The sequence below is a fragment of the Equus przewalskii genome, chromosome 14 (genome assembly GCF_037783145.1).
Source record: "Equus przewalskii isolate Varuska chromosome 14, EquPr2, whole genome shotgun sequence".
In the NCBI taxonomy this organism is placed as follows: Eukaryota; Metazoa; Chordata; class Mammalia; order Perissodactyla; family Equidae; genus Equus; species Equus przewalskii.
Genome location: NC_091844.1, coordinates 3995218 through 4260390, shown reverse-complemented (window position 1 = coordinate 4260390; position 265173 = coordinate 3995218). Strand labels below are relative to the sequence as shown.

The window sequence follows — 265173 nt, the reverse complement described above, 5'->3', positions numbered from 1 at the left end:
CCACACATAGTTACAAAGTGTTTTTTTCTTGTGGTGAGAACTTTGAAGATCTAATCTCTTAGCAACTTTCGAATATATAATACGGTATTATTAACTATAGTCACCATGCTGCATATTACAACCCCAGTATGTATTTGTTTTATTAGTATTTTTTATATACATTAGGAATTGAAAAATAATTGTACCAAAAATCTGTAAAGGTCTTAAAACTTCTTTTGGAAAGAGTAGGGCAGGAAAATATTACCTTGTGTCGAAAGCTCTTTATTCTATTTTGAAACCACATACTATACTGAGTTTTTATTTAATGAAAAAATCCTCACCTTCGTATACTCCATGATGACCTCAAAAACATAACTGTGTAATTGGGATAAATATTTCATGACATATTTTGATAAAATGTATTTTAACTGCCTTACCGAATGACTTACACGGAATCTGGATGAAGTCACATAACACTTAATCTGTTTTCGCCTGTGGAAAAAGGTTTGATTTTTTCTGCAGAAACGCTGGGCACAGCAGTAACAGTAGGCTTTGGACCTGTGTGGTCACTCACATCTCTTTCTAATCAGCCTTAACTCGAGTCCAGCACCAGATGCAGTGCGGTGGAGTTTTAGAAGATAAATGAGAGTGTTACTGCTAAATTAACTCTATAAAAACTGGAAAAATTAAACACGTATTGCCTGATAGAATGTATTTGCCGGATTCCATTAAAGTGGAACTTGACTATTACTATCATGGTATGACTGGAACAACATTAATATTTCCAGCTCATTTTAAGTCATTCGAAGGCCACACACATAAACAATTTGATCTGTGACCCAAGTGTTTAAACGTGCTGGAAGCTGGGCATCCTCCTGACCTCTCCTCTCCTCATTCCCACCTCTAACCCACCTGATGACCCACCCTTGCCTCCCGGCCTCTGGTCACGTCGCTCCCCTGCCTCTGATCTCCAGACTTCCCACTGTGCAAGGAGCAAAGCTAAACCCCTTGCTGGGGCCCACCGAAGCCCAGCACACCCCCGGCCCTGGCCTGGGCTTCCTCCGCAGCCTCAGACACTGCAGCCACGTGCCTTTCCCCACGTCCTGGGGATGCAAACACCTCACTTAGACGCATATCTAATAAAATATTACTGCTTCCATTTAAAATAAAATGTACATGAAATATATATTTTTACTGATGGAGACATCTGTGTACTAACAAACACCGTGACAACACAATCCAGAAGGAACTTTTCAACACTGAGATGAAATCAAACAAATTCAATTTACATACATTGTTTTTGCAGAGAAGCACGATAGAGACACCAGTAAAAGACTTTCAAGCATAAAATATATGACACGATGATAAAATTCCGTGAGGAAAGTGGAAACGAATCTTGAGGATAAAAGAGAGGCATTAAATTTCTGCATGTTAATTAAGAGCCTGTCCATGTGCTTTTGTAATGAATTAAAGTAGATATAAAATCACAGTGCATTTAAATTCCATCAGATACGTTTAAGAGAGGGATGTAACAGTTTATTGTAAAAGCCAGTGTTTACAAATGCTGGAAATTGCATCCTTTGCAACTATTCAGCTTGATGAAAAGTGAGGAGGAGGAACACAGACGAACAAAGTGGACGTCAGAGACCACTGGCGCAGGAGGTTTCCCTCGGGAGCGGTTCACAGCTTCTTTGGTGCTGTCCACCAGTGGGAACTCCTCACAGGGCAGCTTGGCCAGGGCTCCCCCACGTAAACGCTGCTCTGGGTGGGCCGCCCCCTCTCTTGGCTCAGCTGGCAGCCCCAGCACTCCTATCCATCTGTAACCTCCATGTTCCTTCACATGGAGCTGTGGAAACTTCTAGGTCCTCCTCCACCTCCTCCAACCCTAGGGCAGGTTGGCCATGGGACCACGTGGTTAGTGCTACCTTGAGTTGTGTGATGTGGTTGCCCACATTGTCTTCCCAGTCACATGACAACTCCAGAGGACACACACGAAGCTGTCCTGAGACGCGCTCCCCGTGCTGGGCTCCTACAGCAGCTGCTGGGCCCTCAGGCTCCGCAGGCCTGTAGATACCCCGCCTGGACAGCAAGGTACCAGGCTACGCTGCGAGGGCACATGCCCAGCTGTACCTGAGAGTCTCTGGAAGCCCATCTCCACAGGGAGACGAGGGTCACGTGTCTCATGACAAGCTCAGCACTTCCAAAAGGTCCTGGTGTGTGAGTGTGTGTACGTGTGTGTGTGCTTGATTGTATATTCTGTGAGTGTGTGTGTGTGTGTTGTGAGTGTGTGTGTGTGTGTGTGTGTGTGTGTGTAGGGGAATTGGGGGCGTTTTGCCTCCTCTTCGGCTTTCAGCTCCAAGCCCTAAGTTCTAACTCTCACACCGGGCAGCTCACATTCCCTGGAAACCCCGTCACTCTCTTGCTCACAGTGGGTAATTGTGTTTGTTTATATGTCAATTGGTTGAATGTAATCCCCCCGTTTGCTCCAAGAGGACAAGAATGGGATCCATTTTATCCTCCGCCACATGCTCCCTGCTCCACGTGCAGTGCCCAACACTTAACCCCCAATGAATGAATGCACGGATGAATAAGAGAATTCTCTATGTGCCTTGGTAAGTAGACACTATTTGCTCTTATTCCTGCCTAATAAATTTATTTTTTAAATCAATCCTTATTGAGGAAATAAATGTTAATATCATTCTCACTACTTAGGTACTAAGCACTGCTCATTCAAGACTATTTTTTAGAACTTTGAAACTGATGCAAACAAAAAAAGCCAGTTATTCTCATTTTTAAGAATTTTTAAATAATATACCAAAATTAATACATTGCTGTGCAGTAAATGAGACCTGCGCGTGTTTTCTATGAGGCTTCCTCTGCTCTGCACGTGTCTCTCATCGTGTGACTTCAGGTCCATTCTTCTCAGATCCGTATTTCTCAGCCCTGGGCCTAACAACACATGCCTGTCTAGATGATGCCAAATTATCACTTTGGTGGCTGTGAACTGTAGGCATAGACTCAACTGCTTCTCTGTGTCCCTGGAGCTTGAAGCCTGGGGCGCGCCCCCTCGACCCTCATGACTCGGGCCATCAGCAGTGGTGCTATTGTGAAGAGTCCTCATGTCTGCACTTAAGAGAAAAATGAGCATGGATTTCCTTAGAGATGTCTTTTCTTCATTTTAATACAAGACTAACATAATGGGATAAGACCTGCCAGGGTAAGTTGGCCCATTCAAGGGGAATTTATACATACCTAGTCTATAAAATCATTGATTACATACGAAACTTGTCTCATGTCTCCCAAAACTATCTAACATAAAGGACAGATATCAAGTAAGCAACTTTCTTAGCGGATATTGTACACATGTTGTATAATACCTTATAGAGATTTACATGCTAAGACATTTATGAGTTCAATGATAAAAGGGGGGAATGACTAATCCTTAAGTCACACTCTGGATTCAATTTTGCCTGTAGCAAAATAGATTTAGAATGATGTGATTGGCATATATGGCCTTTATTATGTTGGGGTACGTTCCGTCTATACCCACTTTGTTGAAAGTTTTTATCATAAACGGATGTCGAATTTTGTCAAATGCTTTTTCTGCATCTATTGAGAGATGATCATATAATTGTTATCCACCATTTTGTTAATGTGGTGTATCACATTGACTGATTTGCTGATGTTGAACCATCCTTGCATCCCTGGAACAGATCCCTGTTGATCATGATGTATGATCCTTTTAATGTATTGTTGAATTTGGTTTGCTAATATTTTGTTGAGGACTTTTGCATCTATGTTCATGAGGGATATTGGCCTATAATTTTTTTTTTTCCTGTGCCATCCTTGTCTGGTTTTGGTATTAAGGTAATGCTGACCTTATAAATTGAATTTGGGTGTGTTCCCTCCTCTTCTTTTTTAAAAAGAGTTTGAGAAGGATTGGTATGAATTCATATTTGGATGTTTGGTAGAATTTACCGGTGAAGCTGTCTGGTCCTGGACTTTTGTTTTTTTGGAAATTTTTGATTATTGATTCAATCTCCTTCCTAGAAATAGGTTTGTTCAGATATTCTATTTCATCATGATTCAGTCTCTGTAGGTTGTGTGCTTCTAGAAATTTATCCACTTCTTCTAGGTTGTCCAATTTGTTAGTGTATAATTGTTCATAGCAGTTTCTCGTGATCCTTTGTATTTCTGTGGTATCAATTGTAGCATCTCCTCTTTTGTTTCTGATTTTGTTTATCTGAGTCCTCTCTGTTTCTCCTAGTGAGTGTAGTTCAAGGTTATCAATTTTGTTTATCTTTTCAAAGAACCACCTCTTAGTTTCATTGATGTTTTCTAGTGTCTTTTTAGTCTCTTTCATTTATTTCTACTCTAGTCTTTGTTATTTCCTTCCTTCTACTAACTTTGGGCTTCATTTGGTCTTTTTTTTTATAATTCCTTGAGATGTAAAGTTAGGTTATTTTAGACTTTTCTTGTTTCTTGGTAGGCACTTATTACTATGAACTTTCCTTTTAAAACTGCCTTTGCTGCATCCCATAAATTTTGGTATGTTTCATTTCCATTTCATTTGTCTCAAGGTATTTTTTTATTTCTCTTTTGACTTCTTCTTTGACCCGTTGGTTGTTTAGTAGCATGTTGTTTAATCTCAACATATTTGTGAATTTTCCAGTTTTTCTTCATGTAACTAATTTCTAGTTTCATACTATGGTGGTCAGAAAACATACTTGATATGATTTCAATCCTCTTAAATTTATTAAGACTTGTTTTGTGGCCTAACATATGATTTATCTTGGAAAATGTTCTGTGTGTACTTGAGAAGAGTGTATATTCTGTTGCTTTTAGATGGAATGTTCTTTAGATATCTGTTAAGTCCATTTGGTCTAATGTGTTGTTTCAGGCTGTTTCCTTATTGATTTTCCAACTGGATGATCTGTCCTTTGATGTAAGTGAGGTATTAAAGTCCCCTACTATTATTGTATTGCTATTTCTCCCTTTAAGTGTGTTCATAGTTGCTTTATGTATTTAGGTGCTCCAAATATACATGCAAATGTTATATCTTCTTGTTAGATTGAGTCCTTTATCAATATGTAACATAATTCTTCATCTCTTATTGCAGTCTTTTTTTAAAGTCTATTTCGTCTAATGAAAGTATAGCTACTCCAGCTTTCCTTTGGTTTCCATTTTCATGGAATATTTTTTCCATCTCTTCACTTTCATTCTCTGGGTATCCTTATGTCTGAAGTGAGTCTCTTATAGGCAGCAAATAGATGGGTCTTATTCTTTTATCCATTCAGCCACTCTATGTCTTTTGATTGGAGAATTTAGTCCATTTAAAGTAATTATTGATAGGTATGTGCTTATTATCATTTTGTTAATTGTTTTCTAGTTGTTTTTGCTGTTCCTCCCTGTTTCTTGATTCTTCTCTTACTCTCTTCCTTTGTGGTTTGATGACTTTCTTTAGTGGCATGCTTATGTTCTTTTCTCTTTATCTTTTGTGTATTTACTATGGGTTTTTGCTTTGTGGTTACCCTGAGGCTTACATATAACAACTTACATCTATAGCAGTTTATTTTAATTCGATAGCAGCTTAAATTTGATCCCATTGTAAAGTTCAACATTATTATACTCCCCCTCCACGTTTCATGTTCTTGGTGTCACATTTTACATCTTTTTATCTTCTATATCTCTTACTAATTATTCTAATCATAGTTATTTTTACAACTTTTGTCTTTTAACCTTCATAAGTGATTAATCCACTACCTCTACTGTGTATTTACCTTTCCAGTGAGATTTATTCTTTCATATGGTTTCTTGTTACTTATTAGTGCCCTTTCTTTTCACCTTAAAGAAATCCCTTTAACATCCCTTATAAAGCCAGTTCAAAAGTGATGAACTCCCTTAACTTCCGCTTGTCTGGAAAACTCCTTATCTCTCCTTTACTTCTGAAAAATAACTTTATGGGTGGAGTATTCTTGGTTTAAAGCTTTTTTTCTTTCAGTACTTTGAATATATTGTGCCACTCCCTTCTGGCCTGCAAAGTTTCTGCTGAAAATTCTGCGGATGGTCTTATGGGGGTTCCCTTATGCATAACAAGTTACTTTTCTCTTGCTGCTTTTAATATTCTCTTCTTGTCTTTAACTTTTGACATTATAATTGTAATGTGTCTTGGTGTGGGTCTCTTTGGGTTCCTTTTGTTTGGAACTCTCTGAGCTTCCTAGATCTGGATGTCTGTTTCCTTCCCCAGGTTAGGGAGGTTTTTAGCCATTATTTCTTCAACTAAGATTTCTGCCCCTTTCTGTATTCTCCTTCTGAGAGCCCAATGATGCAAATTTTAGTCCAATAGCTGTTGTCCCATAAGTCACTGAAGCTATCTTCACTTCTTTTTTTCCTGCTCTGATTGGGTGAGTTCCACTGCCCTATCTTCATGTTGACTGATGCTTTCTTCTGCTTCATCTAAGCTGCTGTTGGGCCCCTCTAGCACATTTTTCAGTTCAGTTGGTATTTTCTTATATTTTCCATCTCTTTGTTGACTCTAACATCATACTCAAGGTGAAAAGCTGAAAGCTCTTCCTCTGAGACCAGGAACAAGACAAGAATGCCCACTCTTGTCATTTTTATTCAGCATAGTATTGGAAGTCCTAGGCAGAGCAATTAGGCAAGAAGAGGAAATAAAAGGCTTACAAATAAGGAAGGAACAAGTAAAACTGTCACTATTTGCAGATAACATGATACTATATACAGAGAACCCTAAAGGCTACACCAAAAAAAATTGTTAGAACTAATAAATGTAGTAAAGTTGCAGGATACAAAATCAATAAACAGAAACCTCTTGCATTTCTAGACACTAATGCACTAATAACAAGCTATCAGAAAGAGAAATTAAGAAAATAATCCCATTAATAATTCCATCAAAAAGAATAAAATACCTAGGAATAAATTTAACCAAAGAAGTGAAAGACTTGTATATTAACAGCTATAAGACATTAATGAAAGAAATTGAACAAGACACAAATAAAGATATTCCATGCTCATGGATTGGAAGAATTAATATTGTTAACATGTCCACACTACCCAAAGCAATCTACAGAGTCATTGCAATTCCTATCAAAATACCAATGGAATTTTTCACGGAAATAGAACAAACAATTCTAAAATTTGTGTGGAACCATAAAAGATCCCAAATAGCCAAAGTAATGTTGAGAAAGAAAACAAAACCTGGAGGCATCATGCTTCTTCATTTAAAACTATATTACAAACCTGTAGTAATTAAAACAGTGTGATATTGGCATCAAAACAGACACAGAGATCAATGGAATAGAATAGAGAGTCCAGAAGTAAACCCACACATATATGGTCAATTAATTTATGACAAAGGAGCCAAGAATATACAATGTGGAAAGGACAGTATCTTCAATAAATGATGCTGGGAAAATTGGACAATCACATAAAAAAGAATAAAACTTATACCATACACAAAAATTAACTTGAAATGGATTAAAGACTTTAACATAAGACCTGAAACCATAAAACATAAAAGAAGAAAATATAGGCAGTAAGCTTCTTGACCTATGTTTGGTAGTGAGTTTTTGAGTCTGACACTGAAAGCAAAAATAAACAAGTGGGATTACATCAAACCAAAAAGCTTCTACACAACAAAGGAAACCATCAAAAAATGAAAAGGCAACCTACAAAATGGGAGAAAATATTTGCAAATCATATATCTGATAAGGGGTTAATATAAAAAACTCATACAACTCAATAGCAAAAAAATAAACAATCCAATTAAAAAATGGGTAGATCTGAATAGATATTTTTCCAAAGATGACATACAGATGGCCAACAGGTACATGAAAAGATGCTGTATATCATTAATCATCAGGGAAATGCAAATGAAAATCACCATGAGGAGCCAGCCCTGTGGCAGAGTGGTTAAGTTTGCACGCTCTGCTTCAGTAGCCCAGGCCTTTACCAGTTTGGATCCTGAGTGCAGACATGGCACCACTCATCAAGCCATGCTGAGGCGGTGTCCCACACAGCACAACCAGAAAGACCTACAGCTAGAATATACAACTATGTACTGGGGGGCTTTGGGGAGAAGAAGAAAACGGGAAAAAAAAGGAAGATTGGCAACAGTTGTTAGCTCACGTGCCAATCTTTAAAAAAAAAAACCACCATGAGATAGCACCTCACACGTGTTAGAATGGCCATTATTGAAAAGGCTAGAAATAAGTGTTGGTAAAGATGTGGAGAAAAGGGAACGCTTGTGCACTGTTGGTGGGAATGTAAATTGGTGTAGTCACTATGGAAAACAGAATGGAATTTCCTCAAAAAATTAAAAATAGAACTACATAGGATCCAGCAATCCCACTTCTGGATGTTTATCCAAAGAAAACAAAAACACTAATTTGAAAAGATATCTGAACTCCCATGTTCAGTGTAGCATTATTTACAACAGCCAAGATATGGAAATAACCTGTGTGCATCGATGAATGAATGGATAAAGAAATTGTGGTATATATACACAGTGGAATATTATTCAGCCATAAAAAGAATGAAATCCTGACATTTGCAACAACATGGATGGCCCTCGAAGGCATTATGCTCAGTGAAACAGATCAGACAGAGAGAGACAAATACTCACTTGCCTGTGGAATCTAAAAAAGAAACAAACAAACAAAAAAACCAAGCTCAGAGATACAGAGAACAGACTGGTGGCTGCCAGAGGCAGGGGGTCGGGTGTGGGAGAAATGGGTGAACTCTTTTTGTTTTTGTGTTTTCTTAGTTTAAATAAATTGAATTTTTAAAAATAATGGGATTGGCATTCTGTAATCAGGAAGTCGAATATTCTCACTTCTTTAATAAGTGAATAAATTCACCCTGGTTCTCCAGACCAGATTTTGTATAGAGCCAGGTGTCCTTCTATTCTGAAAGAGGAGCTGCAGACTTAGGGTATCTCTACAGGCTCCCACCCTCAGTCATTTCAACAGGCACTGGCTGAGGGGCTGGGGCTGTCCTCAGTGTTTGGGATACGGCAGAGCAGACACAAATTCCCTGTCACTCATGGAGCTTGTCTTTTGGCTGGGAGGGAGGACGACGATCGTAAACATAACAAATAAAAAATACATTTGAGGCGTTATTTCAGAAGGTGGTAAGTGTTAGGAGAACATTTTTAAAAAGTGAGTTAGAGAGGAGGTTAGGAATGGGAGGCAGATGTGTGCTGTAATTGCTTAAAAAGGGTTAGGGTAAGGGTCAAGGTGACCTGAGCCATGTGGATGTCCAAGGGAAGAATGACCGGGGCAGAAGGAACAGCCAGTGAAAAGGCCCTACACCTGGAGGTGAGGACATCGTGGGTCAAGGGACAGTGAGGAGGTGTTAGAATCAGTGCATCACAGGTCCTGGTGGGGTCGGAGAGTTTCTGGGATTTTTGAGGGCCTAGAGGAGACAATTGGAAAGACAGGGGGTGGTGGTCAGAGTGTGGAGAGATGACCCTGACTTCCCTGGGGGAAGAGATGTCAGCCTCTGGTGGGGGACTGGCTGCGCTCTGTCCACACCTCTGCTGTGAGGGAAGTCAGGATTCAGGGTGGTGGTTAGTGTGCAGTTGATACACTGCTGGCTGCTTAGACAGGAGCCCATAGGGACGACCTTCTGTGTCACTTCTGCCCTTTAGGGAGAGAACAGAAGGACTTACATCCCCAGGTACAGGACCTCGTCTGCGGCTGAGCAGCTCGGGGCAGGCCCAGCTGCTGTGAGGACCAGCTCACCTCAGCGAAGACACGGAGCTTCTCCCACAAGAAGAGGTGCATGTGTTAAAGCAGAATCTGTCGCCAGAGCCTCAAAGTCTTAGGATTGCCCTCAGCCCCTTCTTTACTTGCTGACCAAAACAACATATGCCTCAGTGTGAGCAACAGACAGGTGAAACGAACACCTGCTTTATTTATTGGGTAAACTTCTAAATAAATGCACGACTTCCTGGAGCACATCTCACTTGTCCTTCCAGGTTCTAGACATGGATGCAGTGCTTTTCAGTCACTACTTGTTTTTATGCAAGTTATCTCCCTAAAAATGCTGTAGAAGATGGTGCTGCTCCGTGTGAAAGAGTTACTTGCAATGATCTCATTACAATAAACCATCCTTTAAAGACAATTTAATCATCCTTTAATGACTTGACGTAGCCTTAGTCTTGGCTGTTCCTTTGAAATAATGAAATGAGGCCGTCCTGTTGGACTTGGGAAGCCCTCACACTCAGTTTATGTCATTACTGTCACATGGGTCGGCGCGTCCCAGGTTGTGGGTTTTGCAAGCTTCTGATATCCTTAAAATTGCTTTGCTAGGCTGAGAAAACGTCACTGCTGCCTGTGGGACATTAGTCTTCACGTGATCAGCAGCAGGGCCTGGGAAGATCTAAATTTCAAGAAATTTGTTTTTAACCAAATGCTGCAGACATGGGGGGACATTTTTATTCTTATTTTAAATTATCTGAGCTATGGACTTTCTACCGCTTAAGAATCTGTTTAGTATTTTAACAGCTGTTTTAGGAGAAATTTCTGAATTCCTGACTTGGCCCCTAATTTAGGTACTGAAATTCTAATGTCAAGAGTTTTGTGCCTCTTTACCACGTTAAATCGTCTCTCTCACCTGCTGACTTGTGATCCTAGAAAACAGAAAATGTCCGTTTATGGGTCAGCATAAAAAGGTTGACACTTGGTCAGACTAACCTGGAAAGAGTCTGTGAGAAAGGAGGTGAAATGGTCTTTATCTTTCTGACAATCCCACCTGGTGTTTTGGGGTTTTTTAACCTTCAAAGAGAATGTCCAGGCTTAAGGAATCTGTGAATTTTGACCTTCAACGTTTTAGATCAAATTAGCCCAGCATGGAATTGGGACTCTTCCACTGTCTGTGGAACAGCTAAAGCATAGACGGTAATCCTTCGAGTTTATGTGGGCTAAAATACTACCCATTAAAAAACTGCTTTCTACATAAAAAAGCAACTGAAAGCCACCCATTAAGTTTGGTTAGGAAAAAAGCTTTCAAACTGAGAGTAGATGTATATGAAAATCAGTCACTTATATGTCTCAATTTTCTATTTTTTTAAATGAAAGAAAAGGAAAGATGACTTAGTGTGTTAAGAGCTCTATTAATTCTTTCTGGGCATTTAGTTCAGAGAGAAGACTTGGTGCTTCATGGACGAGTAGATATAAGTCCCAGAGCACTAGGAGTGGGAGAGATGACACACTCGCTTGGCCTGAGCCCTGCTCTCCAGCGCCGGGCCTGAAGCCCAGTGAGGCACATCTGGTCCTCCCATCCCACGGGGCATCCTCTGTGAACCATCCATCCTTCCACTAAAAATCCAGCCTGCAACCCATCCAAAGCAGATAGGACTTGTGAAGAGGCCTCACCCTGCCTCCAGGCTCAAATTTGCCTACGAACTAAGCTCCCTGCAGATCAGACCTCCCCACGGCCCACTGTCTTCCCCTCGCATGGGCCCTGCCAGAGCGATGGTGCCATTATCATCTCACTCCTGCTTTGTGGGGCCTGGTGGGACTTTCACCCAGCTCTTCTGAGATCTGTATCAATGATCTTCCTAAACCACCATTCTGTAGGGAAAAAATAGTGAACAGACACGGAAGCCTGGAAGGGGCAGACCAACGATTGAAGGCCTTCTTTCTAAGGAGCCCCTCTGGGCTCCCCACCCTGGGAACTGCCCGAGCTCAAGAGGGTGGTTTGTCTGCTGCTGCCTGGTGGCGTGCTCCTTCCTTCAACCCGCACGCTTCACCAGTCTTCCGCCTTGGAAAGCAGAAACATGTCTTTTTTCTAGAAATCAGAAATGTCATTTTGAATCCAACAGTTCCAAATACTCTACACTCTTGACACTGTCCTGAGATGGCTGCTATCGGAGCACCTTCGTTTCAGCCCTGCTCTCGACGTCTGCCTTTCCATTTAGTTTTCACTTCTGTTCTGGCTTCTTCATGGAGGTCGGGCGCTCACATGACAGTGCTAACATCCTTGACAGAGCACCCGCCTTGGGAGGAAGACATCATCTAGTCCAGACAACTTGGTCCCTCGTAGACGTCTAGAGTGCGTTACTTACCAAAGTGTCTATTCTTGAGGATGCTCAGCTTGTCTTGATGCCCACATTGAGAAGCCGTCTTACAAACAAGGGTTTGTTGGCCGGCCCGGCGGGCTTGGCAGGCACGTCCAAGCAGACCGTCTGGCAGCAGATCCCTGAAGCTGCAGGAGGAGCTGCCCTCGGCCGCCCTCCCCTCCCCGAGTTGTAGTCCCACCTTGGCTCTAAGTAATACAAAACGAAGTGCAGATTTGGCAAGTATCCAACTGATTTGATTAATATAAACAGGTTACCTGAATAATTTAGATTGCAAAGTGGATTTTTTTAGACACTAAGCCACTCCACCTTGCTAGTAGTGTACATTTATCAAATTAAATGGAAAAATGCCAAGACTCCATTTGATGTTGTCCTGCAAAGTTACAGCCCAAGAAATAGGCTAGATCCTGGGTTTCTTAAGGTCTGTGGGAGGATTGGATGAGAACTTCGTTTCTTGGTCCATGCTTAAAATGAGGGCACCACTTTCTTTTCCCCAAAGGTTTTCAAACTGAGCCTTCATTGTGAAACCCTTTGCACAAATGAAATTTTAGGGGGAAGCCCAAGAGGTACACGGAGCTGCTCTGGTTGGCCACACACAAAACACTTCCCCCACTCTTAAAGCACATTTGGAAACACAGTGATTTACAGGAAATTTATCACTGACCAAATCCAGTTATGCAATTTGTGTGGGTCAGGGAATAGAAGAAAGAAAATAGATGTACACTCAAATTAGGGTAATTCGAGGAGGTTTTATTCACAAAGCTGTGAAACAGTGCAGGGGAACCATTAGGGAGAATGCAGGAATTCAGGCCAACAGCAGGGAACGGCCCCCATTCCTAGGCCTGGAGGGAGGACGGAAGGGAGAGGTCATCAGAACCTGGAGGGAGAGACATTCGTGTGGAGCAGCCACTTTGGGAGGACCAGGGACTTTCTGCTGAGGTGGAAGGAGGAACCAGGGAATAAACACTCTGATCCCTTTCCTCCTCCCTTCCCCCCTTCAGTCTCCTGCTGGGCTCTCCATTGGTTAAAACCAACCAGACTCCAGAGGGCAAGGAGGTCCACTGATGAAGTCCAAGCAGACCAGCCCAGTGGGGGGGAGAGGGTGACCATGGAGATGGAACCAGAGGAGCAACCAGAAATTTTCCGCCAACTGTTGCCTTCACTGCACCCAGCTCTTCCTTCCCACTCCCCTGACACGCCCTCACAAACAGCCTCTCAGCACTGAATGGTTTCAGTGGCTTCGGAACAGGCTTCCCCACTTCAGTCTTTCTGCCAGAGCATCATGAAATTAATCGTCATGAGACATGGTGGAAGGTCATAAAGCTCCTCACGATGTTCTAGTTTCTCTCACTTATGATGCTTGAACCCTGCTAGAACATCGCTGCAAGGGATTGGAAAGCCAATGCTTATACACCTCTTTACTCTGAACCCATTTCAGCGTCGTGGGACTTGAGGGTTTGATAGGTTTCCTAAGAAAAATCTATTTCGCAGAAACTGCCACCCTTTGCTTTTAGCTGTAGGAATGCAGAGAAAGTCAAGTCTCTCCCCGACACGAGAACCACTTGCTCCTACCTTCGAATACCCAGATACCCGGTGTCCACCTGCCTGGACGCCTGCCACCAGCCCAGCTGCGGGGTAAGCCCCACGGCCTCTCTGCAGTAGCCCTGCGCTCTGCAGCGGGCCAGCTGAGTGCTTACGGCCCTGACTGGACGTTCTTGGCACACAGAAAGCCCTCGACTGACGTTCACTAATGAACAAGTACATGCTGCGTGCGAGCTCCCCTCCATGATGCCCTCCTTTTCCAATTATTTAAGCTAAATAATGTACAACTGTAGCTCGAGGCCCCTGCTGTTTTACTAAATGCGAAGACTTGTTATCCCGAGTATTATTCTGAACTCCAGTGAGTAATTATTTTTTTTACTTTTCAAATCAAAGAGTACAATCTTAGAAAGATTAAGGCTGCATTATAGTTTGCTAGGGCTGTTGTAATGAAGTTCTGCTAACTGGGCAGCTTAAACAACAGAAATTTATTTTCTCACAGTCCTGGAGGCTGGAAGTTTAAAATCAACATGTTGGCAGGTCTGGGTTCTCGGGAGGCCTCTCTCCTTGGCTTGTAGACGGCCAGCCGTATCCTCCCTGTGTCCTGGCATGGTCCTCCCTCTGTGTGTGTCTGTGTCCTCTTCTCCTCTTCTTATAAGGACTCGGTTTTATTCTATTAGGTCCCACCCTAAAGACCTCATTTTAACTTCATTACCTCTGTAAAGATCCTATCTCCAGATACAGTCACATTCTGAGGTCCTGGGGGTTAGGACTGCAGCATACGAATTTTGAGGGAGGATACAATTCGCCCCACAACAGAGGGTCACCTCATCCAACCTCTGTTCTGGTCCCTTTGAGGATGTCTTCCAACATATCAGTTGTAAGTGCACCCCCAGGCACCCGCGCGGGAGCATGTGAGCATGGGGTTTCACCACTTCACAAGGCCGCCCTTTCCTTTGTTGGTTGACTTGGAGCCTTAGAATTTCTGCACATGCTGAACTAAAACGATCATCCCTTAGTGTTCTCATCTGCCCTTCTTGCTCCAGGCAAGAGGAAGGTGGCCCGCTCCCTTTGCCACGCGTTAGCTCTCCATCTGCAGACGCACTCAACTTCACTGCTGATCCGGAGCCGGCAAAAGGAGACGAGGCGACTGATCGGACCCCAGCTGAGAGCGCTCAGTTCTGACAACCTGGTTACCCGTTCAGGAGCCTGCCAGTGCAAAGCCTGGAGACGTCCTCTTCGCCCGCAAAAGTGGAGAGCGGAGCGACGGGGCCAGGATTCTAGTTTCCCAGGGCAGCTGCAGTTGGCAATTGCACCCCTCTCTCCCACACGTCCGCCAAGGGACTGTCCATTCCTGAGTCCCACGCAGGCATTCAGAGTCTACATGCTCCTATGTGCTCGCCAACATGTTCATAGTTCTTTAATGTTGACACGGGATGAATCAATCCCATAAATCTGGTTTATGAACAGACAGGCCTTTGTTCTTCAGAATGGACTACTTGCAGCAAGCGAAACTGTACAGGCAGGCCGAGGTCAGGGCAGCGGCTGGCAGATCACAGCTGCTTTTGGCGATCATACCCAGCCCCGAGAAGAGCCTCTGACCCAGCAGGGCAGGGCCAGGGCCGCGTGCATGTGGGAAATCTCCTGTTCCTTCTGGCCTAATCAACCTGCATATCAATATTTTCCCCGCTCACATTCACTTTTAATGTCACAGAAGTTTAAAGATTTTGCAGGTATGCTTCTAATCATGACTTTCTTGATCAAAACCCTCTAGTGGCTCAGCACTGCCTACCAAATTCAGGCAAAACTTCTGAAAATTCCTGTAATGCTGTGCTAATTATATTCCACCTGCCATTTCCCTCCTCACCCACCACCCCATGCCCCGCTCTGTGCTCTGGGAAGCTGAGCCCTTCAGACAGCATCTCCTGAGCTTCCTGGCCAGTGGCTTCTGGTTGAATTCGGACAATGGGAAGAAGCAGCAAGAGACTGAAGATGGGAGGAGAGAGACATTGCGTTTGTGGTCCCCACTTCCTGCTTAGGGCCACGTTTCCGTGCAGGCGCTGTGTCCCTCCAGGACTCCAGCTCAGTGCTGACTTGCTGACTGGTCCCTCTTTCAGGGTCCAACTTTCGCTGGGCGCCTCCTTCTCCAGATCTAGGGGAGATGGGCTTCCCTCCGTTGACACTATCTGGATGCCTTCGTATCTCTTGTTGAGTCCCTCACCACTGCCACAGCCTCTGGACCTGGCTGACTTGGAATCTGTGTCCTGCCAGGTCTATAACTGATACAAACGCCCTCTGGAAAAGATGCCCATCTACGTCTCCATTCTTCTCCCCGCTCTTCTGACTCATACTCTGAACCTCAGGGAACCTCTTCTATTTCCTGTACCAAAAATCAGAGGTCTTCAACTCTGACTGCCCATCAGAATTACTTGAAAAGAATGTTTTCAAGTATCACTGGCTGGGTACCCCCATCAGAGACTCTGATTCTATTGACCTGGGTGGGGAAGAAATGAGTGGCCACGCACAGGCAGAGTGAATGCAGATGGGAAGCATCTGGCTGGACAGGGGCAGTGCTGGGCCCAGGCATTGCTTGCTTAAGGCTTTCCAGGTGATTCTGATATGCAACCAGGACTGAGAGCCATTGTCCTAAACATTGCACTTCCTACCACTTCGCGTGAGCAAATGCTTTCTCTTCTCTATGGAATATGCCCCATCTGTCTCCTTCCCATCAAATCATGAACCCCCACCTTTAAAGCCCATCTCTAACGGGCTCTTCCATGACCTTTCCCCACCTCCATTCCAACCAGGGCTGACATCTCAGTCCTTTGAAGCCTCATGGTATTGATTCCTCACATGCAGCATTCCTCTTCTTGGGCCTTAAATGACAGGTGTTAGGCCAGGTGGCCTCATTCCACAATGACCACATGAGTTTGGAAAGGACCTCACAGTTATCTTGCCTGACTTCCCACTCAATGTGGGCACACAGGCTCAGGCAATATTGCGTCTGTGGTCTCCGGTGTCACAGCTTGCTGTCCTGTCATCACTTTCCCAAACTAAAAGGGCTGGAATTGGTTCCAGTTCCAATTCTAAAGCTCTCTCCTTACACCTTTCTAACTGTGTAATGCCACGTCACTTAAAATGTTTTGTAGAAAATCAATCCTGAAATCATGTTGCAGAACAGAAGTGCTTTGTTTATAATGTCTAAACATTATAGCTGAGTATTAATTAATTGTTACAAAGCACGATCAATAGATACAAACACTGTGGTCAAAACAATCCAATATTTTCCATAAAAACTCTGATTTACTAGGATTTCAGGCTCTAACGCTAATACGTGGATGCACGCTTTAAGAATAAACTGCCGCTTTGCTTCTGGGAGATGCTGTGGCCGTTTCCCACACTGGGCCCCGGCTGCAGTCTTTTTCAGTTGAATGGTGAGCAGACAGTCCCATCATCCTTTCTCACTCTCCTTCTTTTCCCCAAACACTTCATATCCCTTTAACCCTGCTTTGAGATCTTGTGTGCTAGCCCCTGATATTCTAATTACAGTTAACCAATAACTGCGGGTGTGAATGACAGCCAGCTACTCCTCCGTAATATTCTCCTTGTCCTGCTCATTGGTATGGAAGTGTTCCTACTGCATCAAATCTAGGACACTAGTGGTTGGAGGACAGAACATTATTTTCTGTGCCAATAAGGAAGAAAACATCTGTGATAAATAAACTGTGGCGAGCCGTCGATTGTACGATGCTATTGATGGTACCATATCCCAATGTCAGAGGTGTTGATATATGAAAGGATGTGTGCCCTGGAATCTATGAGATAATGTTGTTCCTGGCCGTCATTTCTTCCTCCCTGTGAGCTGCATGTTGATCCCATCTCCACCTCCCATGATTGTCCAGAGTGAGCTCTCAATACCAGATCAATGATCTGGTCGTGGCTTTCACTTCTTCCTCCTCTTCTATCTATCAGATCTTATTAGGTGCTTTGCATCAAAAGACGCATTTCCATTCTTTAAGAGGTGAGATTTTTATTGGCACAAGAAGCTTTTATGATGTACACTTATAGCATAGTCAAGCAACCAGAAGACATCGTCTTTGAAATAGTGGAGTGCATTGGTATCCTCTATCAGTCCTTCTGGGAGTCTCCTCTGAAATACTCAGTTACTTCAACGACAGTAGCTGAAGTTATTTTCTGTGACAGAAAAGTTCATTACATTATACCATTTCGAAATGCCACGTTGTTTCTCAGTTGAAAGAGAGTAATAAATAATATTGCATATAATCTCATGTTACCCACAAGCTGAAGTAATTTTTTACTTTCAAATGTTTTCATCTAAAATTTTTTACTGTGTAGAATATAATAGAATAGAAAATCTGTTTTTTTCAGTGCCTGAAATTTCTTTCTTATAAGATTTCCCACCAGCTCTAAAATACTCAGAGACATCAGAAAAAAATACTGAGGCCATTGGAATGTGTTTTCTGTGATTTGACATGGAGGGGCCACCCCCTGTAAAAATAGAACTGATGCCTATTCTAAGCAACATGATGCATTAGATGCTGGAGCAGGCTTCAGCCGAGTGCAACACTTGGCAGCAAATTTAGATTTCCCTCTCCTCGCTGAGGTCATGTTCTCTTTTGATGTTTAAAATAAACTGTTTAATTTGGTCTCTACAATCCTAATTTCTGGTAGAGGAAAAGTTTGAGAACTTGAAAATGAATTTTTTTTCCTTGTAGAAAATACCAGAGACAGTATACACAGTGGCTAAGAGTCAGAGGTGTGGCTTCCATTCTGAGCTCTTCCGATGACTAGCTGTACACCAGTGAGCAAGTGGCCTTCAGAGCCTCTCTTTCCTGATTTTTGCAGTGGCGACAATACTGGTGATCTCAGAGGGTTGTCGTGAGCCTTAAATGAGAGAGGTAACAGCTCTCAACATTTTAAATGCACTACTCTCTAATCCACTGATTCCATTTGTAGGAATTTATGTTACAGATATACTGGCATGATTGCACAAATATATGAGTGTACACACACCTACTAATATAGAAATGGTTGATGTACCTGTGTGTGTGAAAAAACACCAGAAAGCAAATTAAAAGCCCAACTATAATGGGTGAAAGGGATTAATATTTTAATATACGAGCTCTTAAAATTTAATCAAGAAAATAACACCATACTATAAAAATGGGCAAAGAATATAAGCATTCGATTAAAGAAGAAATTTAGATAACTGCTCTGCATGTTAATATATGTTAACATTCACTAGAAATAAAATGCACAATATAAAATAAGCATGTACCATGCATCGGCTATAAAACTGGCAAGACTTTTGGAGGTGATGAGAGTTAGCACTGGGCACGTGGAAATAGATTCTCCACGCCCTGCTGATGGGGACGTGAAGTGGACAAACTTTCTGGAGCATGTTTTAACAATATGTAGCAGACGTCTTAACCTTTCATTGCCTCTGAGCAAGAGTTCCTCTTCTAGAATCTTATCCAGAGGTAATAAATACATTTGTACTCAGCCATGTGATGCTTTCAAACAGTAAGGGGAAAGAAAGGATTTAAGTATGCAACAATAAGAAATTGATTCAATAAATTACATAGAAACACCATTCAGCCACTTAAAATCACACTACAGAAAGCCACAGAAAATGATGCTACATTTGTTGACAGGAAAAATGTCATAATTTATTAATCGAAAAAAAGGCAGTTGGTATGCCCCTCTGCCTCAGGATCTTGACACAGGTGTGGAGAGAAGGGAACCCTTGTTCACTGCTGGTGGCAGTGCAAACTGGTGCAGCCACTATGGAAAGCAGTATGGAGTATCCTCAGAAAATTAAGGATAGATCTACCATATGATCCAGCTATTTCACTGCTGGGTATTTATCCAAAGAACTTGAAAACACAAAGGCATAAAGGTACTTGCACCCCTATGTTCATTGCGGCATTATACACAATAGCCAAGACGTGGCAGCAACCTAGGTGCCCATCAAGGGACGAACGGATAAAGAAGATGTGGTATTTATACACGATGGACTACTACTCAGCCATAAGAAATGACGAAATCCAGCCATTTGTGACAACATGGATGGACCTTGAGGGTATTATGCTGAGTGAAATAAGTCAGAGGGAGAAAGTCAAATACCATGTGATCTCACTCATAAGTAGAAGGTAAAAATGACAAGAAAAAAAAACACATAGCATTGGAGATTGGACTGGTAGTTATCATTGGGGAAGGGGGAAGGGGGGAGGGCAAAAGGGGTGATTAGGGTCACATGTGAGGGGATGCACTATAATTAGTGTTTGGGTGGTGAACATGATGTAATGTATACAGAATTCGAAATATGATGCACATCCGAAAAAAATAAAAATTAAAAAATAAATCAATAAAAATTTAAAAAAACAAAAGAAAAGAAAAAAAGGCAGTTGGTATGCCCCTCTGCCTCAGGATCGTGACACAGGCTGTTTGTGCCAAATGATATGCTTTTTCCTTCTCCTCGTCTCCCATCCTAACTCCTACTCTTCTGTGAGATCTGAGCTCATTCCCTGAAAATCCAGAAAAAAAATCTGGAAAATCCAGGAAAGCCCCCTTTTTCACATGCTTGCCGCATTTCCTAAGTCTTCTTTGAGGCATGTTTCATAATTGTCATTAAATAATTGTCTCATTAATGGGTTTTTGGTCCGTGCCTCCCACTGGAACATCAGCTCCAGGAGGACAGGCAGAAGCTGGGTCTGTTTTTTCCCCAGTGCAGCCCTGTACCTAGAGCAAGGTAGGCACGGGTGAGGCGAACTTTCACATGATTCATTTTGGGGGAGAAAAAATATCTTGCTAGTGTGTAGTAAGATAACACTTTGAAATGTTAATCTTTGTGTTTTTCTTCCTCAAAGTTCTTTATATGTATGAACACCTCTCCGAGTCATTTAGAAGTATCCAATTTGCCAAGAGAGAATTAAAATCTAAGATGATTGGAGCAAGAATGGAAAGAGCAAGAAACAGCCACTGTAAGTTTTTTTATTGAGGTTATGATAGTTTACAACATTGTGAAATTTCAGTTGTACGTTATTATTTGTCAGTCACCATATAAGTGTGCCCCTTCGCCCCTTCTTCCCACCCCCCACCCCCTTCCCCTGGTAACCACTAAACTCTTCTCTTTGTCCATGTGTTCGTTTATCTTCCACATGTGAGTGAAATCATACTGTGTTTGTCTTTCTCTTTCTGTTTTATTTCGCTTAACATAATACCCTCAAGGTCTATCCATGTTGTTGTGAATGGGATGATTTTGTCTTTTTTATGGCTGAGTAGTATTCCATTGTGTGTGTGTGTGTGTGTACACATTGTGTACATATATATACACATTGTATATTTCTATATATAATATATTACATTGTGTATATATAATACATTACAATACATTATATATTATACAATATACAATACAATATATATTTTATATATATATACCACATCTTCTTTATCCATTCATCAGTTGATGGGCACTTGGATAGCTTCCACATTTTGGCTATTGTGAAAAATGCTGCAATGATCATAGGGGTGAATAAATCTCTTTGAAGGTTGATTTCAAGTTCTCTGGATAAATACCCAGTAGTGGGAGAGCTGAGTCATATGGTAGTTCTATTTTTAACTTTTTGAGAAACCTCCATACTGTTTTCCATAGTGGCTGCACCAGTTTGCCTTCTCACCAGCAGGGTATGAGTGCTCTGTTCTCTCCACCACCTCTCCAACATTTGTAATTTTTCATCTTGGTAATTATAGCCATTCTATGGGGTGAAAGGTGATATCTTAGTGTAGTTTTGATTTGCATTTCCCTAATTATTAGTGATGTTGAGCATCTTTTCATGTGCCTATTGGCCATGTGTGTATCTTCTTTGGGAAAAACATCTGTTCATATCCTCTGCCCATTTTTGATCCGGTTGTTTGTTTCTTGGTGTTGAGTTGTGTGAGTTCTTTATATATTTTGGAGATTAACACCTTAGATATATGATTTGCAAATATTTCATCCCAGTTAGTGGGCTGTCTTTTCATTTTGATCCTTGTTTCCTTTGCCTTGCAGAAGCTCTTTAGTCTGAAGTAGTCCCACTTGTTTAGTTTTCCTTTTGTTTCCTTCGTCCAAGTAGACATGGTATTTGAAAAGATCCTTTTAAGACAAATGTCAGAGAGTGCACTGCCTATATTTTCTTCTAGAAGTTTTATGGTTTCACGTCTTACCTTCAAGCCTTTGCTCCATGTTGAGTTTATTTTTGTGTGTGGCATAAGATAACGATTTACTTTCATCATTTTGCATGTGGCTCTCCAGTTTTCCCAACAGTTTATTGAAAAGACTTTTCTCTCTCCATTGTATGTTGTTAGCACCTTTGTTGAAGATTAGCTGTCCGTAGACGTGTGGTTTTATTTCTGGGCTTTCAATTCTGTTCCATTGAGCTGTGTGCCTCTTTTTGTACTAGTACCATGATGTTGTGATTACTGTAGCTTTGTAGTATATTTTGAAGTCAGGGATTATGATGCCTTCAGCTTTGTTTTTTTCCCAGGATTGCTTTAGCTATTTGGGGTCTTTTGTTGCCCCATATGAATTTTAGGATTCTTTGTTCTATTTCTGTGAAGAATATCATTGACATTCTGATGGGGATTGCATTGAATCTGTAGATTGCTTTAGGTAATATGGATATTTTAACTATGTTTATTCTTCCAATCCATGTGCATGGAATACCTTTCCATTTCATTATGCCACTACCAATTTCTTTCACTAATCTCTTATAGTTTTCATTATATATGTCTTGCACCTCCTTGGTTAAATTTATTCCAAGATCTTTTATTCTTTCTGTTACATTTTTAAATGGGATTGTGTTCTTGAGTTCTCTTTCCGTTAGTTCACTATTAAAGTATAGAAATGCCACTGATTTTTGTAAGTTGATTTTTTACCCTGCAACTTTGCTGTAATTGTTGATTATTTCTAACAGTTTTCCAATGGATTCTTTAGGGTTTTCTATATAGAAGATCATGTCGTCTGCAAACAGTGATAGTTTCACTTCTTCATTGCCGATTTGCATTCCTTTTATTTCTTTTTCTTACTTAATTGCTCTGGCCAAAGCCTCAGGTACTATACTGAATAAGAGTGGTGAGAATGGGCACCCTTGTCTTGTTCCTGTTCTCAGACACATGGCTTCCAGTTTTTCCCCATTGAGTATGATGTTGGCTGTGGGTTTGTCAATGTATGGCCTTTATTATGTTGAGGTACTTTCCTTCTATAACCATTTTATTGAGAGTTTTTACCATAAATGGATGTTGGAACTTGTAAATGGGTTCTTTGTGTCTATGGAGATGATCATGTGATTTTTGTTCCTCATTTTGTTAATATGGTATATCACATTGATTGATTTGTGGATGTTGAAGCATCCTTGCATTCCTGGCATAAATCCCACTTGATCATGGTGTACAATCTTTTTAACGTATTGCTGTATTTGGTTTGGCAATATTTTGTTGAGGATTTTTGCATCTATGTTTATCAGTAATATTGGCCTGTATTTTCATTCTTTGTGTTGTCCTTGTCTGGCTTTGGTATCAGAGTGATGTTTGCCTTGTAGAATGTATTAGGAAATGTTCCATCTTCCTGAATTTTTTTGGAATAGTTTGAGAAGGATAGGTATTAAATCTTCTTTGAACGTTTGGTAGAATTCTCCAGAGAAGCCATTTGGCCCTGGACTTTTATTTTTTGGGGGGAGATTTTTGATTGCTGTTTTAATCTCTTTATTTGTGATCGATCTATTCAGATTCTCTATTTTTTCTTGAATCAGTTTTGGGAGGTTGTATGAGCCCAAGAATTTATCCATTTCTGCTAGATTGTCCAATTTTTTGGCGTATAGTTTTTCATAATATTCTCTTATAATTTTTTGCATTTCTGTGGTATCCATTGTAATTTCTCCTCTTTCATTTCTAATTTTATTTATTTGCAGTTTCTCTCTTTTTTTCTCACTGAGTCTGAATAAGAGTTTGTCAATTTTATTTATCTTCTCAAAGAACCAGCTTTTTGCTTCATTGATCCTTTCTACTATATTTTTTGTTTCAATTTCATTTATTTCTGCTCTAATTTTTATTATTTCCTTCCTTCTACTGACTTTAGGCTTTGCTTCTTTTTCTTTTTGTAATTCTGTTAGGTGTAGTGTGAGATTGCTTATTTGAGATTCTTCTTATTTGTTAAGGTGAGCTTGTATTGCCATGAATTTCCCTCTTAGGACCACTTTTGCTGCATCCCATATGAGTTGGTATGGTGTGTTTTCATTTTCATTTGTCTCCAGATATTTTTTGATTTCTCCTTTAATTTCCTCAATGATTCATTGGCTCTTCAGTAGTATGTTGATTAGTATCCACATCTTGTCCCTTTCCTGGTTTTTTTCTTGTGGTTGATTTCTAGTTTCATAGCATTACGGTCAGAGAAGATGCTTGATATGATTTCAACCTTCTTAAATTTATTGATGCTGTCTTGTTTCCCAACATATGGTCTATCCTTGAGAATGTTCCATGTGCATTTGAGGAGAATGAGAATTCTGCTGATTTTGTATGGAATGCTCTCTATATATCTATTAAGTCCATCTAATCTAGTTTTTCGTTTAATTCCACAATTTCCTAGTTGACTTTCTGTCTGGATGATCTATCCATTGGTGTAAGTGGGGTGTTGAGGTCCCCTACTATTATTTTGTTGTTCTTAATATCTCCTTTTAGGTTTGTTGATAGTAGCTTTATGTACTTTGGTGTTCCTGTGTTGGGTGCATATATATTTAAAAGTGTTATGTCTTCTTGCTGGATTGTCCCTTTCATCATTATATACTGCCCCTCTTTGTCTCTATTTGCCTGTCTTATCTTAAAGTCTGCTTTGTCTGATATAAGTATTGTAACACCTGCTTTCTTTAGTTCGCCATTAGTTTGGAGTATCCCCTTCCATCCCTTCACTCTGACCCTGTATTTGTCTTGGAGCTGAGATGTGTTTCCTGGAGGCAGCATATTGTTGAGTCTTGTTTTTTAATCTATCCAGACACCCTGTGTCTTTTGATTGGAGAATTCAATCCATTTACATTTAGAGTGATTATTGATATTGTGAGGGCTTAATGCTGCAATTTTCTTGCTCATTTTCTGGTTCTCCTGCATTTGCTTTGCTTCTCATCTCATGTATTTCAGACTATCAATCCAGTTAGGTAGTTTTCTATGCTGGCTTTCCTAGCTTTCTTCTTATTTATCAGTTGTGTCTCTGTTCTAATTATTTGTTTAGTGGTTACCACGAAGTTTGTATTAAAAATCCCATAGATGAGACAGTACATTTTCTGATAGCCTCTTATTTCCTTAGACTAAGCTGATTCCATCCCTTCCCTCTTCCCCTTATAAGTTGTTACTGTCACATCTTATTCCATCTTGTCTTGTGAGTTTGTGATTAAAATGACAAGATTATATTTATTTTTGGTATTTTCCTTCCCTTTATATTTAATGTTATAATTAAGTGTTTGCTAATCTGTTTTGATAGAGAGCTGTAATTTTCTGATTTTGTCTATCTGTTTATCTCCTTGCTCAGGTTTTTGTAACTCCTTTTTTTTTTTTCCAGGTATGAGGGCCTTCTTGAGGATTTCTTGTGTGTGGTTGGCGGGCGGGGGGAGGTCTTGTGGCAATGAATTCCCTTAGTTTTTGTTTATCTGGGAAAGTTTGCATTTCTCCATAATATCTGAAGGACAGTTTTGCTGGATAGAGTATTCTTGGGCTGAAAGTTTTTGTCTTTCAGATTTTGAATATATCATTCCACTCTCTCCTAGCCTGTAAGGTTCCACTAAGAAATCCACTGAAAGACTGATGGGGGTTCCTTCGTAAGTTATTTTCTTCTGCCTTGCTTCCCTTAATATTTCTTATTTGTCATTGACTTTTGACAGCTTTACTACTATATGCCGTGGAGATTGATATAGTTTGGAGACCTATGGGCTTCTGTCACATGTATTTCCAGCCTCTTCCCAAGTTTTGGGATGTTCTCAGCTATTATTTCTTTGAACAAGCTTTCTGCTCCATTCTCCTTCTCTTCTCCCTCTTGAATACCTATAATCCTTATGTTGCATTTCCTAATTGAGTCAGATATTTCTTGGAGAATTTCTTCATTTCTTTTTAGTCTTAGTTCTCTCTCCTCCTCCATCTGAAGCGTTTCTATATTTCTGTCCTCAAGACTGCTGGTTTGTTCCTCCGTAATATTGGCTCTGTTGTTCAGGGAGTCCAGATTTTTCTTTATCTGCTCCATTGTGTTTTTCATCTCCAATATTTCTGTTTGGTTCTTCTTTATAGTTTCCATCTCTTTTGTGAAGAATTCCCTCTGTTCATTAAATTTGTTCCTGCTTTCATTGAACCATCTTTATCTGTATTTTCTCCTAACTCACTGAGTTTTTTTTATAATAGCTATTTTGAATTCTCTGTCATTTAGAGTACTGATTTCCGTACCTTCAGGATTGATTTCTGGGTACTTGTCATTTTCCTTCTGGTCTGGAGATTTAATATATTTTTTCATACTACTTGATTATGTGGATTTGTGCCTCCACATAGACATATTATTTGGTTGTGGCTTCTACCTGCCACCACTGGGAGGAGGGGATAGGAGCTGTGTAATCTGAGCTCATCAAGTCCCCTATTAGCTGTACCTGTCCAAGCCTGGGCCACTCCTGGGGACTGTAGCAGTCCTGTGGGGTCTCCCACCAAATGGGAAGGCAATTATGCAGGGGTTCTGGGCTGCTGCTGCCTTTTCCCACAGTCCTGCCCAGAAGCACTCTCCCCTTTGGGAGGACAGTGGTACTATGGACATTTGTGGAAGCCTGGAGCTTGTTCGCCTAGACTAGCAGCTCTGCAGCCATCTGGTCCTAGGTTGTACTAGCTATTCTGCTTGATAGACGGAGTGTCCCCACTGGGTCTGAGCCAGAGCTACTCCCTGGGACTGTGGTGGGACTGTGGAATCTCTCTCTCTCTTCAGAGAGAGAGAGAGAGTGATCTCAAGTCAAGAGAGTGATCACATGGGGGCTCAGGGCTGCTGCCTGCTCCCACAGTCCTGCCAAGTCACATTGTCCCCTTCCAGGCCACAGTGGTACTGTGGGTGTTTGCAGCTGCCAGGAGCTCATTCACACAGGCCACCAATATGTTGCTATCTGCTCCTAGGTCTGCTCCTAGGTTGCACCAGCTCTTGCGCTTGGTACTATGGGCATTCAAGGCAGACAAGGGCTTGTTCGCCTGGGCTTGCAGCTCTGCTGCCATCTACTCCTAGGTCACACCAACCTTTGTGCTTCGTGGGTGGAGCCTTCTCACTGAGTCCAAGCCTGAGCCACTCCCTATGGATAGCGTGGCCCTGTGGACTTTCCCACTGGGTGGGGAAGTGATCACATGGGGGCTCAGGGCTGCCGTCACCTGTTTCCACAGTCACACCAAGGTGCATGCCCACCCTCGAGTCCCCAGAAGTGCTATCAGCACCTCAGCTGGGAGAGCAGTCACACGTGGGTGCTGGGCTGCCTCGGGGTCAGAGTGTACTCACCTATCTCCACCACCTCCCCGGCGGTAGTCCATCCACCTTCAGATGTATAGTAGCATGAGTCTCCCAGGCATCCTGATGTGCTGTGGGGGTATCTTCCATGGATCAATGACTGTCCATTTAGTTGCAGTTCAAAGGGGGGGTTACAAAGGGAACACCTCACTCTGCCACGTTGCTGATGTTACTCCACCAGTGTAACTTTTTTACCTCTAAAGCAGTTCTGGAAGCTGACATCAGAAGCAATTATTTTGAAAGCCAGAGCTTTTGATTTGCAAATACTGGCTTTTGTCTAAGATAATATTCTTGAGAATCAACAAGGAGGGCCCAGGACGAATAAGGCCTTGGGATTGCCTCAATAAACTGGATGGAGAAATAGAAGACCACATAAGGGTCCCCTGGGGGGACGTGTAGGCCAGGGAGTGAGCTTGAAGGGGAGGAGGGACTAGCCTAGGTGGTCATGCGGCTGAGAGGTCAGCCGGCTGGGAGAGATGGCTTGTGCTGCTGGTCATCAGCACTGGGGAACCATGTGGGGAATGAGCCCACACATCCTCCACCAGCGTGGAGTGGATACCCCATGACACCCAGGCCAAGGGGCCCTGAGAGCTGTTACTTCCTTTGAGGTCTGGTAAGGGTAACTTTGCCAAGACTTAGTTTTCTCATATACAAACTATGGTAAAAATGTCTAATTTCCAGGGCCATTGTGAAGTTAATCTATGATACATATTTGACAAAATAGATGGTTGATACTGTTAAAAACAAGACAACAGGCCCAAAATGGAGTTGCTTATGCTAAGCTCCATGTCACCAAACTGGGACTTAATTACAGTTTCAGCTCCCCCAGAAGTGGAATCTTCAACCAGTCCATCAGGAATCGCATGGTCAGGAGTAGGTAGGTCCTCTTCCTGATAGACCGGCTAGCCCCTAAAGCAAAGTGACCTGCAATAACCAACCCACTCTTAAGCCTGGTGTAACCTCCTTGTTCCTGTCCCCTCTGCCTGTGAAAGTCTTCATTTTGTCCAGCTCCTGGAACTCCTTTCTCTCTGCTGGACAGGATGCTGCCTGATTCGTGAATCATTGAACAAAGCCAATAAGATCTGTAAAACTTACTCAGTTGAATTTTGTTTTTTTAACAATACAATGATTGTTATGATAGCTTGCATAGCTTCTCAATGTTTAATTTTTAATTTTGTATTCATCACGTAGCCTTCTGACTTGTTGGATTTCCTTTGCAACAATATTTGATTACAAGCTCCTCGAGGGCCAAACCTTTTTTCTACAATAGCTAGATCTTAAGTGTCATTGAACTAAATAGACAGAGGTGATTGACCTTCATACTTTTCTAGGAAAACTCTAAAAGACCTCAAGTTTTCCGTTCTGTTTGAGCTTTCTAGTCTTGTTTAGGAAATATTTTTCCTTTATTTTCCCATACTTTTTCTAATAGTATTAAAGTATTTCTATTCATATTTTGGCCTTTAATCTACCTGGAATTGATTTCTGTGCATAGTGTGAAAAAGGGACCTAATGTTAACTTTTTCCAAATTGATAACCAGCTGAAAACCATTTAGTATAGTCCAGGGATTTGCAAACCATGGCCCACAGGTCAAATCCAGCCCACTGCTGTTTTTGTAAATAAAGTTTTATTGAAACACAAACAAACTCACTCCTTTACGTATTATCTATGGCTGCTTTTGTACTATGATAGCATAGTCATGGCCCACAAATCCTAAAACATTTACTATCTGTCCTTTTACAAAAAAGTTTGCCAACCCCTGAAATTGTCCATTCTTTCTCCCAGTAAGCTATAATGCCATATCTGTTGCAAATCAAGTATCCCACATATTTTTAAGTCTGTTTCTGATCTTTCTATTCTGTTTAGTTGATCTAATTGTCTGTACTTGTATTAATTTCACACTTTGTCACTCACGTCAGCAATTCTATAAATATTGACACCTGATAGGGCATATCCTTGTCCACGTTGTCCTTCTTCAAAAGTGTCTGAGTGTCTTTGATAAATCTATATATCAAGGACACTGATACATTTTTGAAGAAGGACAGTAGACATACAGATATATATCAGATGCCAAGATCCATGAAAACATTTGTTGGGATTTTTATTGGAATTCTATGGAATTTATTGGATAATTCAAGTATAATTCATATTTTTACAAGATTAATTCTTCCTTTCCATGAACACAATATATTTATTCATTTTATTTAGGTCTTCTATAAAGCGTTTCAATAAAACGTTGGTTTTTTTCTGTAGTGTTCTTGCACACCTTTTGTTTAACTCATTCCTAAGTGTGTTAATTTTTTCGCTATTGTAAATGGTATCTTTTCTAAATTGTATTTTCTGTTTGTTACTGTTATATAGCAATGGAATACTTTAAAATACGAATCTTTTATTCAGCAACTTTGATGTACCCTCTTTCCCACGCAGACTCTTATATGTGTGAAAATGACTTATCTTTTTCCTTCCAAATCTTTAAACTTGTTATTTCTTTTTCTTACTGCACTGGCTTGGACTTCCAGAACAATATGGATTTTAAAAAGTGATAGGGAATATTCTTGCTTCTTCCTGATTTTGAAAGGGTTATTTATATCATTTCACCACTAAGTATGATGTTTGCTATAGGTTTTTGATAGCTACACTTTATCCCTTTTGTTAAAACTTCATATAACGAATAGGTGGTGCATTATATGTTTTTGTATTCATGGACTAATACGATCACTTTGTTTTTCTTTGTAATCTGTTAATGTAGTAAAATGACAGTACCTATGTTAATAAATGAGTTTGGCTTATAATTCTCCTTTTTTTATCATCCTTATCAAATTTTAGTATCAATTTTATGCTTACCTCAAGAATGAGTTAGGGAGTGTTCTTTTTTTTCAGTTTTCAGTAAAAGTTTACATAAGATCAGAATTCCATGAATACATGGTAGAAATTACCTGTAAAACCATATGGGATTAGTGTTTATTTTGTGGAAACAATTTTAACTACTGATTCAGTTTCTTAAATAAGACCATTCCAGTTCTCTATTTCTTCTTGAGTCAGCTTTTGTGATTTTATATTTTTATTGTCTATTATGGACTGAATTGTGCCCCCCCCCCAATTCAGATATTGAAGCCCTAATTCCCAATGTAACTGCACTGGAGATAGTATTGGACTGTATTGGATTAGCCTTTAAGGTTAAACGAGGTCAAAAGGATGGGGCCCTAGTCCAATAGAACTGGTGTCCATATAAGAAGAGGGGGAGATACCAGGAATGCACACACGCACAGAAAAAGCCACGTGAGAACACAGCAAGGACATGGCCGTCTGCAAGCCAGGAAGAGAGGTCTCACCAGACATCAACCTGATGGCACCCTGCTCTTATACTTGCTGCCTCCAGAACTGTGAGAAAGTAAGTTTCTGCTGCCTAAGCCACCAGTCTGTAATATTCTGTTATGGCAGCGGGAGCAGACTAGCACGTTTCCTTTCTCTCTTTTTTCTTTATTGTATTTTATGAGTTATTTGCAGAAGATTCATGTGGGAGAAAATTGTATCTTAATCAAAATGAGGGTCCTTAAATGCACAATTGTGTGTGTGTGTGTGTGTGTGTGTGTGTGAGAGAGAGAGAGAGAGAGAGAGAGAGGAATTGTTTTAATCTTTATTTTTTCAGACAACAGAACTCAGCAGTTATAAAGCTAGTTTGACAGTTCAAACTCTTTTCTTTCCCCAGCTTCACTGTCAGACCGCTTCCTAGAAAGACGGAGTGCTTGCGTGCCTCCTCTGTCACCACCTCCATCTGGGACAAACACACTCAAGTCAGATGTTGTCCCCGTGCACCTCTTCGGAGACTTCCGTGCAGCGGGCATTGCCTGAGGGCGCGATGCCAGGCATCAACTCTGGCTCTTACCCCACCCCGGGATCGTCTTCGATGCATTTTGTAGCTCTTGATGATAAATTTTAAGTGAAAGTCACTAATGCTTTCTACTTTCTTTGTATCTGTTTTTGTTCTTTTGTTTTGGGGGGATTTCCAAGAGGAAAATGGGGTGGCGGTATAAATCTTCAACATCATCTTAAAACTGGATGTCATTCTGTGTTCTTAAAAAACCTTGTATCCAAAGTTTTCTGATCTCTACATTACTTTCCTACACCATCCTTCCTAATATTTCACCGTTTGTTACTATTTCTCCTTTCGCACCGTTCAGATGTCATAAGTAATCCACCTGTACCTTGGGTCCCTTTTGTCATTTCACATGTGCCCATTCCTCTAAGAAGAACAAAGTCAGGCAACAAATTCCTCCCACCTTTCTTACGTGCCTCGTTACATTTAATAACAAATACTGAAGCATCTGCTGGGCTGACCAATCTATCCTTCTCAACAGCTCAGATGTGGAAAGCTGATCAGAGACGATACAGGGAAACCGAAGATCAACTTTCTGTTCCACTAGTGGTAATAAGAAACGCAAAGGATCAGGTTTCGAATCTACTTCTTCCACTTACAAGCTGTGGGATCTTATTTCTATTATTTTTAAAACTTTTCTGAGGCTTAACTTAGTTACAAAATAAGGATAACAACAGTATAGGAATGTTGTGAGGAATAACTGACGACAATGTGGTACAGCACCTGCCCGTAGGAACTCATAAACGTCCCCCGTGTTGTCACACCCCTACAATTCTCTAAGCGCTAGCCATCCTTCCGCGAGCTCTGGAGTTTACCATTTCCATGCTCTTTCCCTTTGTGCCTAGATTTGTCCCGGCTGGAAAGAGCACATGCGGGAGGAGCCCAGCCTGCCAGACGGGGCCAGCCTCAGGCGCAGCCGGTGGAGGAGCGGTGGCGGGAGCCGCGCTCGCGCTCGGCTGCCTCTGCCGGAGCTCGTGCTGCGCTGGGCTGGGCGGGAGCAGGCCCTCTTCTCACGCTTTTGCAAAACGAATTTGTCAGTAAAAGTCACTTCATAGAATGTCCAAGGACTCCCCACAGATTCGCTTATATGGAATGGAATCTGCTGGTGAATATAAGACAAGTGTTGCCTGAGCTGCATGGGAGAAAACAAACGAGTTAATTCCCAGCGCCTCAACAGCTTCCTTCTGTTTCAGTGACACTGGACAAAATTCTAGGGCTCTTATTTGATGTCCCTACATTATAAGCCTATTGGTTTCATCAGAACAATATCCGTCCCGCATTTAGGTCATCTCCTTCTGCTATTTGCTTGTGGTGTGGCTTTACAGGGGGTCTAGGCAGCCTCCTGACACCGTGATGGATTAACTTTCATGTCGGAAAGTGCCTTAGAAGCCAGTACATCTAAAATTCTCAAATTTATCTAACGACAGCCCCAGCCATGAGCTGAACTCACTGCTTTTGTTGTTGTTGTTGAATTTTTTTTGTTGTGGTAAAATACACATAACATGACATTTACATTTTAACCACTTTTTAGTGGACAATTCAGTGTCATTAAGAATATTCATGTTGTTGTGCAACCATGACCACCATCCATCTCCAGAACTCCTTTCTCTTCCTAAACTGAAACTCTGTCCCCTTTAAACATTAATTCTCTATGCCCCTCCCCCCGCCCCTGGCACCCACCATTCTGCTTTCTGTCTCTATGAATGTGACTACTCTAGGGATCTTGTATAAGAGGAATCACACAGTATTTGTCTTGTTGTGACTGGCTTCTTTCACTTAGCTCAATGTCCTCAAGGTTCATCCATGTTGTAGCATGCGTCAGAGTTTCCTTCCTTTTTAGGGCTGAATAGTATTCTAGTGTATGGATCGACCACATTTTGTTTATCCATTCTTCCACTGATGGACATCTGAGTTACTTCCACCTCTTGACTACAGTGAATAACGTTGGTATGAACACGTCACATAGGACCACTGGAAGGGGGCCAGCCCTCAGATCAAACTTTTAGCAGTGACACATTTGATAGGAAATTCTCGGTGTCTACACTGTGATCCTAGGCCATTCACCATTGTGGTTTGGGTTGGTATTCTCTTTTAAAAGACAAAGTCAATACAGAACTGTGGCCTCCCCTGTTGTGGTGTGGTCAAATAGCAACCAAGGAAAAAGGTAATGTTAGTGTAGACAAGAAGCCCGGATGTCCCAGAAGCGGATTCCTGTTTACTGGTGTGGATTAATGCTTAGAAGGTGAGTGTTTATGGATTATCTGTTATTTTGCTTCATCCAGAGAAAAGAACGCAGAGGGCATGGGAGTGGCAAGGATGGAAGCAGGGAGTGAAATTCAATTACAGGCCAGACACTGTTTTGATCCCAAATTTTTAGCTCATTTAACATTGCATTGTGAGTTTCATAAGTGTAAGAGTGTTAAGTCTGATCTAAATTTTAATTCAGCCAATTACCCTCCTCCTCCTTCCAGGCTCCAGCTGTCACTTCCTGCCGTGAATTACCTCAGACGTCTGGCATTTAGTGAACAGAGTCTACCTTCCGTCTTTAAGGAATATCAATTTCATCAGCAGACACTCCCCTGCCATGTTTCCCTATGCTAAGACACTCTGGAATTTGGAGACAAAGATTTTGGTTCTGTCTATGCATGGGGCTTAAGGCAGATTTCTGGCAAAGGAGATGATGCTCAGGAATTTACAATATAGCCATCAGATTTGTGCTATTTGTTGACATTCTCTTGAGCACCAGAAATGATAAGATGGAGTTCAAATGTGTGAACAAGATTCAAAGGGAATTTTTGGTCAGTCAGATGTCAATAGTGGTAAATAGATGAATATAGGCCTTGACGTTTCAAAGCCTTAAAGATGTGATAGTTGTCCTTACAGGAATGCACTGAAATGTAACACCTTCCAGCATAAAGTGGCTGACTGGCTGACTTTGACATCCTGACACTCCTATGTTGAAAGGTTCAAGGTATTGACTTGCCTTTGTTGATCAAGCCAAACTGGCAAGGCGAGAGTTGGTGAGATGGCTGGCAGAAGGTGCAAGGGGTAAGCTGGAAGGAAAGCGTTTTCTGGAGTCACTCCAATAGGGCCAGGAGCTTCCTAGGGGAGAAGGGAGGAAGCTGGGAGACAATGACAGTCCTGCTGCAAATCTAGCTTCCAGGAATGCTTTGTGTCATTCTGGATCACGTGTTTGCCAATGTCATTGTGAGCACGATAATCACACAGGAAGGTTGAAAATAGCCGTGCTGGGGTCACAGTGAATTAAGTTCTTTGCAGGAGCCTCGTCAACAGGACTGACTCAGCAGGAGCTACTGTGTACTTAGGATGCGGGAGCCCTCGGATAGGGACGTTCATGCCCTGCGCTGAGGAGATAAACACTTGCAGAAAGGCCGTGTGATGGTGTGATTAAAGGCGTGGATGGCCTGGGATCCAAACCTGCCTTTCCCGGTCACTAACCTCGACCTCAGGGCGTTTGCCTCCCCTCTCCATGAAGCTGGTTTCTCACGGTAAGAGTAGAGTGACAATCACAGCTCCTGCCTTGCAGGACTGTTGTGTAAATGTACATAAAGTGCCTAGACCCCTGGCTGGCACTCTGTAACTGTCAGCTATTATTATATAAATATTCAGCCTCATTGTTTGAGAACCAGAGTATTAAGGCATCTTTGATATCAACAAAATCTTTACAAGCCATCATAGCATGTGGATTTATTAGATCAATAACACCTCAAATGTTATACTATCCCAGCAAAAAGAAGAAGAGGAATTGATATTTACTGAGAGAATAGCCCTTCAGGCACACGTGTGTCCCAAACCTTCAAAGTCCTCACACACACTAAACCCTGCAACATAGTTTTTGTTATCCCTAGTTATAAACAGAGAAACAGAAACATCAGATACTAAGAAACTTGTCTGGACTCACATAGGGCGAGAATTTGAAGCTAAGAGGCCTGCTCCCCCGCTCTATGCCACAGCCCCCTCATGCCAGATGCGTTGAAGTTCTGCTACATTTCCTTTGAAATGTTCTCATACCCACCTTTCCCCCAGACCCAGGTCCAACCCAGTCACCTTATATGTAAAGAAGCTGAGGCTCAGAGCTTCTCTTTTCACCGAGTGCCCACAAACGAACACGTCAATGACCTCTCAAGCTTGGCTTGGAACCCAGCTTCTTGTCTAAGAACCGCATGTCCCTGCTCAGGCATAGTTTTCGCTTTGCAGACAATGTACTGCTATCATTTCAGATTAATTTGTGAACTGGCTCATTTCAAATGCTATAAGAACGTTCAATCATGAGCATTTAAGTCAAGGCAGGAAGACAATCTCGGAGGTCCTTTTATTAGAAGCCATCACTAGCAGTTGCAGGTAAACTAAAAAGCCAACATCCATGTGATATTTTTGTCTTCAATCTTTATGCAGTTAACTTCAAGGGAAGAAAAATAACGGACTTCTAAAATTTAGAAGTTGTTCCAACAGTGGAGCTCAACTACAGAATTTCTCAAAAACGCAGAGAAAATTGTCAAAGCCCATCAGCATAACACAGCTCCCATCGTCTGGGATATTTGTCTTCTTGGGCCTTCAGCACGTCAACCAACAAATGTAATAAGAAGAGCAAGGTGGGACTCAGCAGCCAGGGCAGCCTGAGCAGCGTGATCAAATTACAAAGTGTGAGGCTGTCTGGGGGAAATACAGGGAGGTGCGTCTGGGTGAACTGCAGAGAGTATAATGGGGGCAGTGGCAGAAGTTAAGTTGAAAACATACCTCAGGGCTCATGGTGAAGGGGCACCGCCCACTCTGCCAGCCCATGTAATGCATCAGGGCCACTGACACAGTGCCCAAGGCCTACAGACTCTTCAGGGCCTTTGAGACCTGAAAGAAAAGTGTTAGCTCTGAAATAGGGGAAAACACACAAAGGACCTGAGTAACATAACGTCACACTAACTTGTCCACCGCACTCACTCAACCTGCCCACAGGGATATATCCCAGTGACCTTTTGTTTGAAATGCAGTATGGGTGTATCTTCCACACTAAGGACTCACACATTCCCGTCCACTCAACACTCACACTGAATGTCTAGAAGACATCTCAGATTTGCATGCCACTCCAGTCGGCGACAATTACATCCTCCCCGTTGCTCAAGCCAAGAGGCTTGGAGTCATCCTTGCTTTTTCTCTTCTACTCACATATCTCATCTGGAAACTCTGTAGCTCTACCTTCAGAAGACATTCAGAATCTGATGGCTTCTTACCACCCCGTTGTGAGCCACGTTCATCATTCATCTGGACAGCTAGAAGACTCCCCTAGTTGGTCTCCCTATTTCTACTCCCTTATTCCAGTCTTAGCCCGGAAGACAAACTTCTAAGACCCTGTCAGAGCACGCCCCTTACCTGTTCAGACCTGCAATGCTGCCCCACCTCACTCAGATCAGAGCCCGGATCCTCACAATGGCCCGAACCATCTGGCCCCTCTCTCACCACACCCTCCTCACCCAATCCACTCCACACAGCAGCCACGTTGGACCTCCAGCATGGCGCCCACCATTCCACCTCAGAGCTTTTGCTGGGCTGTTCCCTCCACTTGGAATGCTTTTGCCCCAAATTCCCACTTGGCCAACTCCATCCTTTCCATAAGTCTTTGCTCAAGTCTCCTTCCCGATGAGTTCCTAGTCTGAGTGCTCTGTTTGATACAGCAAACTGCCCCCAGCCCATTTTCTTTTTTTTCCACTGGCGCTAACCACCTTCTCACATACTGTTTTAGAGTTTGTTGACTTACATTTACTGTTTGTCTCCCCTGACGAGGACGTAGCTCTGTGAGATCAGCGTTCTTTGTTTTGTTCAGTGGAGTATCCCGGGCTTCTGGAAGCATTCCTGGCTAGTGATCAGCACTCAATCAATATTTGTTGAATAAACAGTGAATGAATTAGTTTGGCAGAAGTGTGCAGGATTTGTTGGAGAAGGATAAGGAGCACACAGGTAGAGATATGAGTCTGAAATTCAGGATTATGCTGAAAAGACAGATCTGGGCTGAAGATACACAGCTCGAGAATGTAGGTGTAGAAAATGTAACAGCAAAATTAAAATACAGTTTTGAATCTTGCTTTTTTCACTTAAAAAACATATCTGTCTTCCTCGAATGGATAAAGAAGATGTGGTACATATACAATGGAATACTACTCAGCTGCAAAACAGAACAAAATCATTCCATTTGCAATAACATGGATGGACCTTGAGAGAATTATGTTAAGTGAAATAAGCCAGCGAGAGAAAGATAATCTGTGTATGACTCCACTCATATGAGGAATTTAAAACTATGGACCAAGAACAGTTTAGTGGATACCAGGGGAAAGGTGGGGTGGGGGGTGGGCACAAAGGGTGAAGTGGTGCACCTACAACATGACTGACAAACATTAATGTACAATTGAAATTTCACAAGATTGTAACCTATCAATAACTCAATAAAAAAAAAATATCTGTCTTCCTGTGATTTGTTGCAGTTTTCATCGGTATCACTTTAAATGATTACACTGTTGCATTGAGTGGCTACATACTAACCATCTTCCTTTTGTTGGGCATCCTGATTCTAATTTTTCACTATTGTTAATGATATTGCTATGAATGTCTTTATGTATATAGCCTTTGATGTAATTTAAATCATTTCCTTAAAATAGATTGACAAAGACTAGCAAAAAACAATTTTATGGTTCTCCATAAGGGTTGTACCCAATTTCACCATCTCAACATTGTTGGAATGTACACAGTTCACCACAATATTGGCAACATTGCCAATTAGCATACAGAAATGTTGGCTTGTTGTTTTTAATATGTATTTTTTTCTGCATGATTTTTATTTGCATCCTTTCCTTGCTTATTCACTTGATGCTTACTGTTTGCTTTTATCAATTTATATTAATTATTTGCCAATCTGAGAGGTTAAAAAATACTATTTTAATTTGCTTTTACTTATTAGGAGTAAATCAAACATTCTTTCCTGTATTCAAGAGCTACTCATATTCCCTCTCCTATGAATTTCTTGTATCTTTTGCCCTTGGCCTCCATTTCTAATACTTCATTATTCATTTGATTTGATAATTACTTTCTTACATAATGGCCATGGTTGTCAAGGGCCTGGGGCAGTTCAGGATAGGAGGCTGTGCTCTATGAGATCATCCAGGACCCTGGGCCCCAGGGTCCTTCCCTCTAATGGCTTGGTCATCCCCCTGGCTGTTGTCCTCTCCTCATGGCCACTGCTGGTTTGCCACCAGCAAGCCTGAATTCTGGTTTACGGTAAGGGGGAAAGAACGAAGAACATGCAGTTTTCTTTGCAAAGAAAGTGCCCAGGAAGTCACACAAATTACCGACCTGCCAGGGAGCTGGGGAACACAGCTTGGCCTTGATCCAGGTGCCCCGCTGAAGCTCAGAGGGTTTATTATTAAAGAGGAAGGGGAGAATGGGTCCAGAGGGAAATTACCAGTCTTTGCTACGAGATCTAAGTAGATTCTTCCCCAAAACTTCCAAACCCTTATCCTGACACCATTTATTAAATGAAACACTGTTCCCTGCTGTTTAGGGATGGCCCTCTTTTGACATCATATTTATTCCAACAAAAGTGTTGTTTCCTTGAGTAGTATCCTCATTACACTGTTGTGATTATTTGTTAATATTTATCAATCAAAGGGATATATTGTTTGTCAATTTATCACATTGCGCCTAAGGATATTATTATTAATTCACCTAAATTAAATTATTTAGGTTTTCAAGGAGAGAACATTTACCTCTTTAAATAGATGCATTAACAAAAGTAAAGCATTATTTTAATCTCAATGGATGATAATACAGGCTCAAAAGACATTTTAAGATTCCAAAACTGTCTTGCCAAGAAAAGAATAACATTAATAAAGTAAATGTAGGAGTATGTTTAGGGTCGGTATAAAATAACTCAAGTCAATCAAAAAAACAGTTAATATACTGAAATCTAAACAAAAACGTGATATAAACAGGCTAAATTAATCTTCATAATGTGAGAGAATAAAGGCGTCGTTTCCCTCTACACTGAAAATAGTGCTGAGTGAATGGTGAGGGATTAATAAGATTTGAAATTTCTGCAGCAAAGGTGGTAAGGGATGATCAAAAATGAACAGAAAATGAAGTTGTGTTTCTCCCGAGTTGCTAGGGTTCGCGTCTGTCTCTCGTGCTGGTGGTTTCCACAGCTCATGAGAAACTCCATCCTCGCCAAGTCCTGCCGTCTTTGCACGGGGGAGGGACACCTGTGGCTGGGAATTCAGAGCATCTTGATCCGCACCTAGGCTGGTGTGGCCGGCAGGCTAAGACTGAGCATTCTCAGAGCTTTAAAGCAACAGTCTATTTCCTGAGATGAACTAAGTAAGATTTTGAAAAATGTAGCTGCGGACTTTCTCCACATTAAGACAGTTAGGATTTCTCTCCTTGCTTCCAGACTAGACAAATGGCTTCAGATAGCCCAAAATCGCTCCTTCAGAAAGACTTTGAGATGTCATCCAATTCATCTTGCTGCCAGAAGGCAGGATAATAATTAAACTCTCTCAGAGAAATGGCCATCTATTTTCCTTTTAAAGTTCTTCTGAAAAGAATAGTTTGTGAGAGTTTGATCGACTGGTGGAGGTCTCCACACTTTGGGATGCATAAAGTTCCAGACAGCTGGAAAGAGAAAAAGCAGGAAAGACAGCTCAGGGAACGTTCTGAGGTGTCTGAACGGCCTCAGGAAGACTTTCCATCTATATCCTTCCCTCAACTGAAGGGAGCACCCCGGACTCTAGAGCTGCGGGTGCAGGAGGGTGACACCACAGCAGACAGCAGATGTTTGCCCAGTGCCAACTCAGGAGGCAAAATTTCCAGGCTTGACACGTCTCAGCTGCTGCAGCTTCCGTCCTAAATTAGAAAAATCTCCAACATGGTCTATGCATGACTGTGCCAGAATGTTCTGGGGGCATCTAGCATAACTAGGCCAAGGTGAGCAGCTCTTTATCTAAGAGGATGAAGAAGGCCAAGGAAGGGATGTGCACCCATGGGCCCTTCTCTTTGCCTGCCACAAAATTGTTCCCATTTCTGCTCAAAGAAGCGGATGAAGCGGAGAGCAATGTGGTGGTGGAGGCCCAACAAGATGGGGCGAGGGTGAGAACCAGGGTTAGAGTCCTAGAACGAATGATTGTGTTTATTTACTTTAGATTTGATTTGAAATTTAAGAAAATTTAAACAGCAGAGCACAGGAGAACCTTAAATAAAACGAATACAGTATTTATCAAAACCCTGAAGGAGCAAGAGTTTCCTAAGCACAGAAGTAACACCATCAGAAGAGGAAGATTTGACCATGTAAATGTTTACACTTTGTGGAAACCTAAGAGAAGCTATAAAAATTGTATGGACAATAAAAAGTAAAACCCACTGTGAAAGTAAAATATGCATTTGAAAAAAAGCCTCCAAGGAAATAGCCAGAAAGATAATAATGGCTGGGTTGTGGTCATAGGGTGATGTGAGATTACTTTTCTTTATCTTCAAACATTTTTGTGGGAGGTTTATAAGCCATCTGATTTTTAAAACAGACTTACATAATAGATTCCTTGAAAGGTGAAAATTCCAGGAAAGGGAGTGCTGGCTATTCAGATCATCAGAGCCTGCGAGAGCTGAGAAGGCCCACCTGAGAAGCAGCCACCCCGAGATGGTTGGACTTCTCGGGTGACCCCAAGCCCATGTCTGGTCCATTCTATCTTCAGATCCAATCCAACTGTTATAAAACTGTGATTTCAGATCAGGCAAAGGATACCTGTGATAGTTTCCCATGGCTGCTGCAATAATTACCATGAAAGAAACATGGTTTCTTACAGTCTGGAGGCCAGCAGGCTGAGACGAGGTTTACAGGGCTGAGACCCTGGTGTCAGCAGGGCCCCGTTCCCTCTGATGGCTGCAGGAGAGAATTTGTTTCCTTGCCTTTTCCAGCATCTAGAGCTTCATTCTCTGCTTTCATTGGCTCCTGGTCCCTTCCTCCCCCTTCAGGCCAGCACACAGCATCCTCTCGACCCTGCTCCCATCACCTGGCCTTCTCTTCCGTCTGTGTCAGACCTCCCTCTGCCTCCCGCTTATAAAGATACGTGTGATTGCATTTAAGACCCACTCTGATAATCCGGGATAATCTCCCCATCTCAAGATCCTTCATTTGATCACATCCACAAAGACTCTTTTTACACATAAAGTGATAGTCTGGGGCTGAAACTCAGCCCACCGCTTTTAACCATTATAGATGTTGAAGAATTAAGGACTTTTGTTCGTGATGGATATGGTCATTTTCCTTGATGGTGGTGGTGGTTCCTTGGGTGTATAAATATCTCAAAACTTATCAAATTGTCCAGTTTAAACAGATGCAATTTATAAAATGTCAACTATACCTCAATAAAGCTGCTAAAAAATAAAGAGTGTTTTCATTATAAACAGCTAATTACCACATGTCAGAATCCATCGCATCCTGGGTCAAGAATGATTCCTAAAGGCTTAGAAAGAATGCTTAAGATGGAAGAGAAGGACCCACCAACTTACTCTCATCGTCAGTCTTAGGCTTAAAGCAGTAAAAGTTTGTAAATTCGGGCTAAAAATGTGTCTACCTCTGTAGTTAATGTATATAACCTTCAAATAGCTCCTGGCATCACTCCCTTCTCCCCCAGCTGTCTGCACTGAGGGGAGGTGGGGCGCCCGAGGTCTCAGGGAACCAGATGACTGCGGCCCGTGCAGTGTCCAGCGTTCCTGCAGCACCCCGCCAGCTCCCGCAGTGCAGTCTTGTGAAGGCCGGTCAAGACTCTGCAATCCTAATTCCCTTTCAGCAAAAAACAATCTGCACGTGGAATGTCTGCACTTGGAACCAAATATGTTTGAGTTATGATGCTGACTGACAAAAACCAGACCTTTCCTTGGCCATTGTTCTAGGCCACCCTCCCTGGGGGTTTCTTAAGAGGAGTGGCACTCCGCATTGTCCTCAAATTGAGACTACCATCTCCTCTTGTCTACTCTGCATTTCAGGATATGAGTCAACTCACTATACAGGTTTTTCCATGTAAATATACATTTTCCATGCATATCTTCAGTGCTTTATTTAACCCCATCATTCAGATGCTATTTTTATTAGTAGTGGCAGCTGACAGGTAACTGGGCTTCGACCAGATGGCTCTCCATGCAGCTCCCACTAATTGGTGAGGCAGGGACTAGGGCCACGCAGAGAGCTTGGCACTGTCAGCTGCTGCTTTCAGTAGCAGCTGAAGCAAGCACAGTACCGAAACCTGGGCATACACCAATTAGTAAGCCCCAGAAACTGCCGCGGCAGCCAGTCAGGGCAGTGAAGGCTCAGCTGCAGTATACCTGCTGTACACCAACCCCAGTTTGGGGAAAGAATCCTTTTAACCTTAAAAAGTCACTTTATATGCAGTGAGGCATGGTAACAATCTGACAGGTAGCGACAGAGGATGATCACAGAGGAAGAGAGGGGCTCGGGGCCTCTTGTGGTGTGCCCTGCGGTTTCCACGGAGGAGTTTGGCTTGCCATTTGCATTTCTGGTGGGGCACACTGTCAGCTTCTCAGCCTCTGCACTGACAGGTGTGGCTGTGCCCTCGATCAACTGTCACCACCATCCCCATGTTCTGACTTGTTTGGCTACAAAATGCTCACAAGATAAGGACAGGGAAGCTGTTGTTTCCTTTTCATTTCAGGAACAGAGTGATGTTAGCCACATACACCTACTTACTATGTGATTTGGGCTCACGCAGGCTGCTATCTGCTGCATAGGAGCTGGTTTTACCGGGAGAGTGAGGACTGTGGGAGAAGCATGTGGTTTCTGCATAGCGCCCTGTGGTGGACAGTCTCTGAGTTGACCTCCAATGATCCAGACCTCTTGGTGTTAACGCCCTTCTGTAATACCCTCCTCTTGAGTACGGGCTGGACCTAGTCACTTGCTGCTAACAAACAGAATATGGAAAACATGATATGATGTCACTTTTGAGAAGAGGTTACAAAAAGACTGCAGCTTCTGTCTTGGGTACACTTTCTTTGTCTTTCTCTTGCTCACGCTGAGGGAAGTCAGCTGCTATGTTGTGAGCTGACTTATGGAGAGGCCCACATGGAAAGGAACTGAGTGAGGGAGGCCTCCAGCCAACAGCCAGTGAGGAATTTAGGCCCTCAGTCCAACAGCCTGTGTGGCACTGAATCCTGCCAACAACCACGTGGGTCAGCATGGCAGCAGATCCTACCACAGCCTTGGACAACGGGACGATGTGCCCTCATGAGAGAGATTGGCTCAGATGCACCCAGCTAACCTGCTCCAGGAGTTCTGGCCTGCAGAAACTGTGAGTTCATACATGTACATTGCTCTAAGTACTAAAAAGGGGGTAATTTGTTACACAGTGAGAGATAACTAATATGTAGCCTGGGGCACAACACATCAGAGTTATAGAGTATTTCAATTGTGTAATACAAGATTTCCCCAGACTCTTTCATGTTACAGATATTTTCGTATGGCAGCAGGACAGACTAAAATATTGTCCCAGCCAATAATTCCAAACATTCACTCCACTGAAAGCTTTTTATTAGAGTTAACAAAGTACCAAAATTACCTGCTTTCCTTTTTTCTATTGTTATTCATAAATTATTTCATCCATCCAAAAGTACAGATGAGCAGTGAACTAGACCAAAAACAACTAGCTTGAGGGAAGAGAAATGAGAGCTTACAAGAGGAGCAATCAGAAAAGTTTCACACTGATCCACACAGTGACTAAAGCATGCAATTGGACTGCATTAGAGGAGGCAATGCTGGACGATAAGACAAGGATGTGTGTGTGTGTGTGTGTGTGTGTTTATTTTTTGGATACATGTCAATTTAGATAATATTTCAGTCTTCTGGTTCAATGATTTTGCAAAATAGAGAAGCTTAAGTTCAAATGAGAGGAATAGAATCCTTAGAAATGAAAGAACCTTAAAAATCAATTAGTCTAGGGATTTTAAGAATATTTTTTACCCCCAAGAAACTTCTTACAAAAATAAAATCTTAGGTAGAACGCTAATATGTAAATGCGCTAACAAAATATATAGTATTTTGTTAGCACAAATTTATTTTACACATTGAAATCCATAACATTTACTCATAAAACAAATCAATGAGAACAATAATATGGACGCGCAATTTAGAATTGGGACTTACAGATGTCAGGTGCAACCTCATGTCCCCTTCAGTGGAGCTGCACAGAATTCAAGCCATTGTAATTCACAAAAAGTAGTTCCAAATGGTAAAAGTTTTAAAACCAGCTTTCTACCAATCTAGGATACACATCAATTAAGCTAATTCAGAAACTTGATAGAGAAATAGGAAAGCAATTTTTATTTAACAATATCACAGAAGTGCTATTATTTCTTAATGATAGTTGTTCAATTTGGAGGCAGTCAATCAAACACCTCAGCCAGTTTTCATTATTACTGGGCAGGAAATACATTTCAAACATAATCTTGAACGAGATAAAACCATACTAAATGTTTAAAAATCAAATACAGTAATACACAGTTCTCTGTCAGATAGTAATGTGAAGTTTCTAAACAGTCTAATTTACTTTGTTTTGCATTTTGAGCCCAAATTTTAGTTTTCAGTTTCATTGCTGACGTTTTAACTGTAATTTTAGGCATGGTAACATTGAGGTCTTACATTGCCAAATTTCATTATTTAAAACTATCAACAGGGGGCCAGCCCAGTGATGCAGCCGTTAAGTGCGCATGTTCTGCTTCTTGGCAGCCCGGGGTTCGCCAGTTAGGATCCCAGGTGCAGACATGGCACCTCTTGGCACGCCATGCTGTGGTAGGCATCCCGTGTATAAAGTAGAGGAAGATGGGCATGGATGTTAGCTCAGGGCCAGTCTTCCTCAGCAAAAAACAAGAGGATTGGCAGTAGTTAGCTCAGGGCTAATCTTCCTCAAAAAATAAAAAAAAAACCCAGCAGGATATGCAAACCAGCCCAGCCATGCTTTATTTGAGAGTTTTAGCTAAAGATGCTGTTACTATACAATAGTAATTTTCTGTCTCGTCTGAAGTATCTACACGGATGCCTCACCTCGGTATAACAGTGAACTTCATTATGAAAAGTAAATTCTGGAATTCACCACACTTAGAATTGTAAATAACTGAAAAGTTTGCGATGGGAAGACAATCCTTTAATAAAGTTGTCAATTTGTATGACATTATTCAACACTTAAAAAGTAAGTTTGCCTTTTTCATAACAGCCAGGACTCATTATGCAAATACACTACTTGCACACACATTGGCAATAATTTTTATGTGAATAGTTTTTCTACCACTGCTATCACTCATTATGCAGACATCGGTACATTTTTATAAGGTTATTTGTGGTGTGTTATTTGTGTTGTAAGCAGTTAAAATTTTCTCCTAACATGTCTGTAGTAAGTGTTTTATAAAGTGATAAATAACCTTTCTATTTGTGTAAAAGAACGTACAAAACAATCAAAATGGAGCAATCCCAACATCCATAAACTTGCCTATTTGAAATGTAAAGATTTGACTAATCTCAGTCTTCAAGCCAATTATTTAAACCTTGGCTCTGCACTCTGAGATTCTATTTTAGACCATGTTCTGTTGTTGGACTCTGGTAATCACTGCATTGTACAAACCATCCATCAGCCTACATTTCGTTGGTGACACCAACAGCACAGGATTCAGTAACATTTTCCAAATGTTAGGTGCTGTGAACGCTCTGAGATTTTACCTGATTTGTGAGATAAAAGTTAGCTTGGCATTGTTTCATGAATGCTGGCAGAAGATATAGATTCCTGGGTCAGAGAAAAAGGGCTTTCATACTACCAGAGAGCAAGTACCAGGAGCTTCATGCCTGCTTTGTTCTCCTTGCTTCCCAGGTCTCAGGGAGTAACGTGGAGTGGCCCGGTAGATACCGTGTGTGCCGCAGGTTCACATCGGCTCTGGGAAACCTAAAGTCTGAGTTTCTTATAATGGGCTACAAGCAAACAAATCTGCCCAATCACTGCACTGGTGGGAAACATTATCTTTATTCTACTGGACAGCAAACAAACCTGCCACTGGCCTGCTGGGAGACACTACCTTTATTTCCCAAGGCTCTTTGCTATACAACATCTTTGAAAAGACAGTTTGGAATAAAAGTTGTCAGTGCCTCTGTTTGCAAGATGAGCAGAAGCATGAGGGACCCAAGGACAATTGTCTCCCAAGTCCGTGAGTGTTCTTCCCCTGCCGCTGCAATTTTGTAAGGTAATTGCAATGACTCAGTGTCTTTTCATTTTCAGATTTCACTTTTGTCTGGAGAATCTTTAAAGTACTTCAGAGGAATCCCACACTTTGAAAATCACTGCTCCAGTCCAAACCATTATTCTACAATAGGAAACTGAGGCACAAAGAGGTTGAGTGGCTTGTCCAGGTCACAGCTATTTAAGTGTCAACTCCAAGCAATGGAATTAAAAATCCAAGCAGTACTAGATGGCAGCCAAAATATCCCTTTCTTTAATCTAGAAATAGACTGTCTAAAGTGTATCAGGGCGAGGAACTTCCCAGGGCACCTTCATTTGGATTTCCCCATAAGCAATCTCTGAGACAAGGACTGGAGTACAAAGTTATTTGGGAAGGGATCCCAGGCAACATCCTTAGGGAGTAGGAGAGTGAGAGGGAAGGAAGGAAGACAACATAAAGTTTGTTATGAAGAAAGTTACTACTGTGGACACCTGGAGTTTAATTGCGCTGGAGAACTCGAGGAGCCAGCGTAGAACATATACCTAGGTTATCCCACCTGAGCGGAGAGGGAGCTGGGGTATTTGTCAACCAATTGCCATCCATCCTTGGTTGAGCAGACCCTGGGAGGTGTTAATATTCTAGCACTTCTGCTCTGCTCTGCACTTGGGTAGAACAGACACTATTAGCCAGAGAGAGCCCAAAGGCAAGGCATTGCAGGTGCTGGCAGTTGGAAGTTAGGCCAGTGGGCAGGGGAATGGTGCATTCTAAGGGCCTATGGCTGGGCATCAGCTGCGTCTGCCACACTGTGTGCAGCTGACCTTGAAGAGTTCATATATATTTGAGTGAATCTTTTCTACTCTAATTCTCTGTCTCTGCATTTGAGTAAAGGTCTTCAAACCTGATACTTGTGGATGGGATTAAGAAGGCTTTTCAGTGAAATGGTGATTAAAGGAGGGGATATTGATCAAGGTGAGGAAGGAAGGCCTGTCTGAATAGAATTAAAGATGCAGGCAGGAGAAGACAGCAAGACAGAGAAGAGGAAGTGGAGAACGAGGATGGCTGGAACCAAAAGAACCACGGGCATGGGCAATGCCAGTTAAGGAAACCATTCAAGTGATGAACGGGCTGCGGACAGGACACAGATTGCACACTCTCTTCTTACACCCTGGCCACGAGGATGCAGCTGAGTTAGAAATGTCTCTTTGTTACAAATGAGAACAATGACTCCAAAATTGTGAGTAGGGTGATCCCTTTTTACGTAAACATAATTTTTTGGAATATCTTCATGTGTTAGTGGTTGTGGTTTAAATATCCTTTGATCTGAAAACCACATGACTAGAAGCTACAATGAATTCAGTAACACTGCAAAACGAATTTTTATTTTCTTCATCACCACAGTATCTGCATACATGTGAAATATAGTAGTTTATGCATGTGCAAGATGTGCCAGATGCGGGGTGTGCTCACACCACAGGGTGGGAGAGTGCACTGCTTCATGGCCCTGCCACAGGGACTCTCGTGTGAAGATGAGCCATGATCTGAAAGGGGATTGTGATGGGAGGACCCTGAAAGATCTATCACAGAACTGCTTTAGATATGTGCCTGGAAACACATCACCTGAGGCCTTCCCGAGACGAAACTCCCCTGGGAAATGTCGCCTGACTTTCCTCCCATCACTCAAGATTAGCTGTGCCCCCAACCTGCCTTTGTGCAGAACAGTGGTAAACAGCAGGCAGAAAGGAACTAGGTGCAGAAAAGGCAAAATCCTGTGGAGCCTCAGGTGCATCCTTTTAAGAATGGCCCCCCACCTCTTTTATTCTTGGATTATGCAATCCAAGCCCTCAAGGAATCTGGCTTGGGATGCTCAGTGGCATTCTCTGATGTCAAGAATCCCGGTTTTGTCAAACCAGGTGTGTTCTTTATAACAACATTTTTCAGGAGCTAAGGTAAATTGGTGTATGGCTATCTTAATTTGGGTTCATACCCTGAGATAAGGATTTGAGTTCAAGTCATTTATTTGGTAGGTGTTATGGATTAAATTGCATCCTGCCCAAATTCGTGTGTTAAAGTCCCAACCCCCAATGTGACTGTATTTGGAGATAGGACCTCTAAAGGGGTAATTAAAGTTAAATGAGGTCCTAAGGGTGGGGCCCTAATCCAATAGGACTGGTGTCCTTACAAGAAGAGGAAGAGACACCAGGGATGCATGCGCAGAGAAAAGGCCACATGAGGACACAGCAAGAAGGTGACCATCTGCAAGCCAAAGAGAGAAGCCTGAAGGGAAACCATCCCCTGGGTACCTTGATATTGGACTTCTCACCTCCCAAACTGTGGGAAAAAACTGTGGGAGGCTAGGCCCCTCCTGTGGCTGGAGATATGAAGCCACCGGCAAGCAGGGAAGAAGAGTGTCTCTTCAATAAAGCTACAGGTGGCCCTCAGGGAGGACAGGGGGTAGGACACTGCCGGCATCTACTGAGATAATTTGGATCGAACAATGGTAGCTACTTTTAGGTTACTTTGGCATTTATCAAATTAGTACAAGTTTTAGAACAATTTCTTCAATAGCATCACATTTCTTCCCCTACTTATACTAACTGGATAGGAAACGTGGTTTATTGGAGAGCAACATACTTGTTTCTACTCCACCTTGGGAATCAACCTACGAATAATACAGGAATTTACGGGTTTCAGGGCCCAAGGCAAATCACACCGGGAATACGTGTGTATTGGTGAAATCAGGTTTAAATGGTGTTCAAGAATAGCTTAGAAAAGAAGTTACAAAGGGCAGCCTCGGCCTTAGGTAAGGCCTGATATATAGAGAGACAGGCCTTGAGGCAGCTTTCAAGATGGAGGAAGAGGCCACGAGCCAAGGAATGTGGGCAGCTTTAGAAGCTGGGAAAGCAAAAAAACAAATTGTCCCCTATAACCTACAAAAGGTCGCAAAGCTCTGCTCATGCCTCGATTTCGGCCCATGAGCCCTGCGTTGGGTTTCTGTTTACAGAACTGTGAGATGATAAGTCTGTGTTGTTTAAGCCGTTGGCTTTGTAGCAATTTGCTATAGCAGCAACGTGGAATATGGAAATGAATTCCTCATCCAGTGTGGCTCTGAGGCCCACCTCGGTGAACTTCTGCTTCTCTCTAGACTAAGTCCATGTGGGGGAAGGCATCTTACACCACCCTGTGCCCCACGACCCTGGTCCAGTGCAGACAGCAGAAGTGTTTAATAAAAGAGTGAAATAGGAGAGACTCGGGAACTCTATTAAGCATTTAACATGAACTCAAATAAAATCAGAAATGAATGAAGAGATGTTACAACTTACACCACAGAAATACTAAGGATCATAAGAGACTGCCATGAACAAGTGTATGCCAAAAAACTGGACAACTTAGAAGAAATGGATAAATTCCTAGAAACGTACAACCTTCCAAGACTGAATCATGAAGAAATAGAAAATTTGAACAGATCAATTACTAGTAAGGAGTTGAATCAATATCAAAAACCTCTCAACAGACAAAAGTCCAGGACCAGATGGCTTCACTGGTGAATTCTACCAAACATTCAAAAAAGAATGAATACCAACCTTCTCAAAATCTTGCAAAATATAGAAGAGCAGAAAACACTTCAATCTCGTTTTATAAAGCCAGCATTACCCTGATATCAAAACCAGACAAGGATGCCACAAGGAAAGAAAGTTACAGGCCAATATCACTGATGAATATAGGTGCAAAAATCCTCAACAAAATCTTAGCAAACTAAATTCAACAGCACATTAAAAGGATCATAAACCATGATCAAGTGGCATTTATTCTAGGGACACAGGGATGGTTCAATATGCACCAATCAATCAACGTGATACACCACATTAACAAAATGAAGGATAAAAATCATATGATCGTCTCAACAGATGCAGAAAAAGCATTCGAAAAAATTCAACATCCATTTATGATAAAAACCATCAACAAAGTGGGTATAGAGGGAATGTGCCTCATTTATGACAAGCCTACAGTTAACATCATACTCAACGGTGAAAACCTGGAAGCTATTCCTCTGAGATCAAGGACAAGACAAGGATGCCCACTCTCTCCAATTTTATTCAAAAGAGTATTGGAAATCCTAGCCAGAGCAATTAGGCAAGCAAGAGAAATAAAAAGCATCCAGATTGGAAAGGAAGAGGTAAAACTGTCACTATTTGCAGATGACATGATACCATATATAGAAAACCCCAAAGACTATGCCAAAGAACTGTTAGAAGGAAGAAACAAATTCAGTAAAGTTGCTGGATGCAAGAGCAACATAACAGGAATCTCTTACTTTTCTATACGTTATAATGAACTATCAGCAAGGGAAATTAAGAAAACAATCCCAGTTACAATCTCATCAAAAAGAATAAAATACCTAGGAATAAATTGAACTGAGGAGGTGAAAGACATATACATTGAAAATTATAAGACACTGATGAAAGAAATTGAAGAAAACAGAGATAAATGGAAAGATATTCCATGCTCATGGCTTGGAAGAATTAATATTGTTGAAACGTTCATACTACCCAAAGCCATCTACAGATTCATTGCAATCCCTATCAAAATTCCAATTGCAACCTTCACAGAAATAGAAGAAACAATCCTAAAATTCATATGAAACAGCAAAAGACCCTGAATAGCCAAAGCAATCTTGAGAAAGAAGAACAAAGCTGGAGGATCATGCTCCCTGACTTCAAACTATATTACAAAGCTGTAGTAGTTAAAAAAGTATGGTATTGGCATAAAAACAGACACATAGATCAATGGAACAGAATAGAAAGCCCACAAATAAACCCACACATATACGGTCAATTAATTCATGACAAAAGAGCCAAGAACATATAATAGGGAAAGGACAGTCTCTTCAATAAATAGTGTTGGGAGAACTGGAGAGCCACATGCAAAAGAAGGAAACTGGACCATTATCTTACACCACACGCCAAAATCAATCAAAGTGGATCAAAGACTTGAACATAAGACCTGAAACCATACAACTCCTAGAAGAAAACATAAGGAGTAAGTTCCTTGACACAGGTCTAGGTAATGAGTTTTTACATTTGACATCAAAAGCAAAGGCAACAAAAGCATAAAAAGGGACTACATCAAACTAAAAAGCTTCTGAACAGCAGAGGAAACCATCAACAAAATGAAAAGGCAACCTGCAGAGTTCGAAAAAATATTTACAAGCCATACATCCGGTAAAGGGTTAATATTCAAAAAACACAAAGAACTCATACAACTCAATTTCAAACAAACAAACAATCTGATTAAAAAATGGACAGAGGACCTGAATAGACATTTTTCCAAAGAAGACACACAGATGGCCAACAGGTACATGGAAAGATGCTCAACATCACTAATCATCAGGGAAATGCAAATCAAAACCACCATGAGATATCACCTCACACCTGTTAGAATGCCTATTATCGAAAGGATAGGAAAGAACAAGTGTTGGCAAGGATGCGGAGGAGAGGGAGCCCTTGTGCTCTGTTGGTGGGAATGTAAATTGGTGCAGCCACTGGGGGAAACGGTAGGGAGGCTCCTCAAAAACATTAAAACCGGAACTACTATAAGATCCAGCAATTCCACTTCTGGGTATTTATCTGAAGAAAATGAGAACATAACTTGAAAAGACGTATGTATTCCCAAATTCATTGCAGCATTATTTACAGTAGCCAAAATACAGAAATAACCTAAACGTCCATCAATGAATGAATGGATAAAGAAATTGTGTTATATGTCATACCATAAAAAAGAGTGAAATCTTGCCACTTGCAACAACATGGAAGGCCTGGAGGGCGTTATGCTAAAAGAAACGTCAGACAGACAAAGACAAATACCATATGATATCACTTATATGTGGAATCTAAAAAACATAAACAAACCCCCCCAAAACCCCAGCAAGCTCATAGATTCAGAGACTAGATTGGAGGTTGATGATACCAGGATGGGGGGGGGGGTGGGTATAATGGGCGAAGGGAGGCAAAGGGACAAACTTGAGTTATAAAATCAACAAGTCATGGGGGAAAACAGAATTCAACGTGAAAGTGATTTAATGGGAGATTAGAATAAGCACAATTTGTTCGTCTTGTTTGTATTTCTCAGGTACCTTGTGAACCAACATTTGTATGAGAGATCATGAAAAAAATTTCACAACCACCTGTTAGCTTTGTGACCTTAGGCGTTTTTGAAGCTTTTGAAGCCTCATCTATAAAATGGGGATCCTCATGCCTCCCTCACTGGATTGTGAAGATCAGTTACTGTGCTCGGCAAGCGGCGAGAACACAATGAATGAATAGCTATAGCATTAATAATAACTTACAGTATACATGGCTAAAGATATTTTCATGAAAAAATAATATTTCTAAATAGTTGATTTTCATCCCACAGCATTCCTCATAAAAACGTTAACTGCCAGCTTTGCATGAGATACTCTGGGGAATTCAAAGACATTATTCTTGCTCTTAATCAGTTTGTCATGTTTAAATATCATATGGACATAAATTACTACAAATCAAGGTATTTTTTGCTAAGTGCCCCAGCAGCGGTGTGCAGGAAGTCAAGGAAAGCGTGAGAGGAAGTCAAGGAAAGAGTTTACCGAATACTGAATGGAGGATGCTCTTTGAAAGGAAGGTGTCCCAGACTTCCAGGTAGAAAGCTGCACAGGATTATTTGTCAAACACAGCCAATTTTCAGTTTCAAAGTTTCCAGCAAATTCACAGAAGAGAGAGCTGTTCTGAGCGGTGCACCACAAACAGCAAAGGGAAAATGTATCACATCGCAGCATTTCTAAGACATCCTTTCCCATTAGCTTATTTGTGCTTTAGTGAAGAGGGTGACTACTAACAGCAATGTTCTATTCTCCAATACTCTAGGGTGCAAGGTGCTGTGTATTTTAGAAGTCTTCCCTTTTAAAATACGCCTGTAAAACAGTGAACAACTAGACACTAAGTAACCGGAACCCTCATTAACTGGAAATCTCCCTACTCAGTACTCCACTTTTGGGGAATCAAATAGCAAATATAGGAAAACAAATGAATTTTATTAACTTTTTAAAAAGCAATTTTAGCACATGGCTCTGACTGGGTGCAGACTCCGCCCAGTCTTCCACACACTCGGCACTGTGAAATGAAGATGCGTGGTCAGAATGAGGACTCTGAGGCATTGCGGACACCCCAACATCAAAAAAAGACTCATTCCACTGATTACACTGCATTTTTTAAGGTGAGATAGCAGCTTGCAATACTTTTAAAAAAATTTTTCAACTTATGTTCCAGCTAAAGGGGCTTTCGAGTTAATCCTCACCTAAAATGAAAATTTAATTCAGCAGAACAGCTCCTTCCTGAGGGGTCCTGATTAACTGAGGGTTTATTGTATCTAACAGAAATGTTTCATATGTGATGTTCACCTAAAGGCAGATTTCAAAATGGAAATTTGAGTAAAATCCTCTGAGCTTTTTTAAAGCTATGGAGCTCTCTTAAAATTTTTTCCATCTAAAATTAATTCTGTCCTGCTGCTAATAATCAAAACCAATTTAAAGTTTGATCATTTTTATATTTTAGAGCAAGCAGTCCAAGCTCACAGTTATGGTGTGTATATCAATAACCACAGCAAGCGCTCCTTGACAAAACGCATCCGAACAATCCGATAGTGTTTCAGCACACTTCCTTTCCTCTAATTTTCTTTTCACCCTAAATTGCACTCAGCTTTATAGTGTTATTTCATCTGTTTTTCCTTTATTTAAACAATTAGGTAATGCAAGTCTGTTTTCTGAAGTCCAGATCGTAATTCAGAGCGAGAAGCAGGAGAATTGCATTGATTAGATGTAGACGACATCTTACTTTTTTGGTCTGTATGAACTTCACTCTTTGTATTTGCGATTTTTTTAAAACTTACTCCTGTCAGTCACTGAGAGGTGGAGTTCATGGATTTCTGGCCTGTCCTCTCTTGAGTTTGAAGAAGTAATGAGAAGGTACTACAGGATTTTTGGTCAGAAATCATCATGCCATCTGAAGACGCATGTTTCTGTCTCTTCTCGCTGTGCTAACAAAGAGAAGATGAAATACTGAAATCTGCAGGTCCACCAGTATTTACTCTGAAATCCTTGCTGTGAGTTCATAAAGGCCTCTCTTTAGGTCTCTTCGCTGAAGCTCACAGACCTCCGTTCCCTCATAAAGGAGTGGAATTTGCATCCATCATTAGAGATTTGTTAAGTACCTGCTCTGTTCCGGTTATGCAGGAAAATGTGCTGGAGCTGCAGAGGAAAATCAGACGGGTCCCCGCCCTCAGGGTGTTTATATCAATGCTTAGATGGATGACACAATTAAAGAGCAATAAGCCTCATTACTCCAATGGAACATGTAGATCACTAATGGCTACTTTTCTAGCAAAAAGTCACTTGAGGGCAGGAACTATGCCTTGCTCATTTCCACACCTCCTGTAGAGCACCCTCCATGTAGTAAGTTGGCAATAAATATTCATTAAATTTAACTGAATGTGCAAAAACAGAACTGTTTATCCCTCACAAGCCAGTTTACCCACCCAACTTTTCTGATATTGGCACCATCATCTTTGCAGCTGCTCACATCCAAACTCTTAAGTTATACTTGACGCCCGTTCTCCTTTGCCCCCCACATTCAATCAGTTGTCAATTCCTTTTGAGCCTTTCCTCTCAGTTTCTCCTAAACCATTTTCCCATCCATTCACTCCACCCTAGTTCGAGTTATTACCTCTCTAAGGAATGCAGACTTCTAACTGCGCTCCCACCTCCAGGCATTCTTGGTAGATGCACCAAATGAGTTATCCTGCTGCCAGGCCCAGATGATGTCCACACTTAACCATATCTCCTGGTCTTCTCTCCTCAGGATCCTCTGCAGGCATCCTCTGCTCCATTCAGGTAAATGAGGGCATTCCCTGTTCCCATGGAGTCCTCCCACATTCCCCCTCTTTGTCCTCATGGTTCTAAGCATCCTCCACTGGAAATTTCCTCTCTGTCTTCAACTTTCAAAATCCTCAGGGTTTTTGGTTGCAAGAAGAGAAAGGGCCTCTGGCTTACCTTAAGCAGAACAGGAATTTTTTGAAAGAAGAATAAGTAGCTTACAGTGGGGCTGGAGGAGCTAGGAGAAGGGGTGAGAACCAAGCAAGTTACTGACCTCTGTAGGGACGTTCTGGGAGCCTTCCAGCATGAGCTGACTGAATCTCCTCCTCCTTCCTCTTTGCCCCCTCTCCAGTGTCAAAGGCCTGAGTGGGAGGGTTCTGTGGGCCAGTCCTGGGCTGCTCACTCTTGCAGGGCTTCTGTGGGTAGAGAGCTGGAGGAGGCCACTCTGCCTCCCACCAAGGACAGACAGGGGTCTCCCTAAAACCGGAAAGGAGGCTGGATGGAGGGCAGCCAAATTACGGTAGCCTCCCAGACCTCATCTCCCAGGTCCATTCCTAATGCCACCACCTTTCATAACACATACAGCCTCTTCTGATTCTTGGAATGTATTTCATTTGGTACTTTCCTTATTTAGCTTTACGTTATAGTTGTTTGCATACTGGTCTTATCCTTCCTGTAAGATTAAAACCTCAGCTTATCCTTGTTTCTTCTGAATTGACTCTTATAATGCCTTACAAATAGAAATATACTAGAAATGTTTAACCAAATTGAAGGTTAAGATAGAAGGTCACAGAAGAGCTGATGTGAGTGTTTACCGTGTGGCAAACCCATAGCTGAGACATGTTTACACGATCTCATTTAATCTTCACAACCCTTGACAAGAGTATTATTACTACCCGAGGCCCAGAGAGGAAAACGATCTCAAGACACGGACTTGCAGTCAGTCTGCGGGCCTCTGAAGCCGGACTCAGACCGCGCTCTCACCCTGGCTTGTGTTCTCTGTGACCCCAAGCCGGGGCTTAGAGGAGGGCTTGAACGGGACGCTGAAGGCGGAGGAGGGGACAAGAAATCCCTGTCCGCACTGTAGGAGCTGGAGGTTAATGTGACTAAGTGGGACCCAGTGGGGAGAGCCGAGCGCCCCAAGCAAGTAGCTCCATATTGGGGCAGAGTAAACGGCAAGATTGTTATGGCAGGCTAAGTTCCAGACGCCTTCGGAAGACAGACCTCTGGATTTAACACTGATGTGATTTGGGGGAAAAGGTTTATACTTTTTGCACTTTCAATACTTCATTATTGAAGGCATTTTAAAGATTTAATTTTTTTCCTTTTTCTCCCCAAAGCCCCCCAGTACATAGTTGTATATTCGTCGTTGTGGGTCCTTCTAGTTGTGGCACGTGGGACGCTGCCTCAGTGTGGTTTGATGAGCAGTGCCATGTCCGCGCCCAGGATTTGAACCAATGAAACACTGGGCCGCCTGCAGCGGAACGTGTGAACTTAACCACTCAGCCACAGGGCCAGCCCCTTGAAGGCATTTTAATAGTAAAACAAACATAGATCTACTAATGGAGTAGGATGCAGAAACATATACATTTTTAGATAAAACATCAGCTTCAAAGAAATGCCTCCCCCATGTTAGGTCTTGTGGTGGGTTAAACGGTGGCCCCAAAAGATATGTTCACCTGGAACCTGTGAATGTGACCTAATTTAGAAAAAGGGTCTTTGTAGATATTGTAAGGTAAGGATCTCAAGATGAGATCCTCCTGGGTTAGGATGGGGTCTAAATGCAATGCTAACTGTCCCCATAAGAAGAGAGAAGGGGAGAGGCACTCAGGGCATCAGGCCATGTGAAGACAGAGGCAGAGAGTGGAGTGACATTTCCACAAGCCAAGGGACACTGGGAGCCACCCGACGCTGGAAGAGGCAGGGAAGGATTCTGCCCTAGAGCCTTCTGAGAGAGCGTGGTCCTGCTGACACCTTGATTTCAGACTTGCTTCCAGAGCTCGAGAGAGTAAACTTCTCTATCATGAGCCACCCAGTTTGAAGTAATTTGTTAAGGCTGCCCCAGGAAACGACTATAGGGCTCTTCGAACTCCGTTCCTCAGCCTTCATAGGAGTAAATGCTTAAGTCTTCTGCTGTCAGAGGACTTTTGAGGAACTGTGGTGAGCAATGGGGAGCCATGAGAAGTTCTTGAGCAGGGGAGGGGCAAGATAGAAGCAATTTTTAGGAAGCAGTTTTTTGGAAGTTTAGGATGACGCTAATATTCACTATGAATCTGGGTGACAGGAGGAAGTAAGTAAGAGGAGAGAATCGGCAGGCAATGGGTGCTGTGGACAGAAGAGAAGTTTTGGAGTTGAGTGTGTGTGGTTCTGACCCAGCTTTTTTATGCACAATTTCAGTTTTTCATGTGCAAAATGAGGATAATGCCATTGTGTGTGAGTTACGGATGATATATGTAAAGAATTCAAAAAAGGTACATAAATAGTATTAGTATATAATGTATATAATGTAAAAACTTGGATGGTGGCGTTGGAAATGGAAAGGAAGGTACAGTCAAGAGATGTTTCAGAATCACAAGGATTCAGATTGAGAGGGATCCCAAGGTCATCTAGTGTCCTCTCCTCACCGTCTGTGGGGAAAGCTTGGAGCGAGGGAAGGAAGAAGTCGAACTGCAGTGTGGCCTCTTCTGGAGCTGAGGTGCCTGGTGGACTCCTGACCAAGGCCGAGACCGTGGGAGGAGGAGGTGGTTCAGGAAGGAGAGAAGTTTCATCCCGAACCTGGTGGTACTGAAGAGATGTTGAGCTGCTCAGAGGGACTGCAGGTAAACCGGGGCACTCTCTAAGGCTACAGATCTGTGAGTTAATCGCTGAACATCCAGACTGGAAGCATTCAAAAAATGATCAACTACCTTAAAAAAAAGGTGCATATCAGAATAAAACATAAAGGGCCAAAGTCTCTGGAATATTACCATTAGAGGTTAGGAGAACAACGTGGCCTACAAGGGACAGACATGGGCAGGTCAGAAAGGCAGCTGTGTTACATAAATGAAAAGATGACCAAATTTCAGGAAATAGCAGAAATGCTATTAAGATAAAGATTGAGAAAGAGACATTTGGTTTTAGATAGAGAATGTCCTTAGTGACCTCACAAAGAATCGGAGGAGGAAGAGGGGTTCAAGACCCATGATCCAACAACTTAAAAATTGGGTCAATGGTGTTAGACTTATTTTGAGTAAACTGAAAATCAGGCCAGACCACTTACTGTAATTCTGCTTTTCTTATTAGTAAGACAAAATTTTCACAAAATGATGAACTGAGGTAGCTTCTTTCCCAAGGTCAAAGAGAAGGAGGCTGTCCTGATTCCCTGATCTTGGACACATCCCTGCTCAGTGCCCTGCCCCTCCCCCCAGCTAGAGACCTAGTAGGGGCTCCCTTCTGCCAGGAGGTGTGTCAGGGACTTAGGGAAGAGGGAGGTAAGTATCCTCTCTCCATCTGACAGGTCGTAGCTAGTTTAAGAAACACCTGTGCAAGGTTCTGCAGTTGAAGAAGCAGGTAGTCAAGGACAACTATGACTTCAGAGTGGCTCCAGGTACTGTCCTTGAGGACTTCCTTTTGGGAACAAGGCAGGGGCTGAGCCATTCAAATGATACCGCTTTGTCACCTTGAGTAAATTATTACCTTAATAATAACGAGAAGCCAGGAGCCTAAGAAAGAATCTCATAAACATGGATCCAGGCTATTCAGCCAGGAAATCAGAATCATTTGAATAGTAAGCTTTCCTTTTGGGAAGCCATATGGGAAGGAAGTTGAACAGACATCAGGACGCAGGGGCCTGTGAAAAGGAAACTGTGTTTTCCCCCTTCCTCTTGGGTTTTAATCTTCCAAGTTTGTTTACAGGTAAGCCACCATTTGTGGCCAGGTGACGAGACGAGTCCCACTACTAGAGATCACTCCTTCGGGGGCCCACGTTCCCACAGCTCCTTACAGGATTCTGCCCGGGTGAGTAAGCTCGAGCTGGACACGCACGGCAGACAGCAGAGGTTGGATTTCCTCTCCTCCTCTTGAGAAGTGCTTCCAACAGGAAAGATGGAGTGAAAAAGTGTCTGGTTGGGAAAGTAAATAGATACAAGGCAAATAAATAAAAATGCCCACAAGCAATTACAGAGAGGAAGTGACATTTTTATGTAAGTCACTTTGCTGATGGACAACAGGCCTGCTTTGCTGAGAGAGCCGTGGGAATGCTTCCGGGAGGGGGGCGGTCGGCAAACAACTAGAGCGCCGTGATAAGCAAATCAAACAAAAAGAGGATGGAAAGATCACCCAGCAGTCACTGGAGGCTGGAAGTTGCTGCCTTTATTTCCTTTCTTGTCCCTTCACCCTCTCCCCTACCCCCACTCCTCGCGCGAGCAGTTTCAGGAGTGGGGACCCTTCCCTCCCCCTCGCGCCCGGGTCTCCTCGGGGCCGGCGGCCGCGCGCGCCGGGCTGGGCACCCGGAGCCCCGTCCTCTCCGGCGTCGCGCCCGAGCCCGGCCGCCGCGCGGGCCCCAAAGCCACCCGCGCGCCCCCAGGTGGGTCTGGGCCCCCGCCCCCGGGCGCGCGGGCCTCGGCCATCCCCTGGGCGGTGTCACGGCGGCCGGGGAGGAGCGGCGGGAGGAGGAGGAAGAGCGCGGAGGGGGCGGGCGCTGCGCGCCGGGGGAGGGTCGCCGCCGCCGCCGCCGCCGCCGCCGCCGCGGGATCGTCAGGCCGGAGCCGCGCGGCCGAGCGGGCGGCGGGCGGCGTGCAGGGCTCGGCGGCGGGGGCTCGGGCGCCCGGGCCGCGGGGTGCGCCCGGGCCGGCAGCGTCCGCCGAGCGGCGGGAGGAGGGCCGGCGCAAACAAAGAGCGGCGTCTGGGCGGCGCAGGGCGGCCGCCGCCCCGGGACCCGCGCCGCTGCCCTCCGGCCTCGGCGGGCGGCCCTCCGCGAGGTAAGCGCGGCCGGCGGGCCCGGGGCGGAGGCCGCCAACTTGGGCCGCGCGGCGGAGTTGGAGCGCGGCGGGGCCGGCGGGCGGGCGGGCGGGCGCGCCGGGAGGGGCTGCGGGAGCGCTGCCCTCGCGCCCCGCTGCCCTCGGCCCCGCCGCGGCCTGCCCCCGCGCCGCGGACCGCCCGGCCCCTCCGGCTCCGCACCTTCCCGCCGCGCTCGCGGCCCCCGCCCCGGGCCGGCCCCGCTGGGCGCGGGGGCGCCTCCAGGGGCGCTGGCGGGGGCAGGGGCCTGGGCGGCAGGGTCCGGGACGGGAGACCGCGGGGCGCGCGGGGAGCGCCCGGCCTGCGGGCCGGCGGCGGGCACGGAGCCGGGGGCCGGCGTGGGACCGCGTGTGGCCGGGGCCGCCCGGGCGAGCGTCTCCGGGAAGAATAGCCGGGATCGCCTGGCCCCAGCGCAGGGACGCGGGAGGCCGAGCGCGGCCCGGGGAACTTACTGTGGTTATTGGAACTATTTATGATCCCGCACAAAGCTGCTGTCACATCGCATAAAGGAGGTCCTCGCCTCGGCGAAGGGCGCTTTGTGCCGGGTTTCAGGCTCTGCGTCCTGTCCCAGATTTAGATGACTCTTATAGCCACCTGAAAGAAAGTTTCTCCCAATCGCTCTGCCCTCTTCGTTTATTCTGAGTGATTTAACCACCAAGTGGTTCTGGAAGAATTCGATGTGTGACTTTTAAGGCATTGACCGTAACTCCCTTGTGAGCGCAGTTAGCGTGGCATTGTGTGGAGGGGTTTAGTTTGCAAAACGCTTTAATTTGTAGACAGTAACGATCGCCTTGGAAAGTCCACGCGGGATGCTGGGGGTCATTGGCTGACCAACACCAGGCACCTGACATTAGCATTGTAACAGCTTCGGGGACAAAGCAGGAGCGGGTGTGGAGTCGGCCTCTGTCCCTTCCCACAGTTCACGGTGGCAATGTCTCCTTTATTTGGCTTTGTTTATTTTGCTAACAGGTTTAAAGCTGAATCCGCCAAGTTTGCCTCTGCATAATGGGATGAGCAGGCCCAGGGTCTGGGCCTGGGGACCCTGAAACACCGGGCACGCCCAGTCCTTCGGTTGATCCCCCCAAAAGACTGAACCCGGAGAGGCCCGTGGGCCTGGCTTGCCCGGGGCCGGCTGGTGGGGAGCCCCTTCCTGGTCCAGGCCCAGTCCGGCTTCTGGGACAGAAGGGGTTTTGGGAGGAATGAGAGTAATTTGGGGTGTGTTTCATACCACTGCATTTGATATCCTTAGCAACAGGGTTTTCAAGTCTTAAAATGACTGAAAACAAAATTAACCTGGGCTGCTTGAACTTATCAAAACATCTAAACTTTGCTTCTGAACACTCCCTAATTCACTTACCCAGTGTTCCTAGATAAACCGGTAAATTAGTAACAGGACTCAGCATGCGCCCTGTTTATATAAAGAGAATGGCGGTCAGTGGGCAGGTGGAGAAGTGGGCTTACCCAGGAGAGTGGGCTGGAGGTGTGGGTTTTTGGTATTTGGAACAGGGATTTCCCGAGAAACTGGTGTTAATCGTGCTTGTGAGGCAGTAGACCGCAAGGGAAAATCCTCCGTAGTGTTTCGGTCCTGGAGGTTGTTTAGATGTACTTTCGACTGGGGAGAGTGGCCGAATCTTGGTGGTCTTCTGCCTGGAGCTACTTGAGGCTGAAATTGAGAGCTCTGAGCAGTGGTAAGCTTGTGGAGCCCTGGACTCAGCTTCCTCTCCTGGAGGCCTTACCTGGGCCCTGAGCTGCTCAGCTGCTTCATGAACACTCGACAGGATTGATCATGGAACACGGGATGAAATTGGGTAACAAATTGCCCCTGGAGAATTGACTGCTCCATCACCCCCTCTGCCCACTTGTGGAGAAACTGGCCCTTTTTAAATGGGCGGGGCTTGTTGAAGAGACATTTCAAGTAGCTGTACTCAGTTTTCAAGGCTTTGTGTTTTGTTTTATTACATGCTATATACTTAAATTCCCTTCATCCTTGATCTCTTTGACCCTGCCATATTCCCAGTTTCTGTCATTTGCGTTGAGGGGTTATTGGGGTTTTCCAAGAAGCAGCAGATCTTAAGTACACAGCATTTAGAAATGCTCTATCATCCATATTAACGACACCGGAAATGTTCCTTGCATGTGCACAAACTGGATAACCTTTGAGAATGCCCTGAAGACTCCCTGATTGCCCGGAATGACCTCGAGTCCTTTGCTTTATCCCTCGCGTTAGCTTCATTTGCCCTGGCTGGATGAGGCTGTGTTGCTCTCTGGGACACACATGCTTCTAACTGCCGAGACTGGCTTGCGTTGTGCGCTGGAGGAGAGGGCATGTGGACATGGTTCTCCAACATTAAAAATGAGGCTGATGGAAGAGCTGAGGAGCGCTGGCTGGGAGTGCAGGGGAGGGCAGTGGCTGATGTTTAGGAGAACTAGTAAGCTAACTTTTTTCACAAATGAACTGGAAACTCCCCACAACTCACCCCAGAGGCTTAGGAAATTAGCTTTCCCATCTAGAGGGATTACAAATGGTGCTTCTGAATTGTTTCTCTTTCTTAGAATGAGTGAGTGAAACCCTTCATGGCTTGTTTTCAAGGGGCCTAAGCTAAAAATCATATCATGTATGTTGTTAAATGCTTGAATTAAAGCAACTTAGAAGGAGGTCAAGACAGCCTTTTAATGGGTTATCAACAGTATGCAGCTAAAGTAAAAATAGTTTCTTATTTCTTTAGGCAATTTTAGTAACACAGTTTAGGAAAGTAGACTGTTTTTTCTTTTCCTGCATTTCACTTTGAATGGATCCCAAAGTATGTATATTTCTGAAAGTATAATCAACATGAGCAAGTTATACCCTCCCCCCAACACACACATGGGCGTTTGTCACAGTCTGCCCCGTGGTTTCTTTGTGTTCATGCTCTGTCCACATGGATGCCAGCACACGCTGATGGAATACGTGATATTGAGTTCTGGGCCCATTGAGTTATGAGGGCGCTAGGTTTCCACTGAGATGTGAGTAATAAGAGATCTCCAGAATCCTTGTGCCTCTACTCTGTGACATTGCGGGAGGTATTTGTCCCCAGGATGTCCAGACAATGGGAGAATTTGGTCTGGTGGCTCTCTATTTGGTAAATTCTTTGTCAAATGAATCATTTGTAGTCCTGAAGCTAAACTTAAACAAAAAACAAACACACACCAAAAAGCAAAGCGAAAAACGAACCCAACGGCATAACTACCAGGTGGGTTGGCTAAATATTCTATTTTTCAGTAGATTGTCCATGTCAACCTGAACTGCAAACTCGGCAAAGCATTTCCTGTCCTGGCCTGGTAGGTTAGTTATTTGTGCCACCTTACTTCTTTTTACTATTGGTATTTTTAATGTTTTTAAGAAAAGCTTCAAGTGCACTCAATTTAAATATTGCAATTTCCTTTTCTGAGCCAGTTTTGGAAAGTAGGATGGTTTTGCTGGTCAGTGATTAATGAAGATCTAAAATGCCATCGTCAGATAATAATAGATACTAATGCTTGTATGGTAATTTATAGTTTGCAAATTGCTTTTCACCTATGCCGTCATATTTTATATTTGAAATAATGTGGTAAGATGGGCTTGGCCCTTATTCTGTGTGAGGAGACTGGAGCTCACGGAGAAGGATGACAAGGCTTGAACTTGGCTCCTTCCCTTTGGAGCCTTGTGCCCCTGCTGAGATGGCGGTAGATAAGGAACATCCAAATGGTGCTGGATACAGTTGTCTTTATGAGGCTTCTGACCTGCTAGCAATACTGATGGAGCAGAGTGGAGTGTCCTAGGCGTGGGCGCTGCCTTTGCCCTGTGACAGATGTGAGCAGGTATTGGTGGGAGCTGATCGATGTGTGAGTCCACTCTGGAGAAGAGCTATTTCAGTGAACTTCTGTCCTCACCTCGTTGTTGTGAGCCAGCATTACCCTGGAAAGGCTGCTCGAGGCGAAGGGTGCTTCTTCCTGTTTAATGGGTGTCTTCGTCTGCTCGGGCTGGCGTAACAGAATACCACAGACGGTGTCAAACAGACGTTTATTTCCCACAGTTCTGGAGGCTGGAACGTCCAAGATCAAGGTGCTGGCAGATTTGGTCCTTGGTGACTGGCTCTTCCTGGCGAGTAGACGCCCACCTTCCAGCTCTGGCCTTGCACACCCTTTCTTCTCTGCAGGTGGAGAGTCTCTGTGTCTCTTCCTCTTCTTTTTTTTTTTTTTGAGGAAAATTAGCTGTGAGCTAACATCTGCTGCCAGTCCTCTTTGTTGAGGAAGACTGGTCCTGAGCTAGGATCTGTGCCTGTCTTCCTCTCTTTATATGTGGGATCTGAACCAGTGAACCCGGGCCCCCCAAGCAGAGTGTGCGAACTTAACTGCTGCGCCACTGGGCCGGCCCCTTTTCCTCTTCTTAAAAGGACGCTAGTCCTTTTGGATTTGGGCCCCACCCTTAGGACATGATTTAACCCTGATCACCTCCCCAAAGGCTCTGTCTGCAATCACATTGGGGATTTGGGCTTCAACGTGAATATTGGGGAGACAGTTTGGTTCATAACAGCATGTAACTGTGTTCAGAAACAGGGCTGATTATTTTAGGAAGTCGTCTTAGTTCCTTTACTCGGATCTGGAATCTGCTTACTTGAGGACACCTGCCAGGGATGGTTACAGAGCAGTCAGAAGTGAGGAGGGAATGGCAACTCATTGTTGGTTGTAGACCTCGAAATAGGGAAGGAGCCTTGGTGCTGGGCTTCCAGAGGCTGGGCAGGCTCTAATAGAATGATTAAAGAGAGAAAACAGTGTTGGCTGACTTCTGTTCATGAATGCGTTCCCTCTGCGTATGCGGGCTCAATTGCAGGTATGTTTATTTTGGATCAGGATCATGATAAAACATGAGATGTATGGAAAGTGTTGGATTTTGTGTGGAAACAAAAGTGTTTCCAGGCCCTGGATGAAGAGAACAAAGTGAGAGGGCGAGGCCCAGGGCAGAAAGGCCATCCACTCTGGGCCTGCTGTGGCAGTCTTCACCACGTGACGCATGTCCCTGTGGTGCCTGTGTGTGACAGTGTTTGGTAAAGCACACCCTGAGCACCACATGTCTGCGTCTGACCTAGGCGAGTTTGAGTTGTTGAAGGTGATTCCATAAGGCAGGGGGAGTGTCTGTGTGACTGACAGCCCTCCAGCTCCAGATCTGTGTGTTCATTCACAATTCATTCATTCATTCATATGAATTATCCAACTTCTTACCCATCATGTCCACCTAACACTGTGAATGTCACAAGCTGTATGCGCCACCTCCTGACATGCCTGCCTTCTCAGTTAATATCCCCATCATCGACCTACTCTGTCATCCCTTGCTTCCCAAATCCCAAATATTGCTGACTTTACCTCCAGAAGATCTCTGAAACCTGAGCCCTGCTGTACCTTTTATTGCCTTTGTGACTTGGACTGTCAAAATACCTTTATAACCACTCTTGCCAATCCATCCTGCTCATAGCACCCTAATATTCAAGTCTGGCCATGGTCCACGTTGGTGTCTCTCCATTGCCTTCAGGTCATGTCCCAAGTCCTCAGTGTTGCAGGTGTGGATCTGCACGACTGGGCTCCCTGCCTCTAAATATGCCCCCACACCCCGAGTGGTCACAGTCACCTGCGGGTACACACTGAATGGCAGTTTGCTAATTGTGATGACAACACCGAAGTTTATAATGTTTATTTACTTTTTAGATTTTTTAATTTTTTTCCTTTTTCTCCCCAAAGCTCACCGGTACATAGTTGTATATTCTTCGTTGTGGGTCCTTCTAGTTGTGACATGTGGGACGCTGCCTCAGCGTGGTTTGATGGGCCGTGCCGTGTCCGCGCCCAGGATTCGAACCAATGAAACACTGGGCCGCCTGCAGCGGAGCGCGCGAACTTCACTAACTCGGTCACGGGGCCAGCCCCTATAATGTTTATTTTAAAGACTTCTGTACATTGGAGCTGATTCAGAGTTACCCCTTGTAATAAAGGCATCACTACACAGCTCCGGCTTTGCACCTCAAAACTGTGCATGACCCTTAGAAGGAGAGACCGAGTGCAGAAGACACTCTGTGTTTTAATGTGGAGTGTTTCCCTGCAGATGCCCCTGGAGGTGATGCTTTGTCAAGAGCACTGCTGTCCCACTGAAATAAAAGGGAGCCACAAATGAGAGCCACAGATGTAATTTTAAATGTTCTAGTAGCCACATTAAAAATGTAAAAAGAAACAAGTGAAATTAATTTTCATAATATATTTTATTTTGCCCAGTAGATTTAAAATATTTTTATTTCTACTTGTAATCAGTATCAAATATCATAATGAGATAGTTCACGTTCTTTGTACTAAGTCTGTAATCCACCATGTTCTACATTTACGACATACTCCATTCCGTCTCTGTGATCTGGAGTGTTCAGTACCACACGAGGCCAGTGGCCGCCATAGTGGAGAGTGCAGCTTATGATTTAAACTTCATTTGCTCTGTATTTTCTAAAGTTGAGATAGCTAAAAAGACATAATGGAAACAACTTAGATAATAATAATGGTAATTATTACTATTCCTTAGGGGGAAGGGTGTAATCTACACAGTTATAAGGAATGATGTACTATTTCATGCATGCAAACAATTTTAGAGTACTAAAGTCAGATTTGGTTGCATATAATCAAAATACCTTGTACATTTTACAAATACTTTAAAATGTGTTTTCAGTTCTAGAGGTTAAGTTACCACTGTAGAATCATTTTTCTGGGTATTAGTATTCAACGTATTTCTGATACATGTTAAGTACTTGATTTCTAAGTATGGGAGCTAAAATCTAAAATCCTATTTTCTTTAGTGATCATTAGCTTCTCCCCTAATGCACGTGCACACACCCCCACCCGCCCCACAATGTGATGATTGTTCTAAGCACTTTACACAAAATAACAACTCCTTGAATCCTCTCAAAAACTGAGAGGGTACTTTCTGTTTTTATCTTGATAGATAAGGATATGCAGACGTGGCAGGGTGCCTTGCCTAAGGTTGCATGGTTAGTGAATTTCAGATCTGGAATTCAAACTCAGGCCTCTGACTTCTTGAGTCTCTGCTCTGACACTAAGTCAGCCACCGTCTCTTCATGGAGATGTATCTGCAAATACATAAACAGAACCATAAACTTTTATTATGGTATAAGATTTGAGAAACATTGATGGGAAATCGTTGCTAGGGAGTGGAGCTTGGATATTGGTTTATTCTGGGGACCTCTTATCAGCCGAGTTGTGGAGGAAGCCTGCACTTTGGAAGGGCCTGAGAGTACCTAAAGCTGCTCTAGTGGTCATGGAGGGGGAGCTGCGGAGGGTCACAGAGGAGCGTTATTGAGCAGCATTGGCTTTGCTGCTCCTCTCCTCCAGCCCCTCCTTCCTGTGCGCTGCAGGCCAGTGGTCCTGAAAGGGGCAAACTCCAGCTCGGACGTGGACATCAGCATCCCCTGGAGGGCTCCTTAAAACGGGGCTGCACCCACCCCAGAGTGTCTGACGCAGAGGTCTGGAGTGGGGCCTGAGAATTAGCTTTTCGGACGAGTTCCCAGGTCATCTTTGTTGGGATGGGCACCACGCATCGAGAACCACTGCTGAGGGGTTTGCAGGATGAGTGGATGAGTGAAGAGGTGGTTCTGTTTTGTAGTCACAGCGTTGTAATTTGAGAATGACCCTTAGCCGCAGGCCTCCCGCGTAGGTGCTATAGATAGGCCTGTGTGGCTGTGCCCCTCCTGATAGCTGTGTGGTGGGTCCCCCCTGTTTTCACCGCTGTAGGGACTGAGGAGGCAGGAGCGAGTGTTCTCTCTCCTGCTTGGCCCCGAGCCCTTGTGTTGCTGGACTCCTTCTGGAAGGCCGTCCTCGGCTGCTGCTGCTGCTGTCCTTCATGAGTTCCCGTAGTTAAAGAAGGCAGTTGGGTCGGTGCCTGCTGAAGACCTTGGCGCGCACGCAGCACACCAAATCCTTTGCCTTTGTGCTCTCAGGACTCTGCAGGTCTTGAAGAATCCCAAAATGGCTTTGAAAATCTGCTTCTCAGGTCATGAGAGAGGGCAGGTTGAGTCTCAGCCTGGACTTTGGAAGACTGCTCTTACAAGGTTCGATGGGAGCTGTGACATTGGCTGCCGTTCCGAGCGAGTTTTGTAGTGCCAGACCGTCCTAAACCTACCCTTCCGTTTTTGGAAAACCCTCGAGGCTGTCAGAGCACTGGGCAGCCTTACGCTGGAGCAGATGGGACTGACGTACAACCAGGAGGCTGGTGTCTGTGGTGGGAAGCTTCTGTGTGTCCCAAGATCAGGGATGCGGTGGTTTCAGGTGGGTTACCACTTAGGCAGCTCCTCTGAATTAATTCACAGGCTTAGATGTGCTGTCAAACTGCTTCTCGTGTGGCCAGCTCTATATGTGGCATGCTCCAGGAGGAGGAGCAGCAAAGGTTTATTTACTTAAACAAGCTTAATAATTCTCCCAGCAAAGGTGGTGGCGGCAGCTGGGGAGATGTTAGAAGGCGGCGAGATCATAGTGAAACGCCTAGAAAGGTGCCAGTGGCCATCTTGTAGGACAAAGCCCGTCAATGTCTCCATCGATTTTCCTTAGAGGATGTGCCTCAGTTTAATATCTTAGGAATTTTGGCTGAGTATTTAAGGAGGTCTGCAAGTCAACAAATATTTTAATTATGTCACTTATGAGCCTGGCTACAGAAGAGAACAGTTGCCGTCTCTTTCTCTCTCCCTCTTGCCAGCTGTGTTCATTTTAAGGGCAATCGCTTTATAAGTTTGCATCCCAGTTGTCAAGTCTGTGCTTGGGGGAGTGGGGGGTGGGGGGGGTGGAGGAGTGGGGGGCTGGGGGGGTGGGGTGGCAGGGAGATGTCTGAATTGGTGATAAATAGCTCTCTTTCTTATTTCTCTGAGTGATGGAAGCCAGCTTGGGGACATTGGCATAAGAACTGCAAGCTGCTTGAGTATTTTTAAGAGATCAGGAAATAACAAGGGGTTCAGGGAGTTATTTTAGAGACAGTTTCAGGAAATTTGATCTAGGTGAATAGTGAATTTTCATCAAAGTACTTTTATTTTTAAGAAACATATTTAGGAGCAGAATCTGGCACGACAGATATAAAAACAGATTTTTCTTTCCATTCCTTTGGTTCTCCCCTGTATGTTTCGCATTTGTATGTGGCTCACTTAATGCACGCCCCCCACCCTGGCCATCTATCTTAAAGCCGTCTGTTTTCCATCTGCCTTCATTACCTGCACTCCTATGGTTTTCCCTTACATGTTCCAGTCATTGCCTTCTTTGGACCTGCCCAGCTTCTATTTAGAAGTTCTCTCCCCTTTATTAAAGCCATCTGTCTTGCTTCAGTTCCTTTCTCATCGTTTCCTTAGTAGGTCTGTTCTATCTGGCTCAGCAGATAAGACCCAGTGGCGACCATAAAGAAACGATGCCATTATCCTCTAATAAAAGGGGAGAGGGCATGACAGACGCTGCTGTTGTAATTTTCGTTTTGAAGTGAGCCTGGATGGAACCGAAGCGTAGTTGATTTATTGTAGACGCAGGCTCAAGTGTTGAATATGTTGCTGCTTCAGCTCAGTTGTGCCGTGAACCAGATGGACTCAGCCTGGTCAGGAAAGGTTATCTTTAATGTCTCAGGTCAGTGAGGGTTCCATCAAAGGAAGAAAACATGTTTTCAACATACTGCCCGTTCATACATGCAAATTCCCTTTCATTTTTGGTTCTTACTGGTTGTTAGGTTTGAATTAAGAAATAAAAGCAGGTCATTTTTGCAAATACAAAAGTACCTTTTAAATGTTAATATTTGGGGGCTGGCCCTGTGGTGTAATGGTTAAGTTTGTGCCCTCTGCTTCATCAGCCTCGGGTTTGCGGGTCTGGATCCCCGGTACAGACCTGCATACCACTCATCAAGCCATGCTCTGGTGGCGTCCCACATACAAAAAAGAGGAGCACTGGCACAGATGTTAGCTCAGGGCCACTCTTCCTCAAGCAAAAAGAGGAAGATTGGCTACAGATGTTAGCTCAGGGCCAATCTTCCTCACAAAAAAAGTTAATATTTTTAAAAACTTAATTGAGATTTGAACCTCGACTCCTGTGTATAGATTGGTGGTCCTCAGCTGGGGGCAGTTTTGCCCTTATGGACATTTGGCAGAGTTGAGACATTTTGTAACTGTCCTGGCTGGGGAGTGTTTCTGGTATCTGGTAGGTACAGGCTAGGAATGTTGCTAAACATCCTACAATGCACAGGATAGCCCCACAACAGAATTCACTAGCTCAGAATGTGAGTATTTCAGCAACTTTGGTGTAAGAGAATGGGGCTCTACTTTGCTTAAACCTTTAAATTAATGGCGCTTTTTCTTTCACACAGTTGCCCTTTTGGAGATCATTTTTCTTTTTTGAGAATTATTCTTTAATCACATAGCATGAATCTCTTACTAGATGATCCTAAAAAGGCTAAAAGAGTATTCTTTAATCTTTTATTTGGGGGAAGAGTGTAAAACTGCTTCAAATTTTTATGACCCTTACATAATATGCAATACAAATCCAAAGGTAAATTATTAATTGGTATTTCATTGACAACTGATTAATAAATTTTAACAAGAACAAATTTTTAAAAATGTCTTCCATTTTTATAAATATGAAAAATAATACCTATTTAGAGAGCTAAACATGGTTCTTACACCTCTGCAGTTAAATATAAATATATAAAGGAGAAACATACTTTAATATAACTGCCTTAATCATGGTTTATCTGTAATGTTAGTGGAAAAGTATGGTGTACATTGCTTTTTTCATTTTCTTCTACTTATTTGGATCATATAAATAGGAAATTTTGATTTGTAGGAAACATTTTGGTATCTGGCTGAACTGTGATTAAAAACACATTCCCCTTATAATGTCCACTTATAGGGAAGTAATGGGGGTCCCTTATCAATTGCTTTTAATAAGGAATTGATTTTCAGCGTCTAGTCTAATCAAAGACATCTGTTTACTTAGCTCGGAATCTTTACAGTTGGTGATTGCAGAAAAAACATTTTTTGTTATGACTGAAGTTCCTAAGATTCTAGGTTCAGCCTGGTAATCGTTGAGCTGGTCACATCTGTTAGCTTCTGAATGTTTTATTTCCTTCTTTGTATAGTTCTAAAAAATAAACTCTTCAGGGGAGAGAGAACAAAAATACCACAAATTAGACCTTCTCCAGGGCAGAGGAAAGGGAAGATTATAATTTGGCTGTTAGCTCCCAGCGTCTAGGTTAGTGGCAAAGCCGCCTGTTAGCTGGCCTGGGGTACGATGTTGGTGTCCGCTGCTCTTTTTTCTTTATAACTAGGCTCTTACTCGATAAAGTCGGATAAGCCTAGAAATGAAGAGGGCTGTCAATTAGAAGTCTCCTTGGCTTTATCTAGATCTATTGCGTATAAATCATTTCCTGTGTGTTGCTCTTCCTTTTTACTTTGTTGCTGCTTATCGCCTCTCTTCCTGTTCTGTTATTAGGACACAAAATCAGCACTTTGTAAATTTTTGAACTTCTCTTGGTGAAGATAGTTAAAAGTACAATCAATCTTTTCTTTTCCTTAATTCTCCTGTCCTCATGTGGACTGAGAAAGACCTTTGAAAATAATAGTAACTGTGGACAGATGTGACAATGCTGAAGTTATGTGCTATAACCCAGTGTGTGTATCTCGTTGTTATTTGTGTGTGCATCGTGTCGATTAATTCTCACAGCATTGGTGGAGGCGGGCAGGTGCCGTTAGTCAGCCCAGCCCTGTGTTGATGAGGAAGGTGGGGGCCTTGTGGTGAGTGGCCGAGGGGAGACCTCAGGCCGGCTGGTCTGGGATGTGTGACATGCCCCAGATCTCTACTTCGTTAGGGCTTTGTATTTATGTTAATGACATCTCCTCCTCCGTCAAGATAGTGTTTGCCTTTTAGGCAGTAACTTCGTGCCTTTTAATTATAATAGGAGCTGGACTAAAACAGTATCAGTCTGAACTTCATTAGTCTAAACTTGAACTTCGGAAAGCTTGCTTCATATGAGGAGCAGAGACGAAGCTTCTCCTTTTCACCTGCTACTAATTTGGCTCAAGCTGCACAGCTAATTTTTAACCTCTCTCGACCTCCTATCTGTTTTCTGTGAAACAAGGGCTTAGCTCTAACGTTTTTACGGGCTTTTATAGCTCTGCCATTCTCTATTTAAAAATTTGAACTGGATGGTTCCTTATTGGAGAAGTTTCTTCAGAGCAGAGTGGAATGAACTGACTTATGTGGTAAATTTATTTGGCTGGTACTTTTTTGTGAATCTGGTTAGAGAACTGAAAGAGCACGTGTGTGGAGATGTAGAGAAAGCTGCGTTGTTCATCCTGATCTGAGGTACCATTGGACTGCTGTCCCGGTTCTGCTGTGACTGAGTTGTCACACAGGTAATACTCCTGAGCGCCGGCTGTGTGAGTGAGAGGCCCTGCCAGGTGCTGTGCGAACACAGAGGAGGCGGACAGAGGGCTGCCGTCAGGGAGCTGCCAGACTAACCTGGGATCCATCTTACAGGTTCACCGCGGACTCTGATCCCAATGAACCAGTCTGTAAAATGCCCGTGCCCTCTCTGTGGGGCCCTGCGGGAGATACAAGGGAAGACACAGGGAAGGTCACTAAGGCCGGGTGGACTTCATTTCCAATAGTCCAGGGAAGGATAATATTTTCTTCAGGATTCTTAGAAACTCTTGCGGTACAGGCAGCCCTGGAGACGGTGGAGTGCCAGCTGAGCAGAAGGTGGCCCCCGTGCCAATTGTAAACGTGTCGCCAGCACAGCGGGGGCCGCGCCCTGTCCCCCTTCCCAGGGTTGCAGCTCTTCTTCCAGGGCCCGCAGGAGGTCCTGCCGCCAGCGTGCCTAGGATGGGTGTTTGATTTTTGGGTCAGCTCATCCGTAATTTTCAGATAATGTAAACTCTGCTTATATGTTGCTTATTTGCTTAAGACCTTTAGATCTTAAAAATTAGTAAAACAGCTTGTTGGTGTTTTCAATGGAATGCTGGTGTTAGGTAGCACATTAACCCTTCCTTATTCCCTTTTTTTTTTTTAATGATAATGGCATAAATGCACCACTCCATTACATTTTAATGTAGAAAAGATTTCCTTAGTCAGATTCCCACCGTGCCTGGATTGGTAATGAATATTGTGAATCAGCCCTGTCCACACATTCTACAGGTTTGTTTTTATCCTAGTAATGGTCTAGTTTGAAGTGTGTTTCCTTTTGTTTCTTTTGAGACTTAAATTATTTGCTACTCCATTATAGATGTTCTTTTTTGTTTCTTTTAAATGCAGTGTTTCAAATTGTCGCCTTCTGCTTAACGAGCACCCAAATCTTTGTGCCATTTTGACAGCATGTTGGTACGAAACTATTTTCTGAAGGTGGTCTGGTTTCACTGTTTCTCTTTCAGCTCCGTTCAGCGTCTGGAGGTAACTTCAGGCCAGCATTCAGAACAGTTCAAGTCATAATTAGTGATTGGTCCTCCACACTGCACAGGTTTACGTTTCCTTTAACTTTTGATGACATGGATTAGTGTAAAATAGTTTTTGTCATGTACTGTAATTAATTTGTGATACACTGTAATTTATGCTTAGTGGTCAAATGAACTCAATTTGAGAATAATGAGAATTTAATTTGAGGTATGAGTTTTGTGATGCTGTTTTAAAGATTGATTGGAAGACATTGACTCCTGGCCCTTGGGGCCTTAGTAGGACAGAATTTAATGCATGTTAAGTAAATTTGTTTTGGGTCTCATTCAAGGAAGCAGGCTTTGTTTGTTTACAAACTCATGCAGTGTATTATTTTACATATTCAAGTACACATAACGTGTTCTCTGTTTGAAGAACAACAAAAATTGTACTGTTTCCACCATGTAATAGCCTTATTCTATTGTGTTAATCAATAAGTGTGTTTATGTTCTTTTGTTAACGATAGTTTTTACTAACTTTTCCAAAGTTCAGTTTGTAATTGTTGAAAGTCATCCATGTTATTCTTTGCATATATATTTATGTGTAGTATATATAGTACATACATATTTTTAAGTAAACATTTAATTTTGTAATAGTTTTAGATTTATAGAAAAATTTCAAAGATAGTACAGAGCATTACCATACCCAACATACAGTGTCTGCTATTATTGGCATCTTATGTTACTCTGGTACATAGGTCACAACTGATGAGCCAGTATTGGTACATTATTATTAACTGAAGTCCATGCTTTATTTGGGTTTTCCTAGTTTTCACCTGACGTCCTTTTTCCGTCCCAGGATCCCGTCCAGGATCACATCTGGGCATCACATCTCCTTAGGCTCCTCTCGGCTGTGATAGTGTCTCAGGTTCTCCTGTTTCGATGATTTGACAGTTTTGAGGCGTACCAGTCAGGTGTTTCATGGAATGGTCCTCCGTTGGGAATTGTCTGATGCTTGTCTCACGATTAGATTGGGGTTCAGGCCTTTTGGTAGGACGACCACAGAGGCGAAGTGCCATCTTCATCGTGTCTTATCAAGGTTGCGTACCATCAATGTGACAGGTACTGTTGGTGCTGGCGCGGAGCTGAGGCAGTGTCTGTCAGGCTTTTCCATCCTAGAGTTGTCTCGTTTTTCCTCTGTCCACACTGCAGTCTTTGGAGGAGTTACCTTCTGTCTCCTTGAGGGCTCGCATCTACATTAGTTATTTGGAATTCTGCGTGGGAGGTTGATTTATTCTTGCAGTGGCGATGGAAGGCGTGGCTGCACTGCCCTGTGCTACTGTTCCAGAGGAGGTAAGCTGGGAGTGCTCCAGCACAGTGTTCTAGAATGTGGTCCTGGGGGATTCGTTAGGGACGCAGGTTCCCGGGGCCTGCTGTGGACCTTCTGGCTCAGTGTCCTGGGAGGGGTTGGTTTGGAATTCTTCCTGTTGAACAAGTTGCCCAGGTGGTTTTGATGCGTATTCAAGGTTGAGAACCACTGCTCTGTGCTACCGTTTGAGTCCTTCTGACTTTTTCCTCCTGAATGTGTTCGTGTGTCCAGAGTCGGGCTCTCACCCTCCTCCTTGCTGTCCGCACCTCTTCCCTGCTGGTAGCGTCCAGTCCCGTGGCTCCCCTGCAAAGGGCTTCTGTCCTGACCACCCCGCGATTTTAACCCCTCCTGGATACTCGTCTGAGTGGCTCACTTGGTGTAAACGTAAGGCCGTTCTTTGCTTTCTGGGTAACCTCATCCTCACTGAGGTGCCCTCAGAGTCCCAGAGGAGCGGGACATAATGGAGTTACCACTGCGTGTCAGGTCAGTCTGGGCCAGAGTAGGGAGGTCCTCAGATGCCAGGCTTGTCTGAATGGTTTAGTCACGTGTGTGCGTGAGCAAGCGTGTGATGGTGAAAGTGTCCTGTGCCCTCTGTCCAAGTTTGGGCAAATAAAAACCTGCAGCGAATCTTCCTGGTTTTGACCTGTGCCCGATGCCTCGTCCATCTCGCGCAGATCCCCTATTTGAAGTGGAGGGCGGTGGTCAGAAATGGTTCCTCCAGCTGGAGGGAGTGCTGAGTGGCGATGGGACTCCTGTAGCAGGGAGGGGCACACCCGTCTGTGGACAAGGGCCCGAGACGGCTGCCGTCAGCGCGACCTGGTGGCCCTCACAGCCTGCACAGGTGCGATGACTTGCCCAGGTGCAGTGACATAGCTTCAGGTGTGCAGTGAGTGGGGGTCTGGGCTGGGTAGGGGTCCGCTCAGAAGCTGGCGTAGGGAGGGGCTTGGAAGGGCCTCTTTTCCTCCAGTGGCTGACTGAAGGTTCTAGAGAATCTTCTCGAGAGGGAGGAGAGTGACCTTTCTCTTGGGTATAGAAAGGGTCAGAGTTGAGCCCTGTGTCCCTGTCCTCTTTATCCCTCCCCTCCTCACCCTGATGGCACGACTCAAGGGTAGGGGTGGAAGGCCTCGTGGGGAGACTGCTTCCTGTTCCACCTTCCCCAGAGCTGTGAGGATTAGAGACTCAGTTGTATTCATTCACAGGAATATAATTTGTATTAGTGCATTTTGTTTATTAAAATTGACTGAATATAAACATCTGCAGTGACTTTTTTGAACATTATTTCCTTTAAATTTATGCCTCTGTATTAAAGTATAATTTATGATTTCTATTTTGACCTACAGATTTCTGATAATTTTTAAAAAATCTTGTCTTTTTCCTAAATTTCTGTTTTGACTAGTTTAAGGTTGTTTCTGTGAGTTTCGGTGGTTGTGTGTAGAAGAATGACTTGACGTGAAAGTGACGACTCCCGCTTTACTGGAAAACATTTAAGGATAGCATCTTTGAAATTGGCTGGTCTTGGATTTTTTTATAGCAAATCTGTTGGAAGCATAGTTTCCATATGGAAGAGTAGGGTTGAACAAGGGGATCTTTTAAGCTTTCTTCCAGCTCTCAAGTTGGAAGAGGCCTTGCCCAAGGAAGCGGGTAGCAAGCAGTAGGCGGAGCGTCAGCCAGGGGCTGGGTCCGGGTCTGGCCTCCGCCTGCCTGCCGTAACCGCTTCCACAGGAGCATCATTCCTGCTCCTCACGGCAGCAAAAGAGCCTGTGCCCCGAGCCTGGAATCGAGGGATTTGCTGAGTCTGATGGCCCGTGTTCGTGGCCTAACCTGAAGTTCTGAGTGATTCTCCAGAGTGGGAGTCCTTAACCCGGGGGCCCTGGCTGTGAGTGAGTAGACTTTAGGGGGTCCATGAACTTGGGGTGAGAAAACTTACATTTTTATTTTCACTAGCTTTTAACGGAAATTTAGTACAGTCATGGGTTGCTTGACAGGGATTCTGAGAAACGTGTTGTTAGGCTATTTCGTCGTGTGCGAACACCGTAGAGTGCACTTACTCAGCCTGGATGGTACAACCCGCTACACGCCTAGGCTCTGTGGTGCTTCCACCATCATATGTGCGGGCCGTCGTGGACCGAAACGTCGTTATGCAGCTCATGACTGTTTCCTTCATTGTGAGTGTAGGCAGCATGACCGGTGATGTGTGGTCCGCAGAGAAATGACCGGTGTTTTCATATCACACCGTGGTGGTTGCAGAGACGTGAGATTTGAACTGCTCATCATTACTCTGGGGTTACAGTAGTTCTTAGATCTGCTGCTGCACCTTCTTTTTTAGTGTGTTAATAAAGAAGCACATATGTGTCCGAAATTTGTCTTGTAAATAATATTTTAATAACTGTGTTTTAATGTAATTGCATAAAATGAAAACCATTTCAAAGCATCCTGAGGGGCAGGCCTGGTTGGGACCCGGGTGCTGTCCTTTGGGTGATGGAGCCTCTGGGACCTAGGCCTTGGGCCAGAGGCAGCCTAACTGGCATTGCAGAAAAGTAATTTAGATATGCTGCCTAACAGAGCTCTTTTTAGTCATGCAGTGATGACAAAATGTCCCCCATGTGGATAAAATAAAATCCATTCTCTAAGAGATACATCTAAAAAGAATTTTATTTAAATGGGATAGAAAGCCTAGTCATTGTTCTTGTAAATTTAAGTAGTCATAGGGGGAAAATATATATTCAGCTTATTAGCTAAAAAAACCCCACTAATGTAAACAGTATTGTGGGATTTGTGATTATTTAATATTCTAGATTTTGAGTTGGGTTATGGATTTGGTACTTAGGGGTGCATAATAACTTCTAATATCAGGAGAATGTCAATGAACTTTTAAAAATCTCTTGCATAAAAGAGTTTGACTTTTTGCTTCTCATGGTGTAACGACAAAATGGTCCCTGGAGTTTTTGCCCTATATTTAACAGAAATGTTATAAATTAAAAAATAATGTGGAAAAAGAATCGATGCGTGCATGGCTGGCATTGCACTTCCCTGTATGTGGAACTATAAATACCAGCTGCTGGAAATTCCTTTAAAATGATGGGCTGTGTGGAGCAAAGTTTCTAAAGCATTAACGTGGGATAATAATCACTGATATTTATTGGCACAACGTTTTGTATGCCTTGTCTGATTTGATCTTCGCTGCAGCTCTGCAGGTGCCCGTATCCCTGTTTAACAGGTGAGGTTAGCGACTTAGAAAAGCTCAGTAATTTATCCGAGGGTTACTCATGGCAGCCTCTCTTTGGCGAGTTTTCGAGTGTGTGTTACATTGTCACACGTGTGCCGTGACCCCTGGCGTGGGCCGGCTTTGCATCTTCACTGTGCAGGTTAGTGAGAGTGTGCGAGCAGACGTCCACATCCCTCGTCGTTTCACTGCTGGAACTTGGGCGGGCGCTCTGCCTCCTGCGCAGCTGTCTAGCCCTCCAAGGACTGCATCCCCATCCTCGCAGGAGCCTGCAGACTGCTCTGCTTCAAGGTGCAGCCACAAGGCTGCCTCCCACTCAGGGGCCCTCCCCTGAGAAAGCGGGTGGGCAGCAGGGTGATCCTAGTCACTTGCTCTGGCCCTCCCAGGTGGAGTTTGCAGCAGTGCCAGCTAAGAGATCTGGAAGTGCAAACTGAACACACACACACACCATGTCGGGACCTAGCTTTCTGAGACTCAGCTTTCTGACACCGGTTTATTATTTTTTTTTGGTGGAGTTTCTTTTAATGATAAAGACAACATAGTAACTAACTCTTAAAGATAGTATTGAAAAGGGAAGATGCCTCCTGTAATCTTAGCATCCTAAAAGAGAAAATTTTTCATATTTGTAATTAGTCCTTGTAAGTATTTGTTACCATTTGTACAATTATGTATTCTTAATATGAACATTTTTTCCACACTATTAGTAATCTTTCTAATGTTTTCTTGTTGCATGATACCCCATAGAATATTGAAAGTTCCTTCAGTTGTGTGAGCTATTGACTGGGTCATTTAAAGTTTTGCTCCAGTAGTGAGGTGCCTGTGTACATCTTGGAGCATATTTCTGTTCTTCTACTGAATTGTTTCCTTACCATAGATTCGTCAGAGAGGGGTTGCAGCATTAAATGGTATGGGCATCTTTAATATTCTAGATATATGTTGCTATAATGCCCTTCTAAAGGGTTGCACAATTTTCAGCGTGTGTAACTTCAATCTTCACCCAAACTACACTGCTCTTGAAAGTCAGAGTGTGTGTGGCCCTTGTGTATAGGCATTTTGAGTTGAAGAGTTCTGGGGGACCTTATCTCAGAGTGGTCATAAAACCGTGTCACTGCTGTTTTAAAAACATTGACTAGAATTTGTACACATCGTGACTGCCCCGTCCTTTAAAACAGTTGCTGACTTTCAGGGACTGTGATGGTGCTCGCTGGTTTGGAACCCCCTCTGGTCCCCCCCAGGCCGGGCCCCACAGCTGGCCTTGGGGTTTACTTTCAAGTTGGTGGCCTTCTCTTTGAAAGGGCCCTGTGACAGCGGATGGAACATCCTCAGCCATGGCGTGTCTTTTCCCTTCGTGGGTGAATTTATTTTTGTTAATAATAGATTGTTCTTCGGAGCCTTGTTTGGGGCATTAAAGTGGGTGACACAGCTGAGTTACCCTGTTTTGGTCACTGGCCAGGTGAGACAGAGGTAATGGGACTGCTGGTCATTAAATTGGTGATTGAGAAAGACGTTTTCAGAAAGAGTTGCCAGTGTTTTTGATAGATTTGCGATGCCTAGACCAGGCAGATGACCTCCCAGAGGTGCTGTTCAGAATGATGTGTGTGTGTGTGTGTTCGCTGTGTGGTGTTAACAGTATGAGCCCAGGTGAGCCGTGCCCGAGCTCCAGAGCCGCAGAGACTGAGATGGTCAACGTGAGCAGCTTCAAGCTGCTCAGCTTGTGGTGGTTGGTCCCCAGCAGTAGGTGACTGTCTCCGTGTGCAAGCTTAGCCTCTCCTTACCGCTCCTGGGTCAGACTGTGCTTGCTGCCCAGCAGGACTCCCTGAAATTGCAACCCTACTTCTCCATTAGGTTTTGATGACATTTCTCCTCATTGGCTCAAGATACGGTACAAATCACTTTATAGTAAGTACTCTTTAAAAACATTTTTAAAGGAAGTAGAAGAATGAAGGGGCTGGATAGTGGGGCTTAAGTGGGGAAAGGGGACCACGGTCAGAGCAGGCGCAGTGGCATGACAGACAGGGAGTGTGGACGCTTCCTCTGCACCAGGAATGTCTGCGTGTGGAGGGCACTGGGGCGAGTGGAAGGCGGGACAAACTTGATGTCTTTCTTTCTCCCTCTTACCTCATTTAGATGCTCCTTTTCTCTGTTGCTGTACCCCCCTTCGCATGTATCCGCGAGGCACCCTTCAGGGTGGTCTGCAGGAGAAACCAGGGAGCAGCGGGTCATCTGGTGAAGAGCTTGGCCTGCGTCCGTTAAATCCCCAGACCTTTCCTTTCTTGGCCTTCCCTCCACCTGGTGTTTTCCCCTCAACTGTCTCCATCTGCAGTGAGTAATGTGAGTTAGACTTGTGAGTTAATATTTTTAAAAGTTTTCAAATTAGTTTTGTAACTGACCGGAGCCCTCTTGTTTTCCTGCTGCCTGTAGAGTGTTGGGCAAAATTGAGAGTCGAGAAAGGGGGGAAGTTGGGCTCAGAGAACCCTGACACGCTTGAGTGTAACTCCTCCCGGGCCATATGTGACACCCCCGTGTGTCGAGTGAGCAGGTCAGGTCGCTGCCCGGATCGTGGGCTTTACCGCCTCCCCCTGCAGGACGGGGCTGGCTCTGACCTGGAAGCCTAGACTCCTGTCTGTGTCTCATCTCCTGTGTTCCATTGCATATTCCCTGGGTATATATTTTTAATTTAATTTTGTTACATGCATCATACTCGTTGAACCAGATGTAATTTACTGTTAACTTAATACCTCTAGTGACAATACCTAAATGGCCTACTTGTGGTGTCCAATAAAAGCTTAGACGCCTGACAATGAGTTAACCTGCAGAATTTGACTTTCCCAGTTCAACCTCGATTCAACAATAACCTAATTAGCATTTTGTGAAAGATATCCTGTATAAATGTTATATTTTGGCTCACTGATGATAGAATCATTTAGGAATAGCTATTTCTCTTCGTGATGTTGTTATAAAACAAAATTCAACCGAGTAAGTTTTAAAGATCTTCTTGGCTTTATTCAGTGATTCATGAATTGGACAGTATCCAATCTAGCAGACAGAAAGGAGCTCCAAGGAGCTGTACAAAATGAAAGACTTTTAGGCAGAAAGGAGCAGGAACAAGGAAGTTATACTAGGGAAAAAAGCAGATTGGTGATTGCAGGTCACTTTCCTTTGGGGGCCAGTCAGTCAGTCAGGCGGTGACCTCACTCGTACTGACCAGGTGACTCCTGACTGACTGGTTTAAGATTCCATTTCTGCGAGTACTGAAGCTGATACTAAGGCTCAGTTTGGTGACGTGGGGTTAGCATAAGCGACTCCATTTTGGTTCTGTTGTCTTGTTTTTAACAGTGCAGCGCAGGGCTTGGCAGACTACGGCCCCCAGGCCAGATCCAGCTCCCTGCCTGTTCCCGGGAACCCAGTTTGTTAGAACCCAGAGCGGCTGTTCATTTACATGTGGTCTGTGGTTGCCTTCGTGATACAGAGGCAGAGTTGAGTCATGGCAACAGAGACTACATGGCTGGCAAGCCTCAAATATTTATCTGGCCCTTTTCCAGAAGAAGTCTGCCGACCTGGTGTGCAGCAAAGAATGGGGGTGCAGTTGAAAGATGCTTCGTGCAAGTCTTTGCTCTGACACTTCCTTGGCTCGAGGCTCAGTGCCTTTTTCTGTGACAGGAGAAGGATGCTCCTCAGTGAGGGGTTAGTAGGGTGAAATTATGCTCAGTACTGGGTGTTCCAGCCTGCAGTGTGTGCTCGAAAATATTAATTTCTTCTCCCCTTTAATACTCACATTCTTCCCTCCCATCCTTAGGTAGTTGCTTTCTTTCTACATGTAAGAATTTGAGATGAAAAGTGGTTTTCGGTACCTAAGTTTTCAGAAATGAAAGCATTTAAAACAGCACCTTGAGTAGAACTGTACTATAAGCCACAAATATGAGCTAAATGTGTGACTTTAAATTTCCTAGTAATCACATTTAAAAAGTAGAAAGAAATAGATGGAATTAATTTTAATAATGTGTTTTATTTAGGCTAATATTTTAACTTGTAATCAATCTAAAAAAGTACTAATGAGATACACGATTTAATTTTTTCTTTTTTGCATGAGTCTCTGGAATCCAGTGTGTGTTTTCCTTCGTAGCAGCAGTGCTGGATTTGCTGCATCTTGAGTGTACAGTAGCTGTGTGTGGCTAGAGGCTACTGAACTGCACTGGTCTCTGGTTCTCCGACGCCAGCTGGGCATCCTGTAATGTGATGCTGATGTCAACAACTGCTGGGAGATGGCGCTGTCCCCGCAGGTGGAGGGCGCAGTCCCACAAGACTGTCTCACTTCAGATGCGGGTCACGAGTCTTGGCCCTCCTGCACTTCTGACTGACTGGCTTTAAGTTGGGGGTTCCCTCATCAGCTTTGATAATATGGAATGACTCACAGAATCAGGAGAGCACTTTCCTATCAAGGGCTTATTAGAAAGGATACAACTCAGGAACAGCCAGATGGAAGAGATGCATAGGGCAGGTTACTGGGGGGAGTGCAGACCCTGGATGCGCTCTCTGGGTGTGCCACCCTCCCAGCACACCAACCCAGAAGCTCCCTGAATCTTGTTCTAGAGTTTTTATAACCCAGTCTCTAGGCCCCCCCTCCTCTCCCGGGTAATTGGCGACTGGGGCTGAAAGTTCCCATCCTCTTAAACACATGGTTGGTCTTTCTGTAGCCAATGCCCCCTTCCCCAGCCGCCCAAGTCCTGAAGCTATTCAAGGCCCGACCTGGAGTCATTTTATTAGCATAAACTTGCGTGTTTTCATAAGGGGCTGGTTATGAATAACAAAAGATCCTCCTGTCACTCAGGAAATTCCAAGGGTTTTAGGAGCTCTGTGCCAGGAACTGGGGACCAAGACCAAGTGTATTTTTTATTCCACCACACCAGGGCGGCCCTAGACTGCTTCCCTTCCCTTCTTCCTCCCCAGCTGGCTCTGCCCTATTTGAGAACACTCCTCTTCTGTAAAACAGCTGATGCGTTCTTATTTTACATTCTTCTCTACCCTCTGTCACTATTCATGACTCTCACTGTGCTGGTACCTCCCCCAGTTCTTGGTTCTCAGGAAGCAAAGGTAGGAAAAATATAGTAACATTTCCAGGGAAGCTTAGAGATACGAACTGTTTAAATGTAGCACAAAAATTGTGACTCTACTTATGATAACTTAGAGGAGAGTAACTCCACTGTGGAAGACAGGCCTCTGTGGCTGCAGGTTTTCTAAGAAGTGGGATGTGTGGATGAAGCCACCATGCCGTCTGCTGCTGTGTGGAACCACGGGGTAAATTACATCTGGCAGGAAGGCCCCACTGGTCCAGGCAGCTCTGGCCCTGAGGAGTGAGGCTATCCAGGCGCCTCCATGGTGTGGAGCGTGTGCATTGAGGCATTGCCCATGTAACTGGCTTAGGAGGAAAATGAGAGAAAACCCAGGATTTTTATTCCTCACCTGGTCTTTGGTCTGCCTTCCTTGCCTGATGTTTCTGTATTCGTAATGTTTACCTTTTAGCTTTTTCTCGCAATTTTAAATCCTGGATTTTGGAACGCGAGCACCTGGGTTCAGATCTTGGCCCATCATTAGGAGCATGACTTGGGCTGGATACCTCACCTCTTGGTTCCCCGGTTGCCTTCACTGGAAAATGGATTGTTAAGTAAAGATTAAAATGAATAAAAACATTGAGAACAGCGCCTGGCACATGACATTATAAAAATATTTTGTCTTCTTTTAATTACATAATGGAAAGCACTAATAAGTTAAAGAAAAGGTATATTACAACAAGAAGAGGGAATGGTGACTTCGTTAGAAGCAGACTTTAGCTCTGTCTAATGTTAAAGATCTTTTTAAAGGATGATGTGTCTCTGGCTTTTATCTTTCTGAGAGGTACGTATACATTAGTGATAAAGTAGAGTGTTTTTCTACAACTGAGAAATACTGAAACTCACTGTAGGGTGTGTGTGTGATCACAAATGACCAGATTTAAAATAATTTCCTTAGGAATAGAAGGCTGTAGAATATCTGTCATTTCTAAAGGGTGAAGGTGTCTTCCAGAAACATGGGCCGTTGATCTGTAAAATGATGAGGTCAGATTGAGAGTTTGATTCCTGTGTTCAGCCATGAGAAAGCTACATGCCTCGGATCTGAACATTGGTATTTAGTAGTCTGAATTATTTTTCATTATTTTACATTCAGACATCTTTATTTTAAGAGGTCAGGAAAAATATTTTTGAGCAAGTGTGTTTAGCTGTTTTAGTATTTCACATATTCAAGAAAGTAATTTTTGGGGAAGTAAGCTGTATTGCATTAAATAGTTTTTTAGATTGCTTATATTTCTTATAAGCAATAAGCAGCTGACTTTTTTATTTTCGATGTTGACAACCCTGATGTTAATATCACTGTTTCTCCTATTTTTCATTCTGACTTCATGGTAAGAAACATGAACGAAGTTATATTTTGGACAGATATTTCAAGATTAGGTTCTCATTCTTTCTCATCATGTGGCTTAGGTGAAAACTGTGTTCTGTTCTTGTGACTAAAGGATAATTCTTTTAAAGCTAATGTTTCTTAAATAGAGGCCGTCTTAGCTTGAGCTGCTAGAACAGAGTACCACAGATCATGTAGCTTAGGCAGCAGACACTTGTTTCTCACAGTTCTGGAGGCTGCAAGTTCCAGATCAGGGTGTCAGCTGATTCCCTTCCCAGTGGGGTCCTGCTTTCTGGATTGGAGACAGCTGCCTTCTTGGGGTGAGAAGGGACTCTAGTCTCTTCCTCTTCTTATATGGGCATTTATCCCATCGTGGGGGCTCCACTCGTGACCTCATCTGGACCTATAATTATGTTCCCAAGGCCCGGCTTCCAAGAACTGTCACCCTAGGGATTAGGGTTTTAACATAGGAATTTTGGGGAGACACAGACATTCAGTGGGGAACTGAAGCTATTGGGTCTTGCTTTGACTTCATAACCTTTCTGGAAAAACCACGTGCCTTCGTTTAACACTACTTGCTGTTATTTCTAACTTATTTTCTTCTGTCTGAAGTAAGAACCGTTTGGTGTCAAAGCATCCTTTTCTTTGTCAGGCCTGCCCATCACTCAAATCTATATTTTTCTGTGCAGCTGTTGCAGAAGCTTTCTCAGGCTGACTTTCTCCCTCCCAGGGCAGTTTGAGTTTTCCGTTCCCTCCCTGTCACCCTCCAAGAATCAGGCGTTGTAGAAGTGTACCAGAGCTCTGCAGCTTGATGTCTTCAGGAACCACAGCATGTGAGCTGACCCCTGTCTGCAAAACTGCCAGCAGTTGAAAGCGGGGGAGTCCTGGCTTACCTGAGGCTGGTCTCCCGGGTGGCGGAGGGAGGTGTACGGAGGAAGCTGAGAGTGCTGGTTCAGCAGTTTCTTATCAGTATCTTCATAACAGCCTCTCTGAGCCTCTTGGGAACTCTTGACCTTTCTTGCCCTGAGTTTGAGAACCTCGGATTTAGACTGTTGATTTTAACTTTCTCAAGGCTCAGCTCAAACACTCAGCTTGCTTACTTGGTCCCTGGGGAGAACCTTCCAACCCGTTGGAATGAATAGAACTAAACATCCTACCCGTCTGCCTGTGCTCATCAAGGGCGAGTGCTTGAGAAAGGAAGATGTGCCTTCCTTTCTTCCCACTGAGTGTGGGCACTGTGCTGGCTTTCACTGGAGCCCCTCTCCCCTCATTTTCCGTCTTTTACGTAGATGGTCCAGTCTCAGATTCTCCAAAAGTGACTGGATTTCTGGACCCGGACCACCCCCGCCCCATCCAGCACTGGGGTTGGCCTCATGCTTTGACACACAGCTGCACTGACTCAGGACTTGAGTGTTGCTGTCGGCTCCGCACAGGGTCATCATTGCAGAGGATGCAGAAAGAAAACAGCAAAAGTCTGTTGCCCCTGATTTCAAGGAGCTCAGAGCCGTTCTGACTTCCTGCTAGAGTTCTGTTTCCTGAATTCTTTCTGGAATTGGCTTCTTCTGCCCCTCCCATTTTCACAGTGAGTGCAGCTTAGCATCATCTTGGAGCCAGCATCCCTCAGCCTCTCCCTGCACCTTGGTCTCCTGGGCCTGCCGAGTCTGCCTTCACAGCCACCAGATCCCCTCCGCCCTCCTCCCAGATGCCACCCGGGCCCATGCTCTTAGGCCAGCTTTCATCCGGTCACTTCCCTCACCAACAAACACAGTCATTTCTCGTGTCCTCCAGCGTGGGGTCAGCCCCCTTGTCCCTCGGTGTCCCGCACCTGCCCCAGGCAGACCTTGCTCACTGTCCAGCAGACATGCCAGGATCCATCCTGTCTTGCTCATGCCACCACTTCCCTGGGACCCGCCCCCCAGTCTCCTGTGCTCTGCCTGTGATGATTGTCTATATAGTACATGTATAACCTGCTGAGCAGGTGACGTCAAGTTTGGTAGAAAGATTCCTATGATGTCTGTAGTCTGTGCCACTTCATACTTAAAATCTCTCCTCTCCTTCCCCCAGAGTCCTATAGTAGCACCTGATACTATGGCGTCTGTCTCAGTTCGTTCAGGCTGCTGTCGCAGAATCCCACAGGCTGGAAGCTTATAAACAACAGAAGTTCTTGCTCACAGCTCTGGAGGCTGGGAGTCTGAGGTCAAGGTGCCAGCATGGTTGGGTGAGGGCCCTCTTCCGGGCTGCAGACTTCTCCTATCCTCACATGCTGGAAGGGGCTAGGGAGCTCTGTGGGGTCTCCTTTATAAGGGTTCTAATCCCATTCATAAGGGCTCCACCCTCATGACCTGATCACCTTCCAAAGGCCCCACCTCCTTGTACCATCACCCTAAGGGACAGGATTTCAACTTACGAATTTTCTGGGGACACAGACGTTCAGACCATAGCAGTGTCCCTTCGGCACATTCCGGTTCGTTACGTAAATGCTGTAGCTTCTTAGTGTGTGGATAGCTTTTCCTTGAAAGATTTCGAGCTTCAGTCTCCCCGTTCAACAAGGACTTGAGCGCCTGCTCTGTGCTGAGCGCCGTTGTAGGCCCTGGCAAGCCTGCGGTGGAAAAGGCGGGCTCAGGCCCCTGCCCCATGAGCTTGTGTCTGGTGGCTTCCTGGAGAATGGGCGGTAGTATGGACTTCCGGTTGTGCTCTTATGTCCTCCTCTGGCTAGTTCAATAGTCATTTGTTTAACTGATTTAGTGTGTTTAAAAAAAAAAAAGGGGGAGCCTCCATTTGGATCGTAAGAAAGATACCAGAGACACCTAATGACATGTCGAACAGGAGTGGTGTCTCGGTGTCCCTGAGCCCCTGCTCACAGTGGCTCAGGGGCCCTGGCCCTCACAGCAGGCCCTTACACTGCCCTATGTGATGGTCTGAGCAACGCTCAGTATTTTCTGTTTGAGCAAAAATAAAATTGCCGTATTGGTCAGAATTTGGTGCAGGGTGTAAGGGTTCCTCTTGTGTCTTGGTGTGCTGAGCCCCTGGAGTGGCGTGTCTGGGTCCCAGAGCCCGATTCGATTGTCTCTTAGGCCAGGTGTCCACTGCAGATCTGGTCAGCTGTGGCCAGGAGTAGTCATGCAATTACAGACCTGACTGCAGGGCCGGCCCATGCTGGGGGAGGTGGGGGCAGGTCTCGAGTTACCTGGGGCCTGGGCGTATGGAAAATCTGCATCCACAGGCAGATCCAGTTTTAACTCGCATTTATTTAGCAACTTGTATGAGGTGCCTGTGGGACGCTGACTGCGTAATACATAATAGATCATCTGTAAAGCAGCCTTTCTTTTGAGTTATGTGTTTATCTGATGAAGTATGGCTTAAGGAGTTTTACATGATGTGTAATTGAAAAAATGCTTTCCGAAATCCTTATCAGATTGGTGCATTTAGAAATTAAGTCATGCCACGTCATCTGAATCCCTTTGTCATCTGATTTTGGCTTAGCTTCGTTTTGTAGAAAATAATATAAAATGGCATTGATTGAGTGGTGTTAATAAGCCAGGCTCACGCTAAGTAATTTGCACTGTGGGCACAAGTGTGCCTGTTTGATGAGAATTTGTTTCTTTTTCTGCGGATTTTAAATTCGTAATGGGGAATTTGGAGGACAGAGAATTGGACCCCTGTGTGCATGGTGCTGGGATCCAGCAGTCAGTGGCTTGGGGACAGTGGTGTTGGGTCTTTGCCTCCACTCGCTTCCCCCGCTCTCTGCCCCCACTAGATTATGGTAAAGCAAATTCCAGATACCTGTCATTGCTTCGTATTATTTTTAAGTAGGATGCAGTTTTTAAAATAGCTTCAAATTAGTTTGTTTCAGCTAACCTATTTCCTCCGACTCACTTATTTTTCTCAGTTGTCATTACAGCACCTTTATATGTTCTTTCTTGTCTCCTTTGGGTTTTAAACATGAGTTTATGGCTTAACTTAAATGGCTTCTGCTATAGACATAGGAGCTGTCTGTCTCGTGCTACCTTTAAGTGAGGAAGAATCAGCTAATTATACCCTTTTGAAAATTAAGTTGTTTTCCTTCTTGCCCTCAGTGCCTGGTCTGCATAACCGAGTACCACGCCCCCCGGTGTATCAGCTTCAAGAGCTAGGTTGATTCCCTTGGATTCTTTTAATGTGAATTTCTTTTCTTTGTACAATAATTATGCTCATAATCTCCTCGTCTATAAATGAGAGGTTGGAAAAACTGGTTGTCAAAGTTTCCCTTTTGGTTTTGTGGTTACAAGCGCCCCCCCCCCCCCGCCCCGGCAAAGGATAAGACATAATTGTTGACCACCAGTTGTTGAGAGAGTTGATGACTTCCACCTAGGGAATAATTTGAAGAAAAGGCACCCATCGTATTTTGGTTTGGCCTGTTTTGGCAGAGCACCGTGAGTGTCCCTTGCTGCAGGTGGCCACCTCTGGGAGGAGTGGGTGTGAAGAAGGCCACGTGTGGCCCTCGAGCCCCCCCTCCCCCCGGGGAACCCCAGAGGTCTGCTGTGCTCTGCAGTGTCACCAGCAGCTCTCAGTTCCCTTTTGTGTGCTGGGGGTGGGGGGAGAGCCCCTAACTTTCATTCCGGCTGTAGCCCTCATACATCCTGGATTTTCTGTAACAAACCCATTTTCCTACCTTTTATCCCTTATTTCCATAAGCATTCGAAATATCTTGAAATTTTAACATCGTCTGGAAGCAGGAAAAGAAAGTTTGGGGGAGAGGTTCAGGACCCTTTGTCACCAGGCATATGACAGGTGTGCCTCTGGTTGGCTGGTGCCGTCTACAGTCACCCAGCTGTGGCTGGGAGCTGTTTCCTGCGCCCTGCCTCCCCCCATGGAAAGCTGCTGTGCTGTGAGTGTCCTGGGTTGTTGCCGGCACAGCAGGGGACCTTTGTGATGTTTTGAACACAACCAGAGAAAGGACCTGGTGACTTTTCTTCTGGGCTGGTGGATGAGCAGCTGATGCGGGCAAGCCAGCTGTGCTCCTCCTCAGCCTGCCCAGCTGGGTGACATCAGCTCTGCCCAGGCCCCAGGGACAGGTGAGGAGGGACACAGCCCTCTGGGTTCTCTCTGTTTTGACTGAACTGGGAGTCACCACTGCTGACCTCATTTTTCAGACGACCTCTGCTTTCCTCCAGCCGTGGGGTTCTTCCTGCTCCCTCCGGGCTTCCATTAGGACAATGGAAGCCTCTTAGGTATTTCAGACAGGCAGGATCTAGTACAGGGAACGGTGACAGAAGTGTGTGACGGGCCCGAGAGCCAAAAGTGGAAGACATGTTACCCAAAGATCGGAAACTAAGAAAGCTGCCACTCTCCCTAGGTCTAGAGGTGAAAACAAGGATGTGGGAGTTTCCCAGAGCCCACGAGCAGGCGCTGCCCACCGCTGCTGCCCCTGGCAGGAAGCACGAGCCCATGGCCTGTCAGCTTGCTAGCTTGCAGCGGGAGCCCTCACCCAGCTCTTGCTGCAGCAGCATCTCCACTGCCACCACAGCTGTGAGCCGGCTGGGGCAGCCTCACCCTCCTCCTGCCTGTCACTGTTGCACCAGGACCTCTCCTTGCCAGAAGCTGACCAGAATCCAGCTAGCAAGGGCCTGGGAAATGTAGCTTTCCACTCAGAGGAGAGCATGGCTGGAGGGCAGTGGTTCTGACACCAGCAGACCACATCTGGCACAGAGATTTGGCAAAGTGGGTGGAATGACGTGACCCAGTGCCACCTGCCGTGTGGGCCTGTAGTGGGAGCTGCTGTTCGTCTTCTCTGCATGGACCAATAGAAATGGATATTGATAATATGCTAATCATGAAGACAGTACTCATCTGCTAGGTATGGAAAACACAAAACAGCAGTTTAATGTCACTGGCTCAGCTGCTCTGGAGGTAATAGGTCGTGGATGCTCTCATGCGCATTTCACGTCAAGGTGCTGTTGTGTAGACTCCGGGAGGGGCATGTGGTTCCCTCTGGTACGAAGTGTCATAGGTGGAGGGACAGAACCGCTCTTTGAAGCCCTGGTGCAGACCGTTCACTGCTGACAGGCAGGAAGCCACCCCGTGCGTGTTGAAAGTGCTGAGCTCTCCTTCACAGCTCTGCTGGAGGGAAGCCTGGCACTGGGGCGGCAACGGACGCTGTTCAAGCAGCAGCAAAGAGGTTTCGCTTATCCGTTCAGCCCTGCTTCTCTTCCAGTAACAGGAAGCTGTCTTGTTTTAGACTTGGGCTTCGTGCGTCTCCCCAGCTCCTCCTCTGCATCTGTGTCTTTTCTCCTTGTCTTCTCCACTTGTGCTTGGAGGAGCTGCCAGGGTGGCAGGTGACAGAAACCCTCTTGAGCACCCTGGAGCCAGAGAGGAAGTTGCCAGAGGGCAAGGTGTCTTATGAAGGGATGTCACCAGGCCCCTGGGACTGGGTCTGGGGCAAGGGGGGCTGTAGGGGCCTGGAAAGCCCTCTGCCTCTCCCTGCTCTTTGCAGACTGGCTGTTGCCTCCCAGACCTATGGTGGGAAGTGGCCTCCACCAACAGCAGGAGGGTGGAGTGTGTGTCCAGCAGAGGCATTGTTCTGGATTGTTCTGGATTCTACCTCTCCAGGAGGCGCTTCTTTGACCTGGTTTGGTCAGATGCCCACTCTGAGTAGATCGGTGGACTGTCCTCTGTGGGGGAGGAGGGTGGGAGCTGTAGAACACGCTTGCCCTCATTGTCATCATGTGTAGGGGGCTGGGAAGAAGGGCAGCTGAGGGCAAGGGGAGCCACTGGCTCTGGGCAGCCTCCTGGCGGGGGTTTCCAGAGCAAGCTTCTACAGAGTAATGCCGCTGCTGGCACTGCACCAGCTCGCTGTGCTTCGTCTGTGGAGTCCTCGTGCATTTCTCCTCGGACGGGAGGAAATTGTGCCCTTGTAATTCTGCCAGTTGTGTGCATAAATTGGGATAATGGTTATTTTAAAAAGAGCTTTACGAATATGCTCTAAGAATACGTTCTTTTAAACTCAGAAATGTGGCTTTGTTAAGATATTAAAATTGAGAAATTATTGAGAATAATTTTATTAGGAATGGTTAGTCATGTGTTTATTAGAATCACTCCTTAAGAGGACAAAAAAGACCAACACTCAGGGCTTTTAATCTTTTTGCATCAATTTAAGGGGTTACTTCGTCAGTTGCATTTAATCATTTTCTGGTCCTTTATCTATAGAGTATGGCAGCCTCCCCTCTTACCCCCTACTACGTGAGAGGTCGCAGCATTACAGCTAACTGGGTTTCCTGGGACACAAGGCAGTCCCCTCAATCCAGACGCTGTTGGACCCACTCACGTTTGTGCTTTGTGACCAAACTCAGTGGTACTGGGACTGAGGGACGAGAGAGCTTGTGCCCCACCCACTGGGAGTGGCCCCGCTGGAGGAGGGGAGTAAAGAACTCTAATTTGGCTCCACTAATCTGCATCTTTTGAATCGGACCTCTTGGTTAGTTCATGGTTGAAAACACACGCTCAGATATGTACACACGTGCACCCCCACAGAACATTTGGGAGCTCATGTGTTCTGTATGATGGGATTAATTTTCTTAGCTATGTGAGGGAAGAACTGACGTGAGAAAAACAGCGGGGAGATGTACCACCTGCGTGAACTGCGCATGGTCGGCCTCCCTTCGCCTGCTTTCTTGCTCACGTTGCACACGTACCGAGTACATTACAGCCGAGAGAATGTTCCCGACCTTGTGTTTGCTGCTCCTTGGTTATGTAATTCAGTTCTGCTCTTTTCATAAACTCCCCCTCTTCTCGTTTATGTGGTTTTGCTGTTTCCTTACAATATGGCATTATTTTAACTAAGCATATTTTGGATGCACTAGGAACGAGGCATATGTTTTTTTAATAGAAAAATGTTTCTATTGCAAGATGAATCAAGAATAATAAATATTTGGGGCCAGCCCGATGGTGCAGCGGTTAAGTTTGCACATTCTGCTTTGGCGACCCACAGTTCTCTGGTTCCGATCCTGGGTGTGGACCTACACACTGCTTGTCAAGCCATGCTGTGGTAGGCGTCCCACATATATAAAGTAGAGGAAGATGGGCATGGATGTTAGCTCAGGGCCAGTTTTCCTCAACAAAAAGAGGAGGATTGGTGGAAGGTGTTCGCTCAGGGCTAATCTTCCTCAACAAAACAAAACAAAACGAAAAGAATAGTAAATATTTATTGTAGAATATTTGAAAGGTTTTTAAAGGGAAATTTTTAGCATTAAAACCTTTGCTTCTCAGCATGTAGGTTAAGATGGGGCCTGAAAGTCACAAATATTTAGATAGCTATAATCATATTTCCATAGTATGGTTTCATATATGTAAATTTATCAGAAAGACACACACGCACTCCCTTATTTTTCTTTGTTATCTGGGTTAAAATTCTAATGTTCATCCTCAAATCCTGCTTCTCCCTCGTGCCCTACATTATGTCCCAATGGTATGGAGTTGGGTGACCATATTTTATCTCCACCAGAGCATCTCTTCTTTGAAGTGTTTGGTTTACCCAGACCTTCTCCTCGTTCATATACATCCGTCTTTTAATATTCATGCACTTAGTCCTGGGCAACAGTGCACCATAATGGCCAAGATCCGGTCCCCTGGCATACATCATGGCCTTCCACTTGGCACTATGTGACTTTGGGCTGGTAAGGCTCTCTATGCCTCAGTTTTCTCATCTGAAAAATAGGGACAATAGTGGTACGTATCTCCTAGGATAGTTGTTAGGTTTTTAAAGAGCAGTGCCTGAAAAGAGCATGTGGCTTGGCAGGTGATAACCCTGCCGTCAGTGCTGTCTGTGACTAGTGGTAGCCGTCCCCTCTCTCTAGTATAATAGTCTGTATCTGCGTCTGTTTCTCCAGCTGGAATCTGAGTCCATGGGTCTAAGGACTCCAGCTGCATAGTCGGGCTCACTGGGTATTTGCTGAATGAATTGGCATGTGTACATATTTACTATTCCCTGTTTATTTGATACTGTAAACACTCTGAATTGAGATTAAATACATACAGCTGCCAGTTTCTTTGGTATCAGTGTGAGAGTGTCCTGTGACCTGAAGGCCTGAGGCCCAAGGGGTCCTTCCAGCTGAGGGAGGGGCTCCGAGGTGAAGACCTGACTTCCCGGGGCTCAGGTCCAACGCCTTCCTCACGCTGTTGTCGTTAGGGAAGAGAAGAGCCAGGGAAGGATGACCACATGCTGACCTGTAACCACACTGGTTTATATAGAACAGGAGCACCCAGCGTACAGAGCATGGGTTGTAAGGCTGGCCTCTGAGGGCAGGAGTTGCTTTCGGGTCTTGATCAGAGTGTGAGCCCGGCTCTGGACCGTCTCTTTCTCTGCCTCCCTCTCATCACTGGCTTTGAATAGCACAGTCATGTGCCCGCAAACAATGTTCGGTCAACCAGGGACCGCATATACAAGGTTGGTCCCTTAGGATTAGTACCACGTGGCTGAGGAGTGGAGTAGGCTCTGCTCTCTAGGTTTGTAAGTACGCTCTGTGATGCTCGCACACGACGAAATTGCCTAATGACATTTCCCAGAATGTAGCCTGTTGTTAAGTGACACATGACTATGGTTTGAGTAGGAGGAGAACCTTCCTGGTCTGGCCAGACAGGGTGGATGGGCCTGGGGACTGATGATGGCCTTCTTCTGGTCGGTTTACCAGGCACACCCCCCTGATGGCCTCCCATAGGGCAGAGGGGCCCAGTCACCTGTCCTCTCCCTCTGTTGCCAATATCCCTTTGAAACTAGTTCCATGCCCTCCACCTCAGGTGACAGCTGGGTTGCAGGCCTTGTGAGGACTTGAGAAAAAAATGCTCTGTGAACTGAGCACTCTTTTCTTAACTATTAATGTTAGTTTAAATTCTACACAAACTCTTATTGGAGGAATGTTGGCTACATGTAATGGCATATGTTCCCATCATCTTACTCCTGAATTCTGGGAGGTAGTATCTGGTTTTAGTACTTTCCTTTCTTTTTACTTTGTTAGAACAGATTCTTTTTCATGGCCGATTTAGCTCAACTCATGATGTCAAATGATAAGACCTGATCATTTCTTAGAGCGCGAGGATCCTGCCTGTTGAACTCACGTGGCATAAAGGGCTGACGCTGTCTGGAGAAGAGAGGGATGTAGGGGAGGTAACAGTGGTTGCAAAGGCCACTTAGCTTCTGTCCAGCACTGGTGGCAACAGAGCAGATGCCTCCCAGAATGGATTTCAAATTAGCTGTTCTTATGTGTTATCTTGGACGTTCCTAACTGAGAGGCTGTTGTCAGTGGGCGTAGGGGGCAGTTATTGCTGACTGCTTCACCGGCCAGGTGAGGGTGGAGCTACACCTTCATTTCAGGTGTCATAACAAGCCCCCCATGCAGCTGATTTGGTCTGTAACTACTTCATTGAACAGACAGACAGCTGCTCCTAGGCGCCAGGCTGTTTGGGTACCTGGAATATAATAGCTGAGCGAGATACACGGAGAAGCTGCCTTCTTGGAGCTTGTAAGCAATAAGTGATACAGAAGACAGAGTTCTGACAGGTGGTTTTAAAATCCTTTGGCGATCTACTGTGCTTCTGCAGAAGCAGCTGGCGAAGCAGAGCGAGCCTGGGTCTTAGCTTCTGCTGACTTGCACCAAAAAGGCAGCGGCAAGCCGTTTACCTTTGGGTTTTCTTTAAAATGATATTTAACTTAAAAATGAAAAGTAATGGCTTGAGAATGTTCTGAGTGCTGTTTACAGGTGTCAAGGTCTGTTTATAATCTCGTTTGAGCAGTTGGTGCCCCCCTGCCCCGCAGGGAGCTGTGTAGATTGTCAGTAGAGAAGAGGCTTCATGTGCATGTGTGTGTGTGTCTCTGAATGACCAGGCTGTCCCAAGTCCGGGAGGATGGACAACACCTCCCACACACTCGGCCGCTCTGGGTCAGCCCCTGCTCCGTGTAGCATGTGCTTGGAAATGCTGATGGCTGCTTCAGGGGTTAACTGGCTGGGGCCTGTGGTAGATTCTTTCGAAACTAAGAGCCTGGGTTTGTGTTTTACAGGAACATCTTATTACAATTTAATGAGCCATTGAATTGTGCTGGGTACCTTTCTGTCTACCCAGGATGAGGGTGGAGGACAGACAGTAAAGACACCCATCACCCTGGGACATCCGCCTGCCTGCTGCAGTCTCCTCTCCCCACAGGTGGATGGAGATACCTCGGGATGGAGAAGGGGCAGAACCTAGCGTCACGCAGAATGCTACCGTTGGCTGCTCTTCGCTGCAGTGTTCCCTAATGACAGTTTAGGATTTATTAATACATTAAATTTGCCTTAACTCCTCATTATTTCCGAGGAGTGCCTGGTAATTTGTAAAGTGCTCCATCTGTTCTGTGCTTTGTGTCTGCTATAGGTATAAAATAATGTGTGTTAGCGATTGTAGTTGGTGCTGATAATGTTACTGTTGTTTGTCAGTGTTGATATTGGGATTTTAATACGTATCTGTTGGCGGTGGTTTTCTGTTGACTTTCCCCTGTTAAAGCTTTTTAATTGTGTAAGTGATTAAGTCACCTCTTTTGGCCTTTCCTCAGACCCCTGTAAGTTCCGAAGAGCCTTGCTTTGTGGTCGCCGAGTCTAGCGAGTGTTGCAGGCATCTCTTTCCCAGAGATGTGAAAGCACTGGTGTGATCACAGGCATCTTCGTGGCTTTGATCAGGCTCTGATAGGCACTTCTTCATGCTTTGTGGCTGACTTTGCAGTCATTTTAAAAGCTCCCAAGTTGTTCAAGTTGAAGAGGACATCATTTGGGACTTTATCCCAACTTTGGCTCCATGATGCCTCTCCAAAGCTGCTGGGCTGTGGGGCGCTGACAGTTTAGGCTGGAGCCCTTCGCGAGGATGGCCACGGGCTGGCCTTGGAAGTAGTCCTTGCGGTCCCAGAAACTAACTGTTAGTTTCCCAGAGCTGCTGTAACAAAGTACCGTGAACTGGGTGACTTAAGGCAACAGAAATTGGTTGTCTCACAGTGCTGGAGCCTAGAAGTCTGAAATCTAGGTGTTGGCAGGCTGTACGCCCTCTCACATACACTCATCCGGGAGAATCCTTCCTTGCCTCTCCCAGCTTCTGGTTGCCACAGTCTTTGGCGTTCCTTGGTTGGCAGCTGTGTAGCTCTGATCTCTGCCTTCGTCATCCCATGGTGGCCCCCTTTGTGTCTGTATCTTCACGTGGCTGTCTTCTTAGAAGGATCCAGTCATGTTGGATCAGGGGCGCTCCCACTGGGTATGGTTGGGAGGTGAAAAAGGAACATGAATCAAACCTTCTCTTTGGCTGTCCTGGCTTTGGCTTGGCTCCCTGGTAGGTGCTGGCTGTCCCTAGAATGGGCTGATACAACCGCTGTGTGACAGATGAATTCAGAGGAGAGCGTGCCGTGCCGATGCCCTTCAGGGTGAGCATGGTGTCCATATGGAAGCCCAGCCGCGTATCTATCAGAAGAGAAGACATTTAGCGATTCATGAATCTGCTGCAAAGCTGCTTTAGATAAATCTCTTTCCTGCAAGTAAAAATATCATGGCTAGCAAAAAAGAGTGTTGACTTGTTTTACTTACCTGAAGTAAAATGCGAAGTGTAAAAGTTGACTACATTCCTTTACTCGCAGCCTTTAATGGTCTGTCCTCTTAAGCTCGTCATTGTCTTGGTTACAGAGGTTTACATAGAACCCAGTTACTCACATGTTCTGCCACATCGGTTGTTTGGTCTTCAGCAGGTAACAGAAATATGTGTCCTTATCCATCACGAATTTCCAGCATACATGCATGAAAAGAGCCGAAGATGTACTTGTTATCGTTTTTGAAAAAGCAATTTTAGATGCGACCTTGTACTTTGGTAATTGCTTGTGTTGAAAATATAAGACTCTGCTCTTAGGAAAACGGCGTTTTTAGTTCACGGCTCTTCTCTAGGTGATGTCAGAGCTTCCTTGCCCATCGCGAGGTGCTAAAAGGCATCTTGATGAGCTCATGGGGATCTTGCTGGTCATTTGCTTGGTTGGTTGTTTTCCCATTTTTCATTAGTGAGGGGTTTTCTTTTCATTGCAGAGGTAATCCAGCCCAGTGCAGAGGGTCTGCATGCCCGCAGTTGCTGGGTTGGACAATTGCTGCTTTCCAGTCCTCGTGCTGTCCCCGCTTGACATGGCTTCATTTACTCGTGGATCCTGCTGCCGGTTGCTTCTCGCCTTCTCTGGTCCCTGACTCTGACTGGCCCCCTCACTCACACCCCCGTCCTCTCCCCCTGATGGCCTTTCTTGGTCTGCAGCTGACCTGGATGGGGACGGGGTGGGGGCAGTGCTGTGGGGGTCTGAGGCCCTTTCACTCCCTCCCTCTGGGCCACCTGGTCCCGGCGGTCTGCAGTGGGTGCTGTGGGGATGCAAGGGACTCGTGTGTCTGTGAACACTGCTGACTCAGTTGTCGCCTGGACTGCAGCCTCCTCTTCTCCTCTCGGGTTCCTCTGATGCACGGTCTGCTGGGCACTGTCCTGGCACCAGAGCTTGCATGTTGTTTGTGGGAGTTGCCTGGCATCGGCCAGTTCGGCCTCTGCATGTGCTCACTGAGGCTTCAGGGCACAGCTGTGGCTCCTCTCGGGCCTTTCGTTTCTTGAGGCTGAACCCAGAATATGTGCTGGGGTTTATCTGCGTAGACCACGTGGGCCGTGCAGTCACAGGGGTATTGATGACGTTAACAGTGATGCTCACTTACAGTGCTTTATGTGTGTGATCTCCTTCAGTCCTCATGGCGGCCTTCCGAGCAATCAGGCCACTTAGCCAGTGACACACAGGTGACACATGGGGAAACACTGGCGTGTCTGACTTCAGTTCTCTGTTCTTCAAAGCCACCCTGTTCTCACAAATGTGATGTGGCCGTTCTGAGCATTCTCATGAAGGAACAGTTAAACCAACAGCATGTGTTTTCTGTGTGGATCCTGGTCTCCCCCAGCTCTGGGTCGCAGGCTGGCCTGTCCCCATCACTGCTGCCACCTGCCTCACAGGTGCTGCTGGGACCAGGGCCAATGGGGGAGAGGTGTGGAGAGGGCATGGCGCTGGGCTCAGCAAAGCCACCTTGAGTGTCTGTGGGGACGGCTCCTTCCCTGGGGGACGGAATGGAAGGCATGTAGGCATTGAAGGCAGTCCTGGGCAGCACTGTGACCAGTCCCATGGGGTCGCCCACAGAGGGTGGGGAGGAGGCCCCTGGCCCAGACCTCGTTTCCCATTGGGAAAGTGGGTCAGCGAGAGCATGAATTGCAGTCTTGGATGCATAAGGCACTGGGAGCAGTGCCTGGCCTGCCGTGAGCACAGAGACGTTGGCTGCTATTCTTCATCTTGGTGGACGGGCTCAGCTGCTGTGAGGTTTTTGTAAATGAGGGTGACACCAGGAATGGAGGAAAAAGGGCGAATCACCCAAAGAGATTTTGAAAGAAGAACTAATAAGCTGTAATGAGGGGTTGGATAGGTAGACTGAGGGAGAAGGCAAAAGGTTTAAAGAACTTACGTTCTAGCCCAGCAGACGGGAGGGATGCGGTCTCTGTATGCGCTGGGTTCTGCTTGGATGTTACTTAGGTGTTAGCTGTTCCACAGTTCGATTTGAGTTGCCTCTGATAGAATTTGAGGTAAAAGGCAGGGCTGGGATGAAATGGTGCCCATGTTCTGGGATTCGCAATGTAGCTCACATGTAACACACTTTTTATTTAGGGTAAGGACACTTGCTGCAGAATTGGCTGTCTGAGCTGGCCTTACTTGCTGGTTATAGACTTTGCTTACTGAAGTGGTGCGTGTTAATTTGTAGTAGTGCCTGTGGCGGCTGGAACTTCTAGAGAGGCCACCATTAGTGTAGAATAATAGAGTATTCTTTCCACCTGCTCCTGTGAGGGTTGTAAAATACGTGGGCACGAAGAAATCCGATAAATATCCCGAGTTGTAGTCCTCCATAAATAGGTTCAGGTTACATTTTTCTCTAGTAAAAGATGAAAAGTGAAGACCTCCACTGTCTTGAAGAGTCAAGCAGCCAGGTAGCCTGTCGGCGGAGCCGAGGATGTGGTTTCACGCATAGGCAATTTGGAGCTGGTCATAAGGAGTTTTCTTTCCAGAAAGGAGTCGTTTCTCTTCTCCCTTTGTGTTATCGCCTTGTCATGGTCAGAAATTTGACTATATTTGAAATTTGTAGGACGAAATGAAATCCCTCTTTGCCTGCAGGAGAGCCTCACTGCCTTTCAGGGTCGCCCCGTAGTTATCCAGGCCCCTCAGCTCGCCGGCAGGTCACTGTCCCTTGCCCTCGGCAAAATTCAGTGCCTGGTGTTTGGCAGTGATGTAATCCCTTTCTATTCAGGAAAGCATTTCCTGTGTTATTTTTAAGAGAGATTTGCATCCCTGTTCCCAGCCCAGTGGCATATCCAGAGAGAAGTATTTCCACCTGCTGATTGAGCGGGGGAGGACGGGGGAGGGGCTTAGCTTGCTTACACAGCAAGCTGTTTAAAAGAGCCTTTTCAGTCAATACGTGTTGGTATTGGTTTTATTGAAGTGAGGGGGCACGTTAAATTCAGGAAACATTTGCCTTTCTGCTGCGGACCAGCAACTGTGCCAGGAGTGCACAAAGGAATGACACTTCATTCTTGCTTTCCCATGTCCCTGTGGGGAAGGGTTGAGGGGTACGCGATGGAAAGAGGGTTTCAGGTTTTTACAGCATAGGTGAACATAAAGATCCTATCATCATTCCCATAGCAATAATAATCACTTACATTTAAATTGAGCTCGTCTGTGGGTCATGCTGTTATAAATACTTTCCATAAAAGATTCTCACTTAATCTAGTAGAAACTGTAGCACCATCAGAATTCGAAACAAGGGACAAGAAAAGTCTGGCCCCTGGAAGGAAGGCCTGTGTCCCGCCCTGGGCCTGCAGTTCAGCCGCTGCTCCAGGCCCAAGGGCCTCGCCGGGTGAGCGAGCCCAGATCATTCACATTTCTGATGTTTCCCAGTTCAGTGTTCTTAGGACATGCGCAAGTACATCATGCTAAAATACTGATTGCGTAGGATACATGGGTTAGGTTAGGAAATGAGTGCAGTTGGCGGCCTCACAATTCGGAATGCTCCCTGGAGCAGACACTTGGCTCTTTGTGGTGTCCTCAGGGGCCCGAGGTGGCCATGGTGTTTGTGCACAGGCAGGAATGGAACCCCAGGAGAGTCTCCCCTCCCCTGCACGGAGGCTGGTTGGAAGGTCCTTCTCCTGACACGTCTGTGGCCACAGGAAAAAACAGTCATGGTGTTGTCATGTAGAAGGACATGGGAGTCAAATGCCTTGTATTCAAAAAGATAAAACAGAGTCGAAAATGACTCAGTCCAAAGATAGCCAGTGGAAAACTGTATTTTAATGCTGTCTGTTCTTCTCATAACCTGAATGCACCCCAGACAGGTTTCCTGCCAGGAAGATAAGGGGAGAGTTTGAATTTAAAACACTACAGAGAGTGGAAGCCAGCTGAGCTCAGCTGACTGGCCCTCCGGCCCAGCGCCAGCGAGACAGGGGGCCAGCCTGCCCCTGCGCAGTGATGTTTGCCTTTGTGCTTGGTGTGCAGACACCCTAAAGAACTTGGTCACATGCAAAATGTCACTTCTGGAGTTGGCGGGAGGTTAGGCATTGGATGCTTATCCCCCGTAAGTGCTATGTCTCTTTATTTATTTGTTCTTATCTAGTGTGCTGAAGAAAATAAATGCTTATAGCTGATAGCGGTGAAATACTTCTGGTTCAGAAAGGTGCTCCGGGCAGACACAGATTATATAAGCCAGACCATCCTTTCCCTGCACTTATCTTTTGTCTGTCTTTTTTCGTCTTTTCCTCTGTGTGTGTGTGTCCATTCTTTGCCCATCTGTCGATTTGCTCATTTACCTTCTGCCATATTTGCCTTATTCTCATGTCCCTGCCTTTGTACATTTCTCTATCAGTTAATTAATCCATTCATCCAGCCTTTTATTGATCATCTTTTCTGTTGAGGGCATGATTAGTGTTGTGGACCGGATGGTAAATTGCAAAGTTTCAGCACCCCATATAGGGAAGGAAAAGGTATGTATACAAACGGCTCTAGTGCCAAACAGACGACCCTTATTCTGAGTCTGTGTGTTACCAACAGTGGTCATTAACTGAGCACCTGTCGTGGGCCAGGCCCGGCTCTATGCACCCCCTCATTTCATCAGCCGGGAGCCGGGAGTGGGCAGGTTGGGTCCGGGGCGGGAGTGCTGGGCGTTGGGAGTGCTGGCTCGGCGGGCCGGGCTCTGGTTTGGAGACTCTGCCTCCAGCCTTGGGGTGGCCTGGACCTGCACCCGGCTCTTGTGTCTGCCTCTCTCCAGGCACGAGACGCTAGAGGGGTTCCTCAGCTCAGGGCCTCAGCTGCTCGGTCAGGAAGAGGAGGAAATGCTGACTGTGCGGGGCTGCGAACGTTAACTGAATCCTCCTGTGTAGGACTTAGCATGTGCCGGCTCTCGGTGAGGCTCAGTGAGTGCAGCCTGCCCAGGGTGGACCACAGCCTGGCCTGGCCCCCTGCTGCCCATCTTGACTGCTGGCTTTTACTTTTCTGCCTCCTCCGGGCTGGCCTCTGCCCCTTTGAGTTTGCACCCTGCCTCTTTCTCCGCCCCTCCCCTGGGCTCTGTGTCCTCGCTCCTAGGTTTGTTCTTTGCCCTCCTGTAGTGGAGACCAGGAGTGCTGCCTTGGGGCCACCCCCGAGCCAGCCTCAGAGCTGAGCAACCTGGGGCAGGTGTCCTGACCTCTGCTCCTCAGCCCCTCCTTTCTCAACATGCGACACTCACAGCACCGTCCCTGCAGCACCTGGGTCAACTCCAGAGAGGCGACCCTGCTAGGTCTCAGCTGGGCCTGTGCCCTGAGGCCCTCAGCAGCTCTCGGTAGGTAGTTGCATTTTCCCTTCTTCCTCTTGCCTATGTTCGTTTAGACTCCTCCTTGGTCCCCGTTCTGGCCTCATTAGGGGGTGCAGGCAGCTGCCCCTTACTTCTGCTCTCGGGACCTGTCTGTCTTTTCTGGGTCGTTTTCCTCATTGGAAGAAGGTCGGCTCAGCACAGAGAAGGTGTGGAAACCCTGGTCCCAGCGCTGACACTGTTGGCTCCTGTTGCCTTGGCTGCGTCTCCCGTCTGGGAGTGTTAGGACTGAGTTGTGCCCCCATTCATATGTTGACGCCCTAACCCCCATCTGGATGAGTTTGGAGTTGAGGCCTCTCAGGAGATTTCAAGGTTAAGTAGGGACATAAGGGTGGGGCCCTGATCCACAGGATTGTTGTCCTTAAGAGACACAGAGCGGCTGTCTCTCCATCACGGGAGGACGCAGTGAGAACGTGTGGTCTGCAAGTCAGAAGCGGACTGCTCACCAGCAGTCAAATCTGCAGACGCCTGGATCTGGGACTTCAGCCTCCAGAACTATGAGAAAATAAGTTTCTGTTGAAAATACCACTGTCGCTTTTTCTGTAGTAGCTCAAGCATGCTAATACACTGAGCCTGACTCAGCCCCTCACTACAGGGGAGACGCCCCCTCAGGGTAGCTGAGGAGGGTGACACCCCCCCACTCCCTCCTATGAGGGCCTCCATCCGCCAGGTTCCTTCCTGCGGGAAACAAGGGCCTGGTCTCTTCCCCTGACAACAGTGAGTGGTGCGATGGGAGACGGAGACTGTTGCTTTTTTGCTTTGCATTGAACCTAGGCACGTTCTGTAAGAGGAAATCTCACTCCTGTGCGAGCCGGGCTCCTCTGTGATGGAACCACATGCAGACAGACCCCTGACCCCCGGTTCACTGACTGTTTGCAGGACCAGGTGGACCTGGGACTCCTGCTGCTCGTTTACTCCCCCAGTGACAAATCCTCTTTGAGATGTGGACCCTCCTAGCTGGGATCTGCTTGTGCCAGGATGCAGATATGAGGACATTGGCTGTGTAAGCATTTCTGAGTGTTGACTTCCTTTTTACTTCTGTTGATTTAATTTTGGGGGTTGGAAGTGGGAGGTGGGAGGAAGGAGACCACTTATGAATAAAATGAGTCTCTAATCAGTTATGTGACCTGAAGATGAAGTTAGCGAACCTGGGCACTTGTTGCTGTCATTGGTTTAAAGGATTTTGTGCTCCGGAAACTCCTACGCCCATAAAATACTCTTTGTGGAGAAAGCTGTTGCTTAAAAGCCCTTTAAAAGGAGAGAGAAATGCTTCTGTTTGTGACCCTCTCTGTCAGCCCGTGTAGATGACGGCTTCTCAGCCTGGGCTGTGCTGAGGTTTCTTTTCTCCTCTGGTTTGTGCACTTGGAAGCCGGTCTCTCCAAGGTGACTTCTCTCGCCAGCAGGGAGAGGGATTATGAAGCTACTGAGGCTGGTCTTTGTCTCCTCTGGACAAGTGATAGAGTGATGTATAATTTTGTTATTCATATCCCTGAGTATATGGCAGTCCTACATGTTAGAATGTTGGATGGGTTATGGAAGACCCTCCTGCTGGCCAATGCAGAATTTACCAACCTTCCCCAAGGTACCTTCCAAGTAAGAGAGTTTTTTCCAATTGAAGAAATGTTTCCCTGAGTCTTTCTGATGAAAATGGTTCTCTTTTTCCTAATAGATAGCATCCCAATATGGGCAATAAAATGTGTCTGAGAAACCCCTTGTATGCACTTACTGCCCTCTGTGATCTCGTGAGGCTCCAGCCCTGTGGATCCTTAATCTCAAACTTGAGCTTGCTCCAAAGTAACGAGATGGTTTTGTTTTTTGCTTTTTGGTTTGTTCTGGTGAGGAAGACTGTCTCTGAGCTAACATCTGTGCCAGTCCTCTTCTATTTTGTATGCAGGATGCCACTACAGCATGGCTTGATGAGCGGTGTGTAGCTCCATGCCCAGGATCTGAACTCACAAACCCTGGGCTGCTGAAGTGGAGTGTGCGAACGTAACCGCTGTGCCACCGGGCTGGCCCCAGATGGGTATGTAAGACCCAGATTGCTACCCTCGCCCCCGTGCACTTCTAGTTTCTGCTGCAGGAGTCTGGGGTGAGACCCAATAATTTGCATTTCTAAGAAGTTCCCAGGTGTTGGTGCTGCTGGTCTGGGCGCACATGGAGGACCACCGCCCCAGCCAGCAGATAACCAAGAGCAGACTGGATACAAGTAGCAGTTAACTGACTTTCCACACGTGGGGGTTGACCATGGCCTCCACTCACTGCTCAAAGAAGTGTGTGAATCAGAGCCCGACGCTGTAGTGTAGTCGTCTGTTGATGCGAAGGAGCAGAACTGGTTTATCTTCAAAACATCTTAATTTTTATTGCTTTTGCTATGTGAAATGTTGTTTCCTATTTGTGGAATGGGAAGAATTAAAAGTTGATTTGTGAGCTAAAAATACAGTAAATGATTTCTTCTTCATCAAAGCCCATAAATAGACCTGCACATTTAGACATAGAAGTAACCATTAAGAAACACTGCTCTTGTCCTTAGATTTGTTGATCAGATTACAATTACAGCCCCTCTCGGTTCTTCACTTCCTGCAGCTTGCGTCATTGCTTACCGCCTATTTTTAGTGGATCTGGCACTGCTGACTCAAAGTGGTAACCGATGCTGAGCTCTGTGCTTCTTGGTACCATAGGCTGGCAGGTGGCCAGGCTCTTAAGACGAGGAGGTTTATATGCCTGGGCACTGTGTGAGGTGGTCTGCTGGTAAGTGGATCCCTGGGGCCCACCCACCTCTGCCAGCCCCTTCTTGTTCCTCCACCTTCCTGAGGAGCAGTGGCTGGAGCCCCGCTTCCAGGCTCCCTTGAGATGTGCCCCAGGCGGTGCCTCACCATTCGATGACGCACTCCCACTGCATACCCCGGGCCTGTCTTCGCTTTCAGGAGAGGGTGCTCAGCACCAGGGTGGGCTGCTGGAGCCCCTGGCCTTTGGCCTCCATTCTCAGCACACCTAGGGGAGAAGTGTAAGTAGGTAGAGCTTGTCTTTGGTGGCCCATTCTCTTTCTTTAAGGCCACTGTCCAACTGGGCCTCTTGCCGCCAGCTTCAGCCCTGTAGCTTTGACCTCTGAGTTGGGTCTGACTGGTCAGCCCATGCCCTGGGTAGCTGGTGAGGAAGGCTCTCACCCATAGGGGTTCTTCAAGAGTCAACCAGAACCCAACTACCCTCCCTTTGACATCAACATATAGAATCACACCTCTAGGATAGTTCTCTTGTCATTACACTTGACAAGAATTGGACACCACCACTTGGGTGCAGTTACCTCTAGCTCAGGAAACTCTGGGGCTCTGGAAATACCCTGAGTAACGTAACTGAAAGAGGCTTGATGCACTCTGAAGCCACCCTGAAACCTGTGTGGCCTGGGGCTCGACATCCTGCACCTTCATTTTCTCATTTGTTAAATGAAGGGCTTAGAGCAGAAGATCTTTAATCCTTCCCTTCAGGGGTTTAAATTCTAGTAATTTGTAAGAGAATGTGGATTTCATCTGGGGAAGTGATATAAATTGTAGCCACAGTGATAAGAAATTGGTCATTTTTCATGTCTCCCATTTAACCTCTTGTGCCTTCCTTTCTTTCTCCTCACTCCAGAAGAGTAATGAACTGGCCTGACTGGGGGCCCTGGGAATTTCAGGATGGCTGCTCTGTGGGGCTGGCAGGAGCGGGAGGCTGTGTGGGATATGACTGCTTTAAAATAGTTTAGTGAATTCTCTTTCTGCCCCTCACAGTGCTCACCAGCCAATGTGTCCTGGCAGTTTTGTCTTTGCTCACTGTCCTTGGGATGTCCTTGTTCTCTACTTGTATCCCAACGTGGTTTATCGTATGTTTATATAGTACTCTGACATGTTAATTTGTTTTCTGCGGTAAATTCTTCTAGAATAAGGAGCGTTTCTGATTGCTTCACTTTATAATAGAAGTCATCACAGTGACCTTTGAGTAAGTGCTTGATACGTATTTTAATTTTTATAATTTTATAATTCAGACAAATTGGTGCTGCACATTCTCCGTGCAGCCTGTGAGCTGGGAGGAGTGTAGATAGTTGGATCAGTGTAAAAATGACACAGGTGCTGTTGGTAGTTGTGTTTTGATAGGACACTAAATGTTTTCATATCTGTTGTATATTTAACATCTGAATAAATTCTTGAGATTTTGTCTAATGAACTGATTATTCTTTTGTGTGTTGAGGGGGTTCAAACTACAAAAAAACTTTAAAAATTTTTTGGAAGTGTTTTCAGAAGCAAAAGGAAGAGCTTTTTCATGCCTTAGCAGTTGACTTACAAGCCTGGGGTGTGTCAGAGGCTCTGTAGAGATGCATCTAGATGCCCCCTGGTCCTCTCCCTCTACCCAGCGGGGCCTTGATAATGGAGGGACTGGTGAGATTATGGAAACGAAGTTCGTGGGGTGGCCTCACCACCAGCTTGCTCTGTGCCCCAGGGCCACTGTGCGACCTTCCTGTGTGGGAGGCGGGTTCTGAAGGCCCTTCAGCTGTCCCATTTTGATGCTCTTGACTCTGTGTCTGTAAGATTTGATTTCTTAGTTAACGGGATAATCATATTCTGTGTAGTTGTTTTCAGGGGGAGAGAATCATGGACTAAATCCTCGTGAACACTCATTGCCGGCTTCAGTAGCTATCAGTTAATGCCCAGCCTGGTTTCATCCAAACCCCCCCACTCTCCAATGGCTTATTTTTGAAGCAAATCCCAGATGTCGGTTCATTTCATTTGTAAATACTGTCGACGAAAATAATCCATAACCAATCTATAAATGAAAATTTGGGTGAGTTTATTCTGAGCTGAAATCTGAGGACCATGGCCCGGGGCCTTTCTTCCCGAAGGAAGAGAGGGCACCAAGGAAGTGAGGTATACAGAGTGGTTATATACCCCCAAACAGGCTGTTTCACATGTGATTGAAATGTCCCTCCCACAATAGTCACGAGATTGCCCTGTCAGCACAGCGCTTGATGGACACAGCAGGTAATGGGTCTGCTTTCTCAGGGCGTAGCAGGAGGCAAGTCTATTGTCTCAAGCTGGGCGGTCACAGGTGAGGGCAACAATCAGTTCCTAAGCCTAAGGAAAGATGCTTAATCCTTAAAGAAATGCCAACGTTGGGAGGGGGAGGCAAGTTGCACCTTTATCTCAAGGGCCTTTGCTCTTGCCTTAGGGAATCTCTAAAGCAGGTATACAATGCGTGCTCAATGGCCTTGGTCAGGCCCTTTTGGAAAGACAATGTAAGGCCGAATTAGGTTTACACAAAATGGCTTCCTCGTATACTCCAATATATCCTATTACTTGCCATTTTTATTTGTCAATGCTATAGTAAATATTTCAGTAACAGTAATTCCTTAATATTACCAAATATGCAACTAATGTTCAGATTTCCCCACCTGTGTCAAAAATTGTATTTAAAATTTGGTTATTAAAGCAGGATCCAGCTAAGGTCCATACATTACAGTTGGATGATCTGTTGATATCTCCACCCTCTCAGGTGTTTTTTTTACATTTGTGTTTGTGCGTGTGTGTGTTTTTAAAGATTGGCACCTGAGCTAACATCTGTTGCCAGTCTTTTTCTTTTCTTCTCCCCAAATCCCTACAGTACACAGTTATATATGTTAGCTGTAGGTCCTTCCACTTGTGCTATATGGGACGCCACCTCAGCATGGCTTGATGAGTGGCGCTAGGTCTGCGCCCAGGGTCCAAAGTGGCGAAACCCTAGACTGCTGAAGCTGGAGCGCATGAACTTAACCACTCGGCCCCGGGGCCAGCCCCTTCGTTTTTTTTTTTTTCATTGCCAGTTGACTTGTTGGAGAAACCAGGTCTTTTGTCCTTTGGGTTTCTCATGGCTGGAGTCCGCTAACTAGATCCTGTTGAACAGGGTCTTCTATCCCTGGGGTCCTGAAACTGCTTGTGAGATCTAAAGCCAGTGCCAGTTTGGTTTTCTGGCAAGATTGCCTCATGGGTGGTGTGTGTGCTTCCATTATGAGGACGTATGAGCCAGCAGCCTGACCATCACTGCCACCATCCTTAGTTCATCAGCGTTGCAAAATGGTGACATTCTGATCCTGTCCTTCCTTCCACATTGCCTAGCCAGATGAGGAGAAGGCTCAGCTGTTGTCACGAGGTACACTTATGCAGCAAAGTCTTGCCCTTTATTTGGCAGTTGTCAGAATAAATAGTTCTGGTTATGCAGCATCCTCCCTAAGCCACCAGTGAGGTTTTTTGTTTATTTATTTTTAGAGAAATTATGAGTCATGATTTAAGATATTTCTGAAGTATTTCCATCCTCGGCCCTGGCGGCCAGTGCGAGCCGCCTGAGGTTGCTCCCGTGTTCTCTTGCGCGTGCCCAGAGTCTGAGAGCACCACGGAGGACCGGGAGCTGTGCTGCTTCGGCCTCCTCGGGCAGTGCCCAGCCCAGGCCTGGGTCTGCATTTCTTCAAAGACTGTGATCCCTTTAGGAGGAAATGGAACTTGGGGGCTACAGTTTGGGAGTTTAGGGGTGCTCATTGCTCCTGGGTTGGTCATTGTGTCTGGGCCTTTTTAGTGCCAAAGGTTTTGTTTGTTTTCTACCTTAATCTCTTGTAAATTTGCACTGATATTCAAATTCAAAATTAGAATTACAAGATGTTTTACTTTTTTGATTTTATATTTGTTTCTCTTATAAGGCTGGAAATTTTCATCCCTAGAAACATTAACATAATCACCTATTGCTTGATGATCCTCTTTTATTTATACACAACAGATATAAAGGTTTAGAATGACTCTACCAATATTTTTACTAACAGTGTGAGTACTGAGAACATCTAAAGATGTTTTTGTCCTTAGGGTCTATCCTACTAGGGAAAGACAGTCAAATTATTGTGTTTCAAAGTCTTTTGGAAGAATTCCTCTCTGTGTTTATGCCACCAACTCGACATGTAATTTGGTTAATTTATTTCCATTCTGCTTTTGACTTTTAGGGCTTTAAAAAATTAATATTGGTTTATAATTATGTAAACCATTTATGTAATTCCGGAGCCAAAAGAAGTGTACTCAAAAGTCTCGTTTTGTATTTCTCTCCTCTTTGGTCCCTACCCCTTTCAGTCACTATTTTTAAAAGGATGGTTTTTCTTCTTCCCTCTTTTATTTATTGCTGTTTAATGCAAGCACATACATATATCCATACAGGTATATATTTCTTTTTAATATTTGTCATTTTCTTAAATAAACAATAGCACACTTTACATGCTTTTCCCAAACTAGAGTTTAAAGGTTGTCTTCTAATTATATGGCATATTGTACGTAGTTAATCATGACATTGAGTTAAACTGAATGTGCCTGTTTATTCAGTTGTTTTGACAGAGGTAATTATAGCAACTGCCACCTATTTTAATCATATTCCAAAATAGTTAGAAAATACATGAATATTCCTGTGTTATTTTTGCTGTTAAAAAACAAAACAAAACAACTTGGTCCGTTTAATTTGCATGCATTCTAGTTCAGTGGTTCTCAGCGGGATGCTTTCATCCCCCAGGGAACATTTCGCGGTGTCTGTGATGTCTGGAGACATTTTTGATTGCCACAACTGGACGGAGGGCGGGGTTGCTGCTAACCATTCTACAGCGTGGGACAGCCCCGCAGCAAGGAGTTCTCCGGCCCTGAAGGTCAGCAAGCCACTGATAAGCCCTGTTCCGTCTCAGCAGGGCACTGAGAGCTAGGCTCACCTTTCCCTCCGTCGTCCCCTCTTCCCCTCCCCTTCTTCTCCCCACCCCGCCTCTTCCTTTTCTCTCTTCTTTTTCAGTAAAACTGGATATTTACATCTAGGACTTTAGGAAAACGTAAATCGTTTAAAATGAAAAGACATGAGAACATTAATAATGTGTGCTTTACCAGGCATGTAGAAAGAGGAAATAACTCATCACTTGAAAGCTCTGTTTTAGTTTACTCTGGTATGAATCAGATGTGCAACCAAGTATTTTTTGGGAAGCAAATTCCGCTTTATTATAGGTCCCAGGAAAACAGGATTTCTTGTTAGGTGCATGTATGTGGAACACCAACTGCGTGGTTTAAAGTGATTGAAGTTGGATTTTGGTGCATTGGCGGCACGACGGGCACTGTGGCTTTAAGGTTGATCTTGACATACCATCCACTTATGAAAGATGGTCGTTCAAAGGCACACGGGAGTGCAGGAGACCAGTGGGAAGGTTGGCAGCTTTGCTGCTCCTATGAAGTTAGTTTGTCATTGATGACATCCAAGATAACTGTGATGGTAGTCTAAACTTTTCTTATGTCTGTGTTTTCCATTGCCTCCATTTGAAGCACTCGATTTCAGCTATAAAGAGGAGTGAATAATTCTGTCTCCTTGTGGTTTTGATGGGATCTGAGTGAATGAGGGGGCATGCTCCTTTCTTCATGTAGGGGCACCTGATGGGGTCCAGGCAGCATGGTTCCTTGCCCTTGCTCATTGGCAGAGAGAGGCCTGGGAATGAGAGCATGGGGCACAAAAGCAGATGTTCAAGGTGGACGTCTGGCCTTACGTCGGGAGCTTGATGGCTTCAGATCCTAGTTTTCCTTTTCTTTGGTAATGAAGAAGGGTACCCAGGAGTTTAGTGTTATTTCGGAAGTTCCTAACATCACTCCTCTTGTGTTTCCTTTGTTCTTCCCCACACTTCTATCAGGAAAAACTAAATGAAGTGGAAAAAAACTGGTCAGCATGTCTCCTTGACACAAGTAAATGCAATACAAATTTGCTTCCATGGGAAGGAAATATATACAATTCAAATAGTTACAGACATTAACGATGGCAGTTCCCCGGTTTGTCAGCCTCTTAGGAGTTGGTTTTATAGGATAAGCTTTACTGAACCTTTTACTTGTGAGCTTCAGCATCATTTGTTTTTTGTTTGGTGCCACTAGTGAGGGTAACGTGTGTTCTGATGGTTACAAGGTGGTCTTTCAGAAATAGAGTCAGTCATCAAAGTCTCTTTTTGATTTTAACTTTATGGCCCTAAGGCATAACATTTTATCATCATTTTCAGGCCTTTGACTCACATCTGATACCACCAACCCTTTTCTTTCAACAGCTTCTTCAGCCCCCTACCCCCAAGAAAAAAATTGACGTTGCTTTTTAAGCCTTTTTCCCTTACCAAATTCAGACCCTTTGAAAGTACTCACCCCTACTTCAGGCTTTATACTAGTTTTTTGGGGAAGCCCTTATATATTGACAGGGTTCTAAAAAGCCTTGGTTGATTTTTTTTCTGCGCAGAAATAAAAACCAGTTTGTGCTGTTTCTGCGGGGTGAGTGCTGAACTCTTGGGGCGTGAAGGGACCTCTGACGGTGCAGTTCCACGTTGTATAGTGCCAGGGCAGAGATGGGCTCCACATCTTTGTTTTCTTTTTTGCAGAGGAAGGTTCACCCTAAGCTAACATCTGTTGCTGATCTTCCTTTTTCTTTCTCCTCCTGCCCCCAAATCCCCACTACATAGTTGTGTGTAGTTGTAAGTTCTTTAGGTCTTTGTGAGCCGCCACTAGAGCATGGCTACTGACAGACAAGTGGTGGTGTTCCGTGCCCGGGAAGCGAACCCGGGCCGCTGAAGCAGAGCTCACAGAATGTTAACCACTAGGCCATGAGGGCTGGCTCTCCACGTCTTTCTCAGGAAGAAAAGTCAGCACGCCCTGGTGGCAAGCTGCCAGTCTGCATGGGCAAGTGGACGGACGTTCTTACTACTCATGCATGCGTGTGAAGGAGTGATGCTCAGGACATCATCTTAGAGACTTCAGGATTGATGGCGAGTAGTGTGGGTCTGCCTCATGGGGTTCCTGTCAGGCCCGTGGGAGAGGGATGTAACAGCAGTGAGGTCAGTCGTCGGATGTGCAGCGACTCCCCACCACGATGAGATCCATTATGATTCTTCTATAATTAGGTTTAGGGAGCAGATGCCAAGTCTTCTGTAACCATGATCAGTTAAAACAAAGCGCCGTAAATTTCAGAATCCTATCAGCTTCTGCCTTTCCCTGGAAACAGGACGCTTCTAGAACAGAAAACCAGTTCGTAAATTTGGCACTGAAAAGCTCTTGCAGCAATTTGGTGAGAACTCATTAATTTATGGTTTCGTAACTTTTTAAAGCTACTGGCACTAACTGCAGATTTTCAAGCAGTTTGATCATCCTAAGTAAGGCCTAACGGTGGGGCGACTAGCTCTGTTAATCTGATTCAGTTCATTTCCTAGGAGGACAATATTGTAACTACATTTTCATTAATTTACAGTTGGGATCCATCTATTTCAGAGCCAATATTAAGTTATCTCCTGCCCCCAGAAGATGTGGTTTTGCACATAAGTGTCTCCAGGATTTAATATTCTGTGAAAGGAGTAGCAGTTAGGGTTAGCTTGTTGTAAGATTTATTTTCTTCTATCTACTATTATTATTTTGTTGATAAAATTTTTTATTTGAAAGAGTAACACATAGTTTAAAAAAAAAGGCAGCTGAAACCAACCATGAAGGGAAGTCTTCCTCCTGTCCCAGGCGCCCAGATGACCCCACCAGAGGCCAGGCGCACTGTTTCTTGTGTGCACGTGCAGAATGTTCTGGAAACAGCTAAGTACTAGGTTACTCGTCATTTTGTTTTCTTCCTTTTTCTTCTTATAAAGAAATCACTCTATTACTTATTTTTTTAAAAATAAGTAAAACCACTGAATTATACACTTTAGTTGGTAATTTTTATGGTATGTGAATGGCATCTCAATAAAAAGTAACCCTAGAGTGTGGGGACTGATTCAGAGAGAAGAAATGAAGGGTGAAATGTTTTCATCTTTACGTCATCAGATAGGAATAATGAGGTTCCCCAAAGATTTGTGTAGGTTGGATTAAAAACATTTTTATGAATTACTGAGATGGACAAGCCTGTGGTCAACCCACCAAGGTTACTAATAATTAAGTTTATGTGGGTAATGAATCTCAACATAATGAGGATAAACTTCAGGTATCTACTAGGGGGCAGCTTAACCAGGCAGCGAAGAGGTAGTTAAGTTTCTTCATAGATAACTGCGTTTGGGGAAAATAATCCGATGTGTTCTCACTTTCTTTTTCTGAGTTAACGATGTATCTTTGACATCTTTCCTATTTAGGACTTAGAGACCTTCTTCCTCTTTTACAAGTGAGTAGTCCCACAGTATGTAGATGTAATTTATTGAACTGTTTACCTGTTGGTGGACATTTAGGCTCTTTCCGTTTTGATACATCCTACCTCCTCATAGAGTTGTGCCATTTTGTGACAAGGGCATATGAGAGTGCCTGCTTCCCCACAGCCTCACCAGTATGCTGTTTTATCACACTAAAATTTTTAAGGTTTTTTACTTTTTTTTTTTACTTTTTTTTTTTTTTTTGAGGAAGATTCGCTCTGAGCTAACAGCTGTGGCCAATCCTCCTCTTTTTGCTGAGGAAGACTGGCCCTAGCTAACATCTGTGCCCATCTTCCTCTACTTTATATGTGGCATGCCTACCACAGCATGGTTTGACAAGCGGTTTGTAGGTCCACACCCAGGGTCAGAACTGGTGAACCCTGGGCCACCAAAGTGGAATGTGTGAACTTAACCGCTGCGCCACTGGGCTGGCCCCAAGGTTTTTTACTTTTGAAATAAATTTTGGCTTACAAGAAGTGGCACAAATATACAAAGAATTCCTGTATACCCTTCATCCAGCTTCCTCAAATGTTGACATCTCAAGTAGCCACATTACAGTGATCAAATTGGGCAGTTGACGTTGGTACCGTGCTGTCATCATCACACGTTCGGATCCCTGACAGTCTGATGGGTGGAGGGGCATCTTAGTGAGAGTTTGTGGGCCTTTATTTTACTAGTAGTGAGGTCCAGCACCACCTTGTATATTTGAAAGGCAGATGTTTTCTTTCCCCATTTTCCTTTGCCCGTTGTTTTCCTGATTTTCTGGTCTTTCCGTCTAATCAATTTTTAAGGAGCTCTCACTGTATCAGGAACAGTAGCCCTTTGTCTGTGTCATGAATTGGAAATATTTTTTTCTTAGCTTTTTATTTGTCTTTGGAATTTGCCTGGAATATATTTCGCCATGTAAAAAAGTTTTTATATTTAAGTAGTTGAATTCATCCATCTTTTGTGGGTTTTGGATTTTTAGTCATAGATTTAAAAAAGGTGCTTCCTTCTAGGTTATAAAGGATTTCTTCCCTATGACTTCTATACTTTTATTTTTCCACTGTCAATCTTAGATTGGAATTTATCCTGCTGTAGGATGTGAAGTGTGGCTCCAACTTCCTTCCAGATGGTTACCAAAGCATCCCATTGCCATTTGCTGAGAAGCCTTCTCTTTTCCCCAGAGACTTAAGCCAGCACCCTTTGTCATATACTAAATTCCCAGCTGCATTTGGGTCTGTGTTCCTATTTCCTAATGTTTCTTTAGTTTGTCCCATTAGATGCCACACCAAACTTGTACCAATGAAGTCTTTGAAAACTTCCTATTACTTTAAATAAAACAAAATAACGTTATATCAAGTCTGTAAAAAGTTAATGACTATGCTTACATGTAAGCAAATGATAGGGTGGAAGGCAGGTGATTCCCTCCGTCACCAGTCAAAAGTGGGTGAAGTATATCCATTGCACGGAGTCATTTCGGTGGGCCTGACCTTGGTTGCCTCTCTGCCATCTTGCCAGCTGTGTTCTGGGATGTGGGAGGCAGTTTAAGGATGCCTGGTGGGAAATTTGAAAACAGTTAATGACAACATTTTTTTAAAAGAGAGGGAAAAATAAACCTCATATTTTGGAAACTGTGTAAGAATTCCCCGCAGAGTTTTCTTTGGTAAGTTTGGCTTCTAGTCTTTAGGAAATCTGTGTCATTTAGAACCAGTGTGTTCACGTAACATACATAGTCAAGCCTCTCTCTTCAGCGCTGTTTGATAGAGATGGTCGCCAGTTTCCCCCTAAGCATGTGCTCCTTTGGAACAAAGGGTCAGTGTAGCTGTTCAGCCTGGCCGCACTGTGCCTCTCCTTGGGCTCTGGCACCGGGGGCAGCACGCACAGGGTCAAGGCCAAAGGCCGCCGAGTCAGCAGACTCCAAATTCTCACTGCGCCTGTGCACTCAGTGCTCCTCTGCGCATTCCCGGCTCCTCTGCTGTGGGTGGAGATGATGACGCTTCATCCTGGTGTTAGGTCTGAATGTGATAATGCATAAAAAGTGCTTGGCCTCGTCCGTGGCACCCAGTAAATGCTGAGTGAACGACTGCCATGTTGTTGGTCTGTTTCTTTTCGTCTTTAGTGCATGAAACTCTGAGGCACACAATTCCTGAACTTGTGTGCTGGTGTTCGTGAAGGGAGATAGGACATAATTTAGGATTACGTAAGGGAAGTGGTGTGTATGTACGTGCGTGAGTAGCACATAGAAGGCTGAAGCACACAGGAGGTGAGGTTAGCCTCAAAGTTCTAAGGTCTAAGAAAAAAAAATTCTTTCTCTTTTTGGTCTCTTTGCGAGAGATGGACCGAGAGTGTAAGCTTGGGGCATGGTGTCACATACAACCAGTTACAGGAGCAGGATTGATCAACTTTCATGCACATCTGGGTTTTTTGTTAAAAAGAATAATCTTTGAAATAGAGCCTATGGAACAAATATCATTAAGAAGGAATTGAAGCTCAAATGGAGAGAAGTCATAGGAGAGCACCTTGCTACTTCACATTCAAAGCTCATGGTTCAGATGAATTGCATGCATGCACAGGTGTGTGCAGAAGCCTGCCGGTATTCCCTGAGTGGCCTTGAAGGAGAGGGGAAGTGCCAGAAGATTGGAGACTGGCAATTGTTCTAATTTTCTAAGCGGAGAAAAAAGCAGTGTCAGGAACAGCTGTTAAACAGATTAGTAAATGGAGATGAAAGCTGGGAGCGTGGAGCCTGTCTGTGTTCTTCTTGATGCATTGTGGCTTGACCTCAGCAGGGTGACCAGATAAGGCTGGACCCACATATGAAGATAGCTCTTGAGTGTTAGTATTCCTCCTCTCTTCGGGCCCTCTCTTCTGACCGTGGTCACTCTTTAGAAGTCTCTGGGCCATTGGCTGCTTGGGGATGAGTCTGTGGTCGTCCGCCCTCATGGTGCTGTGTGAGATCCTCCCAACCTTGTCCATGGACCAGCTCAGTTGACTTGCCTCCCCTCTCGCCCGTACCATCTTATTCACATAGCACGTAGCTGAGGGACAGTTTTGTCCTTTTCGTTGTATCTTTACACAAAAACAGTGTACAACATTAACAGAAAAAAGGAGAGAGTCTGAGGGATAGAGCATGTGAAAGGCCTTTGTGCTGGCTCTTGCTGACCAGAGGGAGGGAGAGTGGCCCATGGCCCAAAGGGAAGATGGATAGCGCAAGAGGCAAATGAAGCGAAGAACATTTTTGACCTCTACCCCATTGACCTCTCCTCTCCCAGCTGGCTTCTTATCTGGACTGTGACAGCAGCCACAGGGGTTGTTCTTGGTCCCCCCTGACAGGCCCAATTCAAGGGTTGGGTGTTTAGGAGCAGGGCGGCCCTCAGCTCACTCCCCCTTTATAATGAGAGGCCTGTTGAGGGAGCCAAGATAGTGTTTTCTTTGTACACCTACTGTGTACCTGCAACTTTGCTGGGTGCTTTTTTATGATGCTATTCAGTGCATACAGCACATCTGCAAGGTAATCCTTTTCCCTCTATCCTCAGTTTTATAGATGAGAAAGCTTTAGAAAGAGTAAGTCATGTTGCTCAAAGACAGAATCAGTAAGGGATGGAGCTGGCATTTCATCCCCAAGCCAGTGCTGCTTCACTAAATCAGGTAACAGGCGCATCTCCCTACGTATAAAACTGTTACGTGGACTGGTAGCTGGCTGGATGGCCACACCCACGGAGTGTGGTCTGCTAGTTTGATCCTCCTTGAGGAAGGTCTGAAACGTGTACTGTCCTTGGCCATGATTTGTACAGCAGCTTGGATGAAAACCTGGAAACCTGCATGTCAGATCTGCAGATGATGAATGGATGGAGTGATAGGAACATCCATGACGGAATCGGAATTTAGGACTCCTGAGAAGCTGGAACGATGGACTGAAACTGGCCCGGGGAAGTGAATGGCAGGATTGGCGAGGTGTACATGTCCTCTGCTTCTGCTCTAAAAACACCTCCCCAATGTAGTATGAGAGGCTGGTGCTGCCTGAAAGGTGACACGGTATCGGGCATCGTTCGTGTGCGGTTAACATTGGCGTGTCCGTTTTCTGTAGTGGACGACCCTGTGTGAGTCCATGTGTCACACGCAGAGGCAGTGGATGATGATCTGTAGCATCCTGAATTTCCCTGTTTGGGATCTTACTGTCCAGTTCTCTATTTTGTCTGCTTTGTGGGAGCGAAACATACACCTGTCTTGTCTCTCGTGTGTCTCGCACCCAATGGAGTGCTAGTAGGGGTTCAAAAATTACTTGCTGGATGACTAGACTTGAAGTCTGTCTAGAAGAGAGAACAGTACTGAGATGGTGAGGCTTGGGAAACCTTGTCATCAAGTTAGGAAGGCTTTGCTTGGAGAAGAGGTCCTAAGAGACGTTATGGTTCCTCTAACTGTTGGAAGGTTAGCCTTGGGATGGAGAGATTAGATCTCCTTTCTATTCCATCACAAATTATTTTTATCTAAAAATATTGTGTTAATGTATACACTGTTGGCTTGTCTCACAATTTTATAATTCTAGGGCAGATATCAGCAGATATTTTGGATAGCACACATCTGTTTTTGAAGTTACCTAGAAAAGTTTAGCTGATTTTTTTTTAATAGGCGAGTTTTCCTCTAGCAAATAAAATAAGGAAGTGCGACTGTGTCATCTCATACTTGACTTTGGCCCCACACTGGACCGAGCTCCTTAAGAAGGATGGCATCTGGGCCATGGCTTATTTTATGTACAGTGTTTCATATAACATTTTCATTGAATAAATGTGACTTTCGTTTAATTCTACCACCAAGGTGACTGATACTGTCTCCAAGAAAAGCTGGTCTCTGAGGCTAAGTAGCAGCCTCAACATCACGTAGCTGGTAAGATGTAGAGCTGGGATTTGCATCCAGTTTAAAACAGAGTCCTTGCGTCCTTTACGTCACATGCAGAGCCGTGGCCGACTTCATTACCTGGGTTAGTCTGGGTTCTCTTCTTTCAGGCAACCGTTGTATTCGAATACTGAAGGTTCAGGGAAGAAGCATTTCTTGAATCGACCCTTCCTCATGTTCTCTTCTTTTCTCTGCAGTGGTGGCTCTGACCTGGGGCTGGCATCATAACCACCTACAAGCTTTTACAGACCACAGATACTCTGATTCATTTGGGCTCAGGTGGGATCTGTGTGGAATGAAGAGGCGGGCCAGGACACTTCCCGTTCTGGCATGCATGGTGGATGCTCATGGTTTCAGCTGTTGTGTGTAACCTGAAGATACTCTGTACTTTGTTGAGTTGTAAATGTGAGTAGTGGGTTACAAGGTGAAGGAGAAATTTAACTCATTAGTTGAGTCTGTCTTGTCCCTCAAACCTCTCAATGAGGTTTTGGCTTTGCTTGCACATTTTTGTGGGACAAATTACATGCGTGGAGGAGTCATGAATTTCAGGATTTGCTAATTTCAAGGTGTACTCCATAAGGGGTTGTCTGAGTGAAATGTGAGTTCAGAGAAAGCTTGAAATCTCCTTTTGACTCTCTTTCTTCTTTGCACAAAACTGCGTTGTGGAGCTGAAGTTTGTCATTTCGTCATGTGTGTAAATGAATGGATCAAAACTTCTCTTTGGTGCTTACGCTGGATGCAGATTTTGTGAGAAGGCCTGCCTGGGCAAGGAAATGGGTTTGACGTTCTGCCAAATGGTCATTGAAATGTTTTTCTCCTTCTTTGTGCCCAGCTAAAAGGCTGGGCATGTAGGTTTTCATGCTCTTGTCTGGTTTTGGCTTTGGAATTGCTTACACAGCTAATCTGGCATTTATGATTATTTCCACTTCGAGCTCAGCAGGAGGCTCTTTGAGGATATTCAGACAGAAATGACTTAATTGGATTTCAGCCCAGACACAGTATTGGAATGGCTTTATGGATGGCGCTAGTTGGGCAGCTGCCATAGGAAGTCGTGTATATGTTTTTGAGCTTTAGAATTTGGAAGTACTCTTTGATTCAGTCCCTCTCATTGGCTCATTGCTAACTTATTTGCAGTGAAATACTCAAGAAAAATACATTTATAGCAGTAAAATTAAGAAACATGGTTTGTAAGTGGAACCATCATTTCATTTCGGCGTAGTTAGATTATCATCTGTATTTAAGGCTCCATGTTTATATTCGTAGGCTGGCTCAGGCACAGTGGTGTAGGGTATTCGGGATCTCCTGGATTAAAATTTGGGAGAAGAGAATTCTGGGCTCTTTGACACTGAATGCTGCAGGGTATTGGACAATTGCAACAGATCTCACAGATATAATTAAGGAAGTGAAAGTTGATAGGATGATAAACGTCTGATAGGAGGCATTTTATCAAGAGCCTGCCGTGTGCCAAGCCATATGGACACCAACATGTGCAGGTTCCTTTCCAGAGGCCCTTCCTTCTAGAGAGCCATGTAAATGGAGAGTTTATAATTATAAAAGAGTGATTTCTACAGGAGTAGAGAACGTTTCTGTAGAATGTCCCAGAAGAGGGAATGTTTGAGTTCATTCCTGAACAAGGAGTTAGATCTGGCTGGACAATGGCATTGGGAAGTTGGAGGGGTGAAGATATTCCTAGTAGGGCGAAGAAATAGTAGACATAAAGGCATAGAATTATAAAGAGATCTGGCATTTTGGGAAAATGTGGGTGAACACTTTGACCATTTTTGGAATACTCAAAAGCAGCTAAATATACTTTAAAAACACAATGATATTAAGATTTCTATTCGGTTGGAATAATCATAAATTTGTTCTCTATAAGTTAAATTTTTATAACCATTGGCTATGTTTTTAAAGGGAAAATTTAATTTACTCAACTCCCTTTTCATTCCACGTTTTATGGAATTTTATAGAATACGTTGGTGGGATGCTATATTTATATTCGTCACCCCTGCTCAGAAATGGGGGAACCAGTCAAGTTGATTCAGGACCCATTGGAGTGAAATAGGATACTGTGCAATGGGATTATTTTTCATCGTTCCTTAGAAGCAAATCCATTTGTAGGAGGCTTCTCAGTTACCAGTATTTTACAAAATTAATACAAACAAACAGCCTTCCCACAACATCTTTCTCAGCCCTTTTCTCCAGAGCTTGGTTGTTCTCTGCGCTCCCAGGGACTTCTCAAATGCCAAAGGTCATGGGCTATTTGCAGTCTTTAACTCGTTGCCTTCATCTAATTGCTGTAAAAATTGTATTCCCCGCCCTCATGTTGAGACCCCTGTTCTGGTTTCTTATCAGGCCAGTGATATGATCTAGAACAAAGGTGGGCTCTGAGTAGCACTTCAGATCCTATGCCTGAAATGCTAAAATCTGTATCAGTCTGGCAGCCCACTCTCTCGGGGATGGGGCAGCTTAATCCTGAGTTAATGAGAGCCCAGGCCCTGACCTGAACAGCTCTCTTTGCATGGGTCCATCCTTGATGCGCGTGCATGTCAACTGCAGGCTTAGCAGGCTTAGTGTTCCTCTCTGAAATTACTGTGTGTCTCCCAGATAACACTGAGGCATCATACTCAAAGGGCAAGGGAAGTAACGGTTTTGAGGTTTCTGATTTGGTTAATTCTGGGCAGTGGGAAAATCCTTAGATTCATGTAAAACAATGGAAGTGTTCTTTGTAGAAAAAAATAGCACAACTTTTCTTGTATAGAGGAATATAGGGGAAAATTGTTTTGTACCATACACGTAATATCTGTATATAATTTGACTTCTGTGTTAAATCGCATTGTGTTTCTTGATAGAGTAGTTTGGGGGCATAAAATTCTGCCTTTCCTGGGATATGTGAGAATGTCCATCTGTGAAACCACGCCGCCCCGAGCCCCTGCTCAGCGCTCACCTGCCTCAGGAGATTGGTTACTTTTTTAAACCGACTTTTTAAAAGCAGAAAAGTAATATAATAAACACTATTATTTTATAATATGAATTATAAAGTTAAAAGTAAAGTAACGCTTCTCCCCCCTGATTTTATCCCACAAGTTTATTCGTGGTAACACTGTTAACAACAGCCTGTATCTGGCCGTCTTGCCTGCTTTTCAGGATTCTGTTTAAAAAATGTGTTTGTGTGTGTGCGTTCGAGTGATAAATATGCATCTGTGTGTGTGTGTGTATATATATATATAGAGAGAGAGAGAGGTGTTGGAGGGAGAAGTAGGTAAGAGAGCAGAGACGGAAAGACAGGATTTGCTCACCCCGTTTCCCTATTTGTTGATCTTGCCCTTTCTTGCTGTTTCTCTCATTCTTTCAATCCTTCATTCCCCAAAAGGTAAGGGACATGAGCTTCAGCAAGATAACCAAAATAATGCCTATACATATCCATAGTTAGCGGAGTCCTCTTGGCTCACCTAGTATGCCTAAATTACCTTGGATAAGAATTCAGTGTCTGTGTGTGTGTCTGCCTTCCTTCCTTCCTTGCTTTCTTTTTCAAGAAAAGGGGTTTGCACGGTTTTATTCAGTAATGCATTTAGAGTTTAAGATGCATTTTTGTCAGCATGTTTTTTATTGGCGTTGTAATTACCTGGACAACAACTAAATCCTGTGGATGCTTGCTACAGAGTGCGGGTGCACCTTGTTAAAATGTTACACGTAATTGGATTGTCTCCTCACAGTGCTGAGATGTATAGCAAGGCTTCTATGCTGATTCCCCAAACTGCCGTTTGGACTAGTGAAAAGATCTTAGTAGCAGCACCTTGTCAGACCTTTCGGCGAATGGACGCTGCTGTGTTTAAGAGGCTAGCGTTAAATAGATAAACTAAAGTCTTTACAAACCATTGGAAATGGTGTTATTAATCAAATTCCTATCTGTTAGAATTTTTAGGCAGCAGATGATGAAATTTGAATTCTTAGTAAGATTTGCGTTACAATGTTTCTATCATGTTATTTTAAATAAGCTTTAAAATATTTTTGGTACCACATCATTAGTTTTTGCTAATTCTCAAGTCTACTCTTGTGTGCCTCAAACTACAGAATTGGAGCTGAGGGACCCTCGTCACAGATGAGGAAACTGAGGCACAGAATCGTACAGGGCATCTGGTGGCTGAGCCAGGCCTGGAACACTGCTCTCCTGGCTCGCGGCCTTGAGCCATGGTTTCCTGTCTCATTGTGTGTGGTTGACCCACTGCGTGCGATTTCATCTTTTCTCAGTCCTGGAATGCTCGGAGGTAGAAATCTTCATTATTTCGCAACATAGATCTCTCAGGGCTTAACATCTGACCGGTTATGCTCCTTCCCACACACCTGCCTCAGCCGCATGTGATGTCTCTTTGAGGCTGTTCAGAGAATTGGAACTTAGTCCTTTTTTTTCTATTTTCATTAATCAGCTTCTAATCAGCAGATGCAATCAACTGATAACTGGTGTTACCGTTTAGAACTGATAGAATTCTAGCCCAACGGAGGACTGGCTGTTTTCCTGTTCAGGACAGCTTTGTCTTGAGTAGAAATCCTGATTTCAGTGGGACTTTCTGAAATTTGGGAACTGGCTTACGGCTGTCAGTCCTCTGAGCCTGACTGGGCAGTGCTGCACGCCGGGCGATGGAGATGCTCTCCTCGGAAGCTAAGCATTTCTGAGCTGCTCAATATCAGGCCACGTGGGGGGCCACGTCAGCCCAGCCTAGACTTTCGTGTAGCTTTGTTCAGTGTTTGAAACCAGCATTTTCCTGCTTGAGTAAAGTTTTCCACCAATTGGTTCAGTAGGAATGAAATGTAGCTAGTTCTGCCAGAAGTCAGTGGGACAGCCCTGGCCCCACGCTGTTCCGGTCAGGCGGTGCCCTCTGCATTCACCCTGAGTTGGACATCCACTCAGGCCGCTGCAGTGCCTGCCGGGTCTGAAGGTCACACGGGGGCGGGCGGGGGAGAAGAAAGGACAGGATGAGGTTTTTGGCATTTTGAGCCCAGAGGCCTATAATAATCATGTGGGCTTTTTTCTTTTTCAACAAAAGAAAAACATTGTTGCCTTTAGCTCTGTCTACAGATTAGGGGTCTGGCGGTTCTCTTGGTGTTTTGTATGTATAAGATTTGGTTATGATGTAACCTGCGACTCTTTAGGTTGTGTGCAATGCCACGCAGGTAACGTTATTAAATAATTCTTTTTTTGCTGGGTCAACATCTAAAAGAAACAGTGCCTTTCAGAATTAAAGTGGTGCGTTGGTTCGTGGACTTGCTGTTTGATGCAGCATAACACTGTCCTGCCCGATTTGACAGGCTGAAGCTGGCCCCCCAGTGTAGCGGACGCTCCATACAGATGGCAGCGACACACGGTGTTTGCCTGAGTGTCAAGGTTCTAGCCTGTTAGTGGTGATCTTTGCAAGGAGAAAGAGCCCGGCTGGGCTTTGAAATCAGACAAGCATGGGTTCAAATTCTGGCTGTGGGACTTAGGGTGGTTTGGCTCCTGAGCGGAACGAGAAGTTTTATCTTCCAGGGTTGCTGTGAAGGTTGGTGAGGCCCACCAGTGCAGTGTCTCCCCAGGGCCAGTACAAGCTCTTCTCTTCCCTTGCTGTTCCTTTCTTTCTGAGAATGGGGAGGAAGGAGAGGCGGTGTCACTGAGCACTCTGAAATGAGCCTTGTGGGGATTCAGGTCATCTGGGCAGATCAGCCAACTCGACAGTAGGTAGAGCAGTGGTGTCCAGCGGTAGTGTGCCCCAAGGCACACAGCTGTGGGCCATGGGCAGAATGGGGCACATGCCCTCTTAGTAACCCTTAATGCCTGCTGGAGTGAAGTGCATTAGTGATGGATGTCAGCTCTGCACCTCCACTTCTGCCCAAGGCTCAGAGGGAGCCCAGGAGCACCCAGAAGACGCTGTGCTTGGCACTGTGGCCGGTGCTGGGGGTTAGACTGGACCAGGACAGCTCACAAGGGGCGTCTTGATGCCAGGCCCTGGGTCACGTAGTGCTACTGGGTTTGCAGACGCAGGCGCCCCACAGTTGAAGTGGGCGCTGCAGCTAAGCGCCCCCAAAAGGCTGGGGAAAGCCCTGGTTGTGGTTTGGGTGCTTCCAAGCATAGTTGAGACAAAAAAAACCTCAGTGTTATAGAGAATTCAGATAATCCCTTGGGTTTTGCAGTGATAAAATTTTATATTATTAGGGGTCCAAATTAATGTGGAGAGAGAGATACATTTGGTATTAGTGTTAATTCCTTTCTACTCCTTCCTCGTCTGCTTTTATTTTGAAAGGGAAATGCCCATGGTGCTAGTGGAGAAATATTTTTAAAGAAATACACGCCTGTTTCATGCGTTCCCTTCTGCCTGAGCGGGCTGGGTAGAACATCCTTGAGTGAATTCTTGGGCGAGGCTTCTGTTCCAGGTGACCTTGGGCCCCATAGTGTTTCCTGTCTGAAGTGGGTTTTTGCACAAAGTATATGCTTTCCTGATGGTTTAGATCACAGGCTGTAATTAAGACCTGATTTGAAATACTCATCCTTAACAGAGCTTTTGAATAAGCTAATAACCCCATGCTAAACATAGACAGTGGGCAGACTTCATGGAAACCCGGAGAGAGAGGGAGACCTTGGTCGCTGTTTATTTCTATGTCAGGTGTACGCCTAGTGCACTGACAGTTCGTCAGTGAAATGCTTTTCTCAAGGAAAGCACTGCAGCCTTCGTTTTTTACGCTTAAATCCCAGATGGCCACTGGCACCTTTAAATGAACTTAACATGGTGTCACTTTGATTGAAGCTCCTTCATTAGTTCATATCCTGCTCTGTTCTCTGTGGCTTTTCCACCAAGCCCGCCACACCGGGTCTCAAACGACTGGGCCTCCAGGGCCGCTCCATTGTCCTTCTGCTTTGGACTAGTAGATAAGTGGCTCCGGCTTTAGCTTTGCTGTTGGTCTGGTGGATTTAGGGTTCTGAAGGCCAGCGCTCCTAACTCTACAGCGTATTAAGGAAAACCTTTGACCTCCCTGAGAAGGTTAACTCGTGTGTAGAAGCGGTATTAGTCTCTCTCCTGGGAATTTACTGTAAGGATTAAATAGCTCCCTGCTGAGTGCATGCAGAGGCGGCCCCATTCCGACACCCAGAGAGCCACGCAGACACGCCCCGCGGTGGCCAGGGGAGATGTGACTCCAGCAAGTTCACTTTCAGTGAGAATTTTGACAGCACTGCTTGTATCTAGAAGAACCCCTGAAAATGCTAATTGAGGTGGCATCTGTGGGCGTGACTGTGGTTAGTTGGTGGCAGCATTGTAAGGCCAGCAGTGAGAAATATGAGTCCTTGGTCAAGACCTGAGTCCAGATACCAAAACTTCTGTTTCTAGAGAACCTGTTATTTTTGGTAAACACTTAGCAGAGAGAGGGGCGTAATCGTCCTGGGACGCAGTGACGTCTTGCCCAAATGTAGTATTCCCATGGTGTTTGGGCATTACCTTTTCCTTGCATTAAGTCATATATATTTTTTAAATCATATAGCCTTTAAAATAATGCTAGAGAATGCATAAAGAGGAATTAATTTTTTAATCAAAATTTATGAACTTGCCTTATAACATTTTTATGATAGCCTTACTTGAATTATCTTTTTCTCTTTGATTAAAATAGAATTCGATTTTTCTGTGGCATATTTAGCACTTTGGGTCATAATCATGCTAGGGATGAATTAATAGATCTTCTCTGAGTGAACCGTCAGGACAGATCCCCTCTGGGTTTGAAACGTAATTAAAAATGTCAGTGAACTCAGTTGGAGGTCCTCGGAGCTCCAGGGCCCCCTCGGAAGCGTTGGGCAGGGACTGAAAACAGTTACCCAAGTGTATTGAACACGAGACCCGAGCAGGAGGGAGCGGGCTCGGGTCACTCTGTCGGGCGTCTTGTGTCTTCACTTCCCTGTAGTGTTGGGGTGTGTTCTCGGGTTTCCTGCAGGGGTGTTGTTAGCACAAGGCTGTGTCCAGTCGGTGGCCTCTCTCAATTGGCCAGTGCAGAGGCCTCAAAGAGAAGAGCGAGGCTCGAAATCACATCCCTGCTCCCGGCGGCCCTGCCCTTCGTTAGGCTGCTGCAGACTTGCTTCCTTTTCACCTGGCATCCGCCCTTTTGATTTGGCGACGTTGAAGGGTGTGGGTGAGGCATTGTGGGGAGGAGGGCTGGAAGAGACCATGGAACTTAGGGCTCTTGGGCGCGGCCGCTGTCCCCACCCTCCTGTCTCTTCCCTCCACCAAGTGTGTGGTTGGTCTCTCTGACCTCTGCCTTAGAGCTGACACAGGAGTGGAAGGTACACAGACGAGAGCAGTTCTGTTTGGGTAGAGGTCAGTAGATACAAAGTGACTTTTTTGTGGGGTATTTTCAAAATAGTGGTTTTAGGCAAATAATCAGTTATTTCTCAAGCTGATACTTAAAATCAAACAAGCAGTCCTAATATATGGTTCTTTCTGTTTCTTTTCAGATTTCCTATGTTCCTTTTATACAAGTGGTTTCCCAGATCATAACTCCCTGTTGAGATTTGAGTTGGATTTGAGAATTTGGAGAATTCCTGCAGCTTTGTAACTCAGAGGTGTAATCAGCTGAAGAATTCTCCTTTGGAGGAGTTCTGCATTTTGCCAGTCATCTCTCATAACTGAGTGCCAAAGGTGAGTAGGCGGTTTTCTGCTTAAAACAGGTGGGAGGAGTTGCTGCTTTTGCCTCACATGCTCGCTTTGCACAGTAGGTTTTACATTAGTAAAATGGCAATAAATGTAGCCCTGATTTGTTGAGCTCAAAAAATTTAGGTTTTCATGGGACCTGGTTCAAAAATTAGGTTGCTATTCCTCTCCAGCATGTGATGGCATTGGGTGGCCAGGAAGCGGAATGGTGGGCATCTCCCACCTGTAACCCGCCCTTGGGCGCCAGCTCTCCGCCCAGCAGGTGGTCGTGAGTCTGTAGGAGTGGGGCCTCTGTCTGCTACTTTGGGAGAACCGAGGCAAATAAGAACCGCCTTCAGGGTGCTTTCAGGCTAGAAAAGGCTCCTTCCAGCTCTGATGCTGGGGAGTCAAGTCTACTCAAAACATGCAAGCAGATGCAGGCTTCCCAGGAAGGTTTGCTGTTTGTTTGTGTGTGTTAAAGTTGTACCTGTAATCCAGCTGTGGATTCCAAGATCCAGGGGCCCTCTGCTAAGATAACGTGCTGGACAAAAGCATGTCTCTGCACTCTGCACGCTGAGCCCTATCCAGCGGTTTGGACGTTTGACTTAAACGTGGGAATTGCTGGCTGCAGTCTGGTCAGGCTGCTGTCCGTCTCTGGCCAGACCATCAGGGGTGGTTACGGAAGGCATGGTGTATTCCCAGAGCATTGTCTCCTCACTGGAGGGGTGACACCCAGTTCGTCAGCCTTCCTTCAAAACCTTAGTTTGCTTCTATTATTCAGAAATTGTTTTAGACTATTCTTGAATCTACATCTATAAAATCTTTTGGTATGATTTCTGTAAATATATTAGGTAAATTAGAATTTTCTTTCATTTGGTCTAAAACTGCTACTAAAAATTTTGTCAGTGAGTTTTTTCGTCCTTGACCACTTTTTTTTCCTTTGGAGCCTTGTTAATTTTAAGTATGTTCCCCTTTGATGTGTGGTAACCAGAACAGCATAGAATTAATGTGTAGTATTTCATAAGGGGAGAAGTAAGTGTCTCCGGTCTTCGCCTTATTGTCCTTTATGATCCCTTTTGGAGAAACTGACGCATCGTCCCGTTCATTTCGGGTGTCGGTCATTATGATTTCCTGGCTTCGGTCCTGGTTTGGAATTGACAGCCTGGAGCTCATGCTGTGCGGCCTGGTTCTAAGCCCTCCTCCTTCTCCCTCCGCCTGCACTTGACCTTATCCTGACCCTGCCCTCCCCAGGATAGTGTTGGCTCCTGCTGGCCTCACATCCCCTCTGCATTGATAGGGCACCCCCAGCGTTCCCTTCCAGACCTTATGGAAGACAGACACCACTGGGGTGTTTCAGGTTCAATCCTAGTTTATGTCCATTATGTAAAAAAAGACTTACCCCCGGTGACTCGGTTTTTTTAATAGTCATTGAAGTGGAACCTTTTAAGACTTATTCATCTATAACTGCAGTCACATATTTTGTGGCAATGTAAGCTAGAAATTAGTGCAAATCCTCAAATCTGATCATCAGAATTCATTAATAATTCATCAGTAACAGAATCTGACACTGCTTCTTTAGAGAGTTCTTGATCATTAGTGACGTTGACAGACTGTAAGTTATTGTTTAAAGTGTTGTGAAGTTTCTCCTTCGGAAAGTAGTGAGGCAGGGGGAGTCAGTGCGCACGCACGGCACTGGGTTGTGCACAAGCGCCCAGCAAGAGCCTGTCATGTTAGGCAAATGAGTTGATTCCTGGTCCAACTAGGTAGAGAACCATTCATAGATTATCATGAAAATATACTTGCAAAAATATGTATACCCATATAATTTTAAAGAATTACCTATATTTTATAAGTTCATGAGATCCACACCAAAACCCTGATTTGCTTATTGCAAATTACTTTTGTGGTTTAGATAAATGTTCAGCGGGAACATCATTAAATGTATCTGTTAAATATTTGTTGTGAGTACCAGCTGGATTCTAGGCTGTTTTTCTTGCAGTGACTGTTTTAGGAGCTACAAAAATAGGTAAAATATGGTTCCAAACGCCCTTTCTCGTGTCCTTGCAGGCTGGGGCAAGATCCTGATGGCTCTCGGGCCGTGATAACTGTGTGGCGAGGTTCTTACAGTGAGGCCCTGTGCCCGAGGCAGGGGGGCCGACCCTCGGAGAGGAGGCTGGAAAAGCCGGAGGATGCTGTGTTTGGAATGAGTTTTAAAGAATGAAAGGAGGTGTGGGCAGAGACATAATGGGTCCCCTTGGCACAGGGCAGGCTCAGTGGATTAGCTGGGTAGTGGGTCCCAGAGTCTCCAGGCCATTGAAGCAGTGATGAGTGGGGGCCCAGCATAAGCTGTTTGGCCAGTGGTCTTTGAAGTGCCAGCAGGAAGAGTGATAGCCTGGTCAGCTTTGTTGTTTGGCATTTCTTGGAAAGAAATGAAAGCGTTGCTAGCCTGGGAAAGTGGTAAGTGGGATGTCAGCCTCCGATTAATTTCCCAGTTATTAGAAATAAGTTTATACTGTCCTAGCTTAGACCTACACCTGGGGCCTGGCCCTGGGGAGCAGTTTGAGGAGGGGGGTGTCCGAGCTACATCTCAGAGGGGCCTGAGTGGGTCTCTGAGCCCCTCTTTCCAGCTGGTGCGCTTCCCTACCCCATCTTCTTGTCTCCGCCTGGAGCCTCCCCCGACTTTGAAGTTAAGGAGCCGAGTCTTTGGAACTCCCTGGCCCTGACCCTGCCTACTTTGGTGAGTGGAGACCGTGGGCAGAGCATGGTAGCCCATCTTTCCATTTACACCGGAATTGTTAACAAATGTGCAATCTGCGCTTACTTCTTCCCATGTAGAATAGAAAATTGAGTGTGATTCACCATTATTGGAGGCTGGCTAGTATTTACTGGGGATGGACAATGCAAAGGGCTTTGTATGCTATGCTGAAGATTTTTTAATCTTTCGAAAAGCTATTTGGAGACTTTTTCAGGAAAGAAGCCTAATGGGTAGAAGGATGTTGATGTTATGGGGGAGGAAAGACAGTGGCTTAGGTGACAAGACTCATGGGCTAGGTAAAGTAACGGAAACCAGGATTTCACAAACTGTGTCCGATGCTGATGTGAATAGCCAGAGTGTAAGTTAGCAGTGATCCTTTTTTCTTTTTTTCAGCTTTATTGAGATATAGAAAAAGACTTTTTTCACCTTTATTGAGATATAGTAGACAAATAAAATTATAAGATATTTAAAGTGTACTTTGAAGTGATTTGATACACTGTATACGTTGTGAAAGAGTTCTGACCATCTAATTACATAACACGTCCATCATGTCACATATTTATCATTTTGTGTGTGTGAGAGCATTTGCATTCTCTCTTAGCAAATTACAGTGTTGTCAACTATAGTCATCATGTTATACCCTAGATCCTCAGACCTTATTCATCTGATAGCTGGAAGCTTATACCTTTTTACCAACCTGTGCCCATTTCTCCCACCCCCAGCCCCTGGCAGCCACTTTACTACTACTGTGTTTCTGTGAGTTAGACTGGTTTTTTTTAAATTCCACATATAAATGAGTTATGCATTATTTGTCTTACTCTGTCTGGCTTATTTCACTTAGCATAATGCCCTCAGGGTATATCCATGTTATAGCAAATGTCAGGCTTTCCTTCTTTTTCATGGCTGAATAATATTCCTGTGTGTGTGTGTGTGTGTGTGTGTGTGTGTGTGTGTGTTTGTATGTATGTATATATACCACATCTTCTTAATCCATTCATTCCTTGATGGACACTTAGGTGGTTCCATATCTTTGCTGTTGTGAATAATGCTGCAATGAACATGGGAGTACAGATATCTCTTCCATATCCTATTTTCATTTCTTTTGGATATATACCCAGAAATGGGATTGCTGGATTATGTGGTTGTTCTATTTTTAATTATTTAAGGTGCCTCCATACTGTTCTCCATAGTGCCTGCACCAATTTGTATTCCCACCAACAGTGCACAAGGGTTCCCTTTTCTCCATATCCTCACCAACACTTGTTATCTTATCTTTTTGGTGATAGCCATTCCAACAGGGTGAGCTGATGTCTCATTGTGGTTTTGATTTGCATTTCCTTGATGATTTGTGATGTTGATTATATATATGTATATATATATATATACACACACACACACATATACATACGTATATATATATACATGTATATATATATATATATATATATATATATATACATACACCACAGACATATGGTATGATGGTGCACCTTTTCATGTACCTGTTGGCCATCTGTGTGTCGTCTTTGGAAAAATGTCTATTCAGATCCTCTGCCCTCTTTTTAATCAAAGTGTGTTTTTGCTATTGCATTGTATGAGTTCTTTCTGTATTTTGGACATTAACCCCTTATATATATGATATGCAAATATTTTCTCCCATTCCATAGGTACCTTTTCACTCTGTTGATGGTTTCCTTTGCTGTGCAGAAGTGTTTTAGTTTGATGTAGTTCCAGTTGTTTATTTTTGCTTTTGATGTCAGATCCAAAAAATCATTGACAAGACAGGTCTCAAAGAGCTACCCCATGTTTTCTTCTAGGTTATGGTTTCAGGTTTTCTTTTCACATCTTTAACCCATTTTGAGTTGATTTTTGTGCGTGGTATAAAATAGTGGTCCAGTTTTATTCTTTTGCACATGGCTGTCCACTTTTCTCAACACCAGTTATTGAAGAGACTTCTCGTTTCCCATTGTATATCCTTGGCTCCTTTGTCGTAAATTAATTGACCATGCATGCGTGAGTTTATTTCTTGGCTCTCTATTCTGTTCCATTGATCTGTGTGTCTATTTTGATGCCAATATCATGCTGTTTCTGCTACTATAGCTTTGTAATATAGTTTGAAATCTGACAGTGTGTGCCTCCAGCTTTGTTCTTTTTTCTCAAGATTGCTTTGTGCTATTCAGGGTCTTCTTTGGTTCCATACAAATTTTAGGATTGTTTGTTCTATTTCTGATAAAAATGCCATTGGAATTGGTAGGGATTGCATTGAATATGTTGATGATTTTGGGTAGTATGGACGTTTTAAAAATATTAATTCTTCCAATCCACGAGCATGAAAATTCTTTCCATTTATTTGTGTTTTCTTGAGTTTTTTAATAAAAATCAGTGTCTTAACAGTTTTCAGTGTACAGATCTTTCACCTCCTTGGTTAAATTTATTCCTAGGTACTTTATTCTGTTTGATGCAATTATAAATGGGATTATTTTCTTAATTTCTCTTCCTGATAGGTTGTTGTCATTATATAGAAATGCAAACGATTTTTGTATATTGATTTTGTATCCTGCAACTTAACCGAATTTGTTTATTAATTCTAACAGGTTTGTTTGGTAAAGTATTTAGAATTTTCTATATATAATAGTATCATGTCATCTGCAAATAGTGACAGTTTTGCTTCTTCTGCTCCGATATGGATGCCTTTTATTTCTTTTTCTTGCCTAATTGCCCTGACTAGCACCTCCAGTGCTATGTTAAGTAAAAGCAGCAAGACTGGGCATCTTTGTCTTGTTTCTGATCTTTGAGGAAAAGCTATCAGCTTTTCACCATTGAGTACGATTTTAGCTGTGGGCTTGTTATACATGGCCTTTATTGTGTTGACGTATGTTCCCTGTATACCTGCTTTGTTGAGAGTTTTTATCATAAATGGATGTTGTATTTTTTTCAAATACTTTCTGTGCATCTATTGAGATGATCATATGGTTTTTATCTTTAGTTTGGTTAATGTGGTGTATCACTTTGACTGATTTGCAGATGTTGAACTATCCTTGCATCCCTGGAATAAATCCCACTTGATCATGGTGTATGATCCTTCGAATGTGTTGTTGAATTCGGTTTGCTAATATTTTGAGGATTTTTCCTTGTATTTTCATCAGCAATATTGAGCAGTATTCTTTCCTTGTAGTGTTTTTCTATGTTTTTGGCATCAGGGTAATGCTGGCCTTGTAAAATGAGTTTGGAACTGTTCTCTCCTTTTCTGTTTTTTGGAAGAGCTTGAGAAGGATTGGTATAAATTCATTTTTAAATGTTTGGTGGGATTTTCCAATGAAGCCTTCAGGTCATGGACCTTTGTTTGTTGGCAGGTTTTGGATTATTCACTCAATCTCTTTACTAATCGGTCTGTTCAGATGTTGTTTCTTCATGAATTAGTCTTGGTAGGTTGTATGTTTCTAGGAACTTATCCTTTTCTTCCAGGATTCAATTTGTTGCTGTATAATTGTTCGTGGTAGTCTGTTACCCTTTGTATTTCTGTGGTATCAGCTGTAATCTCTCCTTTTGCATTTCCAATTTTATGAGTCCTCTCTTTTTTTCTGGGTGAGTCTAGCTAAAGATTTGTTTATTTATTTTTTCAAAAAACCAGCTCTTAGTTTCATTGATGTTTTTTATTGTCTTTTTAGTCTCTATTTCATTTATTTCCATTTTTATCTTTGTTATTTCCTTCCTTGTAATAACTTTGGGCTTTGTTCTTCTTTTTCTAGTTTCCTGAGGTGTAAAATTAGGTAATTTATTTGGAATCTTTGTTTTTTTCTTAATATGTGAATTTCCCTCTTAAAACTGCTTTTGCTGCATCCCATAAATTTTGGTATATTGTATTTCCATTTTCATTTGTCTCAAGATATTTTTTGAGTTCTTCTTTTGATTTCTTCTTTGACCCATTGGTTGTTCAGTTGTATGTTGTTTAATCTCCAGATGTTTGTGGGCTTTTCAGTTTTCTTTGTATAATTGGTTTCCACTTTCATCCCATTGTGGTTGGAAAAGATGCTTGATATGACTTCAGTCTAATTAAATTTATTAAGACTTTCTTGTTGCCTAACATATGTATCCTGGAGAATGTTCTATGTGTGCCTAGAAAAATATGTATCCTGCTGCTGTTGGATGGAATGTTTTGTAAATATTCATTAAGTCCACCTGATCTAGCTTGTAGTTTACGTACAGATTTCTTTCTTTCTCTCTTTTTTTGTCTGGATGACCTAGCCATTGATGAAAGTGGAGTATTGACGTCTACTACTATTATTGTACTGCTGTCTGTTTCTTCCTTCAGGTCTGTTAGTATTTGCTGTATATATTTAGGTGCTCCTATGTTGGGTGCCTAAGTATTTACAAATGTTATATCTTCTTGTCAGATTGACCCCTTTAACATTATATGATCGTGCTCTTTGTCTCCTATTAGTCTTTGGTTTAAAATCTAGTTTGTACAGTAGAAGTGTAGTTACCTCTGCTTCCTTTTGGTTTCCATTTGCATGGAGTATCTTTCCACCCCTTCACTTTCAGTCTGTTTGTATCCTTACCTCTGACGTGAGTCTCTTGTGGGCAGCATGTAGTTGGGTCTTGTTTTTTTATTCATTCAGCCACTGTGTCTTTTGATTGGAGAATTTAGTTCATATACATCTAACGTAATTATTTATAGGTATGGACTTACTATTGCCATTTTGTTAATTGTTTTCTTGCCTTTTTGTAATTCTTTTGTTCCTTTCTTCATCCCTTTGTCTCTTCCTTTGTGATTTGATCATTTTCTGCAGTGATGTGCTTAGATTCCTTTCTCTTTCTCTTTAGTGTATCTATTGTAGGTTTTTGCTTTATGGTTACTGTGAGGCTCACATAAAACTTCTTATAACAGTCTATTTTAAGCTGATAACAACTGAAGTCTGTACGTATCATTTTTCATTCAACTGTAGAAGCAGCAATGGGTTGTTTGTGCATTGAACAGGAGAAAATGAAAAGTTAGGCATATCTGTCAGTCTTAGGTTCATAAAAATGCTATCCAGTAATTTTTCTTTTAGTAAAGGAAATTTTTATTGATATTAGCCTCAATTTGTATAGTAATAATTTTCTGAGAGTTTATATGCTTAGTAAAGTTGCCTTAAATTTATTCCTCACTTTGACCATATCCCAGCTTTTTGCTATTTTGGAGACTGCTGGTAACTTACTTTGCCCTCGCGTGGATTGTTTAGAAAGACCTACTGCATGCAAGACCCATTTCTCACTCATTAAGTTTTTAGCGCTGTAACTGCTGTTGGGAGGTGTAGATACCTGGAAGTAACTTGTTGAGTTTCTTCCAAAATAGAAGGAACCATTCCAGCCCTTACTGCTGCTCCCCCAAAACCAGGACCCCTGGGGAGTTTGGGGCAGGGCCTCTGCAACTGGACCAATTGGATCTTCCTTACAGGATACTGAGTGTTTAGGGATGACCATACCCTTTGATGTTCCAGTTTTTGTAGTACCTAGATCTGTGATAATTGATTAAATAATTGCCCAGTGAGTATTGACAGTTGCTAAAACTTTTTCAACGTTGATTCTACCACAGTTAACCTGGTGGTGCAGTCAACAGAAGCAGCTATTGCCAGGTACTAGGCACAGGGCTTGCCACCTCTAGTATTATCTCTTATCTGAAATGCAGGTCTTGTTCCCCCATTTTATAGGCAGAGACACTAAGCCTCAGGAGAGGTTAAGATGGTTGTCTGGGCTCATACTGCTGAACTTGCACGACAGAATTTTGACCAAGGTCTGCTGCTCACAAGCTCCTGTTCTTTCTGTTCCCCATGTCTCTGACATACCATGGTAAGGACATGTAACAACCTGTTATCTGAGTGCTTACCTTGAACCAGGAACCACTGAACACTCTGAGAGATTAAACAGCTGGGCCAAAGCCCGGTGCTTATCAGAGCAGAGCAGGCTGTGAGCTGACATCTTCCTGACCCAAAGCCTTTTACTCTTATTGGACCATGAATTTTATTTATTTATTTTTCCCCTAGCAAAATTTCCAGCAGCCAAGTATAGATTGGACACAAGTCCCTTTTGGAAACTTAAGGAAAGCAGCATGATGGAAGGCTTTGGGAAGGGTTGGAGGGGCAGGAGACAGGAACCCAAATCCCCTGGAGGGCCTCAGTACCTTCTGAAGTCCCAGGGTCAGCTCGTCAGCTCAGGGCCGAGTTGAGGCCGGGAACAGGCCCCGAACTTCCACTTGTGCTGTTCCTGAACCGTGTTCAAAGGCACCTGGTATTTATTGGTGATTCCCAACTTACGAAACAGACCTTTGAAGGAGAAGTTACTTGTACAGGCAAGAGGACCGTATACACCTCCTGTAAGATGTATGGTGTGGTTGTCCCCGTGATCCATGGCCATAGCACGTGTGTGCAGAGCAGAGCTTCATAAAATTGTGATGTAACGTTTCTTTATGTAGTCAATGAAATCATTTTCTGATCCTTGAGGTGATGATCAAAGTTTGGTCAATCATTTTTCTTTTCTACCTTAGCTGACGTGCCCTAGCAGTGTGGCTTCTAGAAAGCTGGAGAAAAAAATTAAACATACAGAAAAGCAAATCCCCCCCACCGTCTTTTCCCTCTGACAGATTGCAGAAGCTGAATTCATAACATTCCAGTTATTTCTCCACTGTTCTCTGAGTTGTACCTTACAGGTTACAAAGGAATTTTCACAAATTCTCTTTCAGATCTGGTGATGTGGGTATTCTCCGCCTCCCAACTCCCATTTTATAAAAGAAAGACATGAGCCAGGAGAGGTTACTTTACTTGCCAAATACGGCACAGGGTGGAGGGTGACCCGTGACTCATGTCTGCGGGCTGGATTATGGATGGACTCACCTCGCAGTGCTCTTTGTCCTGCTTTCAGAGTCCCTGGACCAGACACGTAGATGACATAGATGGGACAGAGCCATATACTAGGAAACAGGCTGCACAGCTGTAAATGAGACTGTTACTGCATGTGCGGGTCCAAAATTAGGAAAGGTAAAGTGTTTTTCCTTGGCCTCCCGCCTCCAGAGACACAAAGAGTATATCCTTACTGTGTGTGTAGCTTTTAGCTAACTAGACCTGGAGTGGGCACATCTTTTGGAGGTGAGGGACATGTTTATTACCTTGTTAGTGGTGATGATATCAAGGTGTCCTAACTCATCAAATTGTATACATTAAATATGTGCAACTTTCAGTATGTTAAGTATACCTCAATAAAGTTGAAAAAGAAACTGCTCTAGCAGTAATGAGGGTTACTTTACAGACCTACCCGCCGTGTGTGCAGATCTGAAGGAGGTAGATGGAAAACTGGGGAGCTGACTTCCACAGTAACATGTCTGGTAGTCCCAGGACACTGTGGGCAGGGTTGGTGGTGGTCCCAGGGACCTCTTGCCTCTGCCTTCTCATGTCACTGGTGTGCCTCTGTAGATGGTGAAAAAGCACCTTGAGGTTTAGATTTCTGCCTATCGGAATCAATTTTCCAGTTGACTTTTATTATAGCATTGTAAATGTTTTCTTTGGAAAAGGTATTGGCTTCAACGTGTTAAAATGGTTATAAAAACGTTATGAATAAACTGGACGTAAAACATCACAGTTTAAGGAAAACTTTTTTGGTGCTGTGTTAACAAGCAAGATCTTAACAACAGCAAGTTGTGAATGGAGACCAGTAATCGTCAGTGCTTATTGAGGGGGAGGTGACCCTGTCCCCCTGCCAGGTCTGTGGCTGTGGGGGTCACCCTGCATCTCCCGTGAAATGACATTTATTTGCCTTCCCAGCCTCTCAGAGAGTCAAACTGGACCAGCGGTAGCAGCGAAAAGTTAATTAGTTGGATTTGAGCCTGACTGCTCTCTGAAGGAAGATGGGGAATCCTACTTTTTAAGTCTCTGACCTTTGCGTGTGCAGACTGCCCAGGCCACAGTGTGGGCAGGCCGAGGTCAGGAGCCGCCCAGGGCCCTGGCGGACTCCAGGCCAGACCCACGACCCCAGGGAAGCAGAGAGCTTAGTCTGCTGGGGGCACGTTCCATAGAGGCTGCTTCTGCTCAGCCCCCGGCACTCATGGGGGTTCAGTGGGAAACACACAGACCTGAGACCCTCCCCAGTGAGACTGGCCTGTTTAGAGGGTGTGGGGACCTGGCAGCTTCTGATGGTACTGAGGATTTGTTGCCAATTCTGTAGTGCTTACGAAGCCTGAGAGACACCGAGGTCGGAAGCGGGAGAGCCGCTGAGCCAGAAGCCTGAGGCAGGGGCGCCTTCCCTGTCGGCAACCTGGGTCTGGTGGAGGCCTCTTTTCTGGGAGAAGCTAAATACAGGCCATCTTCAGATGACCACATCTGATAGTCCGAAAACTCATATTTAGGATGGTTTTGTAAAACGTTGGTTGTATGTTCCCAGTGGCTCGATCCTAAGCCTCTTCAGCTCATGCTTGGCAGCAGAGGCCTCTGGAGAGAGTGCCGAGTGTGTGGCACAGGGACTGACATCTGCTCGTAGTTCTTGTCACAGCTATGTGTTAACCTCTGGGCCTTAATGTCCCAGACAGTGATAAGGAGGGACGAGGTGAGTGCCGGCTCTGTGACCTTGGATTTCTAGGAACAGTACTGCACGGACAGTTTTGTACCACAAGCCTGGCTGCTACACCCCCACAGAGTTCTGTGGAACAAATCGTTCCAGGTGCGTGAGACCCCATTGGAGCCCCCGCCTCCCCCCGATTGCAGTGAACTCAGGCGCTCATCTGCCACCTGAGTCTCAGCTCCAGAAAAGGGAGCAGGGATCTCCGCGAGCTACACGCTGCCGGTGCTGCTGGCTTTTGTTGGCTGAGTGGGACCAGGCATGGAGGAGCTGGACGCTTGGTTAGGTGCTTGGGAACAGAGTGGAGACGTGTGTACTGGGGCCTCTGCCTCGCTCTTGTCTTTCTAGAAGCGAGCATACGGCTCCCAGGGAGCCCCGTCAGTCAGTGCTGCTGGCTGCTCAGGGAGGGAGCCACCACCTGGGTGGAGGGGTGGCCTGGGCTTCTGGTGCTGGAAGCTCCCCGGGATTCAGATGTGTTGGTGCAGGGGAGCACCGCTCGTGTAAACGCTTTCATCAAAACCGTTCCCAAACCTGGTTCCTCCTCAGAAGCCAGGAGGGACTTTTGAAAACAGACCCCGGGCCCAGTCCCCACCCCAGGAATTACATGTTGGGAAGCCTGCACTTTGTTGCTTTATTTTAAAGCTTCTTCCAAGTCATACTGATCAGCCAGTTTGGAAACTGCTGACCTGGACCCTGGATTTTAAATCCCCTGCCACCTGGAGAGAGAGAGGCTGGTTTGGGATAGAGAGCACAGGAGAGGTAAGGAGAGAGGGGGAGGCGAGTGTCAGCACGCGTGTTCCTGTCTCCTAGATGTGCCTCACTCACGTTTGTGCGAGGTCACCCCTGTGTGCTCTCTGAGCTGTGCGTTTTCCTGGAGGAGTCACCAGGATGCTCAGGCCCCACTCGGGACCAACCTGGAGTGGGCTCAAGGGACCGGCCTGGGCATCTGTATGTTTACGTTGGTCTCCTTAAAGGTACCTTCTCCTCCAAGGTCCTCCGTGGGAGGATTTTCCTATAGGCACACTTTAGATAATTCACGAGACTTAAAAAAAATTCCATTCTGTGACTAATTACAGTGTTTATTGGCCGTACTGATTTCTGATCCTTACAGTGAGCTCACCCTCAAGGGAGACTCGTCTTATGCACAGAAATCTAACAAAATATAATGAGGAAACAGTGCAGGGCGTTGTGGTGCTTTAGAACATACCAGAAAAGGAGTGCCAATACTTTCTCTCCATGCCTTGTGTTCTCTGCTTTGGAGATTCCAGCTTGGGATGGTGAGTTCCTGGAAGACAGGGCTCAGGGTTAGTGGAGAAATCGCATAGCAGTCTATATTGTTTTGTGCGAAAGGGAAATAATTTCTCTTCTTTTAGGGATTTTTACAGAGCCTTACTTTTGCCTGGCAGGGCCAGTATCTGGGTCACCTGCAGAGCACAGAAGGATGTGAAATAATTATTACTTTACAAAGGCGACATGCATAAAGTGAGCCCTTCTCTGTCAGTTACATCACATCCTGAAGATGTTTGCAATGTTCCACAGCCAGACCTCCTAGTCCTCAGGATCGAAGTCCCTTATATCTTAGCGTCCTGATGGTCAGGACTGGGGCTCCGGCACTGCAAGATCCCGGCAGATCTTCTGATTAACCAGTGATTGCATTGTGTCCTTGACGACTCTAGAGCTTGGGGCTAAGGTGTCCTGTGTCCCTTGAAGGCTGACCCCAGGAGGCCCAGTTCTGTCCCCGTGCAGATGACATTTGTGGGGAGGCCTGTCATGTTGACTGTCTCAGGAATGGAAAACTTATCAGGCTGGTGTATAGAATATCTGATCACTCAGGGTTTTTTCTGCAAAAATATAACTAATAAACCAGAAAATTCTTATTCTCAAATTAGAGCCAGGTTCGATTACCCGGTAAAGGGTTCTGAACTCCTTTGAGCAGTCCTGGGCCCCTGGGTTTGGGCCCTTTCAGACCTGTCTCCACAGTCCCCTCCATTCCAGCACAGATCTGACTTTGCCTCTGAGCGGCTTCTCTGTCTCCCCATCACACCCTGGCACACTTTAGAGACACTATATGCGTGTTCGTGTATGTGTGTCTGTGTATGTGTTGACACTGGAAGGGTGGAGAAGATACTCCACGTGGCGTGAATCGTCGTCAGAAGATGGCAGGAGGATCTATATTAATATCAGATAATATACATTTCAGAGTAAAGACAATCCCCAGGTGCAGAGACCCACTCAGGAGTCCACGTTACGTTTAGTTGTCGTGGGACCTTAGGCTGTGAGGTTTTCAGACTTTTCCGGGTTTGATGACTGTGAAAGTTGGAGGAGGCCTTGTCAGGTGTTCCTCAGACGGCATTTGTCTGATGTTTTTCTCGTCTTTAGACTGCTGTTATGGGTTGGGGAGGAAGACGCTGGAGGCAAAGAGCTGTTTTCATCGCATCCTATCCAGGGCATGTACTGTCCATCTCACTTACCGCTGTGCTGCTGGCTGCGGTCACCTGGCCGAGGCCCCGTGTGTCAGCTTTCTCCCCTTCTCATGCTGTCCTCTCTGGAAGGAAGTCTAAGCACAGCCCACGCTTAGGGCTGGGGAGTTACACTCCACCTCCTTGAGGGGGAGTGGCTACATAATTTGTTTACGATTCTTCTGGGGAAATTTGTCTCTTCTCCCCCATTTATTTATTTACTCATTCATTCCCTTGCTTGCTTTTTTTTTTTTTTTTTTTTTTTTGCTGAGGAAGATTCACCTTGAGCTAACATCTGTGCCGATCTTCCTCTATTTTATGTGGTATGCTGCCATAGTGTGGCTGATGAGTGGTGTAGGTCTGCCTGGAACCCCAACCTGGGCTGCTGAAGCAGAGTACACCGAACTTAACCACTACACCACGGGGCTGGCCTCTCCCTTGCTTTTTAAAGTTAGCTTCACCACATGCATGTGTAAACCTAGACAGCATTGTTCAGTTTGGTCGTGTTAGGGCTTTGTGAAAATGGAACTGTGGAGGATGTAGTCCTTTGGCTTTTCTACTCAGCATGGTTTCTGAGAATCGTCTGTGTACTTTGGGGAGGCTCTCTTCCCTCTCACTGCTGAGTGATGCTGAGGGATGTGGCTGTCACCCACGTCTCCCTCTTCCTGTTGGTTCAGTGATGGATTTCTCTTCGTCACCTGTTGTAAGCAGAGCTGCTCGGAGCCCTGTTGTGCAGGTCCCCTGACACACAAGTGCTGGCATTTCTCTGCTGCCTGTAACTCGACGTGGCATTGCTGCCTGGGACAGGGTGTCAGTGTTCAGCTGCACAAGATAATTCCAAATTGTCTTCCAAAGTGGTTATTCCTTCTTACTCTCTCCAGCAGAATATGAGCATTCCCATTGCTTCACAGCCTTCCTAACACTATCAGCTTTTTTCGTTTTTATCCCTTTAGGGTAGAATGGTATCTTACTGTGATCTCAAATTAGGCAGAGGATCGAGCTTTTTTTTGTGCTTACTCACCATTTGTACTGCCCTTCTGTACAATGACCGTGTCTTTTACTTGCTTTTCAATTGAGTGTTGGTCTTTTTCTTCTTGAATTGTAACAGTTTTTTATATATTCTGGATACCAGTCCTTTGTCATTATATGTACTGCTTACAATGGTTTCTTTACAAGTATATATCATCATATTTTGATCTATGAAAATGAATAATTCCTACTTGAGAATCCAGATGTTCTTTTAACTGGAAGAGAGTCTTTTTCTGTGCCAACAATGGATACCACTCTCTATAAACTTTAATGCTTTCATGTAAAAGGGAATGTGGTGTTCTCACAGCTTTGCTGAGAGGGCCATATCCATTTTGTGTTGTTTCGGTGTTCAACACGTATTTTTAAATTTTGAGGTTGAAAAACATAAATACAAAGTTTTTGCATGCTGGAATTTTACTACCATACTTAAATTATATTTGCCACGTCTGTGATCTAGTCTTAGACTGTGCCTTCTCAGTAGTTTAATGAGCTTTGCTAAACTTGTCTTTCGTTATCTGTTGCTGCACTAATCAGTTGCTAGAAAGAGAGAGCAGATTCACTCTTCATTATTGATCTGCATTTCATGAATATTTATGTATATTCCATGTACTTTCACCCTTTTACTCAAAGTAGCTGAATAGTATAAAATTTAAATTTTTAATTGGCATTCTTCCCTGGCTTCCGTCGTGAGTTAAGAGCCCTTATTATGTAGAATAAGAATGACTGTATCAAAAGGTGAGATGGTTTTAGATGAAGCATCTTAAATTTGAATCCAGCGGCAATTCAGGACTTCGGTGTAGGACACACTAGCCCATCCGCGTCCTCTGTCCACGCGTGGATTCCTGTGGTGGACATGCCACCAGCAGCTGCTGATAAAGAGCGTCACAGGCCCTTCGCCCGCTCACTCCTTCCGGTACTTGCCAAGTGCCACACAGGCTCAGGCCTTGCTGAGCGTTCTGTTTACGAGGAGGCGAGGGCCTTGTCCTCACAGAATTACAGTCAGTGAGAGAAAATAGACAATCGATAAAAATATGTGTGAAGTTCTGGTAAGTGGCATGGAAAGAAGAAAACAGCAGGGGTGGCGGGGATGGTGGTGACGCAGAAGCTCTTCTAGGAAAGGTGGGCAGCTGGGCTTGGCAGAGAGCTGGGGTTCGTCAGGGACGGGCTATGAGAGAGGGAGAGTGGAGCACGGGAGGTGACACTGCATCACAGGCCTGAACGACGTGGAGGAACAGAGTTGTGCAGAGAGCTGTCTCAGGGAGGAGCATGTGAGCATCAGGGGCAGAGGCCTGAGGCAGGAGCTCACCTGGTTGTTCTGAGGAAGAGCGAGCGTGAGGAGCAGGCTGTGGTTTGGAGAAGGAGCCCAGAGTCAGGGCATTTTAGGCTTCGATTAAAAGCCTCGTGTGGCGGGAAGCTGCAGTGAGGTTTGGACAGAGGAGCGACACAAATCACCAGCTGCTTTACGAGCATCATGGGGCTGCTGTTAGGGAAGCCAATTGGGAGTTGCGTGGAGGGGTGGAACCAAGGATCAGCTCAGAGAAAGTGACTTAGTCCCGGCCAGGGCTGCTGCTGTCTTGGAGCAGGGCGGGGAGGGTGAGGTTGGTTGCAATCAGATGTATTTTGAAGGCGAGCCTGTAGGGTTTGCAGATGAAATGGGTGGAGTGTGAGAGACAGGAGTCTGTGGGATGGCTCTAAGATTTTGGGCCCGATGAGCAGCTGGGTGAATGGTTGTCATATATGTCATTTACTCAGAAGAGAGCTCTGTGGGAGACACAGGTTTTTGTTGTGGTTGTTCATTTGATTAGCTTTCTTTTGTTTTTGGTGGGGAGAATGAAGAGTTTTATGTGGACATGTGAAGTCTGAAGTGCACATGAGACCTCCAGACAGAGGTGTTCAGTAGGCAGCCGGGGAAACAAGTCTGGCATCCAGGGGAGAGAGCAGAGGTGGAGGCAACAGTTGGGAGCGATGTGCCTGTAGATGGCACTCAGAGCCAAGAGGGTAGATGGACTCGTCCAGGGAGCAAGTGGGCGGATGGTCGATGCCCCCAGACAGCCTGCTGCTCCTGCATCTCTAGATCAGAAGTACCAGCAGGAGCCAGCGAGGAGACCAAGGAAGAACAGTCAGAGAGGAAGGGAGAAAAGCAGGGCTGGGCGACTGCCTGGGAGCCCAGTGAAGGGCGTGTCCAAGAAATGGCTGCTGGACAGGGTCAGCTGTCATCGTGTAGGCAGGATGACATGGAAAAGAGAGAGGCTCATGACAGGTGGAGCGCGGGAATAACTGGAGGAGCAGGTTCCTGCGGGAGCCAGGAGGGGTGGATCCAGGGCACGGAGGAGGATGGGCTCAGAAGGTCGCCCAGATGCTTGCCAGGAGCAAAAGGGACAGCCGAGTGTTCACAGGCACGGGTAGATGTTTCCTTCTTATCGCCTCTGTTTTTCTCGGTGAAAGGAGAAGCAGGGTCATTCCTCAACAGAGACTGTGAAGGGGAGGAGATATTAGTGGGTGGAGAAGATCTGAAGCAGCCCCCCACGGAGGGAGAGCAAGTTCACTTAGGACACAGAGTGTCCTGCCAGGCAGCACCAAGGGCTCGCGTGGGCCGCTGATCAGAGATATAACATGGGGCTGCTTTGCGGGTTGTGATTGCTGCTGCTGCTGCACATTCGGCCGTCCCGGGGCAGGTGTCCAGTAGCTGCTACCAGAGTTTGCTAAGTGCCCCCTTGGTGCTTTTGGTGCCGTGTCAGACTCCTGATTTATAGCAACCGAGATTTCTTTAAGTGCTCCTGGCACGTGTTACTGAGTTTTGGCTCACCTAAGTCAAGGATAAAGGTAATTATGCTTGGGGAGCATGAGGTACGTACCGCAGACTGCAGGTGGGGTCAGGGACAGGGACGCCTGGCTGGGTTGGAGCCGGTTAGTGAGGGTGGGGGATGGGACTGAGACTCGGGAAATAGGCTGCAGGAGAAATAGGTGGCCGAAGATGGTGACTTTGGTTATGGAGGGAGTGGGAATAGTCAGCAGGGCAGACACTGAGAAATAGGTTAGGGACCCAGCGAAAGGCGTTACTTAGAAAGCATTGCTTCGCAGGAGGGAAGGCTTGTTGAAATCAAATACCATCAGTCTCACAAAATAGCTTTTTTACTGTCTTCAGCAACACTGTGACCCAGGAGCTGGACTGGTCAGCACAGGAGAACTCTCATGTGTAAAATGTACAAACAATGGGATGTGTAAACCCGCCAGATTGACTTTAAGACTGGAGCAGAAGATACCCAGGATGAGCCTGGAGTATCTTGTGGTGCCAGAAAGTAAGGATGTGCTCAGGACACCACACACACTCACAATGATGGGCTCTGTCAAAGGGACACAGGAGTCAACAGAAAGAGCTCCCAGTAGCGAAGTTAGAACAATTAGGAGCAACAGAATAAATAAGTACTGGATTGTAGCCCACAGTGTAGAATAAATATCCTGAAGCACATACTGATATAAATAAATGGTTGAATAAATTAAAAAACACGGGAGGAGAGACAAATCTCCCATGCGGATTTCCAAATAATTTCTGAGCTATTCCTCCTCGAGGGGGTGGAGCATAACTCCCCACTCTTGGAGTGTGGGCTGTGCTTAGAGACTTCCTTCCAAAAAGCACAGGATGGAAAAAGGGAAAGAATGACTTGACAGTGGAGAAACCCACTGGCACTGTCTCAGCCAGGGAGTTGAGGCCCACACCAACAGTGATGAGTCCTGGCCATGCTGTGTGGCCTTGGTGTGATGCAGTGACAGTGACACTTTACCCTGTGGTCTTTCCCCCAAACTCATGCCCCCAGTCTGATGAGGAGAAAAAGATCAGACGAGACCCAGCTGAGGAGTATTCTACAAAACAGCTGACAGCGTTCCTCAAAACTGTAAAGGCACCAACACAAGCAGAGTCTGAGGAACTGTCGCAGCTGAGAGGAGCCCTAGGAGCTACGGCAGCTAAACGGGATGTGGTCTTTGGAGGAGCTCCTGGGATAGAAAAAGGACGTTAGGGAAAAATTAAGGACATCTGAATAAAATATGGACTCTGGTTAATGGAATACTAGTTGTGTACTAGCATTTCACATAGGACAGTGAGTTGCTTGGTGATTAACTCCTAAAAACTGGTTGATAAACTCAAATTTTAAGGCATTTTTGTTCTGTGGTTTAATTTTGGGGGCTGGCTGATCCTGGCAGTAAGGATACATTAATAGTAGATATTCACTGCATAAGACGGGGAGAGGGGTGAGCAGAAACCCCAGATTTATTATAAAGTAGTATAACTTGTTTTTAAATTGAGAATTGCCATCCACGAACAAATCCTGCTGAGGATCCATTAAAAAGAAGGTTCTCTTAGGAAAGTAGGTGTACCTCACACCCAGTAGGATGGCTCCTATCAAAGAAACAGAAAATAAGAGTTGGTGAGGATGTGGAGCACTTAGAACCCTTGCGCACTGCTCGTGGGAATGTAACAAGTTGCAGCTGTTGTGGAAAACAGTAAGGCAGTTCCTCAGAAAATTAAAACTAGAATCACCGTATGACCAGCAATCCCACTTTGGGTGGAGACCCCACAGAATTGAAGGCAGGGTCTCGAAGAGGTGTTTGCACACCTGTCTTCATAGCAGCAATATCCACAGTAGCTAAGAGATGGAAGTAACCCACATGTCCGTCGATGGATGCATGGATAAACAATGTATTGTCTATTAGACAGTAGAATATTATTCAGTAGAATATTATTCAGGCTTAAAAAGGAAGGAAATTCTGACACATGCTACAGTATGGATGAACCTTGAGGACATTATGCTAAGAGAAATAAACCAGACCCAGAAGGACAAACACTGTATGATTCTACTTATCTGAGATCCCTAGAGTAGTCAAATTCGTAGAGACAGAAAGTAGAATTGTGGTTGCCAGGGGAGCAGGATGGGAGTTAGTGTGTAATGGGTACAGAGTGTTGGTTTTAGAAGATGAAGTTTCTGGAGGTGGATGGTAGTGATGGTTGTGCAACAGTATAAGTGTACTTTATGCCTCTCAACTGTGTACTTAAAAATGGTTAAAATGGTAAATTTTATGTTTATTTTGCCACAATTTAAACAAAGAAATCATGGGGTATATTGTATGCTTGAGCTTCTGCTAATACGTACTGTAATCACTCTTTAAAAAGTGGTGAATGCTGCTCTGAGGTCACGGGATATGTCCAGTCGGCTGGTGGAATTGCCAGTGTGCAGTGGACCCCACAGCCCAAGAAATAGAGACCTGGGAATGAGAGCCCTACAGCCAGCAGTGGGAAGTGAGCACACTTGCAGAGCTCCAGGGGCGGGACAGGGGCCAGGAGGACTGGGGAGGAGCAGGCGGCAGAGGAGGAGAAGGAAAAGCCAACAGTCGCCCATCATGGGTACTTGAATATCTGTTTTCACTGGTTGGTTCTCTGGAACAAGTCTTTGTTCATCAACAAATACTTTAAATTTATATTTTGGTAGTACTTGGGTACAGCTCCTTATCTGTAAGATATATTCTAGTAGGTACCATAGACACAAGAAAATCCTCTCTAGGCTGAATACAAGCAGATATCATTAGTACTGGTCACGGTGGGAGCTGGGATGTACCCAAGACCCACTGGGGTCTGTTTGTGGAACTTCCTAAATAGAATTCACAGTGTATGGCATCCCAATTTTATGGCGCTATCGTCTTGTTATTTTAAATTTTCTCTCTCTTTTTAAATGATGCTGTCATAATCTAAAGCAAATGCATTTTTGAATCCCTGAGAAAGCTGCATTCAAGTCCGGCGAGTCTTGTCATTTGGCGTTACGTGGGTGTAGGTAGAGCAGGACTGTCTAACATTTATGCAGCGTGGACTGGGTATTGCCTGTGTCCTGTGGATTGTGTCATTTCATCCTACCTCGTCTACAAACCCAGAAGTGGAGGTCATATAGGTTAAGCAGTTTCCCCCAAAGTCACCTGCCTGGTTGGTGCTGAGTCTGGATTTCAAACCCTGGCCTTCTCCCTGAACGGAGAGGAGCATTCGTGGAAATGGGTCACGTCGGTGGCCACAACGGAAACCTTTGCAGACTCGAAGACGTCGTGACTTTACAGGCCACAGGCTTTGATTATTATCCAGTGTTAGAAAACATGTCATAGAAACACCCTGTCCAGAACTCCCCGTGGAGCAGAGGTCGCGGGTCTCAGTGACTCGGACGCCTCTGCCCTGCACCCTCAGCTGCGCTTAGTGGGAGTGGCTGCAGGGAGGCCACAGTCTGCTTGGGAGAGAGCGGTCCTGACCGGCCTGCCTGTGACGCTCCCCCCGGGGGAAGACCCAGGGGAACCGAGCTCTTCCACCCTATGTTCTGGAGTCGGGAAACTTTTACCTTCAACTAATCTAGCCTTCCTTTACCCTCCTCTAAGGAAATATTAGAAGACCAACAAGACCCTTCCCAGATCATTCTTGGAAGGTTGGAGCTCCTGCTGTTTTCTCTTACCAATTTATCAAAATGAAATTGAAATTCAGTTCTTGTTTATCAGCATCTGCCTTACCCTGGGGACTTCTTTTTTTAGCCATGCTGCAAAATTCTGCTGCCAAGGAGCACTAGCAGGTGGTAGAGGATGCTAGATAAAGCCCGGGCTTTGTGATAAGACCGTTCCAGTGGGTTTGAAGCCCAGCTCAGGCGCGCTCAGCCTGTGGACCGGGATGAGTTATTAGTGTCTCTGAGCCCCAGTCTCATCATCCATTAAGCCTATCTGTAGATCGTCTCTGCCTCAGAGGGCGCTGTAAGCATCAGACGAGCCCACACGTAGGAGACAGCCTGGTGCGGGGACGAGGGGAGTGTCAGTGGCTCGTAGGGTAACCGTGCCTGCTCACCTCGAAGATGGCAGCTTGTGCTGTGGCCGCTCCCTCGCTATGGAAGAAGGTGGGTTGGGCTGAGCTGTGTTGTTTATTTTCTCTCTTACATGGAATGTATTTTTGTGCTGCCGCGAAATAGTAAGACCTTGACTCTTGTCACAGCTTAATTAGCTTACTGAGAGTTGGAACAGCCACTAGATTCCATATTGTGTCCTACTTGAAGTTGAGGTGTATGAGCTGTAATTAGTGAGACTGCTTGTAAAAAGCCACCAACTGGCCTTTCTGTTCCCCACAGGAGACCACAGGTTCCTGCCAACTCCTGTCAGGTTAGTTGGCATCTGGTAAGTCGCTTATCTACAACACAACTTGAAACTTTAATAAAGAACTTAGAAGGCATTTTAGTTGCTCCCAAGACTGTTTCTTTGAGTAGGTCTCCTTAATGCAAATGTGCTGTTTAAAAATATTTACAAATGTACACCAAGGGAGGGGAGCATTGAGCTAAATGAGGGAAGACATGGAAAGTATTTCTTTTATGGACTGACCTTATCATAGTTACTGTCTTAGTTTCCTGTTGCTGCTGTAGCAATTGCCACAAGCACGGAGATTTAAAGCAACACAGGTCTACTCTCACAGTTCAGGAGGGTCCCACACGGGTCTCACAGGACTAAAATTAAGGTGTTGGTGGGGCCGCATTCCTCCTGAGGCTCTGGGGAGAATCTGTTCCTTGCCTTTTCCAGCTTCCAGAGGCCACCCACCTCCCTTCCCCGGCTTGTGGCCTCTTCCTCCATCTTCAAATGCAGCAATACAGCATCTCTGTGTCTCGGACTCTTCTGCCGCCCTCTCCTGCTTGTAAGGCCCTATGTGATACATCGGGCCCACCTAGATAATCCGGGATCATCTCTTCATCTCACAATGAGCTGATGGGCACCCTTAACGGCCCTTTGCCATGTACTCTGACATATTCACAGGTTCTGGCTTCTAGGATGTGGCTGTCTTTGGGGGGCCGTTACTCTTCCTACCATGTCTACTGAAAGCCTGTGTTTGAGTGAGTTTCCGTAATAATTGGTTGACTGCATTGAAGGTGTGAGATATTACAAAGAAAAGAATCCTTAAGACCCATGGTGAAGTGGATTATTATTTGAGTAATTCAGGCTGTATGTTGAAAGTTAACATAAGAATGACAGGTTTTTTTTGTGTGTAGTCTTAATTTCTTTTCCTACCTGGTTACTCTCTAAACCATTATTTGCTCATAGACACATAGATTTTTATATGTCTGTATCCACATGTGCACATATGAATTTTTCTGAAATTCCAAGTTAATATCCTAGAGGTGAAATGTTACATCTGTTTTGTCTGTCTCCCCATGTTTCCGTCTATATGTTTTGAATTGAGTTCCAGAAATCATATTCCATCCACGGAAGATTATATTGTAAAGTGGGACCGGCAGCTTTTAAAGCTGTGGGACCTGTCTGTTCTGTGGCGGGCTACGTTGGTTAGTCACTAGAAGGGTGAATGAGGCAGACGTATACTAACCTTCAGTTGTCAGTCTGCCTTATCCTTGAGTTTCCCATTAACCCAGGTGGCTGAAGCCTCAGCAGCCCCTGTCAGCACACGATAGGGCCTCCCAGACAAAAAGAGGTGAACAGGTAATCTGAGGTGGTGCCAAGTGCCATTCAGGGAGTAAAGTGAGAGGCTGAACACTAAGTGACCTCTGAGGGGAGAGGCCAGGACAATGATCTTAGATAGGAGGTCAGGGGAGGTGTCTCTGAGCAGGTGTTCCTGTGCCTAGGGCTTGAATCACAAGTGAGCAGACACCGGTCTGTCTTGCTCACCAAGGAACCTGGTGGCTTGAAAGAATGCTGCATAGCCAGTGCCTACTAACTCCTGATTCAGGAAGGGAGGGGTCACTGGACCATCGCCCCACCGTACACTTACAGAGTGTGCTGCAGTGTCCACAGGGTTTTAATTATGGCCAGAGTTCCCGTTCTTGCGTCTCTTCTGTGCTGGGCAGGTGCTCAGGGCTTTCTTCACAAGCTCCTAGGTGAGGTTCTGTTACAGAACAGCAGCTGGGCCGAGGTGGCATGGCAGGACTCTAGCCCGGGTCTGTATGACACGGAAGCCCGCCCTCTTAAACACCACATCGTCACGGTTCTCCTGAGCGTCAGAAGCGTCTCGTGCAGCTGGGCAGGTGCTGTTATTCCTCTTTTACTGAAGAAGGTGAAGTCCAAGGTGGACGTGCAGATGGTTCATTTAAGCTTAGAATCCCAGGCTCTTGACCGAGTGGTCCAGCTCAGTCCCTGAGAGCCCTTTGGAAATGTCTGTGACCACTCTGGGGGTGTAGGAACCCTGGCCATCATGAGGAGTATGTAACCCAGCAAGATGCAGTTAACAGGATCATTTTTAGAAAGAAAATGGGGTCCTAGAATAGGATCGCTGTTATTTTAGGAGTTAGTGAAGACTGTTCAGCCAAAGAAGCAAAGAAGTTTTTATAGCTGTTTTAGTTTGTTTGGCTCTTTTTTAATCTTCTCCCACCTAAGACTTGAAAAAGCAGCTGGGCTCGTTCGGTTCTTCTTCAGTCTAACTTGGGGTTCTTGCTGAGCTCTGTTCTTGAGCGGTCGCGCGACATCTAAGATACAGTTGGGCTCTCTAATGCCAGATTTGTGGCCCTTCTTTCTGCTAGCTAGACCCAGGTGATAACTAGCTGCAGTGAATGAAGGCTAAAATGACATTTCCTTGAAGTGCCTAAGCTGGAGTGATAAACGTGTGTTACTCTTTGCGTCTGAGCTTCATAATTCTATCAGACTAAATCAGAATACCATCTCTGACTTAAAATTTCAGTAGTCAGAATGTACTTTTTCAGACTTTCTTCTGTTAGGGCTTTGCCATATAAGAAATTCAAGTCAGTTTGTATGTCTGATTTTATTGTGGAATGATCTTGATTCTTTTCCAGTCTCTTCCTATTCCAGTCCATCCTGTGAACTCCAGTCCTATGCCAGTCATGCCATAGGAAATCACTCTTAACTGAAAATAATGTGTGCTTCTCTTGGGCACCTAAGAAACAGTTTCCCAAACCCTCAGGGGTGGAATCTCAACTCTTGCCCAGCATGCAGATCTATAGAATGGGCCTCCAGCCGGCCTTTCCGACTGTGTTGGCAAAGAGAAGAAAGATCAGACATCTCTAGAAATACTGGGTCATGGAGTGGGGTCGGGGAAGGGTACCTTACTTCGCACTCAAACGGCTTAGAAAGGAGAAAACGTCCTGAAATACATATCCTGTTTACTTTTCATTTTATTTTATTTTATTTTTTGGAGGAAAGTTAGTCCTGAGACAATATCCGCAGCCAATCCTCCTCTTTTTGCTGAGGAAGACTGGCTCTGAGCTTACTCCTGTGCCCATCTTCCTCTGTTTTGTACGTGGGACGCCTGCCACAGCATGCCTTGACAAGCAATGCGTAGGTCCGCACCCAGGATCCGAACCAGCAAACCCCGGGTCACCGGAGTGGGAGGTGCAAACTTAACTGCTGCACCACCGGGCCCGCCCCTACTTTTCATTTTAGGTGATTCTCCGGTGTCATTTATTCTTCATTCTTCTACTCACCACCGCTCTTGCTGACACCTTTCTGGCCTGGATTGCCCTCCTCCAACTGTGTCGCCCCCCCAGATCCTTCCTACCCATCTTTCAAGCCTGAACTCAGCCTCCTTTTCTCCTTCCCCACCTCCCAGTTACCGGTCCTTTCAGCTCCCTGCCGTGTTGAGTGGTAGAGTTCGCTGAAGTGAGGCGGTTGTTGATTGCCTCGCCTTTTGAAGCTTCATAAGTCAATTACGATAGGTTTAAAACCCGTTGCAGCCACCAAAACCCGTGTTTCCTAGGTGCATTTATTGTTGGTGCTGTGAAGTGGAGTCTGACTCCCAGGACCCTGTGGACAGCAGAGCGGAACCCTGCCTGGTTTTTCTGCACTGTCCTCTCCCCTTCCGGCGCTGTATCAGACGTGCTCCACTGCTGTTCACAGGGTTTTCATGGCCAGTTTTTTGGAGGTGGGTGGCCAGGTCCTTCTTCCTTGTCTGTCTAGTCTGTCAGCTCTGCTGAAACCTGTCTACCGTGGGTGACCCTGCTGGTATTTGAAATACTGGTGGCAGAGCTTTCAACATCACAGCCACATGCAGCTGCCATGGTATGACAACCGACAGGCAGGTGGTGTGGTTCCCTGACTGTGACGTGAACCTGGGCCGTGGTGCTGAGCGCGCCGAATCTCAACCACTGGCCCACCGGGGCTGGCTTCCTTGGTGCATCGGAACTTTTTATTTTCACCTGTCCTAGGGTCCTGGATTTCCTGGGTTGGAATAAGCTTGTCAAAATACAGAGCGCATGTTATACCCTCACCCCCCCTAGAAGCAAGCACAGATTTGGGAGCTGACAGACCTGGGCTCCTGACTCTGTCATTTAACACGTCACTGATCTCTGCGCTCCTCAGTCTCTGAAGGACGCGTCCCTGAAAGGTGGGTGTCCTGGATGAAGTGCGCTGGCATGTGTCAGCTGCCTGTCCCACACTCAGGGTTGACTTCCTGCACCAGCGTTCCGTCTCCACTGGTGTGAGGTCAGCTGCCCCAGGAAAAGCCGCTGTGAGGAGGCGTTGTGACCCGGCTCCCTCTCGTGGGCGTTCCCCGCCCAGGCCTGTCAGAGTCACCTGGCGAGCTGTGGAGTTGCTGACTCTCAGGCGTCCGTCCTGGGGATTCTGATACCACTGATCTGTGCTGGAGCCGGGCGCTGGCATTTTCTTAAGCTGCCATGTGATGTTCCGTGTGTATGGAAGCCAGCTCCTTCCTTCACTGCTGATCATGCAGCTAGGTCATGCAGAAAATTAATACGTTGCTTTGATTGGTCTTAAATGATAGGCTGTTCTTATTATAAACTCTTGAAAATTGTGTAATTAAGAAACAAACCTGATATTCAAGTGGAATATTCTCTGAGCCCTATTCCTGTTATTGCTCTCATTGTTATTAAAAAAGGAAAACTGGCTTTCTGACTTTCGAAAGTCTAACCTGATGGAAAGGTCAGGATAGAGAGATACATGGTGTGGACTTGAGATTTTCTGAAAGTAGAGAACAAAATTGTCTGCAGTTTGGAAATGAGCTTTGTGTAAACGCTGTCGTCTTCGACGTTGTATACATTATGCATGAGGTTTATTCAATACTTCCTCCTTCCCGAAAGGTGTGTTATCTCTAAATTTGGAAATGAATTCATGAAAGGAGAGAGCGTGTATTATTTATAAATTTTTGAGCATCTAGTAGAAAGTGTCATATTATTTAAAAATCATATTCCTGCTTCTGTGGAGTCAGTGTCCCTCGGTCCCCTCTGTAATCCTGAAGCCGTCTCTGTGAAGCAGTGGGAACTCCGCTCTGTCAGAGAGGAGGGGAGGCTTAGTCAAGAGTCTTTCCATTATTCTTTTCTTCCTAGTTTTCAGGAAACTTCTAGTCAGTTGAAGGACTGACTATTGAATTTTTCTTCTGAAAAAATACCCATCTTCTCCCTAAGAAGTCTGGAGCTGCCACGGTAGTGATAACTGTGTCCATCTTAGTCGTACCTTTGCTGTTTGTCACTTCCAGAATTAATTAGTTACGTAATATATCTATTTGTTGTTGTTTTAATCAAGTTTTTATTGTGGAGTAATTTTGTATTATGGTTCACTCTTGGCGTTGCACATTTGCTGGGTTTTGACAAATGTACGGCGACGTGTATCCGCTGTTGTAGGATCATCCAAAATAGCTGCCCTGCCCTGCAAACCCTGTGCTCTGCTTGCTCACCCCTCCTGCCCCCTCACTCTGGCAGCTATTCCTCTTTTTACTGTCTCCATAGTTCTGCCTTTTCTAGAATGTCATGTAGGGGAATTGTAAAAGAAGAAGTTATTCATGGCACGTGCGAGAACAGTCAGGCAGCCTTCATTCAGGGGACTGCTGCAAGGCAGTTTGCAGTGGGAGAGAGAGAGGGGGCTCCACTGCGACACACAAGAAGGACAAGTGGGAATTTACCACCCCGGGGTGGAGTCGGAGACGAATGGAACGTCACGAGGAGGAAGCGTCAGAGGTGCGGGGAGGGCTCTGGCCAAACTGACCTAAAAGGCTTCTTCCTGAAGGCAGGCCTGTGAGCAAGCACCTTCTTGGTGGGGGTGGAGGATTCTGACTGAACCAGCTGAGCAGGATTCTTGCTAGAATTGGGCAACGGAAACATGGCCGTGGACGTACGAAAGGCGAGGACTAGTTTGGGAAGAGGATTCGGAGGAGCCTGACTAAAGTTTGGTCAAGGAGCGCGTCTGCGAAATCCGACAGTGGGTGCCTCTTCAGGTGGGCTTCTTCCACTCAGCTGTCTGCGTTCCAGGTTTCTGCATGGCTTTCAGGGCTTTCTAACTCATTTCTTTTCGTCGCTGAGTGATATTCCATTGTCTAGGTGTACCACAGTTTATCCATTCATCTACTGAAAGACATCTTAATTGCTTCCAGATTTTGGCAATGATGAATGAAGCTGCCATAAACAGCCATGTGCAGACTTCAAGAATAATTTTACATTTCAGAAAAGTTGCACAGATAGTACAAAGCATTCCTGTATACCCTGTACTCAGTTTCTCCGGTGTTAACACCCTACGTAACCGTGTTACGTTTGTCATAACTAAGATTAACATTGGTACATTACTATTAACTAGACTTCATTTGGATTTCACCAGTGTTCTCACTAATTTCCTTTTTCTATTTCAGGATCCAATCCAGGATACCACATTGCGTTAGTGCTACATTTATTTTAATTTTAATTTTAATTTATGGGAATAGTTTGGGTGTGTTGTGTTCATTAAATATGTTCATAAAATTCAGCATATCCTGAAAATATGAATGCAAACATATCAACTATAAGGAGCGGATGTTACTTAATTACACGAACACATTCAATTAAGATAACGCTGTTTAGAATTTTTTGGAAGTTTTTGTGGGGGGCAGAGCATGCAAAATTCCTGATGTGTGAAATTGAGATTTGTTGTATAAGATTGCTGTTTCTAAACAAAATGGCTTGTTGAAAGAAGGTCATTTTAAGGTTGAGTATTTCAAGACCCAGGAGAAAACGGGTTGCTAAGTTGTAATAAAAGCTGTCAGTGTGTAATTTTTCAAGTTGATGCAAAGGATAAAGGGTTTGGTTGGTTCTCTAATGAGCATCTCCAAATGTTTTGCTGGCAGAAGGACTCCATGAAAGATGACAGAAGAAGTTATTGTTATAGCAAAGTGGGACTACACAGCCCAACAGGACCAGGAGCTGGACATCAAGAAGAACGAACGCCTGTGGCTGCTGGACGACTCCAAGACGTGGTGGCGGGTGAGGAACGCAGCCAACAGGACGGGCTACGTGCCATCCAACTACGTGGAGAGGAAGAACAGCCTGAAGAAGGGCTCCCTCGTGAAGAACCTGAAGGACACGCTAGGTGAGTGCACAGTGCATCAGGACCCAGGTTGGAGCTGCGCAGCTCCCCGTGATGGAGGGCGAGGCAGCCTTGTGCTTTTTGAGAGGAGAGTGTTCATCTTTTTAGTTTGTGTTTAAAAAAAAAAAAAATGTTTTAAATGTTGACATCTTTCTAGATATCTAGTTGACATCTTTCTTTTTTTAAATCTTTTAAAATTAAGAGATCAAGATGGAGAAATATCATGTTTGTCATTTCCTGGAGATTTTAGAGTTTGGAGTCTTATGTAAGTTGACAGTTCTGTGTGTTTCGCACCCCTGCACATGTTTCTGTCTCCTGGCATCAATATTCTAGAGGATCCTGAGATGAGGTTACCCCCTCCAAAACTGTCAATGGCTCTGCCTATGTCATTCCATCAAATCTTTTCTCTCTTGCAAAATCCTGTGCATTTATGCATAGAGAAGGAGATAGTGTAAAGCGCTTTGAACCCTGGGTGAATTTCTTCCCTCTCTTAAATTGATGACATTTCATACCGTAGTCCTGCGCAGTGTTAGCTAAGGTGGCAACTGGGTGAGCACCAGTGTGATGTTGAGGCCGTCTAGGGTCACTGGGGTGGGGACAGCTGGGAGCTCAGCTCAGTCGGCTCCTTGTGTGACTTTCCTCTCACAGGCCTTTCACTTCTCTGACATCTGGACTGGGGAAGGGCCACCTTGAATCCCCTGAAGTTAATGGTGTCCAGTCTCACCTTTGTACGCATATCAGACTCACCTGCAGTAGTTACTGCTTCAGGTTATGTGAGAAAATAACTTCAGGAATTCTCCTTTCTGAAGTGACGAAACTGAGCTGCCATTTGAAGAAGCTCTTGTTGCCTCCTCCTGTGAGAGAATGTGGACTGGACCCGAGATTGCTGGTTATCACTTAAGAGTTTGCAATTGAAAATTGAAATAAGTCAATAGTATCATCACCTGTGTTACATATACTTGAGTTTTTCCTTTTTATTTCTAACAAGAGCATTTGTGTCATTTTGAGGGGAGGGGAAGAGGTGGGAAACTGAAAAATTATACACTGAGTGTAACGGGTGTTGCAAAATATTCATCTTTCATTTTATGCACTGAAGTCTGCTCTCTTCAGAACCATTTAAAGTCTTCATTTATTGGGTAGGACTTTTGTGTTGCGGATTAGGTTATTTCCATGATTTGGAGAGAGAAGTGGGACTCAGATCTGTGTATGAATCACCCCAGCTCACCAGCTATTGTAGATTCTGAGTCTGATGTAGAAATTCCATTTTTCATGAGCAATCTGATTCTTTTTCCGCTAAACTGACCCCTTTATCTTTTTTTCCCAAGCAAGTCCCTTGAAAGAAACATTGTTGTCCTATACTTATAACTCGTAATTAACTGTGTTGAAGAAATACGGATAGCATGAATAGATAAATACGTTGAGTGTCCTGAGCTTAATTTGATTTATTTTTTCCAATTTCAGCCTCTTACCCACCAAAGTACCTTTTTTTGGAGATGCTAAGTATTTTTGACTTGTTTTATCATCTTATCCATTTTTTAAAAATATATTCTCAAGATTCTAGTAAAGAACAAAATACCCAGAAATTGAATGAAATGCTGGGAGGTAAAATAAGCACTATGAATTGTCTAGAAATTCCCTTGAGTAGCTTGTCGTTGTTTTCCTTCAGTTTTAGAAGGTGAGAAGACAGAGCCTCGGGCTGGAACTCCTCCCCACTTCTTTCACCCAGAGGCTGATGTTTTCTCCAGCTGTGGTCAGCTCAGTGTGCCCGTGTGCCTGGGCCCTTGGAAGGAGAGGAGGCTCAGCCAGCCATGCTCGGGCTGGCTGCCCGGCCCGCCCCTGACAGATGGCCACCAGCTCTGCTGGAACACTTCCCCTCCTAGAGCCAGCCAATTCCATTTTTGGAGAACACAGATTGTTAGAAAGCTCTTCCTTAAATAGAATCAAAGTTTGCTTTTCTTCAACTTTCTCCCCTTGGCTCCCATCGTGCCCTCGAGAGCTGCACTGTGCAAGGCGATCCTCTCCCATGGAATCAGTGGCAGCTCTCCTCCAAGCTTTGGTCTCAACTCAGGCACACGTGTCCTTGGAAACGTTTGTACTAAGCATTATATATTGTAAAAATACAAATAAAATGATGCTTTGAGCATCCATAGCTGTCAGTAGCGGTTGGTATTCACAGTCTAGCCACAGTTTCTCGGGGGTCTGTATTCCTATCACCAAGGAGAGATGTCCCCCACTTTTTGTGTATCTTTCTGTTTTGATGTGTTTATCATACTCCGCCAAAGCCTTACTTTTGTTGGACAAAGAGAGAGCTTGTTATCTCAGTCTGGGTTTCCATTGCCCTCTTGAGCAGCGTCAGCGAGCAGGGAGGCACCCCGACAAGAAATCACCACGGCGAGTGGCTTCTTACTGCTCCACAGGCAGACTTGACATGGCCGCGCGGTCAGGAGGGAGGGTGAGAAAACAGTCCTCAGCACCTCCTGCCTGCCCTGGTCTCCATTGCTACGGAGACTGGAGCCAAGGCGTGCATGGCTTCTTGTTACACTGTTGTCACCAATGTGCTGTCAGTTACAGTGGGATTGCACGTCAGTCTTTAAGTGATCTCTGCTGCCTACAGGAAGGAGAGAAAACCAGATGAAAACTACTCCGCATCTGTTGACCTTCTAATAGCCACTTGTGGCATCATCCACAGTTGTAATTTTTACTGCTGTGGAAATCCGCCTTATTCCTAAGTCCATGCTGAGATTTCTCTGGCAGACACCTGATTTGGAATAAAATAGCACCGGACTCCTCAGCAAAGCCCGTGTTATCAGTGTGTGTCCACATCTCCGATCGCAGGTCGCTGGAACTCTGTAGGGCGCTGTCCTGCTTCCTTACGCTGACTTGCTGTGTTGAGGTTGGTGGTGAATTTAATCACGTGTCATCCTCTGGTAAAGTGACTTCCAGAAAGCAGTACCTTTGATAGGAAGGGCTCTCTGTTGAAAAAGGATTGACGTTCTTTCTTTTCCTTTAATAATTTATTATTAAATCATTTAATTATTAAGTTTTTAAATTATAATTGTGAGATGGGGAGACTGCTCGCAGGGAGGTATTTTTCAGAGATTTTCCTTCAGGCTACTGAAGAACTGTTTTTGTTACCACTTCATGATAGCAGCTGGAACCCGCCAAAGCCCCAAAGGCTCACTCTCCTCGGGTTAATTTAGGTCTAGGTGCTGACTTGGGTTACCCAGAACAGTACAGTTCCATTTATAACCTGTTAGGAGCCTCCTCTGAGGGTTTGTTCCAAGGCCCACGGGTCCGTTGCTAACCACCTCCCTGTCGTCTGGAGCCGGAGTGACCTGTCCCCCAGGGTTGCTCTTTCCTCACCTGTCCCAATGTGACCAGACGGGAGGCCAGTTGGAAACCTGCCAGCGGTTAGCCCCGGGACTCCCACCTCTGTGACTCCAAGCCAGACCAGGAGCAGAGAGGCTGCCGAGAGGGCTGCCCAAAGGCCCGCCAACTGAAACCGCCTGCTGCTCGCTGCAGCTGCTGCCTTTGGACAGGGAGGAGTGGTTCCTGCGGGGGACGTTCACAGGCTTCTTAGAGGCATACCCTTGCTGATTGATTTTAGGGTGGTAGGTGACTTCCCCAAGAACGCGCTGCTAGTCACAGGTCTGCGGCAGACGTGAGACTTGAGCTCAGACTTGAGGTTTTTACTCTGCCACGTTGAATGTCAGAGTTTAGTAGGTGGGCGTTCGATCCGACTCCTTTGCAGACATCAGTTAGAATGTTGGAGGAAAATTCAGTGACACCAAGTTCTTTATTTTGGAGATGAAAGCTTACTAGCGAAATTTGAGTGGGGTCTGAGAGTTAGACAGTAATCATGTATCAACGTCAGCGTCCTGATTTTGATGGTTGTATTGGGGTTTCGGAGAGAATGCCCTGTTGTTGAAATACACAAGAAGTACTGAGGTAATGGAACGGCACACTGGCAGCTTACTCTCAAATGGCGCAGGGAAAATAATGTTCTTCGTGCTGTTCTTGTAACTTTTCTGTGCCTTAAAACGAACGGACAGACATAGTGGTTTAGCAACCACCGCAGGCTATAGTTGGCTCGTAGCGGAGGAGACGTGACCCGCCCTATCTTGGCAGTTACGGTGTTTCATGCCTCAAATTTGGTACAGGCCTGTCAGTGATCAGTGTCACTGATCGAGATTGGTCCCAAACATGAGAATAACACCGTGCGTAAACGTGTCCAACCGATTCTTCATCAGAATGATTTCCCCTAGTCCTCGATTCAGAACTTTCTCTAATTATCCAGAGGGTTCTCTCCGTATCCCTAGCATGCGAGTGAGGAAATCCCGGCTTCTTGCTGCAGCAGCCCAGACTGTTTCAGCCAGTTCAGTGTATGCTTTTTAGTTATAACGGGAATAGGAGAGTGACAGTCAGAAATGATCTCCTGGGTTCCCACCTCTGTGGTTGTGTGGGATGGGAGGGAATTTGTGTGTAGACACCACAGGATTGTGGGTCTTGGCTGTGATTATAAATGTTCTCATCAGGTCTGAACCCCAGACAGGTGGCTCATTATAAATTAAGTGTGGGTCGTGAATGCCGCAGGCTGTGACTCTGGGAGCCTGGTCTGAGTCTGAGTTATCCCTTCCTCGCTCTGTCCCTTGGAAATCCCTTGTAAGCCCCTTCATTCCCTGCTGAGTGACTTTGAAAACAACAGCCAAAGGCTGTGAAATAGGGATGCCCACGTTCTGGAGGGATCAGCACGGCGTAATAGGGTATGTTCAGATCAGCAGCGGGAGCCTGGCCAGACGTCCTTTCATCTGGTGGGATGTGAGGGTTAGTCCCTGACTTTCTGAAGCTTCTGATGTAACTGGGAAGTAACACCGGCACAGATCGACAGCCCGCAGTGGAACAGCACCACTGTCCCTGCCTGTCCTCTTGGAAACTGGGACTAGACTGTGCACGTCCAGCCTCTGTCCTGTCCTTCAGGAAGCAGTATAGCCTGATAGTTAGGAGGGAGACTCTGGAGTCCTAGACCCCCGACGTTCAGATCCCGGCTTTGCCACACACTGGTTGAGTGGCTTTGGGCAAGCTGTTGAACTCCCTAAGCCTCAGCTGCATCATCTGTAAAATGAGTAAGCGACTACTTGTCTCGTAAAATTGTTGAGAAGTGAATGAAGTCAATCATGTAAAGACTGCTCAGGGCTGAGCTGAGACTTATGAGAGGGGCTGGGGCTTCAGCTGAGGGAGGGAGAGCATGAGCAAAGATTTGGAGGCTGAACGCCAGAGGTGTGTGGAAGGACATTAAGTGAGCCAACCGGACTGGAGTGAGGGAGAGTGCTGGAGAGTCCTGAGTGACCCGGGTGCGCCTCACTGTGAAGGTCCTGAACACTAGGCCTGATGCCGTTTGAAAAGAGAACCCCCAAAGATTTCCCCAGAGGAGACAGGGCGCACAGAGTGTCCTGATCCTGGTCTTCAGGAGGGGACTGGAGAGGGCAGTCTGTCAGCAGCAGGCTGGGGGTGGGACCTCAGGTGACCCTGACAGCGTAAGTCCTGAGCTCAGCCAGGGGATGGAGGGTGACAGAGAGGAGGGGCTTTTGCAGGAACTCCCCAGGACTCTGTGCTGACTGGTTGTGGAACAGCTAGAAGAAGTATTAGTCACCGATGACTCAAGGGTCTTGAGCCTGAATGAATGAGCCGCAGAACTAGAGAACTAGGAAGAGAAACTGGGCCATGGCGGGGAGACCTGTCGGAGTTTCAGTGATGGCAGGACACGAAGCAGAAATGTTCAGTAGGATGCTTCAGGAGACAGAAAATTCAGATTTCTTGTATAACGTACTATTTTTAAGTGAATTTTAGTTTTTAGACTTCTACATAAATAATTCTATCTGGGACCTGCTGTGGAGACCAGACGTTTCTGGAGCAGCTTGTCACGTACCTCAGCCAAGCTTTCAGTCTTTGTGTTGTATTGAGGATGGGTCCCAGACCGCTGGTCCCCGAGCCCTCCGCTGGCAGGAAGACCCACAGGTGGCCCCATGGCAGCTGGTGCCCAGAGGCCCGAACGTTCCACAGCCAGCATTCCCTGTGCTCTCGACCGGCATTTCTTGCAGAAAAATGTGTCTGCCCACTCCCCAAAGCCAAACAAAAAGCTGATGAAGCAGAAAAATTCAGACCAAGACCCCAGAGCTGATTTTGTATGCGTTTCTGCAATGAGTGGACTGTAATAGTTATTTCTCTGTGAGTGCCTGATTTGCACCAGATACTGTGCCAGCTGCCCGCGTACATCTTTGTTTAATCTTCACAGTACTCCTAAGAGGGAGGTAATAGTATCCTCATTTTTCACGTGAGAAAAATTGAAACTTGGAAGTTAAGTGATGTGCCCAAGGACACAGAGTGAGTGATGGGGTTGAAATTCAACCCAGGTCTGCCCGACTCCCGCCTCTGTCATTGTTGATCAGCCTGGGAACTGGGGACTCAGATTGGAGTGTGGGAGAACGAGACCTGCTGGGCTCTGGTCTTGGTGGATCCCTCCCTCCTGGGCCCCACCGCACGGCTGCTTCGGTTTCCACCACCCCCGCTGTAGCCCCTCAAGTGTTAGGGGACCGGCTCCTTCACTGAGCACTGTTTTCTTCCCAACCCCCAGGGGTTCACTTATTGATGACTCTGCTGGTTCCTTAATGTTGAGGGGCGCAGGAGCCATTCATTAAAATGATTCAGAAGCCGACTGTCACGGGAACAGATCTTTGTTGTAAATTGATTTGTGTGTTGGCAGCAGTTTCGTCAGCAGCGGTCGTGCCCTGCACTGCTGCCTGCATACATCTCAGCCATCTGTGTGGTCCGCTTCTTTGCACGACACGGATTTCTGCACACGGGTATTCCTCAGAATCGTACTCTCTGAAATGCCTGTGTTTTATAAAACCATTCCTTTATGACAGGCATACTACAAAAATATTTGAAAAATGTAAAAAACTTACCTCACCTGTGATCTCATCACCCAGAAATAATCAGTGTGTCTGTAATCCTTTGTGTGTGTTTTCTCAGTATTCATGCACATATATAATCAGAGTCATCGCACAGATGACCTCTTGCTGTGGTCAGTACTGGCTGTCACAGCGCACTTGGTCCAGCAAATGTCAGGCTCTTTCTACAGGGTGCTGATCCCAGCACGTGCTGGGACGGGGACTGACCAGTGAGTTTGGGTGGACACTTCCTGACTCATCATGGGTCGGGTGGCTCACTGTGTTTTGTATATTCTATAACATATATAAGAGGAGAAGCTGATTCTTCATGGTGCCTTTGTCTTAGAAATAGTTTGTTTTTCTGAGGTGACTGTTCTGCAAGAATAAGAATATTACTGCGAACCCTTCTGCATGTCACTGAAACATGCTTCCTAACCTGAGTCATTCTCCAAGCAGCCAGCCCTTCAGTTCACAGAAGGACCAGCCACACCACTCCCCTCAGCCTCCCCAGCATGCACTCACCTCTTCACGGCATTGAAGCAGGGACTCTGGGTTCTCAGAGTGGTTCCTGCCACCGCGGGCCTACTGCTTCAGTCTCTGTTGTGATATGACTCAAGTATGACGTATCAGAATTTAGAATTCTCTAGAATTCTGCCTTACAAGATTGTTCACAATAGAAGTGACCTACCAAATGTATTGCCCACGTAATATGGAAACTTCTACAGTGATTGTGGTGCCAGCCACCCAAAATAAACTTGGATTCGTTTTTGTATATCATAAGCTTCCAAGTATTTAGAACCGAAAATGTAGAACAACTCACAACAGATTAGTGGGAGAATAATTAGCAAATAGAGACAGTTTGTTAAAAGGCTGCTAATGGGAGGAAAGCCGGGAGAGACCGTGGGAAATGAGGAGGGGTCTGTGCCCTGGAGAGCCAAGGAGAAGCAGGTGTGCATCATACACATGGTGTGTGAGTGGGTGTGGAGACCGGACTCTGTCCCCTGGGCTGGATGGGGCCCCCTCGTGTCCTGGGAAGGACAAGAACATGAGGTAAAGTGTCTCCCAGTTTGTTTCCCAGAAATTGGCATCTTCGTTGCTTCTTATTAAAATTTTTCTACTTTCATCACTTTTCTCAAGAACATGGAGAAAACCCCCTTTCCTGACTAGAGAGTCACTCAGGTGCGAGCCTTCGGTTTTAGAATAGAGAGCCGTGAAATAAAAGGGCCTCGGAACCAAAGTACCAACTCCCTACCAGGTTTCTGACTGCGTTTCCCCATATGGCACGCTCTCTTTTTAGACCCTGTCCTTCTGTCTCCAGTGCTCCCTCTCTGTTCCGTTGTCGTGTCTGTCCGGGGGGCAGGCACGCTGTGCAGAGGACGCTGCTTTCCTGGCACGTGCTGCAGTGCACTGCTGGGCCCTGGACTGTGGTCAGGCCGGCCGAGGGGCCTCCTCTCCAACTGAGCCCGCTGCCCTGTACTGGGGGGCGTGTAGAATGAAGCCCAGACCTCCATGGGCCCACCGTCTTCATGACCGGTGTCTGCCTTCTCCAAAGCAGCGTGTGACCCCATGGGGCTTTCTGTCCATCTTTGCTGGGACAGTGGGGCTCCTTTTTCGCTCCCTACGTGAAGGCCCAGTTTGCATTGATGCAGCATTCTCTCTGTGACCATTCAGAGGGGCCCTCTTGTTGTAGACGCTTCTGACGCAGATAGCAGGGGTGAGGTGAGGCCTGCCCCCCAGGGACATTTTAGGGAAAAAACATAAGAACAGATATTTGCACATCTCTGTTGAAAAAACACTCCCTGTTCCTTTCTCCACTTGATCCTGCGTTGTCCTCAACCAGAAAAGAAAACAAGGAGATGCTGTAATAACAGCAGTAAACACAATGAAGGCCGTCATTTGGGTGCTTGCTGTGCACTGTCATTCCTCAGTTGGACCCTTGTAATGGCCCCACGAGTGTCGCTTCTGTCCTTATCTTACTGGTGAAGACGAGGCGTAGAGGTGTCACACATTGCCAGGGTCCAGAGCTAGTGGGCGTGGAAGCTTGGCTGGGAGCTCAGTCTGCAGGGTGTTCAGGGTCTTTGCCAAACCCTTGCCACCAGCACAGCCCCTGTGAATGTGCTGTCCCTTTACTGGTTTTCATTTACTTATCCTATTTCGTTTTGCTAGGCAGGTATGGTCTTAGAAGGTTGCACGCATGCCGAACTTTCGCCGGTGGAGTGACACTTTAAGTAGCGCTTCAGAATGTCACATCTCCTCCTTGCCACGTCTCGTATACCCTTTTGCATATTCAAAAATGCTTGTGCTAATGGATTGGGTATATGTGTTGAGAGATACTAAATATGTGTTTTGAATTAAAAATTATAATTTTTTTAGATTCTTTTCTTTGGCATCTGTGTTACCATTTGACTTTCACATTTGATAGAAAGCCCTATACTTCTAAACTATTTTTTTTCAGGCTTAAATATTGGGTCATCTTGTTTGCCTGCCTGCTCACAAATGAAGGGGCTCTCTTATGGCCCAGGAATGGAAGGTCCAGTTCAGAGCCCTGGGCACATGGACCTGTGTGATGGTAGACCTTTTGCCCCTGACACCTCTCCCTCAGAGCTGGCTTCTGGCACGTATGCCCACTGAATCAGGGACCTTCTGGGCACAGGGATGGTGAATAGTTCCTTTGTCCCTCCTTCAACCGGCAACCCCCACCCAGCCAGTGTGGGTTCACCTCAGGGGTGGCAGCTCCCTTCCATCTTACAGGTCTCTTTCCTCCCTCCTGTCCTGGGCCACCTCTCTCCCCAAACTTGGGATTTTTGTATGGCACACGATAGAACTTTTCATTATAGGGAGGGGGTCAACACCAAAGGTGCACATGCCTAGGAATAATAAATCTGGATTCATTTCAGGTTAGGAGAGGGCGGCAAGGAGGGTGAGTCAGGAACTAGGGTACCTCGGAATCTCAGACGCAGGCCAGCTTGAGCAGGGCCTTCCCATCCTGGCCACTGGGTTGCTGACTTCCCGGTGTATGAGTGCCTAGCACATAGTCAGGTCTGGAAGTTTTGTTGAAGGGTGGGAAGGAGAAATAGGTGTAGGGTGGGGTTGGCATGGCATGTACTTGGGAGGTGTGCTGATTATGACAGCGGCTAGCTCCTAAGTAATCTGTTAACACTCCTGGGGATACAGGTGCCTGTCATTGGAGAGATCAGTCTGGAAAGACTGATGAGTGCTTACGAGCTAATGGTGGTGAGATGGGAGGTGGAGTTTATTAACTGAGCAAACATTTATTGGATGCCTGCCCCGTGCCAGGCCCTGAGGCCACATGACAACTGAACATGAGCTTTCTCAGGGAGATAAGACAGCACGATGAGGCAGGGGCTGAAATAGAGGAGGGCGTGTGGGAGAAACACCGAGTCTCTCATGGGGAAGGACATCGCATTATTTAGTGCTGTTTACAGATGTAAGTGCTGAGTGGGTCTTTGGGATCAGCCCTCGTTTTACTGTGGGGGAAGGCCCTCAACTGAGTTAGTCCTGCCCATGGTGTTGTCCCCGGAGCCGTGATCTGGTCAGGGAGATCCAGAGGGACTAAGCTTTTGGAAAAAACATTGGTTTTCTTTTTTTTTTTTTTTTTTAAGATTTTATTTTTTTCCTTTTTCTCCCCAAAGCCCCCCGGTACATAGTTGTATATTCTTCGTTGTGGGTCCTTCTAGTTGTGGTATGTGGGACGCTGCCTCAGTGTGGCTTGATGAGCAGTGCCATGTCCGCGCCCAGGATACGAACCAACGAAACACTGGGCTGTCTGCAGCGCAGTGCGCGAACTTAACCACTCAGCCACGGGGCCAGCCCCCATTGGTTTTCATTTTTAAAAGCTAAAGTTAAACTACTAAAGGAAGGAAGGTTCCGGGCCCAGCTTTATACTCAACCTCCTTTGTCTCTAGCACACTCTGGGTGTCAGTACATTCTCCCTCTTGTCGTCAGGCCCCTACAGAGTGTGGGTAGAACTATTATGGCTCCACCAGCAGCAACGAAAAGGCGGGGATTTTCTGTGAGTGAAGCTCGTGTCCAAAGAGAGGCATGGAAGACCCAGAAAGCTGTCGTGGGCTGCATTTGGTCCTTTGTCTCAGAAGTGGTTAGGAATTTAGTACTTCTTCTTTAAGCATCTCCAGCTCCTACTAGTGAGTCCACGGTACCAGGTAAAGCGTATTTTCTCCCAGGAGGACACTTGGAAGAGAGTTAGGTTGACAAGCTTTTTGCTTTGCCTGACGCAGTTCTGCCAGCCTCGGCTGGACATGTCTTTGCTCCAGCGCCAGCCCAATCCTTCAGCCTTGTCCCACGTCCTCTCTCCCCCTTGCTCTCCATAGCACGGCCCGAGGCCTCCTTCACCTCTTGCCCACAACCCCGTGCAGCCTGTCTTATCTGCCACGCACGCTTCATCTCCTCTCCTGAGCTCATCGTGTCCAGTTAGGAACGTGGTTGAGCCTCTGTGTGACACAAGGAATGATGCTAACTGAAGCAGCTGAGTCGGAGCATTCATGCCTGAGTCTGCTTTGACTTAGATTTTGCCGATATCAGTTTGTGCTGAAGAGCCTGTCCCACTCTCTCGAGCTGCCCTTGGGGTTTCTCTGACAACCCGTCCCTCAGATACTAGCCACAGTGACTTCATCTCTGCCCCTTCGGAGTCAGATCTGACAGTCCCCGGAAGAACGAGGTTGGGTTGCATTGGTCCATTAGGCGTAATGTCTGTGGCAGCCCAGCATCACAGATTTCTCGTGGTGGCTTTTGCAGTAAATATTTTAAACCCAGGATTCTCTGGTCTTAGGAAACGTGTGCACCAGCGCAGCAGGGAATCAGGACATGGTAATGGTGTCTTCCCTTCACCACCCCACCCTCACTTCCACACCCAAACATGGATGCTCCCAAACTACTACTATGTTCTTATTGACTTACCCAAATATACCACTTTTCTAAGTGGGAATCAACAGTTTGGCAGATTCAAGGCGGTGGGATGGGAGAGGAGGAGTCTGAATGGGGGAAGGGTATTTCACTTTTTTGAGAGCTCTTAATTCAAGTGACACAGTCAACTCAAAAGCAGGCAAAGCAAAGAAAGGAAAATATGAAGAAGGAGCTGCCAGGCTCACATCATGGGGAAGTGTGTTTGGATGCAGGGGCTCAGCTCCTGTGGTCTGGTTCTGTCTCTCTCTGAGCCTCATTCCTTCTCGCCTCTGCCTCCTAATTCTTCATGTAGCCTCCTACAAGTGAGACAGGATCCCCACGCTGGCAGCCCTGGTCCTGGGGTGCTCTGACATACGCATCTGAGTCACGGGTCCTCCCTGTGGCCCGGCGGAGGTAGGAAAGGCTGGGGTGGAGATGGGCCCTGCTGGAGCCACAAGAACGGAGTTTTGTTGAGTAAGAGAAGGGATAAAGGGTGCTGAGCAGATTAAGACAACAGCAGAGAACCACTGCATTAATCTTAAATGGTCAGCTTTCAAAAAATCTTAAGCTTAGTAAATCTGAGTTTTTTCCCTTTATATACTGAAATATTTTGATCATAAATTTTGGCACCGGATATTCTCTGAATAGTGGAAGCTAATCCTACCAGGATATCTAAAAAACTAGATAGAAATTAAGTGCACATATAATAACGTGAAAAGCTATAAGAAGCCAAACATTAAATATGTCCTAATTCTTATATGAAAAGTTATGTTTGTCACCTTGCACCTTAGTCAAATCTTGTCAGATCTCCTTAGCACTTAATAATAAAAACCTTTCCTAATTTTTAGTTGACTTTAATAATAGATCCTAATGAGAGAAATCTCCACAAATTAATAACCTCTATTCTTAGTATAAATGGCATCTTAAGTACAAGGAAGCTTTCTAGCTAAATCTGATTTATGTTACAGATCTGATTAGTTACAAAAATAAAATGGCTTTGCCACAGAACTCCTAAAACTCGGGTGCACTGTGTCTGCATGAATTGGCTTGAATATATTTCTGAACTACCAAATTTGTTTGACATTTTATCTTAAATCCCCAGAACTCCAGCTGGAAGGTGACAGTTAGAGCATATTTTAAAGTCGTCTGTTCTAACATCCCTTTATCTTAAAAGGAGTATATAAAAGATTTTGACTTTAAAATCACTAACATTAATAATGTATGACATATTCAAGCTTTTATTAGAACTCAATCTCTAATGTATGTGATTTTATTCAAGAAAGTTAAAATGTGCTTATCATCATCAATGAAAATGTAGCTCAAGATCAGAGATGCAATAGCTCGATGCCGGGAAATCATCACAAAAGCTGAAAGTATAGCTTACCTTTAAATTCCACTCGGCTGTTTGCCACTTAAAATTAGGCTGTCTGCTCAGAGAGTAAGAAATACCATTCCTGATGGTGCACGTGTTATTTATTATTATTATTATTAAATGAAGATAAAAGTCATTGCACGCATTGTGGCTGGTCTTTAATGTGACAGTTATGGAGGTGGCTCCGTGAAGGAGCTTGTTCACATCCTCCCTTGGCCACAAACCCAGTCCATCCCAGGCTGCTCTGTGCTCAGGGGTCTGCATCCTTGCTGTCCAGCCTGGCTGATGACTGGACACCCGGGCAAGAGCTCCACCTCTCTGAAACTGTCATCATCTTGTCTGTGGAGCACATTTTCGAGCAGCCTCCTGCCCAGGACCCCTGGTAGAGAAAGAGAGCATTGGAGCTGCTAGGGGTGGGGAAGGGGGGTGTGCAAGGGAGTGGGAGGGTGTGGTCTTCTATCCCGCCTGCTCTCCTGGGCAGCACAGTCAAGGGACCCCAGGGCCCACTCCTCACAGCAACAGCCTGAACATAACTGAGCAAGCCGATCGCTAAGATTTCTTCTAGATCTTAAATACCACAATTTTATGATCATAGACTTAAGGAAACTGAGATGTTCTCAGAGCGTAATCTTCACTGTAGAAGTTAAAATCCTGATTGCTCCTGAGCGCATGAAACGGCATCTTGCTTATTCTAACAGCAAATGCCATTCCTTCTTTGTTCTTCCTTCTTCTTTCAAAGGTGTTGCAGTTTATACATTATTGAACAAGCTGCAGAGAAGGTCATTACTTTGTGAAGAAATGTGGCTTAACACCTAATACAGCATGCCAGCAATTGGAAAGATTTTCTAATGGTCACTCACATTCTAGATATTCTCATCCGTAATACGATTTATCCAAAGCATGCTGCAGCAAAACCTCCAACCAGAAGGTTCAGACACCAAATAAATTTATATAGTCTTATTTTATGATTAGCTGGAGAACTACTAAAGAAAAGCACGTCATTTGACCTCAGCTCAGATCTCAGTGAGACACACTGGTGCTCCCGGCACCTCAGTGAGCTGTGGGGTGCTGCGCAGCGTGTGCTCCCACACCTGGGGTGCAGGAGCAGGCGAGGGAGGAGGCGGGGCTGCGGGCCTGCTCTGAGGAGCTGCTGTGTCCAGCTGCACAGGGCAATCAGGATCGGGCCCAAGGTGAGCAGCTTCAAAGGACAGTGCTAGCGTTCTCCCAAAACGTGGCACGGAGAGGGGGTGAGGAGCATCACTGGTTAATGAGGGCTTCTGGTCCGCCAAGTTTTGGTTAGTTACCGTTTACTTAGGGTAGGTAAAGATGGCCTGAGACTTTGCCAAATGGGTGTGAGGATTTGTCTCCACTGATGGGAGAATATGTAAAATTATAAGAGAAAAAAAAATCACTTTATCCTAGTTAAAATCAAAAACACCCCTTGGAGTTCAAGTTGTTTTTGTTACAATTGGGAGAAGTAAGTGGTATGACTTTAATGACAGAAGAAATGAGGCAGAGGCAGTGTAGAAAAATAGACACAGAGCAAGGGGGGAAACAGTGGAATTCCCATGCTTCCTCCTTCCCTGAAAGATAACAGATTTGCCTTGGAATTCGAGAGCGAGGGCGCGTGCAGCTGGCGGGCTGGGCTCGAAGCCGGATCTGCCCTCCTGCTGGACCGGGCGCTGGATGCGCCACACTGCCCTCCCCGAGCCCCCGAGCCCCCGAGCCGCGCCCCTTCGAGGCTCGCAGCTGGCACATGGTGCCGCTCACATGGCTTGGAGTGAAGTCCAGGCTGGGGGAGAGGGAGAGAGGCACTAAGACCCCCAGGCCTGCTCCTTTGTAAGGCCTTGTTTTACAGGCCGCCCAGCTCTCGGATGGTGGGTTTTGTCCTCACACGGAAACGACCCCTCCACTGTCGGCCAGTTTCCCTTCCCTCTCTCCCTGTCCCCGCCCCGCATACGCCATGCCCAGCTGCCCTGCTGCTCCCTGTCGTCCGCAGCTTCTCTTGCTCCCCGCGCTCTCAGTCGGGAGGGGGCACATGAAATTTCGCCTTGCCAGGGGCTGAGGGTCCCCCAGCGCTCTGCCCTACCCGACCCTGGCTCTGGCCATTGGGCAGAATCAGGGTAAGGGGGAAAGAAGGGGAAATGGAGACCCCTCTCCCAGAAACCCAGGTGACTTTGACCCATTGACTTGTTTCCCACCCACCCTGCGCCCTCTCCAGCCTGTCCCTGCCTATCGAGTTCCTGGGGCCTGTTACTCATCATACATTTCTTATCCCAAATCTTCGCTCCCTAAAACTCAGCCCCACTTCCACCTGGAGACAGAGGGGCCATTTTCATTCAGTGGAAGCTGAGGAAGGGTCCATCAATGTTGGGAGAGCCAGTAGGGGACAGATTCTCAACACCCCAATTCAGAGTCCTGGATGCATTTCCCCTAGAAATCATGTGAAAAATGATGTGTTTTCCGTAGAAATCATGCCACACACCAGCCTCTAATGGAACTGTGCTTCTCAGTTGCCAGGGATTAAATAGGCTTGTATTGGGCGCACAGGTCTCTCCGTGCCACTTCACTGGCTGTGTGTGGTGGGCCAGTTCCCTGCCCTCTTTCTGCCTCGAGTTCCCCATCTGCAGAAATGAGGGCATGCCCACTCTGTCGCAGGGCTCTTGTGAGGGTTCAGGTAACAGATGTCTGTAAAGCCAGGTTCCTCCCTGTCCCCAGACACCTGCCTGTTGAATTCCACTACACCAGCAGCTCTGTATTACATTGCTCCCATGGAATAATGTGTCCCAGGTGCCAGAAGCCTGACAGGCAAGCTTTATGTTTTGGTGGTCCTGGCACTGGAAGGGTCCTGGCCATGAGTGTGCAAAGAGGACTTTGGCCCTCTCCTGGTAAAATGTGGTTCTGAGAAAAAAGGAATTCAAAACCCCACCTCAGTTGAGAAGAGTAATAATTGTTATCATTCATGGAGCACTACCTATGCTTTTCGTGTATAATTTAGTTACCCGTTATGGGCTGAATTGTGTCCCCTCATAATTCATGTTGGCATCCTGACCCCCCCCAGTATCTCAGAGTGTGACTTAATTTAATGAGGTAATTAAATTAAAATGAGGTCTTTAGGGTGGGCCCTCATCCAGCGTGGCCGGTGTCCTTTTAAGAAGAGGAGATGAGGACACAGGGAAGACCGTGTGAAGACACAGCGAGAAGGCAGCTGTCTGCAAGCCAAGGAGAGAGGCCAGAAGGAACCAGCCCTCTGACACTGATCTTGAACCTCTAGCCCCTAGAGCTATGAGAAAGTAAAGTGTGTTGTCTAAGGCCCCTGGTCTGTGGTGCTTTGTTATGGCAGCCCAAGCAGGCTGACACAGTGCTGTTGTCCACATTTAATGGGTAAGAAAACTAAAACCCTGAGAATAAGCAAGACCAAGAGCACAAAGCTGATCCCCCAGGCTGTGCTCTCAGCCGCTCTGGTGTGTGTTGCCTTCCCCACCCCGTCCCGCCCGGAGTCGCCTCAGAGACTGTTCAGATCACATTAGAATAAGGCAGGTTAATTTTCCATGGGATGGTTGCTGTGTAGAATGTCCTGCATTGATGGAGAAATACAAGCCCCTTGAGGGCAGGGAGTGTACCTATCCTATCATCTTGCTCTCCCCAAAGTCTCGGATGGTGTCTGGCAGGAGCCCACTGGCTGAAGCCATTGATTTAAATTACTTTGTGTTTGAAAAAAGCAGACAGAGCAGCGTATTCATAAATCAGTTGTGAAGTGTCTTCAGCAAGGTATCGTGAGGTCTAAGGTCTAACGTTGCCTTTTCTGTTGATCGTGACATCTTCAGGTCCTGAAGAACATTCTAAAACCTGCTCTTTCATAGGTCTTTTCTCAAATAGGTTTCATTACTCACAAATTTGAAAAAGTCTATTACAAAGTTATTTTTAGGGGGCCGGCCCGGTGGCAGAGTGGTTAAATTCACACACTCTGCTTCGGCGGCCCAGCGTTTCGCTGGTTCGGATCCCGGGCGCGGACTTGGCACTGCTCATCAGGCCACGCTGAGGCGGTCTCCCACATGCCACAACTAGAAGGACCCACAACTAAAATATACAACTATGTACTGGAGGAGGTTGGGGAGAAAAAGCAGAAAGAAAAGAAAAAGATTGGCAATAGTTGTTAGCTCAGGTGCCAATCTTTAAAATAAAAAAAGTTATTTTTAAATGTTAATTCTGGAAATCTGTTACTAATAAAAATTGAGCTGTGCCTGGTTATTGCTGCTTCGGCATCTCGGCTCCTTCATGAGACTTGTGAAACCTTTGTGCCTGAGCCTTCTGGACTTGAGTTTGCTTCTGAACTGGCTCCCTCCTGGATCATGAAGCTGTTGGACCATCACAGCACTCTCTCATTGCATAAACTCTCCTATGTCAGAAATCACATGAAAGGATTACTTCTGGGACTTAGAGGTTCATGTTTTCATGTACAGTAAGTTAAGTCTTAATAGAAATCTTAATTTTTAATTTGGTCTAACGTCCTGGCTTACTCTTGTATTTCCCATGCACTTGAGTAAAATGCTGTGGTATGAAAAGAAATAGCAGAAACCGTTAGCTTAAAGAATTGGTGTGTTCTCTTGAAAACCTGTGTGAATGACCACTTCACCTCAGCATGCCTTCGCCTCACATGCGTTCCTTGCTCCGCTGCTTTGGGGCAGCATTGCTCTAGAAGGGCGCTCTCCACCGCAGAGAATGATCATGAGGCAGCGTTTTATTCCTCTTGACCCCCCGCCCGCTCGGCAAGGGAGAAGCAGCAAAGGTACTTCTTAGGACCAATCGGTTTTCACTCCAGTTTAAGGAATAGAAGGAGAGAAAGGCACAAACTACTCATAAAAGTGCTTTGGTGTCATTTTGGAAAAAAATGAAAGTCTGCAAATGTCCACAGTTTCCACACCATCAAAATCTCCACGTTGACCAGGTTAGGAGGTTGTGCAGAGCTGGTGGGCAAGCAGCCACCTCTCAGGAAAGCCTGAGGAGCGTGGCCAGCCCCACCAATCCAGTGACACACCCCAGCTCAGTGGGCCACCGTGCCTTCCTCCCCAGACTCACCTCTCAAGAAGGTTCCATAGTTCCATCCATAGTAACCAGGTTAAAGCACTTTACATTACGGCTTTTCAAACTTTTTTCCTCATGCACAGAAAGAAATCAGTTTAACTTTACAACTCAGCACTCATGTATGTAACTAAAGCAACATTATTTATCCTAACTATGTTTGATTCACTCAGATTTTCTATTTTATTCCCTTGAAAAAAACCCCTCCAAGACATGCATACGGGTTGGTCACAAGCCATTAAATAGATTTGTTGATCCATTAGTGGGTTTTGAATCACAATATGAAAAGTTTTGTCTTAGATTTAATGTATCAGGTAATTTTTTTTCTAATTCACTCATCACAACCTGTTGCAGGAGATGAGCCTGCTGTTTTGAGAGGAAAGAAACATTGCAAGAGGAGAAGGAAGAAGAGGGGTGTGGGCTTCTGCCCAGGGGCCCCCTGCTGCCAGGCAGCGGGCAGGGTGGTGGGAGTGGTGGGGAGGTGGGCAGCGGGGGAGAGCCGGGAGCCCCAGGCAGGCGGTTCCTTTAGTCCAACTTCGGGCCCAGCACCAGTGTGCGGAGGACGTGTGTGTGCCTTCATGCCTTATTTTTCTCTCTGAAAAGCACAGGAATTCTCTAAAGACATGTCATTCTTTCAGAAGGAAACTAACTTTGCACTGTTTTGTTGTCTTTTATGCTACTGGTACTCTGGCGTTTTTTGGGAATAAAGGAGGAGATCTAAAATTTTAGTAGTGTCCGCTCTGAGCCGCTTCACAATGGCACATCGCAGCCGGCAGCGTTTTACTTTTCTGGTGGTCACTGGTTTGCCGCCGCGGTGGATCTGTGCCCAGGGAAGTCGCGGCAGCGCCCCAGGGATGTGGTGGGGCCGCCGCGTGCCCGGTGCCCACTGAGCCTTGCTGTGTCTCCACAGGCCTCGGCAAGACCAAGAGGAAGACGAGTGCGCGGGACGCGTCCCCGACGCCCAGCACGGACGCCGAGTACCCGGCCAACGGTGGCGGCGCCGACCGCATCTACGACCTCAACATCCCCGCCTTCGTCAAGTTCGCCTACGTGGCCGAGAGGGAGGACGAGCTGTCCCTGGTGAAGGGGTCTCGCGTCACCGTCATGGAGAAGTGCAGCGACGGCTGGTGGCGCGGCAGCTACAACGGGCAGATCGGCTGGTTTCCCTCCAACTACGTGCTGGAGGAGGTGGACGAGGCGGCCGCCGAGTCCCCCAGCTTCCTGAGCCTGCGCAAGGGCGCCTCCTTGAGCAACGGCCAGGGCGCCCGGGTCCTGCACGTGGTGCAGACGCTGTACCCCTTCAGCTCGGTCACGGAGGAGGAGCTCAACTTCGAGAAGGGAGAGACCATGGAAGTGATCGAGAAGCCCGAAAACGACCCGGAGTGGTGGAAATGCAAAAACGCCCGGGGGCAGGTCGGCCTTGTCCCCAAAAACTACGTGGTGGTCCTAAGCGATGGGCCAGCCCTGCACCCCGCGCACGCCCCGCAGATCAGCTACACGGGGCCCGCGTGCACCGGGCGCTTCGCGGGCCGAGAGTGGTACTACGGGAACGTGACGCGCCACCAGGCGGAGTGTGCTCTCAACGAGCGGGGCGTCGAGGGTGACTTCCTCATTAGGGACAGCGAGTCCTCGGTAAGTGCCCTTGGGTCGCCGGTCTGCTGGCGCTCGGGAGGTTCCAGTAGAAAGCCGTAAACGTGTGTATATGCACATATACTGCACACTGTGGCTCTTGTAGGCCATTCCCTGTTCAGACTGCATGAATGCACTTCAAATAGCAACAGAGCATTCACGGTGGGGTTGGCACCGAGACTAGCAGTTAAGTTCCACACTCTGCTTCCAGCCTTGGTGCGGCCCTGGTTCCTAGGTTCCGATCAGAAACCGTGCACCTGCTGGGGACCTACACCACTGGTCAGACATGCTATGGAGGCCACCCACCTACAAGATGGAGGAAGATTGGCATGGATATTAGCTCAGAGCTAGTCTTCCTCAAGCAAAAAAGGAGGAGGATTGGCAACAGATGTTAGCTCAGGGTGAGCCTTCCTCAGGGGGAGAAAAAAAAGCCTTCAGGGCTCGTGTTATGATAGATGGGTATGATTTGTCTGTATAATGTGTGTGAGGTTGCTGCCCTGTCATGTACTTGAGTCGGCTCTGAGTGTGGTGACTCAGCTGTCCACACTTGCCCCCATCCTCCTGGAGATGTATTCCCGCAAACGGGAGGTGAGTGCAGTGAAGGTTGTTGCCCCCCTTTGCTGAGGTTACCCTTTTCTCTTCTACAGACCCCACCATCGTTCTCTGCCAGTCTGTTGATCATCTCCCTAGGCCCTGGTGGTTGACACTGTTTCTTCCATGGGTCTAAAGCAGGTCAGCTGTTCTCAGCGAGAGGGTCGCCTGCTTTCTGACATAGCCGTTTGTTGGTTGATTTGTTTTTCTTTTTAAGCCGTATAATCCTAAGGTCATCTCTGCCGCAGTCAACACCACTGAGCTCATCTCTGAAAAGCTTTTAAAGCACTTATGAACAGAATTGAAAAGAGAAAGACAATCCTTGAGAGAGAGGAGATTGTGTGTGTGAACTGAATGGGAGGCATGAGGCCCCCTCATGTGCAGCACGCCCCTTTCCAGCAGTAGACACATTTGGGGTTTGTGTTTCGGGTGTGTGGCTGAGCCTGTCTGGAAGAACTGGGCCAGCAGCACAAAAGGTAGGCCTTTTTGTGTGTTATTAGGGAAATACTCGACCAGTTTTGTAGATCTCTTTGCAAATCGCCTTCCATATGGTGAGACCCGCCCTTTGCCCCGGATCAAGAGTTCTGAAGCTCGAGTCCACTGGGATTACTCTGTGTTGGTTCTAGCAGGGTTTCCTTTAACTTTTTAAATGGAACCTACATTTCTAGTAAGTTTGTACCATATACTGTAATCATTGTCCTCTGGAAAAAGTGCACATTTGGGACTCCTGTTGACTGACGTGAGAGGAATTCAAGGCCACAGCTTGTTTCTCCTCTTCGGAGAGAGAGGCAGCTGTGTTCTGTTCTTCTTTGAGGCAGGAGGAGCGTCGCAGTGGTGGGAACCGGGCCCCTTCGTGGTGTCAGCAGGTCTGGAGTTGGCGGCCGCCTTAGATGTGCTTGAGCATGCACGCCCGGCCTGGACGTTAACTACATCTGAAATCTGAACTCTGAGGTTCTCTTATCCAGCCACCAGAGTTTATCATTTCTGGCAAGACATCACATTAAATTGCTCTCACATGGCATAAGCTCTGTGCATAGCTTCCTTAGATCCTGTCTGAGGCTTAAGAGAGTTAAGTAGAGCAACGCTTTTAACTCTTCTGAGCAGAAACTCAGACAAAGCCCTGGGAGCCCGATTACAATATGCAGTGATGGGTCCAGGGTGCTTAGGGGCTGAGTGTAATTCAGTCAAAAAGTGTAATCTTGATTTAGAAACTCTGAATTTGAAAAGACTTCTTAGAAGGGGGAGAGGGGCAAAGCGACCCTCCAGCGTGGCGACATTCGCCCCGTGCACTGTGCTTTCTGTCTGGGGTCTGGGCACAGGGGGAAAGTCCTTGGAAGGAGGGTGGGTGAGAAGGGCATCCTCCAGGTTTTTGGCCTTATGGAGCACTTGTTGCTTTTCTGTGCGACCAGCACATACAGGTGGTTGTCACTGTCATCTGAGGGCCCGATGCTTTGGGGTAGGGAGGGATGCTCGCATTATCTGGGTTCCATCTCAGACCTGGAATAAGCTCCAGTGTCTCGTTTGTCTAGCGTTATTAGAGAATAAGCTTTTTCTAAATAATTGAAACATTAATTGTTTACATTTCATTTTGACCATGTCTATGGGAGGCTTTCCGGATTTTTTGCATTCTGTCTTAACTTAGAAAACCAAGCTATGACATGCTAATAGCATGCCAGGGCCATTGATTCTTGGGGCATGGGGTGGGAAGGGGTTCTCTGGGACTTTCATCGGCTCTGCACCCACAGTGGTACCATCTTCGTCTGAAGACTGCCATGTAGCCTGATGGTGTGCCAGGCTGCTTGTCCTGATGAATCATGCCATGACATGTGGTGTTTTCTGCTATTAATGTGCCTGCCTTGTGCCAAAGGGATGCTACAAGGAAATTTAAGGCGTGTTGCTTCTTTTCCCCTGACAGCAGAATGAGGTCTGGTTGGCAGCTTTTCATGCTCATAACCAGGTCTGTTATCGGCTGTCATCTGCGGCTGTTGAGGAGCTGTCGGGATGGACAAACCCATTACTTATTCCTTTTCTGCCAGCCACTGCTTCTGCCTCTTGCCAGTGTCTCCCCATCTCTGTTCCTTTCCTCCTTTGTCTTTTCTTTTCCTGTTCCTTTTGGCTTTTCTAAGATGAGAGCTTGGCTTTCAAAGCCACCACTAGGCCAACATGTGTCCTTAGCTTTGCGATCTGACCCAGTGCGTCGCAGTGTGCCCGGGCAGAAAGGTTTCTGATGGGCCAGCCTTCCTGCAGACTCAGAGGCTTCTTCATTTAGTTTCCTTTTGCTTGCTTGCGGTCCTGGGGCCCAGGGCCTTCCTTTGAGGTTACCACAGGACGTCTGATTTCTGAATAAGCCCAGCAGCTTGTTTAGAGCACATCTTCAAGAGGGGCATCATTTTAAAAATATCCTGAGTGATTCCATTATAAATAAGCTAGACTCTTGCTTGACGATATTTTGCATTTAAAAATTTTTAGTATTTTTCTGTTTTGAAAAGTAAAAATATACCTGCCTCTGAGTCCTAGAAATCTGTGCTTTTTGGGGGGAGATGTGCATATTTCAGAAAAACATTGCCACGTCCTGCAGTATCCAGTGTCAGCGAGTGCTGGGTGTTTCAGAGGAGTCTGACAGACTTAATGTTTTATCAATGAGTCAATGAACCAAATGACCCTGTTTTGGCTGTCTCTCCTGTTCCGAGTCTCGGTACCTCCTGTTGGTTCTTTCTTTCGTCTTCTCTCTCTTCCTCCCTTACTCTCCTCTTTCGTCTGTAATTTGTCGTTTATCCTTAGCAGCTAAAGATGAAACAATATTGTTCCTTATTCTCCAGATTTAATTATCATACCTCCACCTGTTGTTAATCCATAGCTCATTAAATCTAGAAAATTAAAAATTTCTACCTGCCCTCTATGTGTTCATAATAAATTCTTGTATGTCTATCACACTTACATGGTTAAGACTCTGTGCTTACAGTTAAGAGTGACCAGTAACTAGATTTCCGGTAAACTGTGTAAGTTGGCACTATGTTGTGTTTTCCATTGCTGCCTCCCACGTCCTTGAAAAGGTTATTCAGGAAGTGGCAGGTTATACCTAGGATGCAGCCTGTAAAGCATCAGCCTGTGGGTTAGGAAGCCACTTTCCTCTGTAAGACTTTAAAGATCCCAAAGAGATCACCTGTTTCCTCATATTTAGGATGCCCCACAGTAGGACTTGGATACTAATTTCTTGTTGTACAAGATATTTGTTTCTAAAAGAAAATACTTGATGAAGATAGTTGAATGCACATGTTGGCCACACTAATAGTCTATGTGTGTTTCTTTCCTTGCTCATTTTTTTTAAATCTATTAATGTTTGGCCAGGGAGGAACAGAATAAAATAATCAGCATAGTTCTTTGCTGTAGTTTTCAAATTAGAGTTCTTATAGAAATCATAATTGTTAACCACAACTCCGTTTTCAGGCAGTGTCATCACTGCGTCTCTCCAGATCACTGATGCTCAAGCTGTAGTGTGTGTCAGAGTCTCCTTGAGGGCTTGGAAAGTAGACATTGCAGGTCCCTCCACAAAGTTCCTGATTCAGCAGGTCGGGGCCCGTGAATTTGCATTTCTAGCACATTCCTTGGTGATGCTGATGCTGCTGATCTAGGGACCACAATCTGAAAACCCCTGGTCTCTGTTATGCAATCTTAAAGGTTTTCTGTGTGTTTACTGCACTTATTTAAACTCTGTGTCTGCTTAATACTGCATTTCCAAGAATTATAAACATACTTAAAGGGGAAAATTATAACTGTCCTGAAGTTTAACTTTATGTAGAACTGTTAGCTTTTGTTGAGTGGGATTCATCTCCTAAAGTGCTGGTCTGTTTATTTTTAGCTCTTTAGAGTTTGGTGACAAACTTGCTGTGTTTGCTCCGTGTTTCTGGTAGAGATTGGAAGGGCTCGGTTGTCAGAGCAGAGTGCGAGCTGCTCCCTAGGCACTCAGGAGGCCAGGAGCTGTGGCCTGAGCTCCCTCCTGCTCCCACCGGCTTACGAGCTGCCTGAGTCCGTGGTTCAGCACCATGACCTCCAGATGTTCCCTTATAAATGGATTAATGTTAAGAGCGAACATGGGTTACTGTGAGCAACGCCTGTCTGCATCTTTCCAATTGCAAAATAATGTTATTTCTAATTATCAGGCTTTTTGCCCAGTACCTAATGAAAGTTTTAAGCCTAGATTTTTATAATATTTCTAACTTTAAACGTATTTAATTCTTAAAACCAGAAGGGCCTAAAGGATCATTTAGTATGGGCACTTTTCTACATATTCACTCATCACCTGATTTGTTCACCTGCTTCTCAGATGGGTCAGAGCCTCGGAGACCCCAGCCTCACTGGCCCTGGCTGACGCTTCAATATTTGCCTTTGAAACGAACAGACAAAAAAACCCACACCATTTACTGGGAATCTGTGAAGAAGAGTGTTATTTAAAGCTAATTCTGAAAATGTAATCAGTGGCAAACCTGCCCAGTGTCGTTCCTAATTTATTTCAGGCCCCAATGAGGGCCTCTAAACTGCCCTTGGCCTCAGGTGAAGGCGGGACCGGTACTGGTTTGCTAAGTGAGTGCCCTGCCTGGAGCTCCCAAGTCAGCACAGCGTCGGTAAAATTGCAGGTAACCGACAGGCCAAGAATCACTGCCCTTGGGAGAATACAGAAGGCACTTGAGAATCTTGGCATCTCAGCTTCAAAAAACATCATTATGTAGGGCTTTGGATGCAGTTTGATTTCTGTATGTAAAAGAAAGTAAATAGTACTAAATCCATTTTTTGGTTTCTTTGGCAGGAGATAATGTACAAAGAACAGAGCAGTCTGTTACCTCAAACTTGCTTAACTTGTGACATGTGAGGGTGGCGAGTGCAGGTGAGCTGAGCGGGCTCGGTCACTGGACGATGGTGGTGAGGTAGCAGGTGGCTGGCCGTCCCACTGACATCGTTGGTGGCAGCTCAGGAGCTTCTCTGCTGTTTGGCCTTGCATCTCTCCAGGTGCCAGGGTCCCACCACCCTCTCCCTCCTTGCACCTGTGTTCCCGCCATACTGCACTTCTGTCAGGTTCTTGGACTCCTCCCTGTCTTCCTCCAGACCTTCACACACGTCTGGAAAACTCTAGAATACAACTCCCCTTCCCTGCTCCACCCCACCACCTCCAGTCTAATGTACACACATCTTTCAAGTCTCATTCTGGCTCTCTTTGCTTCTGGGAAGCCTTCCCCGACCCGCAGGCCTGGGCCGCATGCTCCCTGTGCTCCCAGGTCACACAGTGGCCTTCTGCTAGGGTGTAACCACCCCTGAGTGTGGCTGCGTTTCCCTGTCAAAGGCCATATCAGCACTGAGAGTGCCTATTGTTTCATCTTGTTGGCCATCAAGTCCCTAGCACCTCGGGAGGACTCCCAGAAATACTCTACACATTAACCGATGGATTAATTATCCGGAATGTGCCCGTAGATTCCGTATGGGAGTCGGCAGCCAGCCACAGCAGAGTGCCAGCGATTCCCGGGTCTCTCCATGCTCGTTGTCTCCCGGGGTCATGCTAATGTGCCAGTTAGCTTGGATCAGACGCGGTGGCCCGCACAAGGGGGTCCAGACACCCTCTCTTCAGGCCTCCCCAAGCATAATGGGGCAGCAGTGGTCATCCAGTAGTCACTGACAACTGAAGAACAACTCTTCCAAATTAAAAAGGAAAAATGTGTCAAGGTAAATAATTCATCCATAGCAGTATTCCGAAATATTTTCTAAAAATCCCTTAGATCATTAGCTCTCTTGATCTAAATATTTATATTGCTCTCATGTAAAATCGCTAGTACCTGTCAGAAATGTTTTTTCCTCCCAAATACTTAAAGCTGTAATGGAAATTTTTTTAAAACTGGGTCAAAAAATTTTTAGCACTTAATGTATTAGAAAGGTTTGTGTGGCCAACACAGGTAGCACCAGTGTCAATCTGTGCTTTTACTCTATTTCTTTTTAGCTGTGACTGTAGAAATGATGGGAACGTGTTTGTCTTTTGCATGAGCTCCCCCTTTGGTTTGCAGGAGAGGTCAGAGTGGGCTTAGCCCCCAGTGATCTGACCACTCCACTGAATTAGCTGTGAGACGATGGGAGACAGTTAGGGTTTCCGTGAACCATACCTTTTGTTTTGTTCTTAACCACGTGCAGGTGCAGGCACAGGCGCACGCAGGCAGGTACAGAGCGCGGGTCCCAGCAGGTCACTGCGATCCTCAGGGTGCTCCCTGCTGTGGATGTGGTTTCCCCTGGTGAAGGGGCAGCACGGTGGCCATCTCTAGCCTTCAGGATTGAGAGTGAGAACTTGAGGAACCTGGGCCGGTGGAGGAGGGTTTCAGTTCAGCTCCGGCTTGGCTCACATTTCTTTCCTGTATGCAGGCAAGAGCCTGGAACGCGAGCTCATCACTTCTCTCCTTAAACAGAGGACCACGTAATCCCTGCCAGGGGTCTTGACCAGGTGTCCTTTGTAAACAATTCCTTTGCAACTTAGAGAAGGAATTCCACAAGAAATGTTTACATTTTGGTCTCAAGATGTGTGCAAAGGAGGTATCTCCCGACAGACTTGGTTTCTAAGATATCTTACAAATACTGCCGATTTCAGATGTTCTCAGAGGCCCAGAGAGTGTGCCAGCCAGAGCCAGCGGTATCATGGTAGCATTTTTAGAAGGTTGAAAAAGAAGTGGTTCGTACGAGAATGTAACATTCAGGGATCATTGTTGCCTGACCCCAGGCCAGCGGGGAGCAGACTGTTCGGCTCAGGAGCTGTGTCTGAGCCGTGTCTCCCACAGCTGCAGCCCCCCAGGACAAGCCGTTAACTGGTCGCCGGGTGTTGCAGGAGATCTGAGGAGAGTGATGGGTTCTTTCGTCCACCGCTGTGCCCTGGCTGGGAGGCGTGCCCAGGAGCTTCGCGACCCTCGCCCCCTCCCCGCACCCCCTGCGGCGCCGACGGCTGCAGGTCAGCGTCCTCGGTAGCACGCGCCCTCCCTGGCCCATCCTCAGGTTTCCTCCGTCACGATTCTCATGTTTCCACCAGACTGTCACCAATCTTTTTACACTAACACATAAACTTTTTTTAAATGTTTTTTATTGTGGCAAAACATACATAACATAACATTTACCATTTTAACCATTTTTAAGTGTAAGTTCAGTGGCATCAAATACGTTCACATTGTTGTGCACTGTCACCCCCATCCTTCTCCAGAACTTCATCTTCCGTTATTGGAACTCTGTCCCCATCAAACACTAACTCCTCTTTCGCTCAAGCGCCTAGCAACTTTCCACTTTCTGTCTCTATGAATTTGACTATTCTAAGTACCTCATATGGGTGAAATCATACACTATTTGCTTTTTGTGACTGGCCTATTTTACATAGCAGAAGGTCCTCAAGGTTCATCTGTGTTCTAGCATGTGTCAGAATGTCCTTCCATTTTAAGGCTGAATGATACTCCGTTGTATGTGTATACTGCATTTTGTTTATCCATTCATCTTCCATTCATCATCCATTGAACAACAGTTCTAGCTGTTGTTGGACACTTGGGTTGCTTTTACCTTTTGGCTTTTTTTTTTTTCTTCTTTTTTAGCTGAGGAAGATTTGCCCTGAGTTAACATCCGTGCCACTTTTCCTCTATTTTGTATGTGGGTCACTGCCACGGCTTGGCCACTGATGAGTGGTATAGGTCCATGACCCGGATCCAAACCCGTGAACCAAGGGCACCAAAGCAGAGCATGCCAAACTTAACCATCATGCCATGGGGCTCGCTCCTTGGCTATTCTTAGTAATGCTGCTACGAACAAATAGCTGTTCGAGTCCCTGCCTTTAGTTCTTTTAGGTATATACCCAGAAGTGAAATTGCTGGGTCAAATGGTAATTTCTGTTTAGTTTTTTGAGGAACTGCCATCTGTTTTCCACAGCAACTACACCATACTATATTCCCACAAGCAGTGTGCAAGGGTTCCAGTTTCTCTGCATGTGTGCCAACAGTTATTTTCTACTTTTTTGTTCTTGTTTTATAAAAAGCAAAATGGATGCAAAGTGATATCTCGTTGTGGTTTTGATTTTCATCAGCGCTTAACTTTTTAATCTAAGCTTCACTTAGATTAGCCTGCCAAGACCAGCGCAGAGCAGTTCAACAGTTACCCCCACGCTGTAACAACACAGCCGGCAGTTCATTCATTATCCATTAGGTCAGTGGTTAGTAGCTAATAGTGGAATTGTGTGCAAACTGGCCTGCTCCCTGCTTTCTTCCTTACTGCCTTCTATTTCACCTTGTTGAAACTTCCCACTATGTTGGAGTCATTCGAAATAGAACAGAACCAAGCACAGGTGGTTCCGCAAACAACTGGGAGAACACCCAGCTAAACTTGTCTTCAGCCTCCATGGCAATGATTCTCAAAGTGTGGTTCCTGGACCAGCAGCATCAACATCACCAGGGAACTTGCTAGAAATGTAGCATATCAGGGCCCACCGCAGACCTGCTGAGTCTGAATCTGGGGTGGAGCCCAGCAGGCACCCTCACTATAAACAAGCCCTCTGAGTGGTTCTGATGCTCCGATTTGAGAAGCACTGAATTGTGGAGCATGAAATTGGCTCCGGCCCTTATGAACAGTGTTGTGTTATACGGTAAAATTCCGAACTGAATTACTGAATATCACTTACTATTGACCAGTCACACATGACATGACAAAGAATGACAAGGACGATCTTCTGAAAGTCCATGCTCTGAGGTACTCACATTTAACTTTAGGAGATACATTCGGAGGCAGGCAGGGATAACGAACATACGCATTCTAACTTGAGACTGGACAGTGAGCTCTTTCATTTAAACATTAGGTGGATGGGACTGCGAGGGCTGTTCTGTGGTTGATGATTGCTTTTTCTTCATTTATGTAAATAAATTTATTTCTGAAGCTAGTGAGAACAGTAATATTTGCTCATGTCACGTGTGGATTATCTGTAGGCCTGTGGGGTAAATACTTCAGAGACACGTTTCTAGGAGAATAGAAAATGCCACTGAAAGATAATCTGATGTAAAAACAGAGAGTAGTATCATTTGACAGCTGCTGGCACAAGTATAGACAGTAAGTCAATTTTGATTAAAAGAGGGCATCTTGGACAGGTAGGGAGGGTGATCGATGGGATGAGAAAACTGAAAGGCAGCTTCTCTGAGATAAGAACAGAGAATATTGATCAGTGGAATTTGATTAGCCTCTAAATCATTGGTTCTCAAATTTTTTTGGTAAATAAACTACTTGTCTGCACAAAAGACTGACTGACTTAAATAAGTAAAAAGAGGAAGAAAAATATCCACGTACCAAACTAAAAGGAAAGAATTGATGCACCTTTTATAAGAAACCAACGAGAGAGTGTTGTGTGTGTAAACTGCTTGAAGCCCAGCCTGACCAGAAGCCATCTGAGTCCACTGGGAGGCTTGCTGAAGGGCACTGCCGCTCTCATCTGTCCGCGAAGTCCACAGTTGAAGGTTATTAAAGGGTCAGGAGTGCCTGGGAGCATGGGCTCTCCTCCCCTGCTACTCCTTCACAGCCTGTGCTTAGAAGAAAATCGTACTAATACTTCAGCTATCACGGATGGAGGAAGAAAGAAAGGATATTATAGGTTGTTCTTGGCTTCCGGGTTTTTCTGTCAATGAGAAAATAGTAATTAAATCCTGAGTAAAGGAGAGAAATATTTGACCAGGGCATCTGCTTTATAAAAATGCAAAAGGGGCTTTTGAGCAAGTGTTTGAAATAATGGATCAAGTTGGTGAACCTTTGGAAATAGTATCAGAGTACTCTTTGGTTTTCTTTTCTGAAAGTGCTCACTTGTTGGGAGGAGAAAGGGCAAAGAGGTGGGCTGTGAGACTTACCTGAAGGAAGGAATAATGGAAGAGATGGTCACGATCGGAAATTCGTAAGTCAGGGCATTTATTGATCACCTCGTCTGATCCCAGTGTGGAGATGTGGAGTTGCATCAGGTTTTTGTACTTGAGGGGTTATAGTCAAATAAGGGACCTAAAACCTAAGCAAAAATAATAGTGATGTAATAATAAAAGCCCTGAGAGAGTTTGGTTTTCTACCAATCTATTGTCCTCAAATTCCACTTGGAAAATGACTTCCTAAAAAGAAGGGTGGATTGAATAGCTTATGCTAACTGATAATTCTTCAGAACCTCTGGTTCAAAAACTATGAGAACAGAAAAATCATTCCTTTGAAGAATAATCAGAAGGAGATAACAGAAAGAAGTGGTCTGATGTTAGAAAATTTGAAAAGTTGGCACAGTATTCAGCAAAGAGAAATGATACTGAACATGCCTAGTGTTTGGAGAATGGAAAGGCAGGAAAAGGTAGATAGTGGGAGGAAGCACAGAGGCAGGAACTGAAGGCTGGAAGAGAAGGCAGATGTTTCAAAACTGAGAAGACGGTACAGGACTGAGGCTAGTTAGATTACAGTCCGGCCGGAGAAAGTTTTAACAAGTGATACCTGTGATGGCTTAAAAAGATGTCCACAAATTCTTTGATACTCCTCCCTTCCAAGCGTGGAGCCTGAGCACCCCCGTCAGCAGGGGCTGTACTTAATGACTCATTCTAATACACGGGATGTGGTGGAAGTGGTGACAGGCGACTTCCAAGACTGGAGGGTAAAAGGCATGTGGCTTTGCTCTCAGATCACTTGACCTGGGGGAGCCAGCTACCATGTTGTGAAGACACTTAAGCAGTCCTGTGGAGAGGCCCACTGACTAGCAGCAGAGGCCTCCTGGGTGGTTCATGTGATCGAACCACCTGGGAAGCAGATCCTGCTTCCCCAGTGGAGCCTTCAGAGGACTACAGCCTCAGCCCACGTCTTGACTACGACCCAATAGGAGTTGGGTGGTTCTAGCTTAAGATTTACAGCACTGCCAAATTTGTGAGTCACAGAAACTGCAATTATAAATGTATAGGACCAAGAGAAAGGGTTAACACACTTATAATTGGTGTCCCAAAAAAGTAGGTGGGGTGGAGGGGTGAGGTAGACAAGAAGGCGGAAGCAATATTTGAAGATGTAAATGCCGGTGTCACATGACTGGTGAAGAGCCGAGCCAGGTTCTCTAGCTTCGGGTTTAGCACCTTTAAAACATTTTTCTTTTTTCTGACACATAACACCTAGGAAATTTCATTTAAAAAGTACTTGTTTAACCCAGGTCAAGATCAAGAAATAGGACATTTCTGGCACTCGAGAAGTGCCACACCCATATGTGCATCCTGATTGCACCACACCTCCCACCAGAGACAACTGTTACCTTTATTTTATGGTATTCATTTTCTTTCTTGTTTTAAACCTATGTATGTATCCCTAAATAGCACTTTTTAGTTTTGCCTGCTTTTGAATTCTATAGATGGTATCGTACTGCAGCTTTTCTTGTCTCACTTTCTTCTTCTGGTCCACCCTCCTTGTGAAATATTTTAGTCCATGTTGATGCGTCCATTTCAGTGTCTGATGAAGTATACACGCCATCTCTTTGTCCATTCTCCTGTTGGTGGACATGAGGAGTGTTTGCACTTGGTCCTTGTGAGTAATCCTGCGTAGACATTCTTAAACACGTTCCTGGTACAGACATGCATGCACTGCTCTAGAGCACATGCCTAGGATGAAATTTGAGTTCTTGAGAATGCCTGTCTTCAACTTCTCAATAGTGCAGAAATTCTTTAACAAAGCAATAGTACTGGCTTATACTCCCACCACCTGTTAAGAGTTACCAAGTCGAGCACTCTTTCCACCTCAGGAATCACTGTGGCATATTGGCCTCTGTGAGGGACGCTCAGCAGGTTTTAGCTCTGTGCTCCAGTGTAGAAAGCTCATATTAGCAACCTCGTATGGGCCTGTGTCTTCAGATCAGTAACACACCGAAACAGAAACCCATGTGGAAAGAGAATGCTGGCCTTGTATGTGTTCCACTCCACTTTCTCAAGGTAGATATTGAAACACAGAAGTGTGAAGGTGCTTTGACAGGCTGAGGTTTAGAGTCCTGAGCCATAATACCAGTACACTACTGCTTGGTGAGGTGAGTGTGGCTGGTCCTTTTCCACCCTACTTCCTGAGTCTGTTTCAGAAAGCCAAGCCTGGAGGGATTACAGCAGAGTGAACGGGAGAGGTTGGCCCTGTTTTCCTGGGGCTCATCCCTTGCCTCGAGCTCTCTCTGGGCCAGTGTTATTTGGGGTCTGGAGTAGCTCTATCTCCATCAGATCCAGGAGTCTGGCTCAATTTGAAGGAAAGAGATCTTAGAGCATTCTCCCCCCAGTGTCCCAGCTGTCCCACTGGGGAAGTTCCCCACAAGGAATGTCTGGAGCAGGGCCAGACTCCTTAGGACAGAATCGGAAGGCATCCGCAGCCAGGGATGAGGTTGGCCATGGGCTCCCTCCTTGGAGGGTCTGCATAGCCCATCAATCACATTCACATCTTTTTCTCGTGGCTCTGAACGTTTGAAAACACTGCTGGTGGTTGGCCCGAGCCTCATTCAGTTCTCAGACTGTGTGAGGATCTCCTGGAGGGCTCCTTAAATAACACAGATGGCTGGGGTTAAAACGCAGATGGCTGAGGCCCCCACCATGGGTTCTGATTCTGGAGCTCCAGGGCAGGGCCTGAGAATTTGCTTTTCTGATAAATTCTCGGGAGGTGCTGATGCTGCTGGTCTGGGGAGCACACTTTGAGAACCGCTGGTCTGGTTCATCTTCAGGCTTTATGTAGAGCTGTGTAGCGGCAATGCGGAGCAGTGCATTTTGGTATACAGATTGGAAAATCTTAGCTTGCACTGAGAATTCCCCATATGTTCAGCACTGCTGCTTGGCATAAACTTAGTTCATTCTCTATCCTTGACTTCAAGGTTTCTGCTCAGGAGCCCACGAAATTAAAAATTACCTTCTCTGCTGCATCACTTTCACTGCTGTAGCACATATACACACGTGTACACATGCACACATGTACACAGGTTAAAGTAAAAGCACATTTCCCTGTTCAGAAAGTCATCTGTTGATCATTTGGCTTAATTAAAATTGGGTATATCATATACTTAGCATGACTCACTCAGGTACTCCCTCCACTTTATCTCTGAATTGATTAAACTATGTGTAACACCAGCACACTGCCTGGCTTTGCAAACTATAAAGGTGAGATCGCCCTCTATCTTTACCTAAAGGCAGAAACTTCTGGCACGGAATATATATACTTATAAAAGTTAATAGATGCTTGAAAGTAAAAACGGCTTTAAGGAAAACCTGAAGCCCTCCGGCAAGGGTTGAGCTGGTATAGACTGCTGCACACCATGCGCTGTGAGTTCTCATCTGCTGGGACTGAGAACTATAGTGACCGTGACAATGGTGCTGATGTCGCAGGCCCTGCTCATGTGTGGGGTGCCTGTCAGGAGCACCTGTTTTAGTTCTGTTTTCAGAATCATACACAGCAGCCACCTTGGGTGGTCAGACCGGGAATACCAAGGCCAGCTTGCATCCATCTTGTTCAGTCCTGTGAAAATAGTCATGATTTGAGAATTGTGTAAATAATTACTTAGAATGTCGTTTTGTGCTTTTAGAATATTGTATTGATAGTGCTGGTTGACAGGGTCCTCTCTGAGATCAGGGTTCACGGTGATTCATTTCTAAGAGATCTGGTTGGGGAAATGATTGTCAGGTTCTGTGTCCCCGTGCCCTCCCCCCCGCCCCCCAGCCCCGTGGCCATGATTCTGAAAATGATCTAGCTCCTGAGGCCTGATCTGAGATAAACCTTCCTGTCTCTTCCTCTCACCGGCATTTCCTTGATTCCCTGCAAGGCATCATGCCCTGGCTTTAGCATGGAGACACGATGGAGTTTTCCCCTCTAAGGTTTGCTTTCATTTGGTCTGTTTTGGGCAGAGGGATACATAAATACAAACTATGAATACGCTTGTCTCTGATTCTTTTATGCTAACAGCTGTGACTGGTGGGTGAGCCAGCAGCCCTTCCCAGAGTTGAGTTTTCTCAGACACCCATTTCCCTGAGTTGTCATTGGTTTATATGGAGTCGTCTCTTGTTTTGCAAGCTTTGCACGTGTTTTATCAAATGTTTGTAAACTCCCTGTGAGAGACAATGGCCTGGGCACATGTTAATTTTATCCTGGTGGGAGGAACGCGGAGTGGGGGCTGGCTGATGGATCCTCAGCAGCCGTAAGTTCCTGAATCTCGGGAAAGGCTGAAGCCTGGTGTAGGGATTCAGGCCACAGCTGTGTTAGCTCCCACCATCTGTAGGGCTCTCTGCGGAATGTAGCGGTGGATAGATGTGGCCCTACTTGGCCTGGCCATAGTGAAGGGGATAGGACGCGTATGTAAGTGAGTTTTACCCAGCAGTTTGTTAACTTTATGCTGGAGAGCAGCCAAGGAGGGGAATGGCTTCTCCTCTTGGGCATGGGGAGGCTTCTTCAGGGCGGTACACGTTGGAGCTGACCTTGCAGGAACGGTTGACGAGGACGGGGAACAAAGGATGGACACAGACGTGAAATGGTTCTGGGGGCAGGACACACTTTCGTCTCATCGATTGGATCTGTAGTCAGGGGCCAGGTGACGCAGCCCTGCTGGGCGTGGTGGGAGGTTGGCTTTTATTCTGAGGCCACTGAGGGAGGCCAGCGTCCCTCCTGTTCCCTCTCAGCCACTTAGTGCCTCCGAAGAGGCAGAGTCTTCCCTCCCCTTCTTCACTGGATGTCCCACTTCCCAGCGCTCCCACCGGCCCCTCAACTCACACAGCTGGCTCAGCTCGTTTCTGCAGAGGCCATGCCGGCCCAGCCACACACCCACGTTTGAATTAGCCTACCCTACGGCAGTGTTCTCTCCTTTCTCTTCATAGAACTTAACCATGGTTTGCAACTGTCCTTCCACCTCCATGTTTATCCGTTTCCCCCACTGGATCGTCACTTCTGTGAGAGGAGAAACAAGTGTAGAGCATATGTACTATGCATATGCACACGTACGCATACCCAGGGCGTGGCCTGCCAGGCATGTAGTCTGTGTGCAATAAATAATTGTTTATTGAATTAATCAGTACATGTTTCCCAAAGGGCATTCCTCATTCGGTGTCTTCCCTGCATAATTTTTCAATAAATGAGATAAAAGGTCAATTTTAATAAAAATAATGACAGGGCCAGCCTGTGGCATAGTGGTTAAGTTGGCATGCTCTGCTTCAGCAGCCCAGGGTTCACGGGTTTGGATCCCAGCCATGGACCTATGCCGCTCATCAAGCCATGCTGTGGCGGCATCCCACATAGAAAACAGAGGAAGATTGGCACAGGTTAGCTCAGGGCCAATCTTCCTCACCAAAACTAAATAAAAATAATGATATCTTTCTAAAACATATTCAAATATAAGTAAGGTACAGAATTTAAACATTTCTCAATAAAATCTGTGCTTGAACCATAGTATAGCCCCCTCTAGGAGACTATGAACTGTGTTAAAAATGCAACCAGAATTTTCCACTGGTCTTGAAGTATTTATTTTTAAATAGCTTAGAATTAGAAAATTTCTGATGACTTAACTTCTAACAGTGGTAGAAGTCAGAGAAGGTGAAATTTCTAGCCTCTGCCTATATGCAAACGACTTTGTATAAATTACTGGGTTATCCAAAATAGCTTAGAAATGAAAAGCTCAAGTTTCCTCAGCATCCAGGTTAACGTTGGTGTCATGTCATATGTTGCATAACGAGTCTCCGATTTTCAGATAACTAAAATACATTTAGCACTGAGACTCTGCTCAGCAACCTTTAATGTTTCTTTGATTCACAACGTCAGAATCTTGGGCAGCCTCTGGGTTATTCCGAACATCAGGGCCCATCCTAGATATTCACACGGGCCGCATTTCCATTCTGAGACCTGGATGGCTGAGTCTCCCACGTCTCCTGCCCAGCCCAGTCCTAACCTGTGTTCTGTTTCCTCCCCAGCCCAGTGACTTCTCCGTGTCTCTCAAGGCGTCAGGGAAGAACAAGCATTTCAAGGTGCAGCTCGTGGACAATGTCTACTGCATCGGGCAGCGGCGCTTTCACACCATGGACGAGCTGGTGGAACACTACAAAAAGGCGCCCATCTTCACCAGCGAGCATGGGGAGAAGCTCTACCTCGTCCGAGCGCTCCAGTGACGGCCCCGCACCTCTAGGCCTCCGGTGCCACCCTCACTCCCAGAGCCGGCAGATGCCCGGACGGCGGCGGCCCCGCTCTCCTGCAGAGGGCCCGCTCTGCCGGTGGTGCGGCCTTTATTGGCTTCTTTGCCTGGTTTATCTTTTTGTCCAGGTCGGTTTGCTTCCACCTGCCTCCCCTGGGCCGTCCCAGGCCCTCACCCCCACGGTCACGCCACTGCGGTCCGGCCAGTTGGAGAGTGGGAGGTGGAGGAGGGGCGGGTTTGTTCACTTTATTCCTTCTCCGTTGGGAACAGCCTTCGTCTGTTCCAGGTGTTCATGCCAAGAGAACCCTCCTCCAAAGGACGCTGGGCGCGGTCTGAATGCACCGAAGCTGCCGTTATTAAGTGCACTCCAGCACACTCAAAAAGTGGGGTCCTCTTGCATACTGGGCAGCTCGTGGGGAGGTCCCCGGTCCTAGCAGCCCTTGTCCCGTGTCCTTTGCCCTTCCGTGGCCCCCAGACTGTGCAGGGAGTGGACGTGTATGCTGGTGGCAGTGCTGGAGCCAGCAGGTGAGGGGGCGGGGAGGAACTGTCCAGTGCCTTGGGCTGTGCTTGCAATAAGGAAAGAATTTCCTCGAAAGGCAGTGTGCAAAAGAGGGACCGGCGCCTTGGAAAGACAGATGTTTTGGTAATTTACCCCCAAATGTGCCATCTGCCTAGTGCTTTTTCCTCTTGCCCTTCGGCTTGTTTAAATTTCACAATTATGTATTTAATTCTCAAAGTAATATGTATCTGTAGCCATTTGTTGACACTAATACGGATGATTAAGGAAAACAGCTGATCTCTGGGGTAGGGGAGCTACCAACGCTTGACACACACAGACACACACACAGACACACACAGACACACACACACAAAATATATATATATATATATATATTATTTGCTTTACAGGGAAATTTTTCAGGGTTTACAAGAGAATATGTGATTGGTAGTAAGAGACATACAGAATGTTTATGAAGAAATTGCATTTTCTTTTCTCTTTCCATTTGAACTTCTTTATAGTTTAAATATACAGTCTTGAGATGGCACATTCCTACAACTGAAGAAGGGGTCTTGAGACCTCCTCAACTTGCATACTCAGTTTTTTGGATATTGTAATAAAAAAAGTATTATGACAAGACTACGTGTGTGTTTCTCCTCGGGAAAACTGACTCACGGGAGAGTGATTACTGCCGCATTTACTGAATGCTCAGTGCCTGGAGAGAGACATTTTTAGAGAGGAGGTTAACAGATTTATTGCCTGTGTGTTTTCTTTTGCTACCACCACATTTTTGTATATTGAAATAATAAATTTTCATTAGTGAAACTCCAAGAGAAACCAGAATCTCAAGCGTGGTCTTAACTTGACTCTTTGGAAATTACTTATTAAAAAATATTTACCAAATTGTGGTCAGCTGGACGCACCACCTCCAGCTCCCCGGTCTTCGCTCACGCCTCATTTTCCTTCGCTCAGTCAGGATGCATTTCTCGAACAATCACAGTGGACCAGGACGAGGAATAGAGAGTTACATAACACAGGGTTTGTGTTCTCGTGGGCTAATTACAGCTAACACAGAGTCACCACGCCCTCTGTGCCAGACACGAAGTCCCCGTTTATTCCTCATCACAACCCCATGAGGCTGTCAGCCCCATTTTACAGATGGAGAAAATGAGCCACCAAATAAATGCACGAGAGCACGTGGTAGGGCAGGATTGCAAACCCAGAGATCTGGCTTCAGGGCCGTGCCCTTCCAGTGCCGGCATACGGAGGCTTCCAGGAGAAAGATGGTATTCCATGAGAGTTTGCACTTAATGTATGATTCCTGTTTCCTGTGAATGAGTTGTATCCTTTTGTTGCCTTTGATATAAATTAGAAGGTTGCTGATAAATCAGCAGTTTGGTGTCTGTTACCTGAGGTTGGGGCACCCAGTTACCTAAGAGTAGACAACCAGGCGAGCGAGGCAGCTCACGACCCTGGACAAAACCCCTCTGTGCCGTACCTTGCTCACGGATGTAACAATTCCTCCTCACTCCTCCAGGTCTCACTGTTGTGTCTTCCATCCTGACGTTATGCTAGAATCCCTCTAGAGTGAGTGCCTGGACAGCTGAAAGGCTGATTGACACATGGCAAGTCAGGAAGAAACAATGCAAGAACACAAGACAGATGACATTTTGGCTCCAGGAACTTCTTTAAAGCTTATAGTTATAATTGACAGTTATGTTCAGTTTTGTCCCAAACCACCGTGGGAGAGTCCAGCTGCCTGGGGTAGATCAGTGTTATTATAATGAAGGATCCAGCACCAGGGGCGTCCTGGCACAGGTGGACCAGTGGAGGGGGCATTGACTTAACAGTCCAGGATGAGCCTGTTGATGGAGTGGGAATGTCAAGGCAAGGGTCTTGTGTGGTTTGGAGTGTGGACACTGCTCCATCCAGGTGGCGCTTCCGCCATCACCTTCCTGCGTGTCCAGAGATGTCCTGGACAGGTCTCGTTTTGCTGCTCCCTTGCCTCTTTGCACAGACAGCAAAGAACAATAAAGGTAAGTCACTTTTTAGTGATGTGACTGCTTATATGTTTGCATTGAATGTGCTTTATTTTTCATAAACAGCCCTGCTGAATTATGTAAAGAACTACAAGCCGTTTGCATGTGGCTTATGTCAAATGCCATTAAAGTTTCTTGGAAGCTAAAACTGTCCATCTTTTCTCCCAAAGTGCATCACAAATTAAAATCTGAAATTGTAATTCGAATCTTTATAGCTACCGAGGCTCTGACATTTCCAAACAAAGCATTTTTGGTGCCAGTACGATTTTGTCTTTGGTTTCTCCCTGCTCATTGGTTTAGAATTTACTTTTCTACAGTTTCTACGGCCCAATTTGCCAGAATGCCAAAATAATTTCTTATGAGCAAAGTTCAGAACCAGAGGGTAGAAAAGCTTGAACACCTTCTTTTAAAATACTGCTTTTCAGTAGACATCGATCTAGTTTGGGCCATTTTCTCCCTAGAACCCAGCGTCGTTCACTTGTTAGCGTATGATTGTGTAATTCATGTGGTCGTTTCAGTCCCCACACCTTGCCGGCGTGCTGCCTGCTCTCCCGTGAAGCAGCCTTTCTCTTCCAGACGTTGCAGCCCCTGCCCAAAGGCAAGCATGGCAGAGGGACAGGCTGTCCTGTTAGCCCTGTGGCTTCAGAGAAATTGTTCTGCTTCTCTGAATGTGTCTGCTCGTGAGTAAATGGGGCTGCCCTCCATCTGCGTAGCTCACCAGGGTGTGAGGGTCAGCGGGTCGAGCCCTTGAGCTCTGTATGGCATGCTGCACAACAGTGATCGGTCCACTCAGGCCGCCTGTGTGTCGCATAGTCCACTTACCGTTCTTCCTCGTTTGTTGGAACTCGTTGGCGCCTCGCTACCCATTGGCTTCCTCAGAGAGCCCCACTGCAGAGCTCTGGGTCCTTAGGAGCCTCGGTGTGGTCCTTACCTAGCAGTCTCAGAGCCAACCACTCCTGCTTTTGAGAACTCTAAGTATTTGAAGAGGTATTGCTCCAACAAACTCCTCATTCTAAATACGTGGCCCATCTTTCTTTAGAAGCCCAGGCCCAACAGCCGTACTTGGCCATGCTCAGTTCTCAACTTACATTCTTACCCCAGGTAGTTGACGAATTCACATCCCTAAAGTAATCCTCTCTTGAGGGGAGACATCTTTGTTTCCTCCTTGGCAGGGGGTGGAGAGGGGTGTGGAACACCCTCTGGGTTTCATGTGAGGGAGTCCTTATATTTCTCAACCTGAGCTGACAACATCATAGCCATTGAGTCTTGGGCAAAAGTTGAATAAAGTAACCAATGTCCAGAAAACCTTTGTCCTGTCTTAGCTCTGGCTGCTGGAACAAAATACTGTAAACTGGTAGCTTACAAACAACAGAGGTTGGTTTCTGACGGCTCTGGAGGCTGGAAGTCTAAGGTTGGGGGACCAGCATGGTCTGGTTCCCATGAGAGCCATCTTCCAGGTCTGACTTCTTGTTGTATCTCAAATGGTGGGAAAGAGGGCTAGCTAGTGCTCTGGTCTCTTCCTATAAGGGCACTAATCCCATTCAGGAGGGCTCCACCCTCATGACCTAGTCCCCTCCCAAAGGCCCCTCCTAACACCCTCACACCAGGGGTTAGATGAATGTTGGGGGGTGTCCACCTGCAGTCCGTAATGCTCTCTTCTCAGCAGCTGGTGTTCCCACTGGTCTGAGGAAGCTGGCTGTTGGAGGGCCAGGGGGTCGGGAGCAGGTGTGTGCATTTGTGACATGCTCCCTAGAGATTCTGACGGAGGTGGTTTGGGGCCTGCATTTGAGGGACTATTCTAGTCTACTTGAAAACTTTGGGGAGATCACTGCTCCCACTGCTTGTGCACACTCTCACGTTGCTGACAATAGACACCTTCTACGGCTTGTCCTCTGGATCGTATAGATGGGAATGTCTGATCTTGAATGGCTAGAATGGTCTTTTTTTTTTTAAAGATTGGCACTTGAGCTAACATCTGTTGCCAATCTCCATTTTTTTTTTCTTCCTCTTCTCCCCAAAGACCCCCTCACTGCATAGCTGTATATTCTAGTTGTGGGTCCTTCTGGTTGTGCTATGTGGGACACCGCCTCAGCATGGCCTGATGAGTGGTGCCATGTCCAGCCCAGGATCTGAACCAGTGAAACCCTGGGCTGCTGAAACAGAGCGCGAACTTAACCACTTGACCATAGGCCATGTTTTTGGGTTTTTTTAACAATCCTTATTTGCCTTAGCCTCCATTGGGATTTCTCATATCACGGCTCCTAGCCATCCAAGCTACTGGAAAGATTTATTATGCTCCAGCCTGGAGGATCCTGTTACTTGACAGTAAGTTATTACTGAAGATGGATGAGCCCAGCAGCTGGTATAAAAGCTCACTTTGACAGCTTTTTAAAACACACGGCATCCTCCCTGGAGGTGGGTATTTGGCCAACTCCTCAGCCCAGGGACCAGGATCTGCAGCTAAAGTCAGGAGCCAGAGCACCAGAGCCTTGTACTCGAGCTCCCACTGATGGGGGAGGGCATATGGCCTTCCAAAAATAGGTCATGCCCAGAGGAAACCCCAAGTCCGAAGAGGCAGTGGTCCTACATTCAAGGTCGTTGAACCCCTTGAGTTTGGCATCCGCCAGCGTTTAAGCCTGGGTTCTGCCCCCTACGGTGGTGTGGCCTCCACCGAGCTCCAAAACCTCTGTGCCATAGTGGCCTCAGAGACAGTGGCACAGAGCTGCACTTTTTGCACAGCCAATTAAGGATGATGTTATAGTTGTTAGACATTATTATACATGTAGATAAGGTGAACTGCTTTGCATAATAATGTAGAATACTTAGAAATTGTATAACTTGTTAAATGATTTTAATGAAAAGGGAAAAATAGATTAATATGCTAAATTGTTATCTAAATGAAGCCAGTAGTAATCCAAGTTTCTGGACCACATCTGGTCCAGAGGCACTGTATCCAGATTATTTCAACCTAGGACTCCATCTAGTCACAGATGGAATTAGATGCCAGAAGTATTCGTTTCTACAAAGACAAGGAGTTCCCTTCCAAAGCTGTGAACAGTAGAGAATAAGCAAGGCATGGCCTCGACGTAATGAAACCAATTAGAATATCAGCCCAACCAGAATGCAGGTGTCCAAACAGCATCCAAGTCATGTTAATTCGTCACAGTGGGTGCATTGGGTGTTGGAAGCTTAGGGGCACTATCTTTGCTAAAATGCCTTCAGAGCTCTTTCGAGAAAGGTCCACCCACACTGTGGTGTAGCCTTTGGCTCTGGGTGGTAGATCTTTAGGGTTGCTTTTTCTTCTTTTTTGAGTTGGGGATGGTGATATCGGTTACAGAACTATCTAGAAATCATTTTGAGGAATTGGAGACATTTTATTTTCTTCACGCTTTCTAATATTCCCCAAATTGTCTGCAGTGGGTATGAAATATCTGAATGAAAAATACATTTTAAAAAATTCCTATGTATTTTAAACTGCATGGACCAAAAGTGGATGAGCAAAATCAATGCTCTATTGGTTGTACTGGTTGTAGAAAAATATTTAGGAGAAAGATTTCTGCTATGGACTTTGCTTGGTTTCCTGATGGTCTTAGAAAATAATTTTATCTTTAGTCAATATTTTCATCTAAAATGCCTGTTAAAAATGTGGTTGCCAAATTGAAAAATGTAGAGAAGTCAATTAACAGCATGATGGATGTCGCAGACTACTGGACTCGTAATCTAGGTCATCTAGGAAAATTTCTCGAGCACCTTCTCAACGCAGCCTACCCTGACCCCTTATTTTTTTTTCCCCGTAGTCTTTATCAGTCTCTGACATACTGGATAATTCAGTTATTTACCACGGTTATTTTTTTACTATCTGTACACACACCCCCCCCTCATACAGCTAGAATTAGGTTCCACAAGGGCAGAGAGAGTTGTTTTGTTAACAGGTATAACCAAAATAGAACAGTGTTTGGCACATAGTAGATACCCAGTAAATGTTTATCTAATAGCTCTGAATGAATCAAACTGAGAGAAAAGAGCGGTACAATTTTGAGTCCTTTCCTATCTGAAAATGCCTTTATGTAGCCCTTGAAAAAGAATGCTTGCTTGGCCGGATATGCTTCATGCATCACATTTTTTTCTTTCAGTATTCTAGCTGAAGTTCCATCACCCTTTTTGGCATCTAGTCAAACCCAGTCTACCTCCATCTGTGACAGCATCTTTGTCTTCCTCACCTGCATCATCTGTTCCCACCTTGCTCCATTAGCGCCCCTGCACCTCCCTCCAACCCCAGCACCACTTTCTTCCTTCGTAAGGTCCTTATCCATCCCCGCTTCATACTTTCCTTTGCTCAACCACTAGCAGTTGGGTCTATTGCACTCTGCTATACTGGAAAATGACTTTTAACCACACTGCCTTCACATAATGTCTTCCCTCAACCATCTATCCTCCCCAAACCTCTGCTTCCATCTCATCACTTAACTGCTGGAAAGGCTCATTGCTCCCTCCTGTCCAACAGGGACGATGAAATCTGACCTCTAGACTGCTGATGTGCTCCAGCTGCCCTTCGAACCTCAGTTCTTCAGCATCTCCTGATCAAAACTGTCTTTTCACAATTCCACCAACAGGCGCAGCACGGGTATACGCGTCTCCCTGCGCTTGCTCACTCCTTTCTGCAGCCCTTTCTGTAGTAAGAGTAACGTCCTCTGCCCATCAAGCCATCCCAGCTCCGTCCCCGTCTCCTCCCTGCTTGTGCTTTCCCTTCTCTCTCCAGAAGACCTGCAGCGGTTATCTGGCACCAGGGCTGTACGTGGTTGTTGCTGGCCTACCTCTCTGGTGTCTGTGTCTTTTCTCTCCCATCAGACTATCAAGAATTCTAGTTTGGGTTGAACAATATGAAATCTCCTTTTTTTTCCAGGACAAAAATGGTTAAATATGGGCAATTTCATATGGTTCAACCTAAAAACTTTACCTAAAGTTCTTAATACTGTACTCCCTGTACATAGTAGGTGTTCAACAAATATTTATTAACGGCAGAAAAAGAGAACCTATAAAATGAGAAGATAACAACCTTTTCTGTAGCTTGGAGTTAAACCAAACCCACTTTAAAACACTGAAATGGAAGCCTTGACATAATCAAACGTAGGCTACAAGGAGTATACTCTGGGTACCGGTGGTACTTTGATGTACCCTGAGCTTGCACACGCAAGCCTTGGAAGGGACAGACCATCGGGCTCTTGTGTCTCCATCTCTGATTAAGACTATGTGTTGTCTTAAAATGAGCCAAGGTCTCATTCAGTAGAGCTGGTATTTCTCATCTGTCTAATCTACCACAGAATTTCTCGAAAATCCCTTAAATTGGAAACAAATGTGGCCTGTGACCTATTGTGACTTTTTAAAAAATTATGGCAAAATACACATAACAAAATTTGCCATCTTCATCATTTTTAAGTGTACAGTTCAGTGGCATTAAATACATTCACAGTGTTGTGCAACCATCACCGCCACCCATCTCCAGAACATGTTGTAGCACGTGTAGCAACTGGCTTACTTCACTAAGCGTAATGTCCTCAAGTTTCATCCATTTGTAGCATGTGTCAGAATTTCCGTCCTTTTTAAAGCTGAATAATATTCTGTTGTATGTTTTATTTTATTTACCCGCTTATTGGTCAATGGACATTTGGATGGCTTCCACCTTTGGATGGCTATTGCGTATAATGCTGCTCTGAGCATTTGTTCTTAGTGCCGGGGAGTGGATTCTGACTCCTGGAGACACTGTGGACAGCAGAGCGGACCCCTGCCTGGTCCTTCTGCGCCACCCTCTCACCTTCCAGCGCTGCATCAGACAATGCTCCGCTGCTGTTCATAGGGTTTTGTGGCCAATTTTTCAGAAGTAGGTGGCCAGTTCCTTCTTCCTAGTCTGTCTAGTCTGGAAGCTCTGCTGAACCCTGTCCACCCTGAGTGACCCTGCTTGTATTTGAAATACCTGTGTCAGAGCTTTCAGCATCACAGCAACACAAGCCACCAAGTGTCACAACTGACAGACAGGAGGTGTGGTTCCCTGACTGGGAACAAACCTAGGCTGAGGCGTGAGAGCGTCAAATCTTAACCACTAGCCCACCAGGCTTGGCGCTGTGGACGTGGGTGTTCCGTATCTCTTCAAGTCCCTGCTTACTTCTTTGGGGCACATACCCAGAAGTGGAACTGCTGGATTATACAGTAATTGGGGGAGAACATCCATAATGTTTGCCACAAATGCTGCACCATTTTATATTCCTACCAACAGTGTACAAGTTTCCAATTTCTCCACATACTCCACAACACTTGTTATTTCCTGTTTTCTTTTATTTTTTTTTGAGGAAGATCAGCCCTGAGCTAACATCTGCTGCCAATCCTCTTTTCGCTGACGAAGACTGGCCCTGAGCTAACATCTGTGCCCATCTTCTTCTACTTTATACGTGGGATGCCTGCCACAGCATGGCTTAACAAGCGGTGCATAGGTCTGCACACAGGATCCAAACTGGTGAACCCCAGGCCGCCGAGGCGGAACGTGCGAACCCAACCGCTGCGCCACCCGGCCGGCCCCTATTTCCTGTTTTTTTGATAGTAACCATCCTAATGGGTATGACTGTTGTGATACTTTTATAAGGCTTAGAGAAAATGTCACATCGTTAGGACTCAGTCTCATGCCCATAACTGCATGTGGGAGCCTAAACTTAAGTGTCTGCACGGCCCCAAACCCACACACATCTCGGCGTTAACAAGTATATTCAACTCACATTAGATTATCTTGAAAGGTTACTTTTTATGTATCTTAATCCATATATTTAATGCACAGAGTACAGTTTACCCTAAGTTTAAAAAGATGAAATCAGAAACAAGTGATCATGACACTAGAGATTTGTCTTAAAAGGAAATTGATTCTAGAAAACAATTAACATTTGAAATCAGCCAAAGTAGGCAATAAAGAATGTAGTCTTGTCCTAACAGTCACCACTTCCCTTCTGCCTGTGACTTTAATGGATTTAATCCCTTAAAATGGAGACAGGCAATCCACCCCCTGCCCCACCCCAGGGATAGTTTGCCTCCAGAGGATTCTATATGTCTCTGACGCCCGTGCTCTTTCCTGCGCTCACGTGCTCTTCAATCAACGGTGTTCACCGGCTGGTCCCTGTGCTGCTTGTTTACACGCAGAGCTGATGGAGTAGGTGAGGGGTCATCCAAAGGAAAGAGGGACCGAGGGAGAGGTGAGGACTGGACTAGGACGGAAGGAGCAAGCCTCTCTTTCACTACGGGGAAGGAACGGTGGCACCGTTGGCTTGTGGATTTGCTGACCAGACGGTGATGGGGTGCCTGTCTGATGTCTGCTGTTTCCCCCGGAAGTAGCAGGCTGTCAGTGGGCAATTTTTGTGTCCTCAAGGATGGCTTTTAAATATAGAAAAGATTATCCAAAGGAAGTTACTTGAGTTAAAAAAAAAAAAAATTAAGGTTACCAAACTCTGGTTCTCTCTTAAGTTTTTAAATTCAGTTTAGCAATCTTTTTCTTCTATTTATAAACCCAGCGTTAAGCAATTCCTTTTACTTGCTTTGATTAATGTCTATTTTCATTTTAAAAGGAAATTAAATAAACTCCTCTAAGTATTTTAAATTGTATTTATATGTCTATTAATTCAATTTCCTTTTTTAAGTACTTGTTATCTTATTAACAAACAAAGCTTTCCAAGTACTTAAGTAATCTTTGGAAATCTAATAAAGTAAACTTACAAATATGGTGAGTCTTAAATTCTCTTAAATACTCTAGTGCTGTTTATACATCTAGTAAGATTTCCACCTAAATTCAATTACACATTTTAAATTAACAGGCCAAATTCCCTTAAATTTTACAAATACATAAACTACCACTATGCACAGATTTTCTTATCTCAAAAATATCAATGCTATAGTTTAATTCTCTTAAGCATTTCTATATTTAATTCGAAATCTTCCTGGGATTCAGAAATATTTAGCTACAAAACAAATCATCCTCATCCCCCACAATGTTGGCAGCGCTTTCCTAAGCGGTTTCTGGGTTTGCCTTCTCCTCAGGGACCTTCTGATGATCAGAGAGGTCCCGGCGCCCTGACTCCTCTTGCTGCGGCCCCGGGCAGGCCGAGTCTGCGCTCCTTCTGTGGTCGTGTTGTCCCATCCAGCAGGTACTCCCAGCCCACACCCCTGCATTCCGGGGACCCTGTTGCTATTTCACTACTTCCGGGGTCTGCAATGGCTTCCCATCGACTAGATGTGCCTGATCTGTTTCCTGGCCCACTCTATCAGGGATCATTTTTCACATTGTCCTCCGGCTGCGCCTCTTAAATCCACGTCTAGTGTCCAGTTGAATCTCTTGTGACATCTTCTGGTTCTCAGGTCATCCCAGTGACAGAGGGAAGGCCATCAGCTGAAGGGGTGGCCTGAGACGGCCCAGGGGTGAGGGGGTTGAGGAGGGAGGAAGCCCTGAAGGCGCCTTCGAGGAGCAGGAGTGTTGCATTGGCCTTACGGCTGGGACGGCCCCAGAGGGTGAGCACTCGAGTGGGGCACATGCAGCTCCTGATGGCTCTCCCCTCTTCTCGGCTACGTGACAGAAGGCAGGGTGTTTGTTCTGGGCTGACGGGCGTCCCCCCACCTGTTTGTTCCAGGCTTACATGTTGTCGTAAGAATGTAAGTGCACTCAGATCACTTCTCAAGAGTCACTCGGTGTTCACGCCGTTTTAAAGAAAACCAAACTGGAAATTGTAGAGGCGGCTTTATAGGGACTTAGCCAAGAAAAACTGCAGCATTCCAATTAGCAGACCCATTCTCAAAAGAACGGCACAGGCCTGACTCAAAAGATGGGTGAATTAATACCCATTTGAATGTTGAAAACTAAAATAACATGTTCAAAGGTCTATGTATCATTTTTTTTTAGAACTCTCAACTTTAACCTAATTTTTTAACTTTTTTAAAACTTTTTTTACTTAAATTACCAATTGCCAGACGAAATCACATTGGGTAATATACCCCCTACTACAGTTGTAAAGATAAACCATAGGATCTAAATTGGATAAAGGCAAAAGTGAAGAGGAATTGATGAGGAAAGAGAGGATCCCAGGGACCAATGAATTTGGAGTCTAGGTGATGGTGACAGACGAAGCAAATGAATTGGAAGGATAATCGACTGTAGCTGGAAAATAGGACTTGTGAGTTGCAAATTTGGAGGTGGTGCAGTCAGTGATCAAGAAGAGGAGAAAAACGTCGTTGAAGAGAAGAAAGTCAAGAAACTGGATTCATCTGGATGATCTTGGCCAATTCTTGCTCTTTAAAAAAAAAAAAATGTATTTCAAAGGTTTGCACTCACGCTGATGGTCAAGCCCACTGCTTCTTGGGTGGAAGCACATTCATGGAATGTCCGAGCTACAAAGGGCCTTTGATATCACCTGAGCCCACTCTCCCATTTTATAAGCAGCGAAACCAAGGCTTTAAGAGATTGTGGGAGCAACGTAGGAAGAGCGTCGAACAGCAGAGCGTCAAGCACAGCCACTGGCCTCTTCAAACAGAACCTTGGGCTGGGCCGTCTTTCAGACGTGCCGTGGCAAGGGCTCTTGATTTTTTGAAATCTCGGTCTTGCTGGCATCAGGAAAAGGCGCGTGGCAGCCTTGCCTGCCACCTTCAGTAGTGGAGCCACATGAGCCTGTCCCGGTGGTCCTCACGCACTGCCAAATGTCTCAGAGACGGGGGAATTCTGCTGGTCAGCCACCTTGGTTTCAGCACCAAGATAATGGGGTCAAAGCTAAGGCCAGGAGTCTGAGCCAGGAATGGGCTCCCTACTCCTTGCTGGTGGGAGTGAGAGGGAAAGGTGCCATCTTGTAGGTGGGACCCAGGCGTGTTCTGAGGTTGCTGGAGAGGAAAGTATGTGCTGCTCACAGAGCGACAGGCAAATACGTGATCATTGTTTGGCAGGAGGAGACAGGAGACATCCCAATAGTAATTCTCATCTTTCTCAATCAAGCTTCGCCGTCTTATTTTCTACCCTTCAGCTTCTGATTGTTGAAAGTCTGTGGATTTGAAAAGAAGCCCTTTCTCAGTAAGCATCTTGAATATTCTGACCAATCTCCAATGTTCTTTATCCTCAACTGAGTGGGTGGCCAGGCGTTCGGAGGTCAGTGTTCTCTGCCTCTCCACAGGCCAGCATCAGGAGTTTCAGGTTTTGAAATTGGACCAGACCTCATTCTCTCAGGTGGTCTCCCCGTCAGCAGCAGGCTCTGGGGCAGACTTGTTTCTGTGGGCAGCACAGTGCTGGCTGGGAGTCACCCTGGTGCTGCTGCTGTCAATCAGTGACAACAGTAGGCCATTGAGAGTGGCACCCCAGGCTTCCTGAAGACCACAGAAACCACAGCACCGACAGATGTGGAGACAGCACACACAACTCCCAGCTCCAGGCCGGGCAACTCTCCACAGCGGAGCCAGCACTGAGGCCGGGGCGCTGAGCCAGCACACGCAGCCTGAGCCTCCAGCGGTGAGGCGGGTCGTGACGACTGCTGCTTCTGTTACTGAGCCTCCCTGCCTGACGCCCAGGGCCCAGGAGACTCTGGAACACCTCTTTGTCTCTTCACTCGGCTCTTTTCTCACTTGAATAAGGCTCCTGATGGGTCTCCTGCCTCATGTCTCAGCCCCCTACACTCTGTCTTCCACATGGTCACTGCATGTGGGAGATGATATTTCTAAAAATAGCTAGTCCCACATGCTTTCAACCATCAAGAGATGGCGACTAGGTGCCCTCCCCTTGAAATGGCTGGCCTTTGTGCTTGTCTCCACCAACAGAGTAAGGCAGAAATGACACCACCTGACTTTGGGGGCAAGGTCGGAGCGGGTGGTGCAGCTCCCACCTGGGTCTTCGTCTGGGGGTGCTCCCCTGGGCACGCTGACACTTGCTGTGAGGGAGACCAGGCCTGTGGAGAGGTCCCTTTGAAAAGGAGCCAAGGTTCCCGGCCCCCAGCACCGCCCAGATTCCCAAGCAAGCCCTGGCACTGCCTGGCAGCCGTGTGAGTCCTGTGTTCTTGGAAGCAGACCCTCCCGCCCTCCGTCGAGCCAACCAGCCGACCCCACGTGGAGCAGAGACGAGCCTTCCCTGAAGAGCTCTGCTTGAATTGCAGATTTGTGAGCAAAATCAACGATCGTGATTGTTTAAGCCTCTGTTTTGGGTGGTTTGTAAGGCAGAAATGCATAACCAGAGCACTGGGAACACATCACTTCCCAGCATCCCGTGCCCAGTTTCAAGGCCCTTCACACTCAGCGCCCCCTTCTCAGCAGCCAGTCCCCCAGGCATAACATGCTACTTTCAGATGCCCGGTCTCGCCTTGCTCTCTCTTGACTCCTTGCCTTTGTCCCTGTTCTTCCCTCTGCCTGGAGTGCTCATCTTTCCACCCCGAGTTGCCACCCTCTCTTACCTAACTCCAGATTGTCTTCAAGACTCAGTTTGGGAATCACCCACTCAAGAGGCCTGAGCCTCCTTCTCCCCCACTCACAATCCACAGGGACCTGCGCTTATCTTCGTTGTAGCACTTACCACGCTGCGCTGTCATGGGTCCGTGTCCCGTTCTCCCGTGAGACGGTGAGCTTCTTGTGCGAAGAGCGTGTCTTATTTGTCTTTGTAACCCCAGAGATTAGCACAGTTTCTGCTATGGACTGAATGTTTGTGTTCCCCCCGACATTTGTTTGTTGAAACCTAACCTCCAAGGTGACGATATTAGGAGGTGGGCTTTTGGGAGGGGATCAGGTCACAATGATGGAGCCCTCATGAATGAGATTAGCGCCCTTATCAACGAGATCCCAGAGAGCTCCCTGCCCCTCCCACCACGTGAGGACACAGCGAGAGGACAGTGGTCTAAGAACCAGGAAAGGGGCTCTCGCCAGACACCAAATCTGCCACGGGACTTCCCAGCCTCCAGAACTGCGGGAAGTAAACTTCTGTTGTTAATAAGTCACCCAGTCTACGGTATTTTACTATAACCGCCTGAATGGATGAAAATGCCTGTCATAAGGTACATGCCCAGTAAATATTTAATGACTAAGTCCAGACGTGCAGTCCGACAGCACGGAGCCCTGCTGGAGGTGGGAGAGGGCACGATGTTTTCTGACGTAGGTCCTTTCTTCTCTGGTGATCTGTGCCTGCTTTTACACAGTCAAGCTCTTTCCCAGATGTCGCCAGCTGCCTTTCTCGGTTGCTAGCTACTGCATTCAAGATTAGCCCACGTGAGGCTGTATTCTCAGCACATCCTGATTCTGGAGGACCCACCTGGAGGTGTCCTCTACTTTGTGTAGATTGTCCATTGGTGCCCAAAGCATGGTGTGTAGACTACAGGGTGGTGGTGTATGTATGGGTGCGTGTGGGGGTACCTGGTGGATGCATCCCTAACTCCGGAGCGATAAGGTACACGTGTCCTACCTGTCAGCTGAGCTCGGCTCTGGGAAATAAAACTAGCATTCAACAGGCAGGTGACCAAACAACCAGTAGCTATCCACACTAAAGAAAACACGGTGAGTAATGCAAAGTCCAGAAACAGAACTAACAACTGACGAAACAGCTAATTCGACAAGTACTTTAAAGTGAGCAAAACTCATATTTTCAGATTTGAGAGAATGCTGTATTCATGAAAAGGAAAAATCATGGAAAATATATTGGCTATTGACATCACAGGAATGTCATCAACCTTGACAACGTACAAGTAAAATTACAGATAACAAAGTTGAGAGGTGAAAAGAGGAAGAGAGCAGAGGAAAGCACAAGAGATTCTGTCCACAGCAGACAGACGGTGGTTAGAAGTGTAAGTTTCTTAAAGCCACGAAGTTAACCCACAGAGAAACAGAAAGAGTGATGTCATGAGCTGGGCTTGGCCTCTCATCTCAGAAGTGCTGTAGACTGGGCCGAACTATTATTTTTAATCGCTCTATGTAGATTAACTGTTAGTATCTGTATTTAACCGTGCCATCTGGAGCTGAATCCATTGGGGTAAGCAGAAAACTACTTTATTTACTCTCCCATTTGTCCTTCAAGCTGACTCCTTTCCTGTCTGTGCATGAAATCTTGAGCAGGTATTGATGCTGGGTTGGTGAGCCGAGGAGTCGAAAGAAAGATTTCTTAGACTCTCAAGATCTGGCACTAGTGCTCTTTTATTTAGAGAATAGTGTGGAATAGCATGGGGACAGGACCCATGGGCAGTCAGAGCTTCTGCTGCCGCCGCTTCTGCTGCCCCCGCTGGCATGGGGACAGGGCCCATGGGCAGGCAGAGCAGCTGCTGCTGTCCCCGCTGGCATGGGGACAGGACCCATGGGCAGGCAGAGCTGGTGCGTGGGGACAGGACCCACGGGCGGTCAGAGCTCCTGCTGCTGCCCTGAGTTGAGGGTTAGGGCTAATTTTATAAGGCATGGGTACATGACTTATTTTTACTGGAGAAAAGAAAAGATGATGTAAAAAGTCGTTAAATGATTTCAGTGCAGATGGGGTCTGGTTATTGTGCGGTCATATAACTTTAGATACGAATCTGGCCATATAGATCGGCATGTAGGTGAGGATGCCCTGGGCTTCTCTCCCTGGGGCAGTCCTAATTCATACCATAAAAAAAGTCCACTGGGTCGTATAGTTTGGCATGTAGGCCAGGTCACCTTGGGCTTCTCTAGCTGGGGCAGCCTTAATCCACATCAGTATCATAACATTTGTAGCCCTGTCACTCACAAAACTGGTTTTATTTCAATAATTCAAAATTCCCATCCGATGGGATTCTGAGATTTTTCCCCAACTGAAAGTGCCCCAGCTTGGGCACGCCACGGGCTGGAAGGCTGGAGAGTGGAAGACAGTGGGGTGGCTTCCTCCCCGTTCCTCCTGCCGCCTGCCCCCCGCCTTCTGAAGGCAGGGGGCTGGGGAGGCGGAAAGGAGCTGGAGGAGCAGAGGTCCATTCGTGACCGGGGTGTGGATGGCTGAACCACTGCTGACTTTCCTCCCAATGGGCACCATGGCGATGCTCGGAATCCCCCTGCTGAGGCTCGTGCACCATTTCTGTCCTCCGCTGGCTCCCTCTGACTCTACCTGAAGTCTCTGTGCTTCCTCCGTGGAGGCTTCCTCACCTCCCAGGCAGTCCTCTTGGGTGGGATCCCCCTGAAGCTGACTCCAGGCTGGCTGCTTTCCGCAGGGTCCCCAGCTGTTCTGCGGCACCTACCTGCGTTGTTCTCTACGCAAGTGCCGGTTGCTCCCGATGCAGCCTTCTCCTCGTCTCACTCCCAGGAAGAGCTTGACAGGTGGGAATCGAGAATCCCTCTCCTTCCCAAACTCCAGGGGACGTGAAGTCCAGCTCTCCATGTGGTGCTCCTGAACTTCAAATCACATTGCTTGAGGTGAGCGGGGAGCACTTCCTCCCCCACGGGGTGAGGGGCAACACTCCCCTAAATATTCCTCACCCTCAACCTCTTCCACCAAAACCTGCTCCCGGGTGTGGATGGGTGATGCTAGCAGAACTCGTTCCACAGACTCCATGCCCCGGCTTTGGGACACGGCACCTATTGTACTGTCCTAGGGGGTGGCACCTACCATACTGTCTCAGCCTTTGGGATACCTGCCAGAACTTCAAGAGAAAAGAAGTTCAAGCTTTGCATCCTGTCACACGTTACAGAGTTTTCCGCAGAATTTAGCTCTCATTGGTAGTGGAGGCCCTGTATTTAACTCACCATTTAGGGCCAGACTTTTCTGTGAATGTCTGACAGGAGGGGAGGGAGAAATGAATTTGCACGAGGGGCCCCGACATACTGAGAACGGGGGCTGTGCAGCAGTGTGGGCAGGGGCGAGGGGAGGCGGGGGAGGGAGAGGGTCCCCGCCCTCACACCGAGGGCTCCCACGGGAGCCCACTGGAGGACACACGAGCTGAGGAAGAGGCATCCCTGTAGAAGCAGTGACGGGGGGCGGAGATCCTCAAGAAGGGCCTCAGTGGCACGACATGAGGGGTCCACACAGCAACCGAGAAGTCTGCTCAGGGGCCAGGTGAGACCCCCTCAGTGTCTCCAGCAAGAATTGGGTGAGACTCTGAGCGGGGCTGGAGACCCGGCGTCAACGAACAGGGTGAAGTTAGAGAGATCAGAGTTATCCTCAGGACAACTGCAGGGCGCAGCCACGGGCTGGTGAGCACCAGCACAACAGAGGCTGTACTTTCAGTGTTTTGACACGGCGCTGGGCGTAAAAGTCCTTCCGCTACCTACTGCCTCTGGAAGACACGAGGCTGAGACCCAGAAAGCACTCCTTGCAAGCTGGTGGCCATGCGGAGACCTCGCCGCCCGGGACCTCAGCCAGTGCAGGGGCTCCACTGGCCCCAGCACCACCTCTCTGCCCAGGTGCGGCGTTCACCTCCTGTTGCACGTGTCTAAACACGGGATAGGGGTAGCACACTCATAGTCCAGTAGTATAAGGAATAATTGTTCAGAAATTTCACCTTCTGCAAAGATGGGTTTAAGCTCTTCTCCAGGAGAGACTGAGCTGTGGGCCCCAAGAGAGCCAAGACTCTTGGCTGCCTAGGCTACCCTTAATTTTTGTTTTACAAACAGTCTCAAATAGGTCTCTGCATATGATGACAATAGGAAAAAGGTAAACGCATTCAAATTATTCACTTGGTTAGAAATCGTTGCAGTATCTTGAGACCTCGCCAACCTCTCTTGGATTTCAAACTTTCAAGGTCCTTTGAAAACCCACTTAACATGCAGAGCAATTCCACACTGATTTGATAAACTCTCCTCTTGTCACTTCCCGACAGGCAGAGGCCATCGGTCGCTGGGCTGGTGTCGTCTTTCCTCAGCCACAGCCACGCTCTCGGTGACCCCAGGCCTCCTTCCTGCAGGACCAATTCACACAAAGACCTCTCTCATGGCTGTTTCTGTCTGTCCCCAGAGATCCCTGGGCTGAGTCCCTGGGTGGCAACCCAAGCCACAGCTAAATGCAGGGCCATAAGCGGGCTATTGTGTGAGCTGCAAGTCATTGGGAGGGCAGCAGGGGCCCAGGGCTGACTCACAGGCACACCTGCCTGGCCCATCCCTCAGGGCTCTGGGGTGGGCGGAGCTTCCTGGATGCCCCCCGCACCCCCCCCACCCCGGAGCACCCGGGACATTTCTTCTGCCTCCTGCTGGCACCTGGGGCATTTCTCTGGGATTTGCCTTTTCTCTACCAGTGCAAAGGTCCAGAGCCCGGGCCCTGGGCACCGCAGCCCCAAGCCCACACCAGCTCTTGAGCCAGTCATGCCCAGAATTGGCTGTATATATATCTGGGAGCCCACGCCCCACCCAGAGTTTGAGGTTGGAGAGAAACTGGTTGCCTGCCAGATCCAGCACTCACCACATCAGGGTGAGCTCCTTCCAGTCTTTCATGACACCTTCAGGCTGCAGCATTTCTAGCCAGATTAACAGGCCAGTCGGCTGTGCAGCAGCCCAGGATATCAAGGCTGGTGCCGCAAAGCTGGGGGTCTTAAGTGGAACCCAAGGATGATAGTCACGGAAGCACACCTGGTAGCGAGGACAGGGGCGAGCCCTGGGTGAACCAGCACTTTCAAAGGGTTGAAACTAGGAGCACATGCAGTAACACAAATGATGCTCAATTTGGGCAATATTCAGAAGAGGGCAGGTGCTGGCGAGGCCCAGCTGAGACCTATGCTCTCGGCCCATGCGGGAGGTGGGGGTTGGGGGGGGAGGGAGTGCTGGGGGCGAGTTCCAGAAAGACAGGAGGTGGGCTGGAGGGGAAGTTCTTGAGGGAGTCAGGGCAGCTTTGAAATGAGCCTGCAGGCTGGGTCCACCTTGCCGCAGACCCAAGCTATCCTACACTGTTGCTACTAGCCGCATGTAGCTATTGAGCACTTGAAACATGGCGAGGTCAAATAAAGATATGCTTGAGTGTAAAATACATACTAAATTGTGAAGACATACCAAAAAACAGTGAAATATCTCATTAGCAAGTTTTTATATCCATAGCATGTTGGAGTGATAACATATTGGGTATGTTGGGTTAAATAAAATGTTATTAAAATTAATTTTAGCCTCTTTCTTCTCACTTTTTAAAATGTATCTATTAGAAATTTTTAAATGCCGTAATTGGGTCGCATTATGTTTCATGGGACAGCCCTGCTCTGGGCTGTTTACTCACCTGAATCCACAGATCCCCCTTCAGCTCCTCCCAACCACCACCTCGAGCTGCTCCACAATCGTGTTCTCAGAGTACAATGTACCCGCAACAAGAACAGGATGACGTAAAACAGGAGAAGTGAGAAAACAAAAAAGAGCTCTTGGAAATTAAAAATAGGATGGCCTTATTCATAGGTTGTTAGAGGGATTACACAATAATTTTGAGAAAATCTAAAATGGGGGGAAGAGATAAGAAAACTATAGAACATACAAGAAGGAATAACAATCAACTACTAAGAATTCCTACCCCTAGAAAAGGGGAGAAAATGGCAGGAAGAAAATTATCAGAAGTACTGGGAGATAGAGAAGGGGATGCAGGGGAGGCCCACGCTGAGTCCTGGTCCATCACAGTAGGAAGCTGACAGACAATGTCTTAACCTGAACAAGTGAGAAAGAGCAGTGCAACCCACTGTCTAGGTATTTGGTCCAGAAGTAGATACCAAGTGCTAGTCTACAGAGAAGGGGACGGTGCTGGCACTGCGAGTCAGCGAGGAGGAGGCAGGGTTCTCAGCCTGCCGTCCCAGCTCCTGACCCCGTTCACATTACAGGAAAGATAATCCCGGCTGAATTAAAGATGTAAACGTGGAAAGCAAAGCTTTTTTTTTTTTTATTAAGGTTATGAAAGTTAACATCCTTGTGAAATTACAGTTGTACATCATTATTAGTCATGTTGTAGGTACACCACTTCACCCCTAGTGCCCTCCCCCCACCCCCTTCCCTCTGGCAACCACGGATCAGTTCTCTTTGTCCATATGTTAACGACCACCTATGAGTAGAGTCATACAGAGTTCATCTTTCTCTGTCTGGCTTATTTCACTCAACATAATACTCTCGAGGTCTATCCATGTTGTTGTGAATGGGACGACTTTGTCCTTTTTTATGGCTGAGTAGTATTCCATTGTATATATATACCACATCTTCTTTATCCAATCATCAGTTGCTGGGCACTTAGGTTGGTTCCATGACTTGGCTATTGTGAATAATGCTGCAATGAACATAGGGGTGCATGGAACTTTTGGAATTGCTGATTTCAGGTTCTTAGGATAGATACCCAGTAGTGGGATGGCTGGGTCATAAGGTATTTCTATTCTTAACTTTTTGAGGAATCTCCATACTGTTTTCCATAGTGGCTGCACCAGTTTGCATTCCCACCAACAGTGTATGAGGGTTCCCTTTTCTCCACAGCCTCTCCAACATTTGTCACTCTTGGTTTTGGATATTTTTGCCATTCTAACAGGTGTAAGGTGATATCTTAGTGTAGTTTTGATTTGCATTTCCCTGATGATTAGTGATGATGAGCATCTTTTCATGTGTCTATTGGCCATCCATGTATCTTCTTTGGAGAAATGTCTGTTCATGTCCCCTGCCCATTTTGTAATTGGGTTGTTTGATTTTTTTATTGTTGAGCTGTGTGAGTTCTTTGTATATTATGGAGATTAACCCTTTGTCGGATAAATAACTTGTGAATATTTTTTCCCAATTAGTGGGCTGTTTTTTTGTTTCAATCCTGTTTTCCTTTGCCTTGAAGAAGCTCTTTAGTCTGATGAAGTCCCATTTGTTTATTCTTTCTATTGTTTCCCTCATGTGAGGGGTTATGGTGTCCGAAAAGATTCTTTTGAAGCTGATGTCAAAGAGTGTACTGCCGATATTCTCTTCTAGAAGACATTGTTTCGGGCCTAATCTTTAGGTCTTTGATCCATTTTGAGTTTATTTTAGTAAATGGTGAAAAAGAATGGTTGATTTTCATTCTTTTCAATGTGGCTGTCCAGTTTTCCCAGCACCCTTTGTTGAAGAGACTTTCTTTCCTCCATTGTAGGCCCTCAGCTCCTTTGTCAAAGATTAGCTGTCCATAGATGTGTAGTTTTATTTCTGGGCTTTCAGTTCTGTTCCATTGATCTGTGCATCTGTTTTTGTACCAGTACCATGCTGTTTTGATTACTGTGGCTTTGTAGTATGTTTTGAAGTCAGGGATTGTGATGCCTCCAGCTTTGTTCTTCTTTCTCAGGATTGCTTTAGCAATTCGGGGTCTTTTGTTGCCCCATATGAATTTTAGGATTCTTTGTTCAATTTCTGTAAAGAATGACATCGGAATTCTGATTGGGATAGCATTGAATCTGTAGATTGCTTTAGGTAGTATGGACATTTTAACTATGTTTATTCTTCCAATCCGTGTGCATGGAATGTCTTTCCATCTCTTTATGTCGTCGTCAATTTCTTTCAAGAAGGTCTTGTAGTTTTCGTGGTATAGATCTTTCACTTCCTTGGTTAAATTTATCCCAAGGTATTTTATTCTTTTTGCTGCGATTGTGAATGGGATTGAGTTCTTGAGATCTTTTTCTGTTAGTTCGTTGTTAGCACATAGAAATGCTACTGATTTATGTATGTTGATTTTATACCCTGCAACTTTGCTGTAGTTGTTGATTGTTTCTAATAGTTTTTCTATGGATTCTTTGGGGTTTTCTATATATAAGATCATGTCGTCTGCAAACAGCGAGAGTTTTACTTCTTCGTTGCCTATTTGGATTCCTTTTATTTCTTTTTCCTGCTGAATTGCTCTGGCCAAAACCTCCAGTACTATGTTGAATAAGGGTGGTGAAAGTGGGCACCCTTGTCTTGCTCCTGTTCTGAGATGGATGGGTTTCAGTTTTTGTCCGTTGGGTATGATGTTGGCTGTGGGTTTGTCACATATGGCCTTTATTATGTTGAGGTACTTTCCTTCTATACCTATTTTATTGAGGGTTTTTATCATAAATGGATGTTGGATCTTGTCGAATGCTTTCTCTGCATCTATTGAGATGATCATGTGGTTTTTGTTTCTCATTTTGTTAATGTAGTGAATCACGTTGATTGACTTGCGGATGTTGAGCCATCCCTGTGTCCCTGGTATAAATCCCACTTGATCATGGTGTATAATCTTTTTGATATATTGCTGTATTCGGTTTGCCAAAATTCTGTTGAGGATTTTTGCATCTATGTTCATCAGTGATATTGGCCTGTAGTTTTCCTTCTTTGTGTTGTCCTTGTCAGGTTTGGGGATCAGGGTGATGTTGGCTTCATAGAATGTATTAGGGAGTGCTCCATCTTCCTCTATTTTCTGGAATAGTTTGAGAAGGATAGGTATTAAATCTTCTTTGAATGTTTGGTAGAATTCTCCAGAGAAGCTGTCTGGTCCTGGACTCTTATTTTTGGGGAGGTTTTTGATTACTGTTTCTATTTCTTTACTTGTGATTGGTCTATTCAGATTCTCTATTTCTTCCTGATTCAGTTTGGGTAGGTTGTATGAGTCTAGCAATTTATTCATTTCTTCTAGGTTGTTCAATTTGTTGGCATATAGTTTTTCATAGTATTCTCTTATGATCCTTTCTATTTCTTCAGTATCTGTTGTGATTTCTCCTCTCTCATTTCTAATTTTATTTATTTGAGACTTCTCTCTATTTTTTTTAGTGAGTCTGGCTAAGGGTTTGTCGATTTTGTTAATTTTTTCGAAGAACCAACTCTTTGTTTCATTGATCCTTTCTACTGTCTTTTCTGTTTCAATGTCATTTATTTCTGCTCTAATTTTTATTATTTCCCTCCTTCTACTGACTTTGGGCTTTGTTTGTTCTTCTTTTTCTAATTCCATTAGGTGTCATTTGAGGTTGTTTATGTAAGATTTTTCTTGCTTATTGAGGTGAGCCTGTATTGCAATGAATTTCCCTCTTAGGACTGCCTTTGCTGCATCCCAAATCATTTGGTAGGGTGTGTTTTCATTTTCATTTGTCTCCAGATAATATTTGATTTCTTCTTTAATTTCTTCAATAATCCATTGTTTGTTCAGTAGCATGTTGTTTAATCTCCACATTTTTGGCCCTTTTCCAGCTTTATTCTTGTAGTTGATTTCTAGTTTCATAGAATTATGATCAGAAAAGATGCTTGATATTATTTCAACCCTCTTGAACTTATTGATGCTTGCTTTGTTTCCCAAGATATGGTCTATCCTTGAGAATGTTCCATGAGTGCTTGAGAAGAATGTGTAACCTGCTGTTTTGGGATAAAGTGTCCTAAATATATTTATTAGGTCCATCTGATCTAATTTTTCATTTAATTCTATAATTTCCTTGTTGATTTTCTGTCTGGATGATCTGTCCATTGGTGTTAATGAGTGGAAAGCAAAGCTTTTAAAGGCTGCTGTAAAACAATATTTTTATGGATTTGAGATGGGAAATAATTTATAAATAAGACACAAAAAGTGTAAATCCTGAAGGAAATAATAGACAGATGCAATTCCATTATAAATAAGAATTTCCATTTCTCAAAAGACACAATATAGAGACTATAAAGTCAAGTCATGAATTGGGAGAAAAAATTTTCAACATAGTCTTGATAATAAGAATTTAAAAAGGAGAAAGAGAAATATTCAATATAAACAAGGGCAAAAGGTGTGTCCAGACAACACACAGAAGAGGAAATGTGAATGGCCATGTGAAGGGTGGTCGTCCAGTCGGGGAACAGGGAAATGCAGACGATGACAAATTTCAGTTTCACTTCATGCCCATGAGACAGTCACAGTCTGCTGGGGTGGTGAGTCAGTGCGCGTGGGAGTGTCAACTGATGTGGCCTCCTCGGGGACAGACCAGCAGTAGCTAATAAGGTGACAGCAAGCACCCTGTAGGGCCGAGGAGCTCCACTGCTGGACACGTGCCCGGGAGTCCCATATATATGTGTATATATGTGTACATGTACAGAGACAGCTATATAGATATATATACCCACACATTTCCATAATTTATATAATTCCATAAAAATATTGTCTTCCTTACATAAAGATGTAATTTTCAGGTATATGCGTAGCATATATATATATGTTCACACACACACACAAGGAGACACACAATAATGTTCATAGCAGCACTGTTTATAATAAATAGCAAAAACTATAAACAACCAAATGTCCACTGACAATACACTAGCTAAATAAACAGTACTGTAGTCTTACAAAAGAATATGTCACAGCTGTAATAATGAATGACTATAGTTGTAAGAACCCACATGAATTTGCAATTTGAGAGGAAAAGTTGCAGAATATATGTAGTATAAGATTATTTATATAAAGGTTAAAAACATGTAAAACACTGATATACATGAGTTAAAGTGATATATACATACACACATATGTAATAAATACAGAAGGAATTAGAACGTTTAAACACATTCAGAACAACCACCTTGGGTGAGAGGAGAAGGCGGGCTGACGGAGGGACCCACAGGCCCTTAACCCATGTTGCTAATGTTTCATTGTGTAAGCTTAGGTGGGTACAAGAGTGTCAACTCCACTTTACCTCTCTCTCTTTTTAGGACAACTTTGAATTGTGAAGGATAACATGTCTATACAAAATGCAGGAAAACTTACATGCACAGTTTAACATACATATAGAGCGAACACCCACATAACTGCCCCCCGGGTCAGCAAGCAGAGCTTTGCTGGTCCCAGAGACCCCTGCCCAGAGCTCTCTGCCCATCCACACACCCTCCTTCCCTCCGGAGGTGCCCACTCTTCTGACTGCAAGCTCACCCTAGTCTTGACTCTCTATAGTTTTACCTGTGCATGCATCCTTGAACAATATAGTTTGGTTTAGCCTGTTTTTAAACATTGTATAAATGAAATCATACTGTATTATTTTGCATCTGACTTCTTCTCCTCCACATTATACTAATAAAAATGCTCTGTGTGTATGTGTGTCTACTTCATTTTTATTACTGGATAGTAAATCTATTGTGTTAACATAAAAAATGCACTTATTCACTCTTTTCTTGATGAGTCTTTGCTGATTACTGGAAATGAACAGTATTTTTTCAGTATCTAAATCTTATTGTGCCTACTGAAAAAGTAATCTGGTTAAAAACATAAAGAAAACTGAAGAAGAAACAAAACTGTGAAAAGTAGGCAATATTTTGCGAATTTCATTTCAGTGTGCTAATTTCAGTTTGGACAATAAGAGTGATGCCATAAGCAAATTTGTTTCCACGCCTCATGATTGTGTAGACAATGGTCCTGGTCCTGCTTTCACATGCATTAGACTCCCCTAGAAAGCTCGCTAAATAAAGAATCCTCCGTCCCACCCCCAGAGTTTCTGGTTCATAGGTCGGGGTGGGGCCCATGAAATTGCATTTCTAGTAGGGATCAAACTTAAGAACTCCGCCTGCAGACAATTCTTGCGCAGAAACTGGCAGGCATTCTGAACTTGAAACATCAAATCAAAACGAACAGCATGCACATTTTTGTGTCACACAATTGCTTTAAAGACTCCTTACCAAAAGCTGGTTGGGATGGGAACAGTGTTCTCGTCTGTGTGAAAAAGAAATTCCAGTTGCGCTAAACCACATTTGACCGAGGCAGCCAGACGGCGTGTTGCACTCAATTTCTCAAGCTGACCACATTGGCTCGAAGGTAATACATGCAAGAAAGGAATTCGTTCATTCTCGACATATCAGTCGTTGCTGTTTTTCTAGCTCAACGTATCACAGGAAAAACCATTAAGGGGGAGCCTTATTTCTGAATTTGACTTGGGAGATTTTGGCAAGATGTATTTGCAATCATCCATATTAAATGAGCATTTGAATGTTTTTGGCATTGTTACTGATTGAAAATACTACTGCTCAAAACACAAACATGAAAAATTATGAAGCACTTTCTAGACATGAAAGTCAGAGCTTGTCAGCATAGTCTGAGCCAGATTTGATAACCGTGTTTATGTAGGCTATCTCTGCTCTTGGTGAGTTCTTTCCAGGTATTACTGATTCATTTGTTCATTCACTCATTCATTTGTTCATTGAACGAATATGCATTGAGGGTGCACTGTGCTGGGCGTTGGGATACATCAGAGGGAAAACAGTAAAATCCTCTGCCTGCACTGCGAGCTTATATTATATCATGTGCGGGGGTTGGGGGATGGGAGGGTGGGAGAAGGAGCAATACATCATAAACATCATAAATGAGTAAATTATCTATTTTGTTAGAAAGTGGTAAGTGGTATGAAAAAATAGAATAGGGAAAAGGGATTGTGGGGAGTGGTTGTGGCATTGGATGTGTAATTTCAAATAACGTGGTCAGGGTGGGTCTCACTGAGAAGGTGACGTTTTAGCAAAGGCTTGAAGGATGGGCCCTGCCACATCAATATTTGGGTGACAAATCTTCTAGACGAATCAAACAGCTAATGAACTATCCCTCAAGTGGAAGTGTGCCTGATGCCTTTGCACAATTGTGTGAAGAAAACACACTCATTGTGTCTGGAGCTCAGTGAGCAAAGCAGAGACGAGAGCAGACAAGGGTGGAGCACATCCGAGGACAAGGATGAAGACGGGGCCAGTGTTCTGGGAAGAGGGCAGACACAGTCTGACCTAGTCTTTTTTTTTTAAAAAAAAAATTTTATTGAGGTATAATTGATACCGACCCTGATATCAGTTTCCCCACATTAAACCCAGCATATATGTGGTTAAAACCAAAATGCTCATTCCCTGCTTACTCTCTGGCTTCCTGGCTCCAGAATCCACTATCCTCCATGGAGACAGACACGATCAAGGACAAGCACCTGGACTATCTCCTCCCTCAAAGAGATACGGGCTGGTGGGAAAGCTGCTGACCAGCAAGGTCATGAGCTCCCTCCTCTCTGCAAGTGTCTCAAGGCCAAAGACAGGCTGGTGGGAAAGCGCTGACCAGCAAGGCCATAAGCTCCCCCTCCCCTACCTAAAACCCCAAATAAAAACCCTTCCTTTTAGCTTTCCGGGGAGTTTGGGATTTGAGCATTAGCTGCCCTCTCTCCTTGCTCAGCGCTGTGCAAAAATAAAATTCCTACTTTCTTCCACCACACCTGGTGTCAGAGATTGGCTTGCTGCGCAACGGGTGAGCGAATTCACTTCAGGTTCGGTAACATAACTGATAGACCATAAATTGCACATATTTAAATGTACATTTTGATAAATTTTGATAAATTTCGACTTATTTGAAATATTTTGAAACCATCACCAAAGCAAGATAATGAACAGATCCACCACACCCCTTTGTACGCCATCCCCGCACCCCCCTCCAAACCACTCACCTGCTTTCTGCTGCTAAAGATCAATTTCCATTTTCTAGAATCACGCAGCATGTACTCCTTTTTGTCTGGCTTATTTCAGCCCATATTTATTTTAAATTCTTCCACGTTGTTGCATGTGTCCACAGTTCGGTCGTTTTTATTGTAGACTAGCGTTCCATTGTGTGGATATACTAAAATTTATCCACCTGTTGGTGAACATTTGCGTTGCTTCCGGTCTTTGACTATTACAAATAAAGCTACTGTAAACACGTGTGTACAAGTCTTTGTTTGGATCTCTGCCAAGAGTGAGAAGGCTGGGTCGTATGGTAAGTGTATGTTTAACTTTTCAAGAGTCAGTCAAACTGTTTTCCAAAGTAGTTGTACCATTCTACAATCCCACCGTCAGAGCATGAGAGTTCCAGCTGTTCCACATCCTCACGAGCACTTGGTAAGGCTGGTCTTCTCAATTGTCCACGTTCGAATAGGTATGTAGTGTGAGCTCACTGTGGTTTTAATTTGCATTTTTCTAATGACTAATGCTGCTGAACATCTTTTCATGTGCTTATTTGCCATCCAAATATCTTCTCTGCTAAAGTATCTGTTCAAATCTTTTGCCCATTTTTAAAGCTGGGTTGTTTTCTTATTATTAAGTTATTAAATCCTTTATTCTAATACAGTCCTTTATTCTGATAGGATTGGAAAATAGTTTCTCCCAGCCTGTGGCTTGTCTTTTTATTCTATTAATAGTTTAATTTAAAGATGGATCATTATGGATCATTCTTTTTGGTGTTGTAACTAAGGAATCCTGGCATAACCCAAAGTCACAAAGATTTTCTTTTATGCTTTCTTCTAGAAATTTTATTGCCATACATTTAAGGCTATGATCCATTTTGGGTTGATTTTTGTATATAATACAAGTTATGGATCAAAATTTAATTTTTTATATGAATATCTAATAGCTCCAGACAATTGGTTTAAATGATGGTCCTTTCTTCACTGGGTTGTCTTTTTACCTTTGTCAAAACTCAGTTGTCTGCATGAGTGTGGGTCTATTTCTGGACTCTGTTGTGTTTGTGAGTGTTTACGCCAGTAGCACGCTGTCTTGATTACTCCAGCTTTATGATAATTATTGAAATCAGGTAGTATTAACCTTCCAACTTTTGTCAAAGTTGTTTCACTTATTCTTGATCCTTTGCATTTCTAGATTTTAGCATCAGCTTGTTAATTTCTACAAAGAGAGTTCTGCCTGCACTTTGATTGGGACTTTCTTGGATCTCTAGATCAATGTGGGGAGGACTGAGTCTTCTAAACCACCAATAAGGTATGTATCTCCATTAATTTAAGCCTTCTTTAATTTCTCTCAGCAAAGTTTTGCAGTTTTCGGTGTACAGGTCTTTCGCGTCTTTTGTCAGCTTTATCCCTAAGTATTTAATATTTTTTGATGTGACATTAAGTGATACTGATTTTAATTTCAACTTCTGAATGTTTGTTGCTAGTACATAGATAAATAATTGGTTTTTATATCTTGATTTTGTATGCTGCAACCTTGCTAAACTCATTTTTTTCGATTCTATCCTATTTTCTAGACAGGCAGTCATGTCATCCGGGAGTAAAGAGGAGAGGGGTGTTACCGGACCCTGGGGCTGGGCTCACTCGACAGAAGCTGGACTCCAGCCGGCCTCCAGGAGGGGGAGACACGAGGAAATGCAGCTGCTTGTGGAGATCCTGCCCAAGGCTCACCCTCAATCTCCCTTCAGCGCCTCCAGTTGGCTATGTCCTAGCAGCCAGCGGGCAGGGCTTCTAGGAAAACAGCCTGCAGAGCCAGGTGTCCTGTGACAAAGAGGAGAGCAGACAAAGAACGAAGGAGGGAGGTGACAGCAGAGAGGTCAAGAAACAGCACAAGTACTAAGACCTCAGGGGGTGAGGGGAGCCAAAAGGGGAGACTGGGCAGGCGCTGCTGGTGAGGTAGGAGGGAAGCCAAGTTAACTTGGGGTCCTGAAGGCAAATGAGAACGTTCCAGGGAGGTGGGAATGCTCCATGGTGCCAAATGCTGCTGAGAGGTCTCATTTGGTCAGCTCTGTCCACACAGCAGGAATCATGGCCTCTGAGAGTTCCTGAGATTTTTTTTTCACAACTTCAACCGCTAAGAGAGACTTTTACTTAATCCTTTTGGTTTCCAGCCATAGATTCAAAAGGAGATCATTGACTGACTCAGACTGGGAAGTTGCTTATTCCTGGAACAATACACTGGCCGTAGGGGATGGAGAGTCGCTTCGTAGAATGATAACGGTGTTGAGGCATGAAAAGAGGCACTTCACAGAAAGTTAGGAACTGTGCAAAGTGATCAACACAAAACAGCCCTGGGATTGGAATTGGTCAGCAGGTAGCTGGCTCCCAGCTGGTTTCTAGCCAACAGAAATCAGTTTCTTGAGCCCTGGGGAGTAAACAGGCTGTGGAGATAAAAATGGACATAGACAGGAGTCAAGTTACTGCTTGTGAAACTGATAAAGCTGAGGGTCAGCTCACTCAGCATCACTTCCAACACCCTTCTGATTTCTGCTGTGCCTTCCTATACCGCAGAGGTGGGCAGGTGAGAGCCTCACTCCCCGGAGTCCCCATAACTAGTACTCTGGACACCACTTAGGGTCCACCTCCTGGTGCAAAGGGGCGAGATTTCATTTGGAACCAGGCAAGTGGCAAGAAGGACAGACATCTACTGAGATGTCTACTTACTGGTGTGAGAAGAGCAGAGGGGAGTGGTTCCGAAACCAGAGGGTGTGGGGGCCGCTTGCTCATCGTGCTGGGCCCTCCCGGTTGTCAGAGCCGGCCTGGTTCTGCCAGAGGGCTTTGAGGCTAGCTCCAGGGAGTGCCTACTAGGGTCTGTTCTCCAGCTTCCCAAGCACTCTGTATGCCACTTAGTAGCCTGGGACAAATCCTTTCTGCTTCAACTAGCTCAAGCAGATTCTGTTCTCTGCAGCTGAAGCCTGACAAATACAGCTGCGATGTGGGGACCATCTCCCAAACTGCAGGAGAGCAGTGAGGCCCGACTGCAAGGTGCCTCACTGCTTGGAGTCCAGCTTAGTCCTAGGGTCTGGGGCAAGGACTGGCCTGCATGTGGCAGCCCAGCAGTCCCACCATTGGGCAAGGAGGGACGCTGTGGCTAGGAATTAATCAGGGCCTGCTGCTGACTGTGTGTGTGGAGCAAATTATAGCTTATCAGGCCTAGCAGGAATCCAAACTCCCCACTTTGCAGACGAGGAAAGTAGATGATAGAAGACACATTCAGAACTCTGGGGGACTAGCTCCTGGTGCGTGCATGCAGGGGACTTCGGAAATTGTGCTCAGAATGGTGCTGCACAGGAGCTCAGGAAACGGTCCTTGAATGGAATATATTTTATTCATAATTGGAGACTCCTCCACTCCCTCCCCTTCAAGCACATGTGCGTGGAGCCGTCTTTGGGCACGAGAATTTCAGCGGGCCACCAAGGAGCAGAGCTCCTATTATTGTAACCAGTGGAGAGCAGCAGCCAAGAAATCTCATGGAAGGCTTGTGGCCATTTTCCCAAGCGTCAAACAAACGTAAAAGCAATCTCCTGAAGACAAAATTTATTCTGATCGATGAAGTGCTTTGCCAATTTAGGCAGTAAGAGGTTGTTAATTGTAACAGAGTAGTGGTGCGTATTACCTCAAACATTTGTTTTACATCTGAAAACCCTGGAAATGGAAATTAATAGATTCATGCAGGAAGGCACTTACTTGTCGGGGACCAATGATTCTGAGTAGACCAGGAATTACTCATTTTCCTCTGATTTCATTTCTATGACGAAAACACGAAAAAGTGATTTCAAGAAGGAAAATCGTTGTATGGAAATCTGGCAAGTTTTCACAAGAGCTGAATTGCTCTTTTGTTTCCTGACCCGCAATATGAGATTGTCAGCTGAAACCTGAAACCGGGTCCCTGCTGCGTTAGCACGGAGACAGCAGAGAAGGCGGAGAGTGCTGGGAGGCCTGAGTTGGCCCCGCCCTTGGCCTGGACCCCGAGGAGCTCCAGGGTGTGCCGGGACATCCTCCACTGGCAGAGGTGCTGCCGGCTTGGACCACGAGGGAGATTCCAAAGGAGCGGGGTGGGCTTCTCAAGGCAGCTGGCGGACGTGCTCCACCACGAATCAGGATCAAACTTTTATCTAGTTGTCATGAAGATCAAAAAATAAAAAGAAATCATGAATTCAACCAAATGAGGCCATGGCGTTTTTTTTTTTTTAACCCAAATCAATTGATTTCATTTGTATGTGCAGACCCTGTAGGAGCTCGCCTTTCTGACCCACACCCTCAGCCCCATGCCTGGCACAGTGTAGCTGTTCTGTTTAATAAATGATTGTTAAGTGAGGATGAAACCGAGGAGACTCAGCTAAGAGTAAGAAAATGCCTGGGATGGTAAGATCCACCTATAGGTGAAATAGGTTTCTTAAAAACATATGGGCCGGGTGTGGGAAGCTGATGGTAACAGCTGGAAGCAGAAGCTGGAAACTGAGCTGTCGCCTGAACTGAGTATTTGGGAGGGGTCTCAGAGTTGCGGGGGGTGAGGAGGGGCCAAGGGATGGCGATGGAATATAACGGCAGCTGATGTTAGCAAGACGGATTGAAGAAAATGAGGCTCTTGGCCCCTTCCAGCCATACCTCTACAACCAGGCCAAAAACAGGCTTTCTCCTCCGCCATCCCCACGCTCCGGGAGGGTCAGAGCTCAGATACGAAAGAATATGAATGGTTATTGAGTAAGGTCCTCAATCCAGCACCTTGCAAATCTTAAAGCTGTCTGTTGGAAATTGATTATACTTTTTCCCCAGAGTTAAATGAATTAGGCATTGATATAAGGCTCTCTCTCTTACTCCCGGTACACAAATTATATATATATTTTTGAGATCTCCTATGATCATATAAATCAGAGGGCAATGAAGTTCTTCCAAGGTCTAGAGGAGAGCATGTCAAAACCAGGCAGAGAAAAACGGTCGCACCTGGTTGAATATCAGGAAATTCTTCTTGTTACTAAATCAAGTGCCATTTTGCCAAATGCCAGCGAACAAAATACCCTAGAAACTGGAAGCAGCTCTGAGCTTTCTCTCGGATCCAGCAGTGGTGTGCCTGGTAAGTTTGGTCATTTCTTCTTGGGAGAGGGGTACCTGGGGGTGAGGAGGGGGCAGGAGTGGAGGAAACCTGGGGGTGAGAAGGGGGCAGGGGAGGGGGTACCTCGGGGTGAGGAGGGGGCAGGGGTGGGGGGAACCTGGGGCTAAGGAGGGGGCAGGGGAGAGGGAGGACCAGGAAGAGGTGGGACCGGGAGGGGGAGGACGTTTAGCAGAAGTGCAGACTTTCTAGAGCCCCCTCAGCCTTTCTTGATCTATGTTCAGTGGATGCCTAAACGAGGCATGAGGGATCTGTCCTCAAGAAATTTAGGAGATGTCAAATAAAATGTTTGGCTCTCAGGGAGTCACAGTACCGATTAATATATAAAGGCTCTGAGAATTCCTGCAACAAGAAAACCTAACTGGATTAGCGCAGCATGCACCAAGCTTGCTGACACCATTTTGCACCTTACACCATCGAACACACTGAGAAACGGCCAACTGGGAGACAGGCTTCGGGGTCTCTGTTTGGGGGTGCGGAGCTATCCCATGCCGAATCTCTCTAGGCCATTTTAGGAGTCCATTTTCCAAGCCCCTTTTTGGACAGGTCACTATGGGAGACATATTTTTGACTACGGTAGCATCTGTTTGGGTGATCACTGACTCTGGAGAACCAAGAAGGCCTGAAGGCTCAGAGTGGGGAGTCCAAAAAAGACAATTCTGCAAGCTACTTGGGGCCCTTCTTAGGGTCTTGGATTAAGAAAAAATGTGAAAGAGGAACTTAGGTTTCCTTCTAGATTAGTATTGGTTCAACAGAAAATAATGCAAGCCACGGTGGTCATTTTAAATTTCTTAATAGACCCATACAACTGAAATTAATTTTGATAATATATTTTATTTAACTCCATATTCGGAAATATTTTTATTTCAACATGTATTCAATATAAACAATTATTAATGAGATATTTTTCTTTAAGTAAGCCTTTGAAATTCAGTATGCATTTGATAGTTACACCACGTCTCAGCTTGGATCAGCCGCTTGTCAAGTGCTCAGCAGCCATATGTGGCCACGGCCGCAGTGTGGACAGCCCAGCTGTAGCCCGGCAGACTGCAGCCTCAGCACCACAAAGGAAGGCGGGTTCATTACCCTGCCCTGGGGAAAGGTTTGGGTTCAAGTCTTTTCTCCCCTCTGTGGTTGTGAATTTGGCGTCAACCTGACTGCACTAAGGGAAGCCCACCTAGCTGGTAAATACTATTTCTGGGTGTGTCTGAGAGGGGTTCCCCGGAGAGATGAGCCCTGGAACTGGTGGACTGCGGAAATGCAGGCGGCATGTCCAATCTGCTGAGGGCCTGGCGGAGCAGAGCGGCAGAGGAAGGGCCACTCTGCTCTCCCCAAGCCAGCGCGTCCATCTTCTCCTGCCATCAGATGGTCGCTCCTCTTCTCTCTGCCCCCGACTCGGTCCAGGACTTACGCCATCTGCTCCGCTGAGGCTCAGGCCTTCAGATTGGACAGAGTTACAGGAACACCGGGTCTCCAGACCCTTTCCTGGTCTCCAGCCTGCGCACAGCATATCCGGGGACTTGCCAGCCTCCGTGATCGCGGGAGCCAATTCTCACAGCAATCTCGTTGACATCTCCAGAGCCTGTCGCCTCTGTCTCTGCAGGGGGCTGACCAAGGCACCTCCAGCACAGGGAAGCTAGGGGCGAGGACTCTCCGTGCAGTCAGCATGAGGCTCACCCGTTCAATCCGCCTGCTTTCTCCTCGCTCCTTGGGAGCGGCTGCCCTGCCTCCCCGGCCCCTCGGGCCCCGCTCCGCAACGGGCCTTGCTTGGGTCTCTCGTCCCCCTACCCCGCCCTGCCCCGGAGCTGCGGGCCACCTGCCAAGCGCTCTGCCATCCCGCCGGCTCCGTCACTGGCTGCTCCCCAGCCCGCCGTCTGTGGAGAAGGAGAGTCACCTTCTGTTGAAGCCGTGGAGCTGAATGCCCCTCAGTGTGATGGAGGGACCAGGACACGCCTTGACATCGGACAGACTGGCTCACATCCCCGGGCGCGCATCTGAACCGACCAGCTCCCCTCGTCCAGGCCGCAGATACCTACCTGGTGGCCTCGGGCTGAGTCGACTGAGGGGAGGGGCCCGTGGCGGTGTGCTCACAGGGTCTGGGGCGGGGGGAGCATGATTCTCCCTGGGACCCCTCCCTGCGCACCCTCAGTGGAAGCACCTGGAACTCCCACAGTCACTGTCACCGGCTCGGCAGGAGCTGTCGGAGGCAGGGACCCGTGGGAGGCCACTGGCGGGCTCCGCTCGGAGCGGGTCCACGGGGCTCCCAGCCACCCGCAGCGCTGTCACCTCCCGCGCCTCCTCCTGTCTCTGCGCGGAGCACCCGCCCACAGACGGCCAGGTGGCGCGGTCCCCTGCGGGGGCGAGGCCCCTTACTGCCATCAGGGCCCGGGGTCGCGCAGCCCGCACCCCACTTCCCACCCAACACTCGCTGCCATTCTACCAAGGCGCCCCTACCCCAGTGCTCCCAGCCCGAGGGGCGAGCCCCTCACCTCCCGGCCTTCCCGAGGGCGAGACCCGCGCCACAGCAGGAGGAGGCTGCTCCCCGGCATCAGCAGGGGAGGGGAGGGCATCCGGGGTGACCTGAAAAGGGGGACCGGCCCAAAGACCTCGGACCAGCCCTTCCCGCTCTATGATTCTCGAATGAGAGTCCATTGGGGCAGACTTAAAGGCTTCCCCTTGGCAAAGCAAGACCTGCAGGCAGTGAAAGAGGCCCAACCAGGCGCCAGCAGTTCTGAGCTCGTGCAGGCCTAACGTGACCTGCTGTGCCATCTCGGCGTCCCCACCGTGTCCCCATGGAGGTGGGATCTGCCCAACAGTGCAGGGGCTTGAAAGCACGGAGCAGGTTCGCAGCTCACACAGTGGCCGTGCCCCTCACCCTGCCCCCAGTAGTCTGGGTCCCACGCTGCCCTGGGACACCCAGCCTCGCCTGCTCCTCTGTCCAGCTCCTGCCTTGGGGCACTTACTGCCTCTCTTTCAGTTCTGTTGTGTTCTAGCAAGACTTCCAAAAGAAGGCTAGGGCAAGGGAGAGACAGGGAACCAAATGGGGCTGCCACACTAACAGGCTTAAAACGTTTGTTGAGTGAAAAGTCTAAAATTAATGTCTGAAAAAATTCATTTCAGCAAAAGTGGCTGTAGATGAATCAAACGGTGACTGGAACTCTGGAAGGGGCACTCAGGCCCCCTCGGAATTCTGGCTTCCCTGCGGCAGGTGCTGAATCTGTGTGCACTTGACCCAGGTCTGTGCCCACCGGGCCGGGACAGCACCTGGGGTGTGGCGAGGTCTCCAGGAGCCCAGGTGTGATCTCAGCTCAAGGAACGACATGGTCCTTGTGTCTGGGGAGAGACCTGCTGGATGAAGGGGGCACAGACCCAGAGATCTTGCTGTCGGACAAACTGCAAGGAGGAGAAAAAGCCTTGTGCCTGCCCCAGTGACAGCGCTGGACAACACGTCCATTGTCAGACTTAACCCAGAGTCACCTCCCTTCTGTCCCACAATTTATATTCTTGAGCAGGATGTGGCAGAAAACGCAGGTCTTGGTTACTCCCCTCGGAAAGAGGAGAAAGGACAAAGCCCACGTGGCCAAGGTGGCCACCTTGGTTCTGCCGGCCCCCTTCCTCCTGCCCTTGGATGGGCCCTTGGTGGCTGAACTTCGCACAGACCAAGGCAATCACTGATGTCAACAAAGGGAGTGTGCGATTTTTAAAAAGCTTCTCATCTCTGAAGTTCCTGGGAATGTCACTGAAAAGAAATGCTAAGGTCATGAACTCTTAGAAAAACCCTCGAGAACAAGGCTGTGGATTTTGGAAGACTGATATGCAAATACACAGAGCAGTCAGTACGAGAGAGCTCCAGATGACCAGCTCCCCGGACAGGACCAAGTGCACGAGGCCGGCACCCAGACCCTCCCTCTGACACGTACCGTCCAGGATGGGAGGTGGGCAGGATTCACATCTGCCCTCCAACCTGAGATTTTAATGGGCACGGCTCCTGAGCCTCAGGAGGCGGCTTGGGGACAGGCAGTTAACAGCACTTTGTGAAGCTGGTGGGAGAATTCGAGTCTTCATCACTTTGAGAGGTGGATGAGACAGGATGTAAGGGGACTGCAGTGTCATGTTGTGAAAAGCACACCAGCTGTGTCTGTCATGTGGGTTTTGGCCCAGACGCTGAGCCTAGCAGGGGCCAGGACAAGGACAAAGGGCCAGCACCTTTGCCTCTGGGTCGCCACACCCACAGATTCCTCACCTATACAGTGAAACGCCCAGGTGGATGCGCTCATGGATCCCTTCCCGGTTAACAAGTCTAGATAAGTTCAGGAATGATCCATCCATAATGAGGAGTTCAGGGAAAATTAGAGGGCTCAGGACAATTTTCAAAAATTTGCAGCTAATCACACAGTCCTGGTTGGGACTCTCCATCTGGCTTCTCACCTCCCCGGCGCCCTCTGCTGGAAGCTGATGTCCACGGTTGAGAGGCCCAAAGGTGCCGGGGTGGGCGGGGGCTGTCATCAGGTCTAAGAACCCCAGGAGGTGCTAGCTGGGCGTTTTGGGTTCGCCTCAATCCTCGCTAACACAGACAGGAGTGCAGAGACCTGAGTGAAGGAGACGTTCCCAAGGCCCAGGGATCGTTAGTGGAGAAAAGGTGACTGGAGTCTGGCTGCCCTGACGCCCAGGCCCCTGCTCTGCCAGGCTGGCAAGGTGCTGCTGCCGCCAGGGCAAGTGCCGGTCTTCCATCTGGTGACGAACCCGGCAGGCACGGCCGGCGTGTGAAGGCGCGCTGTCAGAACAGGAGGGTTTTCTCTGATGACCTTAGAGAAAGGCAATCAGCCAGGAGGAAAAAAGTCTTCCCACCAAACTCCATTTGAGAGAATAAAGATCTCCTTTAAGATGACGAGAAAGGACAGAATACTTAAAAATAATATTTTATTTAAAATAAGGCTGGGTTAAAAATGTGAAAAGCTAGAAAGGCTGTTCAAAACCAGCAGGGCAGTTAGTTGTTGAAGTAGTCAGTGATGCCAATGTGATATTTTAAAATGCTCCTGGATCATTTAAAATGCCCCAATAAGCTATTAGAATAAACTTAGGTTGCATCTGGCCTGAATCAGAGTTTCCTCCTGAGATCAGTAAGCTGCATCTCTCTAACCAAAAAGCAGAAAGCCGTAGGAGTTTTCAGGAAATGACAGTTCAATGGGTTAACGCTAAGTAACCCATCTCCTCTCAACCAAAGAGCTCCTTGTATTTAGAAAAAAAAAAAAAAAAGAACCCTCCCCTACCGTAAAGCCAAGCTCTTGAGACACAGTGCTTCGCGTTTGTATCCTTTCAAAATGACATCTAAACTTTTCTTGTCTGTATGGAGGACTCTTGTGCCCCACTTGACAGCCAGTTTCTCGTCTTCTGAAATGGAGCACATCCGCCCACCTCTCTGCTGGCCCCGAGAGGACACCAGGGGTCGGGGCGAAGCCGAGCCCCGTGTCCTGGGCCGCCTCAAACCTTTAAAGACTGGGGCAGCGGGCGTGGCTGCTTACAAGGTAAATCCCTACCACAGCAGGCGGACGCCAGGATTTTATTTTTCTCATTTTCGGGGTGGAGGGGCCCAGCTGCAGGATGCCTTTCTTGGAAGTTCATCTACCAAAGAACTGAAAGGATGGCGCGCGATATTCACCTCTGGATGCAGCTGTGCACCTGCTGTGCAAGTAAGTCTCCCATTCAGACACCCTGCCAGCATACACACTCGCACACGTACACACACAAACTCATGTGCACACACTCACACAGACACACACTCACATACCTCTACCTGATGTGGATTAAGGCTGCCCCAGCTACAGAAGCCCAAGGTGACCTGGCCTACATGCCAAACTATACGACCCAGTGGACTTTTTTATGGTATGAATTAGGACCGTCCCAGAGAGAGAAGCCCAGGGTATCCTCACCTACATGCCGATCTATATGGCCAGATTCGTATCTAAAGTTATATGACCGCACAATAACCAGACCCCATCTGCACTGAAATCATTTAATGACTTTTTACATCTTCTTTTCTTTTCTCCAGTAAAAATAAGTCACGTACCCATGCCTTATAAAATTAGCCCTAACCCTCAACTCAGGGCAGCAGCAGGAGCTCTGACCGCCCGTGGGTCCTGTCCCCACGCACCAGCTCTGCCTGCCCATGGGTCCTGTCCCCATGCCAGCGGGGGCAGCAGCAGCTGTTCTGCCTGCCCATGGGCCCTGTCCCCATGCCAGCGGGGGCAGCAGAAGCGGCGGCAGCAGAAGCTCTGACTGCCCATGGGTCCTGTCCCCATGCTATTCCACACTATTCTCTAAATAAAAGAGCACTACTGCCAGATCTTGAGAGTCTAAGAAATCTTTCTTTCGACTCCTCGGCTCACCGACCCTGCATCATACCCACCACATATTCATACACACACTCACACTCACACACACACCTTTTTCCTTACAGCCCCCCACCTCATCTTCCCAGTATCTCATCCTCTTCTTTCCCTTGTTGGGTTAGCCTTATGAAAAAGACCTTCCTAGGAGTCTTCAAGCTTGGGTGACCCAAGTAGTAAGTAGCTTAGCTGAGCAGTAGACTCCTGGCCTTTTGATTCTCAGACCCTGGGAGCAAGCATCCTCTTCCCCAATGCGGCTGTTATCTTCCAGTGACCAGAGAGAAACTCAGCAGCATCTTGCACGTCTCCTTATTCCATGGCTGGTTACCAACTTCTGCTACTTCTTCCTGTGCAAGCTCTCTCACGGTCATTCAGTTTTTCCCTTGCTATCACCCTTATCCAAGTCCAGTTTCCTATTTAAATACAATCTTAGTTGGTCTCCATGCCTCCAGCTTCTGTTCACCGAACTGTGTCCTGCACTGTGCCGCCAGGTGGGTTTTCCTAAGTTATCACATCTCCTGTTACTTCTCAGCCAACTATCAATGGCTCCAGATTATCTGCAGTATAAGAGTAACTTCGTGGGTTTGCCTGGTACTCCAGGGCCTCCACAAAGCAGCCCATGTCTCCACTGAGGCCGTGTAGTGGGTAAAATAAGTCTGAACATTCTGGATCAATCCAGTTTTTCCCAGTTCTGCCACTCACTGACGGGTAAGTTTGGCAAGTATTTACCTCTCTAAGCCTCAGATTTCCTCATCTGCAAAATAAAAACACCCGCTGTTATTGAATGCAGTGCCTCCTGGAGGCCAGGCACTGGGCTAAGTTCTTGAGAACTGGCTCAACCAGTTTGGCAGCTCACAAGGTTGGAGTGTGTTTTTATTGTTGCTGGTGTTTTTAGTTGACAAAGGCAGCCTCTGGTGATCAGAGGTAGGTGGGTCCTCCCCATCCCATCCTTTCCACTGGGTGGAAGGTTGCAGGCTGACTTCTGAAATGGTCTTCGTCAGTGAGCAGGCCCAGGGGAGTCATGTGGCTGCTCTGTGCAAGTTCAGGGAACTCCAGCTTCCTGTCCTTTGGGCCCTCCGACGAGTCCCTTGCATGAAGGGTTTCCTAAAGGCAAAGGTGGAGATTTTTCAGGGGCAGGACCATCTCACCTTCAAATCAGAACAGGCACCAGAATCCTCCATTGACTGGCAGATGCTGGGACAACAGGAGTCTAGGGCGCCGTGCTCTCAGGCTATTTCTAGCCACCAGTAATTTTGCAGTGAGATATTATTTCTAATATCTCTCGAGCTAATTTTCTAAAAAAGGTCTAACGTACACACTTTGGACAGCGAGAATGGAAGCACTGGTTATCGCCTCTGCTGGAGCATGCACTTTTAATTAGGGTCTTTCGAGAATGCTGTTTCAGTGCTCATTGGGAATGGATTGAGACTGTCATAGTGGAATATTCCAAAGTAAATGATAAGTAACACGGAGGCACTTTCATATTCCACTTCTAACCCTCACAGTGACGCTGTGAGGTTGTGAGGGTGGGCATCATTACCTCCATTTCACAGGCTCCTGAGTTTAAGCGATTTATCCAAGATGATAGAGCTGGCAGTTGATGGAGCCAAAGTGCAAACACAGTTCTGCCTGACTCTAGACCTCTCGCACTTTCTGTCACCTCACGGCCTCTCCGGTACTCGGGTATGCTGCGACAGAAAGACTGAACTCAAGAGCTGCCAGTGAGCTCTGGGGACACATGGCCTGTCAAACCCCACCTTCAAAACGTGTCCTGATCCAGCCACTTCCCCCACAGTCTCGGCCCCCGTAGCTGTCTCCTGGACTCACACCAGAGCCTCTTACCTAATCTACCCCTGTCCACCCGTGAATTTTCTCCCAGGAAGTCAGACGGAGCTTTCTGAAGGATAAATTAAATAAGGTCATTCTGCTGCTCAAAATCCTCCCACGGCTTCTTGTCACTTTTAAAATATAATCTAAAATTCTTACTGGGCTCAAAAGGCCCCCTGTGACCTCACTTCCTCCAACCTCAGGGCTCCGACTCCTCCCTCCACTGTGCTCCCACCACGGCCCACAGTGTTTGACTTCTTGTTCTTGAACCCGTTCACTCACCCCCACACCTGGCCGTGAGCTCGCCTGTCTCCACACCTGGTCTCTTCTACCGCTGGCCCCCGTGCTGCTTCCTTTTAAAGATCCACTCCTGAGAGAAGCCTCTTCTGACACCTGTGAAGAAGTCCCCCTTCTCACATTTGTAGTGTGTCTCCTGCTGCACGTTTATCTCTGCACTTGTCACTGCCTGGAATTGTGCAGTGTCTCCCTGTGTGTGGTCGCCCGCTGTCTGTCCCCTCCCGTAGAAGGGAAGCACCAGGAGGGTTTACTGCTCTATCTCCAGTGCCTGGAACACGTGTCTGGCAAGCAGTAGAGTTCAGCAAGACTTTTTTGAAACAAATAAGTAAAAGAATGTGTTAAATCCCAGAAACGGTTACGTCTGACAAACTTTGATGCACAAATTCCAAATGCCTGCAAACCTTATTCTGCAGATGTCTAAAGTGCAGGGGTGGAGATTTCTAGTACCCACCCACATCTGGTTCTTCTCCCGTTACAGGCACCTAGTAGGATTAAATGGTTAGGTGGGACCAGTGACGAGTTTTGGCCAATGGGCTGAGGGCAGAGGTGACCTAAGTTGCTTCTGGCGAAAGATTTTGTCTCTGGTTCAAGCATCTCCAGAATTCTCTTTGCCATAGAAACCAAACTTCCACGTGGTGCAGGATTAAGATGGTGCAGCCTCTGTCAGCCTAGGTGCCTGAGTAGACGTATGGGCCTGGTCTCCCCACCAACCCACTGCAGACATGACTGTGAGTGAGAAGCAGCCTTTTTTGTGTTAAGCCACTCAGATTTGGGGTCTCAATTTTCACCAGATTATCACCTAACCCAACCTGACTAAGACAGATGAAAAGAGCAATCAGTGATAAAGTTCACAATTTCATTTGGGACCACCTGCTCTAGCAAGCACAATAAACTCTGGACTTGATGGCATGATGTGTCCAGAATTGCCTTTCTGCTGTGAATACCCAGCTTGGGGGCGTGAAACACGGAGTCAAGTAAAGTCATCAAGGTTACCCAGCAGACTGGCCTAAGGAGGTGTGCAAGCTGGCTGGCTGAGTCCAGGTCAAGAATATCAACAATAAACCAACTGCCTGCTGTCGTTCTCCCATCGCACTGGCTTCCGTCGTGTTTTCATAAAGCCAAGTCCAAGGCAGCCGAGGTGGGGTGGTGACTTTGGAAGCTCCACCCGCAGCCGGTGGGATCGGGATGTCAGGAAGTCACTGAAGTGTCTTCGTGCATTGGCAGTGGCAGCAGGGACACTGGGACTCCATCGTTATGAAAGAGAAAGAACCCTAGGAAGGGCAGTCATGAAGGAAAAGTACCCACGTCTGACTCATTCAGAAACAGACCAGCTCTGTGGGAAACCCCTGGTTTCTCCTCCCTCCTCTGTCCCTAACACTTCCTGTTATGACCTGACCTGGACAGTAGCTGGAACTGGGGCCACCCAGTTCTCCCATTGCAGGCCAGCCTGTCACGGACGGCAGTGTGGTCGGAAATGCTCGTGAGAACGTGGGGTGTCTGAAGGGAGGGCAGCCTCACTGAGACTTTGTTCCAGTGTGTCACTTGTTGATGGAAACTGCCTTGCCCCGGTCAGATGAGCCTAAAGGAAAGCTGCTCTAATTCCCTGGCACCACACCTGCTCTCCAGGGCCAGTGGCAGGAGGGGACCTTGCTGTCTGCTTTTGAGCTCTCTCATGTGCCCCCCTCCAGGTGCGGGGTGAGGAGGAAGGCACAGGAGCACCTGCCAGGATTGCCTCTGCGTGCAGGGGTCGCACGCTCAGGTCAGAGGGATGCCTTTTCCCCTCCTGTAGGAAAGAGCAAAGTTTACCTTAGCAATAGTCAGAAAACTGGCTTTGCTCTTGGATGAGGTTCTGAGGGTTAGATTCCATGCAGCATCTGAGGTAAAGTGACCGTTTCTACCTGAGTCAGGAGGAGCCTCGTCTTCTTGGTGGCAGCTTTGAGGTCTGGTGTGCTCACAACTCAGAGGAGCACATGTGGAGCCACTTTAGGAGGCCTTGAGGTTCCACCTGCTCTCTTGCCCCTCTGCCGGGCCATGTGGCAAGCTTCCTGTAGACAGCTGCTGCGCCCTTGGCCAGGATCTCAGAAGAACACATGTGGAGCAGATGGGAGCCCACACCTCACTGAGCAGCCACCTCAGCTGGACCCAGGGCTGGGAGCAGACTGGCCTGCCAAACCCAGCCCCGCTCAGCCAGGCCCCAGCCAACCTTGGGATTCACGAGCTAAGCACCTGCTTACTGTTGTATGCTGCGAGATTTGACTGTTTGTCACACAGCATCAGCGTGGTCGTAGTCATCTGATACACAGGGTACTGTGACTGACAATCTTTTGGAGGGTCACAAACTTGAGGTCACAAACCTTGCAGTTAAGAGGTCAGAGTTTACATGTTTAAACAACGCTAGTACAGCAACCAGGTATCTAATTTACTGGGGCAAAAAAGTCTCCTCAGAGAACCCAAGGTCATTGCTAAGGAGGAGGCTTCTCTCTCTGTTCTCAAGGAGTGCCTTTATCTATGTAGCCACAAACTCACGGCTCCGGAAGGATCTTCTCAATCCTATCCAGCGATGGTTATGACAGAAAATAGCTGGGTGCACATTGAAGGAAAGTTTGGTTAAAAATAAATGTGTTAAGAAATGAATACAAGTAGACCCTGGAGATATTGTGGGGTTGGTTCCAGACCACCACAATAAAGCGAATATTGCGATAAAGTGAGACACACCCATTTTTCGGTTTCGCAGTGCATATAAAAGTTATGCTTACGCTATACTATAGTCTATTGAGTGTGTAATAGCACTACGTCTAAAAAGATGTACATACCTGATTTAGAAAAATACTTTACTGCTAAAAAGTGCTGACCATCGTCTGAGCCTTCAGCGAGTCATGACCTTTTTGCTGGTGGAGGGTCCTGCCTCGATGTTGATGGTGCTGACTGATCAGGGTGGTGGTTGCTGAAGGTGGGGGTGGCTGTGGTAAGTTCTTAACATAAGACAACAGTGAAGTTGCCACGTTGACTGACTCTTCACTTCATGAACGATTTCTCTGTAGCATGCGATGCTGTTTGACAGCATTTTACCCACGGTAGAATTTCTTTCAAAATCAGAGTCAATCCTCTCAAACCCTGCTGCTGCTTTATCGACTGAGTTCATGTAAATTCTAAATCCTTTGTTGTCATTTCAACAATCTTCACAGCATCTTCACCAGGAGTCGATTCCATCTCAGGAACCCTCTTTGCTCACCCATAAGGGGCAACTCCTCGTCTGTTAAAGTTTTCTCATGAGATGGCAGCAATCCAGTCACATCTTCAGTCCACTTTGAATTCTAGTTCTCCTGCTGTTTCCACCACATCTGCAGTTACTTCCTCCTCTGAAGTCTTGAACCCTCAAAGCCATCCATGAGGGTTGCAATCAACCTCTTCTAAACTCCTGTTTATGTTGATATTTTGACCTCTTCCCATGAACCACAAATGATGTTAATGGCATCTAGAATTGTGATTTCTTTCCAGAAGGTTTTCAATTTACTTTGCTCAGATCCACCAGGAGAATCACTATGACCCCTGTGGCTTTTGTGAAATGCATTTTTTAAATAATAAGACTTGAAAGTCAAAATTACTTCTTAATCCACAGATGAAGGCAGCTGAACGGATGTTGAGTTAACAGGCATGAAAACAACGTTAACCTCCTTGTACATCTCCATCAGAGCTCTTGGTGACCAGGTGTGTTGTCAATGAGCAGTAATATTTTGAACGGGATCCTTTTTTCCGAGCAGTAGGTCTCAACAGTGGGCTTAAATTACTCAGTAAATCACGTTGTAAACAGATGTGCTGTCATCCAGGCTTTGTTGTTCCATTTATAGAGCACAGGTAGAGTAGATTTAGCATAATTCTTAAGGGCCCTAGGCTTTTCAGAATGGTAAATGAGGACTGGGTTCAACTTAAAGTCACCAACAGCATTACCCCTAACAGAGAGTCAGCCTGTTCTCTGAAGCTTTGAAGCCAGGCACTGACTTTTCCTCCTGAGCTATGAAAGTCCTAGCTGGCATCTCCTTCCAACATAAGGCTGTTTCATCAACATTGAAAATCTGTTGTTTAGTGGAGCCACCTTCACTGATTCTCTCAGCCAGATCTTCTGGATAACCTGGAGACATCAGCGCTTGCTGCTTCGCCTTGCACGTTTGTTATGGAGGTGGCTTCTTTCCTTACACCTCATGAACCAACCTCTGCTAGCTTCAGACTTTCCTCTGTAGCTTCCTCCCCTCTCCGTCTTCACAGAATTGAAGAGTTAGGGCCTTGCTCTGGATTAGGCTTTGGCTTAGGGGAAGGTTGTGGTGGTCTGATCTTCTATCCAGACCGCTAAAACTTTCTCCGTATCAGCAACAAGGCTGTTTCACTTTCTCTCATTCGTGCGTTCACTGGAGTAGCACTTTTAATTTTCTTCAGAACTTTTCCTTTGCATTCACAATTTGGCTGTTTGGCTCAAGAGGCCTAGCTTTTGGCCTGTCTCAGCTCTCAACATGCCTTCCTCACTAAGCTGAATCATTTCTAGTTTCTGGTTTAAAGTGAGAGAAGTGAGACTCTTCCTTTCACTTGAACACTCAGAGGCTGTTGTAGGGTTATTAATGGCCTAATTTCAATACTGTTGTGTCTCAGGGAGTAGGCAGCTCTGAGGACAGGGAGAGATACGGGAAATGGCTGGTCAGCGGAGCAGTCAGAACGCAAACAACATTGTCGATTAAATTCACCATCTTATATTGGTGTGGTTTGTGGCGCCCCCCAAAAATAAGAATAGCAACATCAAAAATCACTGATTACAGACCACCATAATACATATAATAATAATGTAAAAGTTTGAAATATTGCGAGAATTACCAAAATGTGGCACAGAGACATGAAGTGAGCAAATGCTGTTGGAAAAATGGCGCCTATAGACTTGCTCAACACAGGCTTGCCACAAATCTTCAATCTGTAAAAAACCCAACCCAGTATCTGCGAGGTACAATAAAGTGAAGCCCAATAGGGTGAGGTAGGCCTGTAGATCAACACAACAAACTGTGGAAACATACATAGCTCCTTCGTTTATCCATCTAACAAGTATGAATTGAGAGCCCCCCACCCCCACCCCCCGACAGGCACTGTTAGGCACTGGGAATGCATCAGGGAATCAAAGCAAGCCCATTCTGGTAGGGACATTCTAGAAGAGTTTCACCACTTTTCAGCCAGTGGTGTCCACTTTATCTTTATATGCTTTGGTTAGTCAGACGAAAGGCAGAGCCACAGCCTATGTTTGTAAAGGCACTCAAGCAGCCTAAATACAATAGGGACAGACTGTAAAATGGGGAAAGCCTGGCTCAAATATGAAGTAAGCTTAGCAGTAGAAAGTACAACTTTATTTTTTCTAAAAATAAATTTACATTTTAAAAATTGTATTTAAAATCTTAGATATATTTGCATATCCATGTTCACAACAGCATTATTCTCAATAGCCAAAAGGTGGGAGCACCCCAAGTGTCCATCAATGTTGAATGGATAAACAAAATGTGATGGAAACATGCAGTGGAATATTATTCAGCCTTAAAAAGGAAGGAAATTCTGACGCATGCTAGAAGATGCATGAACCTTGAGGACGTTACGCTAAGTGAAATAAGCTAGACGTGGAAAGAAAAATATTGTATGATTTTGTATATATGAGAAACCTAGTGTAGTCAAATTTATAGAGATAGAAAGTAGGAGTGTGGTTGCCAGGGGGTGAGAGGAGGAGCAATGGGGAGTCATTTAATGGTACAAAGTTTCATTTGGGGAAGATCAAAAAGTTCTGGAGATGGTTGGTAGTGATGGTTGCACAACAGTGTACTTAATACCGTACAAGTGAAATAATTAAAGGAAATCTCACTACCATTTAAAAAATACATTTAACAATTTGAAAGGTAAATAACTAAGAAATAAGAAAAATGCTTTAAAGTGAATTTTAAACACTTAAAAATAGCCTGCTAATGAAATTGAAAGTTACCTGAGTAGTAGGTGAAACACTTGATGTTCAATCAATTTTCTTTCAAACAATTCAGTTATCTCTGAAACCAAAAATTTGAAATTCAGGAAAATATTGCCAAATAAGCAATACAGACATAATTGGCTAAAAATAATTGTGGAGGAAGGGAAATAACAAAAATGGAAGTCTGGGTTATGAAGGCTCTCTGCGATGTTAGGTGGGACAGTTGACCTCTCTGGTCTTTGGTGGCGTCATCTGTAAAGAGAGGGGTCAGCCCCAAAAATGAGGACTGTGCTTGTCTTTGGAGAGTGAGTTAGGTTGACTGTGGCCCTTGCCTTGCCGACATTTGCAGAGCTGAGCCTTCCTGCCGAGGTCAGTGCCAGCTGCTTCCGTAACAGCGGATCTCCCCTCCTGCAGCGTGAAGTTACTCTCTGCACGAAGAGCATCAAGACTCCTTTCCTTCTGCTCTCATGCGATCACTCTGGGTTTCACAAGTGACCTGCTGTTCATTGTTCTCCCCTTGACTTTCACGTGCCTGCCCCTCTATGGATAGATGATGAGTTTTGGAGAAGGAAGGTCAACACTAAATCCATGGTAATTAGTACTTGCTTCATGGGGACCATAGCTCGCTTAGGAATCACTTTCTTGAACAAAAGAAAGAAAAAATACCTGTTGGATTTTAAAGCATGCCTGGACTTTCTTTCCTGACAGAGGAAAAAGAAAGATGTGAACGTTTGACGCTGAACAAGAAGACACAATGGACATCTCTGTGCCGTAGGCAGCAACCTGTCTGTGGCTCTGTTAGGACCATCTGTGCTCCGTGGCAGGGCTGTCGACAGGCGGAGGGGGAACCTCAGTGTCCGGTGGGCAGCTGAACACTGGGTGGCTGGAAATGTTCGTGCTGTGTCACGCCCCAGGCTTCTGTGTGAAACACTGAGAGGACGAGAGCTCCTGGCACGTCAGAGACTGGACACTTCAGAGGGTCAAGGGCAGATTTTCAAGAGGAAAACAAAGCTTTGAATGCCAGAGGAATCGCAAGGAGCCCCCTGAAAACAAGTTCCAGATACATATATCTTAAGACGGACAGATCGACTGTCTCTACCTAAGGGAGCCGTCGCACAGCCCACTTTTGTTTTGGAGTCAGCCCTCAGAGATATTGCTCAGGTGGCGTTGCCTCGGGATCTGCTGAGCGGTGCCAAGTTTCCAGAGAATTTTGTGTGTGTGTGTGTGTGTGTGAGTGTGTGAGTGGAGGGTGTCACCATGAGTGTAACAGCACAAGTATCTTTTATTACCAATAGCAATCAGGAAATGTCCCAGCTTGGGTCCCCTGGGAGGCCTGCTCTGAGGTGCTGATGATCCTGCAGGATGCTTGTTGGGGGTACGCGAGGATCCACACCAGGGAAAGGGAGAGGATGTTAGCCAAACTGCCCCCGGGAGCTCGGAGCAGGACGGCCCTTCACTGGGAGGACGGGGTGGGCCAGACCGTTAGTTACACCGTCATAGCATCAGTCATGGGACCGCATTTGGGACAGAGGTGTCACCTTGGGCAAGGAGAGGGCTGACAGCTGAGGGTGGTCCGGAAGCTGGAAGAATGAGGCCTTCATTTCCAAAGGGGAATCTGAGCTTCACGCCACTGCGTCTCTCACAGAGAAAGGAGGGAGGGAGGGAAGAAGGGGGAGAGAGAGAGAAGGGGGAGGGAGGAGAGGAAGAAGGAAGGAGGAATGGAAGGAAGGAAGGGGATGGCTGTACCGTGACGTATTACAACCGCAGGAATGACCAGGTCATTTAAATTTTACTGGGCTTCAGCTTCTTCACTCACAAAGATCAACTTGATTTTACAGAACCATTGCGAGGAGCAAATCTCTATGGAAGCCCTAAATAAATTGCACAGAACTACACAAAGACGTACGTGATACTATTACGTAGCACTCAAGAAGCCCCCCGAAACCATTCAGCCTTTCTGTCTCCACGCCAGTGGTCATCAAACGCTCCTGAGCATCACAGCCGCCTGAGAAATTATTCAAACACAAATTTTCCTGGCTGTCTCCAGCAGGTCTGGAGTGGAGCCTGAGAATCTGCATTTATACATAGCTAGATAATTTATTAGTATATAAATCCAATAGTAAATATCCTAGTGGTCCTGCTTTTCCGAAGAACCCTGACTGATACACGTCTCGGTACGCAGTCCCCCTAGTTGAACCCAAAGCATCGGGAATGTACTTGTTGCAGCTCACGCTTTAGAAAGTAGAGAAAGCAGTGAGCAGCTGTCATTAGAAACACAGGGATGGTTGTGAGGGAGATGAGGGCCAGGATGGTCCTGCTCTGAGGCGGGGCACAGAACCATGGTGCTGCTGTGACCTGGATCACTCCAGTATTCTCGGTTTTATCAACGAGGGAAGGATCTCGGGCCAGATCTGCAGCTGGTTTCCAGTCGTCAGAGCAACCCAGGCTTTGCCTCTGTGGGCACCTCTTCTGATGCCTGACCTGCCTTCAGCCCGACCTTGACCTCCTCTCCTGAAGTCTCCCCCTCCCTTTTTTATTTCCCTGCTTTTTCTCTACAATTAGCCTGATTTTGAGTCTTCAAAGGTCAAACGCGCCTTCGACCTGACCCGTGGTTCCCTGCAGTGTTGTTGTTGGACCAAAGCCTGTGGCTCTTGCGCTGGTGTCAGTCCCACGGAAAGCCCCCTGCAGCGCTGCCATCCTGGATTCCAGCCCAGGTCCTACAGGACTATCCACAGCTTTCACGGGTCCAAATTCCAAGCAGGTCCGGCAGCCCATGTTCAGCTGATTAGGGGCTCCTAGAGACCCTACTGATTCAAGGAATGGGGTGTCCTGTAACCTCAGAGGCAATGCCTTTTGGAATCAGCACAGGCTCCCAAAGAATGCTAATCTTGGTAGCGCTTGAAGCAATTTTGAGATAATGAGCTTCTGTCAATTGGAGAGGAAGACATCGTTTACACCACAACCCCCCTCTGCTGAGCCATTTTTGGCTACAGTAGGCCTTTTAGTCTTTCTGTGAAAAGGAAGTTTAATGATACACATTTCCAAGAGGGAAAGTGCAGCCATTTCTTCCGTGGGAAAGTAGAGTTTGTTTAGTGAGAGCGTTTTGGCCAGATCAATGTGTGAGTCAGCCAATGGAGGCTGACAGTCCGCGTCCCAATTCCTAGTGTGACAGAGCAGAATCATCCCAGGGGTTCGTGCATGTGTGCAGAGCAGTGAGCTGGGCTGACACTGGGGTTCCACTTCTCCTCACCGTCAGTGATTTCTGGATATTCTTAGACGGGCAAGACAATTTGTGTCTATAATACAAAAGAAACAGTCTTTCTCGCCTCCTGGCTCAGGAGATGTGAGAACGACCAGCTTCTACAGGCCCTTAGAGCTCAGGATTCATGAAAGCCCGAGGCGTCGTTGTCACCAAGCTCAGCACTTGCCCAGTCCCACATCATTTCCCTGGTGTTCCCTGCCCTCTGACAGTAGCTCGTGGCCCTGCCCAGATTCTGGTCAGGAAACAGGATGGAGTGGAGCACCACGTGCAGCCGATCTGCACACACCCCCTCTCTGTCTGCTGCCCACATGTGGGGATGCAGGGCAGGCTTCCGTGGCCCTAGAAGAGGGGAGCCACAGACAGTAGGAGCCTGGGTTTCTGCATGACTGCGTGGAGCAGAGGACCCCCTGCCCCGGTCCCCACTGCCAGCAGCCTGCATTGCACTGTGACCCGCGTGAGAAAGAAAACGTGACTGTGTTTGGCCGCTGCACCGTGGAGGTCGTGTCTCTCCAAAGTTAGCCTGCACGTACTAAATGTGGTGACAGGCCCAGGTCAGAGAGATGGCGGGTCCTGGGGGACCAAGCAACTTCCACGGGGCAGGGCGTCTCAGTGCCAGGGATCTCAACAGGGCTGCCTGGGGGATGTCCCCATTCTTAACATTTGTTGCTGGTTTTCTAAACAAAACAAGAAAAAAGAGCAATCTGGTTGAAAAGGAATATCTGGATTCTTTAAAAAGGTTGATATTATTTTAAGAATATCTGAATTTACCCTGGTTAACTGTGTGCCAAGCAGACTTCTCCCTTTTGCCTTAGTCTCCTGCCTCCCAGAGGGGACCCCTGGATCCAATGACGGGTACCCATTAACCTGCCAGGTCCATCACCCACAGAAAGGAAGAATTAAGGTGGAATTGTGGTTGATCAGCCGGGCTCAGGCAAGCTTCAACTGCAGGAGTTGGCTCCCCCAGAACCTCGTGAGCTGAGAGAACTTGTGACAGGCTGAGGAGCCGGCCTGGGCCCCTGGGGACTCAGCACGTTCCCCCTAAAAGTGCCCGCAGCCACTCGCTGGATGCCTGTCCATTTGTTTGAGCAGAGTTACTTGATGAAGAGCAAGGAGCCGGGAAATATTTGTAAAAGTAAGAGAAGAAATAGGAAGGAAAAAAAAAGAAAAAAGAGAGAATGACTGGAAGAGAGAAGGAAAAGGAAGGAAGGGAGTAAGGAGACAGAGACGGCAGGGGTGGGGAAGAGAGGGACAAAGGACAGACAGACAAACCGAGAAGCTGAGGGACCACGAGAGAATCCTCCTTTCCGACTGTCTCCATGGAGAAGCTCTGCGGGGAGTTCAGAGTCCAGGCTGAGCTCTGAGACTTTGTCTTCATTTTCAGCGAGAGAGGGGAGGATGGTGGTGATGCTCATGTACAAGTACCCGCTGAATTTCACTTCCTCTGAGGGACAGAGTCTGGAAAACCCCAGGACTTTCTTGAGCAGAAGATGCTGTTCCTCCTCATCTACAGTGTGGCCGCCCATCAACCCCTGTGTCTGCAGCGCCTGCAGCACCCCGGGCCCAGCGCCCTCCCGCCAGCCCGGCCTAGCCCAGCCCTGCTCCCTCCCTGACAGCCACCTCCCCCTCCTGTCCTTCCAGAGACAGGCAGGGCAGTGGCGTGAAAGCTTGGGATTCAGGCAGCTGGGTTTCCTGTCACCACCAGTGTGAGCCCTGGCCAGGCATGTTAGGAGGTCCTTACTAGGCATGAACTATTATCACTAATTCTCAAAATTCAACTCACAATTCGCCTCCCCTAGTCGGTGGTCTTATGTAATCCCAGACTTTGATTAATGCTCTAGGTTATGTGAGAGGACCACAATAATGAACGCAGGAATGTTCTCCACTTTCTCTCCCTCCTGCCCGCCTGTGGCAGGGAGGGCCGCCTTGCCTGGATGTGGGGGAGGCAAAGGGAGAGAGGGAAGAGAAGGCAGCCAGGAAAGGGTGGTGAAGCCAGTTACTGCAATGTGGACCTGGAGCTTAATCCCTCCGGGAATTCTGGGAGAATCTCCTACTGCAGGGTGGGGATGCTGGGGTACTTACTGAGTGCCCCCACCACTCATCGGTTGAGGACTGCTCCCACTTCCTGCCTCCACATTCTCAGGCAAAAGGAAGCAGGTGCTGGCCCAGGGGGCACTGATGTGGTGATGGCAATGGACGGGGCAGGGCAGCAGCAGCTTCTGCTGTGGGAGCTTTAAAGAAGGAAAGCTGTGGCCTCTGTCCTCCTCACGGGCTGTGAGACTCCCAGGTAATGACATCAATTCTTTTGCAATTGCCTTTTGGTAGCTGCAGGGGGTCCTTGTCAGTGTGACGTGTTAAAGCCTGGACCACATGGGTGGCTGTTGTATAAGGGCTTCACCCCTCATGTCCTCAGCACACCGGGACGTGCGTGCTCGAGGGCCCTGCTGCGCACCGCTGTCTGTGGGTGCTTCCTAGTGCACCAGCCTGGGAGTCTCCGCGGCTGGACCCGAAGCTCCTCAAGGACAGAGCTCCTGTGTGATTTGCTGCTTTGTGTCTCCTGACACTGCCTGGGAAGTCTTATTTATACAGCCAGAGGAAGGGAGAGAAGAGGCAAGCCCTGAAGGTGATCCCTTGGATCAGGAAAAGGCCTTCGGAGGCCAGGCTTGGGAAGAGCTTTGCACAGGGATGACCGCGCTGCTGCTGCATTTAATAAATCACTCACTGTTCATCGCTGGGATGCAAATCAAAGGAATATTTGTTTGGGGCTACTGACCAGACAGCACTTCACTTCCCGAGCAGCACTCTCTCTGAAACATCCCTTTGAGGCCTGGGAATGAAACGGTGCGTCCCAGGTGTCACCGGGAGGACGCAGACCGAGCCTGCTCTTTGTGGGACTGAGTGTGATTGAGTACCACAGCTGGAGTGCAGTTTAGATCAGTCAGGCACTTTGTTTCTGCCCTGTTGCAGCCTGTGCTTCCATTTGCTCATCTTCAGGCTGAGAAGAATGATCTGCGGCCTCTGCCACACTCAGGGATCCTGGCTCGGTTGGAGAGATAGCGAGCCTGGATGGATCGGCTGGGTGCAAAGGCTCGCTTGCTTCCGGAGCCACATTAACCTGGCAGGCAGTCAGGGACCAGTGAGTACAGCTCCTCTTTCTGGGCTCCAAATGGCCCCCTGGGCCCTGGAAGAGTGATTTCAGCTCCAGGGAGAAATTTGCCCTCCTCACCCGAAGGATCAGACCAGTGTCCTTATGATCCTTGGCTGCCCAGAATGCAGGCAAGGGTTCTATTAGTACCTGCTGTATAAATGCCACATAAATACTGATATTGTTTTAAATTGCCTATTAAAGGGAACAGCCCGCTCCATGAAACCATGTTAAATAAATGTAGATTGCCCGACTCCCTGACTTCTTTTCCATCCTCTGATACCTCCGAGCTTCTTCCTTTAAAATCAGCTCTAAGCCATAGCACAACAGGCCCCTTGCCCTCAAAAGCGACATCAGCTCTCTGCCCAGCTCCTTGTCTGTGGGGAGGCCCCTCTGCCTCAATCCGCTAAGTGCTTCTCTTCTAAAGGACGTGACAAGACAGGGGTGGGGAGATGAATGCAAGCAGAAGAGGAAGAGTGGCAATAAGTAAGGAGAAGGGGAGGATGTAGGATTTTAAAAAAATGTAGGTAAAGAAAGATAAAGGGGGCCCGGCCCATTGGTGCAGCAGGTAAGTTTGCACGTTTTCCTTCAGCAGTCCAGGGTTCACCGGTTCGAGTCCCGGGCGTGGACATACACACCACTTATCAGGCCATGCTCTGGCAGGCATCCCACATATAAAGTAGAGGGAGATGGGCATGGGTGTTAGCTCAGGGCCAGTCTTCCTCAGCAAAAAGAGGAGGATTGGCGGCAGATGTTAGCTCAGGGCTAATCTTCCTCAAAACAAAGAAAGAAAGAAAGATGAAGAGATAAAAGTAAGAGGGGTGAAATTAAATCTCTCCAAACAGGGACAGGAACGTCACAGCCTCTCCTCACTGTCCAGGCTCTTCAGAAGCATCTCCTTGCTTTCTTAAAGATTCCTCAGGTTTCGGTCTCTGAGTCATCACTCCATCCCGGCCCCCTGCTGTGCTTCTGCCCTTTTGCACACTAGGAGGGCAGGAGCTGTCATTCATATTCCTGTACACCTCTCACAGCGCAGAGTGTAACTTTCAAAAAGTCAAAAATATGACGTCATTCCAATCTGGAATAAGTAGGTGGCAAAGATCTATTATGTGATTAATAAGAGAACACATAGAATAATAGTGCTGGTTCAAAAACTAATTTAAAGAATTGGGTATTCATAGGGATTTTAAAAAACAGATGCCAGGATAAGGTTGTCAGCTTGGAAAGAACATTGGCTAATGTTCTACAGGGCGATGAGACCAGAGCTTCTCGAGTGGACAGAATCTACAAGCAACTTCTGTCTGGGCTCTAATCCGGAAGTAGCAACATCAAACACAGGTTTATTCTCCCAGAGATTTAAAAACTCTCGTTGGGCAGCACTGTTAATGCCACGGTGTGACACTGAAAGGACATGCTGTCCCCCACTCCTTGTTTCCACGTTTCAAATAAGTTTTCCTAAGAGAGGAGTTCACTGAATATTCAGTGAAGGGGTCACATCCTATAAGTAAACAAATCTTTTTTATTTCTAATTCCCATGATCTATTCAGTGGAACTCTTGGACCCTTTACTGGACGGTGGAAATCTGAAGGAAGCAGACCCATTGACATGAGAATGGTTTTTTATATTGTGTGTTTAAACATAACATTTTAATAAAGTCGTGGATCCCATGTGCAGTCTGAAAACGCACAGCATTCAATGACGTCATCCGGTTTAGGTGAACACTGTGTTAGTGAAAGTCAAAGTGTATTTAATGTCACCTCACGCAGTCACAGGCTTTCCTCCACACCAGATTTTATTGAAATTTTTTATATAACCAAAATCTTAAGTGGTAGTTGGAATATTAGCTTTTATTCAACTCTAAATTGACTCTGAATCATTTTACATGGTTACCGGCTTACAAAAAGCAATATACTTAAATCCAGGTCTTACATAAACACTAAGGTCCTGTTTAATGGAAACAAAGTAAGACAGCTTTTAAATGATGATTGTTTAAAACGCTTTGCTAGGTTTTTATTTTATTCCTCCTCCACCAGCTCTGTGCTAAGAGGCCAGAGCTTAGCTCAGCTAAGGGCAGAATGAAAACCCTCAAATACTGCCCTAATTCATCCCTGCAGAATTCTGTGCCTCTGTCTCCTGGTTAACACCGTGTGCTGGGGTGGGTGGCACGGCCCTGCCTCTGGCTATATCCACAGTCCAGCCCTGATGGCTGTGTCCCTGGGGACACTGAGCGAGCCTGCTGGCACCTGCTACTGCAGGTCTCTTTTTGCAACTTTCTCTCCCCAGTCATGAATCTTCAGTTCCCTAGGATCACCATCAAGCTGGAGGGTTCAGCTTGCGCTGATGAATGAACAAAGTAATGCTTCTTAGTCTTTGAGGGCTAATGATTCTGCACCCAATTCCAGCGTGTGGGTTTTCCCCACACCAAGCTATTCTCTGTGACACTGGCAGGGTGTCCTACAATTCAACTCAGTTCAGGCACCCTCTACCTGGAGACAGAACCACATCCAACAGGTTGAGGTTTCAGTCTCACAAGACTGCCCTCCCAACTTTAGGCACCAATTGCACGTCCAGGTTGTCGCCTTAGCTTCTGACCAACTGTCCATACATCAGAGGTTCCCACGACCTCCTCCGCAGGTTTGATTAATTTGCTACAGTGGCTCACAGAACTCAGAGAGACATTCTACTTACTAGATCACCAATTTATTATAAAAAGATGTAACTCAGGAAGAGCCAGATGGAAGAGTTGCACAGGGCAAGATATAGGAGCTTCCATGCTCTCCCCAGGCACACGGCTCTCTCCGAATCTGCACGTGGTCACCAATCCAGAAGCTCTCCGAACCCCGTCCTTTGGGTGTTTATGGCGGCTTCATTACATAGGCACAATTGATTAAGCCATTGGCCATTGGTGATTGAACTCCAGCTCCAGCCCCTCCCCTCCCAGGAGCTCAGGGGACGGTACTGAAAGTTCCGACCTTCTGTGGCACCGTTGGCTCCACTGCCAACCAGCCTCCATCCTTCATGACCCGGGGGCTTTCCAAAAGTCATCGAGTGAGAGCACCCCCAACACACCAACGCCCACCACACGAAGAGCGATAGTTGTTCCTCTTAAGTGCCTTGCAAACAGCCAAGCCTTCTATAGTCAAAGAAATGTATCTTCGTTGAAAAACTTTAGATAAACATAAAGATGTGAGGTTGGAAATGTTCTTTGGGAATAATTAGAAGACGAGTTACTCTGCTGGTACGTGAGGCTCTCTCTGGAGCCTCTTCTTCCCAGGTTGGGGCGAGTCCTCGGAACCTCGCTGGGGGAGCTACTGCAACAGCCAATGCCCCATTTGTCCACCTGCTGTGTCTCCAGTCCACTGGTTCTTTCTCCCACCTCTAATCTGTGTGCAGTGGACTGTCTCTTCTGGTGGAGTCATTACATGTGTGTGTGTGCTCGCATGCGCGTGTGCTCATGCATGTGTGCGCACCTATGTGTGTGCATGTGGGCATGTGTCACCCACGTGTGCGTGTGTATGCGCTTCCCTCCTGGGGACTGCATTTTCTTTGCCCACTCAGTTTAACACAGTGGTTTCACACAGTCCCTGGTGTGTGAATTGAAATTCAAACTTGGACAAAGGAAGCAGAGACTCAGGACGAAGGGACTGCTGGTTTAGCAGAAGTTCAGGGCTGTTTGGGATGTGATGAGGGAGACAATTTTGGAGAGGTAGGTTGAGGCAGTAGTGTGGAGGGCCTTAAATGCTGGGCCAAGGAGTGTGGCTTTTGCTGTGGAGATAAAACAAAATATCACCTGTAAAGCAAATCATCACCTCTTTTATCTGTTTTATGTATTAGCCTCTCTGGCAGACAAAAATAGCCATTCTTCCCTTCTCTCCAGATAACAAAGCCCAAGGGCCGGGCCAGTGGTGCAATGGTTAAGTGCGCATGTTCCACTTCAGTGGCCCAGGGTTCACCAGTTCGGATCCCAGGTGCCGACCTACGCACCAGTTGTCAAGCCATGCTGTGTCAGGCATCGCACATATAAAGAAGAGGAAGATGGGCACGGATGTTAGCTCAGGGCCAGTCTTCTTCAGCAAAAAGAGGAGGATTGGCAGCAGATGTTAGCTCAGGGCTAATCTTCCCCTCCCCCCAAAAAAAGAGAGAAAAATAACAAAGCCCACATTATTGCCCAATTGAAAGACATTCCCAGACTCCTTTGAAGCTACACGAGACCATGTATGGATGTTCTAGCTAATAAGATGCAATCACATGTGCCTGTGGGGCTCCCAGGAAATTGCTTTACAGTGAAGCCAACATGTAATCCTCTCCTCCGAGACCCTGGACAAAGTGGCTCAGGCTCAAGCTCCATCCTGGACCAGGAGGATGGGGACAGGCCTGGGCAGGACAGAGCAGATCCCTGGCAAAATCAGAGAGCCGCCAGAACAGCTCTGGAGGGGCCACCCCTCCACCCCGACTGTTTTTACGTGTGAGAGGAATCAATGTCTAGTGTGCTTCGGCCATGCTCACTCAGGGCCCTTCCTGATACGCAGTTCAAAGGAATCCTCTAGGTACAGCTCCTCTGCCTCTCATCTCCTGTTTCGTTTAAACTCGTCTTGTAAAGCAACGTATTAGGTTTTAGATTTCTCCACTATATTTTGAAACATTTGGGCTTCCTTTATTCACTTTCAATTTTTCCTCCACATTGAAGGTCCTCAGTAAAGAGGAAGTGAGTAAGTGAATGGGCAATCGTCCTTGGGAACTTTTGACTGTATTTTCCCTTATTTAGAAACGGAGGCTACAAACACCGGCTGTTAGAGTTGGAAGACACCTTCGAGGTCACTGACTTCACTCCCCACGTCCCTTTACAAACATTTCCTGTCACATTACAGCTCTGTCCTCTCTTCCCTGTTTTTCTTCCCCACCCCAACAAATACTTTCACATCACCTGGAAAAATTTGCTCCAAACAACTTAAGCCACATCCTCCCTTCTTTCAGATCCACCCAAAGAGCTGAAGGCTTCCAGAAAACTTTTCCTTTGGCTATAAAACAGAGAAAGGCTAGCATTCGGTACCATCCCACATCCTGTATTTACAGTTTTGTGTGAATCAATGTCTTTGCTACCACCACTCCCCAGCAAGGGGAGTGTTTTCGGAGGTGAACAGTTGGCTACAGGCCTCAGCGGTTCAGAGCATCACCTGCGAGAGCCCATGTGTGCATGACCGTGCCCAAGGGCTGCGAGGTGACTAGTGGGAGGATGGGTGGGAGACGGAGGGAAACAGCAGGGAGGGCCCGCCTGCTGGAGTGGATAAGGGGTCCCCACAGGCAGCCGCGATGTTGCCTAAGCAAAACGGAAAGTTCCAGGACTCTTCAGCAATGGCAAACCCAGTTTCAAACAGGCCATATTATAACTCTACTCTCTTAATTTGAAAATTCAAATAACTTCAATTCAGCAGTATAACTTTAGCCTCCTGCCTCACCCCCAATTCATTCTTCATCAGCCTGAGTTGGGGTTCCATGCCCTCCATCCATGAAATACTCATGTCAAATTCACCGCCACTCCGTGCTACGACATCAGGACACTGCTCCTTCCCCTCCGACTCCCAGCTTCATTCAGTGCGCTGACCACTCCCTCCCTGTAAACTCTCCCCCTGGGCTCCCCAGAGAGCGCACGTCCTGGTTTTTCTCCTGCATCGGTCGGTTGGTCGCGTCGCCCCTTCTTACTCTCCTTTGCTCAGCTCTAAACGTTGCAGAGCCTCGGGGCCTATTGCTTTCCTCTATCAGCTCTCCCTGAAAGAGTGCATCCAACATCTTAGGCTTTAAAGCCCGTCTGTGTTAATCCTTCCCAAATGTGCATCTCCAATCCAGACCTCTCTCCCCGAGCTCCAGGCTTGGGTTTCCAGCCTCCTGCTGGGTGTGTCTGCACTTGTCCCCTCTGCCATCATCCCAGCCCTGCTGATCTTTCATATTTCAGACAGTGACTCTCCCTTCCCCATGGCTGTCCCCGTAACTAGGAGCCATCTTTCCTTTCTCCTTTTCTCACCTCCTGTTGGTTCCAGCATCCAGATCTCTCTTCTGCCCGTTCACGTCTCTTCATGTCCTTTACCACAATCCTCCTTAGGCTGAGTCGCCAGCATTTCTACCCGGGCTATTACAGTCACCTCATGAATTTCCCTCTCATTTGTCCTTCAATCTATTCTCCATGCAGTAGCCAAAGTAACCTTTCTAAAATGTAAGTCAAATCATACTATGCCCAGCTGAAAGCTGTCAGTAGCATCCCTTTGCTGTTAGAGTAACAATCAGACTCCCAACAGCCTCCAAAGAGCCCCCCTCCCTGTTCCTCGCTCCTGCCTGCCCCCAGCTCCCCTCCTCCCCGCCTCCAGCCACACTGACCTCCTTTCCATGCCCCCAAAACACCAAGCCTTTTTCTATTCCTGGATGTTGCCCCGTATTCCCTCTGCCTCCCGGGTTCCCCGTTCTTCTCGTGACTAGTTATCCTCATCCTTAGGTCTCAGTCCTACCAACTTCTCAGAGGGGCCTCCCTCACCCACCCCTACTTAGAACAGACTAAGCACCACCATTTTCTCCATCTCCTCACCTTGTTTATTTCCTTTACAGCTGCTCACCACTTTCTAGAAGTGTTCTTTATGTATTTGTGTGCTTATTTCTGCCCACCCCTCACCCCCTTGCCCACTAGAATGGAAACTCCAGGAGGCAGGACGTGGCCTGTCTGGTTCATCTCTGCACCGCTGCGTCCCCAGTGCCTAGCAGGGTGCCTGGCTCATATGTATTTGCTGAAAGAATGAAAGCCCAGGGGAATATTACTGCTAAGGATAATTGATCAATTGCTCTCTATGTGCCAACCTCTGTATTGGCCCTTTTTGTATACATTAGCTCCTTGAATCACCCAAAAGTAGGATTTCCTATACCTATTTTAGAGTTGTGGAAACTGAGGCTCAGAGGTAAGCGGCTTGCCTCTGGTCACCCACTGTCTTGGGGCAGAGCCAGGGTTCGGTCCTGCCTGGGTCTATCTGGCTCTGCTACACCCACTGTCACCAGTGAGAACAGAGAATTTTGAGAGAAACACTGCAATCATTTTCATCTTCCTCACTGTTTAAAAACAGCTGAAGATTTAAGATGAGGCCCTCACTTAGAGAAGCTCTTTAATTACCTCTCCCCCAGAGAGGTAATTTCAGATTTATTCAACTGGTTCCAAAGTCCTGGGGCAGTCCTCAAAAGACACAAGAACAGATCTCGTTCTCACCGGCATGTTATCCCCTCTCCAAGGAGCAAATGCTGGCGGAGGACAGGTGGAGTGTTTGCGGTTCCGGATCAAACCTGGCAGCCAGCACCACTTCTCCCTCTGTTCAGCAGGGTATTCGTGAAGCTCACGTGGGCCCAGCGCTTATGAGATTGGAAGTGGAGGCTCATGGACGTGAGCTCTCCTGCCTGGCCCTGCCCCATTGGGTTACACGTTCGAGGCCTGAAGAATAAGCATGAATGGAGAATGATCCCCACCCCTACAACTGAGCAGGACTGAGCACACGGGCAGATGCTCTGTCCTCTGCGTGCAGGCAGGCATGAGACCACGGCAGCCAGGCCTTTGGGGGGACCTGCCATTGGCCCTTCTGAGGTCAGGCAGGCCCAAGCAGCGTCCTGCATCACCCAGGACGAGGGCACAAGGGGGTACAGCTCCCAGCCCCACGCAGCAGCAGGGACCCAGCAGCCTAATGACCAGTGGTTTCCTGGAGATTCCAGAAAGGGGTCCACTGGTCTCACAAGTCCCTGTACTGTCCTCGGGGAGTAACCTGGCAGCTCTGTTCCTGTGAGGTCAGAGGCTTTGCTTGGCCAGGTGAGTGAGAGCCGCAAAGGCCGAGCTGACGCCCCCATCCTGTCAATTCCCAGCGCTAGAAATAGGCTTTTAAAAACTCTTTGGTCACATAGAATATACAGAAATGTGCACTTAAGGTAAGTGCGCAGCTCAGAGGGTTTCCGAAATACGCCAGTGTTTACCCAGATCAAGACACAAAATGTCACCAGTGCTTCCAGCGTCCTGCCTGTGCCCCTTCCAGCCACCACGCCCCCAGTGGTAGCCCCGTCCTGACCTCTGACACCATGGGCCTGTTTTGCCTGTGTCTGCACTTTATGTAGATGTCACCATGCGAGCGCGTTCTCTTGTGCCCAGCTTCTTTCACTCAGCACTATGTTTACGAACGCCCGTTCATATCGGTGCGAGCAGTTGTAGAGCATTCGTTCTCAGGAGACTGTAGGATTCCACTGTATTCCATACCACCATCTGTCTACTCGAGACTTGGTTTTAAGACATTGCTCATAAGTGTCATTTTCTAGGCTGGATGGAAATGGCAGCCACCTTTTCAAAGATGGGGGCTCTCCATAAATTCCAGTTCGCCCCGCTAAGATTTAGGAGTAATTTGCCCCTCCTCCTCCGTCGGTCTCTTTCATCCAGATGCATTTGCGGTGCAGTTTAGGCTGTGACTGGACTTCACGTGGAGCGTCCCTGTGGGGGGGCTGGCCCGGGCCCTAGAAAGAGGGAGTTGGAGGAGAGGTGTAGAACCCATGAGAGCCAGCACGGAGTGCTGTCGCAGGCGAGCCACTCCCAGTGACGCCGGGCCGACCAACAACATCGCCTGTCCCTCTCAGGGCTCCTCTGAGGACCAAGGAGGACAAACAGATCTTACAAAGCTGTTAACGCGGGGTGACAACAACTTCATAAAAGAGAGACATGCGTATTCTATTTAGGCAGAAACAAAGCAAAAAGAAACAACAAAAAACTCCATTTTGGGTAGTGAGCTTATGGAGTTCATTTTCTTATTTTTACATTTTAAAAAGTCTATATATTCTACACAGAACATGGATGAGTTTTATAAAGGTCAAGTAATATTTATAGAAGGGCACTGAAAGCTATAAATGACAGGATAAACAAAAGGTGTTACATATTGCTTCCCCGACTCACAGGAAAGACTTCACGGTGTTTTAAAAATAGACAGTTTCATGCTGCCATCAACTTGGCAATGTTAGAACAGAAACAGCCCTGCTGAAAGATGAGAAGACAAATAAAGCCCTCACAGCTGCAGCGGCCAGGAGGTAAAGGGAGGGCACGTCCTCACACTCCTTTCCTTACACAAGCAGGTGGGTGTTGAGCACAAGGGCGTGTGTCTGAGGAGCGCCCATGAGCTGTGCTTTTTCCACCTTTCGTGTGGTCTAGCTTGATCTTGTTTTCGGGGACAAAATGAGATCTCCTAAGGAGGGCAATGAGGCAGCGAGACTCGGCCTTGGGCTGAAGGCAGGCACACCCAACAATCGGAGACCGACGCTCCCACCATCAGTAAATGGGATAACTCGGAACAGTGGCATCACATCGCTACCCCGGGCTGGGCACGGCCAAGTCTCCACCGTCTGTTCCTTGAGAACCCAAGTGGCATCTGCGAGGGGAGGGCATCTTGTTGGACCTTTTTGGTAGGCTTTGCCATTTGAGGCCAGTTTTAAACCTAAGAAGCACTTTTGTTCCTAAAGCCCATTTTCTAATAGTCCAGTGTTTACATGGTGTGGCTTACAGAACAGCCTCATCGATACCACCTGGGAGCTTGTTAGAACTGCGAAATCTTAGGCCCCTACTTGCTCCCTGGGCCCTTACCGACTGAATCAGAATTTATATTTTAATCAGATCTTCAGGCGATACATGTTAGATCTCAGAAGTCCTTCCCAGGGAGGAAATTTTGGAAAATATAGGAAAAGTAAAGAGAAGAACAGCGTGGGGACGTTTGCCTCTGTCTTCCCCGGGTGCCGATATCTTGTTACACAGTCGTCAGCCCTCAGCCGTCAGTTTAGCGGCTGGGTTCTCACTTAACCTCATTGTGAGCATCCTTCTGCGTTATCACCTCCCTTTTCAGAAACAGTTCATGTAGCTGCACGGTCGTCCACCAAGCAAAGCTGCCCTAGTTGGTTCAATTCAATTCTTTCTAGTTGGACACTTGAGTGATTTCAATTGTTTTCTATTACAAGTAATTTAACAGTAAAAATTTTTGTGTCTAGCGATTTACATATTTAAGTTTTTCTTTTTCAGGGAGAGATTCCCAGAAAAGAGTTTAAATTAATTTAATTTAAAGAATTTAATTTAAAAGTAAAGCTTTCTTCTTTATAAGAAGACAAATACATTCTTATAAGATGTTTTTAAAAATATGAGAACAAATCTATATTTATCCCCCTATTTGTATAGAACCACACACACGAGTCCACATAAAAACTGCTGAAACCGGGGGGCTGGCCCCGTGGCCGAGTGGTTAAGTTCGCACGCTCTGCTTTGGCGGCCCAGGGTTTCACTGGTTCGGATCCTGGGTGCGGACATGGCACCGCTCATCAGGACATGCTGTGGCGACATCCCACATGCCACAACTAGAAGGACCCACAACTAAAAAATACAGAACTATGTACTGGGGGGCTTTGGGGAGAATAAAAAGGAAGAAGATTGGCAACAGATGTTAGCTCAGGGCCAATTTTTTTTTTTTAAAAAAGCAAACCTGGTGAAATCTGAATAAGGTCTCTGGTCAAGTTCATGGCCTTGTATTGATGTCACTTTCCGGTTTTGATCATTGTACTATAGCTATGTAAGATGTAACACTAGGGGAAGCTGGGCGAAGGATACACAGGATCTCTCTGTGCTATTTTTCCAACAAGCTGTGAGTCTGTAATTAATTAAAAATAAAAAGTTAGAAAAATATGAGAGCGAGAAGAAAAAGAAATCATAAAAATTCCCATCACTGGAGCACAAGCTGTGTTAACGTTTGGTATATTTCTTTTCTATCTTTTATGCATAGTTAAAAAGAGTAATACAAAATAAACTTGTGTTAAAAGCCCTTGGTCTATGCTGCGCTTCCTTAGGCAGAGCTTTGATGAGATACCGTAATTACCAGCAAACTGTGCTGGTTCTGCAAGGTCGTGTAAGCTGTGCTGACAGCGCTGGTGGAGAAGAACCACCCTCAAGAAAACATAGGTTGTTCATCAACTTTTAAGCTTTGTTTCCCCCACAACTGTTTTCTTCACTTTCTCGGGCAAGATTTCCACCTGTGCCTTAGCCACACACCAATCCCATTTCTTAATGTGATTGCTGTGAGGAACCTATGAAAATGCAGGGTTTGGGGACAATAATTGTAATTTGCTTTCAGGGGTTGTACACAGAAGGGAAAAAGAATTTCTCTAGCTAAGTGCTCAGGTCTGGCTCTTGGCTGCACTTACAGAAAGGACACGAAGAAAATGACTAAGGTGGTTGCAGTTAATCACCGCCTGAGTCCTTCAGTAAGTAGCACTCGAGATCACTTGACTTCCCCTCCATCCAGCTTTCTGCCCTCTCACCTATGCCCTCATCTCCATGGCAACCAAAGAAGCTGCTTTAAAACTCAGCTCAAATGGTGCCTCTTATGAGACTGCGGCTTCAGTGAGCCTGCGGGCACAGTGCCGTGCCCTCTGCTCCGGGCTCCCCTGTGTTTCACCTGCTAATTGAGTTCTGAAATTTACCTGTGTGCATGCCTTTCTCTCCCGCTGGGCTGTGAATCCTTAATATCGGGTATGAGCCCGTTCTTCTTGTTAGATAACACTTGGTATATCCCACACGTTTCAGTGTATGTTCTCAACAAGTGTTTGTTGATGGAAGGAAGGAAGGAAAATGGAGAGGAAAGAAGAAGGGAGGGAGGGAAGGAAAATGGCACCATGGATATCACTGAGTGTGAAAGCAACTGCATTCAATGGCCTGTCCTTTGGGAGGCCTACAGCCCCCTTGTGGTGTTGCTAACCTTTGCTTCCTTTTCCCTCTGAGCCTTGTGTCAACATGGTGGGCCTGTCCCCCAGAACAAGGAGGCTTCTGGCACAGCATCTGGCGGCCTCACCTCAGATGGGCTGTAGGTGCAGCCATCCCAGAGAGAATATGGCCCTCGTGGTGCCGTAAGTGAGCCTACTCATGGGCAGAGGGAAGGACCTAGCAAATCCTACCCTCAAAAGAGTGTCCCGGCCCGGCTCTTTGGGGCCTCCAAGTTCGTTCTTGAGGGATTGCAGCATACAGAGAAACGTGGAGACAGGACCCAGGGCACGCTCCGGCTTCAGCTATCTCCGTGACCTGGCACCAGGCACTTGAGCGACAAGGCTGCTTCTGCATCTAGGAATGAGATGGGGGTACAGGTCTTTCTGCTTCTTCAGCCCCAAGAATCAGGGTGTCTTACAGGCAGGGAGGTGTGACGATGAAGGAGTTAGGGATACTTGGTCCAGCCAGAATCTGAGGATCCGGAGGCAGACTGGGCTGCATCTCTTCAGGCTGACCTTGCTGGCTGTGGTCCATTAGGACTAGAGCAAGGTAATCTTTCTGGCCCATTATTCACCAGTCCAGCCAAGAGCTCACTCCTTCCTGAGTGGGTCAAGTGGCTGTCTGCCTTGGCTTTACACTGCGGTGGCCTGGGGCCTTGGGAAAATGCTGCGGCCTGGGTTCCACACGGGAAAGCCTGACTTAGTCCTTCTGGAGGGCCAACTCACCCACTAGGAGCAGTCAGCCCAGAGCCTAGGGGCGCGCCATATCTCCAGGGGCCCACAAAGTGTTTTAATTTCATTTAAAATCAGAAGAAATGAACTTTTGGGTCAAAGGAAAGGTTTTAATATGTAATATTAACATATTTGTTTTTACACTAATGTAGTCATAGAATATCATTTCAGTATATTTTTACAGAGGAAGGGGCACACGAAAGTCATAATGTGGCCCTCAGCAGGGGTGCCGATGTGACGTCAGGGGTTTTGAAAGCTTCTCAGATGATTCTATTGTACCGTCAGAGTTGAAAACCAGTGATTTAAAGGGGACCCAAGTGACTCTCTACCCTTAAACATCTCCGCCTGGCCTCCCCTGAGCCTCACCAGGAATACTTTCAAATGTGGCAGTTATCAGAGACAAGTAGGCCATGCCAAGGCCCAGTTTGGCTCGTGCCTACAGGAAGGAGAGATTCTACTGGTGGTACCACAGGGAGAGTGTCTCTGAGCACGTGGCGGTGTCTGGATGGCCCAGCAAGGGGGCTGCTGCCAGAGATGGACCCAAGTGGCCATCTGGACAGCCCACGGGCCCTCCCCCGTGTGCAGGCTCCAAGGCTGTCCAGATTCTTCCTCTCCTGTACTTGATCTCATTTGGCTTCACAGCAGCCCTGAGGCAGGCAGAGCTGTCCTTAGTACTCCATTTATAAGGTTAGTGCCGGCCACACATCATGGCTGGGGCCAGTTCTGTGAAATCACAGCCCGGGCCGAGACCACCCACGACGGCAGCCTGTGTCCTGTAGCCTTGGTAACTTTGCTAACTTTGGGCCCTGAATTCCAGCCAAATGAAAGTGAGTGTTAAATTATGTTTGTGAGGAAAATGGAAGTGTTTTATCAACCTTCACTAGCACTCAAGGCCTGCCATTAAAAATTGCCACTATTTTCACAACTGTACAGTGACACAGGAGCATCTATGTCTGAAATGTTCAGGTAGAAGAGGCAACTCTTTGTCTTCCCTTTGGGAACAAACTCTGTCAGTGTGGCCTGGGCCCCACCACCTGTTGCTTCCTGAGGACAGCTCTGTGACTTGCTCAGGGGCCCAGACCACTGCGCTCTCCCTCCCACTGCTCCCAGTAAAAGAGGAAGGTAAGAAAAGGAAGGCAGCTCCTTGGTCCAGAGATCAGCGACCTTGGTCCTCCTCCTGGCAAGACTAAATGGTTTGCATTTGCCAGCATGGAACATTTTACAGTGGAGTGGAGAGGAAAAAACACTTCTTGTTTTTGAAATTTAAGGAATGAGCATTGAACACTAAGAGATCAGTGCCAAGTATAATACTATTCCAAAGATCTGAGGGCCTCCTTAGAACGAAACAAAACAAAACAAAAATGTATATTTGGGTAAATCTCTGTCAAGAGAGGAGAATACAGTACAGTATATCGGAAGGAATGAAATGCAATATTTTAGCCAGTAGAGATGTTGTCACCTTCTCAATTTCTAAAATAGTGGTCTCCATTTTAATTCAAACACAGTTTTTATCATTAAGAATGTCTGGGCATGTAGCCCCAGATTTTATGTGTACTTATTTAGAAAGTATACACACGTACTTCTACATCGATGTCTCATGCACACAGGGATAACCCACAAAAACAAGTGAAAAAGTGAGATAAAAATAAACATCACTCGATGTTGTGATGTTCTTTCCCACGCCCCAGTGCAGTCTGGCACTTTCCCCAGGGTGCACCCCCTTGCTTGGAAACCACAGCTCCAGACACCGAAAGGCTGAGTGAGTCTGATGGGTCTGCTGAGGACGGGGCACAGCAGGCCCTCTTGCATCTCTGCTAGTAATGTGAGACATGTGGAGGCATGTTTAGCAAGAATATGTTCTGGGAAAAGACAGGCCGCTTCCCATTTCCAGTCCGGCTTGTAAGGAGCTGAGACGTCTTCACTCTCTCCTAACAGCAAGTAAAAAGCTGAACAAACTGGAAAATCAACGTCTTCGTAGATCATCACTAAAGCGAAGTCTCAGGGCAAACAGCTGCCCCCACAATGGAAGAGACAGACAGGCAGATGCAGAGAATCACAACGCACCAGAGCAGAAATCCACCAGCAGAAACCTCCGGGGGAACCAGTGCCGGGGTCGGAGGACCTGGAGGGTAACTGATCAGCCGCTGGAGGCTTATAGTGAAGAGAATTATGAGTGGGGCTTTTGTCTAACAGAGTAAACCCCAATTAGATTCACGTGAGACCCACATGTTTTAAAGAGAATAATATCTCCAGAAACAACACCAGTTTGCACTGACACGGACAGTTAAAAATGAAAAGAAGCCTTTGGACCCCCCTAACTTCTAGAAGCAGAGGAAGCTGAGAAAACTACTCGTATGTATTAAGCGTCAAGTGTTACCTGTTATGAAAAAGAAAGGTGACTCAGAGGGTAGAAGCAAGAGCCCAGAAATTAGAAGCAAGAGCCATGGAGCTATTTCTGGGCACGTGTAGGACTGAGTCCTCATCCAGGAGCTGCCAACATATGCTCAGCGGGATTTCAGCATCACTATGGACCAGAGGCTCCTTTGTCCTCCCGTTTTTCCTCTTTTGACACAGGAATGTCTATACAATCATTCTCTGCCTGTCCTACCAATGTTGGGTGTGTGAGCGACAGATAACTTGTCTCTCTGTCACAGGCATCATCCACACCTGACCTAACTTTGATGATGAGATTCTGGACTTGAGCTGATGCTGTAATGGGATAATATGTGGCAGAGGCACCGGGGAGGATCTTGCGAGAGGGGGAATGTATTTAACACGTGGGAGGAACATGAATCATTGGTGGCCAAGGGGAGGACTGTGGTACCCATTCTCTAAGATGCCCCTCAGTGATCCTTCCTCCTGGCAGTGCTCTCTCACATTGTATCAGGGTTAGTCTGTGTGACCAAAAAAGTACAGCAGAAGTGCTGATCCGTTACTTCCGAGACTAGGTTATAAAAAGATATTGACGCCCTGGCTTGATTTCACCCTCCCCCACCTCATCACTCCCTCACCATGGAGAGAGCCCCCTGCTGTGGCTGTTGTGAGCAGCCATATAGAGACGTCCCTGTGGTGAGGAACGAGGGCCTTTTACACACAGATACCTGAGTGGGTTTATAAGCGAATCATCCAGCCCCAGGCAAGCCTTCAGTGACTGCAGCCCCAGTTAACAGCTTTACTGCAACTTCCTGAAGGGTCCAAAAGCAGAGCTTCCCAGTTCAGGCACTCCTGCACGACTAACCCTCTCAAGCTGCGTGACATAACGTTTGTTGTTTTCAGCGGCTCTGTTTTGGGGGTAATCTGATATGTAGCAATAATGACTAATACTGTGGGATATCTATTAAAGTTCCTGCCTGGGGAAGTGAAGGCAGAGAGAAAAGATGCTTAGGTCTTTTCTCCAAATGGAAAAAGAAGAAAACAGGCAAAGAAATACTCCCAGTTCAGCTGAGAAAGGACACGGTAGGAGGTGGGTATCTCTTTTCTTCTGTTGTGGCCCAACTGCTGCCCAATATTCCACAGAAATCTCTTCCCTTTAAAAAGGTGGTATCTTTCAAGTCCCTGAACATCACAAAGCCAAACCTCAAGAGAGAGGCCGGTCGGGAAACAGTACAGAGTTAGAGAAATCTGAGGTGTGATGAAACGGAAAGAGAGGTGGGGGGCTTTGGGTCAGGAAGCCTGGCTTCAATCCTGGCCCCTCGCTCGTTGGCTCTGTCACACTCATAGTCACATAAATTCTCAGCCTCTTGGTTTGCCTCACCCAGCCTGTGGGTTGATGTGAGGATTCAAGGAATGACTCGAAGACAGGCACCCAATGCACCCACTGCTTCCCTGGCTGCGTGTAGATCGGGGCCTTTGATAACATCATCCACTCTTCCCACCCTCCTTTACACCCTGCCCCTAAGGAACGTCCAATATTTCAGGAAGAGTAATTTCCACTAGCGTTATGGACTCAACTGCAGGTCACACTTGGTTGCAGTTTAAATCATGCCTGGCACTTAGTAGCTTTTCAAGTGTTTGCTGAATGAATACATAGGTAAATGAATGAATTGTGTAAACAAATGACAGACAATTTGCTTCAGATATTTTGATTGGTTGCTTACTAATTCATCTAATTTAGAGCTAGAAGAAATTGCTTATCAGGTAAATTTCAGCATTTATCCAGGTTTCACTACTGGTGAGTAGTGAAATAGGGCCTGAAATTCAGATCTCACTGTCTAAGGCAATTCTCCTCACTGTATAATAAAGAATTTGTCTGGTCTTTGTCCGAGGTTCCTAGGAGAGAGCTTCTAAACCCTGGGAATTTCCCAAGTGATAGGAGTATCTCTGTCATTCATGGGGCCCTGGGACCACACTTGAGTTTATGCTAATGAGATGACTCAGGATGGGAGGCTGGTGATGCCTGAAAGCCCAACCGTGTGAATAGAGGGTTGGGGCCTGGAATCAAGCGATATCAGCCCATCCTCCATGGAGGGGAGAGGGGCTGGAGATCGAGCTCAGTCATGGGGTTGGTGATTTAATCAACTGTGCCTACTTCATGAAACCGCAATAAAAACTCTGGACACTGAAGCTCCATTAAGCTTCTTGGCTGGTAATGATACGTCAACATGCCAGGAAGGTGGTGCATCCTAATTCCACAAGGAGGGGACATGGAAGCTCCACCTTTGGGAACCTCCCAGACTCCACCCTGTGGGTCTCTTCTTTTGATTGGTCCTGATTTGTATCCTATATAATAAACGGTAATTGTAGGTATGGTGCTTTCCTAAATTCTGTGAGTCCTTCTAGTGAATTATTGAACTTGAGAAAGTTGTGGGAACCCTTTGGATTTGTACCCAGTTGGTCAGAAGTGTCAGTGGCCTTGGAACCCTGGAACTGGTTCTGAAGTGACTGGAGTCTTTTGGGGATGGTGTCCTTGGACCTACAGAGTCTGTGCTAACTTCATTGGTTAGTGTCAGAACTGCATTGCAGTATTGCCTGCCTTCTAAACTTGCCTGTCTCCGTTACACCTCTCTTAGGGAAGCGCGTGTGGAAGCCGTTTTTTCTTAATGCAGTATTTGAAAGGAAAAGATGCTAGTAGTAAATTTATCCAGTGAATGCAAGGTTTCCAAAACAAAGGGCTATAGAATTTCAGCCAGAGTAACATTGTACATAAAGATGTGGACAGACTAATATTGACAACACGTGATTATAAACTACATATTTGGATGTAGGAAAGCGGTAGCTAACTTAGAGTTCTACTAAGTTGATTTGTGCTTAATTAAAATTTTATACTATTGGAACCTTTAAGCCAAAATGATTTTTTCCAGTTTATGTGCCTGTTTATTTATTTGCTTTTATATTATTTCAATCCATTTAAATTAAAAAAAATTCAAGAGGTTGTGAAAGTTAAATAACTTTTAAAAATCGCAGAGAAAAGTGTGAACTAGATGTGATCCCTGATGAGTTCTGATCCCTGGGGAGTTGGAGATCCTCCCCTCTACTAGTGACGCCCTAGTCTTTTAGGGTTTGGTTTGATTTTCCCAGATTGACACGGCAGGGGACCCCTACGGAAAAGGCCGGTATAGGAGACAGGGCCTCCCCTTTAGCCAAGGGGAGCCTGGGCCAGGGCATGGCGGGGCCTCCTCCAGTGTCTGTGGCTCTAGGTCGTGTGACCCTGCCCTCC

The 265173-nt window shown here is 46.0% G+C and overlaps 1 protein-coding gene and 1 long non-coding RNA gene across 17 annotated transcripts; one reads left to right on the top strand and one right to left on the bottom strand.

The window, feature by feature from the left end:
• Nucleotides 1-58739: 58739 nt before the first annotated feature.
• NCK2 (NCK adaptor protein 2) lies at nucleotides 58740-194473 on the top strand. Of its 14 annotated transcripts, none has more exons than XM_070573358.1 (6): nucleotides 58740-58806; nucleotides 59115-59216; nucleotides 127130-127313; nucleotides 156190-156431; nucleotides 175660-176381; nucleotides 192914-194473. In XM_070573358.1, the coding sequence occupies exons 4-6, from the start codon at nucleotides 156206-156208 to the stop codon at nucleotides 193106-193108; spliced, it is 1143 nt and encodes a 380-aa protein (XP_070429459.1). In that variant the 5' UTR covers nucleotides 58740-58806; nucleotides 59115-59216; nucleotides 127130-127313; nucleotides 156190-156205; the 3' UTR covers nucleotides 193109-194473. The 14 variants fall into 14 exon arrangements, with proteins under 14 accessions (XP_070429459.1, XP_070429457.1, XP_070429451.1 ...); XM_070573352.1 differs by lacking the exons at nucleotides 58740-58806; nucleotides 59115-59216 and adding exons at nucleotides 80103-80151; nucleotides 80380-80583; XM_070573356.1 differs by lacking the exon at nucleotides 58740-58806 and having other exon boundaries at nucleotides 58918-59216.
• On the bottom strand, nucleotides 136035-163995 carry LOC139075668 (uncharacterized). Of its 3 annotated transcripts, none has more exons than XR_011526277.1 (6): nucleotides 163898-163995; nucleotides 157176-157282; nucleotides 139850-139927; nucleotides 137347-137498; nucleotides 136929-137043; nucleotides 136035-136615 (listed from the first exon to the last, which is right to left on the bottom strand). It is a non-coding gene; the product is annotated as an uncharacterized lncRNA (long non-coding RNA). The 3 variants fall into 3 exon arrangements; XR_011526275.1 differs by having other exon boundaries at nucleotides 136929-137025; XR_011526276.1 differs by having other exon boundaries at nucleotides 136929-137005.
• Nucleotides 194474-265173: the final 70700 nt, after the last annotated feature.

What these genes read in the sequence shown, in the direction of transcription:
- NCK2 (XM_070573358.1), top strand. Translation starts at nt 156,206, where the DNA reads ATGACAGAAGAAGTTATTGTTATAGCAAAGTGGGACTACACAGCCCAA. An exon ending in GAACCTGAAGGACACGCTAG is followed by an intron (nt 156,432 to 175,659) that starts GTGAGTGCACAG and finishes GTGTCTCCACAG; the next exon opens with GCCTCGGCAAGACCAAGAGG. An exon ending in TTAGGGACAGCGAGTCCTCG is followed by an intron (nt 176,382 to 192,913) that starts GTAAGTGCCCTT and finishes TTTCCTCCCCAG; the next exon opens with CCCAGTGACTTCTCCGTGTC.